The 270,406-nt window shown below is 42.3% G+C and overlaps 4 protein-coding genes and 2 non-coding genes across 14 annotated transcripts; 2 read left to right on the top strand and 4 right to left on the bottom strand.

The window, feature by feature from the left end:
- Positions 1 to 34,959: 34,959 nt before the first annotated feature.
- On the bottom strand, positions 34,960 to 157,160 carry UBE4B (ubiquitination factor E4B). 2 transcript variants are annotated; one of them, XM_005892711.3, is made up of 29 exons: positions 156,421 to 157,160; positions 119,033 to 119,219; positions 103,981 to 104,116; positions 97,145 to 97,232; positions 95,703 to 95,847; positions 93,415 to 93,643; positions 92,535 to 92,951; positions 91,684 to 91,833; positions 84,040 to 84,181; positions 82,507 to 82,607; positions 81,435 to 81,549; positions 78,067 to 78,150; positions 75,178 to 75,234; positions 74,388 to 74,504; positions 74,191 to 74,289; positions 73,680 to 73,793; positions 71,905 to 72,103; positions 70,765 to 70,903; positions 64,555 to 64,654; positions 62,762 to 62,889; positions 61,320 to 61,418; positions 60,372 to 60,607; positions 53,550 to 53,676; positions 51,339 to 51,483; positions 47,024 to 47,158; positions 43,906 to 44,097; positions 37,368 to 37,542; positions 36,661 to 36,807; positions 34,960 to 36,337 (listed from the first exon to the last, which is right to left on the bottom strand). In XM_005892711.3, exons 1-29 carry the CDS (start codon positions 156,442 to 156,444, stop codon positions 36,276 to 36,278), a joined length of 4,089 nt encoding a protein of 1,362 aa, XP_005892773.2. In that variant the 5' UTR covers positions 156,445 to 157,160; the 3' UTR covers positions 34,960 to 36,275. The 2 variants fall into 2 exon arrangements, with proteins under 2 accessions (XP_005892773.2, XP_005892774.2); XM_005892712.2 differs by lacking the exons at positions 91,684 to 91,833; positions 92,535 to 92,951 and having other exon boundaries at positions 156,421 to 157,158.
- TRNAE-CUC (transfer RNA glutamic acid (anticodon CUC)) lies at positions 118,493 to 118,565 on the bottom strand. Its single transcript has one exon. It is a non-coding gene; the product is annotated as a tRNA-Glu (tRNA).
- Positions 157,161 to 171,456: 14,296 nt separating the features above from the next.
- RBP7 (retinol binding protein 7) lies at positions 171,457 to 219,057 on the bottom strand. 4 transcript variants are annotated; one of them, XM_070385213.1, is made up of 6 exons: positions 218,905 to 219,057; positions 204,570 to 204,748; positions 204,023 to 204,124; positions 175,199 to 175,223; positions 174,625 to 174,667; positions 171,457 to 173,702 (listed from the first exon to the last, which is right to left on the bottom strand). In XM_070385213.1, exons 1-6 carry the CDS (start codon positions 218,975 to 218,977, stop codon positions 173,489 to 173,491), a joined length of 636 nt encoding a protein of 211 aa, XP_070241314.1. In that variant the 5' UTR covers positions 218,978 to 219,057; the 3' UTR covers positions 171,457 to 173,488. The 4 variants fall into 4 exon arrangements, with proteins under 4 accessions (XP_070241314.1, XP_070241316.1, XP_005892772.1 ...); XM_070385215.1 differs by lacking the exons at positions 171,457 to 173,702; positions 174,625 to 174,667; positions 175,199 to 175,223 and adding an exon at positions 175,936 to 177,722; XM_005892710.2 differs by lacking the exons at positions 171,457 to 173,702; positions 174,625 to 174,667; positions 175,199 to 175,223 and adding an exon at positions 198,128 to 198,416.
- Positions 219,058 to 226,589: 7,532 nt separating this feature from the next.
- NMNAT1 (nicotinamide nucleotide adenylyltransferase 1) lies at positions 226,590 to 256,649 on the bottom strand. 5 transcript variants are annotated; one of them, XM_070385211.1, is made up of 8 exons: positions 256,497 to 256,649; positions 255,701 to 255,829; positions 247,017 to 247,135; positions 246,092 to 246,192; positions 234,594 to 234,764; positions 232,809 to 232,992; positions 229,616 to 229,761; positions 226,590 to 228,842 (listed from the first exon to the last, which is right to left on the bottom strand). In XM_070385211.1, exons 5-8 carry the CDS (start codon positions 234,706 to 234,708, stop codon positions 228,442 to 228,444), a joined length of 846 nt encoding a protein of 281 aa, XP_070241312.1. In that variant the 5' UTR covers positions 234,709 to 234,764; positions 246,092 to 246,192; positions 247,017 to 247,135; positions 255,701 to 255,829; positions 256,497 to 256,649; the 3' UTR covers positions 226,590 to 228,441. The 5 variants fall into 5 exon arrangements, with proteins under 5 accessions (XP_070241312.1, XP_070241310.1, XP_070241311.1 ...); XM_070385209.1 differs by lacking the exon at positions 246,092 to 246,192; XM_070385210.1 differs by lacking the exons at positions 246,092 to 246,192; positions 256,497 to 256,649 and adding an exon at positions 256,286 to 256,490.
- TRNAG-CCC (transfer RNA glycine (anticodon CCC)) lies at positions 230,765 to 230,837 on the top strand. The gene has a single exon. It is a non-coding gene; the product is annotated as a tRNA-Gly (tRNA).
- Positions 256,650 to 257,294: 645 nt separating the features above from the next.
- On the top strand, positions 257,295 to 270,111 carry LZIC (leucine zipper and CTNNBIP1 domain containing). Its single transcript, XM_014477283.2, has 7 exons — positions 257,295 to 257,452; positions 260,565 to 260,673; positions 262,211 to 262,346; positions 262,670 to 262,768; positions 264,073 to 264,168; positions 264,467 to 264,548; positions 265,749 to 270,111. The coding sequence occupies exons 2-7, from the start codon at positions 260,573 to 260,575 to the stop codon at positions 265,805 to 265,807; spliced, it is 573 nt and encodes a 190-aa protein (XP_014332769.1). The 5' UTR covers positions 257,295 to 257,452; positions 260,565 to 260,572; the 3' UTR covers positions 265,808 to 270,111.
- The last annotated feature ends 295 nt before the right edge of the window (positions 270,112 to 270,406 follow it).

Below are 270,406 nucleotides of genomic sequence, written 5' to 3'. Positions count from 1 at the left end.
TTTTTAAGTAATAAAGTCTGTATAGGGGAAAGGGCTGTCTGAAAAAGGGGAATGCATAGAAAGAAAAATAATATTTAAAAATAGAGTCAAAAATAAAATAAAATAAAAGATAAAAATAGAGTCAAGGGAATGTGCCACCACTGAGCACAAAACCCACCTGGTAGCTTCCTGAAGGCCATGACAAAAACAGAATTACAATGAGTTAATAAACAGAAGTTCACGGATTCATTAGTAGACACCAATCTTTTCCTTAAAAAAAAGAAAATCTCTTAAGTCAAAGATCTCTCTTGGTAAATGACACATTGCGCTTGAAAACGTGTGGGTTATTTTCAAATATCTTTTGATACTTATTTCTAACATAATTCCACAGTGATAAGAGAATAGAAACTGTATGATTTCAACAGCTTTTTAGCCCATGAAATTTTTTCACCTTATATTATGTCCCTGGATATGTTCCAGTGTCTCCTGGTTTATAGTCTTTGGGAAGTTGAGTAGAATATGTATCCTGCTGTTGTGTGAAACTTATATAAATCTTAATTTTGTTGAATTGGTTCATAGTGCTTTCCAGACCTAGTATAGCCTTTTTTTCTATTTATTCTATTAATTTTTGAGAGTTTGATATTGAAACACCAACTAAAACTCTTAATTTATCTACTTAAAAATAATCATAATATATATAGTGGAACTATATGTAACTTTGTTCTGTATTTTCCAAGTTTCCTATAAATGTGTTATACTTTTATAATTTAAAAAAAAGCTCTTTGCATAAGTACTCAGGTAAGCACCATGGAGAGTTACAAAAACCTGGATGGTAGTATTATTTGAGCTCTCAATGGAGTTCAAATTAAAAAGAATCTGAAACAGTGAAGGGAATGTAGTGGTAATCAGCCCTAGACAAATTAAGCAATAGCACACAAAGAAGGGTCAATAGAGGTAGATAAGACTGTTCTAGGTTTTAAGACCAAAATAGCCTCCTCTACCTAAGCTTTTTGCCCCTCTGACAAATGAAAATCACTCTACAGAGACCTTCAGTTTCTCAGGTTACAGATTTTATACAGAGTCACCCCTCAAAAGTCAGATAGTACTAGAAAATTAAATTTAGCCATGGCCCAATAGTTATCCCTAGAATACAAGGAAAGAACACCAAAAGATTTATAAATGTTACACACCGAGCCATGCTACCACAACTAATAAGGTGTCTAGATACAAGGTCAATATAAAAAAATCCAAAGTACTCCTTTTCATTAGGAAAGGCTAACTAGAAAATGTGATTTAAAATGCTTCTGTTAAAAATAGCAACAAAACTATTAACTATTTAAGGGTAAGTTGACAAAAGATAAGCAAGACCCATATGGAAAAAAGTTATACAACTATATTTTTGAAACACATTCGATGAGATCAGGTACATTCAGGGTAGTATGAAATTAGATGATGAAACATACTAAAGAAGATCTAAGTAGATGGAGGTGTTCTTATTTGGGGGCAAGAAGAAAATTTTAGCATGTCAATTCTTTCCAAGTTAATCTATAAACTTAATGTCATTTCACTGAATATTTCAACAGGATTTTTTATGGAATTTAACAAAGTGATAGTAAAATTCAAATAGTAAATCTAGTCTATGTCCATTTTAAAAAATTAACATTCTAGAACATATCCAAGAGTATCCATGACAATTTTGAAGAATGAGGTGTGGGGATTTGCCCATAAGTTAACAAGATTTTCTGTAACATCATACTAATTAGAATTCTATTGCATTGGCACAAGAATATACAAATATAGAAATGGAACAGAATAGAGTCCAGAAACAGATCACACACATATGGGAATATACCATATGACAGCACTGGCATTAAAAATCAGTGGAGAAATGATAAATTATAAATGATGTGGAGTAATTGCTTAGTATGTGGTAAACCACTGGTAGAAGAAGGCAATGGCACCCCACTCCAGTACTCTTGCCTGGAAAATCCCATGGACGGAGGAGCCTGGTAGGCTGCAGTCCATGGGGTCGAGAAGAGTCGGACACTACTGAGTGACTTCACTTTCACTTTTCACTTTCATGCACTGGAGAAGGAAATGGCAACCCACTCCAGTGTTCTTGCCTGGAGAATCCCAGGGATGGGGGAACCTGGTGGCCTGCCGTCTATGGGGTCACAGAGTCAGATACCACTGAAGCGACTTAGCAGCATCAGCAAACCACTGGTGGTCTAGTAGTTAAGAATCCATCTGCCACTGCATGGGACACAGGTTTGATCCCTGGTCTGGAAAGATTCCACATGCTTCAGAGCAACTAAACGAGCGCTACAACTACTAAACCTGTGCTCTAGAACCCATGAGCTGAAACATGCTCCTTACATCACACCATACAAAAAATAAATTTCACATGGACTGAAAGCCTAAATCAGAAGAACAAAGGTTTAAATGTTCTAGTAAGAAATATAAAATATTGTTATCACCTTGAAATAAAAAGAAAAAAAGTACTAATCACAAAAGCTGTGAATTTAACTATAATTAAAAAAAACACTTCTATATAAACAAAAAATACCATAAAACAACAAACCTTAGATTGGAGAAATATATTTGTAACACATTTCACCAACGAAGCATTCAGAATATACAGAGAAATCAAATCAATTTACAATAATACAAATCAATGTGAAAATATAAATGTAGCAGGGAAAAAATGTGCAAATAGTGTGACAAAAAAAATTTTTTTAAGGAACAAAACAGAAAATTCACAGAGGAAGGTATGAAAAGACATGTAACTTGCTGGAAATAAGATACCACATCCATCCAATTACCAGAAATGAAAAGTGTAATGATACCAAGTAATGTCAGGGAGTAAAGTGGTACAACTTTGTTAACAACCAGACAATTGGAAAATGAGCATAGCCTTCTAACCGAGCAATTCCTCTTTTAGTGTATCTCCTAGAGAAACTCTTGCGTAGGTAGCTAAAGAAACAGGTACAAGAATGGTGTTTGAGGGACTTTCCTGGTGGTTCAGTGATTAAGAATCCACCTGCCAGTGCAGGGGACACAGGTTTGATCCGTGGTCCAGGAAGATTCCACATGCTTCAGGGCAACTAAACTCAAGTGCCACAACTACTAAGCCTGTGCTCTAGAACCCACGAGAAGCCAGAGCACTACAACTAGAGAAAGCCCGGGCATAGCAACGAAGACCCAGTGCAGCCAAAAATAAATAAATACATTTTTGCAATATCGTTTGCACTAAGGAAAAGTGGAAATGTCTAACAGCAGGAGAATGGATGAATAAATTGTGATGTAGTGATAATTATATCACTATATACGATGTACAGAATATACACAAGGATACTATGCGGAAGTAAAAACAAAAGATCCAGAGTTACACTTAACAACACACCTACAGCAGTCAGGACCCTGTCAGGAAACAGAAACCATGATAGTTATTACAAACACAGGAGATTTAATAGAAGAAATGGTTATCCAGATGCTCCCAGGCTCAAAGAGAGAGAGAAAAAAAAAAGGATAATATAAATCAGATACTAGAAACTGCAGGAAGGTACTACACCCATAGCATTGGGAGGGAAAAAAATGAGGAGGGGTGTTACCAAAGCTAGGAGACTTAACAAGGGGCCAAGACTGGAGCTGGGGGAGAAGGGAGGCTGCTGCAGCAAGAAAAAGCACCAGAAGAAAGGGCAGAAATAAAAGAAAAACTATGAATTCTCTACTCACCTCAATACCTCTTATTGGCAGAACCCAAAGGGAAACCAACTAGCAAAGGAGCTTGAGAAATACAGATTATAGAAGGGTAGGTACAGGGATGAGAAACAGTAGGTAAATAGCACAATGGCTAATCTTAAAAACATAAAGTTGAGCAAAAAAAAAGTGTGCCATATAATGTCATTTATACATACAGTTTGAAAACATCCAGAAAAACCCTATAGGACTATATTCATGGATAGTCGAAAATACATGTGAGAATGATAATTACCAAATTCAGAATATAGGTTATCCCAAGAGAGAGAAAAGAAGCAGGAAGCAGGACACAGGAAGCATCAGCTCTATCTGTAATATTTTACTTCTTAGGAAAAAAATGATCTCAGATGGGGATGTTGATAGAGTTAAATGGTGTCTATATGAGTGGGTACCATTAAGGTTAGTCTCTATTTTTTACTGCCTGTTGCAAAATATTTCATATGGATAGCAAGGGGGAAGGGGCAGGGTGGGATGAATTGGAAAATCGAGATGTTGTTGTTGTTTAGTCACTAAATCATGTGACATTTTGCGACCCCATGGACTGTAGCCCGCCAGCCTCCTCTGTCCCTGTGATTTCTCGGGCAAGAATACTGAAGTGGGTTGCTGTTTCCTTCTCCAGGGGATCTTCCCAACCCAGGGATCGAACCCATGTCTCTACATTGGCAGGTGGCTTCTTTACCGCTGAGCCACCAGGGTAGCCCTGTATGTATACTACTATGTTTAGTGAGAACCTATTGTATGGTATAGGGAATTCTACTCGGTGCTCCGTGGTGACCAAAACAGGAAGGAAATCCATAAAAGAGGGGATAGATGTATGTACATGTATGACTGATTCAGTTTGCTGTACAGTAGAAATTGACACAGCAGTGTAAAGAAACTATACTCCAATTAAAAAAAAAAAAAGGCAGTATTTGTTTTAAGGCATCCCAGCTGTGGTCCCACCGGTAATTCTCTGCAGGCTGGGTCAGCAGCTGGATCAGAGGGACTGACTGGTGGCAGCTGGACCAAGCATGAAGGGCTGAGTGGGTGGGAGACCATAAGCCATAATCCTCTTTCTGACCTGGTTTTAAGATGCACTGATCCCACAGCCTGCAATGTAAAAGGTCACCTCATCTTAGCTAAACAGTTGGCCTTCCTGACTGAGTCTGTATTCACTCAAAACTTACACATGGCACCACTTGCACTGCCAAAAATCTAGGAAGAGCCCATTTTCATTTCTGGGAGGATTCAGACTGCAGTTCTCAGCAGAATTATCCAAGTCCACAAAGAGAATTATTTTCTGGTTATTTTAACCAATATCAGGTAACATATGTACTTAAGTCTTAGATCGTGTTGCACATTGAAAAATAGAAACTGCTTATATTTTTGGACTTAGGAGATTGCTGTGTTGAAGCAGAAAAGACCTTTGTTTTTATATAAACTCCTTTTAACTGTTCATCAGTCAACAACATCTACCTGATATAAGCATGTGTAACTATGAACGGAGATTCGTGACATTGTACAGGAGACAGGGATCAAGACCATCCTCATGGAAAAGAAATGCAAAAAAGCAAAATGGCTGGCTGAGGAGGCCTTACAAATAGCTGTGAAAAGAAGAGAAATGAAAAGCAAAGGAGCAAAGGAAAGATACAAGCATCTGAATGCAGAGTTCCAAAGAATAGCAAGGAGAGATAAAAAAGCCTTCCTCAGCGATCAATGCAAAGAAATAGAGGAAAACAACAGAATGGAAAAGACTAGAGATCTCTTCAAGAAAATTAGAGATACCAAGGGAACATTTCATGCAAAGATGGGCTCAATAAAGGACAGAAATGGTATGGACCTAACAGAAGCAGAAGATATTAAGAAGACGTGGCAAGAATACACAGAAGAACTGTACAAAAAAGATCTTCATGACCCAGATAATCATGATAGTGTGATCACTCACCTAGAGCCAGACATTCTGGAATGTGAAGTCAAGTGGGCCTTAGAAAGCGTCACTACGAACAAAGCTAGTGGAGGTGATGGAATTCCAGTTGAGCTATTTCAAATCCTGAAAGATGATGCTGCAAAAGTCCTGTACTCAATATGCCAACAAATTTGGAAAACTCAGCAGTGGCCACAGGACTGGAAAAGGTCAGTTTTCATTCCAATCCCAAAGAAAGGCAATGCCAAAGAATGCTCAAACTACTGCACAATTGCACTCATCTCACACACTAGTAAAGTAAGGCTCAAAATTCTCCAAGCCAGGCTTCAGCAATACGTGAACCGTGAACTTCCAGACGTTCAAGCTGGTTTTCGAAAAGGCAGAGGAGCCAGAGATCAAATTGCCAACATCTGCTGGATCATCAAAAAAGCAAGAGAGTTCCAAAAAAAAACATCTATTGCTGCTTTATTGACTATGCCAAAGCCTTTGACTGTGTGGATCACAATAAACTGTGGAAAATTCTTAAAGAGATGGGAATACCAGATCACCTGACCTGCCTCTTGAGAAACCTATATGCAGGTCAGGAAGCAACAGTTAGAACTGGACATGGAACAACAGACTGGTTCTAGGTAGGAAAGAGAGTACGTCAAGGCTGTATGTTGTCACCCTGCTTATTTAACTTCTATGCAGAGTACATCATGAGAAACACTGGGCTGGAAGAAGCACAAGCTGGAATCAAGATTGCTGGGAGAAATATCAATAACCTCAGCTATGCAGATGACACCACCCTTATGGCAGAAAGTGAAGAGGAACTAAAGAGCCTCTTGATGAAAGTGCAAGAGGAGAGTGAAAAAGTTGGCTTAAAGCTCAACATTCAGAAAACGAAGATCATGGCATCTGGTCCCATCACTTCATGGCAAATAAATGGGGAAACAGTGGAAACAGTGTCAGACTTTATTTTTTGGGCTCCAAAGTCAGTGCAGATGGTGATTACAGCCATGAAATTGAAAGATGCTTCCTCCTTGGAAGGAAAGTTATGACCAACCTAGATAGCATATTCAAAAGCAGAGACATTACTTTGCCAACAAAGGTCCATCTAGTCAAGGCTATAGTTTTTCCAGTGGTCACGTATGGATGTGAGAGTTGGACTGTGAAGAAAGCTGAGCGCCAAAGAATTGATGCTTTTGAACTGTGGTGTTGGAGAAGACTCTTGAGAGTCCCTTGGACTGCAAGGAGATCCAGCCAGTCCGTCCTAAAGGAGATCAGTCCTGGGTGTTCATTGGAAGGACTGATGCTGAAGCTGAAACTCCAATACTTTGGCCACCTCATGCGAACAGTTGACTTGTTGGAAAAGACCCTGATGCTGGGAGGGATTGGGGGCAGGAGGAGAAGGGGACGACAGAGGATGAGATGGCTGGATGGCATCAACAACTCGATGGACATGAGTTTGGGTAAACTCCGGGAGTTGGTGATGGACAGGGAGGCCTGGTGTGCTGCGATTCATGGGGTCGCAAAAAATCGGACACTACTGAGTGACTGAACTGAACTGACTGATACTCTTTTTGCAATCCCATGGACTGTAGCTTACCAGGCTCCTCTGTCCATGGAATTTTCCAGGCAAGAGTACTGGAGTGGCTTGTCATTTCCTTCTCCAGGGGATCTTCCCAACCCAGGATTACCACATTAATGATCCTTCCACAGGTTCAGCTACGAAACCTTGTTACGACTTTTACTTCCTCTAGATCGTCAAGTTCGACCATCTTCTCAGTGCTTCCCCAGGGCCATGGGCCGACCCCAGCGGGGCTGATTTAGTGAGGGCCTCACTAAATCATCCAATTGATAGTAGCAACAGGCATATTAAACACTGTATTAAATAACAAAAATACAGAGCTCAAGATAAATCAATAAGTGCTCTGCTTTTTTTCATAGATAGAATGAAGTTGGGTTCAACTTATTAATATTCACATACAGTGACACCACTTATGCTGAAGTTATTTGGAATCAGAGAAACAGAACAGGAAGATATTTTAGAACTGGTTAGTTCACCACATCAGGAAACCAATGAGCACAGCAAGACTTCTAGTTTGCTGAGGACTTAAGTTTTTGTTGTTATTGTTGATAGCTTCAACTACCCAGAATCCAGAAGGAAGGAAAAGAAAACCAACAAATATAGATGTTATAAAACTAAAAATATCTTACCCACTAGAAAATTCCTCAGGCCTGCATTCAGTGTCTCTTTACATATGTTGTACCACTAATTCTAACAAGCTCGACTGCCTGACTTTTTACTTAGCTAATGAAATTGGTGGGAACAGATTGGACATGGGATATTGCAATGCTAGAAGTGAAGCTTATTACGACAAGGATTAAAATTTTGAAAAGCATATGTAAGATCTCAAAAAAACCTGGCAGTCTGATAACATTTGGATCCAAATGATTTTTATCTATCTCCAAAAACCAAACTAATACAAAAACTGAATTCTGCTATTGTCTAGAGCTGTCAAAATCATACTGCAGCATATAAACACCATTCTAGAAAAGTAATTTCAAAAACATGATGAGTAGGGCCCTAAAAGTGACACATTTTCTAAAGATGTTAAAGTCAATAGCAAAATTATTTGGTGTGATTTCCCCCGCTTTTTCTCCAATGATCCGTTCATTTAAATATGAATATCAGTTTAACAAGTAACATATACAACACATTGCAGGTTAGCACTATTGCTGAGATCACCCCGGCCCAGAGGGTCACACAGTAAATACCAAACAATTCATGAGGAAGTAACAAATTAAGAATCAAGCACAAATAATTTTGTCAAAACTAAAAAAATGGGAAATTTTATTAAAAAAATTTTTTTAATTGGAGTATAATTGCTTTACAATGTTGTGTTAGTTTCTAATGCACAACAGTGTGTATCAGCTATATGAACACATATGTTCCTCTCTCTTTAGTCTCTCTCCCACCTCCTCCATCTCAGGGAAATTTTAATTTAGTTTGTTCTCTTTGTTCCCAGTGATTAGTGCAAGATTTTGTTTTAATCAGCTGTTGGCTCTTCACAAAAACAGTCAGCTGTAATCAGTGCGTCTGGCTTTTTCCTGGTCCTGACTGGGGATCCATCATTTCAGCCAAATAAGAATCCTCTGCATAGATTCCCCATCTTCTGAATTGCAGTTTACGTATCATTTTTCTGTAACAAGCAGTTTTACTAATTAGGCACAACCTTGTATCAATTAACTTTGGTCTTAAAGCCATGATTAAAGAAACCAAATTGTTGTTTCTGGAAATTGCTGTGCCAGGGACAGATGGCCCCAGAACACATGGGAAGAAGATGGAGCCTGAAACTGGCTCCCTACAGCTCCAGAGAGAGACGGGCTGCTAGGAAGGATGCTAGGACACAGGATTGGGGACGATCCAGGCATAACAGAGCTGGGAGCGCAATGCAGGGGAATGGGGCTCAGCAGAGTCATGATACATCAGATGATCCCTCCTCTCCATCATTCCCAATCCGCAGGCCAAGGAGACTTTCCTGAAGGCAGAGCTTGCCTTATAGCTCCAGCTCTTAGACAGTACCTCCTGGGAACTGCACCTCGTTAGGGGCTTCTCTGGTGGCTCAGATGGTAAACAATCTTCCGGCAATGAGGGAGACCTGGGTTCAATCCCTGAGTCGGGAAGATCTCCCGGAGAAGGGAATGGCTACCCACTCCAGTATTCTTGCCTGGAGAATCACCTGGACAGAGGAGCCTGGCTGGCTACAGTCCAGGGAGTCACAGAGTCGGACACAACTGAGCGACTAACACTTTTACTTCACCCTTGTTTAGCATACAGCCTCTTGAGATGAACAAATAATTCATACAGAAAGAAAGCATCTACAGGAAAGAGGAGCAGGGATGGGCAGAGAGCACCTGGCCTTTACAATAGAAATGTTTGTATTCTGTCACTTGCCGCATGTCCTTGAGCACATAACCCTTGATTTCCTCATTTTTTTTTAAATTTTATTTTTAACTTTACAATATTGTATTGGTTTTGCCATATATCAACATGAATCCGCCACAGGTATACACGTGTTCCCCATCCTGAACCCTCCTCCCTCCTCCCTCCCCATACCATCCCTCTGGGTCATCCCAGTGCACCAGCCCCAAGCATCCAGTATCGTGCATCGAACCTGGACTGGCGACTCGTTTCATATATGATATTATACATGTTTCAATGCCATTCTCCCAAATCATCCCACCCTCTCCCTCTCCCACAGAGTCCAAAAAGAAAAACACCAATACAGGATACTAACGCATATATATGGAATTTAGAAAGATGGTAACAATAACCCTGTATACGAGACAGCAAAAGAGACACTGACGTATAGAACAGTCTTTTGGACTCTGTGGGAGAGGTTTCCTCATCTTTAAAATGGGAGTAAAAGACTTCCCTGGTGGCGCAGTGGATAGGAATCTACCTGCCAATGCAGGGGGACACAGGTTTGATCCCTGGTCTGGGAAGATTCCACATGCCGAGAAACAACTAAGCCCATGCTCTACAATTACTAAGCCTATGTGCCAAAACTACTTGAAGCCCACGCACCTAGAGTCTGCTCCAAAATAAGAGAAGCCACTGCAATAAGAAGCCCACTCACTGCAAGGAAGAGTAGCTCCCACTTGCCACAACTAGAGAAAGCCCGAGTGCAGCAATGAAGACCCAGGCAACCAAAAAATAAAGAAAAATAAAATGGAAGTAAAGATAATACCCAGTTTACTTTTTACATTGTGTGAATCATGTTGGAATGTGAATGTAGGGAATTTCCTGGCAGTCCAGTCATTAGGACTTTCACTGCTGAGGGCCAAGTTTCAATCGCTAGTCAGGGGACTAAGATTCCTCAGGCTGAGTGGAGCGGCCAAAAACAAGCCTGAGTGTAAGGCACTGCGTCCCATGTGCTGTCATAGTAATAATAACAAAGCCATAGTCCCATCAAGTCAAAAACAAGCTCAATGAATTTTTCTTGTTTCTCCCTATAAGTGATCTTGCTCCCCCTTTCCTTTGTTTTCCTATCTCCTGATTATAGAGTCACAGTATCGAAAATGTTATAAAGAAATAAACACATGTATACCTGTGGCGGATTCATTTTGATATTTGGCAAAACTAATACAATTATGTAAAGTTTAAAAATAAAATAAAATAAAATAAAAAGAAAAGCAAAATAAATCAGTTAAAAAAAAAAAAGAAATACATCTGTTTCATCCTAGCTGTGGTATCCTGAGCAAGTCAATATCTCTAGACTTTATTTTTTGATGATTAAGGCGATTAGAGTAGGTGAGTTCTAAAGAACATTCAGGTTCTAATGTCTTGGATTTCTGTACTTACTGGGTTTTTTTTTCCTTCCTCTCCAGACACAAAGAACTTCAACAGATGATGATGATAGTGATGGTAACAGCTGATTTTTTTTTTTTTTTTGCCAGCACTGCATGGCATGGGGGTCTCAGCAGATTCTTAACCACTGGACCACCAGGGAGGGTATTTTTACGGTTGATATTTCTTGTGCCTTTACTATAAACCAAGAACTATATTAAGCACTCCACATTAATTATTTCATTTGATCTTCACAACAGTCTATAAAATAGGTACTTTTACTGTTGCAAATTCCCATTTGAGGAAACTCAGAGAGGTTGTGGAGGCTGCAATGTTGTGTCCCAACTATTTGTTCATCGTCTAGTCACTAAGTCTTGTCCAACTCTTTGCGACCCCATAGACTGCAGCACACCAGGCTTCCCTGTCCTTCACTATCTCCTGGAGTTTGCATCCCAAGTATGCCTCATCCCAATCCCTGGAAACTGTACTACCTTATATGGAAACAGGGTCCTTGTAGGTGTAAATTTAGGATTTTGAGATGAGAAGATGATAAAAAATGGGCCCTAGATGCAATCTTGTGTATCCTTATAAGACAGAGACAGACAGAAATTTGACAACACATACAAAAGCAGGGGGACTTCCCTGGTGGTCCAGTGATTAAGAATCCACTGCAGGGGGCACAGGTTCAATCCCTGGTTGGGGAACTAGTGTCCCACCTGCTTTGGGGGCATGACAAAAAAAAATACATACACACACACACATATACAAAAATGGGGAAGGCTGTGCGACCATGGAGGCAGAGACTGGAATGATGAAACCACAAGCCAAGAGAGCAGCCTTCTGAAACCAGAAGAGGCAAGAGCCCCCAAAAGGAGCATGGCCTGGCCGAGGCTTTGATTTTTCAGCCAATGATACTGATTTGGGACTTCTGGCCTCCAGAAACATGAGATCATAAAATTTTATTATTCTAAGTTACCCAGTTCATGGTAATTTGTTATAGCGGCCACAGAAAACTCATATAGAGATTAAGTAATTTATTCATGGTCACAGTTAATAAGTGGTGGTAGAGTTAGGATTCAGATCCATGAACATCTGGCTCCAAACGCTATGCTTAGGCTTCCCAGGTGGCTCAGAGGTAAAGAATCTGCCTGCCAATGCAGGAGACATGGGTTCAATTTCTGGTCCGGGAAGATTTCACATGCCGAGAAACAGCTAAGCCCGTGTGCCACAATTATTAAGCCAGTGCCCTAGAGCCTGTGCTCTGAGACAGTAGAAGCCACTGCAATGAGAAGCCGGTACATTGCAATGAAGAGTAGCCCCTGCTCATGGCAATTAGAGAAAGCAGCAACAAAGACCCAGCCATAAATAAATAAATCTTTAACAAACAAAACCAAAAATGATCTCATGCTCTTCAGCACAGCATGGTACAGTACACTCCTTATAATACATAAAACAAACAGACATTGATGAAATATTAAGTATCAAAAAAGAATGAAGAAGGAAAATTGGAATTCCATCAAAAGTAGTGTGGCCTTCTGGTTGATTCAACCAAATCCATTCTCTCTGCTGCAAACATCTCAGCTTTAGAAGCTTGACTTTAAAAGTTCATTCTCCCCCACGCTTTACATCGAAATTAGGTCATTCCTGCATCACAGCCAAGAATGTGTGCACTTTAACGAGAAGATACAATTTGTAAAAAGAGAAGAGATGATATATTTAGTTTATAGCTAAAGAGGTTACTTGGCAGCAATTTCAGCCTCTTAGTCCATGCTTGCAATCAGAGAAACAGAGGCCTCTTATCTTTTTTAAAGGTTTGTTTCCTTTTTCTTCCTTCAACGGGGATGCTGTCTTCAATTTTCTCAAAAGGGAAATGGGTAAGGACTAGTAGGGCTTCCCTTGTGGCTCAGCTGGTAAAGAATCTGCTTGCAATGCAGGAGACCTGGGTTCGATCCCAGGGTTGGGAAGATCCCCTGGAGAAGGGAAAGGCTACCCATTCCAGTATTCTGGCCTAGAGAAATCCATGGGCTGTATAGACCATGGGGTCACAAAGAGTTGAACATGATTGAGCAACTTTCACTTCACTCACAAGGACTAATAACTAGATTTTCATTTCTTTCACTTGCTACCTTCCTGACTGTCAGAATTCTCAGGCAGATCAGCTAATGGGAAAATTGTTTAGTCACCAAGTCCAACTCTGTGTGACCCCATAGACTGTAGCCTGCCAGACTCCTCATCCATACGATTCTCCAGGCAAGAATACTGGAGTGGGTTGCCATTTCCTTCTCCAGGGGACCTTCCCAATCCAGGGATCAAACCTGAGTCTCCTGCACTGGGAGGTGGATTCTTTACCACTGAGCCACCTGGGAAACCCCAATTTGAATTTAACCCTAATCTACATTGAGCCCACATTTTTCTCTGTAGGAACAAGAACATCTCTCTTTTTTATAATTTTTTTAAATTAAAAAAAATTTTTTGGCCATACTGCACAGCATGTGGGTTCTCAGTTCCCTGACTAAACCCATGGGATCAAACCTGTGCCCCCTGCTTTGGAAGTGTGGAGTCTTAACCATTAGTGTATGCATGCATGCCAAGTCACTTCGGTCATGTACAACTCTTTGTGACTCTATGGACCATAGCCCACCAGGCTCCTCTGTCCATGGGATTCTCCAGGCAAGAATATTGGAGTGGGTTTCCATGCCCTCCTCCAGGGAATCTGCCCAACTCAGGGATGGAACCCGAGTCTCTTATGTCTCCTACATTGGCAGGCAGGTCCTTAACCACTAGATCAGGAAGTCTACTAGCCAGGGAAGTCCGAGACCCTCATCTTTTAATACTCATTACACTTTTAGTTGATACTCTGAGCCTCTTATAGTCATCAGTGTGTGTTGCCAAATTCACCAGTCTTATTCCTCTTATCTCCCTTCTCCTCTTTTTTGGCCATTTAAAAGTATATGCTCAAGGTTTTGAAATAAATGGTCAAAATCGCAATATGGTCTATGAGTGCATGCATTGGGCATGCACGCTCAGTTGATCAGTCATGTCCGACTCTTTGTAACCCCATGGACTATAGCCCACCAGGCACCTTTGTCAGTGAGATTTTCCAGGCCAGAATACTGGAGTGGATTGTGATTTCCTACCCCAGAGGATTTTCCCAACCCAGGGATTGAACCCATGTCTCCTGCACTGGAAGGTGGATTCTTTACCACTGAGCCACCTGGGAAGCCCCATGGTCTGCAATACTCTAAATTAAATCTTTTTCTTGACCCAGATTTATGGGCGCAACACAGGCAGCATGGAGAGAACTGAGCATGAGCTCCTCTTGGCTGCTATAGTATTTGTCAATCATCCAAAAGAAACCAACTGGAAGAGAAAAATGGTTTCACATTGCTGAGACAGACTAGGTAGGTTGTGGTTTGAAAGGATGATAAAGTACAGCCTACAAGACAAGGTGTCTCTGAGGAAGAAGCTAAGCATTTAGATCTTTGATATTTATATGAAACAACTGACTCTGTACTTATGGCTCAGAATTAACCCTATTTATTCATAATGTGCTATTCTTTTTGAGAGATCAAGGTTTTTTTTTTAAGTCATTATATCAGCAATTTTCTCCCATCCATGTTATGTTGACAGGTAACATGCTTGTTTTACAAGGAAAGCTACAGAAAAAATCCCCCCAATCTATCAACCCAGCAGTGAAGTGAGCAGACAGGTCTGGGGACCAGACAAGTTCTGACAACAGCCCACTGTATCTGTCCGTCTCTGTTACTCCTTCACACACACGCATGCACACACATACACACACCTCACACCAAAAGAGCTTCAAGGTATCACAGGATTGGAGATGCCACATTTTTGTTTTTTTTAATTTGGCTGTGGCATGTCTTAGTTGCTGCACCCTGAATCTTTCTTGCGGCATGCGGGACCTAGTTCCCTGACCCAGATTGAACCCAGGCTCCCTGCACTGGGAGCATGGAGTCTTAACCACTGGACCACCAGCGAAGTCCCTTGTTTTTGTTTTTTAATCACAATCCAGTTTGCCTGTCCACTTTCTACCTTTCAATTAGCGGCAATTTATCCAAAAATAAATTGTGCTTAGCTTTCAACAAAAGAGCATAAACGATTTAAAACACCATAAAAAGTGATACACGGTACAAAGAATGGAAGATTTAAAGGAGGCTGTGTCCTGCTGGTGCTGTCGGCAGCACTGACATTTCTTTATTTATCCTAGGATCCCATGGGGTTTCAAAATGACTGAAGCAAAACTCTTGCCCATATTTCTTTATTTTTTGAGGCAAAATATTCCAAGAAGACATAGATGAGCTTCAGTGTTGTTAGTTAGCAGCTGTGTGGTTGCAGGCAAGTAATGTAACTCCTCTGAATCTCAGTTTCCTCATCTGTAGAATGAGAGGGAGGGCTTCCCCGATGGCTTAGCGGGTAAGGAATCTACATGCAATGCAGAAGACACAAGAGACACTGATTCGATCCCTGGGTTGGGAAGATCCCCTGGAGGAGGAAATGGCCACCCAATCCAGTATTTTTGCCTGAGACATCCCATGCAGAGAGTAGTCTGTTGGACTACAGTCCATGGGATCACAAAGAGTTGGACACAACTGAGTGACTAAGCACACAGAAAGTGAAAGTCGCTCAGTCATGTCCAACTCTTTGTGACCCCATGGACTACATACAGCCCATGGAATTCTCTAGGCCAGAATAAATGAGAGGATAATTCAGTCAGCCCGCTGTATCCACAGCTGTGGAAGCCAGGGAGAAGGGGTGCCAGCTGCACTGCAGCATTTTATATAAGCCACTTGAGCATCCATGGATTTTGGTATTCCGGGGGTTCTGGAACTAATCCCCTGCAGATAGCATGCGATGACGGTACTGTCTATTAATACCAGAAGGGTTCTTGGATGAATTAGATGGTGTAATGTATACCACTGAACCCAGCCATGGAGAGGCCAGGGTAGAGAGTGAGGTGGAGACTGAGAAACTATACAAAAACAGAAGTCCGTGAGGAGACACAAGGCAGTTAGGCTGTGAGACAGAAGCCTGACCCCACTATTTCCTCCTCCTCCCCAGTTCCCTAAGGACCCGGTGATACTAACCACAGTAAAAGGCTCTTGGAAAAGAACAGTGCTGGGGAAGAGGCACAGAAAGGTTTCTTTCTTTGTGTTCTTGGCCATGCCATACAGGATCTTAGTTTCCCCACCAGGGACTGAATCTGGCACCCTTGGTGAAAGCGCTGAGTCCTAATCACTGGAACAGCAAGGAATTCCCAGGAGAAGTTTTCTTGAAGGGCAGTGTGACTTGCTGGGATGACAAATGGGGACTCACGAGACCTATAATATAATGTCACCAATTCTTCCCGCTTAGATCACCCCTCCAACATATACATGTGTGCACACACATATACTCACCAGTAGGGCGCACATTAGACCCTGAGCTTTAGCTCCTGCTCACTACACACTGCCATTACCATGCAGGTAACTAAGAGAGCCCAGAGGAAGGTGAGCTCATAAGAAAATAACCCGCATCTAAGGAGCAAAGCAGCTAAAACATAAATCAGAAACCATAAACTGAACCACTCATATCAGAGGAAGCAGAATTAATGGACTAAAACACAACAAAAATTTTCAATAGGCATAATAAGTATCTTCAAAGAGATGGGCTATTTGGTAGTAATTAATGAAGTAAGTGCTTCCCAGGTGGCTCAGTGCTAAAATGTCTGTCTGTCAATGCAGGAGATGCAAGAGACGCAGGTTCAATCCCTGGACAAGAAAATGGGAACTCAGTCCAGTATTTTTGCCCAGAGAATTCCATGGACACAGAGCTTGGCAGGCTACAGTCCAAAGAGGTTGCAAAGAGCTGGACATGACCGAGTGACTGAGCACACACTCAATGAAATAAGCAGTTTTTAAAAACTAATTAGAGATAGAGGGTCCAACAGGAAAATGCATACAAAGAAGGAATTAGTGAGTAGGAAGACCAGACTGAGAAATTCCACTAGAAGACACCAAGAAGAGACTAAGAGAGGAAACGTTAGAAAAATATGTGTATACATTTACAGAGAAAGAGAGCATTGGCATCATGGATGATAACGCTGAATCACTGTTTCATACAACATAGTGACTTTGAAAATTGGCATCCCAAATCCAGAGAAAAAGTCAGGAGGGTGTTACCAAAACTAGAAAAAGGTATTACAAGAAAAGAAAAACTACAATCCAATATAAATATTAGATATAAAGGAATGTAAAAACTCTTAACAAAATTTTAGCAAATTGAGTCAAACAACAAATAAAAAGAAAAATACATGATGTTCTTAGTGAGATTGTTCCCAGAACAGCAAGTTTCAACATCAAAAAATTAATCAGTGTAATTCATATTAACAACCTAAAATAAAAAACGACATTAACATCTCAGTGGATGCAGAAAATGCATTTGACAAAAATCCAGGATCCAAAATCTAACATCAAATGGGCCCTGAAACTTACTCAAGACTGTTCACAGCTAAGTTATTTGTGATACTTCCAAACTGGAACTACAAGTGTCTATCAAGAAGAAAATGGGATCGATGTAGTGTGGTCGACATAAAAAAAAAAAATAAAGAAGAAAATGGATAAAAAATGTTTTGGTATATTTATACAGTGAAATATATATAGCAATGAAAATGAATGAATTATGGGTAATGCAGTAATACCGACTACACTTATTCTTATGATGAAATATCAAGAAAAGTCAGACATAAATATGTTAAATTTATGAATACATTAATATAAAATTATATAATCTATATTATATAAACTAATATAAAATTAATTTAATTAATTTAAATGTAATTAAATAATTAATATACAAGACAGATAAAATTAAATTCTAGTGTGTACAGATGCATACCTCGGTGATGAAACCAGAAAGAAAAGTAAGGAAGTGATTGTCTTAGAAACTGAGATAATGTTTACCTTTGGATGGAGGTTAGGAATGTTGAGTTTTTTTAGAGTATTTATCTTTAAAAAAACTTTTTTTTATTTGGCTGCACTAAGTTTTAGCTTTGGCACACAGAATCTTCTATCTTCATTGCAACATGTGGAATCTTTTTTTTTTTTCCAGTTGTGGCATGTGGGATCTACTTCCCTGACCAGAAACTGAACGAAAGGCCCAGTGCATTGGGAACACGGAGGCTTAGCCACTGGACCACCAGGGAAGTCCAAAGAGCGTTGTTATGAGGAACCAGCACTAAACAGGTTTTTGGAACGCTAGGAATGTTCTGTTTCTTTGCCTCGGTGTAGTTACACAGTATAAACTTTATAATAATTAAGTTGTACATCTATGTTTTATGCATTTTTCTGAATAGGTTTAATATTTCATAATAAAAAGCCAGGGAGAAAAACAAGGAAAAAGAAAGACATACTAGGCAAATCTATAAACCAAAACAACACCGTAGAAACAATTTTAATGTAAGATTTTTCCCTGGTGGCTCAGATGGTAAAGAGTCTGCCCACAATGCAGGAGACTCGGGTTCAGTCCCTGGGTTGGGAAGATCCTCTGGAAAAGGCAACCCATTCCAATATTCTTGCCCAGAAAATCCCATGGACAGAGGAGACAGGTGGGCTACAGTCCATGGGGCTGCAAAGAGTTGGCCACAACTGAGCAACTAACACCCACACAAGATATAAATTAATATGAAAATTTTCCTAAGAGAAGTAGATAGACACAGAGGAGAAAACAGTCAGGGCAGGCAAGTTCTCAGGGATGACTTAGGCTGGTCACATCCTACCCCATCTCCACAACTCACCCCTGGAGAGAGTGGGAACAGGGGAGGAGAAAGGCCTATTCCTTCCCACAGTCACTGCATCCAGCTCAACTTTCTTCTCAAAAATGTCCACAGGGCTTCCCTGGTGGTGCAGTGGCTAAGAGCCTGCCTGCCAGTGCAGGAGGTATGGGTTCAGTCCCTGGTCTGGGAAGATTCCACATGCCACAGGGCATCTAAGCCCGTGCTCCACGACTATTGAAGCCTGTATGCCTAGAGTCTGTGCTCTGCAACAAGAGAAGTCAAAGCAAGGAGAAGCTCAAGCATCACAACGGAGAGGCCCCCATTCACTGAAACTACAGAGAGAGAAACAATGAAGACCCAGTGCAGCCAAAAATAAATAAATAAATAACAACCAAAAATGCCACCTCTGACTTCTTTAACAACAAAAAAAAGGGTCCACAATACACACACAAACACTTCCTAAGAGACAAAAAGATGGCGAAAAGAAAGATAATCAAGATAACATAAAACTGATTTTATCTTCCTTACACCATAACTTCAAAAGATATAAAACAATTACTAATAAAATCACAGAGAGAAATAAAATCTTTACCCAACAATGGGAATAGAGATTTTATCAAATGTTTCAGGAATACACAGAGTCCCCAGAAACCAGACAAAAGAGTTAGCCAAGATAGAGAAAATTTAAATAACATAATTAACAAATTAGATGTGATAAATACATATGGGCTTTCCTGGTGGTGAGTGGTAAAGAGCCTGCCTGCCAATGCAGGAGCCACAGGAGTTGTGGGTTCAATTACTGGATCGGGAAGATCCCCTGGAGAAGGAAATGTCAACCCACTCCAGTATTCTTGCCTGGGAAATCCCAAGGACAGTGGAGCCTGGTGGGCTATAGTTCATGGGGTGGCAAAGAGTCAGACATGACTGAGCAACTGAGCACACACACAATAAGTACACACAGAATTTCACACCTGAAATTTTTCTTTCTCAGAGAAAACACACTGAGATACACAGAACAGTTACAAAATTTAATCATATACAAGGCCTCAGAGAAGCCTTGATAGATTTCCAAGAATCAACATCATCCTGACAATTGTTCTCAGAGCACAATGCGATAAAATGAGAAATAAATTTTAAATTGATCTAAATGTCACTATAGATGCATCTCTAGAAGTTTTAAAAATACTACTAAGTAACACTTGAAAGTAAAATCATAAAGGGATCATAAAAGACAGAAATGAATAACAATATAAACACTACAGGTTCAAGTTGGTGGAAAACAGTTAAAATAGTATTGTAGAGCTTCCCTGATGGCTCAGTGGTAAAGAATCTGCCTGTCAATGTAGGAGACACAGGTTGGATCCATGGTCCAGGAGGATCCCACTTGCTGTGGGACAACTAAGCCTATGGGCCACAGCTGTTCAGTCTGTGCTCTAGAGCCTTCGAGCCGCAACTACTGAGGCCTGAGCACCTTGGAGCCCAGGCTCGGCAACAAGAGAAGCCACAGCAATGAGAAGCACACACATTGCAACTAGAGAAAAGCCACAGCAGCAACAAAGACCCAGAACAGCCACTAAATAAACTTATTTTTAAAGGAAACAGCACTGCAGAAAAATTTATAACTTTGAAATACATTTACCAGAAAATAAAATAGAAAATATATGTGTTCAACTCAAGAGGCTAGAAAATGAACAAGTGTAAACCCGAAGTACAGAGAGGGAATAAAAAGGTTAAGAACAAAAGCATGATAAACAAAGTTAACCAAAGCTTGTTATCAGGATTGAGGTCCCTCTCAGGGTCTCCAGGAAGAACGATAATTGGAATAAAACAGGAAGGGTCTCTGGGGTCCTGGTGATGTTTTTTCTTGGTCAGGTGCTGACTGCATGGTTGGGTCCCTGAAGGGGCATGGAGCTGCTGATGTAGAAGTGTACTTTTCTGTATGTACATTGTGCTTTGATAAGAAATATAAAAGCTGGTTCTTTGAAAAATAAATAATAAACCAGAGAAACGTCTGTTAAGAATAATAAAGGAAAAGCAAAGAGACATAAATAAATACTATCCATAATGGAAAAGGGAAGTTAACTACAGACACAAATATAATAAAAAGGAATATTATGTTGAACTCTTCATTTACAACAACCACTAAAGAAAGTCACAGGTTCCTTGCTGCTGCTGCTGCTGCTAAGTCACTTCAGTCGTGTCTGACTCTGTGCGACCCCATAGACGGCAGCCCACCAGGCTCCCCCGTCCCTGGGATTCTCCAGGCAAGAACACTGGAGTGAGTTGCCATTTCTTTCTCCAGTGCAGGAAAGTGAAAAGTGAAAGTGAAGTCACTCAGTCGTGTCCGACCCTTCAAAACCCCATGGACTAATACCCCTACCTGTATCCCACAGTGAAAAAGTGCCACAGTTAGTTATTTTAGGAAGGTTCCATCAATTTTTCAAAATATATATGATCCCTAGCATCTAAGTTTGTTCCAGGAAACCAAACCAAAAAAACACGGAAAGATCAAATGATGTCATCTCAGGAGTCTTGTCTATCCATCCTAAATAAAACTGGAACCCACCCACCTCCCTCTTCGTTATTTTATTTTTCTCTTTAGCATTTACCTCCATTGCACTGTATGTTGTTGTTTAGTTGCTAAGTCGTGTCCGACTCTTTTGTGACCTTATAGGCGGTAGACTGCCTGTCTCCTGGGTCCACGGGATTTCCCAGGCAAGAATACTGGAGTGGGTTGCCATTTCCTTCTTCAGGGGAACTTCCCAACCCAAGGATTGAAGCTGTGTCTCCTACATTGGCAGGTTGATTCTTTGCTGCTGAGCCACTAGGGAATATACTATATATTTTACTTATTTATCGGAGAAGGCAATGGCACCCCACTCCAGTACTCTTGCCTGGAAAATCCCATGGATGGAGGAGCCTGGAAGGCTGCTGTCCATGGGGTCGCTGAGGGTCGGACACGACTGAGTGCCTTCACTTTCACTTTCACTTTTCACTTTCATGCACTGGAGAAGGAAATGGCAACCCACTCCAGTGTTCTTGCCTGGAGAATCCCAGGGACGGGGGAGCCTGGTGGGCTGCCGTCTATGGGGTCGCACAGAGTCGACATGACTGAAGTGACTTAGCAGTAGCAGTTACTTATTTATTGTGTTTCTTTTCTGTTTTCTCTCCCTAGAACATAAATTCAGTGATGACAAGATTTTTATTTTCCTGCATCTGGAACAGTATTTGTCATATAATGGTTCTCAGTGAATAGCTTTGAAATATTTACTCAATGAATAAAATATCTTCAACTAATTTTGTGATGCCAATAAACTGTTTAATTCCAAAACTGGATGAGAATGAAAGTAGAAAAGAAAAAAAAAAAATTAGAAAAGGAAACGGAGAAGGCAACGGCACCCCGCTCCAGTACTCTTGCCTGGAAAATCCCATGGACGAAGGAGCCTGGTGGGCTACAGTCCATGGGGTCGCTAAGAGTCAGACACAACTGAGTGACTTCACTTTCACTTTTTACTTTCATGTACTGGAGAAGGAAATGGCAACCCATTCCAGTGTTCTTGCCTGAAGAATCCCAGGGACTGGGGAGCCTGGTGGGCTGCCATCTATGGAATCCCACAGGATCGGACATGACTGAAGCGACTTAGCAGCAGCAGAGAAGGAAAACATAGGGTCATTTCATTTTTGCTAATTAGAGCAAAAATTCTAAATAAAATATTAGGTAACTGAAAGTAATTAAGTGGGAATGCAAGAATGGTTTAAGATAAAAATATTTAACACTGTAATTCTCAGCAATAGTAGTCTCCATGTAAAATCACAGGAATTGAAAAAAAACCCTTGATAATTCTCAGTATCTATTTAACAGAGAAATTTTCTTTTTTTCATTTTTGGCCAAGTAATTCATGGGATCTTGGTTCCTGGACCAGGAATTGAACCCTGCCCCCTGCATTGGAAGCCTAGAGTCTTAACCACTGGACCTCCAGGGAAGTCCAGAAATTTTCTTAAAATAAAAAATAGAAGGAAACTGCACAACTTGATACAGATGATCTCCCAAAACCCTCCCTTTAAAAAAATCACACGCCTTGGTCTTCCCTGGTGGCTCAGTGGTAAAGAACCTGCCTGCCAATGTCGGGGACAGGGGTTCGATCCCTGGTCTAGAAAGATCCCACATCCCACAGAGCAACTAAGCCCATGTGCCACAAACACTGAGCCTGTGCTCTAGAGCCCAGGGGCCGCAACTAGAGAGTAGTTCCTGCTAGCTGCAACTAGAGCAAAGTCCATCAGCAAGAAAGACCAGAGCAGCCAAAAATAAAATAAATACATAAAATTATTTTTTTTTAATCACACACACAAAATTTTTTATATGCTCTCCCATTTAACTCTGGAACAAAGATACCTAGTCTGGGAACTTCCCTGGTAGTCCAGTGGTTAAGAATCTGCCTTCCTATGTAGGAGATGTGGGTTTGATTCCTGGTCAGTGAATTAGAATCCCACATGCCAGAGGGCAACTAAGTCCATTTACCACAACTACTGAGCCCATGCACTCTGGAGCCCGTGAGCCAAAACTATAGACCCTGTGTGCCACAACTAAGACCTAATGCAGCCAAAAGGTGCCTAGTCTGACTTTTTCTGTTCAACAGGGTGCTGAAAGCCATTGCCAATGTAATAAGAAAAGTGAGCTGTATAAAAATTGGAAAGGAAGAGTAAAACTATCTTTATTTGCAGATGATACATTTATCTACATAAGAAACCCATCACAATCCCACAATTAATAGAAATAAGATTGCTGGACAAAAGATATACTTCAGAAACTCATATCTCCACACCAATAATATCCAACTAGAAAGTATAGTAGAAAAGATATCTTTTCCATTATAAAACTATATGAACACTAAAGTAATTAGGGGGAACTCCCTGGTGGTCCACTGGTTAGGAGTCTGAACTTCCAATGCCAGGGAACACAGGTTCAATCTCTGGTCAGGGAACTAAGATCCTGAAGCTGCACAGCATGGTCAAAAAAATGAAATAAAATAAAAAATTTGGCTAAAGTAATTAGGAAATAAACTAACATGCACAAAACTATAACAGAGAAAAATTTAAATTTTTACAGTACAATATTAACAACAAAATAAAATATATTTACTAAGCTCATAGATAAGACAATCAAACATTTTTAAAGTATAAGAATGATTCCCCAAGTAATTTCTCTAGTCTGGACCTCTGCCATGATCTCTAGGCTCAATTATCTATTTGACATAGCCACTTGGACGACTAAGTGAAAGTGAAAGTGAAGTCGCTCAGTCGTGTCCGACTCTTTGCGACCCCATGGACACCAGGCTCCTCCATCCATGGGATTTTCTAGACAAGAGTACTGGAGTGGGTTGCCTTTTTCTTCTCCAGGGAACTTCCCAACCCAGGGATCAAACCCAGGTCTCCCGCATTGTAGACAGACGCTTTACCGTCTGAGCCACCAGGGAAGTCTGAAGTCACCCTCAATTTAAAGTGACCAAAATGAAGCAACTGAATATCTCCATCCACACATTCCTCTTCTTTCAGTCTTTCCTCGAGTAGCTCAGCTGGTAAAGAGTCCGCCTGCAAAATACAGGAGACCCTGGTTCAACTCCTGGGTTGGGAAATTCCCCTGGAGAAGGGATAGACTACCCACTTCAATATTCTTGGTCTTCCCTGGTGGTTAAGATGGTAAAGAACCCACCTGCAATGCATGAGACCTGAGACCTGGGTTCAGTCCTTGGATTGAGAAGATCCCCTGGAGGAGGGCATGACAACTCACTCCAGTATTCTTGCCTGGAGAATCCCCATGGACAGTGGAGCCTGGTGGGTTACAGTCCAGGGGGTCGGTCACAAAGTCAGACACAACTGAGCGACTAAGCACAGCTTGTAAGTCAATGGAAACTCCATCTTTCAAGTTGTTCAAGCCAAACATTTAGTGAAAGTGAAAGTCACTCAGTCAGTCTGACTCTTTGTGACCGCATGGACTATTCAGTCCATAGAATTCTCCAGGCCAGAATACTGGAGTGGGTAGCCTTACCCTTCTCCAACAGATCTTCCCAACCCAGGGATCGAACCCAGGTCTCCCACATTGCAGGTGGATTCTTTACCAGCTGAGCCACAAGGGAAGCCCAACAATACTGGAGTGGGTAGCCTATCCCTTCTCCAGCAGATCTTTCTGACCCAGGAATCAAATCTGGGTCTCCTGCATTGCAGGCAGGTTCTTTACCAACTGAGCTATCAGGGAAACCCACTTAGGGCCAAATTTAATTCCCTTTTTTTCTCTCATTCTCACATCCAAGCAGTTGGCAAATCCTTTGACTCTACCTTCAAAATATTTCCAGAATCTCCACCTTCACCCCTCTGTTGCCACTGCCCTGTAAGCTCCCCTCACTCTTTCCTGAACTGCTGCAGGAGTCTTCCACTTGGTACCTTCATTTCCGTGTTTTTAACACAGAAGCCCATCCCCACTTCAACCTGTTTTCCATAGTAGCCGAAGTGGATAACAGGAAATGGGTGTTGGGTGGTGTCAGTCTTGTGCTCACACCTTCCGATAGCCATCGCTGTCACTCAAGGTAAATGTGTAATCTTTGCAGCAGTCTATCATGGGAGCCACCACCTCTCCAGTCCTCTCAGTTCCTCTAACCTCATCTACTACTTATAGTCTTGTTCACTTCTCTCTAGCACACTGGCCTCCTTTCTGTTCCTTAAACATACCAAAAGAACTGTCGTAGTAGCTTCCACATTTGTTTGTTTCCACTGACTGGGCCATTCTTCACACAGATCTTTGCAGGTCTCTTTCCATTACTTTCAAAGTTTGTTTATTTATTTATTTTTTTGCCATAAGGCTTGTGGAATCCTAGTTCCCCAACCAGGGATCAAACTCGGGCCCCCCTGCAGTGGAAGCAAGGAGTCCTAACCACTGTGTGTGTGTGGTGAGGGGCGTTGCATACTCGCTCATTGCACTCAGTCATGTCTGAGTCTTTGGGACCCCTATGGACTGTAGCCCACCAGGTTCCTCTGTCCATTGGATTCTCCAGGCAAGTATACTGGAGTGGGTTGCCGTTTCCTCCTCCTTGGGGATCTTCTTGACCCAGGGATCAAACCTGAGTCTCTTGTGTCTCCTGTATTGGCAAGGACCACTGTGCCACCTTGGGAGCCCTAACCATTGGACTGCCAGGGAATTACGATTTTCAAGATTTTTAAATGATACTTTAAAGAGAGACCTTCCCTGACCACCTTGCAAAAGGATGTTTCATATACTGCTGGTCAGAATGTCAATGGTACATCCCTATATATAGTAAAATTGAAATTTTATGTACTCTTTGATTATTCAATTCCATTGCTAGGAATATATCAATGTATGTTTGCACACATACAAAATGATGTATTTACAAGATTGTTTATGGCTCCATTGCTTGAGGTAACCCAGATTGCAATCAGTCCAAGTGCTATCAGTAGATGACTTGGTAATAATAGAGTATTTGTGCTGCTGGAAGAAAAAAAAAGGATTCCAAAGTATATTTAATGTGAAAAAAAGTAAGAAGCAGACAGTGTAGAACTACCATTTCTGTTGAAAAAGAAAATTGGTAACAGGGGTGGGAGGGGTATTGGGAGGCTGGAAGACTGGGGTGGGAAGGAGGAGGCAATCCTTTCTCTCGATATTCTTCAGTATTTCTTGTATTTTGAAATTTTTGTTCATATTTCTTTCTTTCTTCTTTATTTTTGGCTGCTCCATATGGCTTGCAGGATCTTAGTCCCCCAACCAGGGATTGAACCAAGGCTCTGGACAAGGGAACGGCTACCCACTCCAGTATTCTTGCCTGGGTAATTCCGTGAACAGAGGAGCCTGGCGGGCTACAGTCAATGGGGTTGTGAAGACTTGGACACAAATGAGCAACTAACATTTTTCACTTTACTGGTTGGGGAACTAAGTGAAAGCAGAGTCCTAACCACTGGACTAACAAAGAAGTCCCCACGCGCTATTCTTAAAATGTGACATTGGAATTTCTCCCATTGAGAGATGAGGTCTGTGTTTGCTCCCCATGAACACAGGCAGGCCCATGAAGGCAGCAGAAGTGACAGTGTGTGACTTCTGAGACTGCTAGGTCATAAAAGACCAACTTTTTATCTGGTCTTCTTGGGGTGTTAGCTCTTAGAACCTGGAATGTGAAGATAAAAGTGCCAGAGAGGCCACATGTAGGTATTCCAGCCAACAGTCCCAGCTGGGTCCCAGACAACAGCCAGATGTGAACAAGAAGACTTTGCAATGACCCCAGGCTCAGCCACTATAAATGCAATGGCCTAAGACATGTCACCCTGCTTATTTAACTTCTATGCAGAGTACATCATGAGAAACACTGGGCTGGAAGAAGCACAAGCTGGAATCAAGATGGCTGGGAGAAATATCAATAACCTCAGATATGCAGATGACACCACCCTTATGGCAGAAAGTGAAGAGGAACTAAAAAGCCTCTTGATGAAAGTGAAAGAGGAGAGTGAAAAAGTTGGCTTAAAGCTTAACATTCAGAAAATGAAGATCATGGCATCTGGTCCCATCACTTCATGGGAAATAGATGGGGAAACAGTGTCAGACTTTATTTTTTGGGGGCTCCAAAGTCACTGCAGATGGTGATTACAGGCATGAAATTGAAAGACGCTTACTCCTTGGATGAAAAGTTATGACCAATCTAGATAGTATATTGAAAAGCAGAGACATTACTTTGCCAACAAAGGTCCATCTAGTCAAGGCTATGGTTTTTCCAGTGGTCATGTATGGATGTGAGAGTTGGACTGTGAAGAAAGCTGAGCGCCAAAGAATTGATGCTTTTGAACTGTGGTGTTGGAGAAGACTCTTGAGAGTCCCTTGGACTGCAAGGAGATCCAATCAGTCCATCCTAAAGGAGATCCGCCCTGGGTGTTCTTTGGAAGGAATGATGCTAAAGCTGAAACTCCAGTACTTTAGCCACCTCATGTGAAGAGTTGACTCATTGGAAAAGACTCTGATGCTGGGAGGGATTGAGGGCAGAAGGAGAAGGGGACGACAGAGGATGAGATGGCTGGATGGCATCACTGACTCGATGGCCGTGAGTCTCAGTGAACTCCAGGAGTTGGTGATGGACAGCGAGACCTGGCGTGCTGCAATTCATGGGGTCGCAAAGAGTTGGACACGACTGAGTGACTGAACTGAACTGAACTGGAGTCTCTGAGTGAGAACTGCTTTGCTGAGTCAGCACAGCCAGAACCATGATAGATGATCATTAAGTCACAGCCACTCTCTTCTCTTCTCTGTCATCCAATGTGCAGTTGAATTTGCTCCTCGCCATGTCTTCTCACATGACTTCTCACATGATCAAGCAATTCTTGGCCAAGAAACAAAACCAGAATAGTCCCATTCTTGAAGAGAAGGCAATGGAGAAGAACCAAGCTGGGTCTGTAAGGAGCCTCACATCTGAAGTAGTACAAGCATATGTCGTGTCAAGGTCACTTCCATCTGACCACATCACTTTGAGAACAGCACTACTGTCTCAATGACTGGATGTGTTTTATTGGCAAAATAATTTTTCTCTTGGTGTCAGTGTTTCTGCACTAGTGCTCTGGCTTAGTAATAAATGTGTGAGAGTTTTATTGGGGAAAAAAATAACTACTTTAAACCATTAAGTCTGTTTAACACCAAGATTTAGGTCCTCAAAGTAGGTGAGAATGTACAGTGGAAGTGACAAATAGATTCAGGGATTAGATCTGATAGAACTATGGATGGAGGTTCATAACAATGTACAGGAGGTGATGATTAAAATCATCCCCCCAAAAAGAAATGCAAAAAGGCAAAATGGCTGTCTGAGGAGGCCTTACAAATCACTGAGAAAAGAAGAGAAGTGAAAGACAGAGGAGAAAAGGAAAGGTATACCCATCTGGATGCAGAGTTCCAAAGAACAGCAAGGAGAGATAAAGCCTTCCTTAGTGATCAAAGCAAAGAAATAGAGGAAAAAATAGAATGGGAAAAACTAGAGATCTCTTCAAGAAAATTAGAGATAAAAAGGGAATATTTCATGCAAAGATGGTCACAATAAAGGACAGAAACGGTATGGACCTAACAGACACAGAAGATATTAAGAAGAGGTGGCGAGAATACACAAATCTATACAAAAGAGATCTTAATGACCCAGATAACCACGATGGTGTGATCACTCACCTAGAGCCAGATATCCTGGAGTGTGAAGTCAAGTGGGCCTTAGGAAGCATCACTAGGAACAAAGCTAGTGGAGGTGATGAAGTTCCAGCACAGCTATTTCAAATCCTAAAAGATGATGCTGTGAAAGTGCTGCACTCAATATGCCAGCAAATTTGGAAAACTTGGCAGTGGCCAAAGGCCTGGAAAAGATCAGTTTTCATTTCAATCCCAAAGAAAGGTAATGCCAAAGAATGTTTAAACTACCACACGATTGCATTCATTTCACACACTAGCAAAGTAATGCTCAAAATTCTCCAAGCTAGGCTTCAACAGCACATGAACCAAGAACTTTCAGATGTTCAAGCTGGATTTAGAAAAGGCAGAGGAACCAGAGATCAAACTGCCAACATCCATTGGATCATAGAAAAAGCAAGAAAATTCCAGAGAAACCTCTACTTCTGCTTCATTGACTGTGCTAAAGCCTTTGACCGTGTGGATCACAACAAATTGTGGAAAATGCTTAAAGAGATGGGACTAACAGGACACCTTCCCTGCCTCCTGAGAAATCTGTATGCAGGTCAAGAAGCAACAGTTAGCACTGGACATGGAACAATGGACCGGTTCCAAATTGGGAAAGGAGTACGTCAAGGCTGTTTACTGTCACATTGCTTATTTAACTTTTATGTAGAGTACATCATGCAAAATGCCAGGCTGGATGAAGCACAAGCTGGAATCAAGACTGCAGGGAGAAATATCAATAAATTCAGATACGCAGATACCACCACCCTTATGGCAGAAAGTGAAGAGGAACTAAAGAGCCTCTAGATGAAGGTGAAAGAGGAAAGTGAAAAAGCTGGCTTAAAACTCAACATTCAAAAAACAGAGATCATGGCATCTGATTACATCGCTTCATGGCAAATAAATGGGTCACAATGGAAACAGTGACAGACTTTATTTTCTTGGGCTCCAAAATCACTGCAGATGGTGACTTCAGCCATGAAATTAAAAGACACTTGCTACTTGGAAGAAGAGCTATGACAAACCTAGTGTATGTTAGTTGCTCAGTCATGTCTCTTTGCAACCCTATGGACTGTAGGCTGCCAGGCTCCTCTGTCCATGGAATTCTCCAGGCAAGAATACTGGAGTGGGTTGCCATTTCCTTCTCCAGAGGATCTTCCTGACTCAGGATTGAACCCTGGTCTCCTGCATTTTAGGCTGATTCTTTACTGTCTGAGCCACTAGGGAAGCCGGACAAACCTAGAGAGCATTTTAAAAAGCAGAGACATTACTTTACTGACAAAAGTCCATCTAGTCAAAGCTATGATTTTTCCAGTAGTCATGTATGGATGTAAGAGTTGGACCATAAAGAAAGTTGAGGACCAAAGAATTGATGCTTTTGAACTGTGGTGTTAGAGAAGACTCTTGAGAGTCTCTAGGATTGCAAGGAGATCAAACCAGTCAATTCTAAAGGAAATCAGTCCTGAATGTTCATTGGAAGGACTGATGGTGAAGCTGAAGCTCCAATACTTTTGCCATCTGATATGAAGAGCCAACTCATTAGAAAAGACCCTAATGCTGGGAACGATTGAAGGCAGGAAGAAAAGGGGATGACAGAGGACGAGATGGTTGGATGGCATCACCGACTCAATGGACATGCGTTTGAGCAAGCTCTGGGAGATGTTGAAGGACTAGGGAAGCCTGGCATGCTGCAGTCCATGGGATTGCAAAGATTTGAACATGACTGAGCAACTGAACAATTCCAAGAGCCTTTAAGACATGATGTGTTCAGTGTCAGCAGTACAGAATAGAGGCTGGAAACACAAATTTAGGGGGTCAACAGTGAGTGAGTGGCCAGTATTGAAAGCTGTGAGACTGAAGCTATTTAACCACTTAAAATGCAGGCTGAGGACTTCCCTGGTGGTGCAGTGGTTAAGACACCACACTTCCATTGCAGGGGGCACAGGTCTGATCCCCAGTTGGGGAACTGAAGTCTTGGTTGCAACCCCCAAAATAAATAAATTGATGAACTAAGTGGACATTTCTTAATTAAAATTTACATTCTTTTAAAAATAAAATGAGGGGTGAGTCTAGAGTTGACCCCAAGGCCAAAGCCCCTTCTGGAATGCTATGCTGCTTCTCCATATCTCCTTGGCCATTATGAACTTGGACCATTCTGAAGTACAGCTGGCCCTCTGTATATTTGGGTTCCACGTACAGATTCAACCAATCACGATTTGAAGAATCTAGAAAGTTCCAAAAGCAAAGTTTAAATTTGTACCACGCCATCAACTATTTAGGGCTTCCCTGGTGGCTCAGATGGTAAAGAATCTGTCTGCAATGCATGAGACCCGGGTTCCATCCCTGGGTTGATAAGATGCCCTGGAGAAGGGAATGGCTACCCACACCAGTATTCTTGCCTGGAGAACCCCAAGGACAGAGGAGCCTGATGGGCTACAGTCCATGGGGTCCCAAAGAGTCGGACACAACTGAATGACTAACACTATCAACTATTTACATTGTATTTACAACTATTTACATTAGATATTGTAAGTAATTTAGAGATGGTTTAAAGTACATGTGGAAATTATAAGCACACTACGACATTTTATATAAGAACTTGAGCATGTGCAGACTGTGGTATCTGCGGGGGTCCTGAAACCAAACCCCTAAAAATACTGATGGACCACTGTACTGCCATACAGGAGTGGTGAACGGATCAGACCCGGAAGCCCAGATAGCCTTGATTCATACAACAGTTCCCTGTCCCTTTATACAACTGTTGGTGATTTAAGGAGTTAATATATATGAGGGTGGCTTGTACACAGAACATGATCATAAAATGCACATTATTTACCAACCAAGGGGGATTCCTTCAGCCCAATGCCAGCTGATCCAATCATCAGGTTCATACTATGGCTGTTTCCTTCAATGAAACATATACATCACTATATGTAAAATAGATAGCCAGTGAAAGTTTGATGTATGATGCAGGGTACCCAAGGCCAGTGCTCTGTGACAGCCTGGAGGGAGGAGGGAAGGGAGATAAGGACGGAGGGGATATGTGTATACCTATGGCCAATTCATACTGATGTATGGCAAAAACCATCACAATATTGTAAAGGAATCATCCTCCAACTAAAATTAAAACCCCCCCAAAACAAGCTTACCTATAGGGACTCCCCTTGTGGTTCGGTGGTTAAGAATTCACCTGCCGATGCAAGGGACATGGATTTGATCCGATCTGGGAAGATCCAATTTGCTGCATAGCAACTAAGCTCCGTGCGCCAGACTGAGCCTCCATGCTGCAATTACGGAAGCTTGCACACTCTAGAGCCTGTGCTCTGCAACAAGAGAAGCCACAGTAATGTGAAGCCCGTGAACTACTTAATGAGAGAGTAGCTCTCACTCACTCTCTACTAGAGAAACTTTAGCCAGTGCGGCAATGGTAATGACCCAGTGCAGCCAAAAATCAATGCATAAATAGGGCCTATTTATCTTTCTTTAGCACTTCAGTAACAATGCTGTGAAGTGTACTATTTCACCAAACCCAAAGGTTACAAAATGTGAACAAAGTAACATGCTTGCCTATTTTCTCCAAAAGATATTCTATCAGCTCCTCCTTTTAGAAACCCACAGGAGTGTCACAAAAGGAGTAAGAAGTTATTTTAATCATCTTTTTCTTTAGGATCATGTCTCTTCTGTTCATCTGATTCTCAAGTCCTCCTTCCTATTTGGCCTGCTTCCTTGTAAGCCAAGACCTATTGATACATTTTAAATATTTTGTAATTTAATATCTATAATGAACAGAATAAAGTCAATCCCAAGTTTCTATAAAATAGCAACCCTTACACTAAAGACAGAAATCTCAAACATCCTCCTTCTACAGACAGTGCAGGTGGGAGACATGCTGTATCCAATAGAAGCTCCTTGAAACCTCCGAATTCTGAATTTTCAAAATGATGAATACATCTGAATGGGTAAGGCAGCACTGTATTACATTCATGGGGAGTGAGCAAGTGGGGCATGCAGGTAACATGACAGAACCTGCACCGCTTAGGAGTTTATCATCTGGGTGGAGAGAAGACAATCAGCACATATTCATGAGATGGAGAAACAGAATTGACACAGAAGTCAATATGCATCATAATTGTATAGGCATAAGTGTATACAAACTTGGTAAAAAACCAGAATCGTCTGTATGGTGGGATTATGGGTGATTTTGGCTTTCTTTTATACATATTGTCTGAAATTGTTAATGTGAATCTGTTTTTTAGAAAAAGTTGATTTGGTCCCAAAGTGGTAGAACAGTGGCTACAAGGACTTCCCCGGTGGTCCGGGGTTAAGACCCCACGCTTCCGTTGCAGGGGCAGGTTACATCCCCGGTCAGGGAACTAAGATCCCGCACGCTCCACACAGCACGGCCAAAATAAAAGAAGTGATGAACAACTTTAACAAACCAAAGCAAGATGAAACCTAACCCCAAAGGAAAACCCAGAAGGGGATGATTTATGCTGCAAACCCCGGCAAAGCTTAAGAAATGTGAGCACTACTATTGAAGAAGCTCTACCAAATGGCATACAAAAAGTTAACCCAGATTCTTAGTCCACTCTATTAATACAGATAGGTAAACAGCATTATGTTTTTGAGGAAATCCTGTAACATAAAAAAGATTAAACAAAGGCCAAAGGGAGACTTCCCTGGTGATGCGGTGGCTAAGACTGTACCCTCCCAATGCAGGAGGTCCGGGTTTGATCCCTGCTCAGGGAACTAGATCTCACATGCTGCAACTAAGACCTGGCAGCGCCAAATAAATATTAAAAAACAAAACAAACAAAAAACAACAGAAAAACAAAAGCCAAAGGAACTTGGAAGAGAAACTACACAGTAATACAAAATTCCAAAAGCCACCACTAATATCATCAGAGGGATGTGAGAAGCCATTTCACAAGATAGAATTGTTGTTGTTATAAGGACAATTGTTGTTTAGTCACTCCGTCGTGTCCGAATCTTTGTGACCCTATAGACTGTAGCACACCAGGCTTCCCTGTCCTTCACTAACTCCCAGTTTGCTCAAATTCATGATCATTCAGTTGGTTATGACATCCAACCATCTCATCCTGTGTCACTTCCTTCTCCTCCTGACTTTAATCTTTCCGAACATTAGGGTCTTTTCTAATGAGTCGGCTCTTCACATCAGGTAGCCAAAGTACTGGATCTTAAGCTTCAGCATCAGTCCTTGCAGTGAATATTCCGGGTTGATTTCCTTTAGGATTGACTGGTTCAATCTTCATATTGTCCAAGGAACTCTCACGAATCTTCTCCAGCACAATTCAAAAGCATCAATTCTTTGGCATTCAGCCTTCTTTACAATCCAACTCTCACATCATACATGACTACTGGAAAAACCATACCTTTGATTATACAGACCTTTGTTGGCAAGTGATGTCTCTGCTTTTAAATACACTGGGAGCGGGGGTGGGTGGAGGGTGCGCCAAGGACTTTGGAGCCAGGACACCTGCTCTTCTAACTGAACAGGTGACATTTGGCAAATGACCTAATCCCTCCACACCCCTCACTTTGATCTGCTGGAAAAAAACAAAGATGAGAGTATCATCTTAGAAAATGAATCCATCAACATACAGGCTTTGGCAGAGCTTGGCACATAGCAAATTTTGCAGAAACGCTTTCTCTTATTTCACAAGCTGTTAGGCAAAGTTTTATCAACTGCAGTGCCTAAGATAATGTTCATGAGATGGTTAGCACAGGAGAAAAATTTCAGAGGTCAGTGAAAAGATATTTGCAATAGAGCAACCACCTGAGAACCAAAGACACTGAACACTGCAAAGTCAACCCGCTCGAACAAGCAAACAGTGACAGAAGAACCAACTGGAGCACCGAGACTGACACGCGGGAGGGGTTTCTTTTAAAAATAGCAACTGGCTCTGGTAGAGACCGTGCACCACATGTGAACACATTTGGCTCTTGCTCTTCACCCACCCCTTTGTTTTCCACAAAAAGAAGAGACTCAAAGAAGATTCCTTCTGAATGTGTATCACCATTTATTGGAGTTTGCATTAGGAATTGAACAGAGGACACTGTCTGTGGAGTGGCGGGGGGAGAAAAAGGAAAAGAAAGTATGTTTTGTAGAATTCATTTTTTCAAAACACTTTATGGTTTCAAAATCCTCTTTTACCCCAAAGGAAATTCAAGAATTCAAGTATGGTAAGTGCGGAGCAGTAATACAAAAAGTCTTTCATGTTTATGTGTGCGTGTGTGGGTGTGTGTGTCTGTGTGTGTGTGTTTTACAAGCAGACATACTTCCACATTTCTCGCACCCTTTTTTGCTTTGGTAAGGCCAAGCCCCACAGGACACATCCATACAAACAACCCTGCCTTGAACTCAGAGACTCAGGGTTGAGGAATTTATTTACCCTCATAAAATAACTGTAAAGATTTAGAAATGTCACAGAGCATTAAAAGAAAAACCCAACCCCCCAACACCCAAACCATAAGACATGAAATCCTGATACACTTAAATGCTTCCTTTGCTGCAGCTGTTCCTCAGATTCCTGATAGTGGGCTTACTACAAGGACCAGAGCAATAAGATACTCTTCATTTTGTTTAGAATAATTAGGAAAAAAAAAAAATTAAGGGACATTTCAAAAGAAAAAAAAAATAAAAACTAAAATTCAAATTCTGAAAATATCTTGCCTCTTTTATTAATCATGTCATCTAACACCAATTAAAAAAACAAATACGTGAATATGATATAAAAATACGATCCCGGGATTAACACTTGTTGCAGGCACAGTTATCTCACAGAATATATGTTTGGAGGGCCAAGGAAAGGAGTTTATTTTTGTTTTTGTTTCACTTAAAAAAAAAATCCACAGCAGTGCAAGTAGGATCAGGAAGAGGGTAGGAGGGGGGAGATTCTTTAGCAGCAAAATGTCCAAGGTTCTCTAATCACAATCAAAATCAACGGATATTGGATTTAGTGGGAGGGCGGGGGGAAGATGAAAGGGATGCTGCCCAGACCCATGTGTCATCATCACTAAAAGACTTCTGCTGCAAAAGCCCCAAACTGTGACATATGAAGGACGTGCTCTATTACACAAGCAATCATCAAGTGTGTCCTTCAAGCTTTTGACCACGTTTGTCACTTAAATATATGTACAGGAATTGGGCTCCTCCTCTTGTTCACATCCCTTCAGGTCTCCACCGTCTGGTCGCTCTGGGTGGGCTCATGGTGTATTTTGCCTCCAATGTTTGAACAGCATGTGCACCATCGCTCCGGTTTGCCTCGCTGGCCCTGGCTGTTTCCAGCAGAAGGTGGGCAGGTAGGGTGGTTTAGTGATCACTGTTCTGTTTCTCTCTCATCCAGGCGTGAATCTGTTCTTTCAGTTCTGGCACTGAGAAAAGAAAAGGAAAGAATTAATGCCCTGGATGGGCTTTTCCTGAGAGATGATGCCTGCAGTTCACTATAAAGAAAGGGCCATTTATACCCTCATGGAACCGAAGACTGACAAAGAGGACATGAACAGTAAAGACTGGAATTCTATAGCGAAAAAGAGCAAAGAATGTTTTGTGTCTTTTCTGTTACAAAGTGTCAGAAACCATGGAGTGTCTGGATTTGTTAAATTTCCCCCTTTTGGTTACTCTCTGATACAGGATTTTTGGCCCCACTGCTCAGGACAGGTGCAGGCACTGCGGCTCAAGCTCTGCCCTCCTCTACCTGGTTCCAGCATGCTCTCTGTCAGCGTCTGTCGGTTGAAGGGGTCCGTGGGGGAGTTCAGCAAGTGCCGCAGGATGATGGAGCGGTCCATGATGGTGCCGGAGGGCAGTCGCACGGGGTCAGTCATCAGGGTGTCCATTAGAGGGTCTACAGAGACAAAGCAAAGCAAATTCTAATCAAACAATAGCGCCTACAACTGAAAAAGAATACAAAACAAAGTCCCTCCTATCAGTGAAAAATAGAGCAGCAACCAAATGGCCCAGACCAGGCCCCGAGGTTTAGAAGGAAATCAGCATTAGATAAATCACACACTTGGCCTTTTGCAGAGAGCAAAGTACCCTTTTGTCAGCTACTGAGAGGAAAAATTGGAGGAAAAAAGACAGTAAGACAGACACAGCAGCAAGCAGTGAAGGCGGCAGGCTAGAATCAACCCTTCCTCTTAGTACTCCTCATAATCCTTGGGACATACGAATCCCTGCCTGCAAAGGCAAGGCTGACCTTAGAATTTTCAGGGCTTTTATCTGGTTTGAAATCAGGCTAAGGATTTTTTCCCCTTGTCATTTATAATATGAACTAAAATTAGGCAATGGTAATTTCAATTTCAGACCAAGAGTCTCAAAGAGCAAGGAGAACACAGAACATCTTCTAATGTTATAGGTTTCAGGTTAAATCAAAGAATTTGGTATAAGAAAAGTGGGTCCACTCACCTCTGAACTCGTCTGGGGCATCACTATAGTCAATCTCTGCCCGTGCATTCTTAGCCACAATCTCCTCTACTTTCTCAGCCAAAAGCTTGAACTTCTCTATCGCTATGGTGGATTTGATTCCTGCCTTCCGCATTTTTGAAATAACTTCTTCAAACAACTCTTTGCTGTAGGATCTCTGCAAACGAGGAAAGACAACGTGAGATGTAAATATAAATGGAAAAAAGAAACCTAAAGAAAATATCCAAAGTAGGCTCTGTTTTCTAAAAAAGCCCTAAAATTATAAGTATATATAAGTATACTTTGACATGGCTATAAATACATAAAGACCGGGCTAATCCAAACCAAACTGTACAAGGTCATTACTTTTGGAAGCGGCTTTAGGACTGAGGCAAATGAGAGGAATTAAAAAAAATTTTAATTACTTCTACAGCAGACATGCATTTCTCTTAAAATTTTAATATTAAAAAGAAAAGGAAATCTAGTCTAGTTCAGTCTTCGTAAGGCACTCAGATGGTAAAGAATCCGCCTGCAGTGTGGGAGACCTCAGTTTGATCCCTGGGGCTGGGAAGATCCCCTGGAGGAAGGCATGGCAACCCACTCCAGTGTTCTTGCCTGAAGAATCCCCATGGACAGAGGAGCCTGGTGGGCTACAGTTCACGGGTCGCAAAGAGTTGGACATAACTGAAGGACTATGCACAGCACACAGAGACCCAATACCCTGCAAGAGGAGGTAGATAGTTCAGTTCTTTTCCCTAAAAGTAAGCATGTGAAATCAACCCAAACAGAGTTCATAATCAACAGGAGCTTTCTCCCATTCTTTGATGCTTCTTTAAGATCTTTTAGTTTAATGCTATTATATGTCAGAGGCTCGGCTGATGGGAGCAGACAGGGATTACGCCTGTGAGAGTGGGAGGGATGACCAGCAGGGTAAGCCCCACCACAGATCCAGGCGACCCTGGACTTCAAACCTGGCTTCACCATCTACCCACTGTGTGGTTTTAGGCAAGGCTCTAACTCTCCTCAGCCCCAGTCTCTTTGGGTGTAAAATGCTGGTAGCAACACCTACTCTACAGATGCCTAATTTATATCAATCACTGCCATTTCAAAAGAGCAAAGTATATCATATTTGGCATTTACACTGGCCACATGCCACTTTAGTGACACAAAGATAGGCGGGGAATGATTAAATCAGTGACCTGTGATTTCTAAACGAGGATTCACAAGAACATACATCTGTGGGATAAATTCATCTTAGTACTTGCGTTTTCTCAGAATGCTGTATTCAAAGTCCTCAGTCTTCCTTCTATACTTTTTTAAACTTCAGTTTCTAAATAAGTGCACATACTCATTCTCTCTCCATACACACCCATGCTCCTTATTCAATCCATGTGGGAAAAGAGCAAAGAACGAAGTGTTTTTCTTTTTGCCTGGGCCTAGCAATAATAGTTGTAGTTTCTGAAACTAAATTACTACTTTAGTTCAACAGATACTTTATTTTGTATCTACTTACTATGAGCCAGATAAGCCACCATCCCCATCCCCTAGGGCTTCCTTGATAGCTCAATTAGTAAAGAATCTGCCTGCAATGCAGGAGACCCCAGTTTGATTTCTGGGTTAGGAAGATCCACTGGAGAAGGGAACAGCTACCCACTCCAGTATTCTGGCGTAGAGAATTCCATGGACTCTACAGTCCATGGGGTCGCAAACAATCGGACACGACTGAGTGATGTTCACGTCACAGGGAAATAAACGGCCAGAAGTTCATAGTCAGATGCTGAAAAGGCAAAAATGCACAGCGTGGCTGCTGCTGTCCACACCACTGTGATGATTCACCTTGAATGCCTCCGTCCAGCTGGTGTTCTCGAAAACATCACCCACTCTTATTTCTCAGAAGAAATTTTGGATTTTCCTGGCAATACAGTGATTAAACCCTCTGTGCTCCCCATGTAGGGTATATGGGTATAATCCCTGGTCAGGGAACTATGATCCCACATGACACATGGCACCCCCGCAAAAAAGATGATTTGAGTTTTTAACTGACTGACTTGTGCCTGCTATAGAGTCAACTTCTAAGATACAGCAGTGGATAAACATTATCAGAAATCAAAGGGCACTTATGATAAGGGGACATGGCATTCAGTGTCAAAGAGCAGCAGCATCAATTAATCAAACAAATATAGATTACTGAGCTGCTGCTTCAAGTTCAGCGTGGATGGGACTGGAGAGGAAGCAAAGATGTTGTCCTTGACATCAAGGATCGTACAGAATGAATACAAAATTAGACATAAAAATATCTGCAAATTATGTATCTGATGTAGGTCTAGTATCCAGAAAGTATTAAAGAACTCACACAGAATATATAAAGAACAAAACAGAAAGGATCCGATTTCAAAAATGGATAAAGGGTAATTTCCTGGTGGTCAAGTGTTTAGGACTCCATGCTTTCACTACCGAGGGCCTGCGTTCAATCCCTGGTCCATGAACTAAGATCTAACAAGCCACTTGGTGCAGCTAAGGGGGAAAATAATGGATGAAGGATTTGAATATACAGTTCTCCAAAAAAGATACACAAATGGCCAACAAGCACTTGTCATTAGGGAAATGCAAATCAAAACTACAGTGAAATACCACTTCACTCCCACTAGGGTGTCTATTAAAAACAAAACAAAACAAAAACACCATAAAATAGCAAGTGTTGGTGAGGATGTGGAGAAATTAGAACCCTCGTACACTACTTGTGGGCTTGTGGGACTGTTAAACACAGAATTACCATATGACTCAGAAATTCTACTCCTAAGTATATCCCAAAGAATTGAAAATAGGTATTTATACAAATGCTTTGTCTGATTGCTTTGCAGCCCCATGAACTGTAACCCACCAGGCTCCTCTGTCCATGGAATTCTCCAGGCCAGAATACTAGAGTGGGTAGACATGTCCTTCTTCAGGAGATCTTCCTGACCCAGGGATCAAACCCTGGTCTCCCACACTGCAGGCAGATTCTTCACAGTCTGAGCCACCAGGAGACACGGGTTCAATCTCCGGGCCAGCAGGACCCCTTAGCCACAGGGCAACTAAGCCCCCTGTGTCGCAGCTACTGAGCCTGCGCTCTATAGCCCACGTGCTGCAACGTGAGAAGTCCACGTGTCACTATGTTCCACAACAACAGAAGCCACCGAGATGCGAAGCCTGCGCACCGCAGCCAGAGAGGAGTTGCCCTCCACAACCAGGGAGGAGCTGCCCTCCACAGCCAGAGAGGAGCCCCTGCCCTCCACAACTAGAGAGGAGCCCCTGCCCTCCACAACCAGAGAGGAGCCCCTGCCCTCCACAGCCAGAGAGGAGCCCCTGCCCTCCACAGCTAGAGAGGAGCTGCCCTCCACAGCCAGAGAGGAGCCCCTGCCCTCCACAGCTAGAGAGGAGCTGCCCTCCACAGCCAGAGAGGAGCCCCTGCCCTCCACAACCAGAGAGGAGCCCCTGCCCTCCACAACCAGAGAGGAGCCCCTGCCCTCCACAACCAGAGAGGAGCCCCTGCCCTCCACAACCAGAGAGGAGCCCCTGCCCTCCACAACTAGAGAGGAGCCCGTGTGCCCCATAAGACCCCGGTGTCTTCGTAAGACCCCGGTGTCTTCGTAAGACCCCGCAAACCCAAAAATAAATAACTGTTAAAAGAAAAGGAACTAGGTACTGATACATGTATAACAACTTTGAAGACATGCTACATGAGAGAAGCCAGACACAAAAAGTTACATACATTGTATCATTCCATTTATATGAAATATCCAGAAGAGGCAAATAGGCAAATATAAAAATAGGTAAAATAAAGACAGAAAGCATTTAGTGGTTGCTAGGGGCTGGGGTGAGACGGGATAGTGGCTACTTAATGGATACAAGACTTCCTTACGGGAGTGACAGGGTGTTCTGTAACTAGAGAGGGGATGCTTGTCCAACACTGTGCCTGTGTAAATGCCACTGGATTGTACACTTCAACGTGGTGCATTTTGTGTTATGTGACTTTCACCTCAATTAAAAAAAAAAGTGCATAGGAGAAGTGAGATTTCAGGTGGGCTCTTTACTATCATTTTTTCATGAAACATGGTGTTAACAGACAGTGCTCCAGGAGCATCAGATTGCCATCCATCTGTCCGGAAAGCACAGGGAGATGCAGCCCTGGACACAGCTCCCAAATCAGGCTAGGGCCTCTCTTTCAGGCTCTCCGGGCTTTGGGCACAGCTGTCCTGTTGCCCGCCCCGCTTCCTCCCACCCTGACCAGGGGCGCTCTGCTCAGACCTGTGTGTAAAGCTCAGGGCTCCTTGTACTGGTGTCTCCTGTCACCTGTCCTGGGCACCTGTCTCCCCCCCGCTCTCATGCGTGGAAGGCTCTCTGCTTCTTTTCTTGCTCGGCTGCCACTTTCTTCTTCCTTTTGTCTTCCCAGGAAAATGAGACCCGCCAGACGGAAGCAGAGCAAATCAACAGCGCTGCCCCCAAAGGAGATAACAAAGTGCTACCACCTCCCTGGAGCCTTCCAGTCTTCCATCCTTCTGCCCCTCCCCGCCACCCAGACTCTCTTCCAAAACAAGCCAGTTGGCAGGCCCCTCACTGGCTTACAGCCAACATAAATGCAAAGTGTCCAAAAATCAAGACAAACATCACACTGTACAACACAGCAAAAAACCCACTTAAAAAGTGTTCTTCTCTCCATGGTGTCACCAGCACTTGTGTGGTTGCTTCAAGGGTCTGGAAGAACAGGGCTCTTGAGACATTTAAGCAGACCTGAGGGCCACCACAGGCCAGCACCAAAATCCACAGGCGTTACCAGGGAGTGTGGATGGTTTACTGGTCACCAAGGAAAGCAGTAGGAAGCAACCCTTTGGTTTTCACTGTCTCACTGGGTATGCTGTGTTCACCCACACTGCAAACTTTGTGTTACACTAACTTCTTGTGTTGTGGCGGCCACAGTAAAACCTACCAGGAGAAAAGGCAGCAGGCTAATGACCCTTTGGAGTCCCTGACTGTAAGAGGGGAAGAGTCCCTGGGGACTTCTCACACCTGACCTCTGGCTGGGCTGAGGCCCCGTTCTAGTCGGCCTGCTGCCCAAGGCGGACGCCCTGAGCTCACATGGTGAGCGTTTCCATTTCCTGTCCCTCCTACGACTACCGTTTATCCTCCATTTCTCAATATATGCAGTATTATACAGTGGCAGACGGGAGAATCATTTCAGCATCTCCTCAAAATAACTGCAAACACCTAACCTATTCCTTTACCACTACTTTTTTGCAGAAAAACTACTTTAGACATCTGTGGTTTTTTTCCATTGCAGGCACTTTGTCAAGACCACATCTCCTGCTTATATCTAAAAGTACCTACTACGCATGTGACGTATGTCTCAATAAAGCTTTTACTGGAAAAACACAAAAAAGGACCTGCAATTTCCCTATTTTGACCTCTAGATGATATGTAAGTAAAGAACCTTCTGGAGGGGACTTCCTTGGTGGTCCACTGGTTATGATGCCGTGCTTCCAAGGCAGGGATGCAGGAGATCCAAGATCGATCCCTGGTTAGGGAACTAAGATCCCACATGCCGGTCAGGGCAGCCAGTACATAAATAAATCAACAACAACAACAACAAACCTTCTGGAATTCCTAGTGACAGTTACCCTGAGAGGTGAGTAATATCTGGAAAAACAACACGAACAAAGATGGAGAGATGGAAACGAACATGGAACGTTGGGGCATTTTAAGCGGAAAGCAGAGAAGTTGAGGACAGGGACTCAGGGCAGACACTGGGGAGGAGCCCTGTCTCTGCCCCACGCTAACCTTGTGGCTCTCTAACCTCTGTATGCCTCCAAGGGCGTGAGGAATCCAAGGGAACCTGTATCGCAGGATTTTGTGAGGGTCAAAAGTGAAACATGAAAGGTGGTTAAACCCTGACATGTGGTTAGTAACCATTAGTTACTAAGGTGCTGAAGATGCTGCAGGACAGAGGAATGTGGAGGGAGAAGAAGCCCCGTAGATTCTGAAAAATTAAAAGTCAAGGCTGGACTGGGGTTGCTGGAACTAAATTGGCAGCTGTGGAAATGAAAACCACAAAATGGATGTGATCACCAGAACTCAAGGAATAAGGGAGGGAAGGATGTAAAAATAACAAACAAGGTCTGAAACCTGGAACCACAAAATTAACAGCAGCACTGAAGCTGAAGAGACTCCCTGAGAAAACAGGGTTTCTTCTGAGCTTAAGAGATTTGTCAAGCAAGGCCCTTAACGTGACGGGTTACAAACTCAACTTGATATGGATCTGAGAGCCAAATCCGCTCTTTATGTCCAAAGCAAAATAACCCGTTCATCTCCATTTACACCAGACAAGTTTCCCTTGCCGCTGTGGCTGTTATTTTTTACAGCCTAAAAACTTTCCAAGCTACATTTTGCAATGTGTCCCCTTCCTTGATTTCCAGTGGGAAAATCCAGAAACAGAGGGACGTGCACGGAGTCTGCCAGGACATCCACAAGGAAGCAAACTCAAGTCGCCCGCCCCCCAGGCACTGACCTGGTCGTCAGCGATGGCTTTCGCGAACCGGGCACAGTCCAGCTGCAAGTAAATATCGGTCAGTTGGTCCAACAGCTTCTTTGGTTCAAAGCCATATTTCTCGGGGTTTTCAACTTTCAGGTCACGGCACTTCGGGCCACAGAGTTGCTGAAGATTGAAGTTCAGCATTGCGGCCAATCGGGGTCCAAGTTCCTAGGGAATCACAGGATAACAGGGCAAGTCAAGCTGTCAAGTCAAGTAAGGAGGACCAAACACTCCCCTTTCAGAGACTGCAGGGCCAGGAATTGGCAGGATAGACGTTCAAAGAATCCCTTACCTGTGCTACATCATATAAGCTGAAGAAGGACATTCTATTCAGGCTTCTTCAGCCTTCTCTTTACTCTCCATTTCTAAGCCAACAATTCTAATGCTTAATAGAATGCTGCAGCCTGATGAAATATTTATAAATACCAAAAAAGCAACCTTTTCTTTAAATTCATGTTTTTTAATTATAAAAACAACAATCACTTCGAATTTGCTGAGAAACAAGTCACAAAAGTTTGAGTCTGCTCTTTCAGCCATCTTTAGGTATTATCTTTTTATAAATTTCCAATGTTCCTGGCAGTTTAGACAATATGCACCATTCTCATTTATCAGATGCAAAGAGCAGAGAAATATAAAAGAGAAGATAAAATCTGTCTTGAATAGTTTTAAATCAAGCCGGTGAAACAAAACAAACGAAACAACTAGAAGATAAGTATGAAGTAACATGCCATAACCCCACTAGATGATACAGGACTACTACACGTGGGCATACACTGCTTTAAGGAAACCCGAGAAGGGAAATCTCACTTCGAGAGTATTAAACACTGGCCATAAATATGAGTCTTGAAGGCTTCTCTTTAAGGAACAAGGTTTTCATTAAATTTAATGACTGGATCTATACAAATTCAACTTAAACTTGGCTTTTAAAGGACCTACTCTTGCACAAAGTAAAGTACTCTATTTTTTTTTTTTTTGATAAATATATATTCTTTAATCTACTATTCTTCACTGAAGTATGATGGAATGTCATCCCTTGGGTTAAGATGAATATATCCATGCTATTATTCTACAAACACTATCATCTTTGATCCACAATTTCCAAATATTTTATGTCTTGATAATACATCCATAACTTTTAAATTATTAAAAAAAATTTTAATTGGAGGATAATTGCTTTACAATGCTGTGTCAGTTTCTGGTGTACATGAATCAGCTATACATATACATATATCCTCTTCCTCTTACGCCTCCCTCCCCTACCGTATTCCTATATTTAATTGTTAAGAAACTGTGAGATAAAAGAGTGATTAAGAATAGAATATAACTGGTCATTTTTCTTTCTGAAGTGGGAGAGTTTTGTGTTAACCAGCCAAGACCAGCCCAGAAGGTGAAAACAGTACAGCAAAGGAAAAAGAAAGATGATGGCAGGCAGAGGCAAAGCCTGGGGGCAGAGACCACGGCCCCCGTGTGCGGCAGCTCTGATCAGTGAGTAGATCTTGAAAAAAATTAATTTTAACTGACATGAAAATATTAGACTTAGCTTTCAATAATTTCCTTTAAAAATGAAGAATTTAGAGCTAACAAAAGGCTTTATGATAATTTAGTCTCAAATGATATTTTTAAGTATTTCTTTTTATTTATTTATCTGTTTGGCTGTGTGGAGTCTTAGCTGTGGCACAAGGGATCTTCGATATTCACTGAGACATGGATGAACTCTTAGCTTGGGCATGGGGGATCCAGTTCCCTGATCGGTCCCTCTGCATCGGGAGCTCGGAATCTTGGCCACCAGATCACTGGCGAAGTCTCTCAAATAATTTTTATAGTTTCCGACCCTCTAAACAATCAGAAGGCACTGCCATTGGGGCACCTGAACATAAAATACAACATGACTTAGAGCAGGGACTGGCACATTCCGGGCTGTAAGACAAATCCGGCCTGATGCCTCAGTTGAGGCAGTCACTGGAACACAGTAACAGCAGAGTTAGTAGCTGAGACAGAGACTGTGTGGCCCACAACATATAAACTATTCACTGTCTGGCCTTTACAGAAAAAGTGTATAGAAACTCCAGTTGCAAGGCTTTAAGGGAAGCACTGAAATACCTTGTCTAAATGAGTTGCCGTGTTCTTATGCTTTTAATGATGCACTGTTTGCTTCATGCTCTGCTGCTCCTGTGCTGAAATCTATTTATGAAAAGACATGAAATGGAAAGGGGACAGGGAAGGGAGCCCATCTCGCAAGCTGCACCCAGGCCAGGGTGTGGTGATAATCCTGAAGGTAAGAGTAAACAGAGAGGGGACTCTCCTGAGGTCCAGTGGCTGAGGCTGTGTTTCCACTGCAAGGGGCCCGGGTTTGATCCCTGTGGAACTAAGATCCCACATGCTGTGCTGTGCATCCAAAACTTTCTTTTTAAATAAGAGAGAGAAACTAGAGGAAATACCAAATCTTAGGTCCCTTTCTTGCCTTCCTTATTACCCTTGTCGTGGCCACATTATAACGCCTCTAAACTCTGTGTGTGTGTATGTGTGTTGAGGGGGTGGTCAAAGCATAGCAGAGATTTTCATTTATGCCTCTCAGCTTTGACTTCAGAAATAGGATCCAGGTCTCTTCAATCAAGTCAAAGCCAAACATTCTGTCTACCAGTGACCTATCATAAACCCTAATTAAGGCTCTAATAACCTTTGACTTCTTGAATGTAACAAAGCTACACTGAAGAGAACCAAAAATCTTACACTGTCAATTATTTCTCCTTAATAAACTCTGATTTCCAATTGATGTCACTTTATACTTTTCTTATAAATAAAACACAGGAATCAATAATGATAAAAATATGCCACAGCTTCAACATTAATCCAATGTGCTGTCTCAGCAGAAAGTGAATCAGAAGTGACTGCCTGCAGACTTCAGTGTATCAGCAGAGTGCTGTGCATATCAATTACCATAACTGGGAACAAACTCAGTGACAGAATTAACTGATCGGTGACTGTGATGCTAGAACACCCAGAATTTCAATGACGACTATATTTAGTTCTAAGTTGATAGGTTCTGAATGTTGAATCCAACAGACAAAACAAATACCCTGAAGGTTCTACTCACGGGTCTCAGGAACGGCTTCTGGACCTGCTTGGTGAGGATATGGAACATGTCCACCGTCTCCGTCGCCAGGGCAAGATAGGAGCGTGAAACGCGCTCGTCCTGAGCGAGCTGGGACTGGCGAGCCTGCTGCTGATCCTGGGGAACAGTGAACAGATGCCAGACACATCTCAGTGCTAGTCGCCAGCTCAACAAGCTCCAAGTGCAAGGGAAAAACACAGTCAGCTCATAACTAGGGAAGTGTGTTATACCGCCAGCAGACTTGGAGAATCATAGAACCACCTGCATGGCAAATGTTCCAGATTACTGAGGTGTATTCCTTTTGCCATCAGACATCCTTAGGACTTTGAAGAAGGTGACCCTGACACACGATTTAACGTACACGAGACTCAGTTTCCTCAATGACAAAAAGAAGTCACCATCAACCTCTATTCAGGATGAAATAAGTGGTGATGTGCTTGATACACACTAGGGCCTAATAAAGGATGTTCACTGTCCTTAATAACAACCTTTACTTAGTCAGCATTATTTTGAAAACATGAGATGAAATGCTATGACACTGAAGTTTTGCCACGACACCAAGGGCCTGGAGATGGCTAAGCTTTTGAACCATGTCTTTCCACACCAGTCAGGCTGCAACCTTTACAACTGTCAGTGTGCTTGCCTCAGGCTCCATCCTCCTCCTCCTCCTTCTCTGACAGAGGCTGGAGCATGAGATAACAAGGTGGATTTGACTCATGGGTAAAGTAAGACGGAGCAGAGAAGGCTCTGCAAGGAATAAAACATAGAAATATCACGATGGATTTATATTCTTACAGTTGCTCAGAGGCCAGCTTACTTTGTGTTGGGGGAGAGAAAATAGCTGGCAGAGCTGATGGAGCCACACCAGTACACCCTGGGAAAGCACCTGGAGGAGAACCTGCATCAGGATTGCATGACCTGCCCACTGTCCTCTGGACAGGACCAAAAAGGCGAAGCAGGGGGATTGGAAGAACAGCAAAGTGAGAACCACCTCAATGTGGGTCTGAGCGTCTTGCTTATTTATCAATCACACGCCAGGCCTCTATTAGGGGATGGAGCACAGAATATGACCAAAAAGGCTCCTTACCTCATGGAGCTTAGATTCCAGTTAGAGAGACAAGCAATAAACAGACACCCACCCAAACAGATGCTTATTAAGTCTGATAATGATTAAGAAAAATAAAGGAGGGTAGCAAGAAGGAAGAGTGTGCTGGGGTCAGGGTGCTACTCTGGAAAAAGTAGTCAGGGAAGGCCTCTCTGAGGAGGTGACATTTAAGAAGGTAGCTAAAGGAAGTGAGTCAGCAAAAATCCATGGTAAAAGCACTCCAGGTGGAGGGAACAGCAAGTGCAAAGGGCCTGCTGGTCGGGGGAGAAGCAAGGAGGCAGGTGTAGCCCGGGAAAAGGAGTGAAGGGAGAAGGGCAGGGCCGATAGTGCATGCTCAGGGAGAATTCGGGAAGCCTGAAAGGGCTCTGAGCAGAGTGGCGATGAGAAGTTGACAGAGGACTTCCCTGGTGGTGCAGTGGTGGAGACTCTGCACTTACAATCCAGGAGGCACAGGTTTGATTCCTGGTCGGGGAACTAAGATTTACACATGCCACGAGGCACGGCTGAAGGAAAAAAAAAAATGAAGCCAACTGAGATTTTAACACCATCCTTCTGGAGTGTACACTGGCAAGGGTGAAGACTGAGAGACCACAGGGGAGTCTTCTCCAGGTAAGAGACGGTAGTGGTCTAGAGATAGAGCAAAGAGGTCAGACAATGAATGTATTTTGAGAGAGCGCCTGGGGGCATTTGCTGAGATAGCGAGAGGAAGCAAGGAAGACTCCACAGGTGCTGACCCAGAGCACTGAGTAGAATGCAGTCCTCATTTTCTGAGACAGGGCAGAGGAGATCCGGAAAACAACTTCTGGACACAAGTGGATATCCTATTAGAACCCCGGGCAGAGGCAAGTCAACAGCTGGTTACATAAGCCTGAATCAACTTACATAAGCCTGAATCAAGAGTGAGCCGAGCTTGGGAGGCACATTTTGGAGTCTTTAGAATACAGACAGTTAAAGCCTTGGAACAGATGAGGTCGGCCTGCAGCGGTTTTCAACTAGGGGCATCAGGTACTGTGTGGGAGTACTTCTGGTTGCCTGATAACTGGAAGTAGGAGGGACACATCACCGGCATTAAATGGGCACGAGCTGGAGACGCTCTGCAGCATCTGGGACAGTCTCTCCTGACAAAGAATTACTCTTACGTCAAAACTCCAACAAGCACCCTCACCAAGGAACACACGACCTAGGGAAAGTCGTGTGTGGAAAGAGAAGAGAAGACAACTGAGGTCTGAGCACTGGGAAGGAGCAGGCAGGGAGAGGGGAGGCAGGAAGTGATTTCAAAGCCAAGTAGAACTGATTTCTGAAATAGCATTCGTCAGGGATTTATTTATGCCCTTTCCCCATCCATTAACACAGAAGAAAAATCAATAGTATGTGCTCAGTCGCCTCATAAACAAAAGCTCTTATGATAAGCACTGGCCCTGGACAAGACAACGTGCTGCAGAGCCACATCCCAACATGGACAGCATAAGCTGGTCCCGCACTGGCATCATGAGCGACATCAAGCGGGCATCACAGGAGCGGAGAGAAAGGTGAGACATTGCAGCTCCCCTAATGGGGAGCCAACTATGAGGGAGTATTTGGACAAGACCTCCTTCAAAGGATGGGTAAGAGTTTAATACCTAACAGCAGAAAGTACAGCATTTTAGACAGGAGTGTCTCAAGGCAAATAAAACCACAGGAGCTGTACATCCTGAACACGTTCTTCAGGCTGGTCCTGAACTCAGTCCTCGCCATCCACCATCTCTCCTCACAGTTTTCCTCAAGGAAGGCACTACCTCTGACTTACGGGCCAGGAAACAGAGATGATGAACTCAATGAGTGGCAGTGCCAGTTGTCAAACCCAGGTCCCCTGGATTCCAAAGCTGGGGCTCTTTCAACTACAGCTCATCGGTCTCCCTGACACATTCTGCAAGGGCTGGGGGACCAGGCCAGATGGAGTTGAAGGACTGGTAAGCTTCGGAGGATGGCTTAGGGCCACCTGGGGCTATGGAGGCTCAGGCGCAGGGCTGACTGCAGCCTGTGTGAAACAGAGAGCAGAGGAGGAGGGTTTGGGAGGCCCCAGAGCAAGACAGTTTAAGGTGTGTTTAAAAATGAATATGAGTGATGAGAAGGACAAAGTGTATCTAGAGGGTGGAAAAAGACAACAACCACTGCATTATCTCACAAATACAATTAGAGGGGCTTGAGGAGCATGTTGGCATGGACTCCTGACAAATCCAGAAATCATGGACTCTAGGTGAAACCCCCCAAAAGGGTGAAGTCTGTAGTTGAAGCACTTTGGCTAGAGTAAGATATAGAATTCTTATCAAAGCTGTGAGAATACTTAGAATGAAAACCTTCCTCAATGTGCTTCAACACTCGACGTTTGAGGACAGAGGAGCATGGTGGACTACAGTCACAGGGATGCGGAGTCGGAAATGATAGAGTGACTGAACAACCACCACAAGACAGTTTTGACTCTACGACTTTAGAAACTCAGTAACTTTTTCATTTTGAGTATGCTACTTATAGTCAAGAAAAAGTAGCCCTCCCTACTTTCTGGAAAGCAGTTCTGATTTTGAATCTAACAAGACCAGGAGCAGAACTAGCCAATATATGAGGCAACCAATAGCTGTCAAAGGCAAAAGCTGTAACTGACCAGGGAACCACCTAAACGACTGCAATGAATGTCAGGAGACGGCAGTAGGCGGCCGCCAGCACAGCAACATTTCTCATGGAACCTGGCAAGACAAGCCTCTTTTCTATTTATAACTGAACATAAAAAAAGCAAGATCTATTGAAAGGAAAAACACTATATCAGAGTCCTTCAGGGTTGTTCACACAGTTGTCTACAGATGATCAAATCAAATTCTTTTCTAGCAAGACAGAATTCTAGAGATTTATTCCCTAGTTACTTTCCTAAATATTCATCAACATATTCAAACAATAAAAGCTCTTCTCCCAAAAAAGCCCTTTACAGTTAAAAAGGCAGAGGAAGTTTCCAGGACACATTCTGAAAGACTTCTCGGCTCATTGTCTGGCTTTAAGTCATGTCTTAAGGTCTCTCCCACTCAAAACCCACGCTGGAATTTCCCAAAAGCCCACAGGAGGGAGACAGCAAGCGCTGGCCAGCGGGTCACATCTAAGCCTTGAGACCCGTGGAGGCAGCCGTCGGCGCAGGGCTCCGCCTGGGCCCCTGCACTGTGTCCTCACCCGGGGCAGCTGGTCCCACTGTTCTTTGTTCTTCATCTCCTCCTGCACTTCGTGGATCCGCTTCAGAGACTCCAGACTCTCATCGAGCAAGAACGTCGTGTCGTTTATCAGCATGTTTATATAGCGGACAAACTGCTTCCCAGAACTGAAAAGCAATTACACGCAACACAGTCACACGTTTACTGGCAGCAAATGTGGCGGCAGGTCTCAGAGAAAAATGGCCTCGACCCAAGTGCTACCCACAGTGCCCCGCAGAGCCACCAGCCTTGACACAACTCAATGCTGGGACCCCCGCATCTCCCCTTGGATTATGTGATTCTTTTATATTAATTGTGATAAGCTCATTCCAGTGATGTGCTGGAGCCACCTGGCATGGTTCCTCAGAGTCATTGCTAATAACATTCTAGAATTCTGTGAGCAAATTCCCTTGGCAGCTTCAACTCTGGCATCAGTGGAAGTACTTACACCCTGAAAACCAGCAAGTGCTGACTTCCAGCACCCCCAGCTCCAGAGAGTGGGTTACCAGCACTACCCTGGCTCATTCCCTAAATAATTTTAAGTAGAGAAAACACTCTTCCAGGCTAGAAAAAATATGCTTAAGCTCACCAAGATATAAGGAAAGCACAAATACCCACATATAAAAGATAAGAGAACTAATGACACAATCTTTTTTATAAAGAAAGACACACTTAAGAAAAATTGGAAGCTGTAATACAGTTAAAGTACGATATTAACGTTCTTTATAGAAACAGAAGTTTCAATCTTCGGAACTGTCCTGTAAATCCTATTATAATGGACAGACTACCTGGTGAGCTGAGATGGCTTGGTCCACCTATTAGATTCTGGACCTGTCAGATTAGGAGAGAAAAGAGGAACTACTCTTCAGGATCTATTGCTGAGAAATCAAAGGCAGCAGGGCCTTGCCTTGGGAAGACAAGTACCTGTTAACAAAGGCAGAGGCCTGGATATCAGGAGACTGGAAATTCAGAATGGACACTCCTAATCAGCACTATGCAGATCGAGCTGTAGGCATGCCTGGTCTCCTAAGCTCACTGCAAACTTTTGTTGGTATATACTTCTGAAAACAAGAGCAGCTCATGGAAAGAAAGAACTAACCTGAAGCGTTTACTTTGTGGGAAGCTATCAAAGAAATGGCTACTCCACTGCCCATACTTCCACTGCTGGGTGGTACTTCAGTCAACAAGTGACAGCTAGGCTTGATCAAGGATTGAATATGGGTTGCAAATATCAGAGTAGATGGGATAAAATTTCTTCTTAAGACTAATTCAAGAGATCAACATTTTCATCTACTTTTATTTTTAAAGCACGTTTACTTAAAAATTTTCTTTTTAATTGGGAGGATAATTGCTTTACAATGTTGTGTTGGTTTCTGCCATACAGCAGCATGAATCAGTCACAGGTAGACACATGTGCCCTCCCTCTTGAACCTCCCTCCCGCCTCCCACTCATCCCCCTCCCCCGAGTTTGTCACAGAGCACCAGGTTTGAGCTCCCTGTGTCAAAGATGTGAGCTTACTGCATCACACAGCAAATTCCCGCTGCCTATCTATTCTACATGTGGCGGTGGATATGTTTTAATGCTGCTCTCTCAACTTGTCCCACCCTCTCCTTCCCCAACTGTATCCACAAGTCTGCTCTTTGTGTCTGTATCTCCACTGCTGCACCTTAAAGTAACTTAGATGGCATTACTAATGTCCAGATTTAAGCAGTCACTGAAACTTCAGGTTGGTAATGAGACAAACTTCATCAAGGTCTAGGCCCTCCCTACAAAGAACATCATTTCAAATGACAGCCTTCACACTAGCTGCTTTTGAATCTGAAGTCCTCCTAATGCTTCTAACTCTAAAGCTTGATTTCAACATATTCAGAGTGCTAGAAGATCCCATTTCAGCCATTTTGCAAATTCATGTAATACTATAATCAATAAACACCAAAAAACACAACACTTCATCTCAGAATAGATTCTGTCTCCATGTATACTATGCCCAAAGTATCTTGACAAATCTAAAATTCAGCAAAGTCTGGCAGGCAGAGATTTTGATAATCCTGCTCACATTTAGCAGGACCATCTGGAAAACTCAGAGGAGACTAACCAAACAGTCAACAAGAACCAGCTGGCAAAGCTTTTAAGTGGCTGTTCTCCCTCTGATTTGCAAGAACCAAGTGGTGACATTAGGGGCCCAATACTCACTTGAACTCCTCCATAAAGGTGCCGTGGTGAGCTATGTTTTGCCAAAGGCTTTTAAAAATGGTGCTAATATGATAGCGAATGGTGAACTTGTCGTAGAACTCACTGGTGGCGCCGGTGTGCTCAACGTCTGAAGAAGAAAGACAAGGGACTGAAGGATATGGACTTTCTTACCTTTCTAAAAGCAGCTATTGCTGCTCTAACATTAGTAAGTAATATGAATCTGCAAAATCAGAGATGTGATACAATTTTGTCTCTATCTCATACATAAGGCAGAAGAGAAATTACAAGTGGTTTTGAAGACAGACCTTCACAGTGAAGGAGGGCAATGACACGGTAACAAGATGAACTGGTCTGGGAAAATCGATGGGCATCACTGGGCTAGCATCTCCAGTGACCAGAGCTGAATTACCATACCTCTCCCAACTGTTACTAGTTTATAGAAACTCCACAACACTGCCCTGAGCGGGAAAAAAAACTGGGTTAAATTTTATTAAGGGCAACATATCTATTGAATGTGACTATCACTTTAACTATTTTTGTATAACTGATATTTTAAAACGTGTATTAAACTAGAGAAAAGCACAGTAAATCTCTATATACTCATCATTCATTTACCAGTTATCATAATCCACGTAGCTTTTAAAATGGAACAAAGATCAAACTTCTTATAAAAAGACAAATAGCTTAAGCATGAGAAATTCCTGAACTCATGACAAATTTTAAAAAGAGGGAAAACTGTCAGGTAAAGACAATGGACTTAAGGAAAAGATGCAAGACACTACAAACCCGGGTGGGAATAAAAACACAACATGTTCAAAGACTGATCTCCAAGGATATTCATTAAAGCACTATTTATACGGAAGAAAATACAAATAATCCAATGCCCAAGAGAGAACGCAAAAAGGTATTTGTGATATACATCTGTCTGTCAACTCAGCAGACACGAGTTTAATTCCTGGGTCGGGAAGATCCCCTGGAGAAGGGAATGGCAACCCATTTCAGTCTTCTTGCCTGGAAAATTCCATCACCACAGTCCATGGGATCAAAAAGAGTCAGACACGACTGAGCACACGCACATGCACACACAAATAAAACCACAGGCTACCAAAGAAAATATACAGTTTGAGTCCAATCATATTAACAAATACACACGCTCGCACATGCGAGATACAAGCTGACTGGAAAGATACAGAGCAAAATGTTAACAGAGATTCTGAGTGCAGACATTATCAACGAGCTTTATTTTCTTTTTGTTATCTTCTGTATTTCCCAATGAACACTTAAGAGGGACTTAAAAAACAAAAAAAGTTACTTAAAGATAAAAGGATAGTACCTTAGTATGAAGATCTAAAAGCACCTTTCTTTAAGCTGAACTAAGCATCGTCTTATTAACTGTATAGAAGTGTGAACTGCAGTATGGAGGAGGGCTGACTCAGCGGAGTCTATGGGAGAAACACAAAGGGGGCTGACACAGAGCCTCGTCTACGCTCGAAATGGCCCAGAACACCTGTCCTGTATCCTGAACACAGCAGAGACTAAGTAATGACCGTGAACTTAGGACTCATACATCTCTCCCAACATTAAAAAAAGTTCATTGCTAATGTTCCCTCAAAATTGCAGCAGTCCAAGATACAATCCCCAAGTCCTAGTTCTTTTTTCCCCAAACTTTAAACCTTGTATTTTGTATTGTTGCTGTTCAGTAGCAAAGTCGGGTCCGACTCTTTGTGACCTCAGGGACTGAAGCATGCCAGGCTTTCCTTTTTTTTTTTTTCCAGGCTTTCCTGACCTTCACTATCTCTTGGAGTTTGCTTAAACTCATGTCTGTTGAGCCAGTGATGCCGCCAATCATCTCATCCTGTCACCCCCTTCTCCATTTGCCCTCAATTTTCCCCAGCTTCAGGGACTTTTCCAATGAGTTAGTTCTTCACATCAGGTGGCCAAAGTATTGGAATATAACCAACTAACAATACTGTGACAGTTTCACATGTACAGCAAAGGGACTCAGCCCTACATATGTATGTGTCTACTCTCCCCCAAACTCCCCTCCCATCCAGGTTGCCACATAACAATGAGCAGAGTTCCCTATGCTATACAGTAGGACCTTGCTGGTTATCCAATTTAAATACAGCAGTGTGTACAAGTCCATCCCAAACTCCCAAACTATCTCTTCCCCTTGTCCTTCCCCCACTGGCAACCGTAAGTTTTTTCTAAGTATGTGAGTCTGCTTCTGTTTTGTAAGTTCATTTGTATCATTTCTTTTTATATTTCACATATAAGGAATATCATATGGTATTTCTCCTTTTTTGTCTGTTCCACGTCCTATTTCTAGAAGGCCTGCAGAGATCTAGATCCCTGCTTCCTGCTCACAAGTCTTCTTGATTCAATAAGCTGCCCGGGGCCCTCAGGGCCTTTCCATGTGCTGTTCTCACTGCCTGCCACACTGTGGCTGACATTTTCTCAGGGCTCCCTCTTTAGTCTTGTTTTCAACATCACTCCAAAGTCATCTCCTTGGAGACCTGACTGTGCTTCTTAAAAGTAACACCAGGCTGGCGACACTTCCCTGGCGGTCCAGCGGTTAAAACTTTACGCTTCCATTGCAGAAGCTGCGGGTTCAATCCCTGGTCGGGGGACTAAGATCCCACATGCCAAGTGGTGCAGTACCAAAAAAAAGTAGCACCAGGCCCTCCTCTCACACCCACTCTCTGTAAGTATCTTATTTATTGGTTCCACATCTGTTTTCACGCCAGAATGCCTAACTGGCAGTGACAGGGGTTTTGGCGTTTGCACTGCTAGGCCCAAGTGGCAACACCGGAGTTGATGTGTAGTAGGAGCTCCATGCGTATTTGCTGCTAAGTACTTCTCTGTGCAACCCCATAAATGACAGCCCACCAGGCTCCCCAGTCCCTGGGATTCTCCAGGCAAGAACACTGGAGTGGGTTGCCATTTCCTTCTCCAATGCATGAAAGTGAAAAGTGAAAGTGAAGTCGCTCAGTCATGTCTGACTCTTCGCGACCCCATGGACTACAGCCTACCAGGCTCCTCCGTCCATGGTGTTTCCCAGGCAAGAGTACTGGAGTGGGGTGCCATCGCCTTCTCCGATGAGTATTTGCTGAGCTAGTGATTAAGTCTACTTGGGCTAACACTGTCTTTGCTGACTCAGATCAGCTTGGGAAAGGGAATGGTCTTGAAGCTGTCTTGGTTATCAGTGTTCCTCCTGCTTCTGAGTAGCCATATTTAGAGTCCTAGTCCTTAAGTATCACCTTTGTTCTAGTACAAATAAAATACTCTTTTTTTCAAAACTTGGGTTTCCCTGGTGGCTCAGTGGTAGAGAACCTGCCTGCAATGTAGGAGATATGGATTTGATCCCTGGGTCGGGAAGATCCCCTGGAGTAGAAAACGGCAACTCACTCCAGTGGTCTCGCGTAGAAAATCCCATGGACAGAGGAGTCTGGCGGGCTTCAGTCCATGGGGGCTGCAAAGAGTTGGACACGGCTGAGCACACACACACATTCTGAAACTCAGTTTTATTTCTGGAACAAACATTTGACCTTAAGCACTATCTAAGCTAGACCCTCTCTGGGGTGTAAAAGGGGAGTATGTTTCAGAGATCAAGCTCTAATTCATGTCTGAGAGCCGGCCGTGCTCGGGAGCCAGGACCTAAACCAGCAGGACTTAATGTGGATTTGCTGGACACGTGGGGGAGTGTCTGCCATGCCCGCTGTGGGCTCCCAGGTGCCGGGCCCCGGGGAACAGGTGGAGCACCTGTGCTAATGCCCAACTGCTGAGGTCGCTGCCACTCACTGGCTGCTGACCTTCAGTGAGCTTCTAGACCCTTCTAAGCTTTAGTTTCCTCATTTGTAAGAGGGAGATATTTATAGCACCCATCTTGAGGACTGCTGTGGGGATTAAGTGAAAGGATCAGTAAATATTCAATAAGCAGTGGTTATTATTAGCACGGGTATCATCTTATCATCTACCCGTGATTACAGAGGGGGCCCAGGGCCAGAGGGCATGCTGCTTGGCGGCCAGGGAGAAAGGAGAAAGGAGACCCACCCATCCTCCCGCTCCTGGAATCTTTATGGTGCTCCCCTGCCATCCCGCCCCACCCTGGGCCTCACAGGCCGGAGGCCTGGCCCTGTCCTTTATCCCAAAGCCACAGTGACAAGCCCAGGGCACTAACTGAGTACAAAATGCATTTAACTAAAATCTTTTTTGTTTTTTCAATACCGACAACACAAGTTTACTGTCGAATAATGAAGACATTAGATAACTTTTTAAAAAGAAAAAGAAAACCACTTACAATTTAACCATTCAAAAACAAACAACTCACTGTTAACATTTTGGTGTGTATCTTCCCATACCTTTATCTGTAATATATATTTGTGTACCAAAAGGTGGTCACAGTTGACAAATTGTCCCATTAATGGCACTTTCTATTACTTAACCATTTAATGTAACTAACACTGTTTTTTATGGCTCACATGGACCCACTGGATGGATAAATGATAATTTACTTAACTGACCTACAACTGGCAGGAATTTCTTTTTAATACTTTCACTATTTGTTGCTGCTGTTCTTGTTTAGTCACTAAGTCCTCTTTGTGCCCCCATGAACTGCAGCACACCAGGCTCTCCTGTCCTTCACTGTCTCCCAAAGTTTGCTCAGATTCAAGTCCGTTGCATCAGCGATGCTATCTAACCATTTCATCCTCTGCCACCTCCTTCTCAAAACAGGGCCCGGCTCTTCCCATCAGGTGGCCAAAGTATTGGACCTTCGGCTTTAGCGTCAGTCCTTCCACTGAATATTCAGAGTTGATTTCTTTTAGGAAATCATTTGAGCAACCAGACTCCAATAACCCCAAGCCTTTTCCCTTGGTTCCCCCAGCCCCAGGGACAGAGAATGGCTGCTTCCAACACAGATTATCTGTTACTCCAGTGTTCCTTATTATTATTATTTCTTGGCTGTGCCCCACAGCATGTGGGATCTTAGTTCCCCAACCAGAGATTGAACCTGTGCTGCTCAAAGTTGAAGTGAAGAATCTTCTCCACTGTACTGCCAGGGAAGTCCCCAGATAGGAACACTATTTAAAGTGTCTGGTGTGGATGGCCAATTTGCCTTCCAGAAAGGCTTTACGAACCTACATTCTCAGTTTCACAGCACTGATTCTCCATACTAGTGACAGAAGGGCTGAAATAGGCTTTTGCAGATTAGTTTATTTTCCTAAAACCATTTTAACACTGGGTATTCCCATCTTAAATATAAGTTTGATAGGTGAAAAGAGATACCTCATCATTTTTTTTTTAAAGAAATTTAGGATTACCTTCAATTCAGTGAAGCCTGACGTGCAGGGTACCATATGAGGTCCCGTTCTGTAAACAGCTGATGCACCAATTGTACCTGAATGGCCTGTCGTCCTCTCCTACCAGGGATAAGAGGTAAGAGAAGGACAGGCGAGCCAAGCAAGGGCCTTTTACCCAGGAGTGCTCTCTGCTGTTGCCAAGGTGAGCATGTTAACAAAACTTCAAGGGGCTTGTGGACTTCTTTAGGTTTAAGAGGATACAGGTAGATTAGGAAGGAGAGAAATTTCCAAGAGGTGACACAAGGTAACAGTGACGAAGCAGAAGAAGACGGACAGACTCTTGAGCCTCAGAAGCAGAGAGAATTATGGGCATCATCTCAAAATAAGCAGGAGCAGGTCTTGATCAACTGGGAAGGGATGGCTGTCACTGAACACAGAAGAACCTTCAATCCACTGCTGCCTCTGTGAACAGGAAGGGACTGTGCTCATGGAGGCTGGGGTTTCTTTCAAGAGCAAGGCGAGCATATTCTGCTAAATGAGTGCCCAGAGCGTGCTAGGTTCAACAGAAGGTAAGAAGGCAGACAGCACACTTCTTTTCCTGAGAAATATACAACTGGAGAAAAACTGTCCCATTGGTACAATCATGTGCCTTTGGTAGAGAACAGGAGAATGCGGCCCACAGGTAACCAACTGGCTTTATGAAAATACACCTGCAGTTGAAAAGCCAGATTATGAATGGAAACTCAGAATACAGTTCAACCAGAAGAGGAAGACCTCCTTGCAGAGCGTCTGATATGTTCTCAATCTTGTTCACCCGTGTCACCCAGCACCTAGGACAGTGCCTGGCAAAAAGTAGACGTTCGATAAATGTACAGAATTAGTGACCGGAGATCCTAATTCCGGTGGTTTCGGGGGGTGGTGGGGGGAGGTCCCAAGAATAAGCATTTTTAACCAGCTCCCTGTTTCACCCACAGTTTTGAAACTCTGTGTTTGCAAAACTAATGTTGTAAGTTAAGAAGCTAAAATGAACCAGGTGGGGCTCCCCTGCAAGTGGTTAGGAATTCACCACCAATGCAGGGAACATGGGTTTGAAACTACTGAAGTCCATGTGCCCCAGCCCCTCCACAACAAGGGAAGCCGCTGTAATGAGAAGCCTGAGCACCGCAGTCCCCACTTGCTGCGATCAGAGAAAGCCCATGTGCAGCAATGAAGACCTAGCGCAGTCAAATATAAAATGAACCAGGTAATTTCAGATGAAAACATCAATTTGGTCTCAATGTAACCCCTCTACCTTTTTATAGATTCCACTGAATTATCAGTGACTAGTATGTATTAAAGAGAGTGGTCAGTGTAGAGCTTCCACAACTCGAGCGGAAAATAACCAACAGTTTTTGTACTGCTGGCGGTGGATTAGTGGGTGATACTTCTATGTGGACACTAGGAGATTAGGTGGCAGGTTTAGAACAACTTCACCTGCTGGTGTTAGACAATCCTGCCCACCTGTACACACCAGGAACATTACCTGTATAAAACTTCATCAGGGAAGGGACCAACAACTTGGTGGAGAGGGGATGGTTCTCGATCATTTCAAAAAACTTCTGGGTCCTTGGCTGAACAGCAGGGTTGGTCATGAACATGACTTCTACCAGTTTGGCCACCAGATACGGATTTCGGATGTAGTTCTGGTTACATAACATCACGACAAGGAACATCACAATATCCTGAGTGCAGGGCTCGTAAAGCACCTGAGGAGAGTATCTGAAGAGAGGCGAGAAGGACAGGTAGTGAAGCTTCGAGAGGCTCACGTGGGTGGATGCTGCTGACTGGGCGAGGAAGGGGACGAACAGGTCGAGGAACCAGGTTGCTGAATTCCCTTTAACTTGATGATTTTAAGGTGACTATTCACATTATAACTGGGTAAGATTTCAAACCCACTGTGTCTATTGGCCACAGCATGTTACATTAATTTACGTCTTGGAAAATAAACTGAAGCTACAATTAAATCATAATTTTACAAAAGATCTTCACAACCAAAAAGACTTAAAAAATATTTTGATGGAGTTTTCATTTTTTTCAGATTTCAAATATTACTTATAAACTCAACTTATTTCTTTGTAAGCTTTCTCTAATTTTACAGTTGAGAAAAATATTGGTACCAAATACAGATGTGGGTATTTCTGGCTTTGAATGTTCACTCAGATATTTATAAACTGTTTTCTCCTTCTGTTTCTCAGAAACGCATACTCAGTTATTAAAAATTGAACTCAATTTTCACAGAGTATATTATTACTAGCATTGTTAATTCTGCTTCTGTCTTGAGATATTATTGGAATTGGCTTGGTGCCACAGCTGGATTTATTTTTCCAGTCTCTGGGCAGCATTCAGTGGCATCAAATGGAGGTTTGTAATACAATGTGTACATTAAATATAAATACATATTAGAAATATATAATATGTGAATGGGACTTACTGTACAATAAAAAATAAAAATTCAGCAACATCTTCTACATAAAACTCAGGCAATGCTGCAAATACCTTGGGGACATCTGAATTTAAAGGCAGTGTTACACTGTCAGAGAGAGAAAAGTACAGGTTACAAAGTGAAATCGTGACACATCAAACGATGAGGATTAGAACACTATCATTACAATAAGTGGTTCACTAGGGAAAAGCTCTCATTCTATAGTACAACTAAGTAAAGAGTGCACAGGCAAAGAAACTGCAACCAGAAATGAACAGGGAATCATGAAGATGGGGATGTGCTAAGGTGGACGTGAATGCTGTTCCTTTTCTTGGTTTCCTGTTAAGATTAATGCAATAAATAAAACGTGAAGGAAACAAAACTGTCATGTTTGGTCATTTTATGCAGCTTGAACTGTTTAAGACAATACAGCTACACATTTATTTTTTTGCTTTTATATGTTTGAATTTCATCTTTAACACTGCACATAAATGTTTTCGCATTTAGAGGCAAAATGCAACTTTTGATTCTTTGGAAGGCATCTGCTTCATATATTCTTCTTTCTCTTCCACAATTCCTTATGTGAATGATTGTAATCAATGCCATAATCTATACCTATATAGACTTTGAGGCTTCCCTGATGGCTCAGTGGTAAAGAACCCATCTGCAAGTTCAGGAGACCTGGGTTCGATCCCTGGTTCGGGAAGATCCCCTGAGAAGGAAATGGCAACCCACTCCAGTATTCTTGTCTGAGAAATACCATGGACAGAGGAGCCTGGTGCACTACAGTCCATGGAGTCACAAAAGAGTTGGGCACGACTTAATAGACTAAACAATAACGAATACAGATTCTAAGGACTGGCAGAACTGGTTCAGAATTCCAATTCTTACCATCAGGGACATTTTTACTTTAAATACTATTTTCCACTCCTGCAGTGGGCTTTGGCCAACCTCCCCAACATTGATGATCTGGAGATTTCATAATAACCATAAAATTGTAACAAAGCAAACAAAAATGGCTGTCTGGAGGAGCTGTCCAGGTGATGATAAAGAGATCCACGATGTTCTCGGTTCATTCTCGGAATTGACTAGGGATCTGGATGGACCCAGTGCTCGGGGGTACCCGATATCCTGTTAATCCCAACTTTTCACTTCCAATTCATAGACTTCCTTTTTTATCAAAGATTTTACAGCCAATTTTCTTTTTTTTTTTTTACAGCCAATTTTCAAAAAGCACTCTCTCAAAATTAACCTAAGAAGTGTTGACAGTCCTTCACTACTATAACTAATTTCAGAGAAAACAGCTATTAACATTACTAATTTCATAGTCTATCTAAGCACAATCTGGAAATGCATTCCTGATTACATTATCCCAGGTCTTGGTTTTGGGTGTCGGCTCTGTAGAGCAATGAAGACAACACAGCCTGGGGGAGGAAGACAGAGCAACTCACTCCGGGTAGGCAGGGTCCAGGAGGCGGAGCAGCAGCTGAATGAGAAGGCCGTAGAAGTTCAGACATCTTCTCAGAAAGCTCTCATCAAGCAAGCCAGCATCAGCACAGGCCTTGCATCGTACCAGTTTCTGTGGAAGCAGGTATGTCCCCATTCATAGATTAGCTGGTGGCTAAGTTCCTATGTGTGGTCACAAGCAGGGCATGGGCCAGGAGATGGGAAATCTAGGCTCCAGGGAAGCGGTCCCCCACCTTTTGGGCACCAGGGACCAGTTTCGTGGAAGACAATTTTTCCACAGAGTGGGATGTGGTGGGGTGGGGATGGTTTTGGGGTGATTCGAGTGCATTACATTTATTTTGCACTTTAGGTTTATTATTACATCAGCTCCACCTAAGAGTAGGCATTAGATACTGGAGGTTGGGGACCCCTGCTCTAGGGCTTCCAGAGCATTAGCACTAACGGGCTGTAAGACACTGTTTGTGTTTCAAGAGCTTCGTCTTCTCTAAGAAGGTGAGCCATGTGAACCACTGGGCATAGTTTAGTACTGAAAAGGCTAAGTCATCACTGTCGTATTTGAAAAACTTGACAAGAGAGACCCTTTGGAAGACAGTGGTGGTTACTGAGAAGGAGCCTGACATATTCACATCTAAATTCCAGGTCAGTACTTAAGTTCATCTTGGGCAAAATGCTCCTCCACCAAGGGTATAACACCCATCTGAGAGGATTGCTGTGAGTTTAAACATCCACATGCACACACATTACATATAAATGTCAACAGTTTACAGACTTCTTGAAACCTCTCTCTGGAGTGCTTAAGGGTTCTATAGACCCCAGAAAAGAGTCCCTGGTTTATTCTGCTTCTCAAACAGGTTTCTACTCCATTAGTAAATAAAAGTGAAATTTTTAACTTGTACCAGAAATCCAAGTCAGGTAAAATTTCTACATATCATCCTACTAATCAACAGAAAACACGGCCAGCTAACATTCAACTTTGTAATCTGAACATAAGCACAGAAAAATGAATACATTTGCTGTCTGTGCTTTCCCTGTACAACTTTAGCTATTGTTTGTTTTTAGCTGTGTTTATAAGCTTCCTTATATAAGGGCTTCCCTCACAACTCGGTAAATCATCTGCCTGCAATGCAGGAGACCTGGGTTCAATTCCTGGGTCGGGAAGATCCCCTGGAGAAGGAAATGGCAACCCACTCCAGTATTCTTGCCTGGAGAATCCCATGGACAGAGGAGCCTGGAGGGCTACAGTCCATGGGGTCACAAGAGTCAGACACAACTTAGCGACTAAACCACCACCATCATGTTTATAAGCAGAAATCTTCCCGTCTACAGTTAGGTTCTATACAATGGATCATTTTCAATTCAACAAAGAATGAGGGGCAACGGAAAGATAGCTTTCCACTACCACCACCACAATCCAGTGTGTCAAACATGAAGATGCGTGGCTGGACAAACTGGAGTGTGAGTGTATCTGGGTGTGGAGTCAGGGTTAGTAGAGGGGGAACATCTTGCATGAGGTAAGGAAAGGGAGATGATGTTCCAGGATGATAAAATCCATTAAGAATTCATATCATTACTGGCACACGCGTATGCACTTTCAGTCCTGAGATTCAAATATACACAGAAACAATCAACAAGCATTTAAATGTACCATTTTTATCTAAGGGAAAAGAATAATGAGGAAAAAATGAGGACATTAAACTGTTCATTCAAGGCGCATATTCTGGTGGGAAAATTCCTATTGTGAGGCTGATCCATAATTACCCCAGTTAACTATACAGACCTTAAGCTGAGTTTTGCAGCGTTTCAGCATCTCACGGTGTCTGGTTGCCAGTGGGGAGTCTTTCCATTGGCTTTCATTATTTTTCAGATCTTCCACGGTTCTGAAATTAAAGACTAACAGTCAAATGAAAGAAGACACACAGGTCCATCATCCATCGTATCTATTCATCTTCACAATTTCACTGACTCTCAGACATACATCCCCTCTCATGCCCCCACTACGCAAGCACCACCAAAACCGATGGGGAAGCTATGGTTATGTTGGCAGCATTCATCTTTTTTATTGGTTCCCAATGTAATATCTTAAAGCGGATGGCATTTTAGATTTGGTGAAATACAGTAATTATTACTTTTGGAAGGAAATATTGTTTGTTTTTCTGGGAGGGAGAAAATGAAGTCTCTGGAAAATTCAAGATTATTATGCCTATTCAATTACCCAAAGCAAAAGACAACTTGACTAGGCATTTTTCCCTCTGCCTGGAATGTTCTTTTCTAAGGCTATCTCTGTGACTTACTCCTTCACTCTCTTCAGGTGTCTCCTCAAATATCACCTGTCATTGAGGAAAAGCCTTCCCTGATCATGGAATACTCTGCATATTTTAAAGGCTGGCTCACTTACTACATTTCAACCCATTCTATCAAAACACTGTGTAGAAAACTACACAATGATACATATATATTTTTGTATCACTGAAACATATATATTTTTTTAATGTTTGGTTGCTCTGGGCCTTCTTGCTGCATGCGGGCTTTACTCTAGTTGTGGTGACAGGGGCTACTCTCTAATTGCAGTGCCTAACTTCTCGTTTCGGTGACTTCTCTTGTCGAGGAGCACAGGCTCTTGAGCACGTGGGCTTCAGTAGCTGTGGCAAGCCGGCTTAGTTCCTCTACGGCATATGGAATCTTTCTCTGTCCCCTGCATTGGCAGGTGGATTCTTATCTACCGTACCACCAAGGAAGTCCAGTGATATATTGTTCAAAAGTATATTTATTTCCCAGACTCCCTTGTGGCCAGCACTTCTGCACATGACCTAGCTCCTACCAAGAGGTGAGCCCTCATTGGAGGCGGAAGTACATACAGTGAAGTGACAGCCACATGGGTCTTCTGCAAGCACAGTGTAGAAGGGTTTTGGCTGAAGTGCTGGCAAAGTCTAAACTTTGAAGCAGCTTCCTGGCAGGACCAGTTCAAAGGAGAGCTCTGGGAGTCCTCTTTTCTAGGCCTTCTTCAATAAACCAGATAACAGCCTTTAATAACCCTCTTTCTGCTAACCTCAGATAAAGTGGACTCCTTTGTCTACAGCTGGAACATGATGTGGTAGACAGAGTAATGTGCTACTGCCCCTCTCTCCCCTGCAGCTTCCCAACCACCACAACCAAGAAGATGTCACAGCTTAATCCCAAAGACCTGTGAATATGTTGCCTTACATGGCAGAAGGAACCCTGCAAATATGATTAAGGGTTTGGACCTTGAGATGAGGAGCTTATCTTGGATTGTCTGGGCAGGTCCCATGTCAACACAGGGTCTGAGTGAAGAGAAGGAGAGGGAGTCAGAGAAGAGAAGAGAAGGAGAGGTGACCAGTGAAGTAGAGTCCAGAGAGGGAGCAGGCTAAAGATGCTACTGTAGCCTGTGAAAATGGAGGAAGGGGCTGTGGGCCAAGGGGTCTCCAGCAGCTAGACAAGGCGAAAAAAAAAGATTCTTCCCTAAAGCCTCAGAGGGAACGCAGCCTCAGTTTTAGGACTTCTGATCCCCAAAACCCTAAGAAAGAGGGTTATTTGTTATTTTAACACATGAAGGTCGTGGTAATCTGCTGGAGCAACAAAAAGAAGCTAACATAACAACCTGTATGATTATTGGCAGGAAGGCGTTACAGGTAACAGACCCTCAAGGAAAACAGGCTCTGGGATTATTAGTTCTTCAACTGGGCTGCTTTCAAAGTGGTAAACATTCAGTGAGCATTTGAGGGTGTTACACTGGAAGCCCAAGATTCTTGGTGGAAAAACAGCTGCATGAACAATCAGGACTGATTTCTGGGAATGAAAAGATGGAGTGGCTATGTGTGAAGACACTGGAGCATTCACACGAGGAAACTCAGGTTCCAGGTTTTAAGATCTCACCTCAAGGAAAAGCTAGTGAGTCAGGGCGTTTCCAGGATGACCATAAAGAAGTAGAGTCTGGTCCACACAGAGCACCAGATTAGAACACAGACTGCATCCATAACCTCACTGGATCTCTTATCTGAATGTCAGAGGGAAGGCCGGGATTCCAAGAATTCAAACGGAGGGGTTCTGGAGAATCCAAGCACCCACCCCCACCTAAGTCCCCTGAGCCTTGTTTGAGAGCAGCACCAGCTCCTGTGGTGACTGTAGCTGAGGTGGTCACACTGCAGGATGATGCCAGTTTCCCTAAGGTCCCAACCCCACCATACTTCATTGATCCACCACAGCTGGAATGAGATCACTGTCCTTAAGGGCCAATTACAAAGTTATGTTAGAAGAAAAAAAAAGACTTGCCAATATGTTATATTAGCTTCCTATTGCTGCTTTAACAAATTATCACAAACTTACTGGCTTGAGACAACACAAGTATAGCCTTAGGATTCCAGAGGCCAGAAATCTCCAGCGGGTCAGCAGACATACATTACTTCTGGAGGCCCTAGGAGAGGGTGTTTCCTTGCTCTTTCCAGCCTCCAGAGGGGGCCTGCATTCTTTGGCTTGTGGACCCACACTGCTCTGATGTCTGCTTCTGTCATCACATCTCCTTTCTCACTCTGCCCCCCTTGCCGCCCTCTTAAAAGGACCCTTGTGATATAATGGGTCCACCCAGATAATCCAGGAAAATCTCCCTATCTCAAGATCTTACATTCAATCACATCTGAAAAGTCTCCTTTACCATGCAAGGTGACACATTCTCAGGTTCTGGCGGAACAGGATGTAAACATCTTTGTGTGCTCAGTCACTCAGTCATGTCTGACTCTTTGTGACCCTATGGACGATAGCCCAACAGGCTCCTCTGTCCATGGGATTTTCCAGACAAGACTACTAGAATAGGTTTACATTTCCTACTACAGAGGATCTTTATGACCCAGGGATCAAATCTGTGTCTTTCATCTCCTGCATTGGCAGGCAAATTCTTTGCCACTAGCGCCACCTGGGAAGCCCAGTGAAAATCTTTGGGACACTATTATTCTACTTACTATATAGGCAGAAACAGAAATTCAGCAGTAAGTGGGGAATAGATTCTGAAGATCCTTGATCAGCAACAGAGCATCATGCTAACAAACTCCTACGTGGGGATAAATTCATTGACATGAATACAACTTCCAGAGGCTCTGGATTCAGTCTTATTCTGGGTAACCAGGACGGGCTCTGTGTGCCCAGCTGGTTGTCTAAAACCTAGAATTCACAGTAACCTCTGCTAAATGAAGTTGTCAAGAATTCCTTGAGATAATTCAGAGGAAGGAATTAAAAATATAAGAAGATGGGACTATCAATGTAGATTTACTATATATGACTAGCTCAGAAAACCATCCTCTCAAAACACACACATGCCCTAACCATGTCCTGGAAGACACTTCTTGTATCACAGCACTGAAAAATACACAGGTAAGGAAAACACCAACATCTCTGAAAGGCACTCACTCCCCCTGTAGGCTGGGAGTACAGGTGGCAGATGGTGTCACTGAAAATGTATCTCCCAGAGTCGGTGAGAATGGTGGGACCACAGGATACCATCCATTCCAGGATGAAGGAACAGACATAACACAGTTTGAAATTTTTATAAGTCTCTCAATAACTGATATTATAAGCTGATAAAAGCAGCAGACATAAGGAAAATTTGAACAAAATATAAACAAATGACTCATTTGATATATGTAAAATACTGCAACAAATGACACAGAAAGTGAGTTTTCTTCTTTTTACTTTTATTTTCTTGACTGTGGAATCTTAGTTCACTGACCAGACCAGGGATTGAACCTGGGCCCTTGGCAGTGAGAGTGAGTCATCCTGACCACTGAACTGCCAGGGAATTCCTGCAAGTTCTTTTCTTCTATGGAACTCTTACTAATTTAAATGTTCGCTACAAAGTAGACCTCAATAAAGTACAAAGTACACAGCAGAAATTACCTAGAAATCAATAACAAGAGATAAAGGAACAAATACTCCAGGAATCTGAAACTTAAAAAAAACCTTATATAATCCACAGGTCAAGATACTATGAACAACTTATTGCCTAAGCATTTTGAAACTTTTAGATACCACGGGAAAACTGACACAAGATGACATGAAAATCTATACAGTCTTATATCTATTAACAATAAAATACCTAACTTAGAAGACTTCCCACAAAGAAAGCTCTAAGCCCAGATAGTTTCATCAATGCTTCCAAACATTAAAGAAAGAAATAATTCCTATACAATAAACACCTCAAAAAATACAAAGAGGGAATATTTCAGAATTCATTCTACATGGCAAGCATAAGGTTGATAAAAAAACTTGAGAAGGACTCACTTTTGGGCTCCCCTGGTGGCTCAGATGGTAAAGAGTCTCCTGCAGTGTGAGAGACCCAGGTTCGATCCCTGGGTCAGGAAGATCCCCTGGAGAAGGAAATGGCAACCCACTCCAGTATTCTTGCCTAGAGAATTCCAAGGACAGAGGAGCCTGGTGGGCTACAGTCCATGGGGTTGCAAAGAGTTGGACATGACTGAGAGACTTCATTTAATTCTTAGTAAGAAATAAAGTCATAGGTCAATTTTCTTTTTGAATATAGGCTCAAAACCCCTAAAAAGAATATTAGCAATTGAATATCCAATGAGATATAAAAGCAATAACACAGAGTTGAGTTTTTTTCCCAAGAATGTAAGATTGGTTTGATATCAGAAAGCCAACTGGTATAATTCAACCACATGAATAAAATAAAGGGGGAAAAAAATCTGACCTCCTCACAGAGATGGAAAATGCATTTAATAAAAATCAACTCCAGTTAAGAACAAAAAACTTTTAGAAAATCACAAAATAAAAGGGAATTTCTTTAATCTGGTAACAGAAGATGTCCAAAAAACTTCCCGCATTAACTTGAATAAACAATTTCAAGAAAGCTATCAATATTTCTACTCAAGGCTGTAGTAGAAACTGGTAGCCAGGGCAGTGAGGAAGGAAAAAGAAAAGAAAGGACTTCCCTGGTGGTACAGAGGATAAGAATCCACCTGTCAATGCAGGGGACATGGTTTGCTCCCTGGTCCAGGAAGCCTGGAAGATTCCACATGCCTGGGAGCAACTAAGCCCATGAGCCACAATTACTGAGCCTGTGCTCCAGAGTCCAGGAGCTGCAACCACTGAAGCCCGTGAGCCTAGAGCCTGTGCTCCACAACAAGAGAAGCCACTGCAATGAGAAGCCCATACGCGACAACAGAGTAGACTCTACTGGCTGCAACTACAGAAAGCCCATGTGCAGCATAACAGAAACGGTCATCATTTACAGACAACATGATTATGTGTCGCGAAAAAAAACCTTAGAAAGCTACCAGTAATGATTAGAATTAGTCAGTGATTAATTCTACTTTAATTCAAGGCAGATACAGACACTACTACAGCACTCCTGGACCAAACAAATGGCGGGAGTGGCTGCTCCATTATTATTACAGATGATCTGTTCAAACAAATGTCTGCCTCCTGTTCCTGTGGCTTTGGTTTGTTCACAGGTGTTGATCCATGGGGAGAAATGCTCAGATTAAGAAAATAACAATGGTGTTAATGAATGGGAAATTGAGGCTACTATCTGGTCATTTTGGCCTTCTTATGCCACAGGACAACATGCAAAAAAAAAGTGAATTACAATGTTGGTATGAGTAAATGATCTTGTTTATTAAGGGAAACCAGAATTACTGTTTCACAGTCCTGGGAAAGAAGGGTATGTCTAGGACCAAAGAGATCCTTTAAAGTGTCTTCTGATAATAAGGTGCCCAGTAGAAAAAGTTCATAGAAGTCTCAACCATATTCCAAGGGTTGGGAACTCTAAGAAATCTAAGTCTGGGTCACTTAACTTGTAAAGAACTCTGGCCAACCAAGGACCATGGATGTGGTAGGAGAGGCAGATGGTGTACTGTAACATACATGCCTCTCACATTCAAGTCTACTGGTCACAAGGGAACTGCGTGCTTGTGAGAACGAGTGGTGACTCAGGCAGCCTCAGGACATGGCATCACGCACATACCTATTGAGCTCCCGGATGGCCCGCAGTCTGCGGATGTAGCGACGGCAGCTGGGCAGAATTGAGAGGTGGTGGGCGTGCAGGGTGAGAAAGAAGCATTCCGTAGGGAATTTCGGCTCAGAAAATGGAGGCTGATCTCCATCTAGGAAAAAGCACAAAATCCCAGCAATAATATCTATCACATGACTGTATTAGCGAAGAATGCAATTAAGAAGACAAAATTACACTTGAATTTTCAAGAAGTTTCAGGACACTTTAACATTTCTATTATTCAAACATCACTGTTATGGGAGAGAGGTTCAAGAGGGAGGGGTCATATGTATACCTATGGCTGACTCTTGTTGATGTTTGACAGAAAACAACAAAATTCTGTAAAGCAATTATCCTTCAATTAAAAATATATAAAATTAAAAAAACACATCATTGTTAAACCTCAAAATGGTACTAAATTATGTAAATAAGCCAGTGTTGGTCTTATTTAGGTGGATTTTTTCCCCTTCTACTCAGGAATCACTTTCAAACCCAGTATCTGGCAACACAAAATATGATACCCATTTCTCTCGCATTTCTACTTTTCTGTTTTCTAAATTTCTGTTTCCTTAAAGAGTGAGCATGCTCCCTTTATTACTGACAGGTATGAAAAACTGCAGCCAAACTAAACACCTGGAAGGAAGAGCTCAGATCAGGGAGTGTGGTACAGTAAGGAGAGCCCAAAGCTCAGCTCAGAACACTTGAGCAGCAGCTGCGATTTGCTGACAGCCTAGGTGAGCTGGGCACCTTCTGGAACCTCAGTCTCCTTGTATGTAATTTGTATGGAATGGCAGAGTTGCTATTAAGATATTAAAGTTCTCTTCCTGATAATCCCATAACAGCAGTTTTAGGGGGACAGGAGTCAATGAAAACTGACTCTAAGAATGGAGAACAGGAGCAAGGGCAAGAGGGAGTTAGCAGTTGGGGGGAGTTGGCAGGTGACAGACAGGGATGCTCTAGCTGGTGTCAGACTCAAACTCTGGAATGCTGCTGAGTCCAAATGGATCCTTCTCATATAGGATGTGTATATCTATTCTACATTGTTATTTTTTTTAATTAAAAGAAAACAGAAGGGTGATGTTTTCATGACCTAACAGTGAACACATCACTCACAAAGTTCAGCCAGCCAGTCATTCACGTCTTCCATCGTTGCATTCACTCTGGTCTCGTCGTTGGGAAGCGTGATCCGACACCTTGGGTGGAAAATGTACGTGGGGTCGACTGTCTCTAACTTGATCTTTGTACTAAGTTGCTGCAGCACCCAAAGGAAATTCAGCATGAATCCGTCCGTTGACACCAACCTATCGTCTGTCTGCGAAACAGAAGGTACCGAAAGTCACGACATGAACAGGAATTCTGGCACAATTTTACAAGAAAGAAGAGCAGATTTTCATCCTAAAGTCAACGAGGGGACATCCACGTTGTCATAGAGCTCTGCTGGTAGGTGCGATTTGTTGAGTGTTAAGGATCCTGTGGACAGACGAGCCTGGCAGGCTATAGTCTATGGGGTTGCAAGAGTCGGACATGACTGAGTGGCTAACCACTCAGCACAACTGCATGTGAAGGGCTGTCTTTCACTGACTCTCCACAACAGCCCTCAGAACTGAGTGATACTATCATTCACATTTTAAAGAGGAAGAAACTAAGGGTCAGAGAATTTACATGATTTACCCAAGATCCTCAAAATCAGCAAAGAGAAACACAATAAGTGTTGTTTCCTTTCTCTTCTTTATTCTTCTCAAAAGTATCAGAACTAGTTTCACCATGACCACTAGACAAACCGCTTCTCGGGCGGACAGTGTTAGTGCAATCCTGCTTCATGAATATAACACTTCTAATAAAGATAGTTAACATCCGTGGAGTGTTCACGATACACTGGGTGCAATTCTAACAGCTTCATATACACTAAGTCTATGAGTCAGTAAATAGGGGCACAGAGGACCACTGTCCCACTGCTGGCCGATGATGGAGCCCCAAGTGGAAATCAAGGTGGTCTAATACCAGGTCCACGCTCATCTCTGTTTTTCCTTCTGAGTAGAAATGTCAGGTTGCTCATGAATAAAACAGCAAGGATGTCCTTTTAACTTCTCCACTTTGGTCTCAGTCACCAGTCCCTCATCAGGAACTGGGTCCTTACCCAGTTCCTGGGACTGGCTCCTGCACCCTGTCCCATGTCAGCCCACCCTCCAGGCAGCAGCCTTGACAGCTTCCTTCCTGGAGGTCCTCCTTGGCACGGCGGCCTGCCCCTCCAGCCCGTGACTCCCCAGCTTCTTTCTTACTCACTATCTTTCAGTCACAAAAGCCTGAAAGTGGTGCTTATTCTAAAGTTGATTCATTCCCACCTTGATGCATCACACAAATCTCGAAAGCTCTTTTCTCAGCCTTGCGGATGGCTGGCTCTTTCTATTTTTAAAACTTAATCTGCATGCAGGATTTTTAAAAAATTAATTTCATATTTTGGCCACTACTTCCAGCTTATGGGCTCTCAGTTCCCCAACCAGGGATAGGGTTTGAACCTGTACCCCCTGTAATGCAAGAATGGAGTCTAACCACTAAGATGTCAGGGAAGAAGTCCTGGATGGCTCTTGCTTCTCAGCCAGGTATTTAATCAAATGTCTCCTCCTTAGACACTCCCATGCCTTCCTTCTGGTGCCCAGAAAGCTACTTTCAAGTCCTCTACCTTCCTTTATTGGCTTCATAGATTCCACGACAGTCTGAAATGATAATATTTACATGTCTATTCATTGACCCTATAGAACATAAGCTCCACGAAGGCAGGAAGCTTGTCTCTCTGTACCTCCATTCCCTACAATGAGGCTGGGTGGGAACTGAATGAGTTAGATGAATGAATTTAACAAATAAATAAAAGCAGTCTTTAGGAATCTTACCTGCATCTGTGCTTTCTTCATATTGGCATTGACGACAGCTGCCATGTAACTAAGAGCGGCCTCACGGGTTTCACCATTTAACAAGATACTATGAAGGATCTTGAAAAGCTCTTGCTGAAATTCATTTTATAAGGAAAGGAAAAAAAATGAAAACTTTGTTTAAAAGACGATTCCTTTCTGACTTCGAGGAAAGCTAAACTCCTTCCCACTTTTCTCCTCGCCCACATCCACTCATTGTAAAGAACTTGACTACAAGAACATAAGGAAAGTCCACATTCTACTGTGTCCAGAAGATCGGCATGAAAGCAGAATGTGGAGTGGAGGAGGGAAGCAGTTGCAGTTTTAATAAAATAGTCTCTGCTATTTCCTTTCCAGTATAGGAACAAATTACCTGAATTACACTGCAATTACCCTCTAACTGTGCTGCTTTTATTTTTTATTTTTTTGTGCTGCTTTTAACTTCCAGAACTGAAACATATTCATCTTTTGGATTCATTTTCTGAACACCTACCCTTCCCAGCTCCAAGTAATGCTGCAGCGACTGGCTCACCACTCGAGTGTTTTCCAGGGTAATGGCGGGCCCTGAGAAATATTTTTCCACCACTTTCGCCTGCAAAGAGAAAGCAGAAATCCAATCCACGTATGATATACATTTGGGAAGGAATCTGAACATAAGAGCAGCAAGGTGCAAAAGGCTGCTGTACTTACATCATCTTCTGCAAAGACGGAGAAGCTGAAGAAAGCCCCCAAGTATGAGAGTCTCTGCAGCTCCCGCCCAGAGCCAGGGCTTAAAGACTTAGGCAACCACAACGGCAAAGAAGCAACCTAGAAGGAAAACAAGAGGCCACGAAATCAGCAAGGGAGGTAAACTAGAGACAAATGGCGTTCCAAGCAGCCAGCCTGTTCAGTGGTTCTTAGCCACTGGCAAAATGGCTGGCATGTGACCTCCGAAAACACAAGGGTCACAGATATGTTAGGATCCCAATCCATTTTTTCTCATTTCAGATGGAGGAAAACCCTCTACATGTTTACAAGACACCATTTCTTTTGTTTGTTTTGACCCCATGGCATGTGGGATCCTAGTTCCCCAACCAGGGGTTGAACCTGTGTCCCTGCATTGACAGGAGGATTCTTAACCACTGGACCCCCAGGGAAGTCCCTACAAGATATCCTTCTCATTTCTGTGTTTCAAGATATACTTTGATATCATTCAAAAGAACCATTGTTCAAAGGACTCAAGGAAATGTTTCTAATAGGATGTGTTATTCTAGCTACACAATACTTACCCCCCTAAAAAATCACAAAAGAAAGTAAATAATGTCAGCCCAGGAAATAATGCATGTGACAACAATGTAACAGTTGAGAGTCACCCACATGGATGACTCATATCCACATCTCACGTCCCTCAAGAGATATTTTTCAGATACCATTACTTAAGGAATCTCTTCTATGCTATGTGTTCACTGAAAATATGCAAGCCCATCGGGGTGGCGCTTACCAAATTGCACACAGGGTGTGTCTTTCCAAACTTGGTTTCACAGAGCTCACCTAAAGCCTAGAGACAAGATCAGAAAAGGTCATTTAAGTGTATTTCATCCTAAACTGACTGCCGTGTGTATCAAGACATAGCTTTAATGCTGCTATAAATATGTATGCATTCCCAACAAAGTACTAATATCTTGGTGCTTTTCTGATGCATAAATACATGCATGTTGTTAAAAAAAAAAAACTTCAGATAAACGAAGTTAAAAAATGAAACTAAAAATCACTCATGAACTTTACCCTCAGAGATAACCTCTATTATTTTGGCTACCAGCTTTCCAGACATATTTTTTAACATATACACATAGAGATAAATGAGTATATTCTTAAATGGTTTATTTAACATCTTTCTATATCAAAAAGATATGTGTCATAAACACTAGATGGCTAGTCCTGCCAGTATTAAACAGGGTTGTAAACAATTAAAATTTAATAAGTTACCGGATCCACAATATAGTTGAACGTATTCTTTGATTTCAAGATCCCTGGTTTTTTGAGAACCTCAGCATTTTCCTTTGGGGACCTGATGATTCTCATGTTAGAGAATCAGGAAAAATAGTTTTTAGGCACATAAAAGCAGCTTACTAAAACCATTTTAACAGTGAATCTTAATTCCCTCTGTGATTTGGACGTTTTTATGAAAGCTGCTAAAACCACCGCTGGAAGCTTCTGAGTCAGTGCATGCAGGCACGGACATATCTCTGAGAGAGAAATGTTCACCTTGCCCAGAGCCAGGTTCCCAACTTCAGCTGCACTGTTAGGATCACCCAGGAAACCTCTGAAAGGCCAATGCCAGCCCATACCCTCACTACACCTCCAAAGAACCAAATCACAATGCTTGAGAGCCAGGTAGAGGTATTTTTAAAAAGATACCCAGGTGATTCCAAGGTACGGCAAAGCTGGGATCCACTGACCTAGAGGATAATGACCACGATTCTTTCTGATTCTCGCTCCAAGGGTCTTCCTCTTCCTGCCTCAGATTACTGCCCTTTCTCTCCTGCTGCACAAGCACCAATAATGGCACAAAATAAAACTATTGTCTGTCATAATGGAGGCTTTTGTCTTTCGACCCAGAAGAACATTTTGTTGATATCTGACACTAAAAGCTCCGCACTGAAACATTAAGCTAATTCAAACCACAACAGATAAGCCAACAATTCCAGGAGGGAACATTTACATAACACAGTGATAATTCATGTGAACTGAAAGACTTCGTCACTGAACTCAAATCATCAGATGATTCTTCCTTTTATGTGCCACAGACAGAACAATGTATGAGGACTCATAGAATTTCGTGGGAACCTGAGTAACATGTGCAGTGGGAAGAACACTGACATAAATTCATTCAAAATTATTTTTCAGACCACGACTTCCTGCCTCACTTTCTATTCACCCAGCGCTGTGTTTAATGTTTAGCCTCTTAGCTCAGGTTTGATTTTCTGAAATAGAGAAATACACTTCTATGTTCACATTGACCTTGGTGTAATATCTGATTGTGTTGCCGTGGTCTTGATTTTTGTAGTAGATAATGAGCACTTTTGAAATGTGGTGCTGGAGAAGACTCTCTTGAGAGTCCCTTGGACTGCAAGATCAAACCAGTCAATCTTAAAGGAAATGAGTCCTGAATATTCATCGGAAAGACTGATGCTGAAGCTGAAACTCCACTACTTTGGCCACCTGATGTGAAGAGCTGAATCACTGGAAAAGACCCCGATGCTGGGAAAGATTGAAGGCAGGAGAAGGGGCCAACAGAGGATAAGATGGTTGGATGGTATCACTGACTCGATGGACATAAGTTTGAGCAAGCTCAGGAAGTTGATGATGGACAGGGAAGCCTGGCGTTCTGCAGTCCACGGGGTCGCAGAGTCGGACACGACTGAGCGACTGAACTGAGCACTGTGTGGAAAGGCGCCTTGTCTCATGGGCTCCTGTGTCCCCTGGCTGGCACCGTGGGGGCCCTCAGGAAGCAACGGATTAATGGCAAGATGAAATCAAGTCAGTAGAATGAGTAAAAGAACAGAAGCAGCAAAACACATTAATTTAAACAAGGCCTTAATTTATACAAGGTTGTATTTATTCCCAGAGTTAACTGATTTCATGTTTTGATATTTTTCCTTCATACTTTCAGAATGAAAATTATTCAGTAAGGCTTCAAAGTACTTTTCTCACAAAATTTTAAAGAAGTGAATTCAGAGAAGAAAAGAGCCTCTTATTTTCTTTCTGGTGGTAATGTTTTCATGACAGTGGAGACCCTTGGTTAGAATCCAGCCGCAAGTTCTGTCCACAATTTACGCTTGCTCTAAGTGTCTGCAGGAGCTGAGAAGATCTGGGTTTTTCAAGTAAAGTCTGAAAGGAAGTGCACAGCCTCAGAAAATAGGGAAGATGAACAAGAGAAATCACTCAGTGATTTTCTGTACATAAATATAAAATTGTATTTCTTTTCTTAGTTTAACTCTTTTCAGTTGCATTTGTCTTAGTTCCTTTCTTTGGTCCTAATTAGCAAAATTTCATCCCAAATACATTATGCTCATTGCTAGGACAATCAGAAGGGTATCACCAATGATTACTGTCTTCGTAAGCTACAGAGTAAGGTGAAGTACATTCAAATGCCTGTATCACTGACTCCTGTCTAGGACTCCGATGGTCCAATAGGTACCATGCTGCTAACTGTCTTTACAGATGCATCTCATTGCCCAGCAAACACTATGCATGGCCAATACAATGCTTTCACATTTTACATTTGAAAACAAGGTTGATTGTGGACCTGGAAGAGAAGTGTACATTAAAATCATTTGGAAGAAAAACATCAACTGAATGGGTTACAAGAAAAAGAACAAAGTTTTACCATGAGGGGGTATTTAAAGTAGTCACTATCGAGGGAGCACTCTTTGGCAGCAAGAGCCAGGCCTTGTAAAATGGGGATAAAGATCTACAAGACAAAAAGAAAAAAAAAAAAATTATAAATATAAGTTTAAGAAAATGCATGTCAAATAAAGTACCAAATCTGCAAGTCCAGGCATTTGCACAGCTTCCCCAAAGAAAGGCTGTTTTGCATAGAAAGGAGCCTAGAATCTAGCCACAGGGTGGTGTTTTGTCTTTTTGCAAGCCTGAGCTTAAAGTAATACAGCTGAATCCTCCAGAAGAAACAGGTTTTGGTGAACCCTAAACCTCTGACAAGACTCCCCACGATTTAATAGAAACTCACAAATTTGGAGTTTGCTGTAGGACTCTGCAGGGCTCCTTGCTCCAATCAACTAAACGCTGCACATCTCAGCAACGCATATGTTTCCAATTACCAAGCATCTACAGCCTATAAAGAAACTGGACTCAATGTTCCAGCATTTTCTCAACTCTGTCAACATTTTAAGAATTTTTTTGTTGCTATCCCCATATCTACATTTAATTCTTTCCACCTTTCCTTGTTTATTATGAAAAGAACAAGAAAAACAGACCAACAATGGCTATTATCTCAACTTTAATTATGTAGAATAAAAACATGGTTGGTAAATGTTGAAATTAAAAAAGAAAACTGTATTAGAATGCCTTAATTCCATAAAAGGTGTAACTGATACAGTAACCTGATGTCGGAATGTAAGGGCACTGAAATCTGAATGTTTAAGTTCATCATTAATACGAGGGCACAGGGACACCCTGCAGAATCTGCTCAGCACGGCCCGTCTTTAAATTTCATAGTACACTCACTGAGCAGCACATGCAGGGAGCTGATCTGGATTCACAATAACATTAAGCTGAAAATGTTGTAAACAACAGCTGACAGTCTGAATATCAAGGAACCAAAAAAGTGAGTGTTCTAAAAAGCAACCAGAAAAACTTGAAAAATGCTCTTTCCTACCAATTTCATTCCGTTGTCTGGAGCACCTGTGTCATTTAAGAAGCACAGTATTAAAAAAGGTGCCCTGTGTTCCAAAGTGTCTTGAGATAGCAACACATCTCTTGGAGATCGACACTCTAGTTCTTGCAACTCAAACAATCAGGGTAGAAGCAATGTGCTTTCCTAAGTGAGCTAAAAATGGACACGTAATGCTGAGGTGGAGGGGTGGGAAATACCAAAGAAATAAAGGAAAAAACCAAACAATAGTTCTCGAATCACCAAAAATAAATTTCACTATCGATCATCTAGAAAAAAATCTCTTTTTTTCCCCAGGAATGCTATTAAGTAAAACTTGGGCTCAATTTACAACTACCAGATAAAATATTACTAAACATAATATTTTTTCAAATATCAAACAGAATGTCTGTGTGACTTAACTATTTTAAGTAATTCTATTTTCAAATAAATACCTCCCAGCACTGATAAAAAATGCTCCAAGTGTTCATCACCAATTCTAAATTCTAGCTACTGTTTATTTATGTTTATCTGTGAACATCTCAAACATTAAAGGCAGAATGAAATTTCAATCCAAAGATTTAATAACTCAGATCTACCACAATCTCAAGACAAAAAGGTAAAATGCTGTTTTTCAGGTCAGCAACTCCACTGGAGTCATCCTGGAGGAAAAACAAATGGTGACAGAGAAGACAAGCCAAGAGATCAGAATTCTGTGGTTAAAAATAAACAGGTGTGCGGTGACTGCATAACACTGAGAAGGTACTAAATGCCACGGAATGGGGCACTTTAATGGCTGACTTTATATTATGTGAATTTCACCTCAACTAAAAAAAAAGAGGTCATTTCATAGCTTCTATGTAAGTTTCTTTATGAATAAAATAGCATAAGGTACCTCTTTTAGTTGATCCCTGGGCTACCAGTTAAAGCTACTCTGGATTCTTCAAATGATGTCTTTTCAAGTAAAAGTATTCTAATTTATGCATATTACACATAAAGCATAATGCAGCACTTAAACGTTCCAATACAGCTATGTATTTTCATCAAGAGTTCTCTTAACTTTCTAGAGGAGGAAATCTCATTATAATGCCTGAAATATTCCTATAAGTCAGTAAGACCATCATCTAAGATGTTGTTGTTCAGTCACTAAGTTGCATATGCAGGTGATAAATTCCAAATACGGAGCATGCAACACCGACTAGGAATTTCACTGCTGGATTCTTCTTTTACTAGTATTTTGAAAACAAACTTCCTTAGAATTCAAAGGCTTTAAGATGAATAGTTACAAATAATATTAGGTATAAAAAAAGGCAAAAAAGAATCATATCGTTTATAGCTATTGTCTCTCTTATTCCTTCTAGAAGCAAAAAAAAAAATCACCAAACAGTAAACTGTAAGAAAGTCATAAACACCCTTTCATCAAGGGAAACAGCTCTGTGCAAGTTGCTATGGCAAAGTGCTTACTTTACAACACAGGCCACAGGCCCGTAATCAACATTCATGCCAAAGTTGCACCTTGGAAAAAACCTTTGAGACTAAGTTTACTGAAGTGAAGTGAAGTGAAAGTCGCTCAGTCATGTCCGACTCTTTGCGACCCCATGGAGTCCATGGAATTCTCCAGGCCAGAATACTGGAGTGGGTGAGCTGCTCCCTTCTCCAAGGGATAGTCCCAATCCAGGTCTCACGCATTACAGGAGGATTCTTTACCAGCTAAGCCACCAGGGAAAAAACCTTTGAGACTAAGTTTATTAGCTATTATTATTATTATTATTAAAGCTTTATTATTAAATATTGCATATCTTCATTTCCACTTGACTTTACACAGTGGGATACCAAAAAAACGTATGGATACTTAATGAATGAAGTAATCCGTAAGATCTGAGATATCATTCCCAGTCCAATAACAATAAGACATTCTATGTGACATGTGGATGGCCGCTGAGCTAATCAGCTAAATCAGCTAGGCCTCTGATTTATTTAATATTAATCTTTTTTGTAAATTCAGAGAATTAATTTTTAACACTACTTCAGCACATCATGTCTTATACTATCTCTTGGTAGTGTTTTAAAAGCTTGAAATCAGAGATAGGACCTTATATTTCTTCTAGTCTCCTAAAGCACTTAGCACAGACTGTGTTTAAAATATCTTGATGCTTGACTGATGAGTTGAAATGGACACATGATTTGGACAATGCAGCTGTCAATCTGATCTCAAGGCAGGAACCGCGGGAGCACTTTCTGAGCAAATAACGTGTATATGTTCAAATTCTGGAACCCAAAATTTCAATATACGGTGTCTCTAGAAATCTACCTTGGCAGAAAAGCTTCTAAGCCAAATGTTTCAATAGTGAATACACAAAACCTACCTGCTTGAACACTTCTTCATCCTGGTGAGTAGTTCTCACCAGCTCCTGGATGAAGCCATATGGGAGGTTCCTACACAACATGTACGGCACGAGGAAGGACGGCTGCTGCAGGGACCTGCGGATCCAGAAGGTCAAGGGCTCTGATGAATCAACTCATCACCCAGTAACTACAGGACACACAAAATGCCATGCGGCTGACAATCACAGGTCAAGCTTCAGATCTCCCAAACAGGCCACACAATAGTCAATAGCTGAGGCAAAAGATCACCCTTCTTACTGTTAAAACAATAACGTTGTGGACTCTTCAGTGAGAAGTTATAGAAAGTTTCAAAGAATGCATCTTTTTCTCCAAACATCCCTTTAAGAATAAAGCACTAGAAAAACCAAAGTACTGTATGTCTCTTTTATTTATTTATGCTTCATCCAATTGGGGGGGGGCGGGGAAGATTAGCAGTAGCTGAAGACTTTCTTAAGCTCTTATTAACTCTAACCATGGAGATAGTGTTTTTAGTACATGTGTATCTTTTTTCCTTTTTTCTGACACATTTCAAAAATGGTTATGATACAGAAAATAATACAAGGTGATCCAGAATGAATAAATACTGCAACTTTGCCAATTTTCCTTCAGATATTTTTCATAAGAGAAATGAAATACAGAAATACTCTTTTATTAAACTTGAAACTTTATGGGATCCTCCAAACAAAAATTAATAATGTAGGACATTGTGGGTGATCCCTATATTACCTATTCCACCACCATTCTTTATTGCTGGATAACAGAAATTGATTGTATGACACATGGAAAGTGAGGCTCTGTACTTTTTTTCCAAGCATCTGTACTGCTTTCAAGCAGCTGCTTTTAAACTAAGTGAGTTCTCAATAAAGCACACGAAATGTTTTATTTTCATAGTATCTTAGAGAAATAAAGGGACCTCAGAGACCATCTCGTCAACCGCTCATTTCCCAGATGAGGAAGTGAGCTAGGCAATGTGGTGCACCATGGCTGGACAGCCTGGGTCCACAGGAGAGGCCCTCTCCCTGCAAACAGCAAGCACGCACTGGTTGCTCATACCTTGGCTGTGTGAGGGACCCCTGGAGTACTAATGCAGTGTGGGATATGCACTGTGAGCGGATGTTGCTCAGAAGTTGGCTGACTGCTGGCTGGCTGCACATCTGCAAAGACAGGTCGGGGTGAGGACTACAAAGACAAACAAAATAATCCCACGCAGTTGAGAACTGACAAGAGAGTCAGAAGAGATGGACGTGCAGGAAAAGGCATCTTCTTCTCTTCCTTTATTGATGATGAACAAACTAGATTAACTGCATCATTCAAGCATACTGCCTCTGCTAAAACCTACAGTTAGAGAAGAAGCAGAGGCTTGAGGTGACCATGCAGGGATTACAAAAACTAACCCACTCTCTTTGCTTTTGCTAAGGTTAAGTGCAAAAAACTGCAAGAGGCCCTTCACAAATATGAACTAACATGTAGAGAACTGGATTAATTTCTAATGGAAAACCAGAACTAGAAATGAATGAGGAAGGAGGGGAGATAAACTGGGAGACTGGGATTGACATATACACACCATACGTAAAATAGATAGTAGTAAGGACCTACTGTATAGCACAGGGAACTCTACATAATACTCTGTAATGACTTACATGGGAAAAGAATCAAAAAAGAGTGGATATACGTGTATGTATAACTGGTTCACTTTGCTGTACACCTGAAACTAACACAACATTGTAAATCAACTATGAAAGTGAAAGTGTTAGGTGCTCAGTCGTATCCAACTCTGTGACTCCATGGACTATAGCCCACCAGGCTCCTCTGTCCATAGGGATTCTCCAGGCAAGAATACTGGAGTGGGTTGCCATGCCCTCCTCTAGGGGATCCTCCCCACCCAGGGCTTGAACCTGGGTCTCCAGGATTATAGACAGAATCTTTACTGTCTGAGCCGCTATATGTCACTGAAAATTTAAAGAAAAAAAAGAATGAAAATGAAACAGGATTGAAATGAGATATTCATTCAGAATGAAACAGTAGAAAAAGTGTAGCTTTCTGAGTTTAAACCAGCTTCTCAATTTATGTGACTCTGGACAATTAAAGGTATCCCCCTCTTTTTCAAAGTTCACTTTATGCTGCTTCACTTCTGGGAAGACCAACAGTAGTTATGTATTAGATCCCTCTGAAGTGCAATGAAAAAAAAATAATACTTATATTACACCAGCCTAATGAACAACTGTGAAAACCTAAGTCCATGGAGACCTAGCAAAGTGTGTGATGGTTGACAGGAACTCTATAAATGTTTTATTATGATTACAACAGACTATGAGAAGTTATCATAGTGTTAAGTCATTGGTGATAGTAGCATTTGGCCCTGTCACGTTTTCCCTCCACTAGGACATGAGCTCCAGAAGCGCTGGGATCTTCATCTGTTTGGTTCATTAATCCAGCCCGGCTTCTACTGTAGTGCCCGACCTATGAGATGCTCAGTAAGCACTGTACTGATTGAATAAGTGAATCTAATTAGGGGCTTAGAAAACAATTATTTATCCAATATATACCCAGCTTTTGTGGGTTTTAAGTGAATCTATTTCATATTACCTTTGGTGCTTTTTTTTCCTCTATTCCAACTCGGTCAAAACACTCGATGAGGTAGTTCAGCATGTCTGTCTCCTTGCACGTTTCAATGGTGAAATGGTCGCTGTAGGAATCCCAAGTACTTGCCCCACCAGAGGCTCCCAGACTTTGGAGAAAAGAAAAGGGATGGTTTTGATCTGCTCTCAGTAAACCACATGACAGAGCTCGCAATGCTGTAGCAGAAAGCTTGTTAGGGTCCCCGCACCCAGGACAAAGCACAGACCCCATGCGGCTGCACCTGGAGCTGACTGCTGGCTTCAGCTGCTCCAAGTCCAACAACAGAGATTTTTAGGAAACATTTTATTGACGTAAGAAGAAAGTCTGTCCAGAAATCCAGCATCTCATCTTCTCAGGAACAGCACCTTACAAAACCAGGAGGACTAAGAACTGGTACTAAGCACCAGGAATGTGAAGGGATACCACACATATGTAAATCCAACTGGCCAACTGTGCTCGGGCTGACTTGCAGGTTAAAGCCAGCCTGTGCTGTTAGGCAAGCAAAGTCTTTAGGAGTGAAGTTACAAGGGACTGACAAAACACCCCTCCCTCCTTCCTAATGTCTAGCATACATCTCAAAGCCTTAAAGCAGCATTTGGCAGCAGGACCAGAACTTAGGAAAACTGTCCAGTTAGAAGGAGACGTGAAAATATTTGTTATCAATACAAATTTTCCAAAACGTTTAGTGAAAGGGACAAAGTAGTATTAGTCAAAACAAAACAAAATCCTTGTGCTAGGAGTATCCAAACTTGCATTCTATCCCCAGCTCTATTGCGTACTTGTTACCTGAACCCAGAACTTCCATCTCACCTGCACTGAGGTTAAGTGAAATCATGTGGAGGTGCTCTGTCAAATACAGACAGGATACAATGGGAGGGGCCTGTTTCTATTAAAACTATTCTCTGAGACCACTATCATGAGGGTTGCTGCTGCTGCTGCTGCTGCTGCTGCTACTAAGTCGCTTCAGTCGTGTCCGACTCTGTGCGAGCCCACAGACGGCAGCCCATCAGGCTCCCCCATCCCTGGGATTCTCCAGGCAAGAACACTGGAGTGGGTTGCCATTTCCTTCTCCAATGCATGAAAGTGAAAAGTGAAAGTGAAGTTGCTCAGTCGTGTCCGACTCCTAGTGACCCCATGGACTGCAGCCTACCAGGCTCTTCTGTCCTTGGGATTTTCCAGGCAAGAGTACGCAGTGGGCTGCCATTGCCTTCTCAGTATCATGAGGGTTAGGTGTTAGGAAATCAAAGTTTAGATCGATTATCAGTAGGTCAAATACCAAATGTGATGTTCAACTCACAAATTTGATAGACATAAAAGACACAAAAAGATTAACCATGGCATAAGAAGAGGCCAGAAATTTTGAAATGAAGAGTAATGAAAAGATATAAATTTAACAACAGCAACAACAAAAAATTACATGTGAAACATGATAAAGAATCTTTGGAATGGTATTGGAATATTTCATTAAAAAAAGATGAAAATAGGTGGTCCAGTGTTAAAGAATTCTCCTGCCAATTCAGGGGACATTGGTTCAATCTCTAGTCCAGGAAGATTCCACACGCCAAGGGGCAACTTGAGCTATGCGCCACAAGTACTGAAGCCCACACACTCTAGAGCCCATGCTTGGTAACAAGAGAAGCCAGTGCAATGAGAAGGCCAGAGCACCCCAACAAAGGGTAGCCCCCGCTCACCACAACTAGAGAAAGCTCAACCATAGCAATGAAGACCGGGCACAGCCAAAAATTCAATAACTAAGTAATTAAAAAGATGAAAACAATGCCAAGGCTTTAAATCCAAGGCTCTCAGGCCAGAGACTTGTAAATCTTCAACTTACTTCCTACACAAGTCTAACAGAGGGACGGGAGGACACGAGGTTGAGAAGCAGCCAGTACCCTCCTGACTGGGCAGATAAGGGACCCACCCTTAAAGTGCTACACCAGAGACAAAGATGGGCAGTCCAGGGTGGGAAACATCAAAAAAAAACCCAAAACAATTAATTCTTGTGCTTTCACATCAGTTAGAGATACACTTGATGAATTACTATAAGATTTGGCATCTGTTCATTGGCCAGACAACAGAAAGATGAGGACAGTAATAAAGCAAAGCAAAAAAAAAAAAAAAAAAACCTCTAACAAAACAGAAAAACCCACCCATAAATACAAGAAGTATGGTGAAACTGCAAAAGGAGAAAGGGGGGAAAAATACTTGGTCTTTCCTGCAGCCATCTCGCTCTCAAGCTACCTGCCATCCTTCCCTCTTCCATCTGAGGTTCGTGACTCTATTCCCTGCACTTTTCAAAGATGAAATTTGCTGATACAAGTTTCTACATACAGTTTGCCATATACAATTAAGGTTCATCTTCCTTTGAGAAGCGCTCACAGAAGCAATGAAAATAGACCTTCCTCATGTTGAAAATGAAATATTTAAATATTTCCCTGATAATAAGCTCCATCTTTCTCACATGTTTACATTTCTGAAATGGAAAGCATCTTATATTTGATGTCAACAGGTCCTTGCCGTTTGCAACAAGCCAGTCTAATGCAGTGCCCTTGATCAACAGTGGGAGTCAGCATGCATTGATGGTGGCTGCTGACGGAAACTGGGCTCCATTCTTAGCCAACACACTCCCTTTCATTTTAACTTAGACTTGAACACCTCAAAGTCAACCAAAATGCCTTTGCAAACATTTTGCAAAGACATGAAAAGACATGACGATGTGTGCAGAGGACTGCCAGCCAAGACAAAGAAAGACATTCAGAACGTATCAGAGAATTTTCAAAGCTGAAAGAGGTTGATGTATTTTGTGATCATCTGTCAGGCACCAAATAACACTTCCAGGGGACTTTCAAGAGAAGAGAAAGAAAGAAATGAAACAAGGGTTTAATCAAATAGTAAACACAGAGTAAAACCCAGTATTCGTCAATGTTTCCAAACTATGAGATCAGTCTTAGGATGTTGAAGTAGATCATGAGCAAGGTGGTCGGTCAGTCTCACCAGTGCTGGGCATGACTGCCAGTGGTCAAAACTGGTTTACAGGGGTCTCTAGATTTGAATTCAGAGAACTGAACTCAGGTTCTAAATGTGATCCTGAAGGAAAAAGGTGTGTACAGTTTAAACACATTAAATTTATGCTATCAATAGACATTTTTAAAAAATGTTTTAACCCAGAGGGATGGTATGGGGAGGGAGGAGGGAGGAGGGTTCAGGATGGGGAACACATGTATACCTGTGGCGGATTCATTTTGATATTTGGCAAAACTAATACAATTTTGTAAAGTTTAAAAATAAAATAAAATTAAAAAAAACAGTTATTTCATTTTTTCTCTAAAAATGTTGCTACAAAATTCATGATGCCTTTACAACTATGACATGTGGAATATGACACTGGAAATCTGTCATGTTTAAGTTCTAAGAGTATCTAGAAAATTATACCTCCTTCTGGGAGAATACAGGAACCATTTTCTGATAACTACATCAACAATCCAACTGAATAATTACTTCACATGATGTAAATACAGTGGAATCCTTCTGAAAACACAAGGAAAATATATCTGGAGATTTATATATGCATGAGATCTGTGCAAACTGAATCTCATTTTAAATGTACCAAAAAACCTAGTTTCCTAAAAGGATTCTGTGGCAGTTCCTTTCCTTCTGCGATGGGAATAATCACTCCCTATTTTCTTTTTTAGACGCAGACTTTGGAATGGCATATTTTCTCAATGCAAGGAAAGGGAGCGCTGGGCAGGGATAAGCAATGTAAATCCCCTGAACAAATGTCTGCATTGTTGAAGGTCGTGGGGGCAGCACCTTGATGAAACAGATCAAGACCTTGTTCATGTGGCAACTACATCCTCTATAATGTAGACATTTGTTTAAAAAGTCTTTACTGAGTTTGTTACAACACTGCTTCTGTTTTATGTTTTGGTTTTTTGGTCCCAAGGCATGTGGCATCTTAGCTCCCTGACCAGAGATCAAACTTATACCCCTGCATTGTAAGGCCAAGACTGGACTGCCAGGGAAGTCCCCTGAGGGGAGACAGTTTTTAAAATAATAATATAGAAGTGCTATGAAGAAATGAGTATAGATATCAGAGAGAGGCAGGAAGAGTGTGTGTGTGTGTCTGTACACACAGGAGATGTGTGTGTGTGTGTGTATACACAAGAGATGTAGGGTCTTAGGCTTTAGGTCTAACCCTGTGGGAGAAGGGAAATCACTGGAGGCTGGAGGGCAGACGTGTGGAAAGATTCTGACTTATGACCAGTAGAAATAAGAGGAGAAATATCAATATTTTTCACTGTTTGGTAGTTTGTGCTTAGTCACTCAGTTGTGTCCATTTGCTAGTTTACTCTTTTTCTATTCACACAGGCTCATGATGTTCAAGATCTAATCTCCTTCACTGAAATATCTAAGCAATGAAAAAAGAATCCCAATAAACAAAAGAAAAATGTCTTTCTAGTCATCAACTTCCTAGGAAACAATAAGAAAACGTTTCCTCAGAATAATTACTTTATCTTCTTTTTTCCTCTGTTATCTTTATTACAAGACAACTCTCATTTCACTTATTCTCATTCCTTCAAGAAGTAGCTCCTTATAACTCATATAGCTTTTTTCAGAGTACTATGAAACATTCCAGAAGGAATGTTGTTTTTCTTTTATTAATCCTTATCATCACCACTATAAATAATTAATACAGGGCTGTATTTCCCAACTACCTCTCAAAAGATATACAAGCCCTTGACCCCACTGGGCCAGCAGAAGGAGAGACCAATACAATCCCTGTTGACAGCTGCTTCTACAGCACTGACCCTACTGGGTGAGAAGAAGGTGTTAAAATTGCTTACTTCCTAGTAAATAAAATTCTGAGAAGATCAATTAGACAGGGGGAAAGAAAAAGCTCTTTGCTGATCACCCAAATTATTAAGAATTTTTTTGCTACTTTTCGGTTCTGACCCTACGTGCATCCTCACGTTCTTCTCTGTTTGTTTCATGTGTTAAGTATGATTACGCCCTGTCCTTTTACATCCTTTTTGAGGTCTATTCAGAATTTATAATTTCTAAAACCTGGACAGATGAGATTTCATTTTAACAGCCAGCAAAGTACCTGCCAACCAACTGGAGTGAAATTTTGTAATTAAGAAGGAAAATGTTGGCACTTTCTTGCCAAGGAAAAGAATACATGTATAAACTCTGGGCAGTGAAATAACTGCTAAGAAATGAGAATAATCCAAGTCCTACTGGGCAAACACGGAGAAGTCAGAGGCAACTTGGTATGCTGGGTGGCATGTGAGATCTGGACTCCAGCTCTGCCTTCTTCTAGTTATAAGACTAACCTCATTGAAGGTTATTGCTGAAGCTGAAGCTCCAATACTTTGGCCATCTGATGTGAAGAGCTGACTCACTGGAAAAGATCCTAACGCTGGGAAAGACTGATGGTAGTAGGAGAAGGGAGTGACAGAGGATGAGATGGTTGGATGGCATCACTGACTCAATGGACATGAGTTTGAGCAAGCTCTGGGAGATGGTAAAGAACAGGGAGGCCTGGCGTGCTGCACTCCATGGGGTCACAAAGAGTCGGGCATGACTGAGCGACTGAACAACAACCTTCCTGAACCTGCCCACATTTCCTTGCAGTAACTAGAGGCCCTGCTGTGAGGATAAGAGGAATAACATATGCACACGGCTGACAGAGCACCTGGGACGTGATGCTCAACAACTATTCGCAGCTATGAGTACATAATCAGTAAGTAAGTTTTGTTTCTCCTTGTAGGTGTCAAATCTAGATCTGAGACAAGGCTGGATGTTAGAAGTCTAGAGAGGAATTAGATAAAGCACCATGTAATCTGATATCTTTGTTAGAGAAAGCTGGAATTAAATAAGCAAGGGAGAGACAGTATTTCCCCCACAGATAACTTACAGTAAAACAGAAAACAAAGCACTTTTACCATGTATAGGAATTGACTCCTAACAAGGATGGCTGCTGCACTAGTATGATCATGGGAGAAGATGTCTGTGCACGCATGCTCAGTCGTGTCTGACTCTGCAGCCCCATGGACTGTAACCCACCAGGCTCCTCTGTCCATGGGATTTCCCAGGCAAGAATACTGGAGTGGGCTGCCATCTCCTCCTTCAGGGATCTCCCTGACCCAAGTATCGAATCCAAGGCTCCTGCAACTCTTGCACTGCAGGTGGATTTTTTACTGTTGAGTCATCTACATGAAAAAGACACTTCTACCTTTGGGAAATTTACTTCAGAGATAGTGATACAACATTCGACCTAATACAAATATTAACCTTCCTGAATCAATATTCAACCCTGTGCCAATATCCCTCTCTCTCTTTATAGACTTCTCTAATGATTCTCCTGAACACTGTCGAGTTGAATATAGTGTACCGCACCCCTACCACCATCTCTATTTATAGCCTGGAGTTATTTCTGAATACTGCTGGGCACAAATACCAACTCAGTCCAGAGGAAACTTCAATTTAAGAGCAAAATTGTAAGACGATGAGTCAGAGGCTTAGCGAGAAGGTGCTATTATATTTTTTTGCTCAAAGTCACCTAGAAGGTCCAAGCCATCTTTTTCACTCTGTTTTCAGGGGTGAAACTTCAGCAATATTGTGAGCTCTGTTTTAGCCTCTGCAGCCATTCCTCAGGCTAGGCTGTCTAAACAAACAGGGTCTGGCTTCACTGGGATCAGGGAAGCGAAGTGACTGATTAGCAAAATTTAAGATTAGCAGTGAAGAGTGCTTCCCTGGTGGTTCAATGGTAAAGAATTCGCCTGCCAATGCAGGTGACATGGGTTCAATCCCTGGTCCAGGAAGAGCCCACATGCTGAACAGCAACTAAGCCCCTGTGCAACCGCTATTAAGCCTGTGCTCTAGAGCCTGGAAGCTGCAACTACTGAAGCCCTCTCGCCCTAGAGCCCGTGCTCCGCAATAAGAGAAGCCACCACAGTGAGAAGCCTGAGCATCGCAACTAGAGAGCAGCCCCTATTTGCTGCCAACTACTGAAAAGCTGATCTGAAGCAAACAAAGACCCAGCACAGCCAAAAAATAAAGATTAGAAGTCAAAGCAGAATCACAGTTATAAAAGAGAGAATATGACCCCATGTGCTCTTCAACAGGCGGCCTGGAGTGAGCTGAGAGGGACATATACACACATACACAAGTCCCAGCCCCTGTGCCATTCCTAAAAAGCAGCAATCCATGCAACTGTACAGAAGAAAACACGCCTCCCAGAGTACATGTTGCGTACATCTGGTAGCCCGCAAGAACACTCTCCTAATAAAATAAATGAAGGGTCTTCTTTTAGATCTTAGGGCAGGTGAACTTGATGTCTACTCTGTTGTTCATGTTCTTGACAAATGATTATACGTTAAGTTGTTCTCCAAGCTTGCCAGGCAACAACTATGAAAATGTGCCACCTGACCCTCATGAGAAGGTCCTAATGCTTGAGTACATGTGGAGTTTCTCACATCTGGACTCACCAGGGCACCTCTTTTGACTCTACCCTGTATGGATTCAGAGCACGCCTCTAATTAGGACTTACAAACGTTAGTTCCTAAGCACCTAGGCACATGCAGAGGTAAGACTCCACTCCTCTGATACCTGGACCCAAACTGGACACAAGAAAACTCATCACCACCACCACCACCTTCATCATCACCATCATCACCATCATCATCATCTTCTTCATCTTCGTCACTACTGTCCCCAGAAAGTGCGAGGAAGAGGAAGGAGAAAGGACTGTCGTACATACTACCGTAACAAAAGCAAAAAAAGTCATCAGGGAACAAAGGAAAATGAGGAGGAGGAAAGCTTTTACAACCGCTGGCTTTTTAATTAAATCGTAGGCTACAAGTTTTGTCTACTGATATGCAGAAAAATAATTCACCTAAGTAAAAGGCCAGGCAACACTTGACGGGAAGGAGGGCAGTGAATTAATGGAGTTTGGGTACTGCTTCTTTTTAAGGGGCTGAGAAGAAAGTGTCAAGGCATGACTACTGGCCAGAGGTAAGGTATCTGCTCACTCGACCGCTTGGTCTGGCTGTATCTCAACTATGATCGATAACAGTACACAAAGTGGGAAAGTGGTTCTGTGAGCCCCAGCTCTCAAACATCAGCTGCCACAGTCTCCGAAATTCATCTGTTAGGATGAATGATATGTGCCCTTGATTTTGAAAACTGAGTGACTTCTTATTTTTCAGGAGGAAAAGTGGAGGCGAAGAAAGGGCCTCATAATTGAGCAACCCATACTTTCTGATGCGACAGAACCCTGGCAGAGCAGGGACTCGGGGCACAAGCCTACCCAACTAATTAGACACATGGGTTAACAGCCCCAAACAGAGAAACACAGGTAACTGAGGTCAGCATCACATGACAGTTCTTCCAAACTGTGTTAACCTCCTTTCCCTGCACTGCAAACACGCACCCGCCTCTCCTACTGCGTAAATAAATACCTAGGAGAGTTCCTTAGGGAGGAGGGCCGTCTGCTGGGGGCACTCCCACCGGGGGAGGCGGAGAGTAAAGGTGGTCCTGTGCCAGGGGGTCTCTGTCGGGAGGAGCTGGTGGGCACGGCTTGAGGGCTACTGGCCGGGGCGGACAGGCCTGGGGAGCTAGACAGGATGGAGGTGCCCGAGGATCGCGAGGCAGGAGCAGATGTAGACCCCGAGGGGTGGGTGACAGTGTAGGGCCGGTACCGCGGAGACGAGGGCTGGCTTCCCGCAGGCGTCCCCGCAGGGCCAGGCGGACAGAGGGAAGAAGCGGGAGGCACAGCCGCCTGGCTGGCTGCCCGGGAGGGGGAGGCCAGAGGCGGACTCATCATTGGCACAGAGCTCCAGACACTGGTATTGGGAGCTGGGCTAGTCTCATAGAGGCTAAATGATTTGAGAAAGGGAGGAAAGAAGAGAAATTGAAGAAACGCTTGAGATAAATAACTAAAATGGAAAATAACATGTTTTTAAAGAACTGTATAATTACAACCTCATATCTCTAAGCATTCCAGTATACAGATCTTTTAGAGACTCATCGAAATAACTGTAATCTAACTGCCATGCTGATTTAGAAGCCAGACTTACAATACGAGAAAGCTTTCTTTCCAAAGAACATACTCTATACAGCTATTTGTTTCTAAAATTTAATTTACCAACAGCCTAACCATGGAAAGTCAAAGAGACCCATCTGGAAAAGACCATATCTCCTCAGGGAGTCAATCACACCCCCAAACATAAGACATGCCATAATCTGCATGATGCAGGCCCCTGAATGAAGGCTCCTTTCTCCTACGTACTTCATGGCTATTTTACCACCAGTGAGATGTGCAGAAAGAACCACACTGACCTAGATAAAGAGCTGGCCCCGAAGGAACCCAGGTTGCAGAACATGGGGCTCGTTCCTGGGTTGGAGCCGGTGGTCAGCGTGAGGTTTCTGTCTGGTGACCGAGCTGTCGCTGCAATTGGCTGGGAGGTGGCTGTCAGGCTTGCAAACGGGTTTTCATCTCTGGTCTGAGTAGACATCATTAGCACTTCCATTAAAATCTGGCCAATCAAGTCCTTAAAATCAGAGAACACTGTTGGAAAGGCAGAATAAAGAGGAGGTTATACATGGGTATTCATACTCACAGTCCTTGAATAAGCCAGCATAAGCCAGAGATGTGCAATGTGCTATTTTGGACTGGATTCTCGAGTAATAAAAGCCGCCAGTAGGAAATGTGGGGAAATCCAAATAAGGTCTGGAGTAACAGTAATATCTTAGTTCTGACAAGTATAATATGATTATGGAAGATGTTGACATTAGGGAAAACTGAGTCATGTGTATATAGGAACTACCTGCACTCCCTCTATAATTTTTCTGTAAATCTAAAATGTTTTCAAACAGAAAGATTAAAAAAAAAAAAAATTTGCAGCCCAGTCTATGAGAGTCACTGCTGATATATATTAACCATAGAAAGAAGCTACTCCCAACTACAGAGGTTAGTTTATCACACTGGAAATATGAAGTAGAAAGTTCAAAGCATTTTATGAAGGGTCTAATATTGAGTTGCCACCTGCCTTTCTGGAGCAGATTCTGTTCTCTAGCCTCCTCCTTATTCTTTGCAGCTCTTGATTGTTACAGGTCTTTTGTTGTTATTCAGTCACTAAGTTGTGTCTGACTCTTTTAGGACCCCATGGACTGCAGCCCACCAGGATCCTCTGTCCACGGGATTTCTCAGGCAAGAATGCTGGAATGGGTTGCCATTTCCTTCTCCAGGGGATCTTCCCAACCTAGGGATTGAACCAGAGTCTCCTGCATTGGCAGGTGGGTTCTTTACCACTTAAGCCACCAGGAAAGCCCATTTTGAATATCACTCAATAAATAAAATGTCTAACCCATGTAAATCTTACCTGATTTGTTACTAAAAATTACCAGATTTGAGAATCTTAAGATTTACAATAATAAGTGGCAGGATTTTGAAACTCATGATTGCTAAGCTCAATTCTACAGTCACAATTAAGAAGAAGAACCCAGTAAAATCAGAAATAAACTATCCATCTACCTGGAATACAAGAGACATTTTTTTTGTTTGCCGTGGAAGATAGGCAGCAGGGAAAAGGAAATGCAATCTCCTTGAAGTTCATTCACTCATTTAAAGTATATCTACTGAGGGATTATGAAGTGGAGGCGCTGTGAATACATGGGGGAGCAAAACAGACCCACCATCAAGGAGGCTGTATTCACGTGAAATGCAAAAGAAGACTCCAGTGAACTTCCCTTCCATTTTCTGTACTCCAAAGCAGGGGTCCCCATACCACGGACAGATATATGGTCTGTGGCCTCTTAGGAACCGGGCTGTACAGCAGGGGGTGTGCAATAGACAGTGAGTGAAGCTTCATCTGTATTTACAGCTATTCCCATCACTCGCATTACCACCTTAGCCCTGCCTCTTGTCAGATCAGCAGCAGCATAATAAACGTAATTTGCTTGAATGGTCCCAAAACCATCCCCGCAACTTCATCTGTGGAAATACTGTCTCCCATGAAACCAGTCCCTGGTATCAAAAAGGCTGGGAACCAGTGTCTAGAAGACTGCTATAGAGAAGAATGAAGAGTGCCCTGCGATGCTGGTCTCTTGCTAAGTTTTATTACTTTAAGTGTGGCTTAGTATAGCCTCTTAAAATAGAAACCTATAAACACTGCAAAACATCAGTGTGTTTTAGTTTGCTAAAGCAATTTAACCAAGCACATTTACTCCACTGTCTAGGCATGACCCGGGAGGCACTTACAAAAGGTACCGGTCACCCTCTCACGATACCTGCAGACCACCCAGCATGCTCCTGCCCAGAGTATAAGATGCCCTAATGCTCTCTCTAAGCACCTTTCTTATTGCAAAGGAAAAAACGTCAGCCCTGAGACAATGGAGACTATTAACTGATACACAGTTTTCCTTTGGAGAAATCATTAAAAAAAAAAATTTATCAATAAGTGGAAAGTAGACAAACAGCAAAGTCTTCATCAAGAAGTATCCCTGTAATCAGAAATACAACCACAGAGCAAGACAAGGTATGTCGACAGCAGAGAAAGACAAAAGAGTTCATGTTCTATTTTTCTACAAAGGGCTCTGAAATTGAGACAATTGAGCCCGATTCCTACCTTCTTTTGGGTTCTGCTTAAACTGTGCAGAAAGAGAAGAAAGGAAGATCACATCCCTGTCCCGGTCCTTCCAGGAGACACGGAAAATCTTACAGACCAGCTGTAAGGCCTGCTCTTCAGACACTTCAGAACCTGATGAAGGCTCCTTTTAGGGAAGAAGATTTGGGGGTTAATTTCAAGCAGTAGGAGGTTTGAGTTAGGCTTTAACAGAAATACCTAATTCTGATTTAATTCATTTACAAATAAGGATATTTTAGAAATGCAGACAACTATACACCCACTGATTAAAGGAAAAATAAACTTGTTACTATGACTTCAAAGTTATAACCTGTGGGTCTCATGAGCTTATAACACAATATATGGCAGGGAATACAAAACAGCAGGACTGGTATCAGGAATTGCCAAGGAAGACATGTGATGAAGGATGCATCATTTATTTCCCATTTATTATTCCCATTATTCCCATTTATTTCCTTTTCTGAATGCTAAAAGATCAGGTTGACATTTTAGGTATATAACCGATTTTTCTCTAGAAATTTTTCCAGATTTTAATGTTTCTCACTATTTTTCACCACAGATAGAAATAACATCTATAAAGAACTTTGTAAGATTCAAACACTACAAAATAAAGCACTGCATCACTAAGAGGCTATAGTCCAACTTCTAATAATGCTGCTGAACACTAATAACTTACTAAACACAAAGGGTTGCAATTATCTATGCCAGTTCTATACCATGATACATAAACACAAAAACCAAAAATGTCTATTTTTAAATATAGGGAACTAAAGCTCAGAAGGTAACAAAATAAAAAAGCCTCCTGTTTCCATTCATTCTTGCTTTAATTCCTGATCATCTTCCTCAGAATGATGACTTACTTGCTTAAGCAATTAAAAATCAACAGAAAAAATTCAAATAAGCTCTAAGTTCATTGCTATCATTTACTGATAAAAAATGCACCTGAAACAAAGATAACTGAAGGACTTTTATTAGTTGAAAGGACTAAGCTATACTTCCACTAATAAGGGTGATCAAGGCTACCCATGTTTTTTCAAAAGAAAAAACAAAAAAAAATCACCTAAATAGGACCTGCTGGTTTGGCATGGCCCTCTCTAACAGACTTTTACAGATACAAGACATGAAGCAGTGCTTATTTATACTGTGCACATGAGTACGTGCTTAGTCATCGGATCATGTCCAACTCTTTGGGACCCCATGGTCTGTAGCCTGCCAGGATCCTCTGTCCATGGAATTTTCTAGGCAACCATACTAGAGTGGAGCAGGTTGCCATTTCCTGCTCCAGGGGATATTTCCGACCCAGGGATCGAACCCACATCTCTTGTGTCTCCTGTATTGGCAGGTGAATTCTTTACCCCCGGGCCACCTGGGATGGTTATTAACCGTATCTAAAAACAGAAGCAAGGCCTTCATCTCTTACCAACCTTATCGCTGAGGCTCCTTTTTTCTCTTCGGTCATTTTCATCAACCTCCATATTTTCGATTCCTGAATCCACATCCACCTGGGACATGCTTTAAGTATAAAAGACAAATCAGTCTTTTACCTTTGATAAACCCACCCCAATATCATAGCTGCTGGCTGAGGAAGTTATCGTTTTTTCTTTTTTCTTTTTGGCTGTATCGCAAGGCTTGCAGGATCCTATTTCCCCAACCAGGGATCGAACCCAGGCTCTCAGCAGTGAAAGCACCGAGCCCTACCACTGGACCGCCAGGGAGTTCCCTGAGGAAAAGTTCTAAAATATCAATCAAGATCAGTCAGGAAAGTTAAATAATAAAGATTCATCTTTTTTCTCAATAATTTTTAAGAGCTCTTCATATACTAGGCTATAAACATTCCATCTATCATACTTACTGAAAGTATTTTTCCCAAGTGGTCATTTCCTTAGGCTCACTTTCAAAAACAAAAATTAGAGCAAATTTTCTATACATATTATATTTAAATGATACACAATCAAGCAGAGCCTGATTGCAAAATCTAGTTAAGTACATATATTACTTTTCCTCACATTAAATAATTGTCCTAGCATCATTTATTGAAAGGACCATTCTTTTTACAGTAATATGAAATCATTTATGTCATATGTCCAGTTGTCATACCATGTCCAGCTGTGTGCAGGTCTCTTTCTGGATACTAATTTCCACCCCATTAGACAATCTGTCTGTCCCTAAGCCATACTCACTACAACTTCACTAATAAGCCTTGGTATATGCTAGGTCAATGCCTCCACCTTGTTCTTTTACCTCAAAAGAGTGTTGGCCATTCTTGGTCCTGTGCTCTTCTACACATACTTAATGATCATCTTGACAGGTTCCTATAAAATACTGTTGCGGTTTTGACTCGAGCTTTACTGACTCTAAAGATCAAATGGGGTAGAAATGACATCTTTATGCTATGGATCTATCCTTGGACAAGGGTGTTTCTCCAAGTATCTAAGGTTTTTTTTCAATAAACTTTTCTAATTTTCTCCATAAGTCTTTCACTTCTTTTGGTAAATTTATCTCTAGGCACCATATATTTTAAAATAAAATTGTGACTGGTACCTTTTAAAAAACTAAAATTTCTTATTTTTTGTTGCTTGTACGTAGTAATGTTAATTAATTTTAGATATAAACCTCTCATAAGCTATTTGTTTACTTATGCATTGGACTTCCTAGGTTAATAATCATTTTATCTCCAAATAGTAACTTTCGTTTCTTGCACTACAATCCTAACTTCAATTACTGCATTGGGTAGGGTCCCACGTTGAACAGAAGCAGAAATAGCAGTCTTCTGTGCTCGTATTTCTGACTTTAAAGAGAATGTTTCTAATTTCTCACCACTGAGTACGAGGGTTGTTGTAGTTATTTCAGTAGATGTCCTTTATGGTAGTCAGAATAAGAGGCTACAGTGTAATAACACATACACTCTGCAATCTTAGAGGCTTAACACTATAAGGGTTTATTTCTTGCTTACGCAAAGTCTGATGAGAGTGAAGCATCCTTACTCCATCTTTAATCTATGCCATCTGCAATACACAGCCTCCAAGGTCACTGGAGCAAGAAAAGAGAGGGATGGAGGAGGAACATCGGCTCAACTGCCTTCACCCAAGGTGACACATGTCACTTCAAGTCTACGGGACAGACCTAGTTACTCAGCCCCAATCTAACTGCAAAGGAGACTGGACATTCAGGGGAGCATGTGGAATACTTGGTGAACTCTGTCTGTGCCCTACAGTTTAAGGATGCATCTTTCTATCTCCTGTTTGCTAGGATTTTTATCTTGAATCAATATTGAGCTTTTCTATTTAATATACAATGAGGTGGATTATATTTATAGACTTTCTCATGTTAAAACACCCTTACATTCCTAAGATAAACCTAAGTTGGTCATGCTATATTATTTTTTTAAACTAATCTTTTAATGGAATTATCTATACAGAAATGTGCACAGATGGTATGTGTTTGGCTGAATAAAGTTTCACTAAGGAAACATACTAATGTAATCAGCACCCAGATCAAGCAACAGAATATTTCCAGCACCCCAAAGGTCCCCCCCATGACCCTTTCAATCACAACCATGCTAACCCACAGTAACCACCATTCTGGCACCCAGACCCAGAGATGTTTTACCTGCTTTCTATGTGATGCACTATTTGATTTGCCAATATCTTCAGATTTTTGCAAATATGTTTATAACCATGCAATTTTTACCAATTTTATTGATTACTATGTAATTAATTTTCTTCTTTGATACCAGTATTGTCTGGTTTTGTATATGAAGGTAGTATGAGCCTCATAAACGGACTTGGCAAGTTTAAAGATTATCTAAAAAATGTGTGCAAAGTTGGGATGGTGGGAGTACCCACAAGATCATATAAGCAAGGTGCTTTCTTGGGAAAAACTGTAAAATACTGATTCGATTTAACTTTTTTTTTCATTATTCAGATTCTCTCTTTCTTTCTAAGCCAATTTTGGGAGAATTGTGATCTTCGAGGAATCTGATTTTATCCAGATTTTCAAATTGATTTGCATCCTGCATATTTACATTTTCACAGAGTTCTCTTTTTCAGTAACAAGCATTACTGAGTACCCATCCTAGGCAGGCACTGTTCTAGTATTTGAGATGCCAACAGACGAGAGACCAAAAAAATTTCCTGTGCCATGGAGCTTCCATTCCAGTTAAAGGGAGAAAGATAATAAATAAAATAAGCAAAGCACAGAGTATATGATAAATGCTATATAAAAATTAAAGGAAAAATAGCAAGGAAAAGGTAATTGAGAAGGCAGGGCTCTCCCATTTAAATGGGGTCACTTCACTGAAATACTACCTAGGCAAAAATAGGAAGGAGGTAAGCCATGGACCAGAGAAGGCAATGGCACCCCACTCCAGTACTCTTGCCTGGAAAATCCCATGGACGGAGGAGCCTGGTAGGCTGCAGTCCATGGGGTCACTAAGAGTCGGACACGACTGAGCGACTTCACTTTCATTTTTCACTTTCATGCATTGGAGAAGGAAATGGCAACCCACTCCAGTGTTCTTGCCTGGAGAATCCCAGGGACAGGGGAGCCTGGTGAGCTGCCATTTAAGGGGTCGCATAGAGCTGGACACGACTGAAGCGACTTAGCAGCAGCAGCAAGCCATGCACATATCCAAGGGAAACATATTCCAAGAAACGGGGTTTAATTCCAAGTATTTACTTATATTCTTTTTTCTTCTTTAGTATTATATATATATATATATCTCTCTTCATATTCTCTTCCAAGGACCCCATTAACTGTGACACACAAATGATGGTATATAATATTTGTTATCGTTCAGTTCAGATTTCCATCATGATTTCTTTTTTGACCTGTATTTAGAAGCATGCTGTTTTTTTTTTAATTTCCAGATTTATGATTTTTTTTAACCCACCCTACATGAATTATCTAACCTAACATCAGAAAACATTATCAATATGATTCTGACTCCTGAACCCTTCTGGTTGATGGGTATCAGAAAAAAACGTGTATTCTCCAATTGTAGACTGCAAAGCTCGGTATCCTTCATTAGATCAAGCTTGTTAGCTGTGTTACTTAATTTGTCCATATGCTTACTGCTATTCATTCTCTTTGCTCTACTGATGGCTGAAAGAGATATGTTAAAAATCTCCCATTATATTAGGTATTTGTCAATTTCCTCTAGTTCTATCAAGATTTGCTTTATTATATGTTATTATATTACTAAGTACATATAAATGTTTTGAACTGTTATATCCTGCTGGTAAACTAAACATTTATCATTATATAGTGCTTACTTCTAATAATATTTTGTAACTTAAAGTCTAATTTATTAATACATTTATCCCTATTTTGTTTAGTATTTGCCTAGTATATTTTCCCCTTTCTTTCAGTTTCATGCTAGTGTTTCAGGTATACCTTCAGTAAACAAAAAGAAAGCTAGCTTCTATTTTGTTTTTAATCCAACCTATGACTTTTCATTGTGACTTACGGTGATTATTGACATTTTCATTTCTTTTATAACCATCTTATTTTGTGCTGTTTGCCTCTTTAAAAATTTGTGTTTCTTTCTTCCTTTTCTTTGAATTGACTTAAATTCCCTCCCCTCCCCAACCTTGTTTCATATTTTCCCTTTACTGGTTTGAAAATACACTCTTTCTATTTCTTCAGTGGTTATTCTTGAAATTTCATGAACTATTCTTAACTCAAGAGTCTAAGAGCTTGCCATTAACTTTACCCCTCTCCCAAGTAGACAATCACTCCCCTTCCGGCTTTATCTGCTATTGCTATTCTGCTGCTAGTGTGTTAAGATCGGATTATTTACTTCTCTCTCCCTCTATTATTTCATACACTGTTATTACTGTCTTAAACCATCAGTGTTCAGATTTAGCACATATTTATTATTTTTCTTAACTCATCTTTCCTCCCTGCATCTCAGACATTAGTCTTGAGTTCATTTTCATTTTTTTTTGAGAAAAACGTTTTTTTTTTCTTGAAGTATAGTTGGTACACAGTATTATGTAAATTACAGGTGTACCATGTAGTGATTTCCAAGCTTTAAAGGTTATACTACATTTAGTTATTATAGAATATTTGCTGTATTCCCCGTGCTGTACAATATATCTTAGTAGCTTTTTCAAAAATTAATTTTTGTTAGAGTATAGTTGCTTTACAATGTTGTATTAGTTTCTACTGCACAGCAAAGTGAATCAGCCATACACATTTTCCTTCTTAAATGCATCTGTTAAAATTTGGGGTCTTCTTGTGGCAGACCATCAGTTGTTCACATTTGTTTTTTAAATCTATAAATATCTTTATTTCTCCTCTGCTCTTAAAAGATAGTTTCACAAATATACATAGTTTCCAGCTGACAGTTACTTTCTCTCAGCACTTAACATTGATTCCATAGTCCTCTGCCCTCCATCACTGAGATATATAACTATCGTCCTTTCGTAGATAATCTCTCGTTTCTCTTGGCTGCTTTAAATGTCTTTGTCTTTGGTTTTCTGCAAGTTAACTATAAAATGTCTAGATGCAAATTTCCTTTTATTTACCTTGCTCATAAGTTATAGGGCTTCCTGAACCTGAAGATTCATATATTGATCAACTCTAGACAAATCCTCAGCCGTTTATCATTTTGATAATGGCTTTCAAATCAGCAGAGGAAAAAACAATGGAACAAGGAGAGAAGTGAGAAATCTCCCAGTGTGCCTGCCCTCTCTTTTTGATACTTCTAGTAGCTATATACTAAATTTGTGTCCTCTTGTCCTCTGTATTTCTAAACACCCTTCATATTTTTCATCTCTCTTTCTCTTTGTGGTACACTCTAGGTAAGTTCTTCAGCTCTATCACTCCATTTGTTAATTTTCTCTTTAGTTATCTTAACCCACTGTGTATTACTATCTTCTCATTTTTAGAAATTCTATTCAGTTCTTTTCCAAATATGCTTGGTTGTTTTTATAGTTGCTGGCCTCTTATTCACATTTTCAATACTTTTTAAAATTTAGTTAAACATACAGATTTTAAGTTCTGTATTTGACAATTCCAAAACCCCAATGAGTCTAGGTGAATAATTCTATTGTTACTGATTCTACAGACTCTTACATGAGGCGGCTTTTTTCGAGTATGCTTTTTTTTTCTTTAAAATGAAACAAGTAAAGTGTTTATTAGGAGGAGAAAGACTACATGTGGATAGACACATGGGCAGACTCGAGACACAGAGTCGCTGAGTGTGCTTTAATTTTTGACCATGAGTTCATATTTCTTGGAAATTTTTCTAAGGAAATTCTCTGAACACTTGGATGATTTATGTTTGTTTCTGCTAGATGCTTAAAGACATGTAAAGGTCCACTGTATATGACAGTTCTTAGCCTGAGGTTTTTCAGACTACAACAGTTAAGTGTAAATTTAGGTGCTAAGCCCACATGAAAATTACCCACTGGCCAACTCTACACTGAAATTGCAGAGTTGACTTGAGTTTTAAAAAATTCATCCACTCATAGCAAAGGTAGTAAGAACACAATTGTTTTTCCTCTATGTGGTTGATTTTTTTCTACTTGATCTTTTTCCTGGCAGTGTAGTCCTTTCTGAATTCTTGCCTAAAGTGGGGTGATCTCTGATCTGGCTCCTCACCCCAACCTAAAGTGCACAACACCCCAGTATTCTAACACACCTAGAAAATGCTATCTGTCTGGTGCACTAACAGAAACAGAGGGGGCTGCATGAGGGCAGAGGAGCCACGTCGTGGGGGTCTGGCTGTCCAAGGAGTAAAGGAATCAACCCCTCAGCCACTCTGTCATCTACTCACAGCATACCTGCACACCTGTGCGACACAGGACGGCTCTACTCCACGGCACCCTGATCCTCATGGAGCTCTTAGAACATTTGCTTACCTGCCTACACCCTTTCAAACTGTTAAAAAAATTTTTTTACCAAGTTAAAAAAAAAATTTCACCAAGTAGTAAATCTTTGAAGAAATTTTTAGGGGCTGATCTATGTTTGCCAACTTTGTACTTACAAAATAAAGATATTAAAAAAATTTTTTTTTTACCACCTGTACCAGTATTTCATAAAAGACATTTCAGCACCCAAACTTAAAAAGGTATAAAGATCATTTCAGAATAATACATAGACCTTTCAGTTTAATAAACTGAGCGCTAATCAAGCTAAGGGCTGGCATAGACCTCTGGGCTGGCATTTGAGACTACTGGACTAGACACTAAAGTGAACAGATCTTTCCCTTTCTATCAGTAAAGCAGCTTATTGGAAAACTGGCTTACTTTACCTTTTCTCACAAGAGACTCCATCGATATCCATGCTCTGGGAACGTGAGAGAGACTGGGACTGCGTTTCAAGGCTATTGGAGGGCGAGCTGCTGAGAGAACTGACTCCCTCACTGCTCTGGCTTCGATGGGCTACTCCTAACCAAAAGAGACATAAAAGAGGAAGTCTCGCGTGAGATAACATTAAAGCTATTTGTAATGGCAACAGTAAACACACACAATCGGCATTCATACCATCATCAAAGCTGTCCACTGAGGAATTTCTATCAGAAGACTGTACTGAAGATCGAAGTGACATTAAAATCATAGCAACATCAGTGAGAAACCAGTTTATCGATAAATATCATACAAGGTCAGTAACAACAGAGCTACATCTGATACCTAAAACTGACTCCTCATCACCTTCTCTTTCACTAATTCAGACAATGGGCCCTGAGTACAAATGAGCTGTCACGACAGTCCAGATATATCCTTGAAATGGACCAAAAATAAGATACATTAATGAATGGATAGGAAGACAGACAGATGGAGAGATGAGTGATAAAGCAAACAGAGTAAAATGATAATGGTAGACTCTAGGCGATAGGTGTACAGTAACTCCCCTACACACGAACATGCTCTGTTCCCAGAGTGCGCTCATTAAGCCCAGTTTGTTTTCAAGTTCAACAAAGTTAGCCTAACATAACGGGCCATACAGTACTGTACTGTAATAGATTTGTAATAGTTTTCACATAAAGAATACATAAAAACAAACACAAGAAATAAAACATTTTTAATCTTAATAGTACCTTGAAAAGTACACTAGTACCAGATACATCACTGCTGCTTTTAAGCTTGCTTCCAGAAATCCTGGGCTTAAATAAAGATGCAGTACTGCTGTACTCTATACCGTACTATACAGTAAAGTACACAAAAGCACAGCCATTTGTGGAGGATGCACACCTGTGACAATGTACACCAGACGTGTTAACCAACTTATGTGACTGAACATGCAAACTCATGTCTGGCTCTTTGCAAGTTCCCAACTTGAAGGGTTGTGTGTAGGGCACTTACTATATAAGCATTCACTGCCAAGTTCCTTCTACTTTGCTGGGCGCTTCAAATTTTCATAATAAGATATTGAAAATGTACAAATAGATCCATCTAAGCCATGTCCTTAAATACAGATCAACCCATTTATTGACTGAACATCTTATCTTGCAATAGCTTGGGAAAAACAAACATCCTGCCATCCCTGACCTCACAAGAGCCTAGAGTACAGTGAACCATAGCCAGGCACACAGGGTCATGGTGTTTCTACCAAAATCTTCAAAACCAGGTTGTTCATAGAATTTAAAAATTTACTTTAACTCTATGAGCTTAATCTTTCTACAAAAAAAAAAAAAAAGCTTACCCAGGCATTTTCAGGCAATGCATACTATATTACTGAAAGGAAACTGGCTTATGTTTTAAAAAGCAAAACAACTTGAGTTATCACTTGTAGCTGAAACAACTATCAAGTAGATTAAAATGTTAACCCTCCCAGCATCCCAAGAAAATCCACTTAATACTCTTTCATATCTTTCTTCTTTGAAGACTTTACCCACTCCTGATAGCAGGGTTTTAACATGTATCTGCTTATTAAAACTTTTTCAAGACTCAGAAGGGAAAGAGAAACTAAATCTTTACTATTCATAAGTTCAGTTCAGTGGCTCAGTTGTGTCCAACTCTTTGCAAACCCATGAACTGCAGCACGCCAGACCTCCCTGGCCATCACCAACTCCCGGGGTCCACCCAAACCCATGTCCATTGAGTCAGGGATGCCATCCAACCATCTCATCCTCTGTCGTCCCCCTCTTCTCCTGCCCTCAATCTTTCCCAGCATCAAGGTCTTTTCAAATGAGTTAGCTCTTTGCATCAGGTGGCCAAAGTATTGGAGTTTCAGCTTCAACATCAGTCCTACCAATGAACACCCAGGACTGATCTCCTTTAGGATGGACTGGTTGGATCTCCTTGCAGTTCAAGGGACTCTCAAGAGTCTTCTCCAACACCACAGTTCAAAACCATCAATTCTTCGGCACTTAGCTTTTGTTATATAGTCCAACTCTCACATCCATACACAACTACTGGAAAAACCATAGCCTTGATAGACAGACCTCTGCTGGCAAAGTAATGTCTCTGGTTTTTAATATGCTGTCTAGGTTAGTCATAACTTTCCTTCCAAGGAGTAAGCGTCTTTTAATTTCATGGCTGCAATCACCATCTGCAGTGATTTTGGAGCCCAGAAAAATAAAGTCAGCCACTATTTCCACTGTTTCCCCATCTATTTGCCATGAAGTGATGGGACCAGATGCCATGATCTTAGTTTTCTGAATGTTGAGCTTTAAGCCAGCTTTTTCACTCTCTTCTTTCACTTTCATCAAGAAATATATGCCCCAACCAGTAACACTGAAGAAGCTGAACAGTTCTATGAAGACCTACGAGACCTTCTAGAACTAACTATTCATAAGTAGATTTCAGTAAAACATCAAAATCATCTGATGTAGTGAGAATTCTGAAATAAGCTTAGAGAAGACTGTAAAACTTTACATAATTAATTCAAGTGTAATTATCACCGATTCAATGGACATGAGGCTGAGCAAACTCTGGGAGACAGTGAAGGACAGTGAAGCCTGGCATGCTACAGTCCATGGGGTAGCAAAGAGTCAGACATGACTGAGTGACTGAACAACAACAATCCAAAATAAATTCCCAACAGATCTTTATTGAAGGAGCAAATAACAGAGCATCAACAATGTCCTAGGAGAATATCATTTTACCTACCACACTCAAAGGTCTGACAACTTTTTAATAAAATAATAAAGTTCAACAATTTTTATGGGATATCAATTTAGCAGCCTTTAAATCTCTACTTTATAAAAACCAATCCTAAAATTAAACTAATAATTACAGTACATTGTTTAAAATGCTGTACTTGTAATCCAATGTGCTGTGAGTACTATGATATACTATGAGTACAATAATCCTATACTCATAGAATGTCAGAGTATACCATATGGCATAATACAATCTATTTGCACTGTTTTTATAAGACAACAAGAATATCATCTGATTTTTTTCCCTGAACCTTTCACATAACATTCATAAGTGTCAAACAGGGCAAACCTGCCCCAGAATTTATGTTTGCCAATGCTCCCCAATCTCTATATACCATCTAGAATCTAGGAGGGACCCTACTGTTGTCTTAAACTTAAAAAACTGAACGTCTCAGACTTCCCTGGTGGTCGAGTGGTTAAGAATTTACCTGTCAGTGCAGGGGGCATGGTTTCGATCCCTGGTCCTGGAAGACTGCACATGCCATGGGGCAACTAAGCCCGTGTGCTACAACTACTGAAACCCGATGGCCCGATAGCCCGTTCTCCACAGCAAGAGAAGTCAACGAGAAGGCCAAACATCACAACAAAGAGTAGCTCCTGCTCACCACAATTAGAGAAAGCCCTCGGACAGCAACAAAGCCTCAGTGCAACCAAAAACGAATAAATAAATGACTAAAAATTTAAAAGGAAAGTCGCTGACTTCATTTAGAAGCAATATAAATCAAATACTGTAACTAAAATCGAAACAGTAGCACAAAGTACTACTCTATCTTCAAATCATACAAGTCTTTTGTTATCTTCACCCTTTTCCCTTTCTAACTTGAGGGATGGCTGCCAGGGAGCCCATTTCAAGGAATGCAGATTTTTTTTTTCCCCCACAGTCTTCATCTCCATAAAGCCAGACACTAAAGAACTAAAATACAGACATAAACTCCTCTGATTCTTTCTTAGGAGATGAGTAAAATTTCTACATTGTCAACTCAAAAACAAATCTTTAAAAAGTGAAAGTGTGTATAACAGAATGGAGGAAACCACGTGTACTTAATAAAATATGAACTACAGCCTTTGAAGATGGCAGCTTTCCCAATTTTTATGAATAATGAGAACTTGTTAAAAGTATGAATTTGTTTCTACAAAAAAGTAAATAATAAGGACTTTATTTCTGTAAGTGTTTCCTCCGAATATTACAGCACTTCCTGAGCGACATTCCCTTTCAGGTATACACTAGACCAGATAACTACTTTCAAGCTATAATATTAGATCTGTTCCAGAACTTTAGACACACACACACACAAATACACAAGCTTGCTCAACCCTAGTATAAAAAGAAGCACACTCAGCCATAAAAAGGAACAAATGTGAGTCAGCTGAACTGAAGTACATGAACCTAGAGGCTGTTAAACAGAGTGATGTAAGTCAGAAAGAGAAACACAAATATCGTATATTAATGCATATGTATGAATCTAGAAAAATGGTACCGATGAACCTGTTTGCAGGGCAGGAATAGAGATGCAGACATAGAGAACAGACTTGCGGACACAGTGGGGAAAGGAGACGGTGGGACGAACTGAGAGCCGCCATTGACACATACGCCACCATGTGTAAAACAGACAGCTAGCGAGAAGCTGCGGTACAGCACAGGGAGCCCAGCCCAGCACTCTGCAATAACTGAGAGGGGTGGGGAGGAGGGTGAAGGCTGGGAGGAAGGTTCAAGGGGGAGGGGATATACATAGATACCTAGGACTGACTCCCGTTGTTGTACAGCAGAAACCAACACAATTATCGTAGAAAAATCATCCTCCAATTAAAAAAATTTTCTTTAATTGAAAAAGAAAGCACCGACTCACCAAAATGAGCCCTAAATCCTCAATCGAGCTGTTAAAAAGGAAGGGAAGCGGGGTGGGGTAACTTTAAAGCTTTCGCCCAATCCTCTTTTACAGATAAGAATACTGAGATCCACGAAGTCCAAGACTTCCTTTAGGAACTTCAGCAAGTCAGAAACAGAACACAGATTAAAACTCAGGTCCTCTCACTCCACAGAAAAGGCTGCAGTTTGCTTTACCCCAAACTGCTGAACAGTTCTTCAATCATAGCTACTTTAAACCAAAGCTATATACGTTGTTTACCTTCTAAAATTAAAAAAGAAAACTTGAAAAGACATTAATGTTATAAAAGGAATCACTCATTTCCTGCTAATCAAAATTCTAAAGCATTTTACATAGACCTTGACAATGAACTTAGCTAAGTGGTTAGCATTCATGAAACATACAAAGTACAGTTCTATCTTATTTGGCCAATACAAACATCACCCCTCAACACGAATTAAAATGAACATATTCTATTCCATAAAGCAGAATGACATATCTAATCATTAGCTAATTTCCTGGTGAAACAAGTTTGTTCTTGTGAATAAACACAAAAGAAATGGCATTTCAAACCGATAAAGTAAAACAGTAATATCTAAAATCTTGGGACATGAAAACCAACAACTCAAATTGGAAAATTGCTTTGATCTTCATATTTATGATTGGTGCTAAATATGATATTTATGACTGGTTCTAAATATGACATTTATGATTTGTTCTGAATATTCCATAGAACTAATCATGCAGAGAATCATACATCTGGAATCAAAAAGCCATGACTTCTCCAAGAAGAAATGGCTGATTCTATGGCTGGGGCAGAGAAAATATAAGATGAGCCTGGAGCGTTTTACAAATGCCAGAAACACAGTACTCAAAAATCTAAAAGGATAAGCATGTCAACAAAGAAGTCAACATGAAAGAGTTCCCAATGGCCAAAATTGGAACAACCTGCATTTTTTTAAAATGGCAGAAATAAATGATATAGCAATATGAAATATAGCTCAAGAGAATAAAATAAATATACATGAGTTCATGCTGATGTGGGCTTCTCAGGTAATGCAAATGGTAAGGAACCCATTGCTGACATGGGAGACACAAGATGTGGGTTTGATCCCTGGATCAGGAAGATCCCTTGGAGGAGGGCCTGGCAGCCCGCTCCAATATTCTTACCTGGGAAATCTCTCGGACAGAGGAGCCTGGTGCACTACAGTCCATGGGATTGCAAAGAGTTGGACACAACTGAAGCAACTTAGCATGCTGATGTAAATAAGGGTTAAATAAATAATTGCACAAATGTCCCTTATAGAAGAATTTAAAATATATGTACATACTTGCCCTTCCAGGATGTAAAACTTAGGAATTGGGCTGAACTTAGGAATTCAATTCCAAAGAAATGAGTTTGGAAAAGGAAAAATCTTCACTTTACAGTGGAGAGACCTTGTGAACCCCAGTTTAACAGGGAGGTGAATGAAGATCAACATCACCAGAGATGTCTGATGAGAACCAGATGATGTCTGATGTCATGTTCACCTTTATGACAGTCTTCCTCCTATACCCAAACCCAAGTCTAATCATGAGAAAAACACCAAGATAAAGCCAAAGTAAGGAGAATTCTACAAAGTACTCTTCACCACTGCTAAAATCATGAAAAACACAAAAAGGGAAAAACTGTCACAGACTAAATGAGACTAAGGACTCTTATGTTTAGTTGTTTAGTTGATAATAAAATACTAAGGATAACGTTAGTTTTGACAAATGTACCAGATATTAACATTAGGGGAAAGTGGGTGAGGACATAAGGGGACTCTCTGTACTGTGTGTGCAACTTTTCAATTTTATAAAAAAAAATTGGAATAACTAAAAATATACATAAAATATATCATATTGGGTTGGCCAAAAAGTTTACTTGGGTTTTTTAACCCAATATTACCTAATAATCATAATTACAAATCAAACACCACAGTCATGAGCCTGAGGCAGCGACCGTGGGCCTCCCTGTCGTGGAGGACCCTTCACAAGCCCACCTCCTCCCACTAGATTATGAGCCCTTCAGCATGCCTTAACTGAGACTTGCCCATCTCTGTAGCCCTGGCGCCTAAGACAGTGCCTGCAGGTAGAAAGCATTAAACACATGTTCACACGCACAAGTGGAAGCATGACAAAGGCCATTTGCAACAATAATGCTAAAAAAGAATGCAGGTTAAGTTATTACTAAGTATATTAAAGACTAGCAGTTAGACAGAGAAAAGAGATTCTGTCTCGAACTCAGACCTCGGAACCAGCGGGGGAGGCCAAACGATCATATGGCTTCTTGGTTGTTGCTAACAGGCCCTGGCTGCTCATTTCGGCTCCCAGAGCAGAAGGTCTTGACCACACACACAGGGAGACACAACTGAGGGGGTCAAAATGACAGCAGCTCTCTGACTAGCTTCAGATATTTTATCTGAAGTCCTTCACTGAGGAACACATAAAGTATGGGTATCACAATCTTTAAAACTGTTATAACTATATTTGAATATAATTGTTCTCCTTCGTAATCCTTCATGTTTTATGATACATGCATTTAAAAGTATTTTTTGAGATGGCTATCCCCAGTTTGCCAAAGGGAAATGCAATGACAACAGTGAAGAAACACAGTACTAGGGACAAAAAAGGCAACGAGAGAACTTGCTCCACCAGACCTAATAATTCTGTCAAGATGGAACTTGTTTGATAAAGGATTCACAGGGGAACTCTTGAGCAAGAATGACCACAGCTTGGGAGAGGTCATGACAGCCAGGGAGGGTGAGGCTTTATTGGACATGTTCAAGATGTCCGATGGGTAAACAACAGAGGGGACAGAGGGGAGATAAGCATAATTCCAAAACAAGACTATAAAAGAAAAGCCGTCCCAGAGGGTTAAGAATTTCTGAAGACTAGGTAATCATAGAACGATCTCAAGATGGGGGAAGGAACCAAGAAAACCAGTCTCTCGTCCCAGGAATTTAATAAGCACAGATTTTTAAAAGGAAACTAAAGAACATTTTCTCCATTGCTGGACTGTAAGCGCTTCCAGGAAAGAAAATGAGTCTCTCTCATCTCTGTGCTTCCATGACCGAGCACCATGTTTGACCTGCAACAGCCCTAAGTAAACACTGGATAAGCTGAAATGTAAACGCAACATTATCAATGATGATGACCAAAAAAACAGCTATCGTGTAAGAAAAACGTTCACCATGTTTATAAAGCTTTAAGACAGGCAGAAGCAACATTATATTGTGTGCTAAGTCGCTTCAGTCATGTCTAACTCTTTGCAACCCTATAGACTGCACCCCGCCAGGCTCCTCTGTCCATGGGATTCTCCAGGCAAGAACACTGGAGTGGTTTGCCATTGCTTCCTCCAGGAGATCTTTCTGACCAGGGGTGGAACCCAAGTCTCCTATGTCTCCTGCAATGGCAGGCAGGTTCTTTACCACTAGTGCCACCTGGGAAGCTACTACAAGTCATGTAGTACAGTCCCTTCAACCAAAACAAGAGGGAACCTTGAGCACAGCCACACAGAGGCATGGGCACGAGAAGACTGAAGTAGAGACTGGAGTGATGCTGCCACAAGCCAAGAAAAAACAAGGAGTGCCAGCAACCAGCTGAAGCAAGAAGAGGCAAGGATTCTTCCTTCCAGCCTTCAGAAGGAGCACAGCCCTGCCGACACCTTGACATCAGACTTCTAATCTCCAGAACTGTGAGAGGACAATTTCTATTGTTTTAAGTCATCAAGTTTTGGATACTTTGCTATGATGCCCTCAGGAAACTAATACAAAGGTAGGTGGCACTGCAGAAGCTGGGGCCAGATGGGAGAAGCAATCATAGGACTCACAGCCAACTTCCGAACCCTCGCTTCTGTCACTTGTACTGAAAGCACCTGGATTAAGAAATTGTTGTTCAGTCGCTTAGTCGCATCCAACTGTTTGCAAACCCATGGACTGTAGCATGCCAGGCTTCCCTGTCCTTCACTATCTCCTGGAGTTTGCTCAAACTCATGTCCATTGAGTCATTCCAACCATCTCATCCTCTGACGCCCCCTTCAATCCTTCCCAGCATCAGGGTCTTTTCCAATGAGTCGGCTCTTTGCATCAGGAGGACAAAAACTTTAGCATCAGTCCTTCCAATGAATATTCAGGGTTTATGTCCTTTAGGATTGACTGGTTGGATCTCCTTGCAGTCCAAGGGTTAAGCAATAAGAAGACTGCAGAATAACTGCCTGGTCACTACTGGATCAGAACCTCTTACCATGGGTGGCAGCCAACCCAGTATTTGTCTAAGAAGCACTTCATTCTGGAACAGAAGTCTTCCCTTCACACTCAGTGGATAATAAAGCTACCAACTGGCCCTACATTTGCCATCCAGGACCACAGAGGGTAAGCACAAGGCATCATCATCTTCATGGAAACTACTCACACTGTTTTCATGAATAAAATGCACACAAGTCCCTGCCCCCATGGAGCTCACACATTAGGAAAGGAAGCAGAGAAAACAGGATACACTACAAGTAATGGAAACAGTGATGGATTCTATTTCCCAGGACTTCAAAATTACTGCAGATGGTGACTGTAGCCATGAAATTAAAAGACGCTTGCTCCTTGGAAGAAAAGCTATGACAAAACTAGACAGCGTATTAAGAAGCAGAGACATTACTTTGCTGACAAAGGTCCGCCTAGTCAAAGCAATGGTTTTTCCAATAGTCAAGTATGGATGTGAGAGATGGACCATAAAGCTGAGCACCAAAAACTGATGCTTTTGAACTGTGGTGTTGAAGAAGACTCTTGAGAGTCCCTTGGACTGCAAGGAGATCCAACCAGTCAATCCTAAAGGAAATCAATCCTGAATATACATTGGAGGGACTGAAGCTCCAATACTTTGGCCACCTGATGCAAAGAGCTGACTCATTAGAAAAGACCATGATGTTGAGAAAGACTGAAGGCAGGAGGAGAAGGTGACGACAGAGGATGAGATGGTTGGATGGCATCACTAACTTGATGGACATGAATCTGAGCAAACTCTAGGAGAGAGTGAAGGACAGGAAAACCTGGCATGCTGCAGTCCATGGGATCGCAAGAGTCGAACACGACTGAAGAACAACAACAACAAGTAATATACATGCTATGTGGGCAGGCAACAAGAGCTCAAGGAACAAGTGTCTACGTCAGATACAGGTTGAATGTTTGGACAACGTGGTCATCACTTCTCAGCCTTTTGGCTAAGATCAAGTGTAGACAAGGTGGCCTTTTTGAAAAAGTGACATGGGTAAACATATGAAGAGTGGAAGAAAAATGCTGGGTGGATTTTAGGGTATGAGCATTCTAGGCAAAGAAACAGCAAGCATAAAAGCCCCCAACAGGGACCATGGTTTTCCTGGTGGCTTAGTCAGTAAAGAATCCACATGCAATGCAGGAGACCAGGGTTCAGTCCCTGGGTTGGGAAGATCTGGAGAAAGGGATGGCAACCCACTCTAGTATTCTTGCCTGGAGAATCCCATGGACAGAGGAACCTGGCAGGTTACAGTTCATGGGGTCTCAAAGAGTTGGACAGGATTGAGCAACTAACACACACAGACACACAGAAACAAACACAAACAGGAACCATGTCTGGAATGTCCCAGGAACAGAGGGGAAGCCAGCACATTTCTAGCTGAAACAGGAGGAAGGGAAAGAAGAGAGGAGGGCAGGTTCAGGACAGACCTCATGCAGCCCCAGGTTGAGGTGAGGACTCTGACTTTTATTTTGATTGAGGCCAGAAGACAACAGAAGATGATGTAACCTCTCTTAGGAGTGGTTTATTTTCTGTTTCACTTAAACCTATTTAGTAAGTTCCTGAAAATCTGGGCTTTCCTTGTGGCTCAGCTAGTAAAGAATCCGTAATGCAGGAGACCTGGGTTCAATCCCTGGGTTGAGAAGATCCCCCGGAGATGGGAAAGGTTACCCATTCCAGCATTCTGTCCTGGAGAATTCCATGAACTGTATATAGTCCATGGGGTTGCAAAGAGTTGGACACTACTGAGTGACTTTCACTTCACTTCCTGAAAATCTGTTTATCCCATCTGCCAAGAGTACGGCTAACAACATCTACCTGTTTGTGATTATGAATAATGACGGTTACAGGAGAAACACAATGGTGACTTCACAGCATAGAGGCACACCTGACAAGAATGAACCGTTCAGAGTTGCCAAGTCTGTTGGTTACTATTGTGATAATAACTATCCTCCTTGCTGAAAAGAATAATACTTTGCAGTGCTGTAGTCTTGCTTCAGTGGAACCCAGTCTGGCTTTGCACGGACAACAGACTGAGGTGAAGCCAGGGCAGGCACGTCTAGAGACACGGCAGGAGAGACGCATCTAAAGCCCACTCTAATAGTCCAGGCGAGATATGCAAGTGCCTTGAACCTGGGCAGTAGCAGGAGAGGCGGTGAGATGAGAAGAGGTGGTGAGAATTGAGTCTGGTTCTAAATTTTGCTGAAAGACCTAGGACAGAGGTCAGCAAGCCTCAGTCCACAGGCCACACTTACTTATTTTTGTAAATAAAGTTTTATTGAAACACAGCAATGCTCATCAGTTGACACAAAGTCTATGGCTGTTTTGTGCTAGGGGGCAGAGAAGAATGTTTGTGACAGAGACTGCACAGCCTGCACAGCCAAAAATATTTACTAACTGGCCTTTTAAAGAAGGAATTTGATGACTCTCAACCTAGAATTATGAGGTAAAAAGAAGACAGAATGTTTTAAGCTTGCAGAAGAGTGAAGTGTTAGTCACTCAGTTGTGTCCAACTCTTTGCAACCCCACAGACTACATAGCCCACCAGGCTCCTCTGTCTATGGAATTCTCCAGACAAGAATACTGGAGTGGGTTGCCATTCCCTTCTCCAGGGGATCTTCTCTAGCCAGGGACTGAACCCAGGTTTCCTCCACTGCAAATAAATTCTTTACCATCTGAGCCACCAGGGATGCCCATTTTAAGCTTAAGCAACTAGAAAAAAAAAATGAGTTATCATTTACTGAGATAGGGTTCTAGGAAAAAATAAGATGTAAGGAAATATCACGAACTTGATTTTGAATGTGTTAACTGTGAGACATGTATCAGATGAACGCCACACTGAAGTTCAAAGAACAGGCCTGAGCTGGAGGTACCAATTTCGTCAGGATACTGGATAAAATTAATAAGAGAATAAGCATAGAGATGGAGAGGAGAAGAGGTTAAATACTGAGCCCTTGAACCCTGACCTTTAGAAGCTTGGGAAATGAAAAAGATTCATACAAAGAACTAAGAAGGAACAGATGGAAACAGGATGAAAATCAGGAGCGTAATGCTCTGAAGCTGAAGAGAGAGTGTTTCAAGGAGAAGAAGGCCAAAGCCACGTGGAATGGAGCTGACAGGTCAGACGAGACGGTGACTCAGAGCTGACCACAGGAGGCCTCACCTGATGGGACTCGACTCAGCAAGGTGCAAGGACAGAAAGAGGAGACTAAGGATGGGCAACTCATTCTAGAAGTTCTGTTGTGAAAGGGTGCAGAGAAGTGGGGTGGAAGTCAGCAGGGGATATGAGATCAAGAGAGTTCTTTTTTATTTACTCCCATCATGGGAGAAGGAACAGCATGTATGATGACTGTTTAAACAAAAATAAAAGGTTTCCACTTGAGATGGAGAACCGGATGAAGCTGGAGAGACGACAGGAACTGCTGTAGCAATGGCTCTGGGCAGTGAGAGGAGATGGGATCCAGGGTACAGACCGCAGCAAGGGCAGGGACAGTTCAACTATGACAAGAACTGGCCGCACATACTGGTTGGCAGTGGAAGCAGGGTTGAAGGTGAAGGAGGTAGGTTCCCTTTTGCCTGCATCTGTTCTCTCCACAAAACTGGAAGGTGGGCCACCAGCCCAGAGTGTACATGGAGAAGAGGTGTTACACATTAGAGAAGGTATGAAATAGACTGAAACAGACTGTGGGAGAGTGAACAAGGAAATACAGTACAATTACCCACTAGTATTAAGGGTCCACTTGAGTCTGTGATGATGGCTCTGAAATGAGATTGCTAGTATGGTTTTTCTCCAGCCTCATTTCACAGCAAGAGACCAAGAACAGGAGGGGACTGGGACTTAAGACGAGGATTGTACTTTAAGGGAAGAAGACAGAGTGAGAGAGAGGCCAGAGAAGGAGTGACAGTAGTGACTGGCCATGAAATTTCCCCAGGTTGAGGAGGAAAGTAAGGACACGAGGAGGGGGAAACATGAAGAAAGTAAAAAGGTGATGGGTCAAGGGACTGTAGCCCCGAGGGAAGACTGAGGATTTGGGCACAGAGGGGTGAGCAAAAAAGCCGAAGGTGGTGGTCAGAAAGTCACTGAGACTGAAAAATCTAGAGTCTGACCATGGCAGTGAGTGGCTGGAGTCAGAGGGCAGGAAAGGTCACTGAAGGGGAGGAGCTCAAGAAACACAGAGGTCGGAGTTCTAGAAGGATCACACGGCTACTGAAATCATCACAAATTAAGACAGAAACAGTGCTGGACAAATAGTGGACATAACGAGTGCTGTGGGTGAGCGGGCTTTGGAATATAAGCCTCAACAAGGGAGAGAAGTGGAGAATATGGTTAGGTAACACAAGATTCAAACCAATGTGTTTTCAGGGTGGAGGAAGAATGGTCAAGAAGAAGAAACAAGAAAGCAATGGAGAAAGAGGTCAGATCCAGTGAGAGCACTAAGGGGAAGGGACGCTGACAGAGCATGATTATGCTGGTGGCTGGGCACAAGGCTTTCAGAATTTGGGGAAGTGGGGAAGGAAAGGTACATGTGACAAACCACATAAGGATTAGAGACTGGGAGATGAGGCATGAGGACACGGGGAGATGGGGTGGCTGACATGAGTGGGCCTAAGGGGCATGCCGAGATTAATCCTGAAGGTCCCAAAGAGACGACCCGCTGCAGCGAGGAGCGGCAGGAGCCTGTCCCCAGGACACTTTGCTGATGCAGTGAAGTTTTTAAGTCCCTCCCCATCCCACGAGCTCTTCCCTGGACACGCGGCAGCATCCCAGGTGGGGTCTGATCAGGGTGAGGCAAGCAGCAGTGCTGGTGGCACCACAGGAAAAGGACGAAACACAACTGGAATCCTGACCCTTTCTCCTAGTAGATAACCACAGCTTCTCCAAGCAGTAACCAGGAAACATTTCAGACACAGGCATCGTTTATTACTAACATGTGTTGGCCTGAGCCTCTCTCATTTAATAATTAGCAGATTTACATAGAAGCATTTATATTTGCCTTAGGAGGGGCCTACAGTGATGCCTAACGAGAGTCATAGTAACAGAAACTCCGCAAATAAATTTTAATCGACAAGTTATCCTAGATCATGAAGATGGATTGTTCAGAGGTGGCAGTGCATTAAACAAGAGCAGAGCTGACAATCAGATATTACATTATTAGATGATATGATGATCAATGCAGGTCTCTTAGCACCTTTTTCCTACTTAGAATCCTAACTATTATAATAAAGTCAATAATTATTACATTTGATAGAAAAGTTCACTTAGTGAAAAGACAGATATCTTAAAAGATACATTTCCCAACAAAGACAACCATGGTATCAACCATGAGCTCATTAATTATAAAGAAATTAACTTCTACAACAGTTAAACTATCAATGAGACAGTTATAAGACATCATATCAGGTGAACTTATTATGGTTCATTTATATTAATACTTCTATAGTTAAGAGTTCAAACTTTTATTCTATTTTATTTTCTTTTTGGCCATATTGCAAGGCTTATGGGATCTTAGTTCCCTGACCAGGTATTGAACCCAGGCCCTCAGCAGTGAGAGCACAGAGTCCTAACCATTGGACTATCAGGGAATTCCCAAGGCGAACTTTACATACCCTGAAAATTTAGAGAAAAGGTTCTATGACAATATAGAATGAAGACAATGAAATCCATAATCAGAGGCATTATTTTGACCATTATTTCAATCTTGACCATTATTTCAATCTTGGATTTGCAGAATATTTTATCTTAAAAAAAAAAAGCATCAACCAAAGTCATAAAATCTGCAGAACCAAATTTAGTCTTAAGCTCCTTGCCATCAGAGAAAAGACCTGGCCTTGTCTGAAAAAAAGCATGAAAGCTATAGAAAACAGTCAGCTTCAACATCACTATCAAAACATCAAAATGAACAGACATTAACAAAACACATTGTAATGACCTTAATCTTTAAACCACTGCTTGCAGGATTTTTAAAAGTTGCTGTTCATTTCATCCTGCCATGGAAATTTCGCAACTGTAACTGTACCAGAAAGCTCCCAGGTATGAAGGTGAGGCTCACCTGATGCACCAATGGGGGAGGTAGCGGGCGTCATGTTGTGGACGTTGAGACCAAGGCTCTGGGAGGGGCCTGGAGCTGATGCTGCTATGGGAGGCCCGGGGGGGTTCTCCCTCTGGGGAGAAGTGAGAGGGGTGGTAGGCTGGGAGGTCTGTCCACCAGCAAGTCGTGCAAGGCGCCTCCGTCGGATCTACAATGAGGGGGAAAGAGCATTCTGTGAAAAACAGCAGAGACACAACTCTGCATGAGAATAACAATATTAATGCTATCAATGACCAAACCTGAGCATTAAAAACTAAACATGCCTTGAGAAAAAAGGACTCATTCGAGACAAACGATAACTCTGTGTGGCAGTATTTTTATAAGTTACCAACTAACTTTTTAAAAATTGCATCTTAATTGCTTTACCACCTGTTTATCAAACCATCTTGAGTGACACTGTGAATTTACAATAAACATACTACACTTTTCAACACATTAAAGCTTCTTGTTATTGTAATAAAACCCAGAGACTTGGTAATTTTAAATAGAATTTAAAACAAATATACACTGTGTCTGACTGAGTCCCTTAGATATTCATTTGAAACTACTACAACATTGTTAACTGGCTATATCCCAATGCAAAATAAAAAGTTTAAAGTTTAAAAATACAATAAATATCCAATATAATTCCCTAAAACAATGAGAAAATAATAAAAGTTACATTAAGAGATTTTACTCTCATTTTTAAGAACAAAATGATTAGGTTTAACTTTCAATAAAAATATTATCTATAATTTCCTTCTTACAATTATATCCCAGAGTTATCAAGTGATTACAAATATCTACCACAGAAGCCTAGTGGATCACAGAAATGGTTCTCCCACATTTTGACTGTCATTAATTCATAACCAGGCAATGAACTCTGAGCACCTGCCCTCCCAGGCAATGGGCATATGTGACAATTATGATAAAGTTTCTGGCTCTAAGTGGGCATCAGAGAAGCAAACCAGTTAGGCTGCTCACACTCTTTCCATTACAAATAAGGAAGATAAAAAAGTTAAATTACAGCAAAAGTTAATGGGGATGGACACTGTCTGAATTAAGAATTTATAACTCATTCTAACATTGGTGGAAATCTGCACCTTCTATGGTTCAGACAACAGGAACGTCCTGACTCTTGGCCCCAAAGTTGAGAAGCCTCTCCTATAAATATATCTATCAAGGAATTTATACAAAATCCTGAAATTGTTTGCTTTTCAACTATCTCCTTAACTAGATTAAATTCCTTGATGGAAAGAATTATTAACAGGGCTTATTTATTTAAATAAAAACTGATGCTTCTAGTAATGTTCTAAGTACTTTACACCTTACTATTTAATCCTCATAATAACCCACTGAAGCAGGTACCTATGTACATTTTGTATATGAGCAAACTGAGGCACAGACAGGTTAGATGTCTTGCCTAACGGGTCAGTGGCAAAGCTGGAATGTGAACTCACTAAAATCTAGCTTTAGTGTCTGTGCTCCTATCACTAAAGCTGGCCGTATCTAGGGATCTCGAAAACACTTTCAGAGGGCCTGTGAAGCCAAACATTAAGACATTTGCCTTTTTCACTCTCATTCTCTCATGTCAAGTGGAGTTTTCCAGAGGCTACATGACAAGTGTGCTGCAGCAAATTAAATAAAAAAGTTAATGAGATTCCAGCTGTCTTCCATTAAGTTAGACATTTAAAAGAATTGCGAAAGTAAAAACAATGTCACTCACTGAATTTGTTCTGGAAAATGTAGTTATTTTCGTACAGTTCAGTTCAGTCACTCAGAAGTCTCTGACTCTTTGTGACCCCATTGACTGCAGCACGCCAGGCTTCCCTGTCCTTCACCAACTCCTAGAGTTTGCTTAAACTCATGTTCATCGGGTCAGTGATGCCATCCAACCATCTCATGCTCCGTCATCCCCTTCTCCTCCTGCCTTCAATCTTTCCCAGCATTATGGTCTTCTCCACTGAGTCAGTTCTTTGCATCAGATAGCCAAAGTATTGGAGCTTCAGCTTCAGCATGTCCTTCCAATGAATATTCAGGACTGATTTCCTTTAGGATGGACTGGTTGGATCTTCTTGCTGTCCAAGGGACTCTCAAGAGTCTTCTCCCAACACCACAGTTCAAAACCATCAATTCTTCCACACTCAGCTTTCTTTATGGTCCAACTCTCACATCCATACATGACCACTGGAAAAACCATAGCTTTGACTAGGCAGACCTTTGTCAGCAAAGTAATGTCTCTGCTTTTTAATACACTGTCAAGGTTTGTCATAGCTTTTCTTCCAAGGAACACATGTCTTTTAATTTCATGGCTGCGGTCACTGTCTGCAGTGATTTGGGAGCCCAAGCAAATAAAGTCTCTGTTTCCGCTGTTTCCCCATCTATGTGCCATGAAGTGATGGGACCAGATGCCATGATCTTAGTTTTTGTATGATAAGTTTTAAGCCAGCTTTTTCACTTTCCTCTTCCACGTTCATCAAGAGGCTCTTTAGTTCTTCTTCACTTTCTGCCATAAGGGTGGTATCATCTGCATGTCTGAGGTTATTGATATTTCTCCCAGCAATCTTGATTTCAGCTTGTGCTTCATCCAACCCAGCATTTCTCATGATGTACTCTGCATATAAGTTAAATAAACAGGGTGACAATATACAGCCTTGATGTACTCCTTTCCCAATTTGGAACCAGTCTATTGTTCCATGTCCAGTTTGAACTGTTGCTTCTTAACCTGCATACAGATTTCTCAGGAGGCAGGTAAGGTGGTCTGGTATTCCCATCTCCTGAAGAATTTTCCATAATTTGTTGTGAACCACAGTGTCAAAGGCTTTGGTGTAGTCAGTAAAGCAGAAGCGGATGTTTTTCTGGAACTCTCTTGCTTCTTTGATGATCCATTGGATGTTGGCAATTTGATCTCTGATTCCTCTGTGCCTTTTCTAAATCCATCTTGAACATCTGGAAGTTCTCAGTTCATGCACTGTTAAAGATAAGCTTGGAGAATTTTGAGCATGTAATTTAAAACTTTGATACCATGTAAAATAAGTGCAATTATGTGGTAGCCTGAACATTCTTTGGCACTGCCTTTCTTTGGGACTGGAATGAAAACTGACCTTTTCCAATCCTGAGGCCACTACTGAGTTTCCCAAATTTGCTGGCATATTGAATGCAGCACTTTCACATCATCTTTTAGGACTTGAAATAGCTCAGCTGGAATTCCATCACTTCCAATAGCTTTGTTTGTAGTGATGCTTCCTAAAGCCCACTTGACTTTGCACTCCAGGATGTCTGAGCTAGGTGAGTGATCACACCATTATGGTTATCTGGGTCATTAATATCTTTTTTGTACAGTTCTTCTGTGTACTCCTGCTACTTTTTCTTAATATCTTCTGCTTCTGTCAGGTCCATACTATTTCTGTCCTTTACTGTGACCATCTTTGCATGAAATATTCCCTTGGTATCTCTAATTTTCTTGAAGAGATCTCTAGTCTTTCTCATTCTATTGTTTTCCTCTATTTCTTTGCATTGATCACTGAGGAAGGCTTTCTTATCTCTCCTTGCCATTCTTTGGAACTCTACATTCCGATGGATATATCTATCCTTTTCTCTTTTGCCTTTAGCTTCTCTTCTTTTCTCAGCTATTTGTAAGGTCTCCTCAGACGACCATTTTGCCTTTTTGCATTTGTTTTTCTCGGGGATGGTCTTGATCACTGCTTCCTGTACAATGTCACGAACCTCTGTCCATAGTTCTTCAGGCACTCTAATCAGACCTAATCCCTTGAATCTATCTGTCACTTCCACTGGATAATCATAAGTGATTTGATTTAGGCATACCCGAATGGTCTAGTGGTTTTCCCTATTTTCTTCAATTTAAGTCTGAATTTTGTAATAAGGAGTTCATGATCTGAGCCACATATGAATGAAACAACAATCACAGAAAACTAACCAAACTGATCACATGGACCATAGCCGTGTCTAACTCAATGAAACCATGAGCCGTGCCGTGTAGGGCCACCCAAGATGGACAGGTCATGGTGGACAGTTCTGACAAAACGTGGTCCACTGGAGAAGGGAATGGAAAACCACTTCAGTATTCTTGCCTTGAGAACCCCATCAAAAGTATGAAAAGGCAAAAAGATATGACACTGAAAGATGAACTCCCCAGGTCGGTAGGTACCCAATATGCTACTGAAGAAGAGTGGAGAAATAACTCCAGAAAGAATGAAGAGACAGGGCCATAGCAAAAACAATGCCCAGTTGTGGATGTGACTGGTGATGGAAGTCCAATGCTATAAAGAACAATACTGCATAGGAACCTGGAATGTTAGGTCCATGAATCAAGGTAAATTGGAAGTGGTCAAACAGGAGATGGCAAGAGTGAACACAGACATTTTAGCAATCAGTGAATGAAAATGGACTGGATTGGGTGAATTTAATTCAGATGACCATCATACCTACTACTGTGGGCAAGAATCCCTTAGAAGAAATGGAGTAACCCTCATAGTCAACTAGAGTCCAAAATGCAGTACTTGGGTGTAATCTCAAAAATGACAGAATGACTCTGTTCATTTCCAAGGCAAACCATTCAATATCACAGTAATCCAAGTCTATGCCCCAACCACTAATGCCGAAGAAGCTGAAGTTGAACGGTTTTATGATGACCGAAAAGATCTTCTAGAACTAACACCAAAAAAAAAGATGTCCTTTTCATCATAAGGGACTGGAATGCAAAAGTAGGAAGTGAGTTATTTTCATTAAAAACATGTTATTGATATTAACACTGTAGTTGTTTGTTCAGTCACCAAGTCATGTCCTATTCTTTGTGACCCCATGGACTGCAGCATGCCAGGCTTCCCTGTCCTTCACCATCTCCTGGAGTTTGCTCAAGTTACCATTGAATCGGTAATGCTATCAAACCATCTCAACCTCTGCTGCTCTCTTCTCCTTTTGCCTTCAGTCTTTCCCAGCATCAGGGTCCCTTCCAATGAGTCGGCTCTTCCGATCAGGTGGTCAAGGTACTGGAGCTTCAACTTCAGCATCAGTCATTCCAATGAATACTGAGCATTGATTTCCTTTAGGATCAACTGGTTTATCTCCTTGCTGTCCAAGAGACTCTCAGTTCTTCTCCAGCCAACAATTTGAAAGCATCAGTTCTTCAGCACTCAGCCTTCTTTATGATCCAACTCTCACATCTGTATATGACTACTGGAAAAAACCATAGCTTTGACCATACAAACCTTTGTTTGCAAGTGATGTCTCTGCTTTTTAATATGCTATCTAGGTTTGTCAAACTTTCCTTCCAAGGAAAACAAGCTTTCCTTTTAATTTCATGGCTGCAATCACTGTCCACAGTGATTTTGCAGCCCTAGAAAATAAAATCTGTCACTACTTCCACATTTTCCCCTTCTATTTGCCATGAAGCAATGGGCCGGGATGCCATGATCTTAAGCGTTTTGAATGCTGAGTTTGAAGCCAGCTTTTTCATTTTCCTCTTACCACCTTTAACAAGAGGAACTCTTCAGTTCCTCTTCATTTTCTGCTACCAACATATAATGGCTTTTATTATTTTTTTAAAGAATAAATATTTTTCTAAATTTCTCAGTTTTCACTTCTGTGAAATGAAGTGAAAGTTGCTCAGTTATGTCTGACTCTTTGTGACCCCATGAATTATACAGTCCATGGATTTCTCCAGGCCAGAATGCTGGAGTGGGTAGAGTGGGTAGCCTTTCTCTTCTCCAGGTACTCCAGGTAATATTATTACCAAACTAATACAGTAAAATATTGATGGATATAAACCACCTAAACAAAAAATCATTGGGAGCCTTAATATTTTCTAAGAGTATAAAGGAAACCTGAGACCAAAACCTTTGAGAATGGCTGCACTTCCCTGGCTGCCTCTTGCTCACTTATTTTTATCTCCCTAAAACCTAGCTTGGCATCCAGTCTCTACATGTGCTTACCACCCAGAACTGGACAGGGGAGGGGAAAAGCAGAAGTCATCACCGGTCCTCCGATGAGGACTGGAAGTGGAAGTTGTCACCAGTTCTGTGATGAAAAACTCACTCAGTGATGGAGCACTGGAGTCTGAACTGCAGACAGCCCAGTGACTAGTGTTACTTGTCAGCAGAAAATTTCATTCACATTAGCTGAAAAAAGTTAATAATCACCAAAGCTTAACCACTGTTTTAAAAGTAGTGATATTCATTCCCACTGAGTTTTCACCTCCCTCAAACCCATTGTCATCAGTTTACAAAGTTAGCACTTTGAAATAAAACTAAACACGAAAAGGAAGTCGAGTTGCCTATCCTACACCAGGCCCTGGAACAAGAAATGGCAACCCACTCCAGTACTCTTGCCTGGGAAATCCCATGAACAGAGAAGCCTGGCAGGCTGCAGTCCACGGGGTCACAAAGAATCGGACGTGACTGAGCACACGCCTTGTGCTTTTCTGACATGTTCTGCCGTATTAATTTCCCGGAAAATAATGAGGAGAGGATCAGTGTGCTGTTCACTTAGTGCATTAACTGGTAGGGCTGTAATATAACTTCTCCCTCTCGGGCAACTTAAAAAAACAAAATTTGCTTCTGTAATGAAAGGAAACAAATCAAGAGTCACTTCTGTACTAGCGAAGGTCAAGGCAAAATTAGCCTCTAGGGCTTTAATGAATACGACCCCTGTGTAAAAGTGAAAGTCACTTAGTCGTATCTGACTCTTAGTGACCCCATGGACAGTCAACGGAATTCTCCAGGCCAGAATACTGGAGTGGGTAGCCTTTCCCTTCTCCAGGGGATCTTTCCAACCCAGGGATCGAACCCAGATTTCCCTCACTGCAGGCAGATTCTTTACCAACTGAGCCACAAGGGAAGCCCATGGCTGCTGTAAGAAAGTAAAAAAAAAAAATTGTAGAAATTATTATTTATTTTTTGGCCCCACCACACAGTTTGTGGGAACTCAGCTCCGTGACCAGGGCTCACACCCATGCTCTCAGCAGTAAAAAGCATGGAGTCCTAAACAATGGCCCACCAGGGAATTCCCTATAAATTATTTATTACTGTGATTAGATCTACCCAAAATTATCTTTTCAATATCTATCTTGCTAACATGAAATTAAATTGCAGTTATATATTTGTTAAAAGTTGGTTGCCTAGCAACAATAACTGTATATCCAGTTTAACAGAAATAAAAAGAATATTTGTCTTAAAAATAAAGAAAAACTTCAAGAAACGAACGAAGTTGTTCTCTCATGAACACTTCACTGGAGTGGATGGGGGAGGTGGACCAGAAAACACCCCTGCCCCAAACTGTTGCCAACCCAGTGGGCAAGCCAGAGAGATAGGGTCTGTGTTCAGCCTCCCTTCATCTCCTCAACCCTGACTATTTACCAAGTCTTGCTCCTTCCACATGAGTTTACCCTCTGTTCTCAGCTCCTCTGCCACCATCTTCTCCAGGCCACCACCCTCTCTTACCAGGACCTCTGCAAAAGCTTCTTAATGGATCCACCTGGGTCCAATCTGGCCTAGTGGGCAAGAGTTAACAGGGTTGCAAAGAGTCACAAAGGACTGAGAAACTGAGCATGCACACAAACACTTCAGAGCTTTGTGAGTGCTAAGTCACTTCAGTTGTGTCCAACTCTTTGTGACCCTATGGACTGTAGCCTGCCAGGCTCCTCTGTCAAAAGGATTCTCTAGGCAAGAATACTAGAGTGGGTTGCCACTCCCTTCTCCAGGGGAATCTTCTCGACCCAGAGATCGAACTCGAGTCTCTTCTGTCTCCTGCACTGGTAGGTGAGTTCTTTACCACTAGCACCATGTGGGAAGCCCGTCAAAGCTTTACATTTCTGAAATGTAAATTAAAAGCACACCGAGCTAACACCTCACACTCACCTTAGGATGGCTACTATCAAACCAAAAAACAACATAAAATAACAACTGTGAGCAAGGGTGTAGAGGAATTGGAACACTTGCACACTGTTGGTAAGAATGTAAAATGGTGCAGCCACTAAGGAAAACAGAGTGGCAGTTCCTTAAGAAATCAAAAATCGAATTACCATATAATCCAGTAATTCCTACAAGTGGAATTCCTACAAGTGGAATTCCCCAAAAGACCTGAAAGCGGGGACTCAAACAGGTAGTTGTTCACCCATGTTCACAGCAGAATTATTTGCAAAAGGTGGAAGCAACCCAAGTGTTATCAATAGATAAACATAAATAAAATGTGGTCTACACATAAATGGACTGCTTTTAAAAGGAAGGAAATTCTGACACATGCTGCAACATGGATGAGCCCCAAAGACATTATGTTGAGTGAATAAGCCAGTCATACTGAACCTGGAATAAAACCCAGATCCTTCCCATGTTTTACAGAGTGCTCCTCCGGGGTCGTGGTGTCCCACTCTGGCCCTCGGACAGTTCCTATATCATCTTAGCTCTACCTTGCCTCTTGTTGTTTAGTTGCTGTGTCTGACTCTCTTCTGACCTCATGGACTGTAGCCTGCCTGGCTTCTCTGTCCATGGGATTTTCCAGGCAAAAATACTGGAGTGCATTGCCACTTCCATTTCCACTGTCTTGCCTCTGGCCACTCGCTAATTCCCTTAGCAGCACTTTCCCTAATTCTTGACCCACCTGGCTCTTTCTCTTCCTTCCATTCTCAGCTTAAATGTCACCTCCTGGAGGACTTCCTTGACCATCCTATTAAACACAGCCCTCCCTACCACATTCATTTCATATTCTGGTCACATCTTTCTAGCAACCTTCACGGTCCATAAATATCTTGTTTATTTCTTATTCACTGTCTTAACTTCCCTAGTAGAACAGAAGCTCCATAAGAAAATCATGTCTACTTGTTCACCACTGTATCCCCAGCAGTGAGCACAGTGCCAGGCACATGTGTTAGCTTCTCAGTCGTGTCTGACTCTTTGCAACCCCATGGACTGTAGCCTGCCAGGCTCCTCTGTCCATGGAATTCTCCAGGCCAGAATAATGGAGTGGGTAGCCATTCCCTTCTCCAGGGGATCTTCCCGATCCAGGGATCAAACCTGGGTCTTCTGCACTGCAAGCAGATTCTTTACCATCTGAGCTACCAGGGAAGTCCCTGACACATAACATGCCTTTATACCCAGGATGAAGGGAGAAATAAATACACAGAGGGAAGGGAGTACTGAAGCCACACACAAGAATGTTTCACTGAATATTCAAAGCCCAGACAGTGTTTCAGACTTCTGATACTGACCCCTCTTCAGATACTCCTCATTTAACCTCATTCATCAAGTACCCCAATAAACAGAACAGTCCCTGCTCTCGTGGAACTCAGATTCTAGTGGTGGTCCAAGGACAGCAGTCAAATGGACAAAAAGGATGCCAAGTGGTTATGAGCACCATTAGAGAAAAATAAAGCAGAGGAGGGACAGTCTGGCACGCTGGGGAGAAGGCAATATAATTTTTACACAAGGTGGATTGAGAAGCCTCTCTGATAAAGGGGGATGCACGAAAACACCTGAAGGGAGGGAGGAAGCAAGCCATGTGGGTCTCTGGGAAGTAGGGTGCGACTGTGTGTGCCAAGTCCACGGTCAACAAGGGCAGTGTGTGGTTACAGCAGAATGAGCAAGGGGAGGAACAGTAGGAGATGAGGATGTCGGAGGTAAGAGGGGGGCTTTGAGGGCCAATGTAAGAGGACTGACCGTGGGGAGCCACCAGGGGGTTTTGTGATCAGAAAAAGAACATGATTTGACCTACATTTAAAAATTGCTATTTTGGCTGCTGGGGAGAATAAACTGTAGAGGAGAATGAAAGTAGGCAGAGACTACTCAGAAGGCTACTGGAATAATCTATGGGAAGATGGATGATGACTTGGACTAGGGTGGGTAGCTATGAAGACAATGGCGGGTGGACAATTAGGGGGTATACTTTGAAAACAGAGTTCAAGCTCACAGGAGGTGCTGATTATACACGCTACTGATGGGAGAAATGATGGGGTATATACTGTTTATGGAATAAAGTTATTACCTTTGAAAAAGAACACATACGGTTTTTGGAAAAAAAAATATAAAGCTATTTTAAATCTGGGTGAAGGGGAGGATAAAACTAGAGGGGGCAAAGATGACACCAAAGTCTTGGGCCCAAGCAATTTATTACATCCGTTTACAAAGTAAAGACAGTAAGAAGAATGGAGGTGGGGAGAGACTAAATAGTGCTTTTAAGACACAAGATTATTAACAAGCAGGCAGATGGAGTTGTCATGAAGATATATAACCTGACGTGTGGGGCACAGGGCAGGTTAGGATGACAGTTGGAGAGCTGTCAGCTTCTAGATGGCACACAACGCCACGAGACGGAGTAAGACCACTAGGTCTTACATCTCCTGCCTGGGCTGCAGATCCTTTAAGACACGGTAACAAAAGTGGTTTGGGGACTTTCCTGGTGGTCCAGTGGTTAAGAATCCGCCTTCCATTGCAGGAGATGTGGGTCTGATCCCTGACTAGGGAACTGAGATCCCACATGCCATGGGGCAACCAAGCCCAGGAGTCATAACTACTGAGCCAGTGTGCCACCTGGGAAGGCCCTGGCACATAGTGGGCACCCTTTAAATATCTGGTGAATTAATGAAAGCATAAGTGAAATACACTAGAAAATGCATTGCACATGAAATTTACCATTATTGGAATGATAATATTGCCTCTGAAAAAGCACGCACACACAGCTTTTAGAAAAATCACAAAGCCACTTTAAATCTGGGTGCCAAGTTCAGCCTGCGATGTTAAATTCAGATGTTCTCCTCAGTGTTATAAACATAGCACAAATGTCCTGACTCACTGCAATAAGGGCTTGAAGGAAGTTTTCCAAAGAAGAAAGATTTCCACTGTGCTGCCTTCCCCATTCCCTTCCCAGTACCATTCCACAAACACAGGTTTAAAAAGAAGAAGAAGAAGAATGAAGACTTTGTGAAATAGCCTGTGGACTATTAAGGGAGAGGGGGGAGTGCAGGAAGGAGAAGGGGCAGGTCCACCCATGACATGAGCTGGAAAAGGATTGGCAGAACCTGTCCTGACTTCCCATGTTAAAGACCTGCTGGGGAGCGAAGAAACAGCGGTGCCGGGGCAGTGCTCTGGGCGGCCACACAGCAACGCTCTCAGTAGGAGACGAAGCTCTTCAGTGGATTGGCCACCTTCCACCATGGTGGTGGCTCTGAACTGGTTTAGCAACCTGAGGACCCTGAGAATATCTGGACTGGAGACTCCCTCCTAAAGAATGGCTTTGAGCAATCACAGGTATGAAAGCCCATCTAATTAATCTATTAAGAGATGTGACCTCACTTTTATCACAAGAAGAACATATGAGACACAAACTAAAAATAGTACCACACACCAAAATATTATTAAACATTTTTCTCTTTGCTTACTCTACTTTATATACAAACACACAAGACTGGTATAATCTTTCTAAAGTTAAGGGACTTTTGCTTAAAAAGAATTGCTTTCCTAGATGTCACAGACAGAAAAAACCCAAAAGCATAAAAAGGAACTTCCAATTCCTCAACTTGTGTCCTAAACCACAACTCAAACCCAAACATACTGATCATGAAAGTTCATTCCTAGTTTTTCTTGTCTTGACTGTTTCAGTTCTTATTTCACAAATGACATTATAATAGAGGTTTCCCAGGAATTCCTTGGTGGGCCAATGGGTAGGACTCAGTACTTTCACTGCTGAGGGCCAGGGTTCCACTTCAGGATGCCTGGGGTTCTATCCCTGGTCGAGGAACTAAGATCACGCAAGCCACGTGGCACAGCCAAAAAAAAAAACAATAATAAAATTTTTAAAGGATAAAAAAGGTAAAATAAATAGAGGTTTCCCTGGAACTGTTCTGACGCAGTACTTCCTACCCTCACGGTTCTGATTAACTAAAAATAGACTCAAAACAGCCTCTGTTCAGAACAGCAAGGGCCACAGTGGTGACATGAGGCAGAAGCTAAGACAGGATGGGCCAAATTGTTCCTCCTATTTTTAGCATCTGTGTTGGAGAAAACTAAGTCCAAAAGGCATTGTTTTCAATTTAGCAAACAGTCATTCTACAAAAGCATCTTACTTTCCCAAATTATTACATTCTAAAATACTAAATTTCAACATAAAGAAAAACACTTTCAAATATTTATTCTTCCAGATGGCATCCTTCTAGAGATTCTTTTGTTTTGATTATATTATTGTAAGTGTTTTGGTTTTTTTTCCCAATACCTGGTCATGTCTAAAACGTATAAAATGCTATGACAATTTCACTATATTCCTTTGGCTTCCCTAGTGGCTTAGATGGTAAAGTATCTGCCTGCAATGAAGGAGACCAGGGTTCGATCCCTGGGTTGGGAGGATCCCCTGGAAAAGGGAATGGCAACCCATTCCAGTATTCTTGCCTGGAGAATCCCATGGACAAAGGAGCCTGGCAGGCTATAGTCCACAGGGTCAAAAAGAGTTGGGCACGACTTGGCAACTTTCAGTTTCACATCTACACATCTAAACCCAACAATATATCTCAAAATAAATACATTCAAATCTGAATACCATAGCTCTATGATCTAAAGTTTACAAGTTTTTTAACATTTTCACTTAAAGCTCCAAAAGTCTTGTCATTTAAATCCCCATTTTAAAGGATATATTAAACTCAATCTACCACTGTCACACAATGCCGAAAATATGAAAAAACACTTTTTCTTTAAACCTTGACATTATAGAAGAAGTGGCTTAATTTCTCCTTCAAAGATTTTCAACTGGGAAAAAAAAATTTCAACTGAACACCAGTTAAATGTGCCCTTCCTTTTCAATACAACCCTATCATCTCCTCTCCTACAAAGCAGAAGTGAATACATTACTCAGATAGTAAAGTTTTCTGGGTTAGTCACTGACAATTAACTTTGGGAGAATGTTGCAAACTCTAAGACAAAAACCTAATTAATATTAACAGGATTAACACTTACCAAACCCTGATGATGGTTCTAAGGGCTTCATGCTGGTTCTAAGGGCTTCATGTATATAAATTTAGTTCAAAATCCAAAGAGATGGTACACTTATTTTCCCATTTTACAAATGAGAAAACTGAACTCTTAAGACAGGTTACGTGACCTGCTCAAGGTCATATAGCTAGCAAATGAAAGGCCAGATAGTCTAATTCCAGATTCCATTGCTCTTTAGAGAAGAAAACCCCCTCTGACACTGCAGTGACTTGCAAATGGAGGCATCCTTACTCCTGATGATACTGTGCTGTCTATCTATGATTAGTTACGAATAAATGTATTTATGTACAGGATGTTGATACTACAGATAGAGTATTTATATTCTAACAATATTAGTATATTAATAAACTCCCTCTTTGATGAGTTTATATTTTGAAATAAAGAATATTTTGGACTTCCCTTGTGGTCCAGTGGCTAGGAGGCTACCTGTCAATGCAGGGGACACGGGTTTCGATCCCTGGTCTGGGAAAACTCCACATGCCTCAGGGCAACTAAGCCCGTGTGTAAGAGCCACTGAGGCCTGTGTGCCTAGAGCCTGTGCTCTCCAACAAGAGAAGGCATTGCAACGAGAAGCCTGCACACAACTAGAGTGCACCCCCACTTGCCGCAACTAGAAAAAGCCTGTACAGCAATGAAGATCCAGGGCAGCAAAAAGTAAATTTTAAAAATATTTCCACTTTCTGGTTTAAAGTATATAGAGTATCAATAAATAAAATGGAAAAACATGACACTTTATGAACATTATCTTGTCCCTCAAATTCAGTCCTTTGCTGGTTTATTAAGTGCCTACTTTGCACCAACCACTGTAGCAAGCACTAAAGGTAAGACAATATTGGAATCATAAGCTCTTCCCTCAAGGACTTCCAGATCTACTGGGGAAAGACATAGAAGAAAATCAACAATTATGACACAGCAAAATAAGGTCTGTACAAGACACAAGGAGGGTAGAAAAGACACAAACAAGGGGACTTCAACTCAGTCTGGGACATCCGTTATTACTCCATGTGGAGGTTACACATACATACACATATTTAATACATTCATACGGGGCTTAGTCATGCTGTATCTTTAAAAGAAAACATTCACCTCAACATGTCCTGCTCTTACAAGAAGGTATATTTCTATGTTACATGTATTTGACCACAGTATTTTTAAACAGAGTTGAAAAAGCAGGTTGCAAAAGGGCATACACTATGATTCCACTGGGTGTACTTACGTTGTATTAGATACTAGTGCAAGTTACACATAAATGAAAATGGCAGTGATACATAAAAATTTCTATTTTTTCCTGTCTTTCTTCTCCTTTCACACAATTTCTGATGAAGAGAAGAAAATTATTATTATTTCCTGCTACGTCTATAAAGTCTGAAAACATTCAGATGGAAGTGCTGCTCTGCTCCCAACTGTCCTTCCTCCAAGGACCCAGGATGACAGAGTAGCCTCTACAGGGAACACTCCCACGTGTCAAGGCAGAGGGAGAGGCCAGAAGTGAGCTGGTCATTTCTGCTCACATATCACTGGCCAAAGCAAGTCACATGGCCATGCCTACAGCCAGTGGGGCTGAGAAACATAACCTTGGATCAGGAAGGGGCAGGGAATATTTTGACAGTATCAAGCCCAGTGATGCAGAGGCTCTTCTGTCTTCAGCCCACACCCTGTCCAGGGGTTAGGGGGTCACTTCTGTACTGCCGCCTCTTTCTCCTGCGCACACTCTTCTCCAAGACGACTGCCCAGCATCTTCTCTCCTGGTCTTTGCTCACATGCTACCCTCTTGGTAAGGCCTTCCCTCACCACTCCTTCCTCTCACTTCTGCTTTATGGTTTTCCATACTTTCAAACAGTTCAGTCAAAACCAATATGTCTGTTTATGTATATGTTTACATGTACACATGTACACACACACACTCAGAAGTGAATACAGAAAGACAACACCAACAAAATGATGAATCCAGGTGACTCGATCAACCTTTCTGCAGATCTGAACATTTTCAGAATAAAAACTTGAGAGGAAAATTAGACCGACCAGCCTGGGTTGGTTTTCTCTAGACATGTTCAGCTGCACATGTCAGGCATGACGTTGGAACAGCCAGCACTGCCCCTGAGTGTGAGGCAGTGAGACAGAGGCCTTGAGGCACGGTGTGTACAAGCGGCAATTATAAGGAAGCACACACCCAGGAAGTCCCAGCAGCATTCGGGCTCCAGGTTCCAGTTCCTTCCAGTGATCAGCCAGCTACCTCTCTGCTCCTGGCTTCAGAAGGAGGAGCCTGTATCCTTAAAATAAACCCCATCTTTTGCTTAACCTACAAAAGCTGTCTATTCCTTATTGTGTGCATGTTTATAAATCTCAATTCCCCAGAGACACAATCAGTAATTCGCACACAGACTATCATCTGGCTTTTTTCATTGTTAGGTTTTCAGAACTCAAAATCACTTTCACCAACCACAGTAATGTCATTTCTGAATCAGCCCAAAAGAGTAACTGAAAATCAAGCAGACTTCTCTGGTGGTGCAATTGCTAAGAACCCACCTGCTAATGCAGGGGACAGGCGTCCAATCCCTGGTCTGGGAAGATCCAACACAGCACGGAGCAACTAAGCCCATGAGCCACAACTTCTGAGCCCGAGAGTGTCTAGAGCCCTGCTCTGCAAACACAGAGAAGCCGCCGCCCTGAGAAGCCCACACACCGCAACTAGAGAGTAGCCCCTGCTCACGGCGACTAGTGAAAGCCCACGGACAGCAACCAAGACCCAGTGCAACGAAAAATAATAAACACATTTTTTTAAAAGAGAAAGAAAATAAAGCAACATACAAATTCTACAACCTACAAACATGCTGTACAAGTGACTTGATCAGAGTTTTTTCCTCAGGACAGGAAGGACTCAGCAGGCCAAGGGACAGAGCGGCATCGCCAAAGGTAGGGAGGTTTTGTAAGAACACCCGGTGTTTAGGGGAATTCTGAGATGTCTGATAAGGATGAGTGTGCACGGCCACAGCAAGATATGAGGCAGGACAGACAGGCTGGGGCAAGCACATGGCGAGCTCCAAATACCATCCTAAGACTGAACTTTTTCATGAAGGCAAAAGAGACATTTTGACTGGGTGACTGGGTCAGATTGATCTTTTAAAACACATCACTGCAGGGGACTTCCCTGATGGTCCAGTGGCTAAGACTCGATGCACCCAGTGAAGGGGCCCGGGCTTCGATCCCTAGTTGGGGAACTAGACCCTACATGCTGCAACTAAAAATCCCACATGCAGCAACTAAGACCATGTGCAGTCAAATAAGTAAACAATAAAAAAATTAAACACATCACTCTAGTTACCATGTGGAGAATGGACTGAGGTGGGACAAAGCAAACGTAGGCAAGGGGGACATGGGGAGGAACAGTTACAGGGACATTTAATGTGTACAATCAACAGAACTTGGTTATTATTTGGGAAGTGAGATATGAGGAAGGGTGGAGAGTCTAGAATTCAGGCCAGGATACCTAAGTGGATGGTAAATTCATAAACTGAGAATACAGAGGAAAGAGTTTTCAAGAAGGAGAGAGGAGTTATAATCTAATTATTGAGCTTCCCTTTTGGCTCAGCTGGTGAAAAATCCACCTGCAACTTGTTGGGAAGATCCCCTGGAGAAGAGAAAGGCTACCCACTCTAGTATTCTGGCCTGGAGAATTCCACGGACTGTATAGCCCTTGGGGTTGCAAAGAGGCGGACACGACTAAGTGACTTTTGCACAAACACACTGGTTATGAGGGGCCTGTAAGAATACCCAAACAGAAATGCCCTGTAGGCAGCGGGCATTTATTCTATTTATGGTTTTTCGTTTCCTTGTTCTATCAAGGACTGAAAGTGATTAAGAAAATAACACATAAAATACATCAACTTCACTAAATTAAGTTAGAATCAAACAGATAAGCACACTAGGATAGAAATGAGATGATAGAAAAAATAAGATAAAGCCAGAAGGGAGACGTGCACACATTACACATGTAGTTTTATCAACAAAGTACGTGACTGACAACACAGATCACGTATTTAGTATCGGCAGATGCTAATGGAAAAATATGATTCAGAGAAAGCAATTTTAGAGTGGCCCAAGTGAGGAAGGAGAGCCTTGCCTCACCTTTGTGGTGTGGGTTGGCTTTAGGATAGATTTTAGAGTCCTGAGGGCAAGGATTCAAAACCTGAGTCATGAGGATCTCTGATTTTCATAAGATTTTTAAAGAGGGCTCTGACTCAAAAAAGATAAAAAATCACTCGGGGGATGACTGGGCTGCATATCCTTCTCTCGAATGCCCATAAAAATGTGCTGTGCTCTCAAAAGAACTCCTGATAAGCACTGAACTGCAGCAAGTTTCAGCAGCCTTCCAGTGACTGCCCAAAGCAAAGCTTTGTGTAGAGAAGTACAACAAGCTCAGAGAGTCCATGCCCTCACTGTCCCCCCGGGTGGGGCAGCTAGAGATCTGGGTCTAGACTGCAGGCAGGAGATACGCACTTTGAGTCATCGGTACCAGTGTTTACAGGACAGATAACTCTAGGTACCAAGAGCAGAACTTTCCTATCTAGTTCACAGCCACCGTCTGAGGGCTGTAGAATCACAGACCACAGGAGCAGGCGGGAGGGCTCCAGAGAAAGCAGAGGCACAAAGGTAAGAAACAAACAAAAAAGCTTAAGAAACAGCAGAACATGTCAAGTACATTCACACAGAGAATACCCAGGGAAGGCAATCTCTCCCTCCCCCCCAAATTAACAATGACAGGACTTCCCTGGTGGTCCAGTGGTTAAGAATCCACTTTCCAGTCCATGGGACACAGATGAGATCCCTGGTCGGGAAGACTCCACATGCCATGGGGCCAACTAAGCCCATGTGCCAACACCACTGAGCCTGAGCTCTGGAGCCCACCTGTGCAACTAGAGAAGCCTACACGCTACAACTAAGACCTGATGCAACCAAAACAACAAGTATTTATTTTTAAAAAATGGTTATCTCTGGATAATAGGATTACACATAATTTTTGCTTTTTCCTTTATTCTTGATTTTGGAAGTCTTTGACAATGAATCATGCAGAAATCAGTGAATCTTTACTACTGAATTTATAATCAGGAAAAAGTAATTTTACCTGAAGAGGCTAAGCTAGAAAAACTTCTAAAATCCTTTCAAGTTCCCCCAAATCTATGACCTAGGGAGACCAAAAACAAAAAGCATGTTAGAAGATTTAGTTGGGGGCGGCGGGGATGGGGGTGGGGTGGCAGCGGGATACCTAACCTAGAAAAAAACAGTGGAAGACGGAATGTACACCAAAACGTGAGCTATAGGTGTCCTTGGATGGTGAGATTCTGAAGAGAGATTTTGTTTCTACCTTCTGTTTCCTATTTTTATTTCTGCCTCATAATATAATGAACCTAAAGTACACACCCCACTCCAGTACTCTTGCCTGGAAAATCCCATGGACGGAGGAGCCTGGTAGGCTGCAGTCCATGGGGTCGCTAAGAGTCGGACATGACTGAGTGACTTCACTTTCACTTTTCACTTTCATGCATTGGAGAAGGAAATGGCAACCCACTCCAGTGTTCTTGCCTGGAGAATCCCAGGGATGGGGGAGCCTGGTGGGCTGTCATCTCTGGGGTCGCACAGAGTCAGACATGACTGAAGCGACTTAGCAGCAAAGTACATTTAATTGTAGAATTTGGAGTACTCTACCCTTCCTTTTGGAAAAGGGAAAGGCTACCCACTCCAGTATTCCAATCTAGACAATTCTATGGACTGTACAGTCCCATGGGGTCACAAAGAGCCAGACATGACCGAGTGACTTTCATTCACCCTTCCTTTAATAGCAAGATATAAAAGGAAGTTAGCAGAAGAAAGGGACAGACAGCTGGCCGCATTCCTGTGACGTGCACCATAAGTTTTAATACATGAATTTAACAGCTCAAGAGCCCAGACCCCCATACTCCAAATACAGAACCAAGACTCCAGTCAGCTGAATGGTGCCACAGAACACACAAAGCACAGCATAAGGAGACGACAGTAGACCAGCACAGTCACCTCCACAATCTGTTTTCCAAACCTTTCTCCTTCGCTTTCCAGATGACCCATTCAACTTAAAATACGTTTACTCAGAGTTACAAGAAAGCCTGCTTTCTCTACGGCATTTCTGCTCCAAAGGATGTGATGACTATGTTCAGGTGGTGGTTGTTCAGTCGCTAAGTGTGTTTGACTCTTTGTGACCCCATGGACTGCAGCACACCAGGCTTCCCTGTCCTTCACCAACTCCCAGACCATGTTCAGGACTGACTCCCAAATCAAAAACTTAAAAGCATCAATGCTTTAACCCAAATGCACCTCCCCAGCCCAAACATGCTACACAAGGGACTTCCCTTGTGGCTCAGATGGTAAAGAATCCGCCTGCAATGCGGGAGACCTGGATTCGATCCCTGGGCTGGGAAGATCCCCTGGAGAAGGGAAGCCACCTACTCCAGTATTCTGGCCTAGAGAATTCCATGGACTGTATAGTCAGTGGGATCACAAAGAGTCAGACACAACTGAGCGACTTTCACAGCAGGGAGCACATCTGTTCTAGCTCCTAGCAATGCTCTCCAAGTGCATGTGTGAGTGCAAAGTTGTTTTAGTCGGGTCCCAATCCTTTGAGACCCTATGGACCAAAGCCCACTGAGCTCCTCTGTCCATGGGATCCTCCAGCCAAGAATACTGGCGTGGGTTGCCATGCCCTCCTCCAGGGGATCTTCCCAACCCAGGGATCGAACCCACATCTCTGACATCTCCTGCATCAGCAGGAGGGTTCTTCACTACTAGCGCCCCCTGGGAAGCCCACATTCCAGGTACTCCCATCTAATTTTATTCAGGGTCATATCTTTTTTCTCCCTAAGACGTAACAGTTGACAGTCTCGTTTCTAATGACAGTAAAACCATCGCTTTGTCATGAGCCAGACAGTAGGGCTGGTGGTGAGGCTACTTACTTAGGTGTGTCCTGTGGGAAAGCAGCCAAAACAGTGGAGGAGGGCATGGCAACCCACTCCAGTATTCTTGCCTGGAGAAGCCCATGGACAGAGGAGCCTGGCAGGCTAAGGTCCATAGAGTCACAAAGGGTTGGGACACAACTGAAGCAACTTTACACTCACACACGCACCTGGAGTGCACTGCCAGGTAGCAGCCAAAGCCCCCTCGGAAACAAGAGTCCCGGTTTGGACACAACCATTTCATGGTCACCTGCTATCTACCTGACCGCCCTGTACTCAGCCCCAGGCTGGGGCCCCTCTACTCCAACACCTCTCTTTACCTGCATTCCCTCAGTTGCCCGCCAGGTTCCCCTTCCCTCACTTGAGAAAGGAATGAGACAAGGTGTTACCTGACTTCCTCCATAAATATTTCTCCAATACTTTTCTCATAAATCTCTCAAAAATAAAGCACAAAATTCTTATCTTGAGGCCAAGTTTTAGCAATTACTGGCAAAATACACAATTTTCAAACTAATTGTCTTTTGAACTCTACTGCCTTGGCTGCTTTACCACAGGACACTCACACCTACATAACTAGCCTCAATACCAACCCTGCAGTCTGGCTCATGACAAGGCAATGGTTTTACTGTCATTAGAAACAAGACTGTAAACTGTTCTGTCTTAGGGAGAAAAAAAGATTTGACCCTTAATAATTCTCCAATGCCAGGCGGTGATTACGTGGTTTTCCATTACATGGAGTTTTACAAAGCCCAACAAAAATTACTGATGTCAGTACTTCCTGCATCTGCTCAATAGTACAGAGAACACTGGGAATGCCTAAGCACATTCCACCAGCTGGCGAGGGCTTAACTATCAAAGGTACTTTCTTGAGTCACCTTGTAACACTGAAAACATTAGTATTATTACTTCAATTTAAAATAATAATTAGCTTATAATCATAAAGACTTACTCTAGACTCTTCATCGACATTTGATATTAGAGGGGCTTGCCTGGTGGTCCACTGGTTAACCCTGTTTCCAATGCAGGGGACCCAGGTTCAATCCCTGGTCAGGGAACTAGATCCCACATGCCACAACTAAAGCCCCAGTGCAACCAAGTAAATAAGTATTAAAACAAACATTTGATATTAGAGGATTAAAAAAAAAAAAAATTCCTCTTGAAAGTGAAACAAGGGACCGAGTGCCGTGTGTGAGTGATTCCTACTCCAGGCTGTCTTCACGGTCATCTACAGGACACACTCTTAGTAGACACACTCTTATGGGGCCAACTCCAGGTCCAACTGTACCCATCTCTAGTTGTATTACCTCTCTGGGTCTTGGTTTCCCCACTCAGAAGGTGGTGATGATATAAATATCACATATCTAGGACTACCCTCGTGGTCCAGTGGTTGGGACTTTGCCTGCCAAGGCAGGGGGTGCAGGTTCGATCCCTAGTCAGGAAGCAAAGATCCTACATGGCTTATGGCCAAAAAAATCAAAACATAAAACAACAAGCAATATTGTAACAAATTCAATAATGACTTTAAAAATGGTCCACGTTAAAAAAAAAAATAAACAAACATCACTTATCTTGCAGGACAGTCATCAGAGATAAAGGCAATGAAACATATTACCTGAATTGGTCTCTATCTATTGGTGTGTGGTCTGACTCCCCAGAGCACAATACAAAGAGAACAGGGACTCGGTCTGCTGTACTCACTGCATCTGTAACTATAACAACGCTTACGGCAGAGAGCACTCCGCAAATACTTGCTGAACAAATGAAGTGCCCCCAACACACAGTAAACAATCGTTTTTTTTCCCCTAACGTCAGTCTCCAAGTTTTTGCCATCCTTTTGCTCTGCCCGTCTTCTTTTTAAGCTCAAACACTTTTCCTTTGGCATAGGGCTCTGTTTCACCCAAACAGTATGAATAAATATCACAGCTACATCAGATCTGTGAAAAGCACCAGGTCTGTTAACTGATTATGAAATTAGGAGACACCACCAGAAACAAGAGCCTAACATTATATAGTAGAGAAACTTCCTGAGAGTGAGATTGTTTTCATTGGATCTGACTTGGAGAAGGAAATGGCAACCCACTCCCGTACTCTTGCCTGGAAAATCCCATGGACAGAGGAACCTGGTAGGCTACAGTCCATGGGGTCACAAGAGTTGGATCCGACTGAGCGACCTTTGTCAATTATATTTTTGTACTGCCTTTATATTTATTTTTGAATTTTAATTTATTTATCTTGCTGCGCTGGGTCTTCATTGCTGCACTCGGGCTTTCTCTAGTTGCCGTGAGCGGGGGCTACTCTTCATTCCAGTGCACAGGCTAGTCTTCATTCCAGTGCACGGCTTCTCTTGTGGAGCACAGGTTTGAGGCACATGTGCTTTAGTAGTTGAGGGGCATGGGCTTTGTTGCACCGAGGAATGTGGGATCTTCCTCGACCAGGTATTGAACTCATGTCCTCTGCACTGGCAGGCAGATTCTTAACCACTGGACCACCATGGAAGTCCTGGATCTAATTTTTTTTTAATGATTCCTATAGCTGCAATTTTATGTCTTCATAAAATGGTTCCAAAAACACCCCAAATAATAGAGATGCTATGCTCCCCACTCTAATCTTTAATCCCACTTGGTTAACCAGAAGAACCTGGCAACCAAATTACAGCTACTCCTGACACCCTTCCACAGAATGGTTTCTAGTCACTGAAAAAAGGCCAAGTGAAACTGGCAATATTAAACATTTTAAAGAATTTTCAGCAGCCCAGCCATGTGAAAAGAGTTTTTTAAATTGACTTGGAAAATAATTATTGCTGAAACAAAACTGTAAATTCTTCCAGAACAGGGTTAGCTCATTTTCTCTAATCTCTAAATTGTACATTCACACCAACTCTGAATATTCCAAAGCCCATATTCTAGCAGATCTACACAACAGGGTTAAAGAAAGTGGTCTCTTGCAGAGCAAGAAAATACTGACTTTGGGCCACTTCGTGCCACACACATCTTATTCTTGGTATGAATAAAAGTTCCCTTCCTAACATGAATCTTTCATATTTTAGTTCCTCCTACAGGTTAACCGTCATCTCAAATGCCATCAGTCCCTTTTAAAACCAGAAATAGTGACAATTTCATATAATCAGTGTGGGTGAATGTGCTTTGTTACCTGTCCACATGAACATCAAAAAAGATGAAGAGGTGTCCAATGGGATGCTTCACAAGCATAGTTTCTACTTGGCCTTCACTAAAATTCTCCCAATCACAAGCCATTCTAATCATAACATCTCAAGGCAAAAGACTGCTTTAGCCTTATTTCCCTAGACCAGAAATCACCAAACTATTTGAGTATAATGACATTTATACAAAGTAAAAAAGAACAAACAAAAGCCCTAGGAGATGACCAACCCATCTACCCCAAGCTGGTCTTGAAGGAAAACAAAAAAACTAGGCACTTCTTTCATGAAACTCCACAGAAATGATGCCTGGTCTATATTTATCATAACTAAAAGGTTAACATAAAAGTAGAAAGCTAATTAACTAGCATTCACCAAACACAAGGGTATATATGCTGTCATAAGGCAGCATCCTAAGACAAAAAATGTCATAAACGACACTCTAAACATCTACTCTACATAACTGATGTTCAAAGCTCAAAAGTGAAGTCACTCAGTTGTGTCCAACTCTTTGCGACCCTGTGGACTGTAGCCCGCCAGGCTCCTCCATCCACGGGCTATACATTTTTTTTCTCTATGTATGTTAATATTTTTTAACTGGCCCACAAAGTATTTATTGCTGAAATCAAAGTGTAAATTCCTCTGGCAGGTCTATATACAGTAAGGAAAAAGGATTTTGGTTTTGTTTTTCAATATTTAAAAATTTTCCTTCATCTTGCCTCAAAAAATTTAAAGTTATTATTATTTTTAAAAAGGGGGACTTTCCTGCTGATTCAGTGGTTAAACTCTGAGCGTCCATTGAAAGGGGGCACAGGTTCATCCCTGGTTGGGGAACTAAGGTCCTGCTTACATGAGGCACAGTCAGAAAACAACAACAACAATTTATTGCCTGCTTTTTTCTAAATGTTCATATTCCTCAATACCCTAGACATGACAATTTTATGAATAAATCAACTCACACATAAAAAATTCTACTGATTGTAAAAGCTGCTAGATAGTTTTTCATTTTCCACCAATTTTCATTTCCTTCTCAGAAATAAGTTTTTCCCCCAAGGATTTTCATATACACAGAATTTTTCCACCTCTAACATTAAATGTACTTCATTATTTTTAAAAATGAGAAATCTGTATATTAGACAGCACAAATAACTATTTACAGAAAAAATACTCACACTAGAGAAAACTCACTGTCGGATAACATTTTTTAATTAAAAAATTTTTAATTTTAAAACATGAGCTATAGTTTTACATCCAAGTCATAATTCACAAAAAGCAAGTGCTTATACTATAAAAATATGATCAATATTTTTGACAAAATACAAAAGAGGCTTCATTAAGATTGGAGAAAAAAGATATACATGAAAAATATGGAAGTAAACGCCTCTATATAAAAATCTTGATTAAAAAAAATCTATTTGATGAAGTTAAATGAGCTATCCAAAGATTCAATACCGTATTCAATTCACACTGTAGAAATTTAAGTTTCTACTACAAGTTTCTACTCTAAGTAGGAGCTTATTAACATATACTAAGACTTTCCCCATTAAAACCTGAACATCTCTTTAATGAGCTTTCCCATGGTTTTCTATAACTGTGGAACCTAACCAAACTCTCCCCAGATACATATCCACCTGTACAGAGAAAGTCGGTGACAAAGCAGGGCCAGCTGCAGAATTTGTGGGGCCTGGTACCTAAAGAAAATGCAGGGCCTCCTGCTCAAAAGTATTAAGAATTTCATGATGCCAACAGCAGAGCATTCAACCACTTGGGGGGGCACTTCTGTCTGCAGATCACATTCCCATGAAGCCAGTGCTGGTGACAAGTACAGACAGAAGTCTAAACCAAAGATCCAGCCTGATATGATCCTAGAAGAGAAGCTGGCACGTGACAGGTGTGCACTATGATTTGTCTGGAAATCCTGGTTCAGCTTCAAAAAAACAAAACAACCCATAAAAGCAAAGGGCCACCTCATCTAGGCAGAAAACTTAAACTAATTAAATTGGGATTCCCTGTAGCTCAGATGGTAAAGAATCTGCCTGCAATGCAGGAGACCTGGGTTCCATCCCTCAGTCGGGAAGATCTCCTGGAGAAGGGAATGGCTACCCACAATCATCATGACACTCTTACACATCTAGAACCTATACCAAACCCTGACGGGGAACAGAGAAACAATGTGAACAGAATGTATTTCACAATGTTAACTAGAAAGCTAATTAAGTCAAGGCCAGGTATTCTCAATACTGAAACCCCGAAGATACCTGTTTGCCCAGCTTGACTATACTTTTCAAATAATGCTGAAGATATGGCAGCTGGTAAGCAGATCACACAGTGGCATCTCATTCAGAGATTCCCCTTCCCCAGCCCTGCAGGAGGGGACAGTCCCTTCAGAAGGTAAAATGAGTCATCTGATTCGAGCAGACTGAGTCACCTCGCATATGGGTTTTGGCCCCCATATGCAGCGTGTTTCTCCTGAGACTCCTCTCAGGTCTCCTGTCTGCACAGTTCCCTTCCTAACTTCCTCGATCCTCCTTCGCTCACTTCGTACATGCAGGCCACCTGATCACTCCAGATTTTAAGAAAAAGGAGGAGGAGGTGAGACAAGTAACAGTGTGGCTTCACATAAAAGATGGTGCCTGAGTGAGAAGAGACTTTAAGAATTTTAAGGGGTTGGGGGAGAGGACTGCAATCCAACCTTTCAAACAAACCTCAGCCTCTCGCCTTAACCAATAACAGACCTCCTTCCATGCTTTTGGCATCATTACATGCAAAGGTCTTGTTTGGTGTCATAGGAGCACCAACTGAAATTCTAATCATGTACAACTCAGTCTTATTCTGAAAAAGAGAGATAATATGTTGCAGGAACCTACATACTCTGCCAGGGCACTGCACAAAGCACTTTATGTATCCCTGCAATTAACAGTAAGAACACCATGGACAGGGATGCAGATCACCACTTTCCAAGTGAGGAAACTAAGACTCTGAAAGCACTTCGCTCTGGTCATCCAATTGGCTGGTCCACCTAAAACCCAGGTGCAGGTGACTCTGAACTACAACTCTGACAATAAGGTTGTTTTCCAGTACATACCTTAACCTAACTAATATGGCAAAAACAAAACAAAAAACTACCGCAACACAAGAACTGGGAATCAAGGAAAGACACCTTGCAGTCAATTCATGGACTCAGCAAATATTTATTTTGGGGCACCCTATGCCAAGCCTTGTGACAAGAGATGGATAAAAAACAGTAAACAAGTGGTCCAGTGGTTAAGACTCCATGATTCCACTGCAGGGGAAGTGGGTTCCATCCCTGGTGGGGGAACTAAGATCTTACCGGCAATAAGGCAGGGAAAAAAAAAAGAACCCAACCCCCCAGGGAACAAGAACAATCAGGGCCAGGGCTTCCCTGGTGGCTCAGTGGTAAAGAATCTGCCTGCCAATGTAGGAGATACAGGTCCAATCCCTGATCCAGGAAGATCCCACATGCCACAGAGGAACTAAGGCCATATGCCACAACCATCAAGACTGTGCTCTAGAGCCTGGGAGTCACAACTATTGAGCCCCGAAGGCCTTAGAGAGAGCCTGAGCTCCACAACAACAGAAGCCTACGCACCACAGCAGCACAACCAAACCCAAAATAAAGTCATTTTACAATAATTAGCTGCAATATGATTCAGTGCGCCCAAACTATGGTTTAAAATTTATACTTGGAACTCTTCAGGTCCTGAACACCTAGCTAGGAAAAAATATACAAATAAATCTACCTCTACACCTTGACTTCCTACCTCGGGGAAAGAAAGGAACAGAGTAACGAATGAAAAATATTTACTGAACGAACAAAGGAACCAGTGATCATAATAGGGAGCTGTTGTTGTTTAGTCACTAATTCATGTCTGACTCTCTGTGACCCCATGGACTGTAGCCCACCAGGCTACTCTGTCCATGAACTGTCCAGGCAAGAATACTGGAGTGGGTTGCTATTTCCTGCTCAAGGGGATCTTCCTGACCAAGGGATTGAACCCACCTTTCCTGCGTCTCCTGCATTGGTAGGCAGCTTCTTTACCACTGAGCCACCTGGGAAGTCTGTATCCGGGAGAGGTAAAAGATAAAATTTAAAAAAGGACATGTTCCCTAAATATCTTCTTCCCACTTTTTAAACCCACAGCTTCCACAGTCTATGGATGGCTCCACAGTGTATCCCTGGAGCTGATGCCTCACTCCTGAACAATGTATTCTCTGCTCTCATTCTGTCTCATTGTGTCTTGAACCTACTCGGCAATGAAATGGGTCTAGCCAAGGTCACTAATGGCCTCCATGTTGCCAAATCCCATCCTAAGGCTTGGTCTTCTTTTCATTTACCTTACTGCCATTTGACAGAGTGGAACCCTCCCCTCCATCATGAAACACTTTCTTCTCCTGGATGCCAGAACTCTAGGCTCTCTCGTCTTGCCTTCTACCTCAGTGGCTGTCCCCCGTCAGTTCTTAAACGCCGGAATGGCTCAAGGTTCAGTCCTCTGACCTCCTCTCCTCTCTCTATGCTCACTCCCTAGGTCATCTTGCCATTCTTGCAATTTAAAATATACTGACAGCTTTCTGATTGGAGTCCCCAACCCCAGTTCTTCCTGAACTGCAAGCCAAATATATATCCAACAACCTACTTAACATCTCCAGATGGATCAATAATAAGCAATATAACCAGAATACGATTAAAATGGATAGCTTAATTTCTACCTCTAATCTCCTCTTTCCTTTTAATTTTTGGCCATATCGAGTAGCATGTGGGATCTTAGCTCCCCAACCAGGGATCAAACCAGTGCCCCCTACAGTGGAAGTTCACAGTCTTAACCACTGGACTGCCAGGGAAGTCCCTAATCTCCTATTTCAATGTTTCCCACCTCAGTATAAGACAATTCCTTCTTCCAAGCTGCAGAGACTATAACTCTTGGTATGACTGTGATAGAGACAGCTAGCTACCTCCTCCTATACATTCAGCCACCTTTGTATCTGGCTGTGGCCAAGTGACTAAGTTCTGACCAAGGAGATGTAAGCAATGACAGGTGACACATCTGATCATGCCATTGATGGACAAAAACATGCCCTCCCCTTTAGTTCCTTCCTGAAGACTGGAATGCAGATGTGCAGGCAGGCACTGGAGCAGCCATCTTGGATTACAAACTAGATGGCCACTTACAGAGGATGACAGCACTAAACAGAATGTGTCTGGCTCCCTAGAAATCAAGGAATTACTAAACCAGTTCGCAACCACCTACCCAGATTTCTACTTCGAAAAAAAATTAGCTTCTATCGTATTAACACCATTATTATTTTGGATCTCTCTGCTGCAGCAGCCAAACCAGTATCCTAAGTAATGCACAGAATTTGGAACCCGGAAGTAATCAACCTAGATAGAATATAAATATGTGGCAATGACTCAGGGCTCAACATGGGCACAGATATTGCAGAATGAAAGTTTATAACCCTTGTTAGGCCACAATAAAATGTTTGGTAAAAGCTGTGACACCTCAGAAAATAACCTGCATGTCTACCTGGACTGTAATTCTAGGGGAACTGGTTGAACAATTCAGAGTTTGGTGCCTATTGGCCTCTTGCCAATTTAAGCAAGAAGTCCCGCAAGAACAAGACATACTCAAGCTGCAGCTTGCCGATTTGCAGACAAAGATAAAAGGGAAGACAGGTCTGCCTAAGTCATGGCCACAGACTAGTCTAAGTTGGCTTAGTATGGTAATTTGGAGACCAAGCAGGACTGAAGAAGTCAACTTCTTCGGTCTCCTGAAGGAGACAAGCTGGAGACACTACTCAGCTCCAGGAAGGGGATATCCTCCATGACCTGCCCCAGAGGAAAACAGACACTGAAAAGCTACCACGGAGGGCCGGGACAGGGCAGTTCCTCCAAGAAAGCACGTGTGTGCGTGCTTCAGTTCTCTTTGCGACCCTGTGGACTGTAGCCAGGGCTGCTAAGTGGACTGCAACAGGAACACCCACAGCTGCCAAGGCAGGGAGCCTCCACGCCGCAGCCTGGCAGGAGCTGACGATAGCCGTGGACCAGTGAGGGATGTGTACTCCCTGTTTTTCCTTTTGCCAAAGGGGACTTATTTCCATGCTTCTATCCAACTCCACCACAGCACATGGGGGCGGGGAGCAGAGAGCGGAGAGCAGCTGATAACTTGCATTTTAATCTAAAGGTTCTTGGACTGTGTAACACCTGGAGATTCTGGAGGCTGATAGAGGGAAGGCATGGAGTGTGTTTTAGATCTCGGAAGAAGGGTTTAAACAATAATGCCTTGACAGTACCCCTTTCCACGTGACAGAACTTCTAGATAAGCACACAGCTAACCCAGCAAGAACTGCAGTTCTCAGCCTCCTAGCTAGGAGCTGTGGCCATGTGACTTAGGTTCTGGCCAATGGGAAGCGAGCAGAAGTGACTGGTGCAACTTCCAAGCTGTGCCATTAAAGAGGAGCATGATGGGACTTCCCTGGTGGTCCAGGGGTTAAGACTGCATGCTGCTCCTAATGCTTAATCCCTGGTTGGAGAACTAAGATCCCACATGCTGTACAGTCAAGAAAAAAAAAGAGGAGCATGATTTCTCCTTCCCCTCTCCTCTCTTCCATCTGGCTACAGTGCAGATAGACGTGGAACAAAGATGGAAGCCATATGTTAGGATACTTGGAACAACTGGACAGAAGGTGCCTACCACAGTGGCCCCAGCCTCCCACCCAGACTTCTATTTAGACAGAAATAACCATCTAGCTGGTGTAAGCAGCTGCTATTTCATGTCGCTCTGTTATATCAATCCACAAAATATCTGACTATTCTTGGTCTGACCTTTTCTCACCTTCTCCACCACTGACCCTGGTCCTGGGACTCTTGTGCTGGCCTCCTGACCTTTCTTCTCCACTTTCACTCTTTCCTCCTTCATCTGTTCTCCTCACAGAAGCCTCTAAAATGATTCTCTTAAAACAGAAATCAAAATGTAAGCCCCATGAAGGCAGGGATTTCTGCTTACATTGCTCATTCCTATAGCCTCATGGTCTAGAAGAAAGCTGGGCATATACGATGTATCATCATATACAAAATGTCACTGACTGTAAACTGCAACACTATTTTTTGCATTACAAAGGGGGTTAAAAAAAAACCCACTACCTACTAAATCACAACAAAATGTCTTAACAGACCAGACCAGAGTAGTAATCAGTTTTATCAGCCTTTCATTGCTTTGAAATTTCTGAAAAGGTGATGTATCTCTGATCTTCAAATCCATTGCTTGGGTATGAAAGGCAATCCTGCTAACTGTATGTGCTTTGTGCTAAGTCACTTCAGTCATATCCGACTCTGTGCCCCCATGGACTGTAACCCGCCAGGGTCCTCTCTCTGTGGGATTCTCCAACCAAGAATACCGGAGTGAGTTGCCATTTCCTCCTTCAGGGGATCTTCCCAACGCAAGGATCAAACCCTCGTCTCCCACAGCTTCTGCACTGCAGGTGGTTCTTTACCACTGAGCCACTGGGGAAGCCCTCTACCTGTATGTTCAATTTCAAAATGTGATAGTTTCAGAGACTTATGGATTTCTGCCTTTCTACGGCTCCCTAATGCAATTGGTTGTTGCTTGGTAATAAAATATGAAATTGCCATTTCCCTGGTAGTCCAGTGGTTAAGAATCTGCCTTACAACACAGGGGCCTCAGGTTCCATCCCTGGTCAAGGAACTAAGATCCCTACGTCATGGAGCAATTAAGACTGCACGTGCCCGGCTACTGAACCCTCAAGCTCTGGAACCCGCATATCACAACTAGAGAAGCCCCAGGGCCCCAACAAATAACCAATAGAAGCCAAAATATGAAATTGTGGTGATTCTTTCAACCATTTTCTTTACTGATATCAAGTTGAGACCACCCCTCCCACTGCCATTTTCATTTCTCTTTTTCATACAAAGTAACATTTGCTTTCACTGCTGATCAAAGTATAATTTGGGGGAAGGCATTTAACATAGCAGGCTTCCCAGGCGGAGTAGTGGTAAAGAATCTACCAGCAATGCAGGACACCCGGGTTTGATCCCTGGGTCAGGAAGATGCCCTGGAGGAGGAAATGGCAACTCACTCCAGTATTCTTGCCTGGGAAATCCCAGGGACAGAGGAGCCGAAAGGGTTACAGTCCACGAGATCACAATAGAATCAGACACAATTGAGTGACTGAACACGCATGCATTTAACATGGCAACTAAATTGATCATGCATAGTGCTCAACTGAAGGCCAACAACACGAACAGGTATAACCAGGTTTGCATATAAACAGGAAATGACAACTGTGTCACAACTGCCACCTGGTCAGCCACGATTACACCAAGAAGCATCCCAAGCTCAAAGATTTGAAAAGGTAAAGGAAAAAAAGGGGGTGGGGAGCATCTCAGAACTGACTAAAACTGGTGGTGCTAGTGGTAAAGGACCCTCCTGTCAATGCAGAAAACTTAAGAGACGTGAGTTCAATCCCTGGGTCAGGAAGATCCCCTGGAGACGGAAATGGCAACCCACTTCAGTATTCTTGCCTGGAGAATCCCATGGACAGAGGAGCCTGGTGGGCTACAGTCCATAGGGTCACAGAGTCACATACAACTGACGCGACTTAGCACGGTAGCCCGGCACGGGGAGTATCTTAGAACTGACTGAAACCCAGTTAGAACTCAGTAAAGGTTTCTCGAGTGAGTGAATGACTTCACCTCCTGCCACTGTGTCCTTGCTCAGCCCCAACCACACTTGACCCCCATGGTGTTCCTGAAGCAGTAGGGGACGTGCCCCTGGTTTCTGCTGTCCCCTATTCTTTCAAACACTCTTCCCCCAGATGGCTCCGTCATCTTTTAAATTTTTTTCCAGAAGTCACTTCCCAAAATTGCACACACTTCTCTTATCCTTACTGCTCTCCATCCCTTTATAGCCTATTTTATCTTTCTCCATGGTACCATCACATATGACATCTTTTAAAAATATTTATTTCTTTATTTTTGGCTGCACTGGGTCTTTGCTGATGCAAGTGGGCTTTTCTCTAGTTGCGATGTGAGGGCTTCTCATTACAGTGGCTTCTCTTGTTGTGGAGCACAGGCTCTAGGGTACACAGGCTTCAGCAGCTGGGGCTCACAGGCTTAGCTGCTCCGAGGCACGTGGGATCTGGCTGGACCAAGGGTCGAACTGGTGTCCCTTGCACAGCAAGGAGGATTCTTAACCACTGGACCAGCAGGGAAGCCCACCAAATGACAGCTTATGTGGATATTTATCACGTCTCCTCCCACCAGAAAGAAGCCCCATACCCGCAAGTCTCACGTGGTGTCTGACATGTAGCAAGTAAATAGCAAATATCATTGAAGGAGCTGCTACAAGAAGCTGTCTCCACCTAGACACACCCCAAGTACGGTCTCAGAAAATGCTCTGTGCGCGAAGCAAAGGCCTGAAGATCCAAGGACCCCCTCATCAGAAATCTTGCAGTCTTTTCCCCATAAAAGAATAGAAGGCTACTTGATGAGCTCCACTCTTAATGGTAACAAGGGGTTAATGCTTTCAGTTTCCATCTCAAAAGGGAAAATAAAAATGCCATAACCATTACAACTTGCTCAGATTATTCTTTTGGAGGAAGTTTAGTAATGGGATTAAGAACTCTGGAATCTGACTCTGGATTAGAATCCAGGTTCTACCACTTCCTAGTTGTGCACTTTTTGGCAAACTGCTTAATTGCTATCAGCCTCAATTTTCTCATCTGTAAAAAGGGAATAAGAATACCAACTTTATTGAGCAAGTTAAGTGCTTAGCACATATTTAAAATTCATAAATATCAGCTAACATCATTACCATTCTCTGTCTCTTAGCTAAAATGAACCAAAAAGAGTTGAGAAAGGGTCTGGAGAGGTAACATTCCACTCTCCTACCAGGCTTCAGGAGAATCCTGGTTATAAAGTGAGGGGCAGCAATTATCTCCTGGGGAAAAAAGTGAGCTTAAGTCATGAGGCCCGTTACAAAGAAATGGTCAGAAATGGAGATGCTAGAGTAGAAAGGCCAGGGGTAGGGGCCTCTATGTTGGGTCATCTTTCAGTGACCCAAACAAGTATCTTCTTTCTCCACAATCTGCTCCTTGTCTAGAATTTCTTCTCTCTCCTCCAGTCCATCCTTCTTTCAAACTAGAAATCAAGGAGTTATCTTTTTCTTTCCTGCCCTGCCTCCACCTCCTTCACATCAACCTGAGCATCAGAAGTGGCTTAACTTAGATCCTCAAAATTTCTCCTGTCTGCTCTCCTCCATTCCCACTGCCAAGGCCTTTGGACTCCATTGCTTGGCTCCTCAATAGCAGTAGCAATCTCTGAATGCATCTCTCAGCCTGCAGCCAGCTTCTTTCCACCTACCTTCGACACCTTGCCAGTCATCTAATCCCTTAAAACCCCTCAAAGGCTTGTTACAGTCTTACTGAGAAAGTTCAAACGCCTGAGCATTTCTGAATACTGTCTGAGATCTGGTGCCTGTCTGCCTGTAGCCACTCCCCCACAAATCCTATCTCCAGGCCCACTACTTGCAGTTTCCTGAGCTCCCCAGTTTCACAGTCCATTCCAAGAGCCCTTTGCCTGACAACTACTGCTCAGTATAAAGATCAGTTTTCCTTTTTTTTTTTTGGGGGGGGGGTACTCATGAGTCATCCAGGTTCCTAGTTCCCCAACCAGGGATCAAATCTGTGCCCTCTGCGGTGGGAGGGCAGGGTCTTAACCACTGGAACACCAGGAAAGTCCCCAAGCATCACTTTTTCTTGAAAGTCTTCACTAAGATGCTATCCCACCAGGGTTCCCTTCTTGATTTTCTTAGGAGTCTTACTGTGCACGTGTCCAAAATAGCTCTTAGCACCCTGTGTTGTAATTGCTGGACTCCTACCTAGCCCTACCCATCCCCAATCCCATAATAATTTCTTTAAGAAAAAGACTGCTTCTCTTAACCTACCTAATACATTGCTGGGGATGTACAGCATCTTTTTAAAAAACAGTTGTTGAGTGAATGATAATTGGAGGAGTGTGATGAGAGTCAGCACCAAAAAGACTATAAACTTGATCACATCATGAATGAATTCATGAAGAACAACACTTTTACAGAAAAGCTATGCAGATCAAGCATGTTAGTACGATATTTATAGAGAAGCTGTGGTGAATTTATTGCCAGTTGTTAGGCAGTAAAATACAGTAAAAAGAGCTTTTAGATCAGGAACCCTGGGTATGAACTCCAATTCTGCCACTTCTAAGCCAGGGCACTATGAACTTAACCTAAATCTCAGTTGCTTCACCTTTAAAACAAGGAAATTTGAAGGATCTGCTGAACTGCTCTGTTTTATCAAATGAAACAATGGTTATAAAGTGACTGGCACAGAGCAGGCTTCTAAGACTGTTAATAAATATCGGTCCCCTTCCACCGAAAAAACTGCTAAAATATCCAAGGTCACACATTCTGCATTTGGGAAGGAAGACAACTTCTAAAACCTTTACCACACCCTGAATCCCAGCCAGCTCTCTTAAAGATGAACTAGGTCATAAAGATTTTGCCAAAAAAAAAAGAAACAAAGCAAAGCAAAGCACATCATTTCCATGAAAACACATCATCACCACAGTTGAAAACAGTTTAAAATACCTGCTCTAATCACAGCATTATTTTGGTATTAAAACAAATAAACAAACATGAGCAGGGTACAGGATGAATGCACTGTAAATAATAACGCCTTGAAATGCGGTTCCTGGAAAAGAATAAACTTAGTCATGGATCTGCTCTATGTGCTATAGAAACAGCAATGAAGTTAAAGAAATACTCTCCTTAAAAGCACAAGAAAGGAAAAGTACAAGAATTCAAGGTGATCAATGAGAGGGACCAAAAAGTAGCCATAATGTACAATCTTCTAAAGCTACTAGCCTGGCTATGATGATGATGATGATGATTTACTAGCTAAGTCGTGTCTGACTCTGATGACTCCAAGGACTGTAGCCCACCGGGCTCTTCTGTCCATGGAATCCTCCAGGCAACAATACTGGAGTAGGTTGCCATTTCCTTCTCCAGGGGATATTCCCGACCCAGGAAGCAAACCTAGGTCTCCTGCATTGCAGGCAGATTCTTATCCGACTGAGCTACAAGGGAAGCCCTAGCCTGGTTATAGCAGCCTCTAATTTTCATGGATTACATTCTCATCTATTTCCATTTTGCTAAAATATAAAATCCTGTCTTACCTGATTCCCTAATTTAGATTGAAAGGTCACGGTGTTGACTGTTTTACATCCTGAGATGCATGTTTGAATTTTCAACAACATAAATGTTATCTAACCAAATCAATGTCGCCTACCACACCTATGACACAAGTTTCCACCAACAGAGTAACAATAAGGCAAAAGCTTCAGAAATGTTTCTGTTAAGAACTGTTCACCTAATGCCAGAATTAAAGGAAATGGATTTTCAAAAAATTTAAACTTTTCCCCAAAAAAGATCTATTCTAGATTCTGTTGAGAGTAAAATTACTGAACTGTCCCTTTGTGGTCAGGCCAACTAATTTGTTGAACATAAGTTTATACTGATCTTGTATTAGTGAATTAAATTTTTCATATTTAATATTCTGTTGACCTTGAAAAATATCTATCTCCTCCACAATGATTACATTTGTTCCTTATATGGTCAAAAAAGTTAATACCTTCCCTCAAGGACTGGGTAAAGTAAAAAGCTGCAGTTCAGATTATACAGCTCTTTAACTGGTTTGTATACTTTAATGGTTTGAAAACAATTTCTTGGTAAAAACTCAAGAATGTAAAAACTTCTAAACCAGGAACTATTTAGAGAATGTCAAGAAAAATGTAATTTCTACTACTTAAAAACTCTTGGCCTTAAGATAAATGATCCATGAGGATTAATATTTTTTTAAGGGGGGGTGCACTTTTAAAAAAACGACACAAAACGAAGTGCCTCTAAGAGGATCTCTTGATGGTTCCTATATGAAAGAAGCTGTTCAATATTTTTCTAATTTAAGATTACATTACTGATGCATTTAGAAAACGAAGTCAGTAACACAGAATGGGTAATCCTGACTTTCTTAACAGCCAGGTATCAAAGCAACAAAATTATTTGCTTCCTTTCCTACCTGACCCTTAGCCCCCAACTCGCCTGCTTCACTCTGGAGAATTTTAGTCTCTAGGTAAACATATTGACTACTCTGTAGCAAAAACTGAAGCATGGAAGTTTTACAGTACAACCAACCTGACTGACAACTACTTTTCTAATACTGTACAGAAGTTTTACAAGAACCAGTGGAAGAAATGGTAGGTAGAAGACAAGGAGGTCAGGAGGGGTCCTGAAAGAGAAACTCAATGTTTTTTTTTTTTTAAAGGGGGGTGGGGAGTCAACAGAATCACAGGAAATTCCCTGTACCCTAAATGCTAGTTTTTAAGATTATTATTAAATAATCTAGAAATCATCCAGAAAGGGATCTGTAATAATCCTTTCAGAAATGATAATAGGGGGAATTTTCAAAGTCATTTGCTTCCATTTGCTTCCTGTTCAGTGTCTGCTACAGCAAAACACGAGTTTGAAAGGGACAAAAACTAGAAAAAATCACGCTGCAAGAGAAGTACGCCAGAAGCCATTACTGGTCTGTTAAACTGCTAAATTTTAACTGTAATTCACTAAGCTATTGAGAAGATACACGTTTTGTTAAATATCAAAGAATCTGTTTGTAGGCCACCCCCAAACACACACGTAATGTTCAGTCAACTTATACAATGACGTGTCCACACATACTCGGGATTTCAAATCCATTTAAAAACATACACCCATACATTCTGATTCCACCCAAAATTATTCTTTCAATCTCTGCAGTAAGGCGCGCGCGCGCACACGTACGTGCGCGCGCAGGCGCGTGTACAAACACACACACACTCAACTTGATGTAAATCTAGCCCTTCTAGCTTAAATACCCTGAAAAAAAGAATAAAAACCTCAATATGTTCTCCTCTTCTTTAGACTCTAAAAGAAAACTCGAAAAGAGGCAAATGGAATACAGGATGCAAAAAAAAGGCAAAGAAATATAAGAGAATACAATCGGAGACCCTCTTAGGGACTCATTTTATTCTTAGATGTCATCTCCATCGCTGACCAAAGGCCAGGCACCACTGGCGCAGTATCACGCCTACCCAAAGCGCCAAAGAGTTGCCAACTAATCTCCCAAGGTGTCCCCCAACCTCCTCACCTCATCAGCGCTCAGCTCCTCCATCGCTTTCCTCTTAATGGTTAAAGGCGTTAGGGAGAGATCTTCCGTTCTTTGAGACCAGGGCGGGAGGAGAGTGGTAGGTGTCTATCGGGCTGTCTGGTCCCCCGAATGGGGGAGGTTTCAGAATTGCATAGTCAGAGGTTAAAAAATAAGAACACGAGAGGCACTGAAATGCCTTGGCGTCGGTCACTCCAATCGCCCCAGAGACTCCTACAGCTGCTGCCGTCTCCAGCAGCCTCCTTTGACCGCCACTGCTGCTGCTACAGGGTTTATCTTAAGGCGCCACTTATTTACCCTCTGCTTCCCAGGTTACCCAGACAAGGAGCTCGGTCTCCAGCTCGCCTCGTGCCCGGAGCCTGCTGGGTCTTCGGGGTGGTGGCGCGGTAGCTGCGCTTCCTCAGCAGATCCTGCTCTCCTTCCTACCCTTTGACCCTGGCGGGAAGTGTTCAACTGCAGAGTGGGTGCCCCGAGGTACGGCGACCCCACAGCCGCCCAGGCAGAGCCCAGCACTGAGGAGGGAAGCTCCTCCCCTCCCAAAGCAAGCCGGCCACGCCCCTCCTCCACGGCGGAGCTTGGGCAGGGGGGAGGGGGAGGACCGGACTCTCGATGCTTTCGCTGGTAGAGTAAATCCGCCTACCCCTCCACCCCTACTCTTACCCCTCGCCCCACCAAGTATTATTCATCAAAACAACAGGGCGGCCATCTTTGAAAGGGATCACGTGACCTCTCCAGAGAGGCGGGGCTTCTGGCCCTAGCATGAGGCAGCCAATGGGCCGCGGGCGTCGCACCGCCTATTTCCTCTCGCCTGCGTCTCCTCCCGCCTCCACCCCACCCTCTCCCCCGCAGCAGCGCGGGGCAGAGGGAGGGGCGAGTGGGGCCGCGGGCGGGCCGGCGGGCCGGCGGGCCGGCGGAGCGCCGAGGGGGCGGGGCGGCGCGGTGCCTTGGCGACGGCGCGGGCGGGGGCGCGGCAGGCTGGGCCCAGGTAGATTGCCGGGACCGCCACGCGGGCGAGCGATGGCGGAGGCCGCGGGGCTGGGTGGCTGCACGGACAACGGGAAGATTGGCCAGAAGGGGACGCCTGCCGGTGACCCCGGCCCGCAGCGGCTCCTTAGTTTCCAGGTTCTTCCCTTTAGCGACTCAGAAACGCCTGGACTATACACGATGCTGCCCAAACGAAATAAAAGAAAACGAAAAACGTTTGCTTTTTGGGGCGAGCGTTCACTATCAGCCTAACCGCTCACATTTTGAAAAACTTAAGCGTAGAATCTTACACCTCCCCAGAGAAAGCCCATTTAGAAGAAAACTTTAACACAAATAGAACTTCATTTTGCTTTGTCCTTTTAGAGAGTTTCAGATTTTTTTTTTAAATAAAGTGTGTTCCAAAGTGATGGCAAATTTGAAAGTATAAATCAGTTTGAGACCAAGAAAATTATGAAGTGCATATACAAGGCAGACTTGTGGATCCAAGAAAAGGAAACCATTGTCCTTACCTGAACAAGAATGCAAAAATTTAATTGAAATAAATGTAATTGACATAGCAACATACTGTGTTTTTAGGTGTACAATGATTTGACATATGTATATATTGGGAAATAATAACCAATAAGTTTAAATTAACATCCATCACCACACATAGTTTTGTGTGTTTTTTTTTTCCCTTGGAATAAGCAGTTTAAAGACTTATTCTCTTAACAACTTTCAAACGAATGCTACAGTATTGCTAATTATAGTCTCCATGCTGTACATTACATCCCCAGGGACTGCTATAACTGAGTTTGTACCCTTTGACCTCCATTTTGCCCACGCACTGTCCGTCTCTGGCGACCATCAATCTGGTCTCTGAAGAATACAAATATTTTATAATATACAAATCTAAACAGCAGTCAACGTTTAACAGTATCATGAAATTACAGATTTTGCCTTGTATGAAGAATATACTGTTTGGGATGGTTTACTTCACCATAATTTAAAAAATTGCATTCCAGAATTAAAAGAGCCACAGTTTTTTTCCTGCTATTTACTTAAAATAGTAACCTGACAGCTAGGTATGTAAGGAATTTGTAAGTAAAATTAGACTGCATGTCTTTGCATATTATCTGCTGTCCAAAAAAGGAATTCTGTGTAAGTCAGAGGTTAGACTTCTGGCGACATTGGTATTTTAGTACATTTAACATAGTCATTGCAATATAATTTGTATTTCATACAATTCACCCATTTAAAGTATACGATGGTCTTAGAAAATTCACATTCAACCATCATCACTAATTCCAGAACATTTTATCACCCCAGAAAGAAACCCTATGCCTGTTAACAGTCACTTCCCATTTTTCCCTCCCCTCTCTTGGGGCAACCACTAATCTATTTTGGCTAATTTCATGGATGGCACTAGTGGTAAAGAACCTGCCTGCCTATCAATGCATGAGGAGTGAGAGATGCGGATTCGATCCCTGGGTCAGGAAGATCCCTTGGAGAAGGAAATGGCAACTCACTCCAGTATTCTTGTCTGGGAAATCCCATGGACAGAGGAGCCTGATTCCTAAAATGTTGATGTTCACTCTTTCCATCTCCTGTTTGACCACTTCCAATTGACCTTGATTCATGGATCTAACATTCCAGGTTCCTCTGCAACACTGTTCTTTATAGCATCAGACTTTACTTTCATCACCAGTCACATCCACAAGTAGGCATTGTTTTTACTTTGGCTCTGTCTCTTCATTCTTTCTGGAGTTATTTCTCCACTCTTCTCCAGTAGCATATTAGGCACTTACTGACCTGGGGAGTTCATCTTTCAGTGTCATATCTTTTTGCCTTTTCATACTGTTGATGAGGTTCTCAAGGCAAGAATACTGAAGTGGTTTTCCATTCTGTTCTCCCATGGACCATGTTTTGTCAGAACTCTGGAATGGGTAGCCATTCCCTTCTCCAGGCAATCTTCCTGACCCAGGGATTGAACCCTGATCTGTGGGCAGATTCCTTACCATCTGATCCACCAGGGAAGCCCTAATCCTAATAACCTCCTGAAGTAATACCATTACGTTGGTGGGGTTTCAACATATGAACTTGAAGGGGAACACAAACATTCCACCATAATAATATTCAAATATCATAGGAAATATCCTTTTCATTTTGTTGCTGGAGAAAGTGAAACTGTTAAATGGGCTGCCCCAAATGAAATGGGGAAATGATCAGGAATCTTCCTTCTGAATTCTTTCCCTATCACCCAAATATCTCTGACTATGTATTACAAGGACACAATATCTAGCACAAAATGAGTATTCAAAAACCACAAGATAAATTACTATTTACTGAGTAGTGATACTGTGAAGATTATGCCACAGTATTTTGTTTACCAGGAACTCCACGTCCTATCCTGCTTTAACATTTTACAATTTATGACTTCTTAAAATAATTTTATTTATTTGCTTTCAGCTGTGCTGGGTCTTTGTGCTGCATGGCCTCTTCTCTCCAGTTGCTGTGAGTGGGGGCTACTCTCTGGTTGTGGTGCTCAGGCTTCTCCTTGTTGTGGCGTGTAATGTTGTGGACCCCAGGCTCTAGGGCACGTGCACTTCAGTAGGTGCAGCACATGGGCTTGGTAGTTGTGGTTCCTGGGCCCTAGAGTGCTGGCTCAGTAGTTGTGGCGCACGGGCCTAGTTGCTCCATGGCATGTGGGATCTTCCCAGACCAGAGGTTGAACCCATGTCTCCTGCATTGGCAGGCAGATTCTTTACCACTGATCCACCAGGGAAGACTGATTTATGACATTTTGAATTTCTGACAGAGTTCACCTTTAAAGCTATCTCACCACTTTTTTTTTTTAACTTTTTATTTTTAAATGTATTTATTTCCCAGGCAAAAATACTGGAGTGTATTGCCATTTCCTTCTTCAGGGGATCTTCCCAACCAGGGATCGAACCTGCATCTCCTGTGTCTCCTGCATTGCAGGCATGTTCTTTACTCACTGAACCATCGGGGAACACTACGAGCTGGTAGCTCAGATGGTAAAGAATCTGCCAGCAGCGTGGGAAACCTGGGTTCAATCCCTGCGTCGGGAAGATTCCCTAGAGAAGGAAATGGTAACCCACTCCAGTATTCTTGCCCAGAGAATACCATGGACAGAGGAACCTGGTGGGCTATAGTCCATGGGGTAGCAAAGAGTGGGACACAACTAAGCAACTAACACTTTTACTTTCATCAAGGGTCAACCCCTGCACTGAACTCTGGATTCCTCCCCCTCCCACCTTCTTAAGAACTTTGGTCCAAGATTTATCCTCTTTCTTCTGCACCATCATTTTCTGTCTCCCCACTGGACACATTTCTGCTCTAGGAACACTACCTTTAAAAACCCTACCTTGACCCTACATCTACTTTGGGCTATGCCTCTTTTATTTGATTCCCTTGACAGCAAAACATCTCGAAAGGTATTTGGCATGTTATTTCCAGGCTTCCCAAATAACATGGTGGTAAGGAATCCACCTGCCAATGCAGGAGATGTAAGAGATACGGGTTTGATCACTGGGCCTGGAAGATCCCCTGGAGAAGGTATTGGCAACCTACTCCAGTATTCTTGCCTCGAGAATCCCATGGACAGAGAGCCTGGCAGCTACAGTCCATAGGGTTGCAAAAGAGTGGAACATGACTGAGCACACATATATACGTATTATTTCCATTCCTCCCTTACTCTTCAGTCCAGTCTATCCTCTGTCTGTGCCATTCTGAGAAAATTCTCTTGTTGAGATCTCCTAAGACCAGTCTCACTTCCGTGTCCAATATTTATCAGCATCTCAGTCGCATTCGATTCAGATGAGCACTTCTGAAACATTTCCCCTTTATTGCCTTTCATGAGGTCACAGTTTCCTGGGTTTCCTCTTGCCTCACTGAAAGTTATTCTTTAGGTTCATTTTCTGCTTTCTTCCCCCAAGCTTTAAATATTGTAGAGCCGCAGGCTCAGTGCCAAGCCCTCTTCTGTCTGCCAACATAAGTGCTGGAGATTAAAATAAGTCCAAAAAGGGAAACAATGCTGGCGATCAGTGTTTCTATTTTAAAGAGGATGGTCATAGAAATGAACCTTTTTACAAAACAGAAATTGAGTCACAGATGTGGAGAACTCACTTATGGTGACCAAAGAGGATAATGGGTTGGGGAATAAACTGGGAGATTGGGATTGACATGTACACGCTACTTATATAAAAAGTAACTAATAATAAGAACCTATTGTATAGCCCAGGGAACTCTATTCAGGGCTCTGTAATGACCTATATAGGAATGTACAGCAGAAACTAACACAACAATATAAATCAACTATACTCCAATTAAAAAATTAATTTAAAAAAAAAGATGGTCAGAGAAGATCTAACTCAGCAAGTAGCATTTGAAGAAAGACCTGAAGGGATGGAAGAAGTGAACCAAGTAGACATCCACGGGAGAGCATGAGTAGAGGGAATAGAAAGCCCTGAGTTAGGAATAGGCCTGGCAAGTGGCCAGTGTGGCCAAAGCAGAATGAGTGTTAGGGAAAGTAGAAGGGGATGTCTGTGGCTTTTTACTCTAAGATGGGACCTATTGGAATATTTTGAACAGAGGAGTGATCTGATCTCCTTGGTGTTTTAAAAGGATCACTCTCTCGATGCTATATTGAAAACAGAGTGTAGGGAACAAGAGAGAGAAGCACAGAGACCAGTCAGGTGGGAGATGCAATGGTACAGGTAAGAGGTGCTGAGGGCTCAGACCAAGGTGGCAGTGGTGAAGGCAGAGAGAAGTGGATTTTTTAAAAAAAATTTGATTGGAGTATACTTGCTTTACAATGCCATGTCAACCTCTGCTGCACAGCAAAGTGAATCAGCCACTCTGGATATGTCTTGAAGAAACAGCCAACAGAATTTGGGAGTGAGCAGGAGAATGAGAAAAATGAGAGAAGTCAAGGATGATTCCAACTACTATTAGAAAGAGAAGTTGCCATTCATTATATGGGGAAGACTATGGGTGGAGTAGACTTTAAGGGGAGATTGGGAGTTCAGTTTGGGGCATATTAAGTCTAAGGTATCTAGTAGACTTTGAAGTAAAGGTGTAAAGTAGGTGGCTGGCCATACAGATCTGGAGACAAATCCAGACTAGAGACATCAGTTGAGCATCTCCAATGCATAGATGAAATCCAAAGTCATGAGGTGAGTTGAGTGACTATAGTAAGAAATTGAAACTGTTAGTCATTCAGTCATGTCTGACTCGTTTCAACCCCATGCACTATAAGGGCTCCCCTGTCCATGGAATTCTCTAGGCAAGAATACTGGGGTGGGTAGCCATTCTTTTCTCCAGGGGAGCTTCCTAACCCAGGGATCAAACCTGGGTCTACTGCATTACAGGCAGATTCTTTACTGTCTGAGCCACCAGGGAAGCCCAGTAAGAAAAGAGGTCTCCAGACTGAGCCCTGGGACATCCAACATGAAGAAACAAGGAGTGGAAAGAAATCAGCAAAGGAGACTGACAATGACTTGTCTGTAGTTGGTGGAAAACCAGAAGACTGTGGTATCTGCCAAGTGAACAAAGTGTTAAAAGACAGAGGTGATAATCAGTTGTTTCAAACACTGCTGATAAGTGATGCAAGACGAAGATGGAGATTGTCCATTGAATTTACCAATAAGCAGCTCTTTCATGACTTATGTAGCAGTTTTGGTGGATTCATGGGGCAGGAACCTGATCAGGGTGTGTGTAGGAAAGAAAGCAGGATAGACGACTCTCTCAAGAAGTTTTGTGACAGGGGACTTCCCTAGTGGTCCAGTGGTCAAGAACCCACCTTCCAATGCAGGGGATGGGGTTCAATCCCAGGTCAGGTCGGGGAACTAGGAACCAAGATGCAGCCCATGCACCACAACTAGAGAGCCCAAGCTCTGAAACTACTAAGCCCGTGCACTCCAGAGCACGTACTCCACAGCTAGAGGAGCCCCCTCACACTACAACTAAGTCCCAGCAGAGCCAAAATAAAATAAAAATGAAAAAAATGTTTTAGAGAAGTTTTGTGGCAAGAGAGCCAATAAATGGGATGGTAGCTAGAAGGAGCGGAGAAGGCAGTGGCACCCCACTCCAGTACTCTTGCCTGGAAAATCCCATGGACAGAGGAGCCTGGTAGGCTGCAGTCCATGGGGTCGCTAAGAGTCGGACATGACTGAGTGACTTCACTTTCACTTTTCACTTTCATGCACTGGAGAAGGAAATGGCAACCCATTTCAGTATTCTTGCCTGGAGAATCCCAGGGACAGAGGAGCCTGGTGGGCTGCCGTCTATGGGGTTGCACAGAGTCGGACACGACTGAAGCGACTTAGCAGCAGCAGCAGCTAGAAGAAGTTTACAAAAGTGTTTTGCCTTTCATAGTGGAAGAAGTAACAGTCTGTCTTGTATTTTAATGGGAATTATTGGTAGAGAAGGAACTTTTTGAATATTTAGGGAAAAGTAGATTCTGTATATTGTTGATGTCTTCTTTGAATCCTTTACCTTCTTATCTTATGAATTGGAAAAGGCTTCCCAGGGAGCACTGGTGGTAAAGAATCTGCCTGCTAATGCAGGAGACGAAGATTCGATCCCTGGGTGAAGAAGATCCCCTGGAGGAGGGTGTGGCAACTCACTCCAGTATTCTTGCCTGGACAATTCCATGGACAGAGAAGCCTGGTGGGCTACAGTCCATGGGGACACAAAGAACCAGACATGACTGAAGTGACTAACACACACACACATTTCCTCTTGAAAGGAAAATAGTAGCAAGCTTTGTCTTATATAAAGCCTCTAAAGACTATATCTTGTTTGCTACTGTTGTGGATTTGATGTGAGCAATTTTCTAGATTTTTCACTGTCTTCTTGCCTAAAATGATACCACCATAGAATGTCTACTATTTCATGAAGGCTTGTAGATCATTAGGTATCATTTCTGCCTATCATCACAGCTAATGCCTGTGATTCATGTAATATCTCTAAGAGTGAACTACTTGAAATTTGTCTATTCTGACTCTTACTTGGGCTTAAGATTCAGAATTTCTCTTGCTTGGAGTATGATTTTATTTTCATAAGATTACTTGGTTTTGCCTCGTGTCTGGGGTTGTTTGATATACTCAGCAGATGTGGTTAACCAAAGCCAAGAAGGAAAACCAGTGCTGCTGACTCAGTCTGTCATCTATTCATGACCTTAGTAACCACTTATCGAAACCCTAAGTTGAGCAAAGCACTATGCAAGATACAAAGATGAACTGGTGAATAAGACATGCTAAGTGTTCTCCTGCCCATAAGAGACAGTCAAGGAGAGAAATCAAACACATACACAATTCTCCTGGGCATATATATATATATCCAGAGAAAACTATAATTCAAAAAGATACATGCATCCCAATGTTGACTGCAGCACTATTTATAATAGCCAAGACATGAAAACAACCTAATGTCCATCAACAGATGAATAGGAAAAGAAGATGTGATACATATATAAATGGAATACAACTTAGCCATATTAAAAAAAATGCCATTTATAGCAACATGGATGCAACTAGAGATTATCATACTAAGTGAAGTAAGCAAGACAAAGAAAGATAAATTATCATATGATATCACTTATATGTGGAATTGAAAAAAAAAGATACAAATGAATTTATTTACAAAACAGAAATAGACCCAAAGGCATGGAAAACAAACTTATGGTTACCAGAAAGGAAAGGGGAGGAAGGGAAAAACTAGGAGGTTGGGGTTATCAGATACACTGTGATGTGCTGTGCTTGGTCACTCAGTCCTGTCCTGCTCTTTGTGACCTCATGGACTGTAGCCCGCCAGGCTCCTCTGTCCATGGGACTCTCCAAGCAAGAATACTGGCGTGGGTTGCCATGCCCTCCTCCATGGGATCTTTCCAACCCAGGTATTGAACCCAGGTCTCCCGCATTGCAAGTGGATTCTTTACCGTCTGAGCCACCAGGGAAGCCCCAGATATACACTACTATATATAAAATAGGATCTAAGTGTAGCACAATATTATACTCAATATTTTGTAATAACCTATAAGGGAAAATAATATGAAAAATAATATATGTATATACACATATATATTTATATACCTGAATCACTGTGCTGTATACCTGAAACTAACATGGCATTGTAAATCAAGTATACTTCAATAAAGTTAAAAAATGTAAAAGTTAAAAACAAACTCCAGAACACATACACAACTATAAGAAATGATACAAAGTGTTAGTGAAAGTTGCTCAGTCATGTCCAACTCTTTGCAACCCTATGGACTATACAGTGGGTAGCCTTTCCCTTCTCCAGGGGATCTTCCCAACCCAGGGATCCAACCCAGATCTCCTGCATTGCAAGCAGATTCTTTACCAGCTGAGCCACAAGGGAAGCCCAAGATAGGGAGTGGGTAGCCTAATCCTTATCCAGAGGATCTTCCCAACCCAGGAATCAAACTGGGGTCTCCTATCTTGCAGGCGAATTCTTTACCAACTGATCTATCAGGGAAGCCCACAAAGTGTTTAAGTGCCATAAAAGAAATTATAAGGAGGAATTCCCTGGCAGTCTGGTGGTTAGGACTCTGTACCTTCACTGCCAAAAGCCTAGGTTCAATCCCCAGAGAGCTAAGATCACACACACACACACACACACACACACACAAGTTCCAGGAAAGCACTAGAGAAACCAACAGGATAAAGAGACTATTACTTCTGGTTTGGAGGGCATTGCTCTGACTCACTGAAGCAGGCAGGTATTCTGAAGATAATCTACTCAACAGCCTTCCTCCCAACAATCTCAACTAATGTCAGTATTTCCCCACATTTTAAAACATGATCTCCTGAAAAGCTGGAACATCTTGACCCCACATTTCATTTTATAGCCAAATGAGCTGACTCCATCTCTTTTCAATAAAAAAATTTCTATTCCTGTTATATGTACTTAAAATTTAATATTAAAAGTTTCACTTAATTTTTAAAACCTAATGAACAGTTGCATTTGAATAAAAACAAGATTTAACATGTTTGCAATCAGAGGAACTACTCTCAAACTCAATATCTACATTTCCTCATTAAGTGAAGGGTATTATCTGCATAAAACTCCTGTTGTCTATATTTTCGTCATGTCACCTACTTTCCTCTCTCTCTGCTCTTAGAAAAGAACTGATAAATGTGTCAGCAAGCGTAAGAATGGAACATGATAGAAGAAACCACCTCACAGAGGAATAAGTAACTCACACCAGATTCAAGGGGTTTGGAAACAATATTTTTTTAATTAAAAAAAAAGGGGGGGGTTGGGGAGAAGAGTGAAGTACATCACAAACTAAAAAAAATACTAATTGTGTCCCATTCCCCTACTTGTCCTCTCTTAATATTTCCAGTAGCTTCAAATGTGACCTTGCTGACATCACAACAGACCCAACAGAGGCAAAAAAAAAAAAAATTTTATACACTGAATTTGGGAAAGCATTCAAAAAAGTATAATTTGTTTTGTTTTATAAGGCTATAAGTTCAATATGAGGGAAGGATTAAAGACAGCATATTCCTGCCTCTGGCAGCTTCCAGCAGTGTGTGTATTTAAGAACAATTGAGGTGATCCAATGGTTAAGAATCCCCTTGCAATGCAGGGACATAGGTTTGATCCCCGGTTAGGGAACTAAGATCCCACACGCCTCGGGACAACTAAGCCTTCGAGGCAACCATTACAAAGAAGGCAAATCAATGATGTAAACTGTAAAACATACACGCATTTCAATTTTTTGCAATCACATAAGAATCACATTTTCATCAACATTATGTTTTAAGAGATCAGAAAACGTGTATGAGGTTCCAGGATACAGTTTTAGTTTGCACAATTCTGAGAAACAGGTTTTTAAATGATGTTCTAGAACATTTCTTTGCAACTGGACTTAATCACGGAGATAGTGCCTTTGTTTCTGGAAAATTGTGACAACAATAAAAATAGCAGAGCAAACAGTGAAAGATCTTTATCTCTTATCCACTTCTCTACGGGTATCTTTTTTTCTCTATTAAAAAAATGTTTTCTTGTGAAATGTAACACATATGCAGAAATATGCATAAAGATGATTATAAGGTAAACCTGTATATTCACCACCTTCCAAGGAATCCTGCATTAGTAGACCTTAGTCACCTCTCAGTCACAACCCTGTCCTTTATGTCTAGTGAGGTCACTGTCCTCATTTCCATGGTGATCATTTCCTTGCTTTTATTCATAGATAAACACTCTTCAAAGTGATGAGGTAAATCTACAACTCCTCATAAAAAAAAAAAAATTCACCTAATTTTATGGCTACTGATTTTTACATTCACAGAAAACATTTTCATGGAGGGAGATAGGATTGGAAATGTACCTGTTAACCAACCTAAACCAAAGCTTGTTAATTGTTACTGGTTAGAAGACTGTTTTGCAAAGGGCCCAAAATATTGCACCCAGAAGATATAATTGAATACTAATGAGTACATCAGGTAAGTTTCAGAAACAACCTGTCATCTGTGGCAAACTGAAGAACTTTCAAAAGAAGGAGGCCAGGAAAATTAGGGAAAATAATATCCTATAAAAGATCTCAGAAAATAAAGTAGAGCTTCTTGCCCTGGGAAGAAACAAGAGTGAATATAGAAAGCATTCATTTGGAATCCCCTGGCGGTCCAGAGGTTAGCACTTAATGCTTTTACTGCCTGCCCCAGTTCAATCCCTGGTCTGGAAAGAAGATCCTGCAAACTGCAGTGCAATCATAAATACCTTTCATTTTAAGTGTATCTACTGAGGTCAAGGTCTGAAACTCCAGAAGAAGAGGTTATAAAGTAACAATAGTGGGACTTCCATGGTGGCTCAGTGGCTAAGACTCAGCGTTCCCAATGCAGGGAGCCTGGGTTCAATCCTTGGTCAGGGAACTAGATTCCACATGCTGCAGCTTTGTTCACATGTCATAAGTAAACGATTCTGCAACTAAGACCCGAGGCAGCTAAATAAATAAATAATTTTTTATATAAAGTAAAGTAGTAATAGTCAGCAAGCGGGATCAACTTTTTGAAGTGATGGACTTGTTCTGAAACTAGATGGTGAGGATGGTTGCACCACTTTAAATGGACTAAAAATGATTACACTGTATACTTTATAATAGGTGAATTGTATAGTATGTAAATTGCAATTCAATAAAGCTATTAAAATTAAGAAAAAAAAACACAAACAAGAATCTTATTCTAAGTAATTGCATTTTTATTACAAGCCAAATTGAATTGCTTGTCCTCCTCCCCATCCTCTTCCTTCTTCTTTTTTCTTTAAGTGCATCCAAAGTATGTAGATAACAGAGGTATTCTTTTGCTAAGGATGAGCCTTTCTTGCTGGTTGTCTGAAGTGCCAACATCTGCTAGTGATTTCATGGAAAGATCTTTGATCAGTGCTCCTTTTAAATAAAAACTTGAGAGATGCAGTCAAAATCCATGAAGTTTCTTTATGAACAATAGAAACATTGAGCTTAAAATGTTTTCATTTCGGTTTTAGTGAGGTATAATTGACATATGATAGTGGTCTTAATCAAGTTTTTTATTTGACCCAGCTGGTTGGCAAGTCAAAACCAGAATCTGGCACATCTTGTCCTGGAGGCCATGCCTTATCCTGGGAGATGATGTGGAGCCTTGAGAAAAAAACATGTAACTCACAGAATCCGAAGATGGAGAGTTGTGTTTTCAACTCCCTTTTTGTCAAGTTCTTTCCTCACCTCACTACTATAGTTAGAAACCAACACATCTGAATTCAGGACCAGTGACCTGGACCTAGGGATAAAACTGCTGTTTGTATGGAGACTTGGAATATACAAAGTTTAACTTCATAGCATCTTAAGTGTCCCTGGGTTCCAAACAACCTGCATGTACAAGCACAAAGTGTTTATGGAAGGAATGAAGAAATGAGTAATTGAGAGTTTTCTCATAGATATAGTCTCCTGGTGTTCTGGTGGCCAAGATAGCAGACGTAACGGGAGAAGTGTGCATAAGGAACAAGGTGCAACATTTTATGAAGCAGCAAAGTTGACCCAGGATGAAATGATTCATTATGTGGGAAATATTAAAGGCTCTCCAGCAAAAGTTTACAATTACAAGTATAGACTCTGGAGCCCAGACTTTGAATTCTGACTTGTTTGGTGGTCCAGTGATTAAGAATCTGCCTGCCAATGCAGGGGACATGGGTTCAATCCCTGGTCACGTAACTAAGATCCAACATGTTTCAGTTCAGTTCAGTTCAGTTCAGTCGCTCAGTTGTGTCCGACACTTGCGACCCCATAAATCACAGCATGCCAGGCCTCCGTGTCCAACACCAACTCCCGGAATTTACTCAAACTCATGTGCATCGAGACACTGATGTCATCCAGCCATCTCACGCTCTGTCGACCCCTTTTCCTCCTGCCCCCAGTCTCTCCCAGCATCAGGGTCTTTTCCAATGACTCAACTCTTCACATGAGGTGGCCAAAGTATTGGAGTTTCAGCTTCAGAATCATTCCCTCCAAAGGAATCCCAGGGCTGATCTCCTTCAGAATGGACTGGTTGGATCTCCTTGCAGTCCAAGGGACTCTCAAGAGTCTTCTCCAACACCACAGTTCAAAAGCATCAATTCTTTGGCGCTCAGCCTTCTTCACAGTCCAACTCTCACATCCATACATGACCACAGCAAAAACCATAGTCTTGACTAGACAGACCTTTGTTGACAAAGTAATGTCTCTGCTTTTGAATATGCTATCTAGGTTGGTCATAACTTTCCTTCCAAGGAGTAAGTGTCTTTCAATTTCATGGCTGCAGTCACCATCTGTAGTGATTTTGGAGCCCAGAAAAATAAAGTCTGACCCTGTTTCCACTGTTTCCCCATCTATTTCCCATGAAGTGGTGGGACCGGATGCTGTGATCTTCGTTCTCTGAATGTTGAGCTTTAAGCCAACTTTTTCACTCTCCACTTTCACTTTCATCAAGAGGCTTTTTAGTTCCTCTTCACTTTCTGCCATAAGGGTGGTGTCATCTGCATATCTGAGGTTATTGATATTTCTCCCGGCAATCTTGATTCCAGCTTGTGCTTCTTCCAGCCCAGCGTTTCTCATGATGTACTCTGCATAGAAGTTAAATAAGCAGGGTGACAATATACAGCCTTGACGTACTCCTTTTCCTATTTGGAACCAGCCTGTTGTTCCATGTCCAGTTCTAACTGTTGCTTCCTGACCTGCATATAAGTTTCTCAAGAGGCAGGTCAGGTGGTCTGGTATTCCCATTTCTTTCAGAATTTTCCACAGTTTATTGTAATCTACACAATCAAAAGCTTTGGCATAGTCAATAAAGCAGAAATAGATGTTTTTCTGGAACTCTCTTGCTTTTTCCATGATCCAGCGGATGTTGGCAATTTGATCTCTGGTTCCTCTGCCTTTTCTAAAACGAGCTTGAACATCTAGAAGTTCACGGTTCACGTATTGCTGAAGCCTGGCTTGGAGAATTTTGAGCTTTTTCTAGGATTTCATCAAGGCTGTATATTGTCACCCTGTTTATTTAACTTCTATGCAGAGTACATCATGAGAAACGCTGGACTGGAAGAAACACAAGCTGGAATCAAGATTGCCGGGAGAAATATCAATAACCTCAGATATGCAGATGACACCACCCTTATGGCAGAAAGTGAAGAGGAACTAAAAAGCCTCTTGATGAAAGTGAAAGTGGAGAGTGAAAAAGATGGCTTAAAGCTCAACATTCAGAGAACGAAGATCACAGCATCCGGTCCCACCACTTCATGGGAAATAGATGGGGAAACAGTGGAAACAGGGTCAGACTTTATTTTTCTGGGCTCCAAAATCACTACAGATGGTGACTGCAGCCATGAAATTAAAAGACGCTTACTCCTTGGAAGGAAAGTTATGACCAACCTAGATAGCATGTTCAAAAGCAGAGACATTACTTTGCCAACAAAGGTTCATCTAGTCAAGGCTATGGTTTTTGCTGTGGTCATGTATGGATGTGAGAGTTGGACTATGAAGAAGGCTGAGCGCCGAAGAATTGATGCTTTTGAACTGTGGTGTTGGAGAAGACTCTTGAGAGTCCCTTGGACTGCAAGGAGATCCAACCAGTCCATCCTGAAGGAGATCAGCCCTGGCATTTCTTTGGAAGGACTGATGCTGAAGCTGAAACTCCAGTACTTTGGCCACCTCATGCGGAGAGTTGACTCCTTGGAAAAGACTCTGATGCTGGGAGGGATTGGGGGCAGGAGGAGAAGGAGACGACAGAGGATGAGATGGCTGGATGGCATCACTGACTCGATGGACGTGAGTCTGAGTGAACTCCGGGAGTTGGTGATGGACAGGGAGGCCTGGCGTGCTGCGATTCATGGGGTCGCAAAGAGTCAGACACGACTGAGTGACTGATCTGATCTGAGTGTGTGAGATGAGTGCAGTTGTGCGGTAGTTTGAGCATTCTTTGGCATTGCTTTTCTTTGGGATTGGAATGAAAACTGACCTTTTCCAGTCCTGTGGCCACTGCTGAGTTTTCCAAATGTGCTGGCATATTGAGTGCAGCACTTTCACAGCATCATCTTTCAGGATTTGAAATAGCTCAACTGGAATTCCATCACCTCCTCTAGCTTTGTTCATAGTAATGCTTTCTAAGGCCCACTTAACTTCACATTCCAGGATGTCTGGCTCTAGATGAGTGATCACACCATTGTGATTATCTGGGTCATGAAGATCTTTTTTGTACTGTCTTCTGTGTATTCTTGCCACCTCTTCTTAATATCTTCTGCTTCTGTTAGATCCATACCATTTCTGTCCTTTATCGAGCCCATCTTTGCATGAAATGTCCCCTTGGTATCTCTAATTTTCTTGAAGAGATCTCTAGTCTTTCCCATTCTGTTGTTTTCCTCTATTTCTTTGCATTGATCTCTGAGGAAGGCTTTCTTATCTCTCCTTGATATTCTTTGGAACTCTGCATTCAAATGGGAATATTTTTCCTTTTCTCCTTTGCTATTTGCTTCTTTTCTTTTCACAGGTATTTGTAAGGCCTCCCCAGACAGCCATTTTGCTTTTTTGCATTTCTTTTCCATGGGGATGGTCTTGATCCCTGTCTCCTGTACAATGTCACGAACCTCTGTCCATAGTTCATCAGGCAGTCTGTATATCAGATCTAGTCCCTTAAATCTATTTTTCACTTCCACTGTATAATCATAAGGGATTTGATTTAGGTCATACCTGAATGGTTTAGTGGTTTTCCGTACTTTCTTCAATTTAAGTCTGAATTTGGCAATAAGGAGCTCATGATCTGAGCCACAGTCAGCTCCTAGTCTTGTTTTTGCTGACTGTATAGACAGCAATGGCAACCCACTCCAGTACTCTTGCCTTGAAATCCCATGGACAGAGGAGCCTGGTAGGCTGCAGTCCATGAGGTCGCTAAGAGTTGGGCACGACTGAGCAACTTCACTTTTCACTTTTCACTTTCATGCATTGGAGAAGGCAATGGCAACCCACTCCAGTATTCTTGCCTGGAGAATCCCGGGGACAGAGAAGCCTAGTGGGCTGCCGTCTGTGGGGTCGCACAGAGTCAGTCACGACTGAAGCGACTTAGCAGCAGCAGCAGCAGCATAGAGCTTCTCCATCTTTGGCTGCAAAGAATATAATCAATCTGATTTCGGTGTTGACCATCTGGTGATGTCCATGTGTAGAGTCTTCTCTTGTGTTGTTGGAAGAGGGTGTTTACTATGACCAGTGCGTTCTCTTGGCAAAACTCTATCAGCCTTTGCCCTGCTTCATTCCGTACTCCAAGGAAAAATTTGCCTGTTACTCCAGGTGTTTCTTGACTTCCTACTTTTGCATTCCAGTCCCTTATAATGAAAAGGACATCTTTTTTGGATGTTAGTTCTAAAAGGTGTTGTAGGTCTTCATAGAACCATTCAGCTTTAGCTTCTTCAGCGTTACTGATTGGGGCATAGGCTTGGATTACTGTGATATTGAATGGTTTACCTTGGAAACAGAGATCATTCTATTCTCTGTCCTTCGTGGCAGCTGTGACGGACCACGCAGAAGTGTGGCCGAGAGGAGCTACCCCACACCCAGGGTCAGGAGCGGCAGCCGAGACGAGCTACCCCACTCCCAAGGCCAGGGGCGGCAGCTGAGAGGAGCAACCCCACGTCCAAGGAGCGGTGGCTGCACGGGCACAGGAAGGCCGAGAGGAGTTACTCCATGTTCAAGGTCAGGAGGGACGGCCGTGAGGAGATACTCCTCATCCCAGGTAAGGAGCAGCGGCTGCACTTTCCTGGAGCAGACATGAAGAGATACCCCATGTCCAAGGTAAGAGAAACCCAAGTAAGACAGTAGGTGTTGCAAGAGGGCATCAGAGGACAGACACACTGAAACCATAATCACAGAAAACTAGCCAATCTGATCACATGGACCACAGCCTTGTCTAACTCAATGAAACTAAGCCATGCCATGTGGGGCCACCCAAGAAGGACAGGTCATGGTGGAGAGGTCTGACAGAATGTGATCCACTGGAGAAAGGAATGGCAAACCACTTCAGTATTCTTGCCTCGAGAACCCCATGAACCATATGAAAAGGCAAAATGAAAGGATATTGAAAGAGGAACTCCCCAGGTCGGTAGGTGCCCAATATGCTACTGGAGATCAGTGGAGAAATAAATAACTCCAGAAAGAATGAAGGGATGGAGCCAAAGCAAAGACAATACCCAGTTGTGGATGTGACTAGTGATAGAAGCAAGGTCCGATGCTTGAGCAATATTGCTTGAGCAATATTGCATAGGAACCTGGAATGTTAGGTCCATGAATCAAGGCAAGTTGGAAGTGGTCAAACAGGAGACAGCAAAAGTGAACGGCAACATTCTAGGAATCAGCGAACTAAAATGGACTGGAATTTAACTCAGATGACCATTATATCTACTACTGTGCGCAGGAATCCCTTAGAAGAAATGGAGTAGCCATCATGGTCAACAAAAGAGTCCGAAATGCAGTACTAGGATGCAAAAACATGCCTCAGGGTGTCTAAAAAAGGAAAGAAAGAAAAAAATTTGAAGTTTAAAAACTGTCCTAAAATTTGCAGATGCGGCCCAGTGATAAAGAATCTGAATGTCAATTCAGAAGACACAAGAGATGAGGGTTGGAACCCTGAGTCAAGAAGATCCCCTGGAGAAGAAAATGGCAATCCATTCCAGTATTCTTACCTGGAAAATCCTATGGACAGAGGAGCCTGGCGGGCTAGAGTGCCTGTGGTCGGAAAAGAGTTGGACACAACTTAGCAAGTATATACGAACATTCTATCAATACTAACTCTGTGATCTCGGGCAAGTTACTTAATGTAGGTAAATAAGACAATTTATGTCTAAACTGTCTCATGTTTAAAATTGGATTAAGGGACTTCTCTGGCAGTCCAGGGTTAGGACTCCTTGCTTCTACTGCAGGGGGCATGGGTTTGATTCCTGGTTAGGGAACTAAGATCTCACATGCCAAATGGCCATAATAATAATTATGGGAATAAGAATGGTAGCTCTTGCAAATATTGTGAAAATAAATGAGTTGAGCTCTGTAAAGTACTGAACTTTGCTTGACCCATTGTAAACATATGTAAGTGTTTTATTATTATCACCAATTTTTTCAACTTCTCTTTTAGCATTTTTCCATTCCTCCCTATATACCATACCCTTCCATACTGAGACTCATTCTTCACTACCAAAGATATCTGTCCTCAGCTTGATATCTTGTTCTCCGTCACTAACCAACTTTGTGACCTGCACTTACCCTTTCGGAAATTCAGTCTCGTCATCTGTAAAATGAGAATAAGAAAACATTGCCATGTTAACTTCAGCGGAGCCAAATGGAATCCCCCAAGCAAAATAAAAATCCCATCATCCACTTCATTAGTTAGAAAGCTAAATGACAGCTCCTCCTGAGAAATAAGTGACTAAGTAAATTGTGTTAAGTTGCTAATTTAGTTGATATCAAGGATAGAGCTAGGTTTTGTAGTACCTAAAACAAACAATTTTGGAAGTTTTCTTTAAGAAAACAGAATATAAAATTAGCCTCAAATAATTTTAAAAATCAGAAAAATAACAAGTTTATTAACTGCCTCTAAATAACTGTTTTCTGCAACATACTCATCACCTCTTCATCAGTTCAGTTCAGTTCAGTTCAGTCGCTCAGTCATGTCCAACTCCTTGCGACCCCATGGACTGCAGCAAGCCAGGCCTACCTGTCCAGCACCAACTCCCAGAGTTTATTCAAACTCATGTCCATTGAGTCAGTGATGCCATCCAACTATCTCATCCTCTGTCGTCCCCTTCTCCTCCTGCCTTCAATCTGTCCCAGCGTCAAGGTCTTTTCAAATGAGTCAGCTCTTCACATTAGGTGGCCAAAGTATTGAAGTTTAGCCAGAAGTTTAAATCTTTTGACTCACTCCCTTTCTTTTTTTAAAGTTTATTTTATTCAAGTATAGCTGATTTACAATGTGGTGTTAATGTATGCTGTACAGCAAAGCAATTCAGTTATACATATATATACATTCTTTTTCATATTTTTTCCATTATGGTTTATCACAGGATATTGAATAAAGTTCCCCTGCTATACCGTAGGATCTTGCTCTTTATCCATTCTATATATAGTAGTTTGCATCCTCTATTTCCAAACTCCCAATCCATCCTTTCCCCATGGCAACCACCAGTCTGTTCTCTATGTCTGGACTCCCTCCTTTTCTTAAGTGGGTTATCACATAATTTCAGGAACTATTCACACTTATTCAAAAATTATCCATATAATAAGCTGCTGCTTTGGGTATAACTTAAAAACAATTTTTGGGGGGTTACAATTCACTCCTTTTTTAAAATTTTATTTTTATTTTGGTTGTGCTCAGGCTTTCTCTAGTTATAGTAAGTAGGCATTACTCTCTAGTTGTGGTGTGCGGGCTTCTCACTGAGGTGGCTTGTTTCCAAGCACAGACTCTAGAGCACGTGGGCTCAGTAGTTGCTGCGCAGGCTTAGTTGCCTCCTGGCATATGGAATCTTCCTGGACCAGGGGCTGAACCTGTATCCTCTGAATTGGCAAGAGGATTCTTAACCACTGGCGCACAGGGGTGTGCTATGCACTAAGTCACTTCAGTCATGTCGGACTCTGGGCGACACTATGGACCGTAGCCCGCCAGCCTCCTCTGTCCATGGGTTTCTCCAGTCAAGAATACTGGAGTGGGTTGCCATGGCCTTCTCCAGGGGATCTTCCTGACTCAGAGATCGAACCCAGGTCTCCCACATTGCAGTGGATTCTTTACAGCTGAGCCACTAGGGAAGCCCAAGAATACTGGAGTGGGTTGCCATCCCCTTCCTCGGGGGATCTTCCTGACTAAGGGATCTAAGGAACCCAGGTCTCCTGCATTGCAGGCGGATTCTTTACCAGTTGAGCTACCAGGGAAGCCCTCTTAATGTTAGAGTCATTTATGTGGCTCTTTTTATGACTTCACTTTTTATGACTTTTGCTTCATATTCTCGGTACCTAGTTAGTAATACTTGATGAACATCTCCTAATGTCCACTGAATTGAATTAAATCTAAGCAATTGAGATAAAAAGGCATCTAACAGTTAACTATAGTAAATCTCCATGAAGATGGCCTCTTGCATTTTAAAATGACAGAGGGATCCTTGGCGTAATATCTCTTCTTGCTTGTTTTATGGAAGCATTCCAAAATGTCTTTCCAAATTGAAATTAAAGCAGTGAGGCCTAATTTAAAATATATTTTTGTCTTTGTCTTTGATTCCTAGCACAGAGGTCCAAAAACTCTTGGAGTTTACTGAGTGATAGTGTTGCAGGGAAGAGCCAACTCTGACTCCATGATAGACCTGGTTCTTTGACTTTAACCTTTGCTTTTAGTTGCTTTTGTTATTATAATCATACATAATGATCTGCCTCGGGGAACCCTGCCCCTCCCTGAGGTTGGCCATTCCAGGAAATATTTGCAAGATTCTTGTTGTTGTGCAGTCACTCAGTCCCGTCAGACACTTTTCGACCTCATGGACTGCAGCATGCCAGGCTTCCCTGTCCATCACCAACTCCCAGAGCTTGCTCAAACTCATGTCCTTTGAGTCGGGGACGCCATCCAACCATCTCGTCCTCTGTCATGCCCTTCTCCTCCTGCCTTCGATCTTTTCCAGCATCAGGGTCTTTTCCAATGAGTCAGTTCTTCACATCAGGTGGCCAAAATATTGGAGCTTCAGCTTCAGCATCAGTCCTTCCAATTGTTAGGTAGTTAGAATAGGAAAAAGGAGTCCAAAATAGCAGGCTAAAAGACAAAGGAAAAAGCCTGTGAACATAGAATAAAGGAAGGTCCGAGGACCAGGACCAGAGTGAGAACCTCAGGTGAAACAAACAGCCCTCCTGGCTAGCCCAATTTACATAGGGCAGGCTCAGGGGGAGGAGGAAAAAACATATAAAAAGAGGAGCCAAAATTGAGCTTCTCTCTTCTCTTCCGCTTTGGGTCGGCCTGCCTACACGCCTTGAGGTTGTATTTTCCTTTGCTTGCCAAATAAAACTGAGCTGTAAACGAGTTGTAACACTGGTCCACTGTTTCAAATTTTTGCTGCGGCAAGACAGAACCAAGGAAATTACACACTCCCCTGACACAATGAATATTCAGGACTGATCTCCTTCAGAATGGACTGGTTGGATCTCCTTGCAGTCCAAGGGACTCTCAAGAGTCTTCTCCAACACCACAGTTCAAAAGCCTCAATTCTTCAGTGCTCAGCTCTCTTTATAGTCCAGTTGAAACCGTTTACCACAGATTGTGACTCAAACCCACCTGGCTGGGACTCAAACCAGCCAAAACCCATGGTACCTGGTTTTAGCACCTAATGAAGCTCAGGTTCTTCATGTCTCATCACAGAAAGAATTTAGTGAGAGACAAAATGATAAGAAGTGGATCTATTCAGATACAAAGAGAAGCACACTCCACAGAGTGTGGGTCATTGCAAAGGGTGAATGTGGCGGCTGTGAAATGTGGCATGGTAAGTTTTTAAAGGCTGGGTAATTCCATATGCTAATGAGTGGGAGGACTATTTCAATTATTTTGGGGAAGGGGTGGAGATTTCCTGGATTTGGGTCACCGCCCCTTCCTTTGTCTTATAACAATGCCTTTGGAAAACTCAGCAGTGGCCACAGGACTGGAAAAGGTCAGTTTTCATTCCAGTCCCAAAGAAAGGCAATGCCAAAGAGTTTGAACTGCTGCACAGTTGCGCTTATCTCACATGCTATCTAGTTCAGTTCAGTTCAGTTCAGTTGCTCAGTCGTGTCCGACTCTTTGTGACCCCATGAATCGCAGCACGCCAGGCTTCCCTGTCCATCACCAACTTCCAGAGTTCACCCAAACTCATGTCCATTGAGTCGGTGATGCCATCCAGCCATCTCATCCTCTGTCATCCCCTTCTCCTCCTGCCCCCAATTCTTCCCAGCATCAGTATCTTTTCCAATGAGCACCTCTTCACATGAGGTGGCCAAAGTATTGGAGTTTCAGTTTTAGCATCAGTCCTTCCAATGAACACCCAGGACTGATCTCCTTTAGGATGGACTGGTTGGATCTCCTTGCAGTCCAAGGGACTCTCAAGAGTCTTCTCCAACACCACAGTTCAAAGGCATCAATTCTTTGGCGCTCAGCTTTCTTCACAGTCCAACTCTCACATCCATACATGACCACTGGAAAAACCATAGCCTTGACTAGATAAATGAACTATTTTCCCCTCTTGATAGTAATGGCTGTTAAATTCTCTAAAATAAGAAAGAGACTGTGGTGGTAGTTTAGTCGCTAAGTTGTGTCCGACTCTTGCAATCCCATGGACTGTAGCCTGCCAGGCTCCTCTGTCAATGGGATTCTCCAGGCGAGAATACTGGAGTGGGTTGCCATTTCCTTCTCCAGAGGATCTTTCTGACCCAGAAATCAAACCCAGGTCAGAAAGAGACTCAGTTCAGTTCAGTTCAGTTGCTCAGTCGTGTCTGACCCTTTGCGACCCCATGAATTGCAGCACGTCCGGGCCTCCCTGTCCATCACCAACTCCCAGAGTTCACTCAAACTCACGTCCATCGAGGTAGTGCTAAAAATCCTTTAAGCTAGGCTTCAACAGTACATGACCTGAGAATTTCCAGATGTAAAAATTGAATTTCTAAAAGGCAGAGGTAGCAGAGACCAAATTGCCAACATCCGTTGGATCATAGAAAAAGCAAAAGAGTTCCAGAAATACATCTACTTCTGCTTTATTGACTATGCCAAAGCTTTTGACTATGTGGATCATAAGAAATTGTGGAAAATTCTGAAAGAGATGGGAATACCAGACCACCTTACCTACCTCCTGAGAAACCTGTGTGCAGGTCAAGAAGCAACAGTTAGAACCGGACATGGAACAACAGACTGATTCCAAATCAGGAAAGGAGTACGTCAAGGCTGTATATTGTCACCTTGCTTATTTAACTTCTATGCAGAGTACATCATGTGAAATGCTGGACTGGATGAAGCACAAGCTAGAATCTAGATTGCCGGGAGAAATATCAATAATCTCAGATATGCAGATGACACCACCCTTATGGCAGAAAGTGAAGAGGAACTAACGAGCCTCTTGATAAAAGTGAAAGAGGAGAGTGAAAAAATTGGCTTAAAACTCAACATTCAAAACACTAAGATCATGGCATCTGATCCCATCACTTCATGGCAAATACATGGGGAAAAAATGAAAACAGTGAAAGAGTATTTTGAGGGGGTTCCAGAATCACTGCATATGGTAATTGCAGCCATGAAATTAAAAGATACTTGCTCTTTGGAAGAAAAGTTATGACCAACCTAGATAGCATATTAAAAAGCAGAGACATTACTTTGCCAACCAAGGTCTGCTGTAGTCAAAGCTATGGTTTTTCCAGTAGTCATGTATGGATGTGAGAGTTGGACCATAAAGAAGGCTGAGGACCAAAGAATTGATGCTTTTGAACTGTGGTGTTGGAGAAGACTCCTGCGAGTCCCTTGGACCGCAAGGAGATCCAACCAATCCATCTTAAAGGAAAGCAGTCCTGAATATTCACTGGAAGGACTGATGCTTTAGCTGAAGCTCCAATCCTTTGGCCACCTGATGTGAAGAAATGACTCCTTTGAAAAGCCCCTGATGCTGGGAAAGATTGAAGGCAGGAGGAGAAGGGGGTGAAAGAGGATGAGATGGTTAGACAGCATCACTGACTCAATGGACTTGAGTTTGAGTAAACTCCAGGAGTTGGTGATGGATAGGGAGGCCTGGCATGCTGCATTCAATGAGGTCACAAAGAGTCGGACACAACTGAGTGACTGAACTGGACTGGAACTGTTATGGCACCTCCAGGTGTCTATTTCACTTGCTCATTCAGGATCAAGGTCTAGTCTTGTCTGCCATCTTGGTCTCATTTGATTCTAATCAGTTTATGTTGTGTCCTTGGGCTTTGTCATTCTTTCAAAAGTTGTGCCTTGCCACTTTCCCTCCTGTTACATCCATCCCTCTCACATCCATACATGACTACTGGAAAAACTACAACTTTGACTAGAGGACCTTTGTCAGCAAAGTAATGTCTCTGCTTTTTAATATGCTGTCTAGGTTGGTCATAACTTTTCTTCCAAAGAGCAAGTATCTTTTAATTTCATGGCTGCAATTACCATATGCAATGATTCTGGAACCCCCTCAAAATACTCTTTCACTGTTTTCATTTTTTTCCCCATGTATTTGCCATGAAGTGATGGGATCAGATGCCAATGATCTTAGTGTTTTGAATGTTGAGATTTAGGCCAACTTTTTCACTCTCCTCTTTCACTTTCATCAAAAGGCTTGTTAGTTCCTCTTCACTTTCTGCCATAAGGGTGGTGTCATCTGTGTATCTGAGGTTATCGATATTTCTCCCAGCAATCTAGATTCTAGCTTGTACTTCATTCAGTCCAGCATTTCACATGATGTACTCTGCATAGAAGTTAAATAAGCAAGGTGACAATATACAGCCTTGACATACTCCTTTCCCACTCTGTTGTTTCATGTCGGGTTCTAACTGTTGCTTCTTGGCCTGTTTACAGATTTCTCAGGAGGCAGGTAAGGTGGTCTGCTATTCCCATCTCTTTTAGAATTTCCCACAATTTGTTATGATCCACACAGTCAAAGGCTTTGGCATAGTCAATAAAGCAGAAGTAGGTGTTTTTCTGTAACTCTCTTGCTTTTTCCATGATCCAATGGATGTTGACAGTTTTGTAACAGGAGAGAAAGGGGCAGGGCAAAACTTTTGAAAGAATGACATAGCCCAAGGAAACAACATAAACCAATTAGAATCAAATGGGACCAAGATGGCAGACAAGACTAGACCTTGATCCTCAAACAGCAAGTAAATGACACACCCAGAGATGCCATGACAGTTTCAAGGCAATGTTAAAAGACCAAGGAGTGAGACCTGGGCCAAATCCTGGAAATCTCCACCCCTTTCCAAAAATAGTTGGAATAATCCTCCAACTCATTAAGCTATAAAATTACCTAGCCTATAAAAACTAACCAAGTCAAACTTCGGAGCCGCACTCGCCCTATGAGTTTTTGAGATTGCACCCAAGCACTGCATTTCAGACTTTTGTTGACTATGAGGGCTACTCCATTTCTTCTAAGGGATTCTCGCCCATATTAGTAGATATAATGATTGTATGAATTGTACCAAGCCCATTAAAACTAACCATGTCACATTTCTCCTGAATGTTCATTGGAAGGACTGATGCTAAAGCTGAAACTCCAATACTCTGGCCACCTGATGTGAAGAACTGACTCATCTGAAAAGACCCTGATGCTGGGAAACATTGATGGTGGGAGGAGAAGGGGACGACAGAGGATGAGATGGTTGGATGGCATCACTGACTCAGTGGACATAAGTTTGAGTAGACTCCAGGAGTTGGTGATGCACAGGGAGGCCTGGCGTGCTGCAGTCCATGGGATCGCATTGCATCTCACTGAATTCTTTCTGCGATGAGACATCAAGAACCTGAGTTTCATTAGGCCCTGAAACCAGATACTGTGCGTTTTGGCTGCGTTCAAGTCCCCACCATGTAGGTTTAAGTCCTAAGCATGGCTTTGACTGAGTTTGAGTCCCAGCCACATGGTTCAAGTTCCAATCTGTGGTAAAGGTTTCAATCTGATCTCTGGTTCCTCTGCCTTTTCTAAATCCAGCTAGAACATCTGGAAGTTCACGGTTCATGTACTGTTGAAGACTGGCTTGGAGAATTTTGAGCATTATTTTGCTACCATGTGAGATGAGTGCAATTGTGTGGTAGTTTGAACATTCTTTGGCATTGCCTTTATTTGGAATTGGAATGAAAACTGACTTTTTCCAATGCTTTGGCCACTGCTGAGTTTTCCAAATTTGCTGGTATATTGAGTGCAGCACTTTACCAGCATCATCTTTTAGGATTTTAAATAGCTCAACTGGAATTTCATCACCTCCACTAGCTTTGTTCATAGTGATGCTTCCTAAGGCCCACTTGACTTTGAACTCCAGGATGTCTGGGTCTAAGTGAGTGATCACACCATCGTGGTTATCTGGGTCATGAAGATCTTTTTTGTATAGTTTTTCTATGTATTCTTGCCAGGTCTTCTTAATATCTTCTGCTTCTTTCAGGTCCATACCATTTCTCTTTTTCTATTGTGCCCATCTTTGCATGAAATATTCCCTTGGTGTCTCCAATTTTCTAAGAGATCTCTAGTCTTTCCCATTCTACTGTTTTCCTCTATTTCTTTGCATTGATTACTGAGGCAGGCTTTCTTATCTCTCCTCACTATTCTTTGGAACTCTGGATTCAGATGGATATATCTTTCCTTTTCCCCTTTGCCTTTAGCTTCTCTTCTTTTCTCAGCCATTTGTAAGGCCTCCTCAGACAGCCAATTTGCCTTTTTGCATTTCTTTTTCTTGAGGATGGTCTTGATCACTGTCTCCTGTACAATGTCATGAACCTCTGTCCATAGTTCTCCAGGCAATCTGTGTATCAGATCTAATCCCTTGAATCTGTTTGTCACTTCCACTGTATAATTACAAGGGATTTGATTTAGGTTATACCTGAATGGTCTAGTGGTTTTCCCTACTTTCTTCAATTTAAGTCTGAATTTGGCAGTAAGGAGTTCATGATCTGAGCCATCGTCAGCTCCTGGTCTTGTTTCTGCTGACTGTATGGAGTTTCTCCATCTTCGGCTGCAAAGTATATAATCAATCTGATTTTGGTAATGAGTATCTGGTGATATCCATGTGTAGAGTCTTCTCTTAAGTTGCTGGAAGAGGGTGTTTCCTATGACCAATGCGTTCTCCTGGCAAAACTCTGTTAGCCTTTGCCCTGCTTCAATTTGTCCTCCAAGGCCAAAGTTGCCTGTTTTCCAGGTATCTCTTGACTTCCTACTTTTGCATTCCAGTCCCCTATGATGAGAAGGACATCTTTTTTGGGTGTTAGTTCTAGAAGGTCTTGTAGGTCTTCATCAAACTGTTCAACTTCAGCTTCTTTGGCATTACTGGTTGGGGCATAGACTTGGATTATTGTGACATTGAATGGTTTTGCCTTGAAAATGAACAGAGATCATTCTTTCAAATTTGAGATTGGACCCAAGTACTGCATTTTGGACTCTTTTGTTTACTATGAGGGCTAGTCCATTTCTTCTAGGGGGTTCTTGCCCCCATTAGTAGATGTAATGGTCATATGAATTGTACCGAGCCCATTAAAACTAACCATGTCACATTTCTCAGCCCTACTTGCGCTCTGGGATGGCCCACACTCTGTCTGTGGAGTGTGCTTCTCTCTGAATCTGAATAAATCCACTTCTTACCTACCACTTTGTCTCTCACTGAATTCTTTCTGTGATGAGACATCAAGAACCTGAGCTTCATTAGGTCCTGAAACCAGGTACCATGGGTTTTGGCTGGGTTTGAGTCCCAGCCAGGTGGGTTCAAGTGCCAAGCAGGGTTTTGGCTGGGTGTAAGTCTTGTTTGCACTGGAGGTTCAGCAGTAGAATTCTTGCCTTCCACAAGGGAGATCCGGGTTCAAGTCCCGGCCAATGCATCATGCTCACATCAGGTTTGGGTTTCCCTTGTGGCTCAGATGGTAAAGAATCTGCCTGCAATGCTGGAGACCTCGGTTCAATCCCTGGGTTGGGAAGATCCCTTGGAGGAGGGCAAGGCAACCCACTGCAGTGTTCTTGCCTGGAAATTCCCCATGGACAGAGGAGGCTGGCAGGCTACAGCCCATGGGGTTGTAAAGAGTCAGACACGACTGAACAACTAAACACAGCACAAGTCCTGGTCATGTGGGTTCGAGTCCCAAAGTGAGTTTTGGCTGGGTTTGAGTCCCAGCACATGGGTTCAAGTCTGTGGTAAACAGTTTCAGCAGTTTGTTATGAATGACAAAGACATTCATAACGCACAACTGTGGATCACACTTGAGTTTGTGCTAACAGGATCACTAAGGGCTCTGTTTGCTGTGCTAAGTCACTTTAGTCATGTCTGACTCTGCAACCCTATGGACTGTAGCCCACCAGGCTCCTCTGTCCATGGGATTCACCAAACAAGAATACTGCAGTGGGTTGCCATGCCCTCCTCCAGGGGCTTTTCCTGACTCAGGGATTGAACCTGTGTCTCTTACATCTCCTGCACTGGCAGGCGGGTTCTTTACCACTAATGCCATTCCCCCACCCACCCCAGGTACCTCAGGATGAGAGCTGGTCACCAGAACCACCAAATACTTTATCAGAGTTTAGGAACCAGCCTCTGGGAGAAGGAGGACTGGAGATTGAGATCTATTGTAAAAAAAGTCTGAGGTTCAGGAGAGCTTCCAAATTGGTGAAAACATGGATATTCCAGGAGGGGGATGGACTCGAGGAAGACATGGAAACTCCCTGTCTCCCTTCCCCTATGCATGTCTTCCCTTTGGCTGTCCCTGATTTATGTCCTTTGTTATAAACCAGTAATGAAACCAAGCAGGATCAAAGCCTTTCTGTGTCCCCCCATTGTTACTTGTAGGGAATAGATTCCAGCCTCCATGACCTTCCCTGAGTCCCAAAGGATAGAATGGAACAGCTGCTAATCAAAGAAGGGAGGAGATAAGGAGACAAAGAAGGAGTAGCCTTGAGGCAGGGTCTTGGTTCTGCTCCAAGGGATATAGGTAATAATACCTTCAAACTTTTCACAGAACTAAAAAACCCTCAGCAAGTGAAAGATATTCCTACTCTTTATTCCATCTTAAAGGAACCATTAAAGGAACCAAAGAAGCATCTTTCCAGATTATTAGGAGCCCACCTGAATCCAGATTAATGGAGAGGGCTTGCTGACAATATTAGAGTGTGTGCAGGGTTCATATACCCTAATCTTATCAGCAACCCCATTAGAATTGGTGCTATAAACCCCTCACCAAATCCTCCTAGGTTAGGACACACAGTGTTTGAGAGAAGGGGCCAGCTGTATCCCCCTTTGCTTGGCAAAGCAATAAAGCTGTTCTTTTCTACTTGGCCTAAAATTCAGTCTCCAAGATTCAGTTCTTGGAGATTCAGAGGATGAGATGGTTGGATGGCATCACTGACTCAATGGACATGAGTTTGAGCAAGCTCCAGGAGTTGGTGATGGACAGGGAAGCCTGGCGTGCTGCAGTCCATGGGGTGGCAAAGAGTTGGACACGACTGAGCAACTGAACTGAACTGAAGATTCAGTTCAGCACAGAGGCCGTGTTTTCAACATCAGTTACAGTAAGTAAAGTACTCTCTTGAGTTCTGTCAGTCATTCCATTTGAACCTGAAGGGACTGTTGTGGGAACACAAAACACTGCGTATCATAGAATTCCATTTATATGAAAACTTCAGAAAAGGCCATTCCACAGAAGGTAGATTCATGAATTCTAGGGGTTGTGGGGAAGGAGTTGACTGGTAATTGGTAAGGGGTTTCCATGTGAGGTAATAAGAAAGTTCTAGAATTAGACAGTGGTGATGACTGCACAGCATTGTGAGTGTACTTACTGCCATCAGTAAGTAAAATAGTCAAAAAGGGACTTCCTTGGTGGTCCAGTGATTAAGAGTCTGAGCTTCTGCTGCTGAAGAATTGGCTTAAGATCCCAGATGCTGTGCACTGCACACAAAAAAGTTAAAATGGTAAACTTTGTTACGTGTATTAATAAATTACCACAATTTTTAAAAATGCACCCACTAGGATGGCTATTCAGAGAAGGCACTGGCAAAGTACCCCACTCCAGTACTCTTGCCTGGAAAATCCCATGGACGGAGGAGCCTGGTAGGCTGCAGTCCATGGGGTCACTAAGACTCGGACATGACTGAGCAACTTCACTTTCACTTTTCACTTTCATGCATTGGAGAAGGAAATGGCAACCCACTCCAGTGTTCTTGCCTGGAGAATCCCAGGGACAGGGGATCCTGGTGGGCTGCCGTCTATGGGGTCACACAGAGTCGGACACGACTGAAGTGACTTAGCAGCAGCAGCAGCAGCAGGATGGCTATTGTACCAAAAAAAGCAGAAAACACTTGTCAGTAAGAATGTGAAGAAACTGGAACCCTTGTGCACTGTTGGTGAGAATGTAAACTGCATTGCTGCTATGGTACACAGTTGGCAGTTCCTCAAAAAGTTAAACGCAGAATTAAGAATCCACCTGCAATGCAGGAGAGGAGGGTTCAATCCCTGGATTGGGAAGATCCCCTGGAGCAGAAAATAGCAACCTATTCCAGTGTTCTTGCCTGGGAAATCTCATGGACAGAGGAGCCTGGTGGTCTACAGTCCATGGGGTCACAAAAGACTCAGACACAGCTTAGGGACTAAACAACAACAAAAAAATATACTCAAAATAATTGAAAGCAGGGACTCGAATGGGTATTTGTACACCTATGTTCACAGCAGCATTATTCACAACAGCCAAAAGGTTGAACAGCCCAAATATCCATTGAGAGATGAATGGGTACACAAAATGTGGTACATTCATACAATACAGTGGAGCCTTTAAAGGGAAGGAAATTCTAACACCGGCTACAGCATGGATGAACCTTGAAGACATGCTGTGTAAAAGTTGCCAGACGCAAAAGAATAAACATATGATTCCACATGCAGAAAGTAGAATGGAGGTTGCCACAGGCTAGGAGGAGGAGGATTGGGAAGTTGTTTCATGGGGACAGAATTTCAATTTGGGAAAATGAAAAAGTTCTGGAGATGGCTAGTGGTGGTAGTTTAACAAGAATGTGAATGGGTTAATGCTACTGAACTGTACTCTTACAAATGGCTAAATTTTGGGTTATGTATAGTTTACCATAATTTTTAAAAATCACAGAAAAAAAGAGAAGAAAAAAGAAAAGAACATAAGAACATTAAGGGCCCTCCCTCCTCCAGTGCCAGGGGGAAGAGGATGCGAGGCTCGTCCAGAAGGGGGCGCCTTGAGGTCTCCCGGCTCCTCTGCAGCATCCGCAAGCTACCTAAGACAAGTCACTCCACCCCAGGCTGCCGTAAATGCAAATTCCCTGGCGGGGTTCCTCTACTGGACTCTCCGGCCCCTCCCCCTGTTTGGGTGGCGCAAGACGCTGCCTGCTCTGCAGTGCGCACGGTTGCCCGAAAACTCCTGCCCTCCCGGAAGCCTTCCTTTGCTTCCCAGGTTGGCACAGCCCGCGTCCGGAGGACTCCCCAATTTTACTCTATTTCATCTATTTCACTGCTGCTCTCCCAAAGTGCTAGCTCTTTGCAGAGGCCGGCACAGGATGGCCAGCGGTAACTTTGGGGAATAAACAGCCTCAGCGCCTCACCCTCCCACGTGGCGGGACGCGTAGCAGCTGCTCTCAGAGCCGCCCAGAAAAATCCCAGCAGCCCTCTCTCGGTGCATCTCTCCTGATTGAAACAAAAACGCCCTCGTGGTGGCTAGTTTCTGAGCCCTTCATCACTGGAGCCAAAATAAGACCCATTGGAAGCTGTATACCAGATTTGTCCTTGGAACAGGAGAAGAGTTGAATTTCTAACGCTTAAAACTTTTAATAAAATGCCTGAAGAAACATACATCTGCAAGGGTAAAGGAATGAGGGTTTGTTCAAACTACAACTCCTACCTTGATTTGGTACGTGGGATAAGCTTGGATTTTTTTTTTTTTAAAGAAATGTTTCCTAGTCATAACATGAGAGGAAAGAGAAAGAGAAAACAAGGACAAACTATTGCTGATTACTTGTTGCAGCTTTAATTCAAGACCTATAATAGAGGAATGGAGCAGAGCCAGCCATTCTAGAGTTGGTGGACCTGCAGATGGAGGTGGAAGGGAGCATGTTGTTGTTTAGTCAATAAGCCTCTTCCCACTCTTTGCGACCCCATGGACAGTAGCCCTCCAGGCTCCTCTGTTCATGGGATTTCCCAGGCAAGAATACTGGAGTGGGTTACCATTTCCTTCTGCAGGGGATCTTCCTGACCCAGGGATCAAACCAGCATCTCTTGCTTGGCAAGCAGATTCTTTACCACTGAGCCACCTGGGAAGCTGGAAGGGAGCATACCTTTGCTAAAAGTGATTCTCTTTTCCTGTGACCTTTGAGCCCCATAACTTGGTGTCTTGAAGGGCTGAACAAAACAAAAAGCAAACAACAAAAACTGCTCTGTCTCATACGCTGAAGTTCCAGGTGCTCCCAAGCAGCGGTCTAGCAGATAAGATTGCCCAAAGTCGCCTCGGTCTGCCAAGGGCCATCTCATCTCCTACTCTTTGTCTTTTGCTTCCTCTGCCTTTTGCTACATCCCACGAGCAGATATCCTTTCACTTCAGGCCCTTTGCACTTGTTCTCTTGTCCTCCATCTCTCTACAAAACTTGTTTCCTTGTCTAATGTGAAAGTGAAACTGTGAATGTGTTAGTCGTTCTGTCATATCCGACTCTTTGCTACCCTATGGACTGTAACCCGCTAGGCTCCTCTGTCCATGGAATTCTCCAGGCAAGATTACTGGAGTGAGTTTCCATGTCCTTCTCCAGGGGATCTTCCTGACCCAAGGATCTAACCTGGGTCTCCTGCATTGCAGGCAGATTCTTTACCATCTGAGCCACCAGGGAAGCACTTCCTTGCCTTATGCCCCTGCCTAAATGTCACGATTAAGAGATTTTCTTAACCATCTTGCTTAAAAAGGCACCATCAACATTGTTTTATCTATCCCGATTTCTTTCTTTTTTTTATAGCACATATCACTGCATTTTTTTTAACATATTTTTTTATCTGTCTCCTCCCTTTGGTCCATGAGGGGAAGAATTTTTCAGTGCTAAAAAAATTCCAAGAAATAGCACAGTCCTGGGGATAGCAGGTCCTTCAGAATTTTTGTTTATTTTTTTTTTGTGGGGGTGGGTCTTTTTGGCTGTACTGCATGGCTTGCAGGATCTTAGTTCCCAGAGCAGGAATTGAACCAGGGGCCACCACAGTGGAAGTGAGGAATACTAACCACTGGACCACCAGGGAATTTCCATATTTGGATAAATTAATAAATGCTGATAAAACTTTGCTTTCCCACCAGAGCTTATTGTTTCAAACTGCCTCAAAGCAAAGCTGTTACGTTAGGAATTTTCTATAAATTAAAAAAATGGTGGTTTCATGGCCCACAGTCTCTGATTTGGGTTACTCACTATGTAATTTCTCAAATCTTATTAGATCTACAGCCTTACTTAATACACTTACTAAAACCATCCCAAAGAAAAAGAAATGCTAGAAGGCAAAATGGTTGTCTGAGGAGGTCTTACAAATAGCTGAAAAAAGAAGAGAAGTGAAAAGCAAAGGAGAAACGGAAAGATATACCCAACTGAATGCAGAGTTCCAAAGAACAGCAAGGAGAGATAAGAAAGCCTTCCTTGGTGATCTGTGCAAATAAATAGAGGAAAACAATAGAATGGGAAAGACTAGAGATCTCTTCAAGAAAATTAGAGGTAACAAGGGAACATTTCATGCAAAGATGAGTACAATAAAGGAAAGAAATGGCAAGGACCTAACAGAAGCAGAAGATATTAAGAAAAGGTGGCAAGAATATACAGAAGAACTATACAAAAAAGATCTTAATGACCCAGATAACCACAATGGTGTGGTCACTCAACTAGAGCCAGACATCCTGGAGTGCGAAGTCAAGTGGGCCTTAGGAAGCATTACTATGAACAAAGTCAGTGGAGGTGATGGAATTCCATCCTAACTATTTCAAATCCTAAAAGATGATGGTGTGAAAGTGCTGCACTCAATATGCCAGCAAATTTGGAAAACTCAGCAGTGGCCACAGGACTGGAAAAGGTCAGTTTTCATTTCAATCCCAAAGAAAGGCAATGCCAAAGAATGTTCAAACTACCGCACAATTGCACTCATCTCATATGCTATCAAGGTAATGCTCAAAATCCTTCAAGCTAGGCTTCAACAGTACATGACCTGATAATTTCCAGATATACAAATTGGATTTAGAAAAGGCAGAGGAACCAGAGATCAAATTGCCAACATCTATTGGATCATAGAAAAAGCAAGAGAATTCCAGAAAAACATCTACTTCTGCTTTATTGATTATTCTAAAGATTTTGGCTATGTGGATTACACCAAACTGTGGGAAGTTCTTTAAAGAGATGGGAATTCCAGATCACTTTACCTGCCTCCTGAGAAACTTGTATGCAGGTCAAGAAGCAACAGTTAGAACCGGACATGGAACAATGGACTGCTTCCAAATTGGGAAAGGCTGTATATTGTCACCCTACTTACTTAACTTACATACAGAGTACATCATGCGAAATTCCAGCCTGAATGAATCACAAGCTGGAATCAAGATTGCTGAGAGAAGTATCAACAACCTCAGATATGCAGATGACACCACCCTAATGGCAGAAAACAAAGAGGAATTAAAGAACCTGTTGATGAAGGTGAAAGAGGAGAGTGAAGAAGCTGGCTTAAAAGCCAACATTCAAAAAATTAAGATCATGGCATCCGGTCCCATCACTTCATGGCAAATAGATGGGAAAAAAGTGGAAACAGTGGCAGATTTTATTGTCTTGGGGGCCAAAATCACTGCGGACAGTGACTGCAGTCACCAAATTAAAAGACGTTTGCTCCTTGGAAGAAAAGCTATGATCAAGCTAGACAGCGTATTAAAAAGCAGAGACATTACTTTGGAAACAAAGGTCCGTACAGTCAAAACTGTGATTTTCCCAGTAGTCAGGTACAGATTTGAGAGTTGGACAATAAAGTAGGCTGAGTGCCAAAGAATTGATATTTTTTAATTGTGGTGCTGGCAAAGACTCTTGAGAGTCCCTTGGCCAGCAAGGAGATTAAACCAGTCAATCCTAAACAAAATCAACCCTGAATATTCATTGGAAGAACTGATGTTGAAACTGAAGCTCCAATACTTTGGCCACCTGATGGGAAGAACTGACTCATTGGAAAGACCCTGATGCTCAGAAAGATTGAGGGCAGGAGGAGAAGGGGATAAGAGTGGATGAAATGGTTGGATCGCCTCACTGACTCAATGGACACGAGTTTGAACAAACTACAGGTGATAGGGAAGGACAGGAAAGCCTGGTGTGTAATCCATGGGGTGGCAAAGAGTCCAATACAACCTAGCATGTGAACAATGAACCATAACATCCTGAAAAAAAACCTCATGTTCTTTCTCTATGGTGGGATCACGATATCTGATTGAATCTACAACTGTCTTCTGACTTCATTTGGCTGCAAGCTCACTGCTTCTAAAGTCAAACTCACAACTCGGTGTCTGTTATTCATGTAAACTGAAATGAACAACCTAAAAGTTGAGAATTATGTTTTATTTGGCCCACTTACCAAGGACTTAGCCTGGGACACCACCTCTCAGCTCTGAGAGACTTCTCTGAAGAAGTAAGGTGGGATCCAGGATGTATAGTAGTTTTTGCAAACCAGGTAGTCAGGACATCAAAAGATTATTGTTAGTTAATTTTTTTTTCTTTAATTAAGACATCTCATCTCTAAGCAGACATCTCAAGTTAATGAATTTAGCACTTTTCTATGTACGGGAAGATGCCAGAGTCTGGGCTCATTGAAATCATTCCTTTGATATGCAGTTTAACGCTGCTGGGCCAGTATCCTATTTTTCTCCATCCTGAGTCCCCTCAGGGTGCACAGTTGGGGGTGGCTGCAGTGGCTGCTGGCTGGATGGCTGGAATATCTTTGGTTTACTGAAATGGCAGGCCATATTTTTCATCCACATTTAAAACAAGAGTTGTATCTGATACTCAGACTTTAACTTCCTATAAATTTCTGTCATCACCAGCAGACTGTAAGCTCCTTAGGGGCACAGACCTTTCCTCTGCTGTTGTCCATGGAATCCCTAAAGCCCGGCTTACAGCCTAGCACATAGTGACTGCCAAGTCCTAACTGTAACTCCTTTCCTGACTTGCCTTATCTGGCAGGTGCTCTATGGTCCATCAGTTCCGCCCATCTTGTCAAGTTGCTCCCTGCTAAGATTCCCTGACACTACCACCAGCTTCCTTCTTTTTTCTTTTTTAACCATTATTATTACTTATTTATTTGTGACTGTGCTGGGTCTTCACTGCTGCAAGCAGGCTTTCTCTAGATGCAGCAAGTAGGGGCTACTATCTAGTTGCGATATGCAAGCTTCTCATTGCAGTGGCTTCTCTTGTTGCAGAGCACAGGCTCTAGAGTTGTTGTGGCTTAGTTGCCCTAGGGGATGTGGGATCTTGCTGGCCCAGGGACCGAACTCATGTCCTCTGCATTAACAGGTAGATTCTTAACCACCAGGCCACCAGGAAAGTCCTACTGCCACATTCCTTTGGCTTCTCACTGTCTGTACCCCTTCACCTCTTCTGGTTCCATAACCATTCATGTGCATCTTCAGGACCAACTTCACTGTTAAACTATCCTCACCCACATGGCAAAATCCTCTGTCTCACCTTATGGATACCTTGGTCATCTCAGCAAATGCTCAACACTCCTCAATCCTGAAATATTTCCTTCCTTCGCTTCCCTGATGCCATCTTATTTCTCCAGCCCCTCTGGTCCCAGGACTGTGGGATTTGTACCTCAGATTTCTCTCTTCTCTCTTTAAATACAATGTCCCAGACTTTGCATAGTTTATATGTATCATCCATATGCATAGTTTATGTGCTTCACAATGAGAGAGTCAATTCCTAGGCAGGTTGATAAGAAGTCCAGGGGTCCCTGAGGAGAGAGGGGTCTGGAGTTCTTTCTTAACGAGAAGGAAAGGACAAACTTTTTTTTTCTCTATATTCCTTAGTCTTAGTCACATAAAATGCTTTTTTATTTAAGCCCAGAACTGCTTTAATGTCTGCGCATGAGTGTATGTTCCTCGGTTCTTTGTCTTGTCACAACAAAGATTTGGAGCAACGAACATTAAAGCCCTCGGCGTGTCACAGCTCTCGAGTCTTGGACAAACCATGCTACAGCTCTTAGGCAAATCAGTGTTACAGCTCCATTTTATTTAGAAGATAGCAGGAGAATCCAAGACTCGAAGAGAAGAGAGGGGAGGAGGGAGAGAGAGAGAGGGAGGGAGGGGGAGAGAGAGAGAGAGAGAGAGCGCGCGCACACACACGGGGGGGAGAGAGAGAGAGTGAGTGAGAAAGAGAGAGTGAGAGAGAGAAAGAGCGCATGTGCGCGGGGAGAGAGAGAGTTTGTGAGAAAGCGCTTTGGCTCCTCCTTTTATATGTTGTTCCTCCACCTGGGCCTGCCCTATGCAAATTGGGCTTAGCCAGGAGTGCTGTTTCTTCTGCCTGAAGTCTTCACTCTGGTCCTTGGACCTTCCTTTGACCTTCCTTGCCTTTTAGCCACCGCCATTTTGGACTCCTTTTCCCTATTCTACCTACCTAACAGGTTCAATAGTTGTGGTGCATGGGCTTAGTTGCTTGTGGCATATGGGATCTTCCTAGATCAGAGATCGAACCTTCTGCATTGTGTCAACTACAAATTGGCACTTACCAAGAGCATTGCCAACGACTGAACAACAAAGGCATTTGCCATCTGCCTCTGTGGAGATTGAACCCCACGCTGCTATAGCTGTTGACCTCCAACAACCCCAGAGGGAGTTCAGGGTGGAGTGAGGCACTCTGTGCTCCAGGGAATCTGGTGGACAGGTCTTTAGATAGTTGGATGTTTTTAGCAACAGAATTTATGATCTCAATCCTTCAGTTCAGTTCAGTTCAGTCGCTCAGTCATGTCCGACTCTTTGCAACTCCAAAAATCGCAGCATGCCAGGCCTCCCTGTCCATCACCATTTCCCGGAGTTCACTCAAACTCACGTCCATCGAGTCGGTGATGCCATCCAGCCATCTCATCCTCTGTCATCCCCTTCTCCTCCTGCCCCCAATCCCTCCCAGCATCAGAGTCTTTTCCAATGAGTCAACTCTTCGCATGAGGTGGCCAAAGTATTGGAGTTTCAGCTTTAGCATCATTCCTTTCAAAGAAATCCCAAGGCTGATCTCCTTCAGAATGGACTGGTTGGATCTCCTTGCAGTCCAAGGGACTCTCAAGAGTCTTCTCCAACACCACAGTTCAAAAGCATCAATTCTTCGGCGCTCAGCTTTCTTCACAGTCCAACTCTCACATCCATACATGACCACTGGAAAAACCATAGCCTTGACTAGACGGACCTTTGTTGACAAAGTAATGTCTCTGCTTTTCAATATGCTATCTAGGTTGGTCATAACTTTCCTTCCAAGGAGTAAGCATCTTTTAATTTCATTGCTCCAGTTACCATCTGTAGTGATTTTGGAGCCCCAAAAAATAAAGTCTGACACTGTTTCTACTGTTTCCCCATCCATTTCCCATGAAGTGATGGAACCATATGCCATGATCTTCATTTTCTGAATGTTGAGCTTTAAGCCAACTTTTTCACTCTCCACTTTCACTTTCATCAAGAGGCTTTTTAGTTCCTCTTCACTTTCTGCCATAAGGGTGGTGTCATCTGCATATCTGAGGTTATTGATATTTCTCCCGGCAATCTTGATTCCAGCTTGTGCTTCTTCCAGCCCAGTGTTTCTCATGATGTACTCTGCATAGAAGTTAAATAAGCAGGGTGACAATATACAGCCTTGATGTACTCCTTTTCCTATTTGGAACCAGTCTGTTGTTCCATGTCCAGTTCTAACTGTTGCTTCCTGACCTGCATATAGGTTTCTCAAGAGGCGGGTCAGGTGGCCTGGTATTCCCTTCTCTTTCAGAGTTTTCCACAGTTTATTGTGATCCACATAGTCAAAGGCTTTGGCATAGTCAATAAAGCAGAAATAGATGTTTTTCTGGAACTCTCTTGCTTTTTCCATGATCCAGCGGATGTTGGCAATTTGACCTCTGGTTCCTCTGCCTTTTCTAAAACCAGCTTGAACATCAGGAAGTTCACGGTTCATGTATTGCTGAAGCCTGGCTTGGAGAATTTTGAGCATTACTTTACTAGTAAAGTAATGTGTGCAATTGTGTGGTAGTTTGAGCATTCTTTGGCATTGGCTTTTTTTGGGTTTGGAATTAAAACTGACCTTTTCCAGTCCTGTGGCCACTGCTGAGTTTTCCAAATTTGCTGGCATGTTGAGTGCAGCACTTTCACAGCATCATCTTTCAGGATTTGAAATAGCTCGATTGGAATTCCATCACCTTCACTAGCTTTGTTTGTAGTGATGCTTTCTAAGGCCCACTTGACTTCACATTCCAGGATGTCTGGCTCTAGGTGAGTGATCACACCATCATGATTATCTTGGTCATGAAGATCTTTTTTGTATAGTTCTTCTGTGTATTCTTGCCACCTCTTCTTAATATCTTCTGCTTCTGTTAGGTCCATACCATTTCTGTCCTTTATTGAGCCCATCTTTGCATGAAATGTTCCATTGGTATCTCGAATTTTCTTGAAGAGATCTCTAGTCTTTCCCATTCTGTTGTTTTCCTCTATTTCTTTGCATTGATCTCTGAGGAAAGCTTTCTTATCTCTTCTTGCTGTTCTTTGGAACTCTGCATTCAGATGCTTATATCTTTCCTTTTCTCCTTTGCTTTTCGCTTCTCTTCTTTTCACAGCTATTTGTAAGGCCTCCCCAGACAGCCATTTTGCTTTTTTGCATTTCTTTTCCATGGGGATGGTCTTGATCCCTGTCTCCTGTACAATGTCATGAACCTCAGTCCATAGTTCATCAGGCAGTCTGTATATCAGATCTAGTCCCTTAAATCTATTTCTCACTTCCACTGTATAATCATAAGGGATTTGATATAGGTCATACCTGAATGGTCTAGTGGTTTTCCCTACTTTTTTCAATTTAAGTCTGAATTTGACAATAAGGAGCTCATGATCTGAGCCATAGTCAGCTCCTAGTCTTGTTTTTGCTGACTGTATAGAGCTTCTCCATCTTTGGCTGCAAAGAATATAATCAATCAGATATTGGTGTTGACCATCTGGTGATGTCCATGTGTAGAATCTTCTCTTGTGTTGTTGGAAGAGGGTGTTTGCTATGACCAGTGTCTCAATCCTTGCATCTCCTCATACATAGATAGAGAAGCACTAGATCCCTTCATGGTGACATCAGACCCTCATGACTAACAAAAACCTTTTGTAAATTGAGTGCTTCATGGTATTGAACTCCCCCTTCACCAAAACCTTGTATATTGACTTTCCCCCACTGCCGCTTTGGAGCAGTCTCTCAGAGATATCTGAGATGCTGCCTTCCGGGCTGCAGTCCTCATTTTGCCCCAAATAAAACTTAACTCACAACTCTCAAGTTGTACCTCTTTTTTAAGTCGACAATTGGCGGGTAGATTCTTTACCACTGAGCCACCAGAGAAGTCCTGTTATTTTCTTTTAATGGGCCTCAACCTTGCTATAACTGCCTGATCCAAAACAGAGCACCTCCTTGATTCTTCCCCCAGCCAGCATCCCTCTATCACATCCATCTCATTGGATTATAGATTCTGCCTCGTATATACCTTGTTACTTCCCTCCAAGGCCCAATAGTCTATTTCTCTATTTTTCAGACCTGGGGTCTGGGTGATCCTGAACAATGTCAGCTTACACTCTGATTTCTATCGGGTTTTCTAAACTGCCTCTTGAATTGCACCCCCCACCTACAATCCTTTCTTCCCTCAGCAGTCAGAATTACTTTATTATTATTTTTAAGGCATATATTTATTTATTTTTGGTTGCATCTGGTTTTAGTTGCAGTGCATGGGCTTCTCTTTGGTTGGGATACATGGGATTTTAGTTCCCTGACCAGGGATTGAACCTGCATCCTCTGCATTAGAAGGTGGGTTTTTAACCATGGGACCACCATAGAAGTCCCAGAGTTACTTTCTGTGAATGAACCTGGTTGTACATATCTGCTTAATACAGGTCGCCATCTTCCTATTACTTTAGGGACAAAAATCTCAGCTCTTTACCCTAGCATTCAAGATACTTCACAGTAGAGCCACTGACTGTCATGTCAGTTACCCCTGCCATTTCTCCCCACCCTATCCCACCCAACACACCCTAAGCTACAGCTAAAGTAATCTTTTCAGTTCTTTAAACATTCCTCCAACTTTTGACTAGGGTGCTCCCTGATACTTCCTGCTAACATTTGCTTCAGGTCCCAGCTTAAAGATCACTTCCAGAAATACCCCAGGCCCCTACCACCAGTTGCCCACCCCCTGGAAGGTGGGAATTACAACTTGTTCATCATTGGTGTGTCAATGGTGTGCCTAGAAGCCTTCCAAATATTTCTGAAAATAAGGAGATACATTAAAATTAGAAGGAAAAAGTCAGAATCATTGGACAGGTTTATTGAAGCTGAGAATTTTTCTCACAATCCAAATGGCTTCTGGTATGGGCTGTGTGACGTCTCTCTGATCACAAGGCCCCATCCACCAAACCCCAACAGATCATTCCTGTCCTGTTCACTATGGAATATAATTCATCAAGCTCCCCCCACATGTGGACTCTGCTGTTGGATACAGATCAAGCTCTCTGGAATGTCTGCTTGCACACTTGGCCTTCACAGAACAGTTCCTAGGGATAGGGAAGAAGGGAGAACAGAGATGAGTTGGCATATAGTCTATTATTATTGGGGCTTTCCCGATGGCTCAGCAAATGAAGAATCCACCTGTAATGCAGGAGACATAGGATACTCGGGTTTGATCCCTGGGTCAGGAAGATCCCCTGGAGAAGGAAATAGCAACCCACTCCAGTATTCTTGCCTGGAGAATCCCATGGACAGAGGAGCCTGGTGGGCTTCAGTCCAAAGAGTAGCAAAGAGTCAGACATGACTGAGCAACTGAACAGCAGCAGCAGCCGTTATTATTATTAGTCATACTTTTGACACCAGGTACATGGTGTCTTTTCCAATCCCACATCTCCAACCCTGTTACAACAAATTGGACAGCCAACAATTTAATTTAGTTTGGACACTGAGGATCAGAGCTAGTGTAGACCCCACAGGTCAAGGGCTTAGTCTCATAAGATTGCTCCTACTTCAGAAATCAATCACGTCACCCATATATCTGACTGATCATCCCATATCGAGGATTCCCACAACTCCCTTCTCAGGTTCAATACTTTGCTAGAATGGCTCACAGAAACACTTTTTGCTTATACTTACAGGTTTATTATAAAGAATGTAACTCAGGAACAGCCAAATGGAAGAGAGGCATAGGAGAAGGTATTGTGGTGGGGGTGGGAGTGGGGCATACAGAGCTTCCATGACCAGTCTAGCCGAGCTCCCTTCCAGCACTTCTATGTCTTCGCCAACTAGAAAGTTCTCTGAACCCCTTTATTGTTGTTCAGTTGCTAAGTCACGTCCAACTCTTTGTGACTCCATGGACTGTAGCACACCTGGCTCCTCTGTCCTCCACTATCTCCCTAATTTTGCTCAAATTCATGTTCATTGAGTTAGTGATGCTATCTAACCATCTCATCCTCTGTTGTCCCCTTCTCCTTTTGTATTCAATCTTTCTCAGCATCAGGGGCTTTTCCAATGAGTCAGCTCTTCACTTCAGGTGGCCAAAGGATTGGAGCTTCAGCTTCAGCAACGGTACTTCCAATGAATATTCAGAGTTGATTTCCTTTAGGATCGACTGGTTTTACCTTCTTGCAGTCCAACGGACTCTCAAGAGTCTTCTCTAGCACAGCAATTCGAAAGCATCAATTTTTCAGTGTTCAGTCTTCTTTGTGGGCCCAACTCTCTCATCCACACATGACTATTGGAAAAATCATAGCTTTGACTATGCACACCTTTGTTGGCAAAGAGATGTCTCTGCTTTTTAGTACACTCTCCAGATTTGTCATGGGGCTTCTCAGGTGGCACAATGGTAAAGAATCCACCTGCCAATGCAGGAGATGCAGCAGATGTGGGTTTGAACACTGGGTCTGGAAGATCCCCTGGGGTAGGAAATGACAACCCACTCCAGTGTTCTTATCTGGAAAACTCCATGGTCAGAGGAGCCTGGGGTCCAGTGCATGGAGTCAGACATGACTGAGCAACTGAGCATGCACACACACAGAGGTTTGTCATAGCTTTCCTTCCAAGGAGCAAACGTCTTTTAATTTCATGCCTCCAGTCAGCATCCACAGTGATTTTGGAGCCCAGGAAAATAAAATCTGTCGTTGCTTCCAGTTTTTCCCCTTCTATTTTCCATGAAGTGATGGGACCAGATGTCATGATGTTAGTTTTTTGAATATTGAGTTTCAAGCAAGCTTTTCACTCTCCTCTTTCACCCTCATCAAGAGGCCCTTTAGTTCCTCTTCACTTTCTGACATAAGGGTGGTGGCATCTGCATATCTGAGGTTGTTGATAATTTCTGCCAGCAATCTTGATTCCAGCTTGTGATTCATCCAGCCCAGCATTTCACATGATGTACTCTGCATAGAAGTTAAATGAGCAGGGTGACAATATAGCCTTGTCTTACTCCTTTCCCAGTTTTGAACTAGCCAGTTATTCCATGTAAGGTTCTAACTATTGCTTCTTGACCCACATACAGGTTTCTCAGGAGACAGGTAAGGTGGTCTGGTACTCCAGCCTCTTTAAGAATTTTCCACAGTTTATTGTGATCCACACAGTCAAAGTCTTTTGTGTAGTCAATGAACCAGAAGTAGATGTTTTCCTGGAACATCCTTGCTTTCTCCATGATCCATGAACTCATTTATGTAAAGGTTTTTATGGAGGTGTCATTACATAGGCATGATTGCTTAAAGTAATGGTCAATCTCTAATCCCTCGCCCCTCACCTGAGTTCAGGGGCTGGGCTGAATGTTCCAACCTTCTAATCCTACCTTGATCTTTCTTCAGACCAGCCCGCGTCCTGAAGCTCTCTAGGGTCCCCAGCCACCATTCATCTCATTAGCATACAGAAGATACTCTCGTTACTCTGGAGATTCCAGGGATTTTAAGAACCAGGTACAAAGGCCAAATATTCATTGGTTTTCATTATATCACAGCTTATAAAAATCATAAGCCTCACGATGAAGGTAAAAGATGAGAGTTGAAAAATCTAGCTTAAAACTCAACAGTCAAAAAACTAAGATCATGGCATCTGGTCCCATCACTTCATGGCAAATAGATGGGGAAACAATGAAAACAGTGACAGACTTTATTTTCATGGGCTCCAAAATGGTGCAGATGGTGACCGCAGCCATGAAATTAAAAGACACTTGCTCCTTGGAAGAAAAGCTATGACAAACCTAGACAGCATATTAAAAAGCAGAGATGTTACTTTGCTGATAACTGTCCATATAGTAAAAGCTATGGTTTTTCCAGTAGTCATGTACAGATGTCAGAGTTGGACCATAAAGAAGGCTGAGCACTGAAGAATTGATGCTTCTGAACTGTGGTGTTGGAGAAGACTCTTGAGAGTCCCTTGGACAGCAAGAAGATCAAACCAGTCAATCCTAAGGGAAATCAATTGTGAATATTCATTGGAAGGACTGATGCTGAAGCTAAAGCTCCAATACTTTGGCCACCCAATGGGAACTCACTGAAACTCACTGAAAAAGCCCCTGATGCCAGGAAAGATTGAAGGCAGGAGGAGAAAGGGACAACACAGGATGGGATGGTTGGATGGCATCACCGTCTCAATGGACATAAGTTTGAGCAAACTCCGGGAGATGGTGAAGGACAGGGGAGCCTGGTGTGCTGCAGTCCATGAGGTTGCAAAGAGTTGGACATGACTGAGCGACTGAACAACAGCAACAATAAGAATCATCCCACGAATGTCCTTAAACCAAGGGTCCTTCTGCTGCCTGCTTGGGCAGAGTTCTTGGACATGCCAAAAAAGGATGCAGCAATTTGAACATTACTTCTTACAGCCACATAATCTGAATTCTTAAACATATTTGTATTTCCTTTGTAGTTCCATACTACATTTTTGTGATGGTAAGTTTCTTAACTTTGTTTTTATTGCCAGAAGAGTGTGAGATTTGTCCATCTAAGAATCAGAGTATCTTCAATCCCTTCATAATCAAAGACCACCACCTCAAAGGCCACCCACACTTTAAGAGCTCTAGTTTTGTTTTCATGGATCTGACCTAGATTTCACATGTACATTGGGACCAAAAAGGCGTAGAGTTGAAAGCACACATTCTTGTCAGACCTAGATTTGAATCTTCACTCTGCATCTTGGGGAATTTCTAAACCTCAATCTCGTCATTTGTAAATGGGAAAAAAATAGTGTCCCTGTCACAGGATTGGTTTGAAGACTAAGTCAGAAAATGCACTCAAAGGATTTAACCAAGTAATTGCACACAAAGTCATCATTCGAAAATGTAAGCCATTGTAATACACATATATGGCAAGAAGGAATTCTCATTTTAAAAGCCATAATTAGCCTTTATGCACAGTTTTATACTTTATAGATTATACTTAGAAATTATTGATTAGGTTGACTTATAACTTGTATGGTCTTGGAGTGCTGGTGGCTTAAGAAATTGATATACCCCTTTTGGAAGTGAATAAGGCAACAAAGTAGCAGGAAGCAATGATGTCTGGGACAACACTGATCCCCTCTGTAAGTTCTTCCTAAGGAAATAAATGCATGGCTGCAAAAAGCTCTATTTATGTGAATTTAAGAGACAGCAGAAAACACTCTGAAACAATATTTCTGGACATTGCAATTAAGAAAACATTTTACTAAAATGAAAGTTCATGAATCTGATGGAATAGTACACAGCTGGTTGACTACCTTATTATATGGTTTCAACTAACACAAAATGAATGCAACAGGACAATTGTTAGAAAGTTAGAATATGTTTTTCTATTAAATGAAAAGTCAGAATACTCTCACAGACCGGAAGGCAAGACATCAAATTGAAAACAGTTGTGTTGGGATGGTAGGATTGCTGGTCACGGTTTCCTAACCTCATTTTAAAAATAAGAACATTTAACAACGACAAAACAAACAACCCAACCTGAAAATCGGCAGAATGCCTAAATAGACATTTCTTCAACGAAGACATACAAATGGCCAGTAGGCACATGAAAACATGCTCAACATCGCTAATTATTAGAGAAATGCAAATCGAAACTACATGAAGTACCATCTCACAAAAGTCAAAATGGCCATCAATAAAGTCTACAAATAACAAACGCTGGAGAGGGTGTAGAGAAAAAGGAACCCTGCTACACTGTTGGTAGGAATGTAAATTGGTGCAGCCACTATGGAAAACAGTATGGAGGTTCCTTAGAAAACTAAAAATAGAATTACCATATGATCCAGTAATCCCACTGTTGGGAATATATCCAGACAGTACTATAATTCAAAGAGATACATGCACCCCTATGTTCATAGCAGCACTATTCACAACAGCCAAGACATGGAAACAATCTATATGTCCATTGAGAGATAGATGTACAGATAAAGAAGATGCAGTACATATATACAATGGAATACTACTCAGCCATAATAAGGAACAAAATAATGCCATTTGCAGCAACACGGATGCAACTAGAGATTATCCTACTGAATGAAGTTAAGTCAGAAAGAGAAAGACAAAAGCCATATGATGCCATTTGTATATGGAATCTAAAATATGACACAAATGAGCTTATCGATGAAGCACTCACAGACAGAAAACAGACTTGTGATTGCCAACGGGGTAGGGGTGGCGATGGAGGAGGGATGGACTCGTAGTTTGGTGTTAATAGATGCAAACTGTTATGTATAGAATGCATGGACAACAGTGTCCTACTGCATAGTACAGGGAACTACATTCAATGTCCTGGGATAAACCATAATGGAAAAAAACATAAAAAGAATGTGTGTATACATACACACACACACACATATATATATATATATGTATATACATACACACAATATATATATATGTATGTATGTATATACATACACACACACACACACACACATATATATGTATGTATGTATGTCTGGAGGAGGGCTTGGCAATCCACTCCAATATTCTTGCCTGGAGAATCCCATGGACAGAGGAGCCTGGTGAGCTACAGTTTCTAGGGTCGTACAGAGTCAGACATGAATAAAGCAACTTAGCGCACATGCACGCATGAATGTATGTGTAACTGAGCCACATTATTGTACAGCAGAGATTCACACATTGTAAGTCAACTATTTCAATTAAAAAAATAGAGGAACAAAATAGGGCCAGTACCAGGTGGAGTTGGTCCCCTTCAATCCAATGGGTCCAGCCTCTGTTCTTCTTTTCCCCCTTCTGCACACAGGTGAGTCTGTCATTGTCCCAGGTGACCAAGCTCTGCATGAGGAATGGGAGAAAATACTGATTTGCTCTGGCAGCATACTCAGATATGACTAGAGAAGATGTCAAGGACCTTGCAAAACTAAAAGTCTATGTCATGACTTTAATTTTTGCCTTGCAGGCTTCCCTGTTGGCTCCGTGATAAAGACTCCACCTGCCAATGCAGGAGACACAGGTTCGATCTCTGGTCGGGGAAGATCCCACATGCCTCGGAGTAACTAAACCCATGCACCACAACTGTTGAGCCTGTGCTCTAGAGACTGAGCGCCACAACTACTGAGCCCACGTGCCTTAGAACCTGCGCTCTGCAACAAGAGAAGCCACCACAATGAGAACGCTTTGCACTGCAACTAGAGAGTAGCCACGACCGCCACAACCAGAGAAAACAGCCCACATGGCAACAAAGACCCAGCACAGCCAAAACTAAATAAATAATTTTTACCTTGCATTTTCTGTTATCCACACCTTTGTTATCCTCATCAAATTCTTCTCCAACTTTAAATTTCACAACATAGTTCCTGAAGGTGCTGTTCGTGTGGATGGTAAAAGAATCCCCATTCTGTTCAATCACTTTCTGTGGCTTCAGCATCTTGGCTATCTTACGAGTGGCAAAGTCAATATCTTAAAAATAATTTTTTATAAAGAAAAGACATTTAAACATTTACTTGAGACACAAAAGTTAAGGATTTGGCAGCTGTCCTCAAAATCATTGCATCTGATGGCTAGTGTTTCTCAGGGTTTTGGTATAGACAGTTCCCATTCAGTGGCTTTGAACACATTATGAACTAGAGGTAAAGGCTGCTTATTTTGTTTATTTGCTTTAATATTTATTTATTTGGCTGCCTTGAGTCTTAGTTAGCAACGGGCGGGATCTTCAATCTTCGTTGTGGCATGTGGGATGTTTAATTGTGGCATGCAACTCTAAGTTGCAGCATGTGGACTCTAGTTTCCTGACCAGGGATTGAACCAGGGCTCCCTGCATTGACAGCACAGAGTCTTAGCCACTAGACCAGCAGGTTAGTCCCAAGGTTGCTATTTTAAATAGAGAAAAAGTAAAAGTCATTCAGTCGTGTCTGACTCTCTGTGACTGCACGGACTTATCAGTCCATGGAATTTCTAGGCCAGAATACTGGAGAGGGTTCCCTTCTCCAGGGGATCTTCCCAACCCCAGGATTGAACCCAGGTCTCCCACATTGCAGGCAGATTCTTTATCAGCTGAGCCACCAGGAGGCAAAGTGCAATTTTAGCCAGAGCTGAGGGAGGTGACAAAGTGAGTGATGAGCTGTGCAGATCTTGGGGGGAAAGAAGTGTAGGACTGGAGAAGGAAATGGCAACCCACTCCAGTATTCTTGCCTGGAGACCCTCATGGAGTCTGGTGTGCTACAGTCAGAGGGGTCACAGAGTCGGACACTACTTAGCAACTGACCAGCAACAGCAAGTGTACAATAGAGCTCACTAGAACTCTCAGGAAGTGCATGTCAGATGGTCTCAGGAACCTTCAGGAGCCTGAGGTGGCTGGAGAAGAATAGGGAGAATGAGGAGGAGGGGAGGACCTAAAGATGAGATTCAGGGTAGCATAAGGGACCATCGGGCTTTAATTCAGAGCATGATGGATTTGGATGGGAGCCACTGGAATATTTAGAGCAGGTGACATGATCTCATTGGCAGGCAGCCACAACTGCTGGCTTGTCATCCTGAACATTCCTATGAGTCACGGGACATGGTTCTCCTATTTAGGGAATGTCCTGTTCATGTAGAATGAAGTTTCAGGAATCATTTCAGAGATTTATGTACTTCATTGCAGATACCTTGGTCCCAGAATTGTCCCTGTTTTAACTTGTTTGCCTAATAGATTCATTTGTTTCTGACATGACTGGCCCTCAGAGCTGGGTGTGCTTTTCAGGGCTGGGTGCCTCACATCTCCATTTCCAGCCTAGAAAACGTGGCCAAGCCCTTCACAGGGCTCCATGAGCATCGCATTAGCCCCTGCCCATTTCTTTTTTTTTTTTTAAATGTATTTTTTGGCTGCACCACACAGCTTGCAGGTTATTAGCTTCCCCAAACGTAGGCTTGAACCCCAGGCCCTCAGCAGTGAAAGTGCTGAGTCTTAACCAGTGGATCACCAGGGAGCTTCCAGTTCTACTCATTTCTAAGCTCGATGATAGTCTGAATGTCCTTGTCTTAAGAAAGCTGTTTATTTTTTTTGCTTCCCTGGTGGTCCAGTGGTCATGAATCTGCTTTACAATGCAGGGGACACCAGTCTGATTCCTGGTCCAGGAAGATCCCACATGCCACAGGACAACTAAGCCCCCTGTGCCACTACTACTAGCCTGTATTCAGCAGTTAGTGAAGTTTGTGTGCCCTAGAGCCCGTGTTCCCCAACAAGAGAAGCCACTGCAATGAGAAGCCGGCACATTGCTGCTAGAGAGTAATCCCCACACACCCGCGTTCTCTGCAACTAGAGAAAGTCAATGTACGATAACAAAGACCCAGTGCAGCCATAAATATATAAATAATTTTTAAAAAGCTAGCTATCTGGGAAAAAAAAAGAAAGAAAGGCTTTCTTAGAATGAAATAATATCATTCATTCTATCAATTTGATAGAATGAAATAATATCAAAAAATAATAATTTTTGGTATATTGTCACCCTGCTTATTTAACTTATATGCAGAGTATATCATGTGAAATGCCAGGGTGGATGAATCACAAGCTGGAATCAAGATTGCCAGGAAAATATCAACAACCTCAGATATGCAGATGATATTAACCTAATGGCAGAAAGTGAAGAGGAACTAAAAGAACATCTTGATGAAGGTGAAAGAGCAGAGTGAAAAAGCTGGCTTGAAACTCAACATTCAAAAAACTAAGATCATGGCATCTGGTCCCATCACTTCATGGTAAATAGATGGGGAAAAAATGGAAACAGTGGCAGATTTTATTTTCCTGGGCTCCAAAATCACCGAGGACAGTGACTGCAGTCATGAAATTAAAAATGCTTGTTCCTTGAAAGACAAACCTAGACAGCATCTTGAAAAGCAGAGACCTCACTTTGCTGAAAAAGGTCCATATAGTCAAAGCTATGCTTTTTCCAGTAGTCATGTATGAATGTGCTACGCTTAGTTACCCTTCATGTCTGACTCTTTGTGACCCCATAGACTGTAGCTCACCAGGCTCCTCTGACCATGAGGATTCTTCAGGCAAGAATACTGGAGTGGGTTGCCATGCCCTTCTCCAGGGTATCTTTCCAACCCAGGTATCGAACCCAGGTCTCCTGCATTGGAGGCTGATTCTTTACCATCTGAGCCATCAAGAAAGGCAAGAATACTGCAGTGTGTAGTCTATCCCTTCTCCAGGTGATCATCCTGACCCAGGGATAGAACGACATTGCAGGTGGAGTCTTTACCAGCTGAGCTACCAGGGAAGCCCATGGATATGACAGCTGGACCATAAAGAATGTTGAGTGCTGAAGAATTGATGCTTTTGAACTGTGGTGCTGGAGAAGACTCTTGAGAGTCCCTTGGATTGCAAGGAGATCAAACCAGTCAATCCTAAAGTAAATCAACCCTTGGAAGGACTGATGCTGAAGCTGATGTTCCAATACTTTGGCCACCTGATGGGAAAAGCTGACTTATTGGAAAAGACCCTGATGCTTGGAAAGACAGGGCAGAAGGAGAAGGGGTCGACAGAGGACGAGATAGTTGGATGGCATTATTGACTCAATGGACATGAGTTTGAGCAGACCACGGGAGACAGTGAAGGTAGGAAAGCCTGGCATGCTGCAGTTCATGGGGTCACAGAGTCAGACACAACTTAGCAACTGAACAACAACAACATCATTTGCAACATATTGGATGGACCTAGAGATGATCATACTAAATGAAATAAGTCAGAAAGAGACACATACCATATGATATCACTTATTAATATATGTGGAATCTAAAATATGATATAAATGATCTTATCTATGAAACAGAAACAGACTAACAGACATAGAGAATACACTTGTGGTTGTGGAGAGGTGGGGAGTGGAGAAGGAAAAGATTGCCCATTTGAGATTAGCAGAAGAAGCTGTTATATATAGGATGGATAAACAGCAAAGTCCTACTGTATAGTATAGGGAACTATATTCAATATTTTGTGATAAACCATAATGGAAAAGAATATAAAAAAGAATATATACATATATTTAACTGAGTCACTGTTATACAGTGGAAATTAACAGAATATTGTAAATCAACTTTTTTCAATAAAATGAAAAAAAGCTTTTTAACCTAGAATTCTAGTTTTTAGCATGAAATGCAAATGATCCAGTCTTTACTTATTTTCAGGAATCTTTAAACATGGAGGCTAAACCCTTCAAATATTTATCTGATTATTAATATGATCAAGCCAAATTTAAAATAGTTATCAATGACTTTCCTTAAACCCTTTTCTTTACGTATAACAAAAAACAAATAAGAAACCAAACTTGAGATGATTATATCAATTATGCTTTTACAATCAGTGAGATGATTTGTTGCTAGTAAATTTAAAACTGGTACTACCACATTATAAGACTGTCACTTAACAGATTGATGGTTGCAGGCTGGCCTTTTTAAAGATCAAAATTTAAACTAGCTTAAGTTCTGGTCATTTTCTGCCAGGTCAACACTTACCATGACCTCAGTGACCAAATTGCTCATAAGCCTTTTGTCCAGGTCAAACCATGCTTTTCCACACCATTGATTTTTTAAGTAGGAAGTATGACATTCCAGCAGATGGAAGTGAAGTGGAAGTCACTCAGTCGTGTCCAACTCTGTGGCCCCATGGACTATATAGTCTATGGGATTCTCCAGGCCAGAATACTGGAGTGGGTAGCCTTTCCCTTCTCCAGGGAATCTTCCCAACCCAGGGATCAAACCCAGGTAACAATCTAAATGACGCACATACCATTATAAGTGTGTGAGCATATACATTTTAGGGCAGGATCTCAAAGAGGCCAACACAAACACATACTTTTCTAAACTTCGTCTGTTCACATTAACCCTTCATTTCAAAGCCACTTCTTTTTAAAAATTTTTTTATTTTATTTATTTATATTATTTGGCTGTGCTGGGTCTTGTTGTGGCATGTGGGATCTTTGCTTGAAGCATACAGGATCTTTTATACATATATAACTGAAACTTTTCATTAAAAAAATTTTATAGTTTGTGAGTGACAAAATGAACAGTGTGTAATGTGGTGTGACCAAAACTATGTTTTAAAAGTTCATTCATACACAGAGTTTAAATCTCAGGTGAAAAAATAAAAAATAAAAAACAGCCACTTAATAGTGTCAAATTTTTATCCCATTACACGTGAATATTGTGTCAGATTTGATTAATTTGTCTTACAGCAAGATCTGTAGCTGTGGCATGTGAACATGCAGCATGTAAGATCTAGTTCCCTGATTAGGGATTAAACTCAGGCCCTCTGCCTTGGGAGCTCAGTCTTAGCCACTGCACCCCCAGGGAAGTCCCCCAAAGCCACTTCTAATTTTGAGGCAATGTGGGTCTTGGAGCCAAGAGAATATGGGCTTTAAATCCCAGCTTATTCAGTGACCTTCAACAAGTTGGTAACATCCTTGTGTTCTCATGTTCATGATGAGATTAAAGGGAAGTCCTGGTCAAGATGGTCAAGCTCTGTAGGCATTAGCTTCCTTCCTGCCTAGAGTGTCATACCCTGGGTCATCCTTGGCTATTGTGGGACTCACCAAGAACTCCCAAATCTGCAGCCAACTTCTCCAGACTATAGAACCCAAGCGAACTTTCTTCAGCGTCCAAAGGACAAGTTGCCTTTCTTTTCCCTTCGATTTGGCAGAAGCTAGGAAAGAGCAATATTGTTGGATCTGCAGGATCAGCTCTACTCAGAAAGGAGTTATTTCCCTCCTCAGAAGAGATGCTGGCTGGGACACATTGAAACAAACTCTGTGGGGCCCGCCTCATTGCAAATCTCTTCTGTGTCTTTCCTTTCTTTTTTGTAGAAAATAGACTTCATTCAGCTTCCCTGGTGGCTCAGACAGTAAAGAATTCACCTGCAGTGCGGGAGACCTAGGTTCAATCCCTGGTTGGAAAGATTCCTTGGAGGAGGGCCTGGCAACTCACTCCAGTATTCTTGCCTGGAGAATCCCGTGGATAGAGGAGCCTGGTGGGCTACAGTCCATGGGGTTGTAAAGAGTCAGACATGACTGAGCGACTGGAAATCATCAGTAAGTTCAGGGGTTTTGAGCATGAACGACCCATTCTCCTTGCTTGGCACTGCAATAAAGCTTTCTCTGCTCCAAACTCTGATGTTTCCATTTATTTGGTCTCACCATCATAAAATAAAAGTCATAGTTTATGGCAAGACAAGGGAAATTTAAACAAAAATTCTTTGCCTTTTGGCCTTCCCCTCCACCTCCCTCCCCACCACACTGTGTATATGTGTGCATACTTCTGATTCAGTGAAACTTCTGATTCAATGAAACTATGAGCCATGTGGTGTAGGGCCACCCAAGATGGACGGGTCATAATGAAGAGTTCTGACAAAATGTGGTCCACTGGAGAAGGGCATGGCAAACCACTTCAGTATTCTTGCCTTGAGAACCTCATCAACAGTATGAAAAGGCAAAAAGATATGACACTGAAATATGAACTCCCCAGGTCAGTAAGTGCTCCATATGCTACTGGAGAAGAGTAGAAAAATAACTCCAAAAAGAATGAAGAGACGGAGCCAAGGTGAAAACAATGCCCAGTTGTGGATGTGACTGGTGATGGAAGTAAAGTCCAATGCTATAAAGAACAATATTGCAGAGGAATCTGAAATGGTAGGTCCATGAATCAAGGTCAATTGGAAGTGGTCAAACAGGAGATGGCAAGAGTGAACATCAACATTTTAGGAATCAGTGAACTAAAATGGACTGGAATGGGTGAATTTAATTCAGATGGCCATCATATCTACTTCTGTGAGCAAGAATCCCTTAGAAGATATGGAGTAACTCTCATATTCAATAAAAGAGTCTGAAATGCAGTACTTGGGTGCAACCTCAAAAATGACAGGATGATCTCTGTTCGTTTCCAAGGCAAAACCATTCAATAACACAGTAATCCGAGTCTATGCCCCAACCACTAATGCCAAAGAAGCTGAAGTTGAACAGTTCTCTGAAGACCTATAAGATCTTCCAGACTAATGCCAAAAAAAGATGTCCTTTTCATCATAGGGGACTGGAATGCAAAAGTAGGAAGTCAAGAGATACACGGAATAACAGGCAAGTTTGACCTTAGAATACAAAATGAAGCAGGGAAAGTCTAACAGAGTTTTGTCAAGAGAATGCACTGGTCATAGCCAACAGCCTCTTCCAACAACACAAGAATTGACTCTACACATGGACATCACCAGATAGTCAATACTGAAATCAGATTGATTATATTCTTTGCAGCTAAAGATGGAGAAGCTCTATACAGTCAGCAAAAACAAGACCAGGAGCTGACTGTCGCTCAGATCATGAACTCCTTATTGACAAATTCAGACTGAAATTGAAGAAAGAAGGGAAAACCACTAGATGATTCGTGTATGACCTAAATCAAATCCCTTATAATTATACAGTGGAAGTGACAAATAGTTTCAAGGGATTAGATTTGATAGACAGACTGCCTGAAGAACTATGGATGGAGGTTTGTGACATTGTACAGGAGGCAGTGGTCAAGATCATCACCAAGAAAAAGAAATGCAAAAAGGCAAAGTGGTTGTCTGAGGAGGCCTTACAAATAGCTGAGAAGAGAAGAGAAGCGAAAGGCAAAGGAGAAAAGGAAAGATATATCCATCTGAATGCAGAGTTCCAAATAATAGCAAGTATCCATCTGAATGCAGAGTTCCAAATAATAGCAAGGAGAGATAGGAAAGCCTTCCTAAGTGAACAATGAAAAGAAATAGAGGAAGAAATAGAATGAGAAAGACTAGAGATCTCTTCAAGAAAATTTAGAGATATCAAGGGAACATTTTATGCAAAGATGGGCACATTAAAGGACAGAAATGGTATGGGCCTAACAGAAGCAGAAGATATTAAGAAGAGGTGGCAAGAATACACAGAACTATACAAAAAAGATCTTAGCAACCCAGATAACCACGATGGTGTGATCCCTCACCTAGAGCCAGATATCCTGTAGTGTGAAGTCAAGTGGGCCTTAGGAAGCATCACTACAAGCAAAGCTAGTGGAGGTGATGAAGTTCCAGCAGAGCTATTTCAAATCCTAAAAGATGATGCTGTGAAAGTGATGCACTCAATATGCCAGCAAATTTGGAAAATTCAGCAGTAGCGACAGGACTGAAAAAGGTCAGTTTTCATTCCAATCCCAAGGAAAGGCAATGCCAAAGAATGTTCAAAGTACTGCGCAATTGCCCTCATCTCACATGTTAGCAAAGTAATGCTCAAAATTCTCCAAGCCAGGCTCAATAGTACGTGAACTGAGAACTTTCAGATGTTCAAGCTGGATTTAGAAAAAGCAGAGGAACAAGAGATCAAATTGCCAACATCTATTGGATCATTGATAAAGCAAGAGAGTTCCAGAAAAACATCTATTTCTGCTTCATTGACTACACTAAAGCCTTTGATTGTGTGGATCACAAAAAAACATGGAAAATTCTGAAAGAGATGGGAATACCAGACCACCTTACCTGCCTCTTGAGAAATCTGTATGCAAGTCAAGAAGCAACATGGATGCTTCATCAAGCATCAGACATGGAACAACAAACTGGTTCCAAATTGGGAAAGGAATTCGTAAAGGCTGTATATTGTCACCCTGTTTATTTAACTTATATACAGAGTACATCATTCAAAATGTCAGGCTGGATGAAGTACAAACTGGAATCAAGACTGCCAGGAGAAATATAAATAACTTCAGATATGCACATGACACCACCCTTATGGCAGAAAGCAAAGAGGAACTAAAGAGCCTTTTGATGAAAGTGAAAGAGAAGAATGAAAAAGCTGGCTTAAAACTCAACAGTCAAAAAACTAAGATCACGGCATCCAGTCCCATCACTTCATGGCAAATAGATGGGGAAACAATGGACACAGTGACAGACTTTATTTTCTTGGGCTCCAAAATCACTGCAGACGGTGACTGCAGCCATGAAATTAAAAGACGCTTGCTCCTTGAAAGAAAAGCTATGACCAACCTAGAGAGCATATTAAAAAGCAGAGACGTTACTTTGCCAAGCAAGGTCTGTCTAGTCAAAGCTATGGTTTTCCAGTAGTCATATATGGTTGTGAGAGTTGGACTATAAAGAAATCTGAGTGCCAAAGAATTTATGGTTTTGAACTGCGGTGTTGGAGAAGACTCTTGAGAGTCCCTTGGACTGAAAGGAGATCCAACCAGTCCACCCTAAAGAAAATCAGTCCTAAATATTCATTGGAAGGACTGATGCTGAAGCTGAAGCTCCAATACTTCGGCTACCTGATGGGAAAAACTGACTCACTGGAAAAGACCCTGATGCTGGGAAAGATCGAAGGCAGGAGGAGAAGGGGATGACAGAGGATGAGATGGTTGGATGGCATCACCGACTTGATGAACATGAGTTTGAGCAAGCTCTGGGAGTTGGTGATGGACAGGGAACCCTGTTGCAGTCCATGGGGTTGCAAAGAGTGGGACACCACTGAGCGACTGAACTGAACTGAAGTGAAAGCTTGGACTCTGCCCCAATTCTCTCTGGAATCTCCTCTGCTCAAGTCCCTACATGAATAGCTTAAAAATTCCCCAATTTTGCCGTTCAAGGAGACACTGCTTTGAGAAAGATCTCCACTGTTGTCCTTATTTGCTTTAAGTAATTATAAATCCTTTCTTCTCCTGATATTTGGCTTGGTTGTTTCTCTTGGCTGTATGCCCACAAAGAGGTGAATTCGATTTTCAGGTGACACTACGAGATCTCTTGGGTTGTACTTTAGACACTCTTAGAATATCAAATCTCATCCTACCACCTCTAACAAATAGGGAATCTAACAGAATTCAGAGGCTGTATAGCTTTGATTCTATTACCAACAATCAATGGCTAGTTCTGGGTTTCCAGTTTGGTGCTCTGCTGTACTAACTAGCCTCTCTATTCCAGAAATCCCTAGCACACTTATCTTTCTTCTGGGAAACAGACTGCAAATAAGAATTAATGTGTTGTCTGGATCCAGTACCTTTCTGGAACCAGAACCAAACATTAAAAAAGGAGTCGTGGGACTTCCCTGGTGGTCCAGTGGTTAAGACTCCATGCTGCCATTGCAAGGAGCACAGGTTCAATCCCTGGTGGACAGCTAGGCTCACACAGGCCACGCAGTACAGCCAAAATAAATAAACAAAATTAAAATTTTTAAAAATAGGAGCTGTGAGGCAGGATATAAATTCAATCCTATTTGGTTTAATCCTCTGTGAAATGGGTTGGATGATAAGTGAATACAGCTAATGTAAATAAGGGCTTCCCAGGTGGTACAATGATAAAGATTCTGCCTTCCAGTGCAGGAAACACAGGTTTGATGGTTCAATCCCTGATTGGGAAGATTCCCTGGAATAGGAAATGGCAACCCTCCAATATTCTTGCCTGGAGAATCCCATGGACAGAGGGGCCTGGCAGGCTACAGTCCCTAGGGTTACAAAGAGTTGGACACAACTGAAGTGACTTAGCATGAATGCACACAATATAAATAAATAGAGCCTCTGTTAGCCTCTAGGATCTCATACAATGGTAGATAATGGATAAATTTCTACAGAAATCATGAAAAAGAAGTCTCAGACAAGGAGTCACAGCATAACGTACAGAAAAGTAAGACAGTATTGGAGACAGGTGAAGGATTTCACGAATACACATTTGAAGAACACTGATTACAATAGTCAGAAGGCGGCTTTGCAATACTCAACAGGCTTAACAAAAGATGTTTCCACACACTTGAAACAGTCACCCTGACTCCATTCCCTGTTTTCTTCTCTAAGAAATTTGCTCTAAAAGCCATCAGATCAGATCAGTCGCTCAGTCGTGTCCAACTTTTGGGACCCCATGAATCGCAGCACGCCAGTCCATCACCAACTCCTGGAGTTCACTAAGACTCACGTCCATCGAGTCAGTGATGCCATCCAGCCATCTCATCCTCTGTCATCCCCTTCTCCTCCTGCCCCCAATCCCTCCCAGCATCAGAGTCTTTTCCAATGAGTCAACTCTTCGCATGAGGTGGCCAAAGTATTGGAGTTTCAGCTTTAGCATCATTCCTTCCAAAGAAATCCCAGGGCTGATCTGCTTCAGAATGGACTGGTTGGATCTCCTTGCAGTCCAAGGGACTCTCAAGAGTCTTCTCCAACACCACAGTTCAAAAGCATCAATTCTTTGGCACTCAGCCTTCTTCACAGTCCAACTCTCACATCCATACATGACCACAGGAAAAACCATAGCCTTGACTAGACGAACCTTTGTTGGCAAAGTAATGTCTCTGCTTTTCAATATGCTGTCTAGGTTGGTCATAACTTTCCTTCCAAGGAGTAAGCGTCTTTTAATTTCATGGCTGCAGTCACCATCTGCAGTGATTTTGGAGCCCAGAAAAATAAAGTCTGACACTGTTTCCACTGTTTCCCCATCTATTTCCCATGAAGTGGTGGGACCGGATGCCATGGGAATAACTAAAAAGAAAGCACTGCAAGGCAAAATTCAAAGCCATGCCCTGATCTCTAACACTTTACCCTCCACAAAGATGTCCGATACTAGCCAGAGAAACCAGGGAAGAAAGAACTTATGAGGACTTCTCTGGCAGTCCAGTGATTAACAACCCATAAACTCCCAATATAGGGGCACAGGTTTAATCCTTGGATGGGGAACTAAGATCCCACATGCCATGGGTTGTGACCAAAAACAACCTCCCCACCAAAAAACCACAAACAATCAGAAAAATAAAGCGCTTATGATCACATGTCCCCACTAATTTGAGGGTGAGGTGATAAGTAAATTATCAGGGCTTACTACCTTTAGGAAAAACAATCATTAATTCCTTCTTATGAATTAGAAACAGAGAAGAAATGAGATTCAGATTACAGGTAGCAGAATATGCCACCCCAAGATATGCCACTTTTTCATATTGAATATTTTGAAATGAAGGTCATGGGAAAGCAGAAAAGCCCTGCCCTCCCCCAGAGCAGGACATAATTTTGTAAACATGTCCCTGCTCTCCCTGTACCAGGTTGGACAGAAATTAGGGACACAACTCTGAACTCCTATCAGTCTAGAGATGGCACCAGAAGAATTTACATAACAAACTTTACTAACTCGTTCTTATTTACCATTAGTTCCTGCATGTATTTATCTTCCCAAAATTTGTCACCCCTGGAATCACAAAGCCCTTTGTCTTATCACTTCTCTACAGAATTATTACTCTTTGCTCAGGTGCCATATAACTTCCTTTTTTTTTCTTTCTTCTTCTTTTAAAAAAATTTTGGCCACACCTGGTGGCATGTGGGATCTTAGTTCCCCAACCAGGGATCAAATCCATGCCCCCTGCATTGGAAGTCGAATCTCAACCACTGGCCCACCAGGGAAGTTCCCTCAGCTCAGGTTCTAACCACTCTGAGACACTCATCGCTGAATGCTCCTGAGTGTATTCACCATGCATGTGTTAACAAGCTTCTGTTTGTTGTCTTGTTACGCTGTCTCTTGGTATAATTTACAGGGTCCCAACCAATGAAACTAAGAAAGGTAGAGAAATAATATTTTTTTCCTTGCCTATACGGTTTCTGTCAGTATGAATCTGATTTAGCTTGAGAAGTTCCAGGCATCCCTGCTTAGTGTGAGAAAGGGAGGATAAAATCCTACCATAGGTTGGGAGATCTTACAGACACACTGGAACCTTAGAATTGCTGTTCAGTCACTCAGTCATTTCTGACTCTTTGCAACCCCACAGGCTGTAAGCCTGCCAGGCTCCTCTGTCCATGGGGTTCTCCAGGCAATAACACTGGAGTGGGTTGCCATTTCCTTCTCCAGGGGATGTTCCCAACAGAGGGATCAAACCTGCATCTCCTGTGTTGGCAGGCTGATTCTTTACCACTGAGCCACCTGGGAAGCCCAGAATGGTACAGTCCAAAATGGCTAAAATACTTGATTTTATGTTATTATTATTATTATTAGGCATGGTTAAAAGAAAAAAAAAAAAAAGGACCACCTGCTCTCAATTTGCAGATGGAGAAACCCAAGCCCAGGTCAGATAATGTGGAAGAGGAGCCAGAGCAGCCCCCAGTCCCCCAGACTTCCGGAAGCTCCGGCCCGATCAAAAGTGCCCCTGATCAGGGACTTCCCTGGTGAGCCAATGTCTAAGACTCCATGCCCCCAATACAGGGGGTCTGGGATCCATCCCTGATCAGGGAACACGTCCCACCTGCCCCAACTAAGACTTTGAATGCTGCAACTAAAGATCTCACATCTTGCAACTAAGCTTCAGAGCAGCCAAATTAAAAAATAAAGTTCAAAGAAGATGCCCTATCTCCTTTCACCATTCCGATAGCCTTCTCAAGTTCTGCTGGCTGGTAGGGTAGCCAACTTCCACTTGTGTCCGTTGAACATTAGAAACATGGCTAGTCCTGGCTTGAGGCTTAAAATGAACTCCTATTTAACAACAGCAACACAAAAAGGTGCCTCTGATTGCTGTTATTTAGTCAGAAGCGCTAGGCATGAGCAGGTGCTCAGAACCACCAACGCTGACGAATTAAATCACCAGCAGGAGGAACTGAGCATCAGTACCAAAGGGAAGCATTCTACCGTCACGGCAGGAAAGAAACTTAGCGGATCCCGCCGCCCCTCTACATCCCCTGAGGCCCCTCCCATACTTCCTCCCTGCCAGGCAGGGGAAAGTGGAAGCAAACCCTCCAAGCACCGACCCACAGTCCTCCTGGCTGGAATTGGGCCCCGGGGTTGGGGTGAAGAGGTAGCGGCCTCTAAAGGGTCTGGGTTTATTAACCCCCGCCTTTCGATGAGAAGAGGAAACCAGAAAACTAAAGATTTCAAACGTGTCTCCAGAACTCTAACCCGCACGAGAGCCGCCGGAGGTCGCGGGAGGGGCGGGGGGCGAGGGCGGGGCCGGAGGCCAGGCTCGGGACGGTACTCTGGGGCCCCGGAATCTGCGTCCCGGAGATCTCCAGGGGGCGCTGATGCTGCGGGCCGGGACCTCCCCTGGACTCGGGGATTCCCTCAGCCCGTTGCCCAGAAATCCGCGTTAAAGCGGCCACGGGGCGAGGATCTACCGGGAGGGGCTTCGGGTCGGGGCGCCTCCCCGACACCCATGGGGAACCCCATCGTGTCCCCGACTCTCCCTGCGAGGTGGCCTACGCCACCGTCGCCCCCACCTGCTTGGGAGTCCGCGATGGGACAGGAGCCGTTGCCGCGTGGACCGGGCACTGGCGGACAGAGGAGAGGACAGACAGACTGGCGAACTGGGAGAGGAAGGATGGGAGGGACCAGGAGACGGCCAGACGCGTGGAGAACAGGGGGATGCGGGAGACTAAAGGATGGGGGGACAGGCGGCTGGACTGAAGGACTGGCAGACGGACGGAGGTGGGAGACCGACGACAGTCAGACGGACGTTCAGGGGGACAGAGGATAGACGAAGGTGGGGAAGTGGGGGACCCGGAGAACCCGTAGTAAGACTCGGGGGACGCACGGGTGCAGGTGAGGGGACGCAGGGAGTCGGACCAGCATGCCAGCCCGGCGGCCTCCGCCCCGAACTGGACGCGCGGCCGAGCGGAGGCCCCGCACGGCCCCTCCCGCCTACCTAGGGCCCGCATGTAGCCCTCGACGTTGTCGCTGCTGAGCAGGTTCCAGGTGCCGCTGAAGTTGGAAGGCATGGCGGGGCTGAGGACAGCACTGGCCGGGGGCAGTGGGGACTGGGAGACCTATGTCTGGCCGGGGAGGCGGGACCAGCAGGACCTCGAGGGGACAGAGCGGGGAGGGGCCATGCGGGGAGCGCTGGGCACAGGCCTCCTGCAAATCCGGTCCACTTCCAGCCTCCTTGTCCACGCGCTCCTGTCCTCTTCTGCTTTAACTCCAAAGTGGACATACCCCACACCAAGATCAGAGCTACACTTTTTTCTCTGCCTACATGTTAATATGCCTTTCCCAGGTGGCTCAGTGGTAAAGACTCCACCAGCAATGCAGGAGACACAGGAGACACGAGTTAAATCCCTGGGTTGGGAAGATCCCCTGGAGAAAGAAATGGCAACCCACTCTAGTATCCTCGCCTGGGAAAGCCATTGACAGAGGAGCTTGGCAGGCTCCAGTCCGTGGGGTTGCATAGTTGGATATGACTGAGCCCACGCATACACATTAATAACCAAGAGATCTCCTTCAAATACATGGCATGGATTGCTGGGTCAGCTGCAAATAATATACCAATAAATCCAGTGCTAGTGGTCTCAATAAATAGGCGGTTATCTTCCTTACCTATCAAGCTGTCCTGGGATAAGTGGCAACTCCATGACATAGAAGTGGCATCTCTGGACTTCCTTGGTGGTCCAGTGGTTAAAACTCCACCTGCCATAAAAGGGGACATGGGTTCCCTCCCTGGTCCGGGAAGATTCCATATGCCATGAGCCATTAAGCAGGTGTGCCACAACTACTGGGCCCCAACCCTAAAGACCATGCTCTGCAACAAGAGAAGCCACCACAAGGAGAAGCCCACACCCCGCAACTAGAGAGTAGTCCCCCGTTCCGGAACTAGAGAAAAGCCTGAGCACAGCAAGGAAGACCCAGCACAGCCAGAAAACTTATTAATTAAAAATGTTACATATAAAAAAAAGTGGCATCTCTGTATTCTCCTGGCCTTTCATCCCTGTTGGTTACCTCACTGTCATGAGTTGGCTGCTGGAACATCCACATTCAAGGTGGGAAAGAAGAGGCAGAGAACCACCTGCCATTGTCCCTTCACCAGATTCCGGTTTACACTCATTGGCCAAAACCATGTCATAGGCTACTTCTAATTGCAAGGGAACCTGGGAAATCTAGTATCTAGTCTTCAGTCTTGACAGTAGAGAAAGGCAAAAGAGGTGGGTGTTGGGGGTATGGGGTAACCTATAACGTTAGCCCTAAATACCATCTCTATAGGCTGGCTCCAAGACTTACCTGTTCTTTTTTTTTTCTTTAAAGAAAAAATAATATTTATTTGCAGTATAAACAAAGTTCTGTTGCTGGCTCGGGAGATGTGTGTGTGTGTGTGTGTATAGGGTCACAAATTATCCTTCATAAAACCTAAAGCAAAACTGGCCACCCTGTTGGCATACTCTCATTTACACAAATCTGATATGTTTTTCTGGGTTTTTCTTTTTAAAGGTAAAAAAGAGAGAGAGAAAGAGAACCATGTACATAGTATGGAAGCTTTTTGTCAATTTCTCAACCGTGGCAAGAATTTCATCTGCTGCCTTGAAGAATCTCTGAAAACCAGCCCTGTGAGGTAAGATGCAGTTGGGCAGAGTTTCCGCGGCCTCCCTCACATGCTGAGTGCTAGCTCGCTCAGGGACCCTCCCCCGGCCTCACGCAGTCCCACCACCTGGGAAAACGGAGTTTGGAGAAGGAACAAAACTGGAGGAGGGTAACGGAATCTGTGGCTTTGTTCTGTGGACACGGGGCATTTCTTTTTTTTGTTTAATTTTTATTGCTGTAGAGTTGATTTACAGCGTTGTGTTAGTTTTAGGTGTACAGCTTATCTGTCCATTTCTGATCTCTCACATGAGTGCCAGACTCAAGTACATTAATAGCCAACACCTATTGAGTGATTACTATGTGTATTATCATTTATCACAAAATCCTACCTCTCCAATAGTTACTTTATTTATCTCCATTTGAAAAAGACAAAACCTGAGACAAAGAGAGGTTAAGTGACTTACCCAAGGTCATACAGTTGGTGGAAGAGTCTGGTTTCAATCTCAGATAGCTCGACTACCAAGTTCATGTGTCACCTCTCACCACTTAAGGTGCCTCTTGGATATCCTAAAGGTACTCAAATGTAATATATCCAAAGCAGAAAGCATAACATAAAATTATTCCTTGGCTTTCCTCATCTCTATAAATTGTACCACTAGTCACCTGTTAAATCCAAAGCCAGGTAAACACTGGATTTTTCCCTTTTCTACTCACCCATATCCAATCCACCAGCAAATCCTGTTGGTTCTTCCAACCTAACCCAAGCCACCATCATGTCTTGCCTCCTCCCTGGGCTTGTTGCTTCTACTCTTATCCAACCAAACTATTTTCCATTCTGCAGCCAAGAAAGCTTTTCAGAAATATAATTCAGATTTCATTACTCCCAAGATTCAAATGCTTCAGTGTGTAAATATTTGAATCTCTCTAAAAATCTGAGTCACTTTTTCAGAGCAACCTTCCGGTATACAATTACTCTGCATCACAACTCTGCTTATATCCTTTGTAATTATCATAGTCCATAATTATCTTTTTTTTTTTGCTTTATTTACTGACTACTGTGCTTGCTTCAGCAGCACATATACTAAAATATTTACTGACTACCTTTTTCATTAAAATGTCAAGAGTAGAGACTGTGTTCATATTATTCACCTCTACAGTATCCCCAGTGCCTAGCATGCCTGGCAAGTGATTATTAAATGTTTGTTGAATGAATGGCTATGAACTTTCCAGAGGAAAGATGCTATTTTTATTGAGGAAACCAGGGGCATAAGGCAAGGAAGTGCTTCCCTGGTGGCTCAGACAGTAAAGAATCTGCCTGCAAGGCAGGAGACCCAGGTTCGATCCTTGGGTCAGGAAGATCCCCTGGAGAAGGGAATGGCTACCCACTCCAGTATTCTTGCCTGGAGAACTCCATGGACAGAGGAGCCTGGCGGGCTACAGTCCATGGGGTCGCAAAGAGTCAGACATGACTGAGCGCCTAACACTTTCACATAGTGACATTCAGTTCAGCAGCTCAGCCGTGTCCGACTCTTTGTGACCCCATGGACTGCAGCACGCCAGGCTTCCCTGTTCATCACCAACTCCTGGAGCTTGCTCAAACTCATGTCGATTGAGTCAGTGATGCCATCCAACCATCTCATCCTCTGTCGTCCCCTTCTCCTCCCGCCTTCAATCTTTCCCAGCATCAGGGTCTTTTCCAATGAGTCAGTTCTTCGCATCAGGTGGCCAAAGTATTGGAGCTTCAGCTTTAGCATCAGTCCTTCCAATGAATATTCAGGACTGATTTCCTTTAGGATGGACTGGTTTGATTTCGTTGCTGTCCAAGGGACTCTTAAGATTCTTCTCCAACACCACAGTTCAAAAGCATCAATTCTTTGGCATTCAGCGTTCTTTATAGCCCAACTCTCACATTCATGCATGACTACTGGAAAAACCATAGCTTTGACTAGAGGGAATTTTGTTGGCAAAGTAACGTGTCTGCTTTTTAGTATGCTGTCTAGGTTGGTCATAGCTTTTCTTCCATGGAGCGTCTTTTAATTTCATGGCTGCAGTCACCATCCGCAGTGATTTTGGAGTCCAAGAAAATAAAGTCTGTCACTGTTTCCATTGTTTCCCCATCTATTTGCCATGAAGTGATGGGACCAGATGCCATGATCTTAGTTTTCTGAATGTTGAGTTTTAAGTCAACTTTTTCACTCTCCTCTTTCATCAAGAGGCTCTTTAGTTCTTCCTCGATTTCTGCCATAAGGTGGTGTCGTCTGCATATCTGAGGTTATTGATATTTCTCCCAGCAATCTTGATTCCAACTTGTGCTTCTTCCAGCCCAGTGTTTCTCATGATGTACTCTGCATAGAAGTTAAATAAGCAGGGTGACAATATACAGCCTTGACAAACTCCTTTTCCTATTTGGAACCAGTCTGTTGTTCCATGTCCAGTTCTAACTGTTGCTTCTTGACCTGCATACAGATTCCTCAGGAAGCAGGTGAGGTGGTCTGGTATTCCCATCTTTTTCAGAATTTTCCAGTCTGTTGTGATCCACACAGTCAAAGGCTTTGGTGTAGTCAATAAAGAAGATGTTTTGCTGGAACTCTTTTGCTTTTTCTATGATCCAGCGGATGTTGGCAATTTGATCTCTGGTTCCTCTGCCTTCTCTAAATCCAGCTTGAACATCTGGAAGTTCACGGTTCATGTACTGTTGAAGCCTGACTTGCAGGGTTTTGAGCATTACTTTGCTAGCGTGTGAGATGAGTGCAATTGTGCGATAGTATCAACATTGTTTGGCATTGCCTTTCTTTGGGATTGGAATGAAGACTGACCTTTTTCAGTCCTGTGGCCACTGCTGAATTTTCTAAATTTGCTGGCACATTGAGTGCATCACTTCCATAGCATCATCTTTTAGGATTTGCAACTTGAATTCCATCACCTCCATTAGCTTTGTTTGTAGTGATGCTTCCTAAGGCCCATAGTGACACTGCATTACTCAGAATGAGGCTATTGATTCTCATAAGTACAAAACATTGATTCCTTTGGTGGAATATGATGGGATGATATCAACTCCTGGGATTAGATAAACTTTACCACTTTAAGGGCATAGACCTATGAACTCTGACCAGATTTCTGGAGCATGAAACCTATTTAAATTCCAGATAACTAAGGGAACAGGACATGGAGAAATCATATTTCCTTCCTATCCTTAAAATCTTATTGTTCTAAATGTTGGCCTGAAAATGAAATTCACAGGAATAACTAATAATAGTGTCAGCAATTGCGCTGGTTGGTATGGCTCTTGGCCAATTTGGACAAGGACCATCTATTATGGGTAGGGTTGAATGGATGTTGGAGTAGATTGGACATAGATTGGACTTGCCCATGGGAGGAGAAATCTTCTCCTCTACAATTCCAAGATCTTTCTTCCTGACTAGGACCAAAGCTATGTCTGGAAAGGAAAGACAAATGTTACTTGGCCAAATTTGTGCTTTCTTTCCTTCCATTTGATACTGGCAAAGTGAACCATAAAATTAAGAGCCAAGATGCAGTCCTACACTTGTGGACGAGCAGTGCTTTCTCCTAGACAGTGATGAGCGGGAATGATGAGGGGGCATTTGTAGTGGAGGCATTTTTCTGGCATTCGATGGAATCTGATACTGGTCCAGGAAAGAATGGTGCATAAAGACATAAAATAAACTTCCCCTCATCTCTACCTCTCCTCCTAACGCAAGGAGGCAGCACCATCAGGGAGCTTGGTCCCATTTTGGGGATAAGACTTAGATACACAGGGGATTTATTATACTTCTTTTTGGCTGTGCTGGGTCTTCGTTGCTGCATGGGCTTTGCTCTAGTTGCAATGAGTGGGGCCCACTCTAGTTGTGGAGCACGGGCTTCTCACTGAGGTGGCTTCTCTTGTTGCAGAGCAGGGGCTCTAGGTGCATGGGCTTCAGTAGTTGGTGCACATGGGCTCAGTAGTTGTGGCGCATGGGCTTAGCTGCTCCAAGGCATGTGGGATCTTCCCAGACTGGGGATCATACCCATGTTTCCTGCATTAGCAGGAGGGTTCTTTATCACCAGGGCTTCCCTGGTGGCTCAGAGGTTAAAGTGTCTGCCTGCAATGCAGGAGACCTGGGTTCGATCCCTGGGTCAGGAAGATCCCCTGGAGAAGGAAATGGCAACCCACTCCAGTATTCTTGCATGGAGAATCCCATGGAGGGAGGAGCCTGGTAGGCTACAATCCATGGGGTTGCAGAGTCAGACACAACTGAGCTACTTCACTTGGGAAGCCCCCATTATACTTTTATCACTAATTCTGTTTGAAAATTTCCCTAACACTTTTAAAACATGTCATTGTTGTCATGTTACCCACTGGTCTGGAAAAACTTGGGCACTTCACTTGATTTGGGAAACACTGTCTGCTGCATTATTGACTGATAAGGCACTTGAGGCAGACATGGATCTGAATCTCAGCACTGAAACCAAGGTGATTTCCTGAGTGGAGTGGGGGGCATTGTCCCAGAGGAGGAGTCCAACAGAGACAGGAATTCCCCACCATGTGCTGGTGCTACTGTAACAGGTCAAAAACTGTATGTGGACCCCACCAAGCTTCCCTCCTTATGAGCCCCACATCCCACCCCACACACTTGACTTCAGTCGGGCTGGCTCCATGAATGGGCTTCTCCATACCTCCTCTCAGGTTGTTCCTCCCATAAGGTTGCTGGAAGTGGCAAAAAATAAACTAGAAACAGGATTCGTCAAGTTTCAGATACATGACAAATAACTTGTAGTATTTATTAGGCTTTCCTGGTGGCTCAGTGGTAAAGCATTTGCCTGCAATGCAGGAGACCCAGGTTCAACACCCCCGGTTGGGAAGATCCCCTGGAGAAGGTCATGGCAACCCACTCCAGTATTCTTGCCTGGAGAACCCCATGGACAGAGGAGCCTGGCGGGCTACAGTTCGTAGGGTTGAAAAGAGTTGGACACGACTGAAGCAACTTAGCAGCAGCAGCAGAATATAAACAAAAAAACAACCACCCCTACCAGCATCAAACAATACACCAGTTCAGCACAATTCCTAAACTAAATTCACATTATAAGATCCAAACATGAGACATGATAGAGAATAAACAATGGCATTTCCCCCTCTTCCTCAATGAAAGCCACAACAGTTACTAATATTTATTTCCTTGTGAAATTCATTGTCCTAGTTTCATTATCCAAGGAGGAAGCTGTGTCCTTAAAGGAGACCTCGAAACATGCTATTATGCTGTGGCATTAGCAGCATCCTGGTACAGGGACAAAAAGCCAAGCAGCTCCTTCTATGTACAAAGTTGCTGATCCATAAATACCACAACAATAGGACCATTTCACTGTTACCAGGTCTCCTGGGAGGGTCCCTATGAGCCTTACCCAGCCGGCCCTGAGGTCAATACGCTCAGCAGACTATGGGCACATCTAGGTGAAAAGGCTTCATAGTAGAAAAGAAGTTTCTAGCACTGGAATCTTCCTGCAGTTCAGACATACTTCAGATAAACTTGTGTAGTTTTCCAGAAGAAATCAAAATTAAATTTTGATAACTTCATTGACTTCTAGCAATAGTTCTATTGCTATTTTTCAGTATTGCTCCAACTTTTAAACTCTAAAAAGCTGAGGAGCAGGGGAACGAACCTCATTTCTATGATCTGAGGTTATGACCTTTCATTCATTCAGCAGGTTAAGAGACTGAAACCACTGAGTGCCAAGCTTTGTACTCTTCTCTGTCTTTGAGAAATAGATCCACTGACTTCAGTAAGAATAAGCCAGGAATGGGGACTTCCATGGTAGTCCAGTGGTTAAGAATCTGCCTTCCAATGCAGAGGACACAGGTTCAATCCCTGGTTGGGGAACTAAGATCCCACATGCTACAGGGCAACTAAGCAGGTGAGCTGTCACTACTGACCCTGGCGGGCTCAGCTAGAAAGAAGTCTGCATGCTACAATGAAAGATCCCATATGCTGCAACCAAGATCTGACACAGCCATAAATAAGTAAAAATTAAAAGAGGCCAAGAGCCACAGAATTTACATTTGCCAACTTTATTTCCTTTTTAAAACTGTGGCTTCAGATAAGACTATTCAACTGCACAGATGTGTTTTTTTTTCCTTCTGCAGAGATATAAATCCTTCATCCAGAGTAGTGTAGTATGAAATTGTTAGGTAGGTAGAATGGGGAAAAGGAGTCCAAAATGGCGGTGGCTAAAAGACAAGGAAGGTCAAAGGAAGGTCTGAGGACCAGAGTGAAGACTTCAGGCAGAACAAACAGCACTCCTGGCTAAGCCCAATTTGCATAGGGCAGGCCCAGGTGGAGGAAAAAAATATATAAAAGGAGGAACCAAAGCTCTTTCTCTCTCTCTCTCCCGTGTGCGTGCGCTCTTTAGGTATGTAAAGGTAAATTATTCTACTTTCTTTAGAAAGTTAACTTCAGTCCTGTTTCTATCACAGAATGATTTTCATGAACCATAAAACTACTCTAAAAAAAGCTATTTCTGGTGTTTGTGCTTTACTAATGGGTAAAACTGCCACAGAATTTTAATCAGTAGCAAATCATATAATAAGTTTGTCTTTTTAACATAATGTTATGACTTCAATTATTATTTGAGTTTTCTACTTTGGTTAAAGTTCATACAAAAGAACAAGAAACAAAGCATACAAAACAGACTCTTTTTCTGCTTAAACTCACAAGTGGTAGGTTCACAGGGGCTGGAACAGAAACTGCAAGGGTCTTTCAAAACTCAAGAGTTTTAGATTGAGACTGTGGCGCTTTCTTGCACAAACCATTCATCAGGGCCTCAAAGCTCTGAGCTAAAGGAACTGCTGGGCTGACTCAGTGTGGTATTTCTCATGTCCCTTCATTGTTTGCTTATTAAGCTATGAGTAAAGGCTAAGAGGATTCACACTTCATAAAATCCTTGAATGAGACCTCTCATTCTCTTGAATGAGAATCCGTGCATAACACATGGAGGGCAGAGGCTCCCTAACTGTCAAGGGCATCAGTGTACCTTTCTAAATGCTCTAGGGCTTGGACCCCTCTTCCTACCTCCAAAAGTGATGCTGCAGGCAACATGCCTTAGCAAAGCTTCACTGGCCTTCTGAGACGTGTCAGAGAGAACGAACTACTGGTGTTAAGTGTCTTCCAGATCACTCACAGCTTGTATTCTGCACAGCTGGAGACAGCTGATGCCTTTTACAAGATCATTATTTTAAAAATTGTTTGGCCACCTTGGGTGAGGGGGCGCCCAGAAATAGGCATGCATAAAATGTTCATTCCTTTCATAACTTAAGTCAGGATCTTAAGTGGACTCCTAATTTTCTTCTCTTTTTTTTTCACTACACAGCATGTGGGATGTTAGTTCCCAATCAGGGATTAAGGCCAGGCCCTTGGCAGTGAGACTGCAGAGTCCTAACCACTAGACCACCAGGAAATTCCTAGACTTCACTTTTCGCACTTCACTTCTCTTTATGTGGTAAAGTCAGGATGCTCTTTTTGAATTGTTTTTGTACTTAGTTTGATGGAATGTTCCTCTGGTTTTAGTGCTGCTAATCTCTTGTTTTAAAGATAAAGGAATTTGTGGACTTCCCTGGTAGTCCACTGGTTAAGACTCTGTGCTCCCACTGCATGGGTTCGATCCCTGTTTGGGGAACTGAGATCCCGCATGCTGCATGGCATAGCCAAACTAAAAACAACGTATTGAAAACATTCATCTTAGCAACTTCTAGTAAAAAGATAAACCTAACTTTAATTTACTACTGATTTTACCAAACTGTTAAACTTTATTAAAGAGGATAACCATTTCTTCCCCTAGTTACTAACACCCACATGGTTTCAAATTCCCAAAAAAAGAAGTCTAAAATACCATGCCGTAGAATTTCTTATGCCTTAACTTCCGTAGTGTTTCTCTGCAAAGGAGCCAGGACCACTCCAACATTCCTCTCCTCACTCTCAGAGCTATACAGATTATGCTTTTCAATATATTCTTCGACAAGATCGGGTACCAAGTAGCGAATGCTCTGGCCCCGTCTGAGGGCTCGCCGGATCTTCGTGGAGGAGATGTCATTGGTGATCCATTCGTTCACCAGGTGAATGTTGTTCTGGTGTTTCCACAGCACGTCGGATTCGTAGATGAACTTCTGGGCGTCATTCCCAGCCCGAGTAATACATATGAGTCCATAGTCCCCCAGGATTTTGGTGATATCCTCACTCTTCCATAGATTGGGCACACCAAAGGACTCCAAAAAATCTGCTCCACACAGCAGCTTCACCTTTGGCACACCTGGGAAGAAGAGAAAATAGAGCCTCAGGGATTGTTTTTTTAATAGCTCCTGGCATCAGAATGAATGTGTAGGACTTTCCCCGGTGGCCCAGCAGTTAGGAATCCAGCTGCCAATGCAGGGGACATGGGTTCAACCCCTGGTCCAGGAAGATCCCACGTGTGGTGGGGCAGCAAAGCCCATGGGCCACAACTACTGAGCCTGAGCTCTAGAGCTGGTGCTCCACAACAAGAGAAGCCACCTCAATAAGAAGCCCATGCATGGCAACGAACAGTAGCCCCTGTTCACTGCCACTAGAGAGAGCCTTCGTGCAGCAACAAAGATCCAGTGCAGACAAAAAAAAATGTGTATGTCTGTTTTTCTGAGGAATCATAATTTTTATCAGATTCAGCTTTTCCAAAAAGAGATCCAGACCTGAACCTCAAATGTTCAGGTCTACCTACTGCAGGAGAAATAAGCTCAGGGAGCCTTTGACTCTCCTTTTCTCCTATCAAAAAACTAACATGGGGTGGGGAGTTCCCTGGTGGCCTAGTGGTTATCATTTCAGGCTTTCACTGCTGCAGCGTGAGTTCAGTCCCTGTTTGGGGAACTGAGATCCCACAAGTTGTGTGATGTAGCCAAAGGAAGAACAAAAAAAGAAAGAGAAAAGAAAACTAACAAGGGGCATTTTCCAGGCACCCACACATATTGAATATGAAAGCAAATACAAAGGGGGCTTGCCCAGCCCTAGAGTCTTAACAGCCCTCATTGCTAAGTCCTGGGAAAACATACAGACCTTTCGTTTTTGTTTGCTCTAGGGATTTCTTTTCACTAATATCTTGTTTTTGTTCAGCCCACTTTCTCTTCCGTCCAGGCTTTTCCAACACAGGTGAGTTCTGCTGGGGATCACAGATACTGGCCTCCAGCTTCTCTTGATGGTGTCTATAAAACAAAAAAGCAACAGAATATTTATTTCTCTTTCTCACAATGCTCAACTGAAATATCATCCCTGTGGAGAGGCCTAAGAGCCTCTGACACAATGTTAAAGGTTGGGAGCTGTTAAAAACGTGTAACCACAGGTACACACAATGCCCCATTACTCAGAATGGATACCTTCAAGTACACAGTACTGTCAGGTCAGGATGGATGCTGGCCAAGACACAGCAGCCCTGGGCTCTGGCTGTCAAGAATGGAAAGCAACAGGGACTTCCCTGGTGGTCCAGTGGTTAAGAATCCGCCTGCTAGAGCAAGGGACACAGGTTCAATCCCTGAAACTGAACTAAGGGACTAAATCCCACGTGCCACAACTACTGAAGCCTGCATGGTTATAGCCTGTACTCTGCAACAAGAGAAGGCACTGCAAAGAGAAGCCTGTGCACAGTAACTAGAGAAAGTACTTGTGCAGCAACAAAGACCCAGCACGGTCAAAAATAAACTAAAAAAATAAATTAAAAGAATGGAGAGCAGGGAAACTCCTGGGAGCACAGCAAAAGGTAGCTATTACTATCCTAAGCTGTATGTGTCTGTGTCATAATGACCAGAGTTAACACTGATTATTTACTATGTGTTAACCACTACACCAAATCCATTGCATGAATGATTTGATGAAATCTTCTCAACCCCCATGTCATATTATTATTATCCCCATAATGGAGAGGAAGTACAGGCTTAGAGTTTGTACCCCCAGCTTCTAGTAGAGCCTCTTAGACATAGGAGGTAGTCAAGAACAATCAGATCCAGTAAATGCTTTGGTTACGATAAAGCAACTATAGTACTGCCAGCATTCTATCAGAATTGCTTATTATATCTATCGAGAGAGGAGGACACTGACCAATTTGCCCAAGGTCATTTAGCTTATAGATGGCAGAGCCAGAATCTGAATCCCAGCAGTCTGGCTCCAGAGCCCACACCCTTGACCACTGAGGATTATGGCCTGACTAGGACTTCCCTGGTGGTCCAGTGGCTAAGACTCCACACTCCCAATGCAGGGGACCCAGGTTCAATTCCTGGTCAGGGAACTAGATCCCACATGCCACAACTAAAGATCCCTCATGCTGCAACGAAGATCGAAGATGCCATGCAACTTAACTAAGACCTGGCATAGCCAAATAAATAAATAAAAATAAATATTTTTTAAAAAGAGTATGGCCTAACCTAGTAATGAAGAATTCAATGCTGAGGATAAGGTCTGAGGGTGTGACAAGTGTCTGAAGCCTAAGCGGAAGGGCCCACAGGCAGGATCTGTATGCAGCTTCACTCTGGCTGGCAGGATGCCCACGGCTTTACAGTGGTACAGTTACCCAGGTAACAGGAGCAACATGTGTGAGAGACAACTGTGGGCCCCTGGTGCCTGTAACCCCCTTCCCTCGGGAATGGCTGAGTTGAATCCGGAATGAACAGGAAGGTTACTCTGGAGCCAAAGAGGGCTGGGTGAGGAGGACACAGGAGCCTGGTTTCTGATGGGAGAACTTCTGGCCAACGAACAGAAGTCACCCTCTTCTTCCTGCTAAGCTTCTGGGTAAGTCACTGGGCTGGACATTGTTTGCTGGCTGGGTTCAATCCCACCCCGAAATCACTCCCAGAGGTCCTCAGAGGCAGAGAGATTTGGGAGGCTCTGCACCTTGACAGGTTGGCATGGAAGCCAGACCCTATATTCCACTGTCCTGTCCCCCACACTAGGAAACTGGGACAGTTCAATAGCAGCGTTGGTGGCAGCAGAAGCAGGAACAGTTTCCTGAACTTCAGCTGCAGTTAAGGGGACATGATCTTGAAACAAACCACCACTTCCACTCCTCCAGCCCTTTCAACCTAGACCTAAAGTCCCTTTCTGTTTAAAATGCTCAGAGTGGTTCTATTTCCTATCCAAATTGTAATTAATATGGTTAGAACTGGAAGGTTCAAAGAATAGACATTTCTAATAGACATCTCTAAGAACAGACATGAGACAGAAAGGTTTTTCAGAAAGCCCTTGTGTTTTATACTCAAGAGAAGTTGCTTGCTTAGTAGCTCAGTCGTGTCTAACTCTTTGCAACCCCATGGACTGTAGCCCTCCAGGCTCCTCAGTCCATACGATTTCCCAGACAGGGATACTGGAGTGGGTTGCCATTTCCTCCTCCAGGGGTTCTTCCCAACCCAGGGATCAAACCCACACCTCCTGTGTCTCCTGCATTGCAGGCAGATTCCTTACTCACTGAGCCACCAGGGACATGCCACTCAAGAGAACATTAAGTAATAATTAGATGTTACTCACTCTGGGTTCTGAATCCTTAAACTGGAACGGTTTCAGACTCCTGAGCACAGTGATCTGTGACAACCCCCCATATGCTGTCATGGAAGTAGTGTCCAAACCAGGTCTCTGTGATCAAGAATAATGGCCTCTCTTCCTTAAATCACCTGTCTTCATCTTTCTGTACATATATAAAATTTTACTTATTTGTTTATGGCCGTGCTGGGTCTTCACTGCTGTTTGGGCTTTCCTTTAGCTGTGGCGAGCAGAGGCTACTCTCAAGCACAGGCTACTCTCTAGCTGCAGTGTGCAGTGGCTTCTCACTGCAGTGGCTTCTCTTGTTGCTGAGCATGAGCTTCACTAAATGTAGCACATGGCCTTAGTAGCTGTGGTGCTTGGGCTTAGTTGCTCCGTGGCACAGGGGAACTTCCCAGACCAGGGAATGAACCCGTGTCTCCTGCACTGGCAGGCAGATTCTTTACCCCTGAGCCACCAGGGAAGCCCAATTATCTGCCTTTGTCTTTTATACTTGAGAAGACTGACCACAGTGCCATCATCTTACAGCTTTACCTTTTTCACCAGGGGCACAGACAGACCAAGTATACTTCCTGTTCTTTTACAGGGATGTACACAGTTAACAAGCATGCAAACATCTCAAAACACAATGAAAGACACAAAGGCTGAATGGTACCCAGGCCTGTTCATGTGCTTCGCAGCCTTGTGATGACCCCACACGGGAACTGCAGGACTTCACCATGGTTACCTTAGCACCTTGGCTGTCTCTGTCCACTCTTTCTGAAGACTTTCCCATGTGTCAACTTCTACCCATTTTGAGTTCTTGGTGGCAAGTTCTGCCATGATAACTCGGTGATAGGCAGAGATGAGTCCTTTCTTCTTATATGCATCACCAACTGGAGAAATTATGCCTTTGATAACTTTATATTTTCCTGGGGTAAAGAATTAGACTTCACGTAAGGTATAACAGATTAGATTTTATGTACAGGAAATAGTATCATCAATATGGTTTCATAGTCACAGATCCCCTCCTCCTTTTTTTTAAACAATGATACAGGTTTATTTATTTATTTTTAATTGTGGTAAAATAGACGTAACATAAAATTTACCATTTAAACCATTTTAAGTGTACAATATTGTGACATGTTATACAACCATCACTACAATCCATCTCCAGAACTCTTTCAACTTCCCCAACTGAAATTTCATACCCATCAAACAGACCACCCATTCATCAGCAGTTTATTAATAAATTTTGATTGATATTGCCAAACTGTCTTATGTGTATGTTAGTTGATCAGTCATGCCCAAAACTGCCTTGTAAAAAGCCTTAATCCATTGAATATCCAAGAGCCCATTCCTTCCCAGCACCTGATATTCGACATTATCAGGTTTTAAAAATTCTTGTCAAGGTGATGGGAAAAATATCACTCTATTATTTTAGTTCCCTGATTATTAGTGAGTTGGCACACTCATCCATCTATCAACACATAGCATGATTATTTCCATAACAAAACAAAATGAATCTGTGTATATGCAGGAGAGAAAAAGTTTTCTTTGACCTTCTTAGGGTCCCTGGCTGGGTGTAAACTGACAAAGAATAGATTGACAGGAGAAAAGCATATGAATTAACTTAATGTAAGATTTATGTGACATGGGAACCTTAATAAGGAAATGAAGAGCCCAAGACACAGTTAAACCTAAGTATTCTTACGCTAGGTTTGATGAAGAGTGAACAGTCATGGGGAAATATGATAGAGCAAAGAGTGCAGGAGATCAAACCAGTCAATCCTAAAGGAAATTAATCCTTAATATTCACTGGAAGGACTGATGATGAAGCTGAAGCTCCAATATTTTGGCCACCTGATGCAAAGAGCTGACTCATTGTAAGACCCTGATGCTGGAAAAGATTGAAGGCAGGAGGAGAAGGGGACGACAGAGGACGATATGGTTGGATGGCATCACCAACCCAATGGACACTGAGTTTGAGCAAGCTCTAGGAGACAGTGAAGGCCAAGGAAGCCTGGCGTGCTGTAGTCCATGGGGACACAAAGAGTCAGACAAGACTGAGCGACTGAACAACAGAGAATACAAGGTAAGTGTAGGAGCTTGGGGGAATCCAACAAGGCCTGTCTGCTTTGCATTCCTTTGTCTTCATAGATAAGGATGCTCCATTTCTCTGAGTTTAGGGAGGGCATCTGTCGTGTGAATGTTTTACGGTCTGCTTCATAGGCTTCCCTCGTGGCTCAGCTGGTAAAGAACCCGCTTACAATGCGGGATACTTGGGTTTGATCCTTGGGTTGGGAAGATCCCTTGGAGAAGGCAAAGGCTACCCACTCCAGTATCCTGGTCTGGAAAATTCCATGGACTTTCACTTTCAGGGAAGAGGGGTGGAGGGAGGAGGGCAGAGTGACCTTCTTGCTTCTGCTGTTTCATCAAAATCCTCCAGCTTAAAATGTCCAACAGGCCAAGGTGCCACATTTTATGGCAGTGTATCCTGAACCCCATCGTTGCTGCTGGTTACTGTTCCTACCTGTTCCATTCATGTAGTCCTTGGCCAGCTCAAACAGCCGGAGGTGCATGTTGGTGATAGGATTAAAGGACCCACAAGCAAGGAGAACTACTTCTGTCTTCTCTGAGTTCTCCATGCTGAGAATTTGAAGTTGTTGATCTAAATGGAAAACTCTGACACTTCTCTTATTGCCTACAAAGGAAAAAGAAAGTAAGTTCAGTTCAAGTCTTTTGATGTCCTTCCACATACTCATTTCAAGCAAATGGAGGGACTTTCCTGGCGGTCCAGTGATAGACTCTGCACTTCAATGCAGCGTGCTCGGATTCAATCTCTGGTTGGGGAGCCAAAATCCCACATGCTGCAGTCAAAAAGTAAGAAACAAACAAAAAACATCACTAACAAAAAATCCACAAACCAAACAGATGGAAAAAATGTTTGGCTTCAGTGACTACGCTGGGTGAATTGCAAAAATGGCTCCATTTCCCCACCCTTCCTTTAAAATGTGAATTTATAGCTCTTTTCATAAAGGAATGGAATCTTCCACCCTCTGTGACTCGCTTTGGCCCAAATAACGTGGCACATGGGAAAACATGCCCATTCTGATCCTAGGGCTCTGAGGCATTGTGCACACCCATTCTCTTTTGGACTCCTGCCCTTCCATGAAGACAAGCCCAGGCCAGCACGCTGGAGGATGACAGAACCTGCAGGACAGAGACAGTCCTCCCGCTGACAGCCAGCCAATCGCCAGCTGCCTGGCCGAGGCCATCCTAGATCAGTCAAGCCTCAACCTGCCCAGAAGCACAAGCAGTCAGGTGAGATCAGCTGAGCCTGGATCAGCTGGCCCACAAGGTGGGCCTAGACTTATAAGCAAAACTGAAAGCTTAATGGTGCTGTGACTGCACTATTGTGGCCATGGTTAGCAGATACAGTGACACTGTGCTGTGTGCCACTATGTCTAGTCGCTCAGTCGTGTCTGACTCTTTGAGACCCTCTGGACTGTGGCCCATCAGGCTCCTCTGTCCATGGAATTCTCCAGGCAAGAAGACTGGAGTGGGTTGCCATTTCCTCCTCCAGGGGATTTTCCCGACCCAGGGATCAAACCTGTGTCTCCTGCACTGTAGGTGGATTCTTTATCTGATAAGCCATTGGGGAAGCCCCACAATGACATTATTATCCATCAAATATAACTCCCCAACAACCCGTCCTTCAAAACTGTACTTTTCCTCTTAGTCAACAAGGTCATAGTATCACTTTCAACTGAATAACAGTTTACAATTGACAAACTCTTCTTGATATTGATTATTCCATTTGATCCTTCCAAAACCCTACTGAAGTAATGCATGCCAACTTATTTTAAAATTTAATTTTTTTTAATTAGGAGGAATTTACCCAAATATGTCTTAAAAATAAACTCACACTTTCTATTATTGCTTTTTTTTGATTTTTATTTTATACTGGAGCATAGTTAACAAAGTTGCATTAGTTTCAGGCGTACGGTCAAGCGATTCAGTTATACATATACAGGTATCTACTCTTTTACAAATTCTTTTCCCCTTTACGTTATTACAGAGTATTGAGCAGAGGGACTTGGTGAACCTTTCCAACTCATATCACTCATTTCTAATTACTTCTTTTTTAAAAATATTTTTATTTCTTTTTGGCTGCACTTTGGTGCTATGCACAGGGTTTCTCTAGTTGCAGCAAGTGGGGGCTACTCCTAGTTGCAGCGTGAGGACTTCTCATTGTGGTGGCTTCTCTTGTTGCAGAGCATGGGCTCTAGAGCACCAACTGAGTTGCTCTGCAGCATGTGGGATCTTCCAAGAACAGGGACTGAACCTGGGTCCCCTGTATTGACAGGCAGATTCTTTACCACTGGACCACCAGGGAAGTACCGGTTCTAATTACTTCTTTAACAAACACTCTATTAACGATCAATAAATAAAATACCTTCACTACTGTGAAGTTTAAAATATTCTTACATATCAAATTATGTTTCAAAATAATAATTATGAGCACTTACAAAGATAATTCCAATGATGCCTAAATGCTCAAAGCGCTTTGGGAACTTTTGGGGAATCACCTGTAGAACCTGAAGTATTTTTACGATTAATGTAGAAATACAGTGAATGACCACAAACAAACCAACATTTACCGGATACTTCTCAACTTATAAACTAATTTCATGCACATTATCATTTAATTTTCACCAAAAAGAAAAAGAATGGCCAAGGACATTTACTTTATTCCAAATAATAACCTATTGCTACATATTTAGTTTTTTCAGTTAATCGTCTATCATTAGTCATTTAGGTTTATCTAATTCTCCACTATTACAAACATCTCAAAGAAGAAATAATGAGTTGAAAATGAATTGGAAATTAAGGCTATAAAACCCCTCACTGTGTGCTCCTAAGTCTTGCCAACACTCAAAGACCTGCATAAGGACCATTTATTTATAGCCCAATAGTGTTCAGACCAAATTGCTAGGTTGACCAACTTACTTTTGCTCTGATTTTTTGCTCTCATTGGACAGAGTTACTGAGTGGCGACCCAGGGCTAGAATTCAGGTATCCTGACTCCTAAGTTCTCCAGCACCAAAGAGAAAATTGGGAGGTAAACTGGGGCTGTGTAGATTGGAAATGAGCCCTCCTAACTGAGCAGCTGAGAAATGGCAACTTCAGTTCCATAGATAACAAGAAACTCTGAAGGTTTCTGAGCAATGGCATGACAACAGGGTTTTAGAAAAACAAGGTGATGGTGTAACATGGTTGTATGACAGATTTTATTTTCTTGGGCTTCAAAATCACTGCAGATAGTGATTGCAGCCATGAAATTAAAAGACGCTTGCTCTTTGGAAGGAAAGCTATGATAAACCTAAGCAGCGTATTAAAAAGCAGAAACATCACTTTGCCAATGAAGGTCTGTAGAGTCAAAGCTATGGTTTTTCCAGCAGCCATGTATGGATGTGAGAGTTGGACCATTAAGAAGGCTGAGCACAGAAGAACTGATATTTTTGAACTGTGGTGTTGGAGAAAACTCTTGACAGACCCTTGGACAGCAAGGAGATCAAACCAGTCAATCCTAAAGGACATCAGTCCTGAATATTCATTGGAAGAACTGATGCTGAAGCTGAGGCTCCAGTACTTTGGCCACCTGATGCAAAGAACTGACTCACTGGAAAAGACTCTGATGCTGGGAAAGATTGAAGGCAGGAGGAGAAAAGGGTGACAGAGGATGAGACGGTTGGATGGCATCGCCAATTCAAGGCACATGAATCTGTGCAAATTTTGGGAGACAGTGAAGGACAGGGCAGCCTGGAGTGCTGCAGTCCATGGGGTTGCAAACAGTCGGACACAACTTAGTGACTGAACAGCAGCAAATGGTTGTATGATCCTGACCTGACCATTTAACTTTGTGTCCTCATCTGTAAAATAGAGATAATGGCATGATGTGGCAAAACACTGATCATATTGCCTGGTACAGTGTCAAAATAAATGGTAGCTATTATTTGTGAGGAAGTGATAATACTGATGTCAGGGATGCTATCGGATTAACTGGAAGGGGCAAAGCAAGATAGGAAGTCCAGTTAAAAGTAATGAGAACTTCAGTTTAAGTACAGTCAGTGGGAATGGAAATTAGGAAACATGTATTCAATAAATACTTGAGGTCTACTCCAAACAGTGGCCAGAATCACAGGGACACTGCTAACTGTGAAGAGGAAATAAAGGGGAGAAGGGTCAATAATGTGCCACACAACATTAAAAAAGAGTTCATGGGTTAGAATGATTTAAATGTACCTTTCAATTATCATCCCGAGGATGACACCAGAATTCACTTGGGGCTTACTGCCCCTGCCCACCCGTTACCTGCCCCACCTCATACCCATGCAAACAAAGCACCTATGCTATTATTGGGTGGTCTGGGGAGAGTTGGACTGTGAAGAAGGCTGAGCGCCGAAGAATTGATGCTTTTGAACTGTGGTGTTGGAGAAGACTCTTGAGAGTCCCTTGGACTGCAAGGAGATCCAACCAGTCCATTCTGAAGGAGATCAGCCCTGGGATTTCTTTGGAAGGAATGATGCTAAAGTTAAACTCCAACACTTTGGCCACCTCATGCGAAGAGTTGACTCATTGGAAAAGACTCTGATGCTGGGAGGGATTGGGGGCAAGAGGAGCAGGGGACGACAGAGGATGAGATGGCTGGATGGCATCACTGACTCGATGGACGTGAGTCTGAGTGAACTCTGGGAGTTGGTGATGGACAGGGAGGCCTGGCATGCTGCGATTCATGGGGTCGCAAAGAGTCGGACACGACCGAGCGACTGATCTGATCTGATCTGGGCCCACAGGGAAATTAGGGTGTCTGGCCAGCTACTGAGCATGCTCTCAAGGACCCTGGTGGAGGCTCTGGGTTCAGCTGGAGTCCAGCCTTGGTTCAAGTTTCAGGTACCACTCTCCAGGGAGACTGAGCAGGTCCCGGAGGGACGGAGTTGCTCGCTATTCAGAGAAGGAAGGATGAAAGAGCCTGAAGCACTCCCCCTGCCCTTGGGGATGGGCTCAGGTTTCCAGGTCCTCCCGAGGGGAAGGGCTGAGAAAGGAAAGCTGATCTCTCAGCCTAAAGGAAGCTTTCCCTCTTTTCACATTGGTGACCTGTCTCAAATATCCAGCTCAGTGTTACTAATTCACTGTTAACACAGCCAGCTTTAGACTTCAGACCCTTAAAGCCATAGAAGAATCAAGTTACAGGGAGCTCCTATCATAGCCTAGAGTGGCTTTAAAAGGACTAGGACCTGTCCCTCTCCCCTGGAGAGAACTTCCTCCACATCCCCCAGTGTTCGCAGGGCTGGTGTGTATGGATGGAGGCCCTGGCAGGTGGAGAAGAGGTCTGGAAGCTCTAACAGGACTGTTCTGGATCCTCCGTGCCCTGCTCCAGGTGCTCAGGGACCCGGTCACCATGATTCACTTCTGTCTGGCTCACTCAGCCTATCGCTTGCACTGTTGGCTGCCAAGATCTCACCAGCTCAGGCTGTAAGTGTCCCTCCCCAGCCCACTGTGGCAAAAAGGTCATTTCTTCCTGGGGCTGTCTTGAGGCTTAAGGGCTTCCCTGGTGGCTCAAATGGTAAAAAATCTGCCTGCAATGCAGGAGACCCAGGTTCGATCCTTGGGTCAGGAAGATCCCCTGGAAGAGGGTGCGGCAACCCACTCCAGTATTCTTGCCTGGAGAATACCATGGACAGAGGAGCCTGGCGGGCTACAGTCCATGAGGTTGCAAAGAGTCGGATACCACTGAGCGACTAACATGCTTGGAGGTTTAAGGAAAATTACTTTCAATTTTAAAATTATTACTAAGTTTCAAAAACACTGATGTGTAAACGTTAATGAAACATTTTGGAAACATTAAGTCAGCTTTTAAAACATAAACTTAAAAAAAAACTGGGTTTTCTTGTCACACTTCAGAATGCTCAGTACAATTAAATCTATGTTGCCCGACTGCTAAAGGGATTGACTTGGCAACTCTTCAGATTTACAGCTCTAAAGGTACACTAGTTAGTTAGCATGTTAGTTAGCTCAGTCAAGCCCGACCATGCCACCCCATGGACTGCAGCCTGCCAGGCTCCTCTGTCCATGGAATTCTCCAGGCAAGAATACTGGAGTGGGTTGCCATTTCCTTCTCCAGGAGATCTTCCCAACCCAGGGATTGAACCTGGGTCTCCTGCACTGCAGGCATATTCTTTACCAACCGAGCTACAAGGGAAGCCAAAGGGACACTAATGCTTTTATTAGTAACCTTAAACCCGAGACTCTATTTTAGCTCTGTGTGCCACTGCTTCAAATAGTTTGGAGGTGAGGGGGGCTTCCCTGGCATTCCAGGGGTTAAGACTCCAAGCTTCAAATCTCACATGTCAAAAAATAAAACAAAATAATAAATAAATAGTCTGGGGGTATATTTTCAAATTGCTTATTGTTTTGAGTATCTTCACTGGGGATAAACCTTTGTCTTTGGAGGGGAGATCTGATTCCTACAAGTGCCCTAAAGTCATTCAGTGCTAAATCCAATTAATAAAATAAATAAGAAGGTGAATAACAGTTTACAGTGAAGAAAGAGGACTACTAGTTAAGGTGGAAGATTTTCCTATATGCATGGAAGCTATGTACATGTAATTTCAAAAGAATTTTTAAAATGTTTGAGCAGTAACCACAGACCTTATTTCGTTGTGTAAGTTGTGGTGGGCAGTTAACTCACTCAATGTGAGTTACCCAGTGTGAACCGCAGGGAGGGCTAACATAGCATAAAGGTGTGGTTGGGACTCTCAGTTCAGTTCAGTCACTCAGTTATGTCCAGCTCATTGCGACCCCATGGACTGCAGCACGCCAGGCTTCCCTGTCCATCACCAACTCCTGGAGCTTGCTCAAACTCATGTCTATCAAGTCAGTGATGCTATCCAACCATCTCATCCTCTGTCACCCTCTTCTCCTCCTGCCTTCAAACTTTCCCAGCATCAGGGTCTTTTCCAGTAAGTCAGTTATTCGCATCACGTGGCCAAAGTACTGGAGCCTCAGCTTCAGCATCAGTTCTTCCAATGAATATTCAAGACTTACTTCCTTTAGGACTGACTGGTTTGATCTCCTTGCTGTCCAAGGGACTCTCAAAAGTGTTCTCCAACACCAGAGTTCAAAAGCATCAATTCTTTGGCGCTCAGCTTTCTTTACAAAGTCCAACTCTCACATCCATACATGACTACTGGAAAAACCATAGCTTTGACTAGATGGATCTTTGTTGGCAAAATAATGTCTCTGCTTTTTAATATGCTGTCTAGGTTGGTCATAGCTTTTCTCCCAAGGAACAAGTGTCTTTTAATTTCATGGCCGCAGTCACCATTTGCAGTGATTTTGGAGCCCCCCCAAAATAAAGTCGGTCACCGTTTCCATTGTTTTCCCATCTATTTGCCATGAAGTGATGGGACTGGATGCCACGATCTTAGTTTTTTGACTGTTGAGTTGTAAGCCAGCCTCTTCCTTTCCTCTTTCACTTTCAACAAGAGGCTCTTCAGTTTCTCTTCGCTTTCTGCCATAAGGGTGGTGTCATCTACATATCTGAGGTTATTGATATTTCTCCAGGCAATCTTGATTCCAGCTTATGCTTCATCCAGCCTGGCATTTTGCATGATGTACTCTACATACAAGTTAAATAAGCAGGGTGACAATATATAGCCTTGATGTACCCCTTTCCCAATTTGGAACCAGTTCATTGTTCCATGTCTGGTTCTAACTGTTGCTTCTTGACCTGCACACAGATTTCTCAGGAGGCAGGTAAGGTGGTCTGGTATTCCCATCTCCTGAAGAATTTTCCACAGTTTGTTGTGATCCATACAGTCAAAGGCTTTGATGTAATCAATAAAGCAGAAGCAGATGTTTTTCTGGAACTCTCTTGCTTTTTCTATGATCAACAGATCTTGGCAATTTGATCTCCTGTTCCTCTGCCTTTTCTAAATCCAGCTTGAACATCTGGATGTTCTCTGTTCATGTACTGTTGAAGCCTTCCTTGGAGAATTTTGAGCATTACTTTGCTAGCATGTGAGAAGAGTGCAATCGTGTGGTCATTTGAAAATTCTTTGGCATTACCTTTCTTTGGGATTGGAATGAAAACTGACCTTTTCTGGTTCTGTGGCCACTGTTGAGTTTTCAAATTTGCTGGCATACTGAGTGCAGCACTTTCACAGCATCATCTTTTAGGATTTAAAACAGCTCTGCTGGAATTCCATCACCTCTACTAGCTTTGTTTGTAGTGATGCTTCCTAAGCCCTAGTTGACTTCACATTCCAGGATGTCTGGTTCTAGGTGAGTGATCACACCATCATGGTTATCTAGGTTATTGAGATCTTTTTTGTTTAGTTCTTCCATGTATTCTGGCCACCTCTTCTTAATATCTTCTGCTTCTTTCAGGTCCACACTCTTTCTGTTTTTTATTGTGCCCATCTTTGCATGAAATGTTCCCTTGATATCTCTAATTTTCTTAATACAGATCTCCAGTCTTTTTCTATTGTTTTCCTCTATTTCTTTGCACTGTTCACTTAGGAAGGCTTTCTTCTCTCTCCTTGTTATTCTTTGGAACTCTGATTCATATGGGTATATGTTTCCTTTTCTCTTCTGCCTTTTGCTTCTCTTCTTTTCTCAGCTATTCATAAAGCCTTCTCAGACAACCATTTTGCCTTTTTGCGTTTTTCTTGGGGATGGTCTTGATCACTGCCTTCTATACCATGTCATGAACCTCTGTCCATAGTTCTTCAGGCACTCTATTAGATCTAATCCTTTGAATCTATTTGTCCCTTCCACTGTATAATCGTAAGGGATTTGATTTAGTTTATACCTGAATGGTCCAGTGGTTTTCCCTACTGTCTTCAATTTATGTCTGAATTTTGCAATAAGGAGTTCATGATCTGAGCCACAGTCAGCTCCTGGTCTTGTTTTTGTTGACTGTATAGAGCTTCTCCATCTTTGGCTGCAAAGAATATAATAAATCTGATTTTGGTATTGACCATATCGTGATGCCCATGTGTAGAATTGTCTCTTGTGTTGTTGGAAGAAGGTGTTTGCTATGACCAGTGCATTCTCTTGGCAAAACTCTGTTAGCCTTTGCCCTGCTTCATTCTGTACTCCAAGGCCAAACTTGCCTATTACTCCAGGTTATCTCGTGACTCTCAGACCTGGTTCAAACTGTAGCTTTACCGCTTACTTCAGTATTCTTGCCTGGAGAATTCCATGGACAGAGGAGCCTGGCGGGCTACAGTCCATAGGGTCCCAAAGAGTCAGACACAACTGATCAACTAACACTTACACTTTTACTTTACCGCTTACTATATCAGGTGTTTGTCCTGAGATAAGACATTTAATTTTTCTGAGCCTCAGTTTCTTCATTTGTAAGATAGGAAACCACAGTCTCATCTCATAGGATTGTGTGCATTTTTAAAAATATATATTTACTTATTTGTCTGTGCTGGGTCTTAGTTGGGACAGATGAGATCTTTGTTGAGGTGCTTGGACCCTCTAATTGAGGCTCGAGTCAGTAGTTGTGGTGCCTCAGTATGTGGGATCTTAGTTCCCAGACCAGAGATCGAACCTGTGTTCCCTGCATTGCAAGGCAGATTCTTAACCACTGGACTACCAAGGAAGTCCTGAACTGTATGCATATTAAGCGAAAAAGTAAATTTAAAATGTGACACATTTCCCTGCTAATTATGAACAGTAATAACTCTTTTTATTGCTTGTGGGTCGTCTTTCAGCATTTACAGCCACGGTAACTAAATCAAGGTTCTCAAGATTCCTTAGAGACCAGTGTCACAGTGCCTGCTACATAGTATGTGCCTCATCAGTCGTGTCCAACTCTTTGCAACCCCATGTACTGTGGCCCACCAGGTTCCTCTGCCCGTGGGATTTCTTAGGCAGGAATACTGGAGCACGTTGCCATTTCCTTCTCCAGGGGATTTTTCTGACCCACAGATCTAACCCTCATCTCCTGCATTGGCAGGAGGACTCTTTACCACTGTGCCACCTGGAAAGCCCGCCTGCTACATAGTAGGAACTCGATAAATGCTAACTATTGTCCTTACTGTAGTATCATTAGACAATTTTGTCCTAATGGGATGGATGTCAATTCATCTTTGCTCTGTTTAAAATTTTATTTCTGTGGTTTGACGTAACATTACCATGAAACAGAACCTGAATTTGGTTTCTTAAAGCCATTCATATCACTGAAACAATAATGTACAATGTAACTCACTGTGTTCCATGCAGCCAAGTGACAGTGTTCCTGTTTGCCATCACCATTCTGACCCTCCAGTTCTATGTTCTGCTAAGGTAAGTTCTTTCTCCAGCCACCTCCACACCTGGCAGCTCAGCATGCATGTCTTACCTGTGAGGTTGTTCGGGTGCCCGCTGCTGTTCCTGTTATGTGCTTAAATGCAGCCTGCCCCATTGTTTTGCCCCTATTATCAATGGCAGTCACCTGCTTCACCTCTTTGAAAAGTCAAAACTCTCAGTCCAGTGAGGAGAGCTGGGATTTGGGCAGACAGAGTTTAACTTTTAACCAGCAGTCATACAGGTTAAAAGTTCTACTTCCAGTAATAAGAAGTCCTTAAATGGCAGACAATTAGGGTGCGAATGTTTCACTTTATGGATGCCCAAGAGACCAGAGCCAACAGCCTAACATTAGCTGATGTCTCCAAGGCTGAGGGCGACACGGGCACACTCGACCAGATTATGACTTGACCTGTTATTTCTGATTCTATGTCAGAAATCCATCTTGGCCAAAAAAGTCAGTTAATACCTTTTTCAATGGTCAAATGAAACAAATGCAATTTTATACATTTAAAATAAATTGCAGTCCTAAAAATAAGAAAATTTTTAAAAAATCTGAAAACTGAGATTCCACTTAAGTGATAGGGAAGGACTGGAAACTATGACACCCCTTGTAATTTGCCTAATTCAAATTTGCCAGCTTCTACTAGGAGAGGTTTGTGTACTACTGTTAAGATGTAGGGTGTATTTCCTCACTCTAGAGGCCAGAATTTCCACAAAATGTTTTTTCACCAACATATCAAATTAACATGAATTTTTTAAATGGTAGGATTTCCCTGGTGGTGCAGTAGTTAAGAATGTGCCTGCCAGTACAGGGGACACAGGTTTGACCCCTGGTCTGGGTCACATGCCACGGGGCAACTTGGCCTGTGCACCACAACTACTGAGTCTACGCGCTGCAACTACTGAAGCCTGTGTGCCTAGAGCCTGTGCTCCACAAGAGAAACCACTGGAGGAGAAGCCCGTGCACTGAAACTAGAGAGCAGCCCCTTCTCACAGCTAAAGAAAGCCCGAGAGCCGCGGTGAGGATCCAGCGCAGTCAAAAATAAAATAGTTTTTTAAAGTAGGAAAAAAAAAATGGTGAAGACTGTCCACAAATTAAGAATATTAATAACTCTCAGCATTAAGAATATTCATAACTCAATATTATCATTGATGCTAGCACTAATTTGCAGTCATGGTAAAGAACAAAGGTTCTTAAGAGAAGTGAGTTGCCTGGAGCCAAATGAACTTCATGCCACAATTAGAATTCAAGGGTCAGCACCTTCTGGTTTTATGTTAACAGTGTGGATTTCTTCTAATAAGTAATCAATTAGTGTATGAGCTGGTATATTGATTTGTAGGCCCAGATCTTCTCGATACTGCAGTCAACCTCTCCTTACCAACCTGGTTAGCAATATCATCTTTACTTTCTTCACAGTTGGTAAGTGTGGAGTCATTCTTAATAAGTGTAGTCATATACTTATTGTCTATTTGCCAGATGCTGCTAGAATACAATGGCACCCCACTCCAGTACTCTTGCTTGGAAAATCCCATGGATGGTGGAGCCTGGTGGGTTGCAGTCCATGGGGTCGCTAAGAGTTGGACACGACTGAGCGACTTCCCTTTCACTTTTCACTTTCATGCATTGGAGAAGGAAATGGCAACCCACTCCAGTCTTCTTGCCTGGATAATCCCAGGGACGAGGGAGCCTGGCGGGCTGCCGTCTCTGGGGTCGCACAGAGTCGGACACGACTGAAGCGACTTAGCAGTAGCAGCAGCAGCAGCTAGAATAAAAATGGATAAGATAGGACTTGTTGTTCTGCAAGAGCTCACAGACTGAAACCTGAGAAAAAACTCACATTTAAAATTCATGTGAAGGGGGAGGGGGTTCATGATGTGGGGGACACATGTGCATCCATGGCTGATCCATGTCGATGCATGGCAAAAACCACCACAATATTGTAAAGTAATTACCTTCCAGTTAAAATAAATTAACTCATTTTTTAAAAATGAAATGAAATTCAGATGAAGGAAAACTTTAAAATGCTCCTTAGTGTCTCTTTGAGTTGTCCTACAATTTGAATATGAAACCAATTTAATATTGGGTTGGCCAAAAAGTTTATTCAGGCTTTCTAAATGAACTTTTCAGCCAACTCAATATAAACATTTTGATATTATAAAATTCTTTATAGTTATAATATAAAAATATCAGATTTACCCACTTATTCAATAATTAGATACTGAGAAGACGACATGGGTAGAAACACAGGGACCTCGACTACTTGAAGTCAAAAAGTGATACAGAAGAGTTGGACTCTGAAATGTGTAGAAGTTTTAGGAATACTTTAGCTAATATATTTTAGTTATATTTTCTTTTGTATGAACTTCTAATAGTGATGTGCAATTTAAATAAAGACAATGTCTAAATTTTTATAAAATGAAAACCGTTGTTGGGGTGCCGTAGGCAGGGTTCTAGAGAGAGTCTCTACTAAACCCCAACTCCACAAGAGGCAGTGTGTGCAACAGACAAGAGCACCAGCTATGGAGACTGAGGGAGGCCAGTTCAAATGCCCCACATCCCAAACAGAAGAAGCTATTAATACTTTACCTCCCGGAGCTTTCCAGCCTTTTTTCTAAGGGAATTCCCTGGTGGTAGAGTTATTAGGACTCCATGCTGTCACTGTTGAGGCCTAGAATCCAGTCCTGGAACTAAAATCCCACAAGATGCTTGGTGCAGCCAAAAGAAAAAAAAGAAGGAGATTAAAAAACCTGCTTCGCAGTTTTGCTATAAGATTTAAAGGAGATAATGGGGGAATTATTTTAAAAAAGAACTGTCACAGTTACTATCACCAGCATTGCCAATAGTAAGAACACGACCTCTATTGAGGAAAACCTTAGCCTGACCAACTTTTGAGCACTTTTGTTCCACAACAGATACACAAGGAAACACCGTGATTTAGCTTTGCATTCAAGAATATATTTCTGAATGAAATAATGGCATTTACAGCAACACAGATGGACCTAGAGATTATTATACTAAGTGAAGTTAGAAGTGAAAGTTGCTCAGTTGTGTCTGACTCTTTGTGACCCCAAGGACTATAGAGTCTATGAAATTCTCCGGGCCAGAATACCGGAGTAGATAGCCTTTCCCTTTTCTAGGGGATCTTCCCAACCCAGGGATCAAACCCAGGTCTCCCACATTGCAGGGGCATTCTTTACCAGCTGTGCCACAAGGGAAGCCACAAGTGAAGTCAGAAAGAGAAAGATAATACCACATAGTATCACTTGTATGTCGACTCTAAAGTACGCCACAAATGAACATATCTATGAAACATATCTCCGAAACAGACTCACAGACACAGAGAATAGACTGTGGTTGCCAAGGCAGGGGTGGGGTGGGGAGGGAAGGATCGGGAGTTTGGGATTAGCAGAGACAAACTATTACATACTGGACGGATAAACAACAAGGTCCTAAGGTACAGCCCAGAGAACTATATTCAACATCCTGTGAAACACCATAATGGAAAAGCATATAAAAAAGAATGTGTATAACTGAATCACTTGGCTGCACAGCAGAAATTAACACATTATAAATTAACTATATTTTAATAAAATCTTTAAAAAAAAAGAATATAATATTTCTGAGGCAATTCAACCCAGTAAACTGATGCTGTTCTGCCATCTTTTTAGGTTTTACTGTGCTGCTTATTCGGATGGAACCGGTCCCACAGGCACTAAAGAGGATGTTTTCTGTATTTGGTGTGGGATCCTTCATTGAGGGAGTCTGCACCATAGTGTTAACATTTTTGGCAACCGACTGTGTACGTTTTTAAATACTGAATTTCTAAAGGCTCATCTTAATCTGAAAGCTTGGCTGTATACAATGCACCTTTAGTCTTCAACATTTATTTTCTACCTCAAACTAAAAAAATAGAGATGGAGGCTTCCCTGGTGGTCCAGTGGTTAAGAATCTGCCTTGCAATGCAGGGGACACCTGTGCGATCCCTGGTCTGGGAAGATCCCATATGCTGCAGAGCAACTAACTCCATGAGCTGCAACCACTGAGCCCATGCTCTGCAGCTACTGAAGCCTGTGTGCCTAGAGCCCATGTTCTGCAATGAGAAGCCAGTGCAATGAGAAGCTCGGGTACCACAATGAAGAGTAGCCCCTACCTGCCACAACTAGAGAAAACCTAAGTGCAGTAATTAAGACCCACCACAGCCAAAAAATTTTAAAAATAAACCTTTTAAAAGAATAAAGATGGAGAGAGAGACCTCCTAATTAGATACATGTCACAGTCAAAACATTTCACCAGGGAAATTTAAAAACTCCATGAGAGATATTTCTTTTTGGAGGGTGAATTCCACTTTACCAGAATTATACATACAAAAAAAGTTAAGACATTAATCGACAGTGGAACTGGGTTGGCACATTAAGCAGCAAGCCTTCCATCTCTTGCTAAATTGGTACCTTTTAAAAAATCCTTTCAGCAAAAACATTTAAAGTATGTGTTGCAATTATAAGACAAGTAATTCCTCACAGTGCTCTTTTCTTCCCCAATACAGGCAAAAACCACTCCTGAACTGTACTACTTGTCTGTGCTGCTCTCAGTGAGCAGCTTGGTTTCTACAGGTAATTACAAACTTCCAGAGTAACCTAGCCCTGTCAAAGGCGTGTCAGCCCTTCAAGGGAAGTAAATGCTCAGCTAGGATTGTTATAGGTTGGCCAAAAAGTTTGCTCAGGTTTTCCCACAAGTGGAAACTTACGGTCAACCCGCTAGGTTGCAAGGGGAAGCCCTAGTTCCTCTTAAAGCAGGTGCTCCAAGAAGCACGTAAAAGTGGAGAGCGATTTCCCTGGCAGTCCAGTGGTTAAAACTCCATGCTCCCACTGCAGGGAGCACAGGTTCAACTCCCGGTCAAGGACTAAGATCCTGCAGGCAGCATGGCCAAAAAAAAAAAAAAGAGGAGAGGCTTAGAATGGGATATAAAAAGCCATCCTTCCCTGGGACGTCCTTGGTGATCCGGTGGTTAAGACTCCACGCTCCCACCGCAGTGGGCACAGGTTCAATTCCTGGTCAAGGACTAAGATTCCGAAGGCAGAATGGCCAAAAAAAATGGAGAGGGTTAGAATGGAGTATAAAAGCCATCCTTCTCTGGCAGTCCAGCGGTTAACCCTTTGCCTTCCAAAGCAGGGGCTGTGGGTTTGATCCCTGGTCAGGAAACTAATATTCCATATGCCTTGGGGTCAAAAACCAAAACATAAACGGAAGCAATATTGTAACAAATTCAACAAAGACCTTAAAAATGGTCTACATTAAAAAAAATAAAAAGTCATCCTTCTCATGTTATTTCTGCTCCATTTAATTAGATCCCATTTTTTATCCTACAGTGCTTTTCTCAAGCCTGGGGCTGACTTGGCTGGCCAGTGTGATCCGTCCAAGGCCAGACACTAAATCAACAGTCTGAAGCTAGCATTTGAGCCCTGCTGGTCCCTTGCCTTAGATACGTGTCTTCAGCAGGTTCAATCTTTTCCAGGAGCCTTGTCACCTGACAACTGCCAGCAAGCATATATGACCATCTCCACCCTGCTACTCCTAGATGAAGTGGTCAGTGGAACAGGAAGCACATCAAAACCAGTCATTAGGAAGAAAGCTGTCAGGTGACAGTTTTATGAGCACTGATGATGGATAAAGATGAACAGTTCAACCAAAATCACTGGGTCGACATCACAACCAAATTCAGCCTCAATAAGGATCTCCTATTAGATATTCTTAAGATCATCACTTGGACTTTCTGAACCTCCTTTATTCTGTTTCAGTAAAGTTAGTAGCATCTACTGGATGACTGTGATAAAAATAAGTACAGAGAAGGAAAAATAAAAATAAAAATCTTAGTAATGAACAAGGGGTCTAATTTCAAAAAAAAAAACAGTGATCCAGACTGTATATTTGAACAAGGTCAATCTATCGCTTCTTTAAAAGTGCAGTAGGAACTTTTAGAGTAAAAATCATCATGAACTCCTCCACCTGGTGACACCAATCTCTTGCATCATGACAGTAAACTGCTCTCTAGAGAAAACAGCCAACTGACCTGCCATGCTACCCTGTCTTCTGGCTTGTTTTGTATGTATTCACAGATTCTGAGGGGTTTTAAGAAGGAACTAGCCACTCACAGATGCTCTCAAGTCTTTGGGATGGGGAGAAAATGGTGTTTCTTGAGGAAAAAGAAGAGTATTTCTTGGCAGAAGAAATAAGTTCATTTAAAAAAATATTTATTTATTTGGCTGCACCAGGTCTTAGCTGTGGGTTTTTTTTTCTTTTTTTTTTAGTTGCAGCATTTGAGATCTTTAGTTGAGGCATGTGGGATCTAAGTTCTTGTTCCTTCTGGGACTTCACTGGGAGTGTGGAATCTTAGCCACTGGACTGCCCAGGAAGTCCCAGAAGGAACAAGTTTAATACAAACATCTCCAAGCACATTGATGACAGACACAGACCTTCACAAACGGGAATGACTGCTTTCCATCTGCTTCTCTGTTCAGGTGGTACCTGCTGCAGGAGGTACCACCTGAACACACTATCCATTCTCCACACCAACACTTACTGAACACGTTCCACGTTCCAAACATTGCACTAAAACTTAGGAATTAGAAACTCGAGTAACTCGTATGTTGACAGTGAAATCCCCTTAAGTAATTCTCTTACTATGATTAACAGAAACTATTTAAAAATAACATGGGCTTCCCTGGTGACTCAGATGGTAAAGAATCTGCCTGCAATAAGGAGACCCAGGTTCAGTCCCTGGGTCAGGAAGATCCCCTGGAGGAGGGAATGCCTGCTTACACCAGTATTCTTGCCTGGGAAATCCCATAGACGGAGGAGCCTGGAGGGATACTGTCCATGGGATCCCAAAGAGTCGGACATGACTGAGCAACTAACACTTTCACTTTTAACAGCCTTTTTACATTCTTTAGATCTTATTAACATGTCAAATAAATGTCAAATGTCAATTTACCTCAAGATTTTTATCAGAAGTTTCTTTTTTTTTTCTGAACTATCTTGCCACCGGGCTTCCCTGATAGCTCAGTTAGTAAAGAATCCACCTCCAATGTGGGAGACCTGGGTTCTATCCCTGGGTTGGGAAGATCCCCTGGGGAAGGGAACCCACTCCCAGTCCACGGGGTCGCAAAGAGTTGGACATGACTGAGAAACTTTCACTTTCACTTTTCCGACCCCCAAATCTGATCTACTTGAAGATCTGAGCTGATGACAACTCCAGCCCTTCCAGTTGCTAAAGTCAAGTACCTCAAATCATCCTAAATGCACTGCTTTTCTTCTCCTCATACCCCATTAGGAAATCTCAATGACTCCATCTTCAAAGTACATTCAGAATCCAGCCATTTTTCTCTAGCTGAAAAAATTTAACTGACTAAATACAAGAGACTGTTTCTTAAGACCAAGGCTGCTTAATACTTTTGTGTCTTAAAATTATGCAACTTTCTGAACCTAACTCCAGAAAATGAAGTTCTATTTCTTAATTGATAAGCATTAAAGCAGCACTTTAATCCACAACCTACAAAACTGAATCTTCACTTGCTTTTCTCTTTAGTTCCTTTTATTATTATAATTATATTTTAAAATCTATCTACATGAAAAGTGGAAGTGTTACTCGCTCAGTCGTGTCCGACTCTTTGCGACCCCATGGACTATAGCCCGTCAGGCTTCTCTGTTCGTGGAATTCTCCAGACAAGAATACTGGGGTGGGTTGCTTTTCCCTTCTCCAGGGGATGGATCTTCCTGACCCAGGGATCGAACCTACGTCTCCTGCATTGCAGGCAGATTCTTTAGGGCTTCCCTGACAGCTCAGACGGTAAAAGAATCTACATGAATATATATACATTTTTTAATTGGAGTGTAATGGCTTTACAATGTTGTGTTAGTTTCTGCTGTACAACAAAGTGAATCAGCTACACGTATACATTTTCTGCTTCCTCTTGAGCGTCCCTCCCACCTCCAGCAACTCACCCTTCTAGGTCGCCACAGAGACCTCGGCTGAGCTCCCTGTGCTCTACAGCTGCTTTCTGCTGGGCTCTATTTTACACACGGCAGTGTATATAGGTCAGTGCAACTCTCCCAACTCATCCCACCCTCCCCTTCCTCACCTCACATCCAATGTCTGTTCTCTGCGTCTGCATCTCTATTCCTGCCCTGTAAATAGGTTCATCTATACCATTTTTCTAGATTACGTATCTATGCATTAACATATATTTGTTTTTCTCTTTTTGACTTACTTCACTCTGTATGACAGACTCTAAGTCCATCCACAGCTCTACAAATGACCGAATTCATTCCTTTTTGAATTTTTATTTGCTTTTATGGTTTTATCATTTCCTCCAAAACCAAATCTCATTTTACCAGACTTAAATTCATTAAACAACATTTATTTGATGTTACTCATATCTTATGAAATATAAATTATGCTCTTCCCAATGCAGGTGAAAATCACACAGTTTTAAAACTGCCTTTTTTTTTTGAGCCCCTCATACTTTAAACAGCCACTAGCAGCAGTACTCTCTCACAATTTATTTTAACAGTTCTTCATTTGGGACCTGGGCTTCTCAGGTAGCACACTGGTAAAGAATCCATCTGCCAATGTGGGGGATGCAGAAGACACTGATTCAATCCCTGGGTCAGGAAGATCCCCTATTGGAGGAAATGGGGAGTATTCTTGTCTGGAGAATGCCATGGACAGAGGAGCCTGTTGGGCCACAGACCATGGGGTCACAAAGAGTCGGACATGCACATCGCACATGTGGGACCTGGGATCCAGGGGTATAATGTCTCTGAAGCAAAATGTTGGGTATGTGCACCTAGAAGCAACTTTCTGGGAGAATGTTAGAGGAAGTTTCAGAAAATAAAACATTAAGCATCACACTCATTAAATTTACTATAGGAAAAAAAAAATTGATGTTTGATACCTACTACACTCCATTTAAAATTTAAAGAAACTGAAATTTAAAGTTAGTCTTCCCACTACTTTTTTCACAGTTGTTAAGCCCTGACAGTGAAAACTTTCTAAATACTAATTGAATTGAATGGAATACTGAATTTCTAAATGCTCAGCTAATCTGAAACCTTGGCTATATTTAATGTACCATTAGTCTTTATATTCTACTTACTGTAAAATAAAGATACGTAAAAATGGGATTCCTAATTACATATGTCATAGTTAAAACATTTCATGGGGGAAAACATCAAAAAATTCCATGAAGAATTCTCTTCCTTTTTCTACTTTCCTATAATTTTTAAAAGTTAATATGGAACTATTGGGGACTTTCCTGGTTGTCCAGTGGTTAAGAATCCACTTGCCAAAGCAGGAGACACGGGTTTGAGAAGTCTGACACGGTCTGCTCTGGGAAGATTCCACATTCCTCAGGGCAGCTAAGCCTGTGTACCACAGCTACTGAAGCCAATTGCCCCAAAGCCCATGCTCTGCAGCAAAAGAAGCCACTGCAATGAGAAGCCTGCACATTACAATGACAAGTAGCCCGTGCTAGCCACACTAGAGAAAGTCCACATGCAGCAATGCAGACCCATTGCAGACAAATGTATCTATATATTTATCTCCAATTATGCTTATGTAATGATGGTGATAAATATATCAGTAACATCCATTGAGTTCTTCCTGTGTACCAAGCAAGATACTAAGCAGAGACATCACTTTGATGACAAAGGTCCATATAGTCAAAGCTATGATTTTTTCAGTAGTCCTGTATGGATGTGAGAGTTGGACCATAAAGAAGTCTGAGCACTGTAGAAATGACACTTTCAAACTGGTGCTGGAGAAGATTCTTGAGAGTCCCTTGGGCAAGGAGATCAAATCAGTCAATCCCAAAGGAAATCAACCCTGAATATTCATTGGAAGGACTGATGCTGAAGCTGAAGCTCCAATACTTTGGCCTCCTGATGTAAAGAGCCGATTCATTGGAAAAGACCCTGATGCTGGGAAATATCGAGGGCAAGAGGAGAAGAGGGTGACAGAGGATGAGATGGTTGGATGGCATCACTGCCTCTATGGACATGAGTTTGAACAAACTCAGGGAGATAGGGATGGACAGAGAAGCCTGTTATGCTGCAGTTCAAGGGATCGCAATGAGTCGGACTGAGTTAGTGACTGAACAACAACAATAATAATGTGATACTTATAACATTCCAATGAAGGAGGTACTATTATTATCCCCTCTTTTTGGGGGTGGGGGGGAGGAGGCATGTGGGATCTTAGTTCCCTGACCAGGGATCAAACACATGCCCCCTGCAGTACAAGTGTAGTCTTAACCACTGGACCACCAGGGAAGTCCCCTATCATCTCTTTTTTAGCAGATGAGGAAACTGAAGCTGAAAGAGGCTGATCAACTTGCTCAAGATCTCACAGTTTGTGTAACAACCTTGACTCTGAAAGTTCATACTCGTAACCACTACACAGACTTACAATGGTACATTATCTACTGGCAGACATTTAAAAGAGGCCCATGTGTTCAGAGTGCCTTTGGCTCATGGTACTTCTTGTTAGCCACTTAAGTTTCATCTGACCCTGCATTTTCCTTACCTAGCTGGAGAGCTCTCTGGACTCTCATCCCAAGTCCAGGTTGAAGTGGCCTAAACTCCTCCAGCTGCCAGGTAGTATTTATCTGGTTTTCCAGTTATGACTCCCAGTTCTGAGGTTACATTCCCTAATGCTCTCTCCTGTGACGACCTACTTAACGTTCATTCCTTTTTCCAATTTCTTCTCCTCTCTCCCCAACCTCCCTCCAGGCTTGGATTCTATTTTTGTTTGAGAAGTGGATCCTAAACCAATTTCTCTTGCCTATGCACTAGAAACACTTTTTCATTACCCACTAACTCTAAACAAGAACCCCAAGTACGTAAGAAAACTCTCAACACAGAGCCTCTAAATCAGATTAAGTCACCATGAAAAAGCAGGCAAATATTAATACAATGCACATATGGAGAGGCCTTTCCTTCACTGCTTCTAAAATTACACACACTAAAACCAACACAAATGCCTAAATAGAACACCTCATTATCATCATCAAAATTAGGGTACAAACACAGGGAGATGTTTATTCAGCAACATCTTCAAATGGTAAAAGGCGTATATTTCCCAATTTTGTTTTCTGTGGCACTGACCCTAATTATTTGCCACTGGGAGATCCATATTACCCCAAAACGTTGACACTTCCACCCATATTCACATATCAAAAATTAGAGCTAATTTTATGAATATAACACACACTTACTTTTACAACGGAAGTTCTGTGAATCCAAACCGTTTCGCAAAGTAGGCTATTGGAACCATTCCAACTTGTGTGTCAACAGTCTTTTCTAAGTTGAACTTGGAACAGTGGTTTCACATACAAACTGTAACCCTGGAAAGACAACTTACTGTGATAAGTAAGAAATTCTATGATCGGACAGATAATTCATTTTGGTGGAGTTCTATGATAATCTTGGAAGTTTATCCTGAGTGATAGAAACAGAATTATTTTTAAAGACAAAATAGGAGAAACAATTTCTCCGTAAACCTTGATGTTGTCCTGTGGACTAATAACTTCAAGGATATGGGCTGCGAACATCTGAAGACGGTTTTCACTTAATTTCTGAGTAACTTTTAAGAATGGTGCCAACAGCTAGTAGTCTTCTCAAATAGAATATCAAACCGCTACCAGGAAGGTGGATCTAGTCCTTTACAGATTTGGAAGGCAGTTCAGAAAAAAGAGAAGCGCCCCCCGCCTCGCTTCCACCAAGCCCAAGAAGCTTCTAGAAAAGAATTTTGTTTTTTTCAGAGTTAAGTCACCTTTTCCAAAGGCCAAAGGGAAATTTACCGAGGGTTTTGGTTCCACGGAGAGAAGCTGAAAAAATGAAGGGGTAAGACTCCTTGTCCCAAACTTGAATGTGACCTCGCTTCAGGGACAGTTGTATTTGACCCTCAAAGAGCCTAACATCTTGGACTCGTCTGTGCTATCGGCTTTAAAAAGGAATCCTGGGCTGCCTCGGCCAGAGACGTATTCTCAGGGGCTCCATGTACGGACTTACCACGGCCTCACCACGTCCTCAGGGCAGAGCGGCCCGAATCCTCCAGGAGACGCTCCGCAGCCCGAACGCCAATGAGGGTAACACCCGCGGCCGCACCCACATTGGCTCCGGGAAGCCGGAAGTACGTGCGTCTGACTGAAGTGCTCCTCCTGCAAGCGTCCGCCGAGCTGGGCCCCTCAGGTAGGCGGGGCCCCTGGCTCCTAACTCTGGAACCTTCGGGTAGGCGGAGGTGGAGAGGGGGCCTCGAGGGCCTTAAGGAGGTAGTTTAATTTCTGGTCTGGGAAGAGCGGAAGAGTTTTGGGGACAGCGGATTCCCGGCGACCTCTGGTGGCAAACGGGCCTAGTCGAGCCCGCCGCCGCAGGACCCAAATGTGGGAGCTTTAAGTTCCCCGGTGGGAAGTGGGATTTGGGGCTGTGACCGGAGCTGCTCCCTTACCGCGTCCGAATGCTTGAGGTCCGGACGCTGCTCATTTCCAGGCGGGAAAACTTGTGCGACCACCTTTACTGTTTCCGTGCTTCTGGGTTTGACATCTTCCATCTAGGCAGGTCCGGGTGCGGGGTTCTCCACTATCACCCACGTCGATTTCAGAAAAGCCTGAGAACGACTGCCGGAGACACAGTCGAAAGAAAATGGGTTTCTCCCCCTTCTCCAACCCCCTACCGCCCATTTGAAGTCTTCCTCGAAAGAGAGATAGTGTTATATTCTCTGGCTGCCTAAGAGGAGTTTTCGGGACTGCTTTAGGCCACGTTTATATATAGCAAATAAAATCACTCGTTAATCGTTTCCTTTTTCCTAGACAACTCCACCCCTAGGTGGTTTGAACTTTGAGCCTGTTTAGTCCTGATGAGAAGTTTCGCTTTCCTCAAGTTTAAGACACTTGGAACTTCAAGAATTGGAGGTTTATGCCATTTGAGACCGGTCAGCACTGAGCAGAGTTAAGAGTACTAAGAGACAGGTGAGCGTGAATGAATACCTTCCTCTCCAGATTAATTTTTGAGAGTAATTTTGCAGTTTTGGTAAAAGGTGCACCACCTTTATTGAATACTAGGTGGTGCCCGCGAGTTAATCTTTCTGAGCTAAATCTCAAATAATGTAGCATCAGGGTAGGGTTTTTAAAGAGTTTGTATCTTCCCTGAAATTGTTTTAAAATACCCTTACCTCCTTAAAATATGTCGTGCCTTTATACAGTTTATTCAGTTATTGACTATCTAGTCTGTATTAAGTGCTAAAGAGTCTAAGAAAGGAATCAGATTCAATTTTCTGCTCTCAGTTTACAGTCTGGAGAGGAAGACAGACAAACCACAAACTATAACGAAATCACATATAATTCAAATCAGATATAGTGCTTAATAGAGACTAAGATGTAGAATGCAGTGGATAAAGCAGTCAATTCTCATTATTCATTTATTTATCCAGTACTTTCTGTCTGCCCAGCATTGTGCTAGGTGGTGGTGTGTAAAGAAAATGTAAACCCCTATTCTCAAATAACTCACAATCTAAAGACTGGGAGGGAACCAAGGAAGGCAGTATGGAGAAGGTGAAATTTGACCTTGAAGAATGAATGACTTGGCCTTGATGAGTAGGGGAAAAAAAATACAAGCTCAAAAGAGAAAGATGAAAGTGGATGATATGCTTTGAATCAGCAAGTAGTCCAGTGTGGTTAAACTGTAGGAAATTAAGCCTGAAAAGACACTTTATTTTACATTAGGTTTCCCTTGACTTACACTGAAAAATTCAACAGATTTAAAATAAAATTTCAATGTGTATTTCCAGGAGAAATTATACATGAAACATAGTTATAGTAAATTACTTTTTGGCTAACCTATTATACATGAACTAAGCTATAATAAATTATAATAAATAATTTCTGGCTATAAATAAATAAATTCTGGCTATAATGTAGCTCATTTATGTTTATTATTCATGATTGTAGATGATTTAAGCCAATTTTTTTTAAATACAGTAAAAAAAATATAAAAGATGCAGTAGTAAGTTTAGATTTTCACTGATTGCATCCCATTTTGAATATCATATAAGGAATCTCCTTCATTAAAGCTCCACATGTGGAATCACTTGGAAATGATTATGTGTAGGAAAATTTTAAATGCTTTCAAAAGTTACCCTGAAAGAAAGAAAGTGAAAGTTGCTCAGTCATGTCCAACTCCTTTACAGTCCATGGAATCCTCCTGGCCAGAATACTGGAGTGGGTAGCTGTTCCCTTCTCCAGTGGATCTTCCCAAGGATTGATTCTTTACCAGCTGAGTCACCAGGGAAGCAAAAAATTTACCCTAGGATTTAAGTTTTGATGAATATGCCTAATATTAATGTTTCCTAAAAGGAATGTGAGAGTAATTTCTGTAAATGGAAAAACTCAAACACTATAAATGTTAAAGTAAATGCATACAATATCAATACACCAAATCAGGAGCTTTTCTGTTCCTTAGCAATAATCAGAAATTGTAATAACAGGGACTTCCTTGGTGGTCCAGTGGCTAAGACTCTGCACTCACAATGCAGAGGCCCTGAGTTCAATCCCTGCTTAGGGAACTAGATCTCACAGGCTGCAACTAAGATCTCACATGCTGCAACAAAGACCTGGCACAGCCAAATAAATATTTAGAAAAGAGAAATTGTAATAACAAAACCACTATTTCCAATATTAACAAAAATACAAAATATCTAAGCACAGCCAGTGTTCAAAGCCTTTGTGAGTAACACTTTTTTTTTAACTAAAGACCATGAAAGAAAGCCTAGGTAATTGGAGAGAGATATTGCATAATTGAAAGATTCAAATTTCAAGGATTCAGGTTTTATCCATATTAATTTTAATGTAACTCTTGTCAAAATTTCAATTGAATTTTGGGAACTAGTTGTCAAGCTGATTCTTAAATTTATTTAGAAGAGAAAATGTACAAGAACAGCCAAGAATTTGGAGGAAAAAACCCAAAATAATAAAAGTAACTCCTTATCAGTCATCTGTGTACACCAACTTTAAAGTTGTAATAAATAAAAGAGCAAAGTAATGCCTTAGGACCAGAATATTGTCAACGAAACAGTCTGTTTCTATTGAGTCTCAAAGGTAGCATAAATAAATACCAGTAAAACAGTTTTGGGGCAGTTAGTTATCCATTTGAAAGAAAATTAAAGATCCCTATTTCACAGCACTAACAAAAAAAAAAACTGGGTGCTTAAAGAACTCAATGTAAAAAAAAATCTATAAAAGTCTTAGAATACAAAATAGTATATTTTTTGGAATTCCTGGTGGCCCAGTACTTAGGACTCAGTGCTTTCACTGCCAGGGCTCAGGTTCAATCCCTGGTTGAAGAACTAAGATCTTGCAAGCTCTGTGGCACAGAACCCTCTGCCCCTCCCCCCAAAAAACAAAATAGTATATATTTGAAAATCTTGTATGGTTAGAGCCTGCTTTCATGGGACACAAAACTAAGAAGACATAGAGAAGATAGGTTTGGCCATTAAAAATAATAATTTACCATAACAAAAAATACCATAAGTAAAATTTAGAATCAGGAGATAAGAGATATTTGCAACATAAAAACAGACTTTATATCCATATTATATGAATCAATAAGAGAAAGATAATCCCATAGAAAAATGGGCACATTTCCAGAGAAGAAATTCATATCAAAAGTTGTTCATGCCTACAAGTCATTAGGTAAATGTACACAAAGGTCAACAAGATAACACTAGGAGAATTCTGAGTCCTGGAGTGTACTTACTAAGAATGAAAAAGGATGTTAAAATGAATCTTGTAGAGCAGAGTCATACCTGATCTGTTTCCTTATGAAGCTGTATTTTCATCTATCAAATTTGTTTAGTAAGATAGATCAATAGTTAAAACTTCTAATTAATTTGTCAAGTCAATTAAGACTGCCAGACATTTTTGTGGGGGTGTTACTACTGTATGAATTTAAACTTTTATGTTTCTTTGCACAGCTATCTTCCCCACACCTGTAGCTCAGAAAGAGTATAATCTAGTTTAAATTGCACTGCTATATTGAATCATTTCAAATAACCAGTACTGCATGTGGGTTTATTGTTCTCCTTAGAGATTAAAATGGCTTCCAGAGGAAAGACAGAGACAAGCAAATTAAAGCAGAATTTAGAAGAACAGTTGGATAGACTAATGCAGCAATTACAAGACCTGGAGGAATGCAGGTAATAGTATAATTGTATACTGCTATGCTGTAAAATGGCATTTTTTTTACAGTTAGATTATCAGCTCTGTGTGTGCAGTCCTATGTGTGATTCTGGTTTCCCCTGTAATGTTCTTCACAGTGCTTTGTCTGCTGGACAACTAAACTCAGTATAGGTTTTAGAGTTAAAGAGCCTGGGATATTAAAGTCTTTAGCTTAATTACAAAGTGAGTGCGAACTTGGGCAAAATGCTTAACCACCTTGAGTTTCCATTTCCCCAAGTGTGAAATGGAAATAACAGCACCCATCTTGTCTTCAGTATTTAAAATAGCCCTGCCTTGTATCAAACTGAAAAAGTATTACTTGAACTTTCTGGTGTGTGTTTTCACCATTAACTGCTCAAAGGTCTAAGACTGCTCATTGCCTTTTTAACAACCTTGAAGATTGTTGTAAACATCACAGATGAAGAGACTGACTTAATGCTTGGCCCAAAGCAGGCACTTGATATATAGGAGCTCTTTTTCTAGTAAATGTTTATTAAATGGCTTGTTTGGACTACCCAGATGGCAAGTACTGCATTGTTGTTGTATTTCAAAGTACATAAAATTTTACCCACCATTAATGTTTTGATGGCTATGAAGGGGCAGGTGGGCTAGAGAACAGTTGTGCTGGTGGTGGTGATGGTGGGTGAGTTTCCTCACCCAGAAAAATCTTCAGCTAGCCTTTTCCCTGATAGGGGATCACAGAGTAGGTAATGAAACTCCCTCAGAACCTGTATGGAAATGACGTTCTCTGGCTCTCCGACAGCAGGAGATCAAACCAGGCAATCCTAAGGGAGATCAACCCTGAATATTTACTGGAAGGACTGATGCTGTAGCTGAAGCTCTAATACTTTGGTCACCTGATGGGAAGAGCTGACTCATTGGAAGAGACCCTGATGTTGAGAAAGATTAAGAGTGGGAGGAGAAGGAGGAAGCAGAGGGTGAGATGATTGGATGGTATCACCAACTCAATAGCTATGAGTTTGAGCAAACTCTGGGAGATGGTGAAGTACAGGGAAGCCTGGCGTGCTGCAGTCCATGGGGTTGCAAAGAGTTGGACATGAGTTAGCGACTGAACAATGATAATGATAACTATTTATTAAATACCTATTTTATACCAAGAACTTTTCGTATTTCATTTAATACAAGGAAGATACTATCATCTGCAGCTTATAAATAAAATGAGACTTGGCTAGTTAAATATCTTGCCTAAGGTTATACCATTGATTCAGAGACTGCCTAAAAGGAAGTTCTGTAGTTTGTTAAGCATGCCTCACTTTGGTAAAAAAAAAAAAACAAAAAAAACAAGGTTATCAGTGTTGCGGGATAATGCCCAAAGTAGTATCTGAACACATCCATTAGAGTATTTTTGATATATTTCCTTTCAGCCTTTTTTCCACCAACATATTTTTTGTATATATATATATGTATTTGAAACCTTGGTGTATAAATACTGATATTTTTTTTCTCTTCTCTTGAAACTCTATATTTTTTGGTCTTATGTCCACTATACTTCAGAGAGGAACTTGATACAGATGAATATGAAGAAACCAAAAAAGAAACTCTGGAGCAACTAAGTGAATTTAATGATTCACTGAAGAAAATTATGTCTGGAAATATGACTTTGGTCGACGAACTAAGTGGAATGCAACTGGTAAGCATAATTTACTTACATTGGTGACACAATTTGTTGTGGTTTTTTTCTCAGTAAGTATATTTAAAATATTAATAGAAAATATACCCTGTTGAGGGCTTAACTTCTGGAGGAATGTCTACTGATGGATAAAACAGCATTTGCTTCCGGATCTTCATCTAGTTATTTATTTTACTCTGGTGACTTGCATGGAAATAGCAAATGGAAATTAAAGTTGTAACAGTATTTGATGAACAAAGAAGACTTATTAGAAGACCTATCAATCAAATATTGTAATATTTGATTTGTTGAACTTTTTTTTTTTAACCTTCTTGTATTTCTAGGCTATCCAGGCAGCTATCAGCCAGGCCTTTAAAACCCCAGAGGTCATCAGGTTATTTGCAAAGAAACAACCAGGTCAGCTTCGGACAAGGTTAGCAGAGGTAAAGTTTCTTTCAGTTGATCTAATCACTTTGTGTATTTCTTTTCTCAGCCCAAGAATTTGCTCAGTGTGATATTCTGAAGTTTAAAACTTGGTCAGTTGAAAATGTACAATAGCAAGAGTGAACCCTAATGTAAAGTATAGACTATGGGTGATTATGATGTGTCAGTGTTTGTTCATCAGTTGGAACAAATATACACTCTGGTAGGGGATGTTTATAATGGGGCGACCGTGCATGAGTGGGGGAGGCAAGGATGTATGAGGAATCTCTGTACCTTTTTGCTCAATTAACTGTGAACCTAAAACCGCTCTAAAAAGTAGTCTTATTTTTAAAAATTGGTCAGTTGATTTTAGAGCCACACCCACAGTTTCCTGACAAAATCAATCCTTTATTGATAACAAATATAGAGGTTTAAACAGCATATGGCAGTTGAAATTGCTACTGACTGCTTCTACTAAGACGCCACATTTAAAGTTTTACTATTTAGTTCTGGAACTCTGAATTGAAATCCCATCTAGCATTCATTAGTAGCACCAGTGCTTATGTGTGTGTGGCCTTCCCTATCTAAGAAATTCAAACATCTTTATAAACCTGATACTTGAGGAAGTCTGTTTATAGACATGAATATAATTAAGACGTTAATAAGTTATATGCAACCATTGGTAATTTAATAGCATAGTGATTAAGAGCATGGACTTGGGACAGATCAGCTGAATTTGTACCCCTGCTCTACTATGGACATACGTGATGTTGGTGGAGTTGTTTTCTTCGGTCTCTTTTGTTGTTTCCCCATTTGTAAAAAGGCAGTAATGATACCTCTTCTGGTTGTTATGAGGTTTAAATGGAGTAATGTGTGTATGTGCACTATTACTAATACAGTGTGTCTATGTACATAGAATAGTACCAAGGCATAGTACATGCTGTCCATGTCTCTGGTGGTAGAGGTGATATTTAATCAAAGCTCCAGGGGATCTGTAACCAGTTGTCTCTTTCAGGCCTGTAGACCACACTTGAGTGTAATGAAATGGAGTTCTTAGAGGATAGCTCCTCTTTAAAGGAAGCTGTTGACCTACTAATTCCTTAGTAGAGTTTGTAACTAAGACCATGGTGATGATTAGTACCAATATATATTAGAACTGTGTGAGAACATTCCTATCATGTTTACCTTGAATTGTTTCTATAGTTTTTTATAATATTAATCAGTAAAGGATCTTTTCTTAAAGAAGTAGATCTGAAAAGCTTGATTTTATGCAAAGAATGTTTTTTAACTTAAATACCATATGCTTCACATTCATCTGTTACAGATGGATAGAGATCTCATGGTAGGAAAGCTGGCAAGAGACCTGTATACTCAACAGAAAGTGGAGATACTTACAGCTCTCAGGAAACTTGGAGAGAAGGTATCTGTATTTAATTGAATATATTAGGTATAAGGAAAAAGTGGGAAGTGTTTGGTATAGAACCCCCACCCCCGCTGGTTTCTTGGCTTGGGGGATCTTAGTTCCTGGGGCTAGAACCTGTGCCCCCTGCAGTGGAAGCATGGAGTCTTTAACCACTGGACCGCCAGGGAAGTCCCTAGTATATAGCTTCTTGATCTGTAATTTAGTTTGTGGTCCTATGACATTCTTAACAGTGGTTCCTAGAACCACTTGTTAACATCTGAACTCAGTCCTTTGGGCTTTGTTTTTTTTTGTTTAGCTGACTGCAGACGATGAGAACTTCTTGTCAGCAAACGCAGGTGCTATTCTCAGCCAATTTGAGAAAGTCTCTACAGACCTTGGTGAGTACTCTTGTATTTCTTTTCTTTTTTTTTTTTTTTTATTTTATTTTTAAACTTTACATAATTGTATTAGTTTTGCCAAATATCAAAATGAATCCGCCACAGGTATACATGTGTTCCCCATCCTGAGCCCTCGTCCCTTCTCCCTCCCTATACCATCCCTCTGGGTCGTCCCAGTGCACCAGCCCCAAGCATCCAGTATCGTGCATCGAACCTGGACTGGCATCTCGTTTCATACATGATATTTTACATGTTTCAATGCCATTCTCCCAAATCTTCCCACCCTCTCCCTCTCCCACAGAGTCCATAAGACTGTTCTATACATCAGTGTCTCTTTTGCTGTCTCGTACACAGGGTTGTTGTTACCATCTTTCTAAATTCCATATATATGCGTTAGTATACTGTATTTATGTTTTTCCTTCTGGCTTACTTCACTCTGTATAATAGGCTCCAGTTTCATCCACCTCATTAGAACTGATTCAAATGTATTCTTTTTAATGGCTGAGTAATACTCCATTGTGTATATGTACCATAGCTTTCTTATCCATTCATTGGCTGATGGACATCTAGGTTGCTTCCATGTCCTAGCTATTATAAACAGTGCTGCAATGAACATTGGGGTACACGTGTCTCTCTCCCTTCTGGTTTCCTCAGTGTGTATGCCCAGCAGTGGGATTGCTGGATCATAAGGCAGTTCTATTTCCAGTTTTTTAAGGAATCTCCACACTGTTCTCCATACTCTTGTATTTCTGAAAGCTGGACGTGAATTATTGCTTCAGATTGACAGATGGTGTGGGTGAGATAAAATGATGGTCTTTTCTTGAGTTAGCAGCAAAACCAGAATTATTTTCTCTATAAACCTCTTTTAATGGGTTTATTTCCCAATACTTTAAAAATAATCAAGTTAGTATAGCCTAATGTTTTAAAAACCTTTGTCAGCTAAATGTAAATATAAAAGTAAATTAAGATTTTACATGTTCTATTTCATACCTGAATTAAAGATTGCCTGTGTAGCTGAGTTGTTTGTGCAAGGGAAGGGAATTGGGATGGCAGTAGGAAGGTTTAGGGATAATGCACCAATAATAGAAGCTCATTTTATTTCCTATTTTAGTATCAATGTGATAGGTTTTCCTTTCTTTACCTGGAACTGTAAATGCATCTGAAATGACATCTTTGTTTATTATGTGTCTTTCTCCTTAGGCTCTGGCGACAAAGTTCTTGCTCTGGCAAGTTTTGAGGTTGAAAAAACGAAAAAATGATATGGTGTGAAAGCTTGGGACATTGATCACATTCTTATTGTAAATGGTATTTTTCTTCTGGGGAGTTAGAGTTATGGCAGAGAAGTCAAGAGATTCATGAAATGTATTCATAACCTAAGAAAAGGTGACAGAAAAACGTACTCACTGCTTTTGTTTATGCCCTTTGTCATTGTGCTTTGTGTAGGGATACGTGCTTCAGTCATTCTGGCCTTGTTGGGATGGAAGGCCTCATGGACCTTGTTCATTACAGTTTGTCTGTTTAAGAGAAAACAGTGTCTCTGCCTGTTTTATTAAACCTCCCTGTTCTTAAGTGCTAATAGTAAATGAAAAGATGTGAAGTGACAGTTCTTTCCTGCTCATAATTTATCCCCACTTGTTGGAGAAAATAATGTAGCAACATCAATAGACCTCATATATGTTCATAGCATTTTAGAGTTCTATGTGATCTTAGAAATCATTTTCATTTTACATACAAGGAAAATGAGGCTCAGAAAGAGCAAGTGACTTGTTCGAAGTCTTATTGACAGAGCTGGGGATAAGACTTGGGTGTCCTGTCAGTGTAATGTCCATTGAGTTTTATTTGTTTATTTTGTGCTGCTTTTAAAAAATAATTAAGACATATTTGTACAAGTCTATGTTTATGAAAATTCAGTGTCCCAATAAGTTGTCACTGAGGGACCATTCTCCAGCCTGTAAGCTCTCGGTATGAATGGTGCCCATTGTGTCTCTGAGTTTTGAGCTCGGAACAATGGGAGCCCTGTTGCGAGTCTCCTGAGGTGACTTAACCTCCTGCGTTGTTTCACTAGGGAAGCAATTGGAAATGGCAGCTCAAGGCCCTCCCTGTGTGTGACCTCTTTGCTGAAACCCAGAGGGTGGTGACCGTAAACTACTATTTACTCTTCAGTTTTTGGAGAAACACAGAATAAGTTCCAAGGAGTAGCCAGTTTCCCTGAGTGTTTAGTCTCTCTGCACACTCATATATGTAGATTTTCACATATGTATGTATGTCAGCTTGTTTCCCAGGCTCTGGCCACTTTATATTCTTACATGTTTTTCTCAGTATTCTTTTTCTTTTAAAAATTAAAAACATTCTTAAAATGTTTAAAGCTTCTTGTATACTGTAAAATCTCCTAGGTGCTCTGCCAACTGGACAAATTAGGGGAACTCAGCTATATTAATGCCTTATTTGGAAATTGTAATGAGTAATTTTTTATGTATTGGTTTATGATGATCCAAAACTCATTAAATTGTGACAAACTAAGGAAAAGCAGATTACCTGCTATTTGTTTAGGGCTTTGTGGTCAGTCATCATTATTTCATTATTCTGTGTGTTCTTTTTAACCGAATTGAAATTTACATGACATAAAATTCACCATTTTAAAGTGTACAATTCAGTACACTCACAGTGCTGTGTGGTGATCACCATTATCTAGTCAAAAACATTTTCATCACCCCCAAGGGAGCCCCCATCCTTACTAAGCAGTCACTCGCTCCTCTAGCAATCACTCATCCACTTTCTATCTCTGAATTTACCTATTCTGGACATTTGGTATAAATGGTGGTATATAGTATGGGACCTTTTATGTCTGGCCTCTTTCACTGAGCATACTATTTTTGAGGTTAATCCACATTGTAGCATGTATCAGTGCTTCATTCATTTTTAATGGCTGAAAATACTCCCTTGCATGGGTACCACATTGTGTTTATCCATTTATCTCTTGATGGACATTTGGTTTTTTTCTACTTTTTGGCTATTGTGAATAGTGCTGCTGCTAGCTCAGGTGGTAAAGAATCTGCCTGCAGTACAGGAGACCTGGGTTCGATTCCTGGGTCAGGAAAATCCCCTGGAGAAGGAAATGGCAACCCACTCCAATATTCTTGCCTGGAGAATCCCATGAACAGAGGAGCCTGGCAGGTTACAGTCTGTGAGGTTGCAAGAGTTGGACACAACTTAGCAACTAAACTACCACTACTCTGAACTTTAATGCATAAGTATTTGTTTAAATACCTACTTTCACTTCTTTTGGGTATGTACCTAGGAACAGAATTGCTCTTTTGGGTGTTTTGGGTTTTTTTTTTTTAATTCATAGTAATATTTTCCCTTCCCTTTCAGTAGTAGTAGGACAAGGAAAATTGGAAGTATTTTATATTTGAAAGGGGCCTCAATGAATCTGGAGTCCTTAAACTTTGGGTTTCCCTTAAACTTTCTGTAAGACTAACCTAAGTGAAACATTTTGCCATTTATCACAATAATGTATTCATTTTGTAAGTAATGACTACTACTCAATTTAAAATTAATCTTCCTTTCAGAGTGGCCAGGTTTGCAGTGCCTAGCAAGACACTGTCAGTCAGGGCCATGTGACCTTTGGTAGGTTACTTAATCTTTTTGAGCCTAATTTTTCTCTTCAGTTGAGTGGGAGCTACCCACTATATAGGATTACTGTGCATTGCCCTCTCTTTGTTAATATAGAAAGATGTTTTACATTGGAGCTAAATCTACCACTTAACAGTTTTTTCAAGAGCCATATGATATATTTTGTTTCACAAATTTGGTATCAGTTTAGAGTAATTTGAAAAGTGAATACTTTGAAAAGTCTCTATAACTGTAGTTATTAAATGACTTGTAAACTATGTTTATATTCATATTTTGCTGTATTTAATCTTCTGGTTTTTTAGACCTCTTGGGAGGTCTTAGACTGCAATAACTAATGCTAGGGTGGCTGTTTGACATCTTTGGGTCAAACTAATACTTTAATGAAAAGAATACCTGCATTTGTCAAAAAAACTGGGGTTGCCACTAAATTCCAGAGATCAAGTGTCCAACCTGGCTGTTTAAGGAAATATAATTTGAAACAATTTCTGTTTCAATGTTTTGCTTTTTTTTAAACCTGGTGAGTGGTAAGTTAGGTATTCTAGGTGGGTGGTAGAAGAAGAAATCAAGCAGTAGAATGAGTTGTCCCCAGGAACGAGTTGGAGTTGGAACAGATGGGTTTTTAACTTTGGTTGTTAGGCCTTTTATTGAAGACACTCAGCCAAAGAACGATCATCTTAGGCAAAATAAAAGACTGAGCAAATCTACCATTAGAAGAGTGTCTTATTACAGTGAATGGTAGATAGTGTGAAAGTATTACAGCAAAAATAAACCTGGACCATTTTGCCTGGAGCTTTTCAACCACTTTCCCGTCCATTTTTTTCTTATTCTAGTCATTACCAAGACCAAAAAACACTCTTTCCTTCTCAAAATGTTTTTCAGACATTAATATGTAAATTTAAACTGTCAGCATTCCCACAGACCCCCATGAACAAGCTGTAATTGCTTCCAGTCTGTGTGGCCTTAGAATTAAACTAGGGAAACTAGTATTTAGTATTTTCATTAAGTTGGAAAAAGGAGATTAGAAATACAGCTCTACTAGGTATGGCCTTTTGACACCCTCACTCTCTTTTTGAAAGCCCCTCTCCCTGTTCACACTAACAGCAAAGCGGAGAGACTGAGCTGCTGAAGGGACCTGAAATACAAGGGGTTAGTGGCGTTCTTGAGAGTTCACAGTGGAAATTCCATGCTGTTCCAGGCAGAGGGACCACTGGAGAGGTTTGAGGCTATCAGTTTGTAGCTTCCTAATGCTTGGTTGTTTTCCTCTGAGAACATCAGATTCCTTGCAGCCTCAGACAATGGACTACAATTAAAAATAAACAAATAAAAATATTTTCTATAAAGGAGGTCAAGGAGAGCCACTGGTTTTCTTTTGGATTAAAAAAGAAGAAGATAATGCTAGTAAGAGTTCTTATTAAGATTATGCATCAGTCACAGGTCCTCTGCCCCAAATGCTGGCAACTGTGACCATGAACTTCTGAAGCCTTCCCAGAAGAACCTCTGATTGTGTGTTTCTGTCATAATTTCATTACATGGTTTAAAAGTTTGTAATCTTAATTGTCTGTTTACTCTAAAATGTCTTAGTAGTTCAAGTACTGGTTTTTTTTTTGTTGTTACTGCTAAATTGTCATATATATACATGGGACTTTTCTTTCTTATAAGAAAGAGTTCAATGATTCCCCCTCCCCCCCCCACCCCATTTTTGGCTTGTGTGGAAACTAGATTCTTTAGGCCTGGCCTTATTCCCACAGTATTCATAAACCAGGCCAGGTTGAAAACTGAGGCAGTGACCCTTGATGATAATCAAAGAGATAAGTGGTTTAGGTAAAAGCAGATATTTGGCCTGGATTAGACTATATGTGATTGCCTTAATCCCATGGTTGACCATGTTTTTAGAAAATGTGGTGGGTTTTTTTTTTTTTTCTTTTTTAAAATTTTTTTTTTTCTGGCTGCCCCACTCAGCATGCAGGCTCTTAGTTCCCCAAACAGTGGTCGAACCCATGCCCCCTGCAGTAGATATGCAGAGTCCTAACCACTGGAGTGCCCAGGAATTCCCTTAATTTTTTTTTTAAACTTTGTTAACACCTCAAATTTTACACCAAGTTTATTCTAGGTCTTGGTAAATTATACCTTAGATTTGATTTATAAAGCTCTGAGCTTATAAATCAATTATACTTCAGTAAAAATAAATAAATTTTTAAAAGATAGAAGAACTGTAAGAAGCAGTA

Source organism: Bos mutus, chromosome 16 (assembly GCF_027580195.1).
Source record: "Bos mutus isolate GX-2022 chromosome 16, NWIPB_WYAK_1.1, whole genome shotgun sequence".
NCBI lineage: Eukaryota > Metazoa > Chordata > Mammalia > Artiodactyla > Bovidae > Bos > Bos mutus.
The sequence above is the reverse complement of the archived record's forward strand: the minus strand, read 5'-3'. Positions and strand labels throughout refer to the sequence as shown.

Excerpts from the sequence above, each read along its gene's own strand:
- UBE4B (XM_005892711.3), bottom strand. The coding sequence starts at position 156,444 with ATGGAGGAGCTGAGCGCTGATGAG. Across the intron at positions 119,220-156,420 it reads AGGAGCTGAGCGCTGATGAG|ATCCGACGGAGGCGCCTTGC; the intron begins GTGAGGAGGTTG and ends CCCTCATTGTAG. Across the intron at positions 81,550-82,506 it reads GGGTCCCTCACACAGCCAAG|GTCCCTGCAGCAGCCGTCCT; the intron begins GTATGAGCAACC and ends CTGGATCCGCAG.
- RBP7 (XM_070385213.1), bottom strand. The coding sequence starts at position 218,977 with ATGCCTTCCAACTTCAGCGGCACCTGGAACCTGCTCAGCAGCGACAAC. Across the intron at positions 204,125-204,569 it reads TGGATAACAGAAAATGCAAG|AGCTTGGTCACCTGGGACAA; the intron begins GTAAAAATTATT and ends TTCCTCATGCAG. Across the intron at positions 173,703-174,624 it reads CTGTCCATAGGATTTTCCAG|GAAAGTGCAGCCGCTGCTCC; the intron begins GTAAGAATACTG and ends TGTCTGCTCCAG.
- NMNAT1 (XM_070385211.1), bottom strand. The coding sequence starts at position 234,708 with ATGGAGAACTCAGAGAAGACAGAAGTAGTTCTCCTTGCTTGTGGGTCC. Across the intron at positions 229,762-232,808 it reads GAGACAGCCAAGGTGCTAAG|ACACCATCAAGAGAAGCTGG; the intron begins GTAACCATGGTG and ends TTTGTTTTATAG. Across the intron at positions 228,843-229,615 it reads AGAGCAAACAAAAACGAAAG|GTGTGCCAAAGGTGAAGCTG; the intron begins GTCTGTATGTTT and ends TCTTCTTCCCAG.
- LZIC (XM_014477283.2), top strand. The coding sequence starts at position 260,573 with ATGGCTTCCAGAGGAAAGACAGAGACAAGCAAATTAAAGCAGAATTTA. Across the intron at positions 260,674-262,210 it reads CAAGACCTGGAGGAATGCAG|AGAGGAACTTGATACAGATG; the intron begins GTAATAGTATAA and ends ACTATACTTCAG. Across the intron at positions 264,169-264,466 it reads TCAGGAAACTTGGAGAGAAG|CTGACTGCAGACGATGAGAA; the intron begins GTATCTGTATTT and ends TTTTTTGTTTAG.